Genomic DNA, 287,332 nt, shown 5'->3' with positions numbered 1-287,332 from the left:
GGATGAGGTGGTTGGATGGCATCACCGACTCAGTGGACATGGGTTTGGCTGGACTCCGGGAGTTGATGATGGACAGGGAGGCCTGGCATGCTGCAGTCCATGGGGTCGCAAAGAGTCGGACACGACTGAGCGACTGAACTGAAAAAAAAAAGTTTTTTTTTTTTTTTTAATGGAAATGTCCCCATGCAGATCAAGGAAGGGAGGCTTGGCGGAGTGGAGTGGCTTTCCCAGGGGTGAGTAGAGACCTGAGATCGGAACCCAGCCTGTAATCCAAAGGTCTGTGCCGGGGCCTGGGGGTGAGAGAGAGGCGCTCCCACCTCCCAGCACTGGGAGGATGAGCAGTGGGGCCGATCAGGAGTCTCTCCCACCAGGACACCCAGAGATTCTGGATAAAACATTGTACGGAGCCTTGTAAGGGGATGACTAGGCTGGCAGAATTGAAGGGAAATACCTCTTCAGGGGCTACTGGCTGGGGGTGGTCTAGTAGCTAGGTTGAGCCTGACTCTTGACCCCGTGGACTGTAGCCAGCCAGGCTCCTCTGTCCATGGGATTTCCTCGGCAAGAATACTGAAGTGGATAGCCATTTTCTTCTACAGGGTATAATTCCCTGTGCTACACAGACCTTGTTCATTTCATCCCTTTTCATCTGAGATTCTGTCCTTAATCTTGATAGTTTTTGAGGAGTACAGGCCAGTTATTGAAATAATTATTAATCATCATTAACATTTACTAGTGATGTTCAGTTTGATCAGCTGATGGCTGGTGAGGGTGCTGAGGGTGGAAGCAGGGAGGCTGAAGAGGAAGCTTATGGAAGTTGTCCATGCAGTGGTGGCAGGAGAGGTGCAGGGACTGAGGAAGGTTAGATTTGGGACTCTGGGGGAAGGGACCTCCTTTGGGCTCAGGGGTGCATCCTGCCTGCCCCCTGCATCTCCCATAAGCTGTGAGTTGGGCAAGTTACTTCTTCTGTGACTTAGTTTTCTCATCTGTGAAATGGGGATGATGGCACCTCTCTAGAGGCAGTTATTAACACATCTAAAGCACGTGGCTTCTAGTAAGTGCTAGGAAGTGTCCGCTGCTGTTACTCATTATTAGAAGCTTATCATCTCCCTCCAACATCCCAGCTGCGAATTCAGCCTCCAGAACTCCGTGTAAACCTGGAGTTTGTTAACTCTTGAAACTGAGTTTCTCATCCATGAAACTTGCTCTGACCCTGAAGGTCCCAGCCCCTAAATCCAGGACTCCTCGAGCCCCGTGACCCCCATCACTGAGCTTCTGACCCTGACTCCAGTCTCCTGTGTCCTGACGGAGACCAGCACGTTGGTGTCCACTGGACGTGGGATCACGGCACGTCTTCCCTTCTGTCCCTACCCGCCTGCACACTTGTCCCTGATACTTGTCTTCCGCCACTGGCCACTTCACTGTCTCCACGGCCTGTCCAGGTCAACATCTTTCCTCACCTTTATTACTACAAACAGTTCCTTGCCCATTATCTTGAGTTAAAAAGAAAGTGGTTGTATGTTTAACTTCAAGTCATGGTACCTCTCATACAGAAGCATGTCAGCATTTAAGTTGTCGTTCATTTGCCGCATCGTGTCCGACTCTTTGTGACCCCATGGACTGCAGCTCGCCAGGCTTCCCTGTCCTTCACCATCTCCCAGAGTTTGCTCAAATTCATGTCCATCGAGTCCATGATGCCATCCAACATCTCATCCTCTGTTGTCCCCTTCTCCTCCTGCCTTTAATCTTTCCCGGCATCAGGGTCTTTTCCGAGTCAGCTCTTTGCATCAGGTGGCCAAAGTATTGGAGATTCAGTTTCAGCATCAGTCCCTCCAATGAATATTCAGGACTGATTTCCTCTAGGGTCGACTGGTTTGATATCCTTGCAGTCCAGGGGATTTTCAAGGGTCTTCTCCAACATCACAATTTAAGATCATATATTAAATCTGAAAAGTCATTAACGGTAGTGATGTGTGTGTGTGTGCAAGGTGGGGAGGTACATGCATATATTTTCCTATGATTCCACTTTCCCACTTAATTTCCAGAGCCCAAATAGGGGTCAAGAGACATGAGGAGGTCCTCCTTTACTGGAATCTTGGTCAGGCTGCCACTTTTTGCTCTTGTGTCAACGTGTATCATCTTTTTTAGGTTCCATGCGTAAGCGGTATCATATGTTCGTCTTTGTCTTAAATCCCATGTAAACTTACTTCACCCAGTATGACAGTCTTTAGGCCCATCCACATCACTGCAAGTGGCATGACCCCATTCTTTTTTATGGCTGAGTAATATTCCATTGTGTATATGTGCTGCACCTTCTTTATCCATTCATCCGTTGATGGACATTAAGGTTGCTTCCATGTCCTGGCTGTTATAGTAAACTTCTGTTTTGACCAGGGGTTCCCTGATAACTCAGCTGGTAAAGAATCTGCCTATAATGCAGGAGACCCCGGTTTGATGCCTGGGTCAGGAAGATCCACTGAAGAAGGGATAGGTTACCCACTCCAGTATTCTTGGGCTTCCCTGGAGGCTCAGCTGGTAAAGAATCTGCCTACAATGCAGGAGACCTGGGTTCCATCCCTGGGTTGGGAAGATCCCCTGGAGAAGGGAACAGCTACCCACTCCAGTATTCTGGCCTGGAGAATTCCATGGACTGTCTAGTCCATGGGGTCACAAAGAGTCAGACATGACTGAGCGACTTTCACTTTTCTGTTTTTAAATTGAGAGTGAGGCAGACACCTTTTATTTGTTGAGTTAAACATGCTATTATTGGTTTGTAGCAGGGATCTCCATGGCTTTACTTTGTTTTGTTGTGTTTTCTCCCCTCATCCTTAAAACCCAGGACCATGACAGCTGTCTCTGGTCGTGTATGTGCTTTTGTAAAACAAGTAGCATTATTTTATGCATGGGTGTTTTTAATTTAGAGACAAGTTCTTCTGTTTTCTCTCCTCTTTCATTCAACATTCTGTCTCCAAGATCTCTGCGTGCTGCTATGCTGAAAAGTCATTTATTTCTGCTTCCTTCCTTTGCTCATGTCCTTTGGCGCAGAACATTTTTTTGTCATGAGAAAACCTGGGCCCTGAGCCTGCCTCCTTTGAAGCCAGGAGGGCGCGCATCGCTGGGAGGAGGAGAAATCTCCAGCTGCTACGTGACTAATGGCGTCCTGCTGGGCCAGGGCAGCTGTCTGCACCCGCTGGAGGCCGTGGGAGGGGGCTTCGGGAGGATTATGGGGTCAAGCAGAGATGGGGTCAGGGCCGGGACAATCCGCCCTCAGAGCTGCCCAGACCTCCGGCCTTCTCTCTGGGCCTGGCAGAGCCACGAGCAGCCGGTCCAGGAATGGGCAGAGCCAAGCGGTGAGGGAGGGAGACCACGCACACCCATCCCCTCTTTGTAGGGTCGGGATGACTTCGCGGGACGCGCTCTGGTGGGTATCGCGAGGCCAGGGGCTAAGTCACGGTGCCCAGCCCTAAGTGCGTGGGCTTCCTCTGGACCAAGGTCTCCTGAGTAAGATAGGGAGGACCCCTGGGTGTCCGAGTCGCCTCCCCCGCCTCCCTTTCCTTCATTTCCCCATAGTCTGCTCCATTCGGCCATCTACTCACCAAATGTTATTGAGCTCTGATTAAGCACCGCACACTGGGCATAAAGTAGTAAACCAGATGGACAGCAATCTGTGTCCTCCTGGAGCTCTGCTGCATGTGTGTGTGTGTGTGTGTGCGTGTGTGTGTAGTAGGTAGACCAATAGTCATCTCACCCCCATCCATGTCCTAATCCCTGGAACCAGCAAATACGTGAGGTCACAGGGGGAGTTAAGGCGGCAGGTAGAATTAAGGTTGTTGTGCAGCTCACCTTGAGCTGGGAGATGGTCCTGGATTATCTACTGGGCCCTGTTTTTATTTATTTACTTTAAATATTTCTGTATTTGGCTGTGCCAGGTCTTAGTTGCTGCACATGAGATCTTCGATCTTTGCTGCAGCGTGCGGGATCTTTAGTTGCAGCACGTGGCGTCTAGTTCCCTGACCAGGCATCAAACCCTGATCCCCTGCGTTGGGAGCGTGGAGTCCTAGCCACGGACCAAGGGAAATCCCTACTGGGCCCAATTTAATTGCAAGAGTCCTTGTAATCCAAGAAGGAAGGAGGAGAGTCAGAGCCAGAGGGACGCAGCAGGAGACAGACCGGACCCGCCTCTGAGCTCTGAGGACGGAGGTGGGGCCACGAGCCCAGGAACGCAGGCAGCGTGGAGAAGCCGGAAAAAACACAGAAGCAGACGTTTCTCTCTGAATCTCCCCGAGGAGCTCAACCCTGCCCCTTAATGGTGGCCAAAGAAGATCTCACTTGAACTTCTGACCTCCAGAATAAGATAAATAAATAAGATAAATTTGTATTGTTTTAAGCAACCAAATTGTGATGCGTTACAGCTGCAAAAGGAAACTCATACCCAACAAACACGTGAGGCATCTGATACATGAGATGGTGGTAAGTGCTGTGGGGGAAAATAAAGCCAGGTGGAGGACAGGGGATGTCAGCATGGTTTGCAGTTTTGAGCAGAGGGAACAGGCAGGCGGGGCCTCCCTGAAAAGGTCACACTTCACGGAGGCCTGAAGGAGGTAAGGACGTGAGCCAGGCGGTTAATGGGGGAAATGGTACCAGCTGGAGGGACAGGCAGGTGCAAAGGCCCTGAGGTGGGAGTGAGCTTGGTATGTTCGAGGCACAGCAGGGCAGCCACCGTGAAGGTGGCAGAGTGAGCTGGGGGGATGGAGGTAGGGGAGGTCAGGGGGATTGTGGGCGGCCAAGTGACCTCTGGTGAGGGGGCTTGGCATGTAGGAGCCGCCCTCCCTGGTTTGAAAAGATCCCACATGACACAGAGTAACTAAGCCTGTTGGCTGCAACTATTAAGCCTGTGCTCTGGCCCAGGAGCTGCTACTACCGAAGCCTGCATGCCCTAGAGCCTGTGCCCCACAACCAAGAGCAGCGTCAGCTCGTGGCAACTAGAGGAAGTCCGTGAGCAGCAACAAAGACCCAGCACAGCCAAAAATAATGAATTAATTAATTAAAAAGAAAAGATCAGCCTCTTTCCCAGGTCTGCCCAGGCTGCTGCCATGATTTTCCGCTCACTAAAGTGAAGAAGGAACGTGCCCACCCCCTATGCCATCATCCCATCCCAGGTCTTGCTTCCTAGGTCAGCCTGTTGCTTGGAATCCTTCTCTGAATCTCAGTGCCTGATACAGCCTGGTCTAGGCGGGGTGGGCAGAGACACCGTGCCCTCCATCTCACCCTAGAACTGCCAGGCCTGGGAGGAGACGGCTGCATTGCCTCCCTTGGGATCAAGGCCAAGCAGGACCACCTGTGCCCTGGGCTTGAGCAGCTGGGCTGGCGATCAGAGGATGAGAGTCACCAGCCACCTCCCCTCCACTGTCTGTGCTCCATGACCTGGGGCTGGTGGCTCACCCTCTCTGGGCCCCAGTCCCCACATCCAAGGGCAAAAGAGATTGGATTAATCAGGGGTCTTGAGCTGACAGCCTGTAGCCACATCCTGCCCACAGACGTGTTTACGTGTTCTAGATTAATGGTCAGCACTTCAGAGTTGAGAAACTTCTCGTAAACTCCAGATTCCTGGCTTCTTTTAAGAAATGAGAAGGTCTGGCAGGTGGTGCCTGGAGCTGACTCTGGGCTATCATGGTCAGCGCCCCACCCACTCCGTCATTTCTGACTTGTGTGTTGAGATGCTGGGATGTCTGAGTTTACAGCCCTGGATGCTGCGGCCCTTCCAGCTCCAATTTCGTTCACTCAACAGCTATTCCTTGAGCATTTAGTATGTGTAGGACCTACGAGAGAAGCCTGACAAGCCCGTTTTACAGACGAGGGAAGTGAAGATCAGGGAAGGGGGGACTGTGGTTTACTAGGCTCACGGAGTCGGCATTGAGGTTGCATCTGAGCCACAAATGATTGACAACTGATCCCAAAGATCTTTCGCCAAAATGTATTAAGTACTGACACGGGCCGGGGCCATGGCCCTGAACTGGACAGACCAGGTCCTGGCTTCATGGGCTGATGTAATTCCTGGAGCCACAGCGATCAACCAGGAAAACCTGGAATTCCAGGAGAAAGGTAGATGAGCAGGGGGGTGGCAGGCCCAGGAGGGAGGAGGTGATGCTGGAGCTGCTTCCCATGGAGCAAGGGCTTGAGGCTCGAGCCCTGAGGTCCCCCTTCCTCTTCCTGTGACCATCATGGACACTTCGCTGAGACCCAACCCTCTCCAGGCACCGACTTTCCACTAAGATTCTGGTGACATGTGGCTCTGGAGTCCCACACTCACTGCTTACCTGCTGTGTGAACTTTAACAAGGGGCTTAGCCTTTCTGTGCCTCAGTTTCCAAGTCTGTAAAATGGAGACAGCATGGGTATCTACTACCCAAGGGCGTTGGTGGTGATACAAAATGACAAATTACAGTCGCCTAGGATGTAGCTGGGGCTCAGTAATCAGGAACTGTGATCAGAAAGTCCTTCCACTAGGGAGAGTCCGGAGGCTAAATAGACTACAGAGTATCTGCTCCCTGGAGGATGGGGTAGTGGGAGGAAGACGGGGTTGCAGGACACATTCCCAGGGAACCCCATGCACAACAGTGGGATCGGAACCCACCACTGACTCTACCTGTGGGAATTTTCCATCCAGAGGAGGGGCCCGGGCAGCCCCTTGGGCAGACAGGAGGCTGGGGTCTGGTTGGGACCCTCTGCTGTTCACTCCCACCAGGAAGGTGCCGGAGGAAATGTTTTCACCACCCATGTTTTTACCTTCAGTGTCCCAGGAGCCCAGCCCCACTGGCCTCAGGCTTGGGAAGCAAATGCAGGTTTCCACCTTTTCCATGTGCTGAGAGGGGCCAGGACCTCTGCAGAGAGACACCATGAAGCTCTGACGCAGCCTCCCGCAGCTCCTCCTAGTCCCCGGGTCTCCCGGGACAGGGATTCTCCCAAGGAGAGGATGGAAGCAGAGATGACGGGGGTGGGGCTGAGAAAGGCCTGTGTAGTCCCCACCTCTTTCACAGAGTGCAGACACATAGTAGGTCTTCAACAATGTTCCAGCAATGGATGGATGGGTGGGAGGGAGAGTGAGAGGGTGGATGGATGGATGGATGGATGGTTAGGACTTAATCCTGAGAACACTGATCTTGGAGGAAAGTTACTGGGTCATCACGATCCTGACCACAGACTCATTGAGACCAAGGGCAACTCCCCTCCCTCCTGGCTCCCTCAAGTCCAAGCACCTCTCGGTGCACCTCCCTTTGGAGACTGAGCCATGTGCTGCCCTGGGTCCTGTGTGGGTTTTAACTCCCCTTGATGCTCAGTGCAGTGCGTTTGTGCCTGTGACATGCTGAATAAACAAACACACGTGGAGCCCACAAGCTTAATCAGGCAGCTCTGGTGCCCAGGTGTCAGTCACAGGGGCGTCTAATCACAGCCAGCCCATGAGAGGTGAGATTACTGACATTCTGCAGGTGGAGCAAGTTGAGCCTCAGCGATCTCACTAGGAAGGGATTTTAAAAATAAATAAATTTTTTTAAAGAATGAAAAGTCACTCAGTTGTGTCTGACTGTTTGAGACCCCATAGACTGTAGCCCACCAGGCTTCTCTGTTCATGGGATTCTCCAGGCAAGAACACTGGAGTGGGTAGCCATTCCCTTCTCCAGGGGATCTAGGGATGAGCTCTTTCAGCTGTGTCTGCTGGTCTCAGAATGACTTCAAGACGAGGTCTGCTCTTTTAGGCGAGGGAAGGGGAGCCATATAAGCAATCACAATGGTGTTGGTATTTCTTGAGCATTTGTTTTGTGCCAGACTTTCTAAGTATTATTTATCCTTCCTGAGTCAGTCAGGGCCCACCAAGACACAGAATGTATCAAATAGATGAATAAATGATTCCGTAATGAATGAAAAACCTCCATCCCAGTCCTCCCCATCCCCCAGACCTGGGGGACTGGCGCTACCAGGATCTAGTGGGTAGAAGCCACGGATGTTTCTAAACGTTCTGAAAGCCCAGGACAGTCCCCAGTGGAAAATTATCTGTCCCAGATTGTGTCCCAGTTGAGAAACTTAGCCTAATTCTTATTCTGTGCAGCCACAAAAATGTATACAGACATGTAGAAGATACAAAGATTTTTTTTTTGGTGGGTGTTTTAAAATAAGTGGCATAATACTGTATCTATCATTCTGAGATTGATTTTCTTGCTTAAAAATACATTTTGGAGATTTTTTTGGATCCGCATATGCAAACTTTCCCAATCTTTTTTTTTTTTAAACAGCAGGACACATGAAGATTGGTTCCAGTTTGGGATTATTACAAACATTGCTTCAATAAATATTTTTGGATTTCTCATTTCTATGAGGCAATAAGTCACTAAAAATTTTTTTCTGCTTTGGCTGGGTTGAGCTAAGATTTTTGCTCTTACCACTAAAGCACCTGGAACTCTAGGGAGGGTTGAGGAGATTATTTCAAAGATCCTTCAAGTGTAGACATTTCCTGAAGCCTTAAGTGGAGTGCATACCAGCTGGAGGAGATGCCCTGTATAAGAAGGTAGGGAGCTCACGGAGAGGTTTAGCAGAGAAAGAGAGGGCATGCCAGGCAGCAGGGGCACAAGAAGCATGCTTGGTAACCAATGATAAAACTTGCCCTGGCAATGACCTCAAGCTTCAAGCCAGGTGCTAAGGCACCCACCCACCCCTCCAGGTGCAGCATGAGCCCTGCCTAAGAGCCTATTGGAAAGGCAGAATCTCCTGCTCTGCTGCAGATCTACTGAGTCAGCTCTGCTTTTAACAAAACCCCTAAGAACTTCCCTGGTGGTCCAGCATCTGCCTTCCCGTATGGAGGAAACAGGTTCAATCCCTGGTAAGGCAACAAGAATCCCGCATGCAGCAGGTGTGTGCCATAACGCAATGAAGACCCAGAGCAGCCAAAATTAAAAACAAAACAAAACTGAGTCCTCCAGTCCAATGCACTTAAAAGATGGAGAAGGACCAGTTTCGGTTCAGAAACCTCCAGAATCATGCTTTTATTCTATAAGAGAGAAGAGTGGACTGAATTGCAGTGTCTCTCTGTTTTCACACCTCTCAAACACCTTTCAACATTTTCCACTTTGGTGGAAGAACAGAGAAAGAAAAGAAGATGCAGACACAGTCACCTGTGTGCCTGTGGACATGCACGCATGCACACAATGCAGGCAACGTCACCACCACTCACGTGATGGCTAACAGGCGCCTATTTCTTTAATGAACACCATTTCCTACCGAAGTAAGTGCAACGCTTCGTGCATTCTCCCACCAAGATCGTCAAGCTCTGGGAGTCACCCCAGGTGAGAAGTCAGAGGTGATGCTTCAGACACTTAAAGGACGGTCATGGTAAAACCGATAGCATGAAGGCCCTTTTCAGTCTTTTCATCGCCTGGAAGGACAACCCAGTGGCTGGGTCTGTCATCTCTGACGGAGGGCACAGCCCACTGTATCTTTCATTGTCAGGACCTTGACTCTAATTACTCAACTCACCCGAAGGCCCCTCCATCATAAATCCACCTTCTTCAACAGCTCAGAGTCACGTCTTGTATGGCAACCATCTGTATAAACAAAGTATTTTGGGGTCAAGAAAAGTGGTTCTTCTCTGTGCACCATTTTTTAGTATAATTGTCCCCTCACTTCTAACTCCCTGCAAGACTGGGCTTAAAGAAACATATCATTTTCTTCCACATCTCTTAAGAAAACAAAAACAATTTGAATTCCACAGCTCCCTGAGGGAGGTGACCGCTGGCACCCAGTTCTGCCCTGGAAGGCTTTGGATGTCAAACAGAGAAACAGACGTTTTTTCCCGGTCTCCAGTCTCCTGGCCTCTGGCCTCAGCTCTTTTTCCTTTCCCTGGATTCTGTCTCCCCAAATCTCCTGGACCACCTCTAAGTCTCCATCTGTCCACCCAGGAAGGAAAAGAGAGTTTACATTGTAAATATTTAGCCTGAAGGTCTCGGACAGAGTTTGGGGGAGGGCCCTAGCAGCAAGGTTCCAGGCTAGGACACCCTCACTGTTCTCCCAACAGCCTCATCTTGGTCCTCCCCCTGTCTTCATCTCCCTCGGCCCCATCATCCAGGGCAACCTAGAGGATGCTTGGTGATGATGGGTGAATCTGGCTCCCCTATAATCTGTATCACTGCTCCCAAAGCCAGCCCCATAAGCATACAGTCTAAGTTGTGACTCACCTCCCCAGCAGGCTAACCCTAGATCACCTCCCAGACCACTGCCCCCGAGACAGTCAATTCCTAGGCAGGTTGATAAGAAGTCCAGGGGTCCCCAAGGAGAGAGAGGTCTGGAATTCTCAAGGAGGAAGAAAGGACCATCGTTTTTTTTCTCTCTACATTCCTTAGGATTATATAACAAAATGTATCCTGCTTGAGGACAGTCTCTGGAAAAAACTGTCTGGCTAATCCTGTTATCTTAAAATGTAAATTATGGGAGTGGGTCTAGTGAGGTCTTTACAACCTCCAGGCATTCTTTTGATTCACTGTAATAAGTAATTAAAAAATATATAACTCTGTTGCTAACACTAGTGAGGGGGTACTCTTTCTGCCCCCTTCTGATGTCAATGTCAGAAGCTTTCTCTATCTCCTTTATACTTTAATAAAACTCTATTACACAAAAGCTCTGAGCGATCAAGCCTCATCTCCGGCCCCAGATTGAATTCTTCTCCTCCGGAGGCCAGGAATCCCAGTATCTTTTGTGATTCAGCAGCAACCTTTCATCCTGGGGGCTCATCCGGGATTCTTCAGGACAAGGTAAGGATGCTTGAAGCTCTGGATCTTTGTTCTCCTAGCAAACATGTTTTCTGCTGTACTTTACTAACTTCCCTGGTGGCTCAGAGGTTAAAGTGTCTGCCTGCAATGCGGGAGACCTGGGTTCGACCCCTGGGTTGGGAAGATCCCCTGGAGAAGGAAACGGCAACCCATTCTAGTACTCTTGCCTGGAGAATCCCACGGACGGAGTAGCCTGGTAGGCTACAGTCCATGGGGTCGCAAAGAGTCAGACACGACTGAGAGACTTCACTTTCACTTTCACTTACACCTACTAACTCTACAGTGTGCTTGTGTGAATGAATGACACGCCCTGCGCGAAGCAAGTGAGGAGCCCCGCTCTGCTGTTCCATGGTGACCTCATACGGCTTACGGCAGAAACCCGTCGGGGTTTATACTGACCTACCAATACCAAGAGACACCCAATGTCTCTTTCGGGGACTGACCAGAAATGGGCAAAGCATGTGGACCGAACTCTCCTTTCTCGGTCAAACTATCTGGTTTCTTTGACCATTTCGTAACTCCTTGGGAATTAGAACTACTAATCTAATCTGTTGGATCACAGACTTTCAAGGGACGTGTGATCTATGCTGTTAATGGACCGAACTCTCCTTTCTTGGTCAAACTATCTGGTTTCTTTGACCATTTCGTAACTCCTTGGGAATTAGAACTACTAATCTAATCTGTTGGATCACAGACTTTCAAGGGACTTGTGATCTATGCTGTTAGTGTGTACTGTTACTTAGGTCCCAAACTTGGGTTGGTAGTCAGGAAGCGCCTAGCCTCGCTAGGAATCGAAAGTTCGGAAGCTAGATGGAGCTCTAGCTCTAAGAGCATCTCAGAGGTTAAAGGTTACTCAAATTGGACGTGCAATGGGTTTCTTCCTTTGGTAATGCTAGCTCTTAGTGGACCAGAGGAGGCTTTCCAGTGGATTTTGTCCCAAACTCCTTAGATATTCTTTTTGTGGGATCTGTGGGAATGAACTGGAAGGACTGGCCCTAAAAAAACTCGAGGACAAAAATCGCTTTTTCCTCACTGGCCAGCCGTTCTCTTTTGCTATCGTTCATACTGGTATGGTAATCCTTGGAAGGAACATCTCAGTTTTATGTTCGTACTGGTCTTACTGTGGTCAGGAATATACTCAGGGTTGTGAACACACACTCAGGTGACGAATGTTTCCCCCAGCGGTCTTAGCTGGGGAGGCATTCCAGAAGGTTACTCTGATTGCACCCCGGGTGGCATCAGAGGCAAGCAAGGTTTTAATGGTGAGGAGCTAGGCATCAGTCTGGGATGCCATCAGGTCTACCCCTGATTCATCTCCACCCCGTCTCGTTGGTAGAACCGGGAGGAACAAGTACAGCACCTGTGTCGGTAAGGGACAAAGTGCTACCAGGGAAGGAAAGCTTTGGTGTAAAGTCTGTCTACACCCCCATCTAGAGCAGGGAGAGACGCCTCCGGTAGAATGATGGCGCTGGTCACTTTTTTTCTCTCTTACAGATGGGAGCTAACAATTCCAGCCTCACTCATTTGAACTGTGTCCTGAAAAACTGGGATAGATTTGATCCCCAGAGCTTAAAGAAGACACGCCTGGTCTTCCTATGTGATACTGCATGGCGGTGGTACCCACTGGAGGATGGCGAACGGTGGCCAGTTGGAGGGTCTCTTAATTATAAGACTGTTTTACAATTAGACTGGTTCTGTAGAAAACAAGGGAAATGGGTAGAAGTAGCATATTTGTTGTCCTTTTTCTCTCTTCAAAATATGCCAGACTTATGTCTTAAGGGTATAAATTTCAGTTGTTCTTTAAGCTATAACTGGGACTCTGTGCTATTTTCTGATCTTCTGATTTTCTGAGTTTCTGAACATGCCAGAGTCTCCCTCACCCCTTTTGGGAAGGGATATACTGAGCAAGGTCCATGCCTCATGGATTTCATGAATATGGACCCCTCCCTTTCTCTCCCTTTAATTGAACAAAATGTAAATCCTAAAGTACGGGCTGATGGAAAATCTGTGGGTCGAGCACAAAATGCTAGTTGTCAAGCTCAAAGACCCCCACTTATTTCCACATAAGAAGCAATATCTACCGAAACCTGAGGTTAAGGAAGGGTTAAAACCCATCGTCAAGAATTTAAAGGAGCAGGGACTATTAACTCCCTGTAACAGTCTATGCAACACTCCCATTTTGGGTATAAAGAAATCAAATGGTAAATGGAGACTAGTTCAAGATTTACAAATAATAAATGAGGCTGTAGTTCCTTTACACCCCGTGGTGCCTATTATACTCTATTGTCTGAAATTCCTGAATGAGCCAAATACTTCTCAGTAATTGATTTAAAAGATGCCTTCTATTCAGTGCCTTTGGCGGAGGAAAGTCAATTTCTATTTGCCTTTGAAGACCCTACAGAGCCAGCTTCTCAGTTAACCTGGACAGTTTTGCCCCAGGGATTTCGTGACAGCTCTCACTTATTTGGACAAAGTTTGTTACAGGATCTACAAAACTTTAATAGCTCTGAAGCAGTGGTACTACAATATGTAGATGATATTCTGCTCTGTGCTGAGACAGAGGAAGCTTGTTCACAAGCCTCAGAAGATTTCTTAAACTTTCTGACAGGCTGCAGTTACCAGGCATCAAGAGAAAAGGCTCAGCTTTGTCAACAATCTGTTAGATATCTGGGCCTAATTGTATCAGAAGGGATGAGGGCCATAGGCCCCAAGAAGATTAAACCTATACTAAATCATCCCCTACCTATGACTTTAAGACAATTCAGAGGATTTTGGGGAATCACAGGCTACTGTTGCATTGGATTCCGGGTTATGGGGAACTTGCCCGGCCTTTGTATAAACTGGTAGCTAAGACTCAGCAGTCCCAGACCAACGGACTGGTTTGGTCTCCAGATACTCAAAAGGCTTTTAAGATTCTTCAGACTGCTCTCCTACAAGCTCCCACTTTGAGCTTGCCCACAGGGTCAGAATTTAATTTGTTAGTCACTGAAAGAAAAGGTATGGCCTTAGGAGTTTTGACACAACCCCGAGGGCCTCACCTGCAACCTATTTCTTGTCTAAGCAGAGAATTAGACGTAATTTGTAATTTCACGTGGGTGGCTACACTGTCCAAGAATAATTGGGGCAACGGCTTTATTAACTCCTGAAGCTTTAAAAATAATCCATGCATGAGATCTTTCTGTATTGACTTCTCATGATGTGAGTGGAATCTTAAATTCTAAGGTTAATACTTGGATGAGAGACAGTAGGCTTCTTAAATATCAGTCATTGTTGTTAGAAGGACCAGTAACTAAGCTTAAAGTTTGTGTAAATTTAAATCCTGCCACTTTCCTTCCTGAGAAGGAAAATGAAACACCTCATCATGATTGTTCCCAATTCCTAACTTTATGCAGCTCAGGAAGACCTAATGGATACCCCGTTAGACAATCCTGACATGGAAATATTTACAGATGCCAGTTTTTTTGTTTGTGAGGGGAAGTGTAAAGCAGGTTACGCAGTGGTGATGGCTGAACAGGTTTTAGAAGCAAAATCTCTCCCGCAGGGAACCAAAGCTCAGCAGGCAGAGCTTGTGGCTCTGACCCGAGCTCTAGAGTTAAGCGAAGGGCAGCGGGTAAATATCTACACTGATTCTAAGTATGTTTATTTGACTTTACATGCTCATGCTGCAACATGGAAAGAAAGAGTTCAAAATGGCAACAGGAGAAGCTATTAATCATTTCAGAGAGCTTGAGAGACTTTTAACTGCTAAATATTGTCCTAAAGAAGTAGCTGTTATGCATTGCAAAGGGCACAGCAGGGATGCGAGTAAAGAAGCCAAAGGTAATCAGCTGGCTGACTGTCAAGCCAGAAAAGCGGCATTTTACTAAACCCCTTCACTCCAGATGCCTTTGAACTGGACAGGTCCTGTGGAACAGGAAAAACCACAATATACCGAGGAAGAATTAGAAAGATACTGTAGGAGGAAACGGACAGAACAGGCTCCATCTTGAAAGCAGGACTCCATCCTGGGCCAGAGTCCATCTTGGACTTTGAGCTATATGCCCAGTATCTATGGAAACGACATACCAACTGGAAAACCAGGCCCCCCAGATGGAAGAACCCCAGGGCTCATACCTAGACTCTCCATTGCCTAAAAGAATACCCTAATTATCTGTGTAACCAAATAGAATCATAAATTCTATTATGCTTATTGGGGTATGACCACAGGCCTATTGATAATTGTCCACTTGAAAAAGGAATTCACAGGGCCTGGACCCAATCTCAGGCCTGTTCATGCTGATCATGCTCTGCCACCTCTCCAATGGACTCTGGACTCTGTGCTTAGTGCCTATGGAAACTACAACAGAAGGATAAGACCCCTTCTGGACAGGGGAATCTTGAAGATCACATCCAGGTTACTCATTGCCTAAGAGAACACATACTCTAATCACCCCTGCCTCTGGACAGGTCATAAATGTTTTCTTTACCTTTTTTTTTTTTTGAGGCCAAATAATAATATTTAATAGTTTAGTCATTAAACAAAAGTCAGGGACCTTAAGTTCCTCATCAGGGGCTATAGATAATATTCTTTTTTTAAAATTTAAATTTATTTATTTTAATTGGAGGCTAATTACTTTACAATATTGTATTGGTTTTGCCATACATCAACATGAATCCACCACGGGTGTACACGTGTTCCCCATCCTGAACCCCCCTCCCATCTCCCTTCCCGTACCATCCCTCTGGGTCATCCCGGTGCACCAGCCCCAAGCATCCTGTATTCTGCATCGAATCTGGACTGGCGATTCATTTCTTATATGATATTATACATGTTTCAATGCCATTCTCCCAAATCATCCCACCCTCTCCCTCTCCCACAGAGTCCAAAAGACTGTTCTATACATCTGTGTCTCTTTTGCTGTCTCGCATACAGGGTTATTGTTATCATCTTTCTAACTTCCATATATATGCGTTAGTTAGTTAGTTCAGTCGCTCAGTTGTGTCCAACTCTTTGCGACCCCATGAATTGCAGCATGCCAGGCCTCCCTGTCCATCACCAAATCCTGGAGTTCACTCAGACTCACTGGTTTTCTTTCTGGCTTACTTCACTCTGTATAATAGGCTCCAGTTTCATCCACCTCATTAGAAGTGATTCAAATGTATTCTTTTTAATGGCTGAGTAATACTCCATTGTGTATATGTACCACAGCTTTCTTATCCATTCATCTGCTGATGGACATCTAGGTTGCTTCCATGTCCTGGCTATTATAAACAGTGCTGCGATGAACATTGGGGTACATGTGTCTCTTTCAATTCTGGTTTCCTCGGTGTGTATGCCCAGCAGCGGGATTGCTGGGTCATAAGGCAGTTCTATATCCAGTTTTTTAAGGAATCTCCACACTGTTCTCCATAGTGGCTGTACTAGTTTGCATTCCCACCAACAGTGTAAGAGGGTTCCATTTTCTTCACACCCTCTCCAGCATTTATTGCTTGTAGAGTTTTGGATCACAGCCATTCTGACTGGCATAAAATGGTACCTCATTGTGGTTTTGATTTGCATTTCTCTGATAATGAGTGATGTTGAGCATCTTTTCATGTGTTTGTTAGCCATCTGTATGTCTTCTTTGGAGAAATGTCTATTTAGTTCTTTGGCCCATTTTTTGATTGGGTCATTTATTTTTCTGGACCTGAGCTGCAGGAGTTGCTTGTATATTTTTGAGATTAGTTCTTTGTCAGTTGCTTCATTTGCTATTATTTTCTCCCATTCTGAAGGCTGTCTTTTCACCTTGCTTATAGTTTCCTTTGTTGTGCAGAAGCTTTTAATTTTAATTAGGTCCCATTTGTTTATTTTTGCTTTTATTTCCAATATTCTGGGAGGTGGGTCATAGAGGATCCTGCTGTGATTTATATCAGAGAGTGTTTTGCCTATGTTCTCCTCTAGGAGTTTTATAGTTTCTGGTCTTAGGTTTAGATCTTTAATCCATATTTAGTTTATTTTTGTGTATGGTGTTAGAAAGTGTTCTAGTTTCATTCTTTTACAAGTGGTTGACCAGTTTTCCCAGCACCACTTGTTAAAGAGATTGTCTTTTCTCCATTGTATATTCTTGCCTCCTTTGTCAAAGATAAGGTGTCCATAGGTGTATGGATTTATCTCTGGGCTTTCTATTTTGTTCCATTGATCTATATTTCTGTCTTTGTGCCAGTACCATACTGTCTTGATGATTGTGGCTTTGTAGTAGAGCCTGAAGTTAGGCAGGTTGATTCCTCCAGTTCCATTCTTCTTTCTCAAGATTGCTTTGGCTATTCGAGGTTTTTTGTATTTCCATACAAATTGTGAAGTTATTTGTTCTAGCTCTGTGAAAAATACCGTTGGTAGCTTGATAGGGATTGCATTGAATCTATAGATTGCTTTGGGTAGTATACTCATTTTCACTATATTGATTCTTCCGATCCATTAACATGGTATATTTCTCCATCTATTAGTGTCCTCTTTGATTTCTTTCACCAGTGTTTTATAGTTTTCTATATATAGAAATTATTTAGTTTCTTTAGGTAGATATATTCCTAAGTATTTTATTGTTTTCATTGCAATGGTGAATGGAATTGTTTCCTTAATTTCTCTTTCTATTTTTTCATTATTAGTGTATCGGAATGCAAGGGGTTTCTGTGTGTTGATTTTATATCCTGCAACTTTACTATATTCGTTGATTAGCTCTAGTAATTTTCTGGTGGAGTTTTTAGGATTTTCTATGTAGAGGATCACGTCATCTGCAAACACTGAGAGTTTTACTTTTTCTTTCCCAATTTGGATTCCTTCTATTTCTTTTTCTGCTCTGATTGCTGTGGCCAAAACTTCCAAAACTATGTTGAATAGTAATGGTGAAAGTGGGCACCCTTGTCTTGTTCCTGACTTTAGAGGAAATGCTTTCAATTTTTCACCATTGAGGATAAAGTTTGCTGTGGGTTTGTCATATATAGCTTTTATTACATTGAGGTATGTTCCTTTCTATTCCTGCTTTCTGGAGAGTTTTTATCATAAATGGATGTTGAATTTTGTCAAAGGCTTTCTCTGCATCTTTTGAGATAATCATATGGCTTTTATTTTTCAATTTGTTAATGTGGTATATTACATTGATTGATTTGCAGATATTGAAGAATCCTTGCATCCCTGGGATAAAGCCCACTTGGTCATGGTGTATGATCTTTTTAATGTATTTTTGGATTCTGATTGCTAGAATTTTGTTAAGGATTTTTGCATCTATGTTTATCAGTGATATTGGCCTATAGTTTTCTTTTTTTGTGGCATCTTTGTCAGGTTTTGGTATTAGGGTGATGGTGGCCTCATAGAATGAGTTTGGAAGTTTACCTTCCTCTGCAATCTTCTGGAAGAGTTTGAGTAGGATAGGTGTTAGCTCTTCTCTAAATTTTTGGTAGAATTCAGCTGTGAAGCCGTCTGGACCTGGGCTTTTGTTTGCTGGAAGATTTCTGGTTACAGTTTCAATTTCCGTGCTTGTGATGGGTCTGTTAAGATTTTCTATTTCTTCCTGATGTAGTTTTGTAAAGTTGTACTTTTCTAATAATTTGTCCATTTCTTCAACATTGTCCATTTTTATTCATATAATTGCTGATAGTAGTCTTTTATGATCCTTTGTATTTCTATGTTGTCTGTTGTGATCTCTCCATTTTCATTTCTAATTTTATTGATTTGATTTTTCTCCCTTTGTTTCTTGATGAGTCTGGCTAATGGTTTGTCAATTTTATTTATCCTTTTGGCTTTGTTGATTTTTGCTATGGTCTCTTTTGTTTCTTTTGCATTTATTTCTGCCCTAATTTTAAAGATTTCTTTCCTTCTACTAACCCTGGGGTTCTTCATTTCTTCCTTTTCTAGTTGCTTTAGGTGTAGAGTTAGGTTATTTATTTGACTTTTTCCTTGTTTCTTGAGGTATGCCTGTATTGCTATGAACTTTCCCCTTAGCACTGCTTTTACAGTGTCCCACAGGTTTGGGTTGTTTTCATTCATTTCTATGCATATTTTGATTTTTTTTAACTTCTTCTGTGATTTGTTGGTTATTCAGCAGCGTGTTGTTCAGCCTCCATATGTTGGAATTTTTAATAGTTTTTCTCCTGTAAGTGAAGTCACTCAGTCGTATCCGACTCTTTGCGACCCCATGGACTGTAGCTTACCATGCTCCTCCGTCTGTGGGATTCTCCAGGCAAGAATACTGGAGTGGGTTGCCATTTCCTTCCCCAGGAGATCTTCCCAACCCAGGGATCGAACCGGGGTCTCCTGCATTGCAGGTAGATGCTTTACCATCTGAGCCACCAGGGAAGCTCTCTTTCTCCTGTAATTGAAATCTAATCTTACTGCATTGTGGTTGGAAAAAATGTTTGGAATGATTTCAATTTTTTTGAATTTACCAAGGCTAGATTTATGGCCCAAGATGTGATCTATCCTGGAGAAGTTTCCATGTGCACTTGAGAAAAAGGTGAAATTCATTGTTTGGGGGTGAAATGTCCTATAGCTATCAATTAGGTCTAACTGGTGTATTGTGTAATTTAAAGTTTGTGTTTCCTTGTTAATTTTCTGTTTAGTTGATCTATCCATAGGTGTGAGTGGGGTATTAAAGTCTCCCACTATTATTGTGTTATTGTTAATTTCCCCTTTCATACTTGTTAGCATTTGTCTTACATATTTCGGTGCCCCTATGTTGGGTGCACATATATTTATAATTGTTATATCTTCTTCTTGGATTGATCCTTTGATCATTATGTAGTGTCCTTCTTTGTCTCTTTTCACAGCCTTTGTTTTAAAGTCTATTTTATCTAATATGAGTATTGGTACTCCTGCTTTCTTTTGGTCTCTATTTGCGTGGAATATCTTTTTCCAGCCCTTCACTTTCAGTCTGTATGTGTCCCCTGTTTTGAGGTGGGTCTCTTGTAGACAACATATATAGGGGTCTTGTTTTTGTATCCATTCAGCCAGTCTTTGTCTTTTGGTTGGGGCATTCAACCCATTTACGTTTAAGGTAATTATTGATAAGTATGATCCTGTTGCCATTTACTTTATTGTTTTGGGTTCGAGTTTATACACCCTTTTTGTGTTTCTTGTCTAGAGAGTATCCTTTAGTATCTGTTGGAGAGCTGGTTTGGTGGTGCTGAATTCTCAGCTTTTGCTTGTCTGTAAAGCTTTTGATTTCTCCTTCATATTTGAATGAGATCCTTGCTGGGTACAGTAATCTGGGCTGTAGGTTATATTCTTTCATCACTTTAAGTATGTCTTGCCATTCCCTCCTGGTCTGAAGAGTTTCTACTGAAAGATCAGCTGTTATTCTTATGGGAATCTCCTTGTGTGTTATTTGTTGTTTTCCCTTGCTGCTTTTAATATTTGTTCTTTGTGTTTGATTTTTGTTAATTTGATTAATATGTGTCTTGGGGTGTTTTGCCTTGGGTTTATCCTGTTTGGGACTCTCTGGGTTTCTTGGACTTGGGTGATTATTTCCTTCCCCATTTTAGGGACGTTTTCAACAATTATCTCCTCAAGTATTTTCTCATGGTCTTTCTTTTTGTCTTCTTCTGGGACTCCTATGATTCGAATGTTGGGGCATTTAAAATTGTCCTGGAGGTCTCTGAGATTGTCCTCATTTCTTTTAATTCGTTTTTCTTTTATCCTCTCTGATGCATTTATTTCTACCATTCTATCTTCTACTTCACTAATCCTATCTTCTGCCTCCATTATTCAACTATTTGTTGCCTCCAGAGTGTTTTTGATCTCATTTATTGCATTATTCATTATATATTGACTCTTTTTTATTTCTTCTAGGTCCTTGTTAAACCTTTCTTGCATCTTCTCAATCCTTGTCTCCAGGCTGTTTATCTGTGATTGCATTTTGATTTCAAGGTTTTGGATCATTTTCACTATCATTATTTGGAATTCTTTATCATGTAGATTCCCTATCTCTTCCTCTTTTGTTTGGTTTGGTGGGCATTTATCCTGTCCCTTTACCTCCTGGGTATTCCTCTGTCTCTTCATCTTGTTTATATTGCTGAATTTGGGGTGGCCTTTCTGTATTCTGGCAGTTTGTGGAGTTCTCCTTATTGTGGAGTTTCCTCGCTATGGGTGGGGTTGTACGGGTGGCTTGTCAAGGTTTCTTAGTTACGGAAGCTTGTGTCAGTGTTCTGGTGGGTGGAGCTGGATTTCTTCTCTCTGGAGTGCAATGAAGTGTCCCGTAATGTGTTACGAGATGTCAATGGGTTTGGAGTGACTTTGGGCAGCCTGTATATTGAAGCTCAGGGCTATGTTCCTGTGTTGCTGGAGAATGTGCGTGGTATGTCTTGCTCTGGAACTTGTTGGCCCTTGGGTGGTGCTTGGTTTCAGTGTAGGTATGGAGGCGTTTGATGAGCTCCTGTTGATTAATGTTTCCTGGAATCAGGAGTTCTCTGATGTTCTCAGGATTTGAACTTAAGCCTCCTGCTTCTGGTTTTCAGTCTTATTTTTACAGTAGCCTCAAGACTTCTCGATCTATACAGCACCATTGATAAAACATCTAGGTTAAAGATGAAAAGTTTCTCCACAGTGAGGGACACCCAGAGAGGTTCACAGAGTTACATGGAGAAGAGAAGAGGGAGGAGGGAGTTAGAGGTGACCCGAATGAGATGAGGTGGAATCAAAAGAGGAGAGAGCAAGCTAGCCAGTAATCACTTCCTTATGTGCGCTCCACAGTCTGGACCACTCAGAGATGTTCACGGAGTTATACAGAGAAGAGAAGAGGGAGGAAAGAGACAGAGGTGGCCAGGAGGATAAAAGGGGGGAATCAAAAGGAGAGAGATGGATCTAGCCAGTAATCAGTTCCCTAAGTGTTCTCCACTGTCTAGAACACACAGAGATTCACAGAGTTGGATAGAGAAGAGAAGGGGCAGGGAGGAGACAGAGGCGACCTGGTGGAGAAAAAGGAGAGTCCAAAGGGGGAGAGAGCAGTCAAGCCAGTAATCTTGCTCCCAAGTAAAAATGGGTACTGAAGATTGGGTTCTTAAAAGTACAAAATTGATAACAAATACCAAAAAGCAAAGATTAAAAATCTAGAGTAGAGGTTGGATTTTCAAAAATACAATATTAAAGAAAAGAAGAAAAAAAAGTCACAAAAATTATAAATATATATACATATACATATGAAGTTTGCTTTAAAAAATAGGATTTTTTTTTGCAAAGTAATAGTAGGTTATAAAAATGAAAATTAAAGGAGTAATAGAGGACTTAAAATTTTTTTAAAATTAAAAAAAAGAATGATCATAAAAATAGTAAAAATATACCTAGGACTTTCTCTGGTGTTGTTGTGGGCAGTGTGGGGTCAGTTCATTTTCGGATAGTTCCTTCAGTTCAGTCCAGTCACTCAGTCATGTCTGACTCTTCACGACCCCATGAATCACAGCACGCCAGGCCTCCCTGTCCATCATCAACTCCCAGAGTTCACTCAAACTCACATCCATCGAGTCAGTGATGCCATCCAGCCATCTCATTCTCTGTCGTCCCCTTCTCCTCCTGCCCCCAATCCCTCCCAGCATCAGAATCTTTTCCAATGAGTCAACTCTTCGCATGAGGTGGCCAAAGTACTGGAGTTTCAGCTTTAGCATCATTCCTTCCAAAGAAATCCCAGGGCTGATCTCCTTCAGAATGGACTGGTTGGATCTCCTTGCAGTCCAAGGGACTCTCAAGAGTCTTCTCCAACACCACAGTTCAAAAGCATCAATTCCTCGGCACTCAGATTTCTTCACAGTCCAACTCTTGCATCCATACATGACCACCGGAAAAACCATAGCCTTGACTAGATGGACCTTTGTTGGCAAAGTAATGTCTCTGCTTTTCAATATACTATCTAGGTTGGTCATAACTTTTCTTCCAAGGAGTAAGCATCTTTTAATTTCATGGCTTGGTCCGGCTTATATTTCTCAAGATCTATAGGCCCCTTCCTATGCAGTCAGTACTAACTACAGGGTTTTAATCTACTGCATCTGTCACTTCCAAGGCAGTTCCCTCTGTTTTAGCTTCTACTGTTTGCTGGTCTCTTCAGTGTCTGATTTCCGCCCTGACACAGGGGGCGGTGGTGGACACTTTTCTAGGCTCCCTTGTTCAGTTGCGCAGTAGGGAGGGAGGGACGCTGCAAACAAATAACACTGGCGTGTGCTCACAGTGTCTCAGCTGCATTGGGCCTGCCCCCACTCACAGCGCGTGTGCCCTCCCTGCCCACACTGCTCAGGCTTTAGGTTGCTCCACTGGGAACCCTCCAAGGCCAGCCCTGGACTGCATGCACCTCCCAGGTCTAAGCCGCTCAGGTTCAGGCGCTCGGGGAGTCCTCAGAGGCAGAGACTCGGTTGCGCTGGCGTTTTGTGTCCGAGCAGCTCAGGTGATGAGGTGTTTGGCGAGCACGGTCGCTGTGACTTATCGCCTCCCCCATCCCTGCCACTCGGTTTTCTGGGTGTACAACCGGTGCACCTTCGCAGGCAGATGTCCAGAACCCCAAGAAGTCTTAGTTAGCAAAGAAGCCTGCTTGCAGTTTGGTAGATAATGTCTCTCTGGGGCTGCAAGTGCTCCCTTCCGGCTCTGGCTACCTGTCACCGGAGGAGGATGGTCTGCAGCCGGCTAGCTCAGTTCAGTCCTTTGTTTTGTGCTCTGGCCTGGCGGTGTCTTAGATTAGGGATTTGTGCGTGGTAGCTATCCCGCAGTCTGGTTTGCTAGCCCAAGTTAGTTAGCTCAGATTGCCCTCGGGGCATTCAGGCCTGGTCCTTACTCTAAGCAATGCAGCCCGCACCTCCCTGCAAAGCCCCCACTTGCTAGTGGTGGGTGCAGGCATCTGCGCTGCTTCTCCACTGGGGGAGTTACAATTGGGCTGGTAATCTGTGGGTTTTAATTATTTATTTATTTTTCCTCCCTGTTATGTTGCCCTCTGTGCTTCCAAGGCTCGCCACAGATTCGGCAGTGAGAGTGTTTCCTCGTGTTTGGAAACTTCTCTCTTTTTAAGACTCCCTTCCTGGGATGGAGCTCCGTCCCTCCCTCTTTTGTCTCTTTTTTTGTCTTTATATTTTTGCCTACCTCCTTTCGAAGACAATGGGCTGCTTTTCTGGGTGTCTGATGTCCTCTGCTGGCATTCAGAAGTTGTTTTGTGGAATTTACTCAGCGTTTCAATGTTCTTTTGATGAATTTGTGGGGGAGAAAGTGGTCTCCACGTCCTATTCCGACACCATCTTGGGACCGCCTTCATAAATCTTTTCTGTATCTATTGGAATGTAACCACAGGCTTATTGATTATTAACTGGTTGGAATGTAACCACGAGCTTATTGATTATTAACTGTCTGAACACATAAGACATGAATGATGGGGTTATTGTGATTGTGATTGTATTTACCCTTCCTTTGTTTATGTAAGTCTCAAGGAATTTGTGGTGGTGGGTTTCGACATGTATACATGGGGTATAAAAAATTTTCACAAATACTGGTCGGGGTCCTTGACTAAGAGGAGACTAAGAGGAGACTAAGAGGTCCAATGCCTTGGGTCTGCTGGTATACTAAACTGCATTCCACTATCTGCATTGTCCTTCTGAGTCAGTTTGCTTCCCGGAATGCATGGCTGTAACATTTGGTGCATTGGCTGGGAAACTCCTCGCTTTGAGGGACAGGTCTCATTTGAGGCCACCCTGAGGCTTTGAGGCTTGAATCTCCTAGAGGGGGGAAGGCGCCTTGCCCTGTGTAAGAATTCGGCCTTTCAATGCCCCATTTCTTCGCTTTGGCAGGTAGTGAATGGCAGCAAGGGAACTGAGCACTCAGGTGGGGAGGAGCCCAGCTGGCAGGGTGGAAGAGGGGGCCTGATCACCCCCCTGGGAGGGACCAGAAGGGAGACGCATAGGAAACTGGTTTCGGTTGGCGACAATAGCTGCTCGGCACTCAGGTCGACAGCTGTGCCAGGGATAAAGAAAGGGAACTTTAGGTTTAAGAAAGCCAGTTAGGAGGTGTGTCCACGCCGTCTTAGGGAACATGCCGAGCTGTCACCACAGGGTTTTAGAAAGAGGCCATCAATTTCCGCCGCTCACATTCTGCCCTCCCTAGGAGGTACCCATCTGCTGCGTGACCCATCATCTCCCCTGCCAGTGAAAAGGTAGATTGGCTTCTGGGGAAGGCCCTGGGACGTGGGAATCCAAGGGTTAAAAAATGGGAGGAAACGAATCTAAGGCCACTGTATTGGAGAATATGATTAAGAATTTTAAGAAAGGATTTGATGGAGATGATGGGAGGAAAATGACGCCCAGCTGGCTCCGTACGCTTTGTGAAGTCGAATGGCCTTCAGTGGGAGTTAGCAGGCCATCAGAGGGAATTATGGACTTAAATGTCATAAAGGCAGTCTATGGTAGAGTTACGGGAAAGCGTGGACACCCCGACCAGTTCCTGTACATAGACTCTTGGCTGGGAATAGCCCAAGAACCACCCCCTGCCCCCCTGCCCCAAATGGGCCTGTTTTTACACTCATGGCGGGGAAGGAAAAATCTTGATGGCCCAAAAGGTAACCAAGGATGAAGAGGAAATTTTCAGTCAGTTGAGTCACTCAGTCGTGTCCAACTCTTTGCGACCCCATGAATCGCAGCACGCCAGGCCTCCCTGTCCACCACCAACTCCTGGAGTTCACCCAGACTCACGTGATGCCATCCAGCCATCTCACCCTCTGTCGTCCCCTTCTCCTCCTGCCCCCAGTCCCTCCCAGCATCAGAGTCTTTTCCAATGAGTCAACTCTTCGCATGAGGTGGCCAAAGTACTGGAGTTTCAGCTTTAGCATCATTCCTTCCAAAGAAATCCCAGGGCTGATCTCCTTCAGAATGGACTGGTTGCATCTCCTTGCAGTCCAAGGGACTCTCAAGAGTCTTCTCCAACAGCACAGTTCAAAAGCATCAATTCTTCGGTGCTCAGCCTTCTTCACAGTCCAACTCTCACATCCATACATGACCACTGGAAAAACTATACCCTTGACTAGACGGACCTTTGTTGTCAAAGTAATGTCTCTGCTTTTGAATATGCTATCTAGGTTGGTCATAACTTTTCTTCCAAGGAGTAAGCATCTTTTAATTTCATGACTGCAGTCAACATCTGCAGTGATTTTGGAGCTCAAAAAAATAAAGTCTAACACTGTTTCCACTGTTTCCCCATCTATTTCCCATGAAGTGATGGGACCAGATACCATGATCTTCGTTTTCTGAATGTTGAGTTTTAAGCCAACATTTTCACTCTCCTCTTTCACCTTCATCAAGAGGCTTTTTAGTTCCTCTTCATTTTCTGCCATAAGGGTGGTGTCATCTGCATATCTGAGGTTATTGATATTTCTCCCAGCATCTTGATTGCAGCTTATGCTTCTTCCAGCCCAGCACTTCTCATGATGTACTCTGAAGGACCCTGAAGGAGATGAGCTTCCCCCACCTCGTATTGGATGATGGTTCTGCCAGCTAGTAGCACCGTGGCCACCAGAGGCCCATCCGGAGGAACCAGCCCCGGACCGGTAAGCCTCCCAGACTCCTCAACAGTCCCAAAGCTCCACAGATTGTAGAGCTGCAGCGCCGCACCCCCCCCCCCCCAACCCACCCAACAGGCTCCAGCCTCAGCTGGAGGGACAATGAGCCCACCGGACTCTACAAGCCCAGATGCTGCCCCTACGTTCCCTAAACTCTACCCTCCACTCCTGGTAAGTACTCCCAGACAAGGGGGAGGAACCACTGGGATTAAACAAAGGCTCCGCTCTGCCAAAGAGCCAGAGGAAAACATACCCTTGCAGATGCCCCTCAGAGAAGCTCAGCAACCCCCAGTGATCGGGGAGGACGTAACTATCACAAGCCCCTGTAACCTGTTACTATCAGCCCTTTTCATCACCGATACACTGAACTGGCAAAAGCATACCCCCTCTTACTCGGTGGAACTCCAGGGCGTGACTAGACTAATGGAGACCATTTTCCTCACTCATTGACCAACCTGGGACGATATAATGCAATTACTAGCATCTCTCTTCAGTACAGAAGAGAGATATAGGATCAACACTGAGGCAAGGAAATGGTTACAGGAGATGGTTCCTGAGGGCACTGCTAACCCACAGAGGTGGATAGAGCAAGGCTTCCCCACTGACAGACCTATTTGGGATTTCAATACAGAGGAAGGAAAAATCCAATTAGACAGACCGTACGATGATTACACAAGGACTTAAAAGGGGAGACTGGAGGCTGATGGACATGTCTAAACCGGCCGGAATAGTTCAGAAGGGAAACGAGTCACCTTCCGAATTTTACGAGAGACTTTGTGAGGCCTACAGACTCTATACACCCATAGGTCCAGAAGCTACGGGCTCCCAGATTGTTATCAATTCAGCATTTATCTCGCAAGCATGTCCTGACAAAAAACAAACGCTTCAAAAGCCCGAGGGAGTTCTATCCATGTCTAGTTCTCGGCTGATTGAAATAGCAGATAAGGTGTTTCAGAATAGGGACACGGAAATAGAAAAGAAATACGAGAAAAGGTATAAAGACGAGCAGAGGAGAACAGACGAGAGGTTTGCAATGTTGGCTGCTGTGCTTGGAAAGTCTTCCGAAGACTTTTCCACCGCCCAAGCAAAGAAACCCCCCCAGCTTCGAGGTCAGGACAGCCCTCCAACTGGTCCCAACGGAGGCCACTGGCTTCATTACAGCCAAATCAATGCGCCTGATGCCGTGGGTTCAGTCATTGGAAGAATGAGTGCCCAGCAGGAAGAAGGGAGAATAAATCCCTCCCGGTTGCAGAACTCACTAACATAGAGACTGAATAGGGATGCCGGGGCTCAAAGACTTCAGGTCCCTGAGAGCCCATGGTAACTTTAAAAATTGGGAACTAAGACATTGACCTTATGGTGGACACCGGGCAGAATTGTCCGTGGTAACTAAAGCCGTGGCGCCACTGTCTAAAAGGACCGCCGCCGTAACTGGGTTTCGGGAGAAGAAATGGTTAAGTCGCTTTGCCAGCCCAGGAAATGTCAGATGGGGGTCACCAAGTGATGCATGAGGTCCTCTATATCCCTGAGTGCCCACTGCCCCTGCCGGGGAGAGACTTACTCTCCAAACTGGGAGCACAAGTGACTTTCTCTCCTGAAGAGAGGCCCACTTTTCGGGTGGGCACACCAACCTACTTACTCTCCCTCTCTGTGCCCCCTCAAGACAAATGGAGGCTACGTGAGCCCCCTGGAGATAAACAGGCCAGGAGACAGAGTTGAAGAGAAGGCTAACTCAGCTGTTCCCTGAGGTCTGGGGTGAAGATAACCACCCTGGGCTAGCTAGACACCAAGCCCCTGTAATAATAGAACTCAAAGCTGGCACCACCCTGGTGAGAAAGCATCAATACCCAATACCCAAAGGAGCCCGAATCGGGATTCTGCCTCACATCAGCAGGCTAAAACAGGCAGGCATCCTGGTGGAATGTCAAACAGCCTGGAACACACCAATCTTACCGGTAAAGAAGGAAGGAGGACAAGACTATAGGCCCGTACAGGACCTCAGATTGGTCAGTCAGGCCACTGTAACTCTGCACCTGTCTGTCCCAAAGCCCTATACCTTACTTAGCCTCCTCCCACCTAAGACAAGGATCTATACTTGCTTGGACCTCACAGAGGCCTTTTCCCGTATACGCCTAGCACCTGCATCACAACCCATTTTTGCCTTTGAATGGGAGGACCCAATCGGAGGCAATAAGCAGCAGCTCACTTGGACACACCTCTCGCAAGGATTCAAAACACACCAAACATCTTTGGAGAAGCCTTGGCCTCAGACCTGGAGCCTTTCCAGCCTGAAAGGTATGGATGTTGTCTCCTGCAATATGTGGACGACGTGTTGCTAGCCGCTGAGCCCTGGGTAGAATGCTGTGAAGGGACCCCAGGCTCCTCCACTTGCGGGCAGAGGCAGGATCCCGAGTGTCGAGGAAAAGGCACAAATCTGCAAGGAGGAGGTAAGGTATTTGGGGTTTGTCTTAAGGGGAGGCACAAGGTTGCTAGACCAATCTAGAAAAGAAGTAATTCTGAGGCCCCGCACACCTAAGACTCACTGGCAAGTCAGGGAGGTCCTAGGGGCCACTGGATTCTGCAGGATTTGGATTCCAAGGTATTCTCAAATAGCCCAGCCCCTATTTGAGCTCCTGACAGGGCCTGAAGAAAATCCAATAAACTGGACTGAGAAACAGCAGAAAGCCTTTGAGGAGCTAAGACTAGCATTCACCTCTGCCTGCGCCTTGGGATTGCCAGACCTCCCCAAACCGTTCACCTTGTATATGACCGGGAAAGATGAACAGCCATGGGGGTTTTGACTCAGACCTTGGGAACATGGGACAGGCCAATAGCTTACCTTTCAAAGTGACTTGATAACGTTGCCACCGGGTGGCCTAGCTGTCTGCGGGCAGTGGCTACGGTCGCCTTACTGGTACGTGAAGCTGCAAAGCTGACTTTCGGCCAGGACCTGATTGTAAAGTTCCCACGTGAAGTCAACACCCTCCTTTGAGGAGACCCCCCAAAATGGCTGTCAAACCCCCGAATTATTCAATACCAGGGACTGCTATGCGAAAACCCCAATGTCCATATTGAGCCTTGCCAATGGGAAAGGTGGACCTACCCACGATTGCAAGAAGTCTTAGAGGAGGTCTATGCTAGGCGTCCAGACCTCTGAGCAGGCCAATTTCAAATCCTGACTGGACTCTGTACACTGATGGCACCAGCCTGGTAAAGCTAGGACAGTGACTGTCAGGCTATGCTGTAGTCGCAGAGAGGACTGTTATCGAGGCCAGCTCCTTACCACAGCACTGGTCAGCCCAGCGAGCAGAGTTATGGGCCTTAATCCAGGCACTGCAATTGTCAGGGGGTAAGAGAGTGAACATCTACACCGACTCCCAGTATGCTTTCGCTATGCTCCATGGACATGGGGTGCTATACCGGGAGGGAGGCCTTCTAACAGCCAATGGAAAGGACATTAAGAATAAGAAGGAGATTCTGACTCTGCTAGACACTGTCTGGAGCCCCACAGAGATAGCAGTCATGCACTGCCGTGGGCATCAGAAGGAAGACACCCCACAGGCTCAAGAAAATAGGCTGGCTGACAAGACCCCCAGATGGGCAGCTGAGGACAGAAATGAATGCAGGGAAATCCCCATGAGAACATTTGTCCTAGCTGAGCTACCCGAGCTGGCCCTAGACTCCCCGACATACACTGAGGCTCAAACCCAACTAGCTGAAGCGGAGGGAGCCACCAAAACAGACAAAGGATGGCGGGAGCTACCAGGTGGTGATCTGCTAGTGCCCGAGGAGATGGCCCCCTCTCTGGTGAGCCAAGCCCATCGTTCGACTTACCTAGGACATGACAAATTGGAGGAATTGATCCAAAGGTATTTTCTGGTTCCTCGCCTTGCCTCTCTGTGTAGAACGGAATCCCCAAATTGCAACACCTGCTCTCAGATTAACACCGCTCCAGGCTGCAGGCCAAACCCTCCAGGCATCCAATTAAAAGGTACCCTTCCTTTTGAACACCTGGAAGTGGACTTCACTGAGATGAAACCATATCGCCATTTTCGTTACCTGTTGGTCTTGGTATGTACATTCTCGGGATGGGTGGTGGCCTTCCCACCTGAACTGAAAGAGCATCAGAAGTGGCTCGGAGCCTCCTTAGGGAAATAGTTCCTCGATTTGGATTCCCCACCAGCACAGGATCAGATAACGGCCCAGCCTTCATATCAGCTCTGATACAACAAGTAAGTAAAGCCATGAAGATAAATGGACGTTACACACTGCCTAGTGGCCTCAGAATTCCGGAATGGTAGAACGAACTAACCGGACACTAAAGGAGACACTTTCTAAATGGATTATAGAAACTGACTGTTCCTGTGTAGATGTACTTCCCACGGCCTTGCTCAAACTCAGGATGACCGCACGGTCCCATGGCTACTCTCCCTACGAAATTGTATATGGGAGGCCTCCTCCCATAATAAGACAGGTAACAACTGATGTACTTCAGGTAAGAGGAGATGGGATATCACAGCAGACGGAACAACTAGGTAAGGTAATTAATCAAGTAACTAAGTTTGTGCAAGAAAGAATACCGTCCCCCTGGGGGAGCAAATGTGTGAGTTTATACCCGGGGACCAGGTATGGGTGAAAGACTGGAAACACGACCCACTAGCCCCAGGGGACAGGTCCTTATACTCTCGTTTTAACCACCGCTGCCACAATCAAAGTTGCAGGCATTGCCTCTTGGATCCATCACACCAGAGCGAAGAAGGCATACAACGCTGACCTGGAAGACGCCGAGTGGACCACCCAGAAGGACCCTACCGACCCACGGGAAACCAAGATCATTCTGAAGAGGAAGAAGAAAAGGAGGTCCCAGACGAGCCCTCTATAGGATGGAGCTGGGTAAGCGACTCCTGCTACTTGGCTTCACCAACGCAATTCTGAACCTGACCACTGTCCCAGTACAGGGCAACATCTTCATCTCATGGGCACATTCTTACGCGAACTTCCACAACTCCTCCAATTGTTGGGTATGTGGGGCTATGCCCCTGTCAGTAATGGACGGACTCCCCTGGTGGGTATCGCCACTTCATGATGGAGACTTTCTACCACTGTGTTCTTTCTTGGAACAACAGAAAGGAACTTTCATTTCTCTCAGCAATCATGATCTTTCTTTGCTCCCCTGGTGTAAGAAAGAGCCATCAATGGGCCTGGGACATGGGGTTACATTTAGCATGAACGCTAGTCTTAAGGCACTAACAAGTGCTTATAACTCATATATGAGCAATGGACAGAAGAACAGCACCCCTACAAAAGAGGAACAGACCTTCCGGTACCATGAGGTATACTACCAGGTCTGGGATGAATATTTCTGGATGACTTCTGAGAGAGGACAGGTGATTACTCGCGCTACAATTTGCTGGGAACAAAAAGAACACAAAATTGGATTTGGAGACCACCCCCTAAACCCAAAAGATTTAAAATATATGGGTTATTTGTCCGCTGAACAATGTAAACAAATCTTGGACGTAACCTATCACCCCAGTCGGTCTGCTCAGTGGCCCGGTTCCGACTGGAAATATAGTCCCGGAATCCGCTGGGTAGCCCCCAACGGGACCAAGTGGCTCTGTGGGCCTAACTTATGGCCATGGTTACCAGTTGGCTGGGTAGGGCGTTGCACACTAGGGTTTGTTTTCGCCCCTGGCAGAATTAAGCCTAGCCTACACCATCCTCCAGCAAACCTGCCCTATCTGCATGCGAGATGGACACGATCCACGTTCCAATGGTATGACTATCTTGCTGGCTTCTTTGTACCCTCTATAGGGACAGCGGATATCATGGTTAAGGTAGAGGCCTTAAATAATTTCACTAAACAGGCCCTCTTAGACAGTAAAAAAGCCATTGAAGCTTTGAACGAAGAACAATCTCAGATGAGGAAGGCAGTAATGCAAAATAGGATGGCATTAGACATACTCACAGCAGCCCAGGGGGGAACTTGTGCCATAATTAAAGTCGAATGTTGTGTATACATCCCTGACCTGTCTGGAAATGTATCTGCTGCCATGGAGGATATGCAAAAACAAGTGAAAGCCATGTCTGGTGAAAATATTCCTTTTTGGACTTTGATCCTGTCCTGGGTAAAGGGAGACTGGTGGAAAACTATTGTAAATGTTGTTATAGTATTCTTAATGATACTGGTTTGTGGGCCCTGCTTGTTACAATGCCTTGTGAATTTTGTAACCCAGAGGTTGGTAGCATTCTCTCATGTGGTTGCCCATAGGACTAACGTACAATCTACCTCTAAATGAATGATGCTCGTTACGGAAACTAAGAGCATCAAGAGTGGGGAATGAAGAAGGAATTCACAGGGCCTGGACCCCATCTCAGGCCTGTTTGTGCTGATCGTGCCTGGCCACCTCTCCAGTGGACTCTGGACTCTGTGCTTAGTGCCTATGGAAACTACAACAGAAGGATAACATCCTCTGGACAGGGGAATCTTGAAGATCACATCCAGGTTACTCATCGCCTAAGAGAAAACATAATCTAATCACCCCCGCCTCCGGACAGGTCATAAATCTTTTCTGTATCTATCGGAATGTAACCACAAGCTTATCGATTATTAACTGCTTGGAATGTAACCGCGAGCTTATTGATTATTAACTGTCTGAACACATAAGACATGAATGATGGGTTATTGTGATTGTATTTACCCTTCCTTTGTTTATGTAAGTCTCAAGGAATTTGGGGTGGTGGGTTTCGACACGTACACATGGGGTATAAAAGATTTTCACAAATGCTGGTCGGGGTCCTTGACTAAGAGGAGACCGTGCCTTGGGCCCGCTGGTGTAATAAACTGCACTCCACTATCTGCATTGTCGTTCTGAGTGAGTTAGTTTCCCGGAACGTGTGGCTACAACATTTGGTGCATTGGCCGGGAAACTCCTCACTTTGAGGAGACAGGTCTCATCTGAGGCTACCCTGAGGCCTTGTGGCTTGAATGTCCTAGAGGGGGGAAGGCGCCTTACCCCTCTTGAAGAATTTGGCCTTTCAACGCCCAGTTTCTTCACTTTGGCAGGTAGTGAATGGCAGCAAGGGAACTGAGCGCTCAGGTGGGGAGGAGCCCAGCCGGCAGGGTGGAAGAGGGGGCCTGATCACCCCCCTGGGAGGGACCAGAAGGGAGACGCATAGGAAACTGGTTTCGGTTGGCGACAATAGGTGCTCGGCACTCAGGTCGACAGCTGTGCCAGGGATAAAGAAAGGGAACTTTAGGTTTAAGACAGCCAGTTAGGAGGTGTGTCCACGCTGTCTTAGGGAATGTGCTGAGCTGTCGCCACAGGCTTATAGAAAGAGGCTTGATTTCTGCCGCTCATATTCTGCCCTCCCCAGGAGGTACCCATCTGCTGCATGACCCATCATCTCCCCTGCCAGTGAAAAGGTAGATTGGCTTCTGGGGAAAGCCCTGGGACGTGGGAATCTAGAGGTAAGAAAATGGGAGGAAGCGGATCTAAGGCCACTGTATTGGAGAATAGGACGCAGAATTTTAAGAAAGGATTCGATGGAGACGATGGGAGGAAAATGACACCCGGTCGGCTCTGTACCCTTTGTGAAGTTGAATGGCCTTCAGTGGGCGTTGGCAGGCCACCAGAGGGAACTATGGACTTAAATGTCATAAAAGCAGTTTATGCTATAGTTATGGGAAAGCTCGGACACCCCAACCAGTTCCCGTACATAGACTCTTGGCTGGGAATAGCCTAAGACCCCCTCCAAATGGGCCCGTTTTTATGCTCATGGCAGGGAAGGAAAAGTCTTGATGGCCTAAAAGGTAAGCAAGGATGAGGAGGAAATTTTACAGGACCCTGCAGGAGATGAGCTTCCCCCACCTCGTACTGGATGATGGTTCCGCCAGCTAGTAGCACCATGGCCACCAGAGGCCCATCCGGAGGAACCAGCCCCGGACCGGTAAGCCTCCCAGACTCCTCAACAGTCCCAAAACCCACCCCCGCCCCCACCCCGGCAGGCCTCCAGCCTCAGCTGGAGGGACAATGAGCCCACCAGACTCTACAAGCCCAGATGCTGCCCCTACGTTCCCTAGACTCTACCCTCCACTCCCGGTAAGTACTCCCGGACAAGGGGGAGGAACCACTGGGATTAAACAAAGGCTCCGCTCTGCCAAAGAGCCAGAGGAAAAAATGCCCTTGCAGATGCCCCTCAGAGAAGCTCGGCAATCCCCAGTGACAGGGGAGGATGCAACTATCACAAGCCCCTGTAACCTGTTACTATCAGCCCTTTTCATCACCGATACACTGAACTGGCAAAAGCACACCCCCTCTTACTCGGTGGAACCCCAGGGCGTGACTAGACTAATGGAGACCATTTTCCTCACTCATTGACCAACCTGGGACGATATAATGCAATTACTAGCATCTCTCTTCAGTACAGAAGAGAGATATAGGATCAACACTGAGGCAAGGAAATGGCTACAGGAGATGGTTCCTGAGGGCACTGCTAACCCACAGAGGTGGATAGAGCAAGCCTTCCCCACTGACAGACCTATTTGGGATTTCAATACAGAGGAAGGAAAAATCCAATTAGACAGAACGTACGACGATTACACAAGGACTTAAAAGTGGAGACCAGAGGCTGATGGACATGTCTAAACCGGCCGGAATAGTTCAGAAGGGAAACGAGTCACCTTCCGAATTTTACGAGAGACTTTGTGAGGCCTACAGACTCTATACACCCATAGGTCCAGAAGCTACGGGCTCCCAGATTGTTATCAATTCAGCATTTATCTCGCAGGCATGTCCTGACAAAAAACAAACGCTTCAAAAGCCCGAGGGAGTTCTATCCATGTCTAGTTCTCGGCTGATTGAAATAGCAGATAAGGTGTTTCAGAATAGGGACACGGAAATAGAAAAGAAATACGAGAAAAGGTATAAAGACGAGCAGAGGAGAACAGACGAGAGGTTTGCAATGTTGGCTGCTGCGCTTGGAAAGTCTTCCGAAGACTTTTCCACCGCCCAAGCAAAGAAACCCCCCCAGCTTTGAGGTCAGGACAGCCCTCCAACTGGTCCCAACGGAGGCCACGGGCTTCATTACAGCCAAATCAATGCGCCTGATGCCGTGGGTTCAGTCATTGGAAGAATGAGTGCCCAGCAGGAAGAAGGGAGAATAAATCCCTCCCGGTTGCAGAACTCACTAACATAGAGACTGAATAGGGATGCCGGGGCTCGAAGACTTCAGGTCCCTGAGAGCCCATGGTAACTTTAAAAATTGGGAACTAAGACATTGACCTTATGGTGGACACCGGGCAGAATTGTCCGTGGTAACTAAAGCCGTGGCGCCACTGTCTAAAAGGACCGCCGCCGTAACTGGGTTTCGGGAGAAGAAATGGTTAAGTCGCTTTGCCAGCCCAGGAAACATCAGGGGGGTCACCAAGTGATTCATGAGTTCCTCTGTATCCCTGAGTGCCCACTGCCCCTGCCGGGGAGAGACTTACTCTCCAAACTGGGAGTACAGGTGACTTTCTCTCCTGAAGAGAGGCCCACTTTTCGGGTGGGCACACCAACCAACTTACTCTCCCTCTCTGTGACCCCTCAAGACAAATGGAGGCTACGTGAGCCCCCTGGAGATAAACAAGGCCAGGCGACAGAGGTGGAAAGAAGGCTAACTCAGCTGTTCCCTGAGGTCTGGGGTGAAGATAACCCCCCTGGGCTAGCTAGACACCAAGCCCCTATGATAATAGAACTCAAAGCTTGTGCCACCCTGGTGAGAAAGTGTCAATACCCAATACCCAGAGGAGCCCGAATCGGGATTCTGCCTCACATCAGCAGGCTAAAACAGGCAGGCATCCTGGTGGAATGTCAAACAGCCTGGAACACACCAATCTTACCAGTAAAGAAGGAAGGAGGACAAGACTATAGGCCCGTACAGGACCTCAGATTGGTCAGTCAGGCCACTGTGACTCTGCACCTGTCTGTCCCAAAGCCCTATACCTTACTTAGCCTCCTCCCACCTAAGACAAGGATCTATACTTGCTTGGACCTCACAGAGGCCTTTTCCCGTATATGCCTAGCACCTGCGTCACAACCCATTTTTGCCTTTGAATGGGACGACCCAATCGGAGGCAATAAGCAGCAGCTCACTTGGACACACCTCTCGCAAGGATTCAAAAACACACCAAACATCTTTGGAGAAGCCTTGGCCTCAGACCTGGAGCCTTTCCAGCCTGAAAGGTATGGATGTTGTCTCCTGCAATATGTGGACGACGGGTTGCTAGCTGCTGAGACCTGGGTAGAATGCTGTGAAGGGACCCCAGTGCTCCTCCACTTGCGGGCAGAGGCAGGATCCCGAGTGTCGAGGAAAAAGGCACAAATCTGCAAGGAGGAGATAAGGTATTTGGGGTTTGTCTTAAGGGGAGGCACAAGGTTGCTAGACCAATCTAGAAAAGAAGTAATTCTGAGGCCCCACACGCCTAAGACTCACCGGCAAGTCAGGGAGGTCCTAGGGGCCACTGGATTCTGCAGGATTTGGATTCCAAGGTATTCTCAAATAGCCCAGCCCCTATTTGAGCTCCTGACAGGGCCTGAAGAAAATCCAATAAACTGGACTGAGAAACAGCAGAAAGCCTTTGAGGAGCTAAGACTAGCATTCACCTCTGCCTGCGCCTTGGTATTGCCAGACCTCCCCAAACCATTCACCTTGTATGTGACCGGGAAAGATGAACAGCCATGGGGGTTTTGACTCAGACCTTGGGAACATGGGACAGGCCAATAGCTTACCTTTCAAAGTGACTTGATAACGTTGCCACTGGGTGGCCTAGCTGTCTGCGGGCAGTGGCCACAGTCGCCTTACTGGTACGTGAAGCTGCAAAGCTGACTTTCGGCCAGGACCTGATCGTAAAGGTCCCACATGAAGTCAACACCCTCCTTTGAGGAGACCCCCCAAAATGGCTGTCAAACCCCCGAATTATTCAATACCAGGGACTGCTATGCGAAAACCCCAATGTCCATATCGAGCCTTGCCAGGGTTTAAACCTAGCAACGCTTCTCCCAACGGGAGAAGGTGGACCTACCCACGATTGCAAGAAGTCTTAGAGGAGGTCTATGCTAGGGGCCCAGACCTCCAAGACAGGCCAATTTCAAATCCTGACTGGACTCTGTACACTGATGGCACCAGCCTGGTAAAGCTAGGACAGCGACTGCCAGGCTATACTGTAGTCACAGAGAGGACTGTTATTGAGGCCAGCTCCTGACCACAGCACTGGTCAGCCCAGTGAGCAGAGTTATGGGCCTTAGTCCGGGCACTGCAATTGTCAAAGGGTAAGAGAGTGAATGTGTACACCGATTCCTGGTATGCTTTCGCTATGCTCCACGGACATGGGGTGCTATACCGGGAGGGAAGCCTTCTAACAGCCAATGGAAAGGACATTAAGAATAAGGAGGAGATTCTGACTCTGCTAGATGCTGTCTGGAGCCCCACGGAGGTAGCAGTCATGCACTGCCGTGGGCATCAGAAGGAAGACACCCCACAGGCTCGAGGAAATAGGCTGGCTGCCGCGACCCCCAGACGGGCAGCCGAGGACAGAAAGGAATGCAGGGAAATCCCCATGAGAACATTTGTCCTAGCTGAGCTACCCGAGCTGGCCCTAGACTCCCCGACATACACTGAGGCTCAAACCCAACTAGCTGAAGCGGAGGGAGCCACCAAAACAGACAAAGGATGGCAGGAGCTACCAGGTGGTGATCTGCTAGTGCCCGAGGAGATGGCCCCCTCTCTGGTGAGCCAAGCCCATCGTACAATTTATCTAGGACATGACAATTTGGAGGTATTGATCCGAAGGTATTTTCTGGTTCCTGGCCTCCCCTCTCTGTAGAACGGAATCCCAAAATTGCAACACCTGCTCTCAGATTAACACCGCTCCAGGCTGCAGGCCAAACCCTCCAGGCATCCAATTAAAAGGTACCCTTCCTTTTGAACACCTGGAAGTGGACTTCACTGAGATGAAACCATATCGCCATTTTCGTTACCTGTTGGTCTTGGTATGTACATTCTCGGGATGGGTGGTGGCCTTCCCACCTGAACTGAAAGAGCATCAGAAGTGGCTCGGAGCCTCCTTAGGGAAATAGTTCCTCGATTTGGATTCCCCACCAGCACAGGATCAGATAACGGCCCAGCCTTCATATCAGCTCTGATACAACAAGTAAGTAAAGCCATGAAGATAAATGGACGTTACACACTGCCTAGTGGCCTCAGAATTCCGGAATGGTAGAACGAACTAACCGGACACTAAAGGAGACACTTTCTAAATGGATTATAGAAACTGACTGTTCCTATGTAGATGTACTTCCCACGGCCTTGCTCAAACTCAGGATGACCGCACGGTCCCATGGCTACTCTCCCTACGAAATTGTATATGGGAGGCCTCCTCCCATAATAAGACAGGTAACAACTGATATACTTCAGGTAAGAGGAGATGGGATATCACAGCAGACGGAACAACTAGGTAAGGTAATTAATCAAGTAACTGTTTGTGCAAGGAAGAATACCGTTCCCCCTGGGGGAGCAAATGCATGAGTTTATACCAGGGGACCAGGTATGGGTGAAAGATTGGAAACATGACCCACTAGCCCCCAGTGGAAAGGTCCTTATACTCTTGTTTTAACCACCCCTGCCACAATTAAAGTTGCAGGCATTGCCTCTTGGGTCCATCACACCAGAGCGAAGAAGGCATACAACGCTGACCTGGAAGACACCGAGTGGACTACCCAGAAGGACCCTACCGACCCAGGGGAAACCAAGATCATTCTGAAGAGGAAGAAGAAAAGGAGGTCCCGGACGAGCCCTCTATAGGATGGAGCTGGGTAAGCGACTCCTGCTACTCGGCTTCACCAACGCAATTCTGAACCTGACCACTGTCCCGGTACAGGGCAACATCTTCATCTCATGGGCACATTCTTACGTGAACTTCCACAACTCCTCCAATTGTTGGGTATGTGGGGCTATGCCCCTGTCAGTAATGGACGGACTCCCCTGGTGAAAGTCCACTTCATGATGGAGACTTTCTACCACTGTGCTCCTTCTTGGAACAACAGAAAGGAACTTTCGTTTCTCTCAGCAATCATGATCCTTCTTTGGTCTCCTGCTGTAACAAAGAGGCATCAAATCACCTGGGACATAGCGTTACATTTCATATGAACACTAGTCTTAACGTGGGTAACAAGGGCTTATACGTCATATATGAAAATTAAAAAGGTGAATGGCACCCTTACAAAAGGGGGACAGGGTTCCCAGTACCTTGAGCAATACTACCAGGTCTGGGATGAACATTTCTGGATGAGTCCTGAGAAAGGACAGTTGATTGCTCCTGCAACAATTTGCTGGGAACAAAAAGAACACAAAGTTGGGTTTGGAGACCACCCCCCAGACCCAAAAGAACTAAAACATATGGGTTATTTGTCTGCTGAACAATGTCAAGAAATCTTGGAAGTAACCTGTCACCCCAATCGGTCTGTTGAGTGGCCCGGTTCCAACTGGAAACATAATCCCAATATCTGCTGGGTAGCCCCCAAGGGACCAAGTGGCTCTGTGGGCCTAACTTATGGCCATGGTTACCAGTGGGCTGGGTAGGGCGTTGCACACTAGGGTTTGTTTTCGCCCCTGGCAGAATTAAGCCTAGCCTACACCATCCTCCAGCAAACCTGCCCTATCTGCATGCAAGATGGACACGATCCACGTTCCAATGGTATGACTATCTTGCTGGCTTCTTTGTACCCTCTATAGGGACAGCGGATATCATGGTTAAGGTAGAGGCCTTAAATAATTTCACTAAACAGGCCCTCTTAGACAGTAAAAAAGCCATTGAAGCTTTGAACGAAGAACAATCTCAGATGAGGAAGGCAGTAATGCAAAATAGGATGGCATTAGACATACTCACAGCAGCCCAAGGTGGGGAACTTGTGCCATAATTAAACTTGAATGTTGTGTATACATCCCTGACCTGTCTAGAAATGTGTCTGCTGCCTTGGAGGATATGCAAAATCAAGTGAAAGCCATGTCTAATGAAAATATTCCCTTTTGGACTTCAATCCTGTCCTAGGTAAAGGGAGACTGGTGGAAAACCATTGTAAATGTTGTTATAGTATTCTTAATCATACTGGTTTGTGGGCCCTGCTTGTTACAATGCCTTGTGAATTTTGTAACCCAGAGGTTGGTAGCATTCTCTCATGTGGTTGCCCATAGGACTAACGTACAATCTACCTCTCAATGAATGATGCTCGTTACAGAAACTAAGAGCATCAAGAGGGGGGAATGAAGAAGGAATTCACAGGGCCTGGACCCCATCTCAGGCCTGTTCGTGCTGATCGTGCCCGGCCACCTCTCCAGTGGACTCTGGACTCTGTGCTTAGTGCCTATGGAAACTACAACAGAAGGATAACATCCTCTGGACAGGGGAATCTTGAAGATCACATCCAGGTTACTCATCGCCTAAGAGAAAACATACTCTAATCACCCCCGCCTCCGGACAGGTCATAAATCTTTTCTGTATCTATCGGAATGTAACCACAGGCTTATCGATTATTAACTGCTTGGAATGTAACCACGAGCTTATTGATTGTTAACTGTCTGAACACATAAGACATGAATGATGGGTTATTGTGATTGTATTTACCCTTCCTTTGTTTATGTAAGTCTCAAGGCATTTGGGGTGGTGGGTTTGGACACGTACACATGGGGTATAAAAGATTTTCACAAATGCTGGTCGGGGTCCACCGTGCCTTGGGCCTGCTGGTGTAATAAACTGCACTCCACTATCTGCATTGTCGTTCTGAGTGAGTTAGTTTCCCGGAACGCGTGGCTGTAACATTTGGTGCATTGGCTGGGAAACTCCTCGCTTTGAGGAGACAGGTCTCATCTGAGGCCACCCCGAGGCCTTGTGGCTTGAATCTCCTAGAAGGGGGAAGGCGACTTGCCCCTCTTGAAAAATTCAGCCTTTCAACGCCCGGTTTCTTCGCTTTGGCAGGTAGTGAATGGCAGCAAGGGAACTGAGCGCTCAGGTGGGGAGGAGCCCAGCGGGCAGGGTGGAAGAGGGGGCCTGATCACCCCCCTGGGAGGGACTAGAAGGAGCAGGGACCCACAGGAGCCTGGAATAGACAGGCGGCAATTGCTTGGTACACAGGTCGACGAGGCCTTAGGGCTTAGGAAGGAAATTTGTGAAGGTCATTTAGGAAGTGGTGTCCACTCCGTCTTGGGGAAGATTATTACCAAGCAATTGCCAGGGGATTTTTAGGAGAAGAAACTTGGTCCTTGTGTGCTCATATTCTGCCCTCCCCCAGGAGGTGTCCCATCTGCTGTGAAATTCTTGACCCCATCGGAACTGTCAGGCTAGAAGGAAGGAAATACATAAGTGAGTACGAATTGGCTTTTTCAGAGATGGCCTAGGATGTGGGATATTTAACCCATCTGTGTTTTCACCCACACCTGATCAAGTCCACCAAAGAAGAACGGACTTTGAAAGGTAAGGGAGAAACAGTCTTGGACCATGTGGTGTTCTGGTTCGGCCGTGCTGACCGGCAGGTGAAGACACGCCGATCCCCCTTCTCCCTCTGGGATCTGGCAGGTAAGGCTCTTCTCACTCCAGTTAGGAAGGAGGCAGAATGGCAATTTAAGTGTTTCATTGAATGGAAATATCAGAAGTACATAGGGTACCGAGAACTTTGTAGACAGAACAAAAAGGAAAAGTAGAAGAAGGTCCGAGAAGGTAAACAAGATGGAGGGAAGTGAATCTAAGGCAACTGTATTGGAGTGCATGATTAAAAATTTAAAGAAGGGATTAGGAGGAGACTATGAGATGAAGATGAAGCCTAACTGCCTCCACATACTCTGTGAGGTCGAATGGCCCCCTGTGGGAGTAGGATGGCCGCCAGGGAACACCACGAACTTAAAAATAGTGGAAGCAGTCTATACAGTAGTCACAAGAGAGCCAGGACACCCGGATCAATATCCGTATATTGACTCATGGCTAGGGTTAGCTCAAGACCCTCCTACTTGGATAAGGTTCTGTATCCAGAAGGGAAAGGGAAAAATATTAATGGCACAAAAATTGACTGATGATAAAAAAGGAAATTCTACAGGATTTGGACGGGGACAACCTGACCCCTCCCACATACTGGATAATGACATGCCCGCCGCCCAGTTCTCCATCAGGACCAGAGGCCACCTTAATGCCCGATCCAGGGCCAGGGGAAGTCCTGCAGCAGCCGCTGCTCCTCCACCAGCTCTCCCCGAGTTCGTAGAGCTGCCACCTCGGCAGGCTCCAATCCCGGTGACAGAAGACTCTGGCCAGCACTTCCAGGATCCAGCTCCAGCTGAACCACCTCTCCCGGTGAGTACTGACAGGAAGGGGAGGGAGACGTTGGAATTAAGCAGAGCCTGCACTCTGCCGGAGAGCTGGAGGGAATGAAAGAGAATAGACAAGAGATTTGCAATGCTAGCTGCTGCTTGGGAAAGTCTATCTCGGGCCCTCCGGAAAACCTCATCTGCCCCAGGGACAGGACAGTCCTTCAACCCGTCCCAGCGGAGGCCCCGGGCCCCATTACAGCCAAACCAGTGTGCCCGGTGCCTGCGCTTTTGGCCACTGGAAGAATGAATGCCCCAAGGCAAGGAAGGAGAAGGAAGCTCCTGCAACTGTGGGGCTTGCTGACTTGGAAATTAAATAGGGCTGCCAGGGCTCAGAGATATTAGGTCCCCGAGAACCCATGGTACTCTTAAAAGTGGGGACCAAACCTTCTTGAGTGCCCAGTACCCCTGTTGGGAAGAGACTTGCTGTCCATCCTAGGAGCATGAGTGACTTTCTCCCCGGAGGAGAGGCCCACCTTCCTGATGGACACTATGACTTATTTGCTCTCTTTCAATAGCCCCACAAGGTGAGTAGAGGTTGCATGAGCCTCCGAAGGAAGAACCAGGTGGGCTGGAAGAGCATGAGAGAGAGCTAACTCAATTATCCCCTGAAGTCTGGGCAGAAGACAACCCTCCCCCACCCCCATCCCTCAACCAGGCTGGCTAAATAGAGGCCCGGGCCGGCATACTACCCCACATCAATAGATTGAAACAAGCGGGCAGTCTAGTAGAGTGCCAAGTAGGCTTGGAATACGCCAATCCTGCCAGTCAGAAAGGAAGGAGGACAGGACTACAGGCCCGTACAGGATCTCAGGCGAGTCAACCAGGCTACTGTGACTTTACATCCCACTGTTCCAACCCCTATACTTTACTTAGCCTCCTCCAGCTGAGGGCTAAAGTTTGTACTTGCCTAGATCTCAAGGATGTCTTCTGCATACGCCTCCGCCCGGCGTCACAGCCCATCTTTGCCTTTGAATGGGAAGATCCAGTCGGGGGCACCAAACAACAGCTCACCTGGACTCCCCCACAAGGGTTTAAGAATTCCCCAACCATCTTTGGGGAAGACTTGGCTTCTGACCTGGACTCATTCCACCCGGAAAAGTATAGATGTTGGCTCCTACAATATGTGGATGACCAGCTGCTGGCTGCCGAGACCAAGAAAAAATGCTGGGAAGGGACAAAAGCACTGCTCCAGCTGCTGATGGAAGCAGGTTCCCGGGTGTCAAAGAAGAAGGCACAGATCTGCAAGGAGGAGGTAAGGTATCTGGGGTTTGTTTTAAAGAAGGGCACAAGGGTCCAGACCCTAATTGGGTCCTATATACTGATGGCACTAGCCTCATAAAACAAGGACAACGGCTGTCAGGTTAGCCAAAGCGGAAGGGGCCATCAAGACTGAAAAGGGATGGTGGGAATTGCCAAGTGGCAAATTATTGGTACCGGAGGAGCTGGCACACACTCTGGTAAGCCACACACACCAGCGACCAACCTAGGCCATGCTGCCTGCTCACAGGTTAACGCTGCCTCTCGGGTATTCAGGCAAAAACCCTCCGGGGATTCAGCGGAAAGGCACGCTGCCCTTTGAACACCTGGAGTGGACTTCACTGAAATGAAACCTCACCGACACTACCGTTACCTGCTGGTCACGGTATGTACGTTCTCGGGATGGGTAGAAGCTTTTCCTACCTGGACTGAAAGAGCATCCGAAGTAGCCCGGTGCCTGCTTAGGGAAATAGTTCCCAGATTTGGATTTCCTACCAGCACTGGACCAGACAATGGCCTGGCTTTCATAGCTGATTTAGTACAACAAGTGAGCAAAACTTTAAATATCAAATAGAAACTGCACACTGCATATAGGCCCAGAGTTCTTCTGAGACGGTGGAATGAACCAACCGGACACTTAGAGACTCTCCAAGTGGATCACAGAGACTGACTGCTCCTGGGTGGACTTGCTTCCGATGGCTCTGCTCAGACTCAGGATGACCCCACAGTCCCAAGGCTATTCTCCATATGAAATTGTGTATGGGAGGCCCCTCCCATAATAAAACAGGTGTCAACAAATTTGCCTCAGGTAAGGGGAGATGGGATTTCACAGCAGATGGAACTGGGTAAGGTAGTAAATCAGGTAACTAAGTTTGTACAAGAAAGGGTGCTGTTCCCCCTTGGGGAAGATATTCACGAATTTGTGCCCGGGGATCAGGTGTGGGTCAAGGACTGGAAACATGACTCCTTGGCCCCACATTGGAAGGGTCCATATACTGTTGTTCTAACCACTCCTACGGCAGTTAAAGTTGCAGGTGTCACTCCCTGGATCCTCCACATGAGGGTGAAGAGAGCATACCACGCCGACCCAGAGGACGCCAAGGGGACTATACAAAAGGACTCCACTGATCTCCGTGAAACCAAGATCATCTTAAAGAAGAAAAAGAGGTGAAGCTCTACAATCAACTGCTGCTACAAGGACTTGCTGGTATCATTTTGAGAATAACCATAGTTTCAGCACAAGGAGGGACCTGTGCTATAATTAATGTTGAATGCTGTGTATATACTTCTGATTTATCTGGCAATATATCAGCCACCCTAGGTGACATGAAAGGTCAGGTAAAAGCTATGTCTGATGATGATCTTTCTTTTTGGACTTCGGTCCTATCTTGGGTGAAGGGTGATTGAAAACTATATTTACCATTGTTATAGTTGTCTTGATAGTTCTGCTTTGTGGATCCTGCATTTTACAATGTATTATGAACTCTGTAACCCAGAGGTTGGTGTTGTTCTCCCAAATTGGCAGTCAGAGAGCCAGGGTGCAATATATCCCTATGAGTGATGCTCATACTATGAGTTAAGAGCATCAAGAAGGGGGAATGTAGGAGGAAACGGACAGAACAGGCTCCATCTCGAAAGCAGGACTCCATCTTGGGCCGGACTGTGGACTTTGAGCTATATGCCCAGTATCTATGGAAATGACATACCAACTGGAAAACCAGGCCCCCCGGATGGAAGAGCCCCAGGGCTCATACCTAGACTCTCCATTGCCTAAAAGAATACCCTAATTATCTGTGTAACCAAACAGAATCATAAATTCTATTATGCTTATTGGGGTATGACCACAGGCCTATTGATAATTGTCCTCTGTTAACTACCTAGGCTTAAGGCATATGAATCATGGGTTAACTTTGATTGTATCTTTCTCTTCCTTTCTTCAGACTAGTTTCAGGGAATTTGGGGAGGTGGGTTTGGGCACGTACACTTAGGGTATATAAGGTTTTCACAAAAACTTACCTTGGGGTAAGTTTGGTTGAGGTCCTTGGGTAAGAGGAGACTCTGCCTTGGGCCCCCCGGTGTAATAAACTGCACTCCACTATCTGCATTGTCCTTCTGAGTGAGTTTTGTTTCCCGGAACGCGTGGCTACAGCAATATGAGAAAAGAGGAGCAAAGATTACTGATAATGGATGGTTATGGTCCGAGGATGGACAGTTAATAATTCCTGAGAATGCTCAATGGAAAATTCTTAAGGGTTTATACCAGAGTTTTCATTTAGGTGTAGAGAGTACTTACCAGATGGCTTCTCATTCGTTTGAAGGTAAAAATGCAACAAAAACTTTAAAGAACATCATCAAAAGATGCGAGGTTTGTCAGGAAAATAACCCAAAGCTGAGAAGCTAGCAAAATCTGGATTACAACCAAGTGGAAAGCATCCTGGAGAGGACTGGGAAAGTGATTTTACTCATATGCCAAAAGCTAATGGGTATTCTTGCTTACAGCTTTGGGTAGATACTTTTACTGGATGGACTGAGGCTTTTCCCTGTTGTAGTGAAAAGGCTAAGGAGGTTATAAAGATTTTAATCCATGAAATTATCCCCAGGTTTGGGCTGCCATGGAGCCTTCAGAGTGACAATGGCTCCGCCTTTAAAGCTGCTGTGACTCAGGGGGTATCAAAAGCTCTAGGAATAGAATATCGCTTACACTGTTCCTGGAGACCCCAATCCTCAGGCAAGGTTGAAAAAGCTAATGACATTATCAAAAGGCATCTGCGCAAATTAACTCAAGAGACGCAGGACAAATGGATTAAAGTTCTCCCCATAGCCTTAACGAGGTGTCTTTCGTGGCTCAGCAACAACCTTTCACCCCCAAGCCCCTCCCATGGAGACAGCCTGGGTCTGCCACTGCAAAGAGTTGACCTTCACAGCAGAGGTTAACATTGGAGCTCTGAGCCAGACCTGAATTTGAGTCCTGCTGCTTCTTAGCTGCATGACTGTGGGCAAGACGGCTTGGCTCTGGGGCTCTTTTACCTGTACAATGAGGATAGCACACTGGGACTTAACTGGGGTGATTCTGTCCCCTGGGAACATTTGGCAAAATCTGGAAACATTTTCAGTTGTCACCACTAGCAAAGGGCACTACGGCCATCTAGCCACAGATGCTGCTAGAATATCCCACGATGCAGCCTGGTCCCACACAACAAAGAATTACCTGGCATGAGCTTCTCGTGGCTCAGATGGTAAAGAATCTACCCACAGTGCAGGAGACCTGTGTTTGGTCCCTGGGTTGAGAAGATCCCTGGAGAAGAGAATGGCAACCCGCTCCAGTATTCTCGCCTGGGAAATCCCATGGACAGAGAAGCCTGGCGGGCTACAGTCCATGGGAACACAAAGAGTCGGATACGACTGACAGACTAACACACACATAATGTCAATAGTACTGAGACTGAGAAACCCTCAGGATAAAGTGATCCCCACATCGTAGGGTTATTGTGAGGATGAAGTTCCTGAAGTAGCTCACACAGGTGTCAGGACTACAGATGCAGCTGCTGTTCCTTCCTGTTCACTTCCCCCACCTCTCTCCCGGCCCAGCCCATCTCCTAGCAGGATGTCAGGGCACCGCAAGGTCTCTGCAGGGAGAACCCTGCCTATGCTATTTCCACATTCCAACCTCAAGTGCATCCTAGGGCCGCCTCCTCACTGGTCTCCCTGCCTCCATGCTTCAGCTCTGTTCAGCTCAATTGCTCAGTCATGTCTGACTCTTTGCAACCCCATGGACAGCAACATGCCAGGCCTCCCTGTCCATTACCAATTCCTGGAGTTTACCCAAACTCATGTCCATTGAGCCAGTGATGCCATCCAACCATCTCATCCTCTGCCATCCCCTTCTCCTGCCTTCAGTCTTTCCCAGGTTCAGGGTCTTTTCCAATGAGTCAGTTCTTCACATCAGGTGGCCAAAGTATTGGAGCTTCAGCCCCAATCCTTCCAATGAACACTCAGGACTGAATTCCTTTAGGATAGACTGGTTGGATCTCCTTGCTGTCCAAGGGACTCTCAAGAGTCTTCTCCAGCACCACAGTTCAGAAGCATCAATTCTTCGGTGCTCAGCTTTCTTTATAGGCCAGCTCTCACATTCACACATGACTACTGGAAAACTGTAGCTTTGACTAGATGGACCTCCACACCTGCTCCCTTCCAACCCTTCTTTCACATTACCACCATGGTGAGTCCCTAACCACCAGTGATTTTGAGCACTATGAAGGTTCTAGGTTTTCAACCTGTGTTGAGCCCTTTATATACATTATCTTACTTGGTCTTTAGAAGAACCCTGAGAGACAAAGACCAAGATTGTCTTCATTTTAGAGAAGGGGAAACTGAGGCTCAGAGAGGTTCAGTAAGTGTCCTAAAGTCACACAGCAAGTGAGTGGCAGAGCTGGGATTTGCAACCAGGTCTGGCTGAGCCCAGACCTTTAAACTAGAATGTTACCCAGCATCTCTGGACTCACTAAAACAGTGGGTATGCGTCAGAATCACCTCGGAGGAGGGTCTGTTAAAATGAAAAGGCCATCTATGTTAGACCCCAGGAGTCTGTGGGGCATTTTTTTGGGGGGGGGGAGGCTCATAGGAGCATTTATTAATTACGGTTGCACTGAAGTGCCATTTTACACAAAATGGAGTTTCATTGATTCGTAATTCCTGTACTTTCCCCAACATGTATATTTAAAACTGTACTGCCTGTTATATCCTGAAGCATCCATGAGTGGTTAACATTTCTTTGCAGTTTTTTAAAAAATAATTTTTATTGGAGTATAGTTGATTTCCAAGTCCAAATTTGCCTGTTACTCCAGGTGTTTCTTGACTTCCTACTTTTGCATTCCAGTCCCCTATAATGAAAAGGACATCTTTTTTGGGTGTTAGTTCTAAAAGGTCTTGTAGGTCTTCATAGAACCGTTCAACCTCAGCTTCTTGGAATACGGAATGAAGCAGGGCAAAGACTAATAGAGTTTTGCCAAGAAAATGCACTGGTCATAGCAAACACCCTCTTCCAACAACACAAGAGAAGACTCTACACATGGACATCACCAGATGGTCAACACTGAAATCAGATGGATTATATTCTTTGCAGCCAAAGATGGAGAAGCTCTATACAGTCAACAAAAACAAGACCAGGAACTGACTGTAGCTCAGATCATGAACTTCTTATTGCCAAATTCAGACTTAAATTGAAGAAAGTAGGGAAAACCACTAGACCATTCAGGTATGACCTAAATCAAATCCCTTATGATTATACAGTGGAAGTGAGAAATAGATTTAAGGGCCTAGATCTGATGAATAGAGTGCCTGATGAACTATGGACTGAGGTTCATGACATTGTACAGGAGACAGGGATCAAGACCATTCCCATAGAAAAGAAATGCAAAAAAGCAAAATGGCTGTCTGAGGAGGCCTTACAAATAGCTGTGAAAAGAAGAGAAGCAAAAAGCAAAGGAGAAAAGGAAAGATACAAGCATCTGAATGTAGAGTTCCAAAGAATAGCAAGAAGAGATAAGAAAGCCTTCCTCAGCGATCAATGCAAAGAAATAGAGGAAAAAAACAGGATGGGAAAGACTAGAAATCTCTTCAAGAAAATTAGAGATACCAAGGGAACATTTTGTGCAAAGATGGGCTCGATAAAGGACAGAAATGGTATGGACCTAACACAAGCAGAAGATATTAAGAAGAGGTGGCAAGAATACACAGAAGAACTGTACAAAAAAGATCTTCATGACCAAGATAATACAATGGTGTGATCACTCACCTAGAGCCAGACATTCTGGAATGTGAAGTCAAGTGGGCCTTAAAAAGCATCACTATGAACAAAGCTAGTGGAGGTGATGGAATTCCAGTTGAGCTCTTTCAAATCCTGAAAGATGATGCTGTGAAAGTGCTGCACTCAATATGCCAGCAAATGTGGAAAACTCAGCAGTGGGCACAGGACTGGAAAAGGTCAGTGTTCATTCCAATCCCAAAGAAAGGCAATGCCAAAGAATGCTCAAACTACCACACAATTGCACTCATCTCACACGCTAGTAAAGTAATGCTCAAAATTCTCCAAGCCAGGCTTCAGCAATACGTGAACCGTGAACTTCCAGATGTTCAAGCTGGTTTTAGAAAAGGCAGAGGAACCAGAGATCAAATTGCCAACATCCATCTGCTGGATCATTGAAAAAGCAAGAAAGTTCCAGAAAAACATCTATTTCTGCTTTATTGACTATGCCAAAGCCTTTGACTGTGTGGATCACAATAAACTGTGGAAAATTCTGAAAGAGATGGGAATACCAGACCACCTGACGTGCCTCTTGAGAAACCTATATGCAGGTCAGGAAGCAACAGTTAGAACTGGACATGGAACAACAGACTGGTTCCAAATAGGAAAAGGAGTACGTCAAGGCTGTATATTGTCACCCTGCTTATTTAACTTCTATGCAGAGTACATCATGAGAAATGCTGGACTGGAAGAAGCACAAGCTGGAATCAAGATTGTCGGGAGAAATATCAATAACTTCAGATATGCAGATGACACCACCCTTATGGCAGAAAGTGAAGAGGAACTAAAAAGCCTCTTGATGAAAGTGAAAGAGGAGAGTGAAAAAGTTGGCTTAAAGCTCAACATTCAGAAAACGAAGATCATGGCATCCGGTCCCATCACTTCATGGGAAATAGATGGGGAAACAATGGAAACAGTGGCTGACTTTATTTTTGGGGGCTCCAATATCACTGCAGATGGTGACTGCAGCCATGAAATTAAAAGATGCTTGTTCCTTGGAAGAAAAGTTATGACCAACCTAGATAGCATATTGAAAGGCAGAGACATTACTTTGCCAACAAAGGTCCATTTAGTCAAGTCTATGGTTTTTGCAGTGGTCATGTATGGATGTGAGAGTTGGACTGTGAAGAAAGCTAAGCGCCAAAGAACTGATGCTTTTGAACTGTGGTGTTGGAGAAGGCTCCTGAGAGTCCCTTGGACTGCAAGGAGATCCAACCAGTCCATTCTGAAGGAGATCAGCCCTGGGATTTTTTTTGGAAGGAATGATGCTAAAGCTGAAACTCCCGTACGTTGGCCACCTCATGTGAAGAGTTGACTCATTAGAAAAGACTCTGACGCTGGGAGGGATTGGGGACAAGAGGAGAAGGGGACGACAGAGGATGAGATGACTGGATGGCATCACTGACTCGATGGACGTGAGTCTGAGTGAACTCCGGGAGTTGGTGATGGACAGGGAGGCCTGGTGTGCTGCGATTCATGGGGTCGTGAAGAGTCGGACACGACTGAGCGACTGAACTGAACTGAGCTGATAGTTGATTTACAGTGGTGTGTTAGTTTCAGGTGTACAGTAAAATGAATGCGTTATCCATACACATATACGCACTCTTTCTTAGATTTTTTCACATACAGATCATTACAGAGTATTGAGTTCCTTGTGCTATGCAGTAGGTCCTTATTAGGTATCTACTTTACACACAATAGTGTGTATGCCTCAACCCCAACCTCCCAGTTTATCCCTCCCCAGGAATCTGCTTTGACTGCCTTCTCCTCATCCCCACTGTTGCTCTCGTGCTGATGGTCTGGGGACCACACTTGGAGAGACTCTCAGGTCTAGCTGATCCTCTTCCTAAAAGCATCAGTGGTTTCCGTTTCTCCTCAGAATTGAGTCCAAAGTCCTGGGTATGTGATGAAGACCCCTTTCTTTCCTCCACCTGAGTTTCTGAGTCTGTGTCCCGCCTCTCACTCCTGGGCATTTGCACACACCACACCCCCTGCCTGCAGGGTTTCCTCTCTTTTTGCCTGGTTGGCTGCTACAGGTGCTGGGCTGAGGATTGTAGCCGCGTCGGGCAGCATAACTCTGGACAAGGTCTTCATTCTTTTTTGGGTCTCAGTTTCTCCACTCGGACCATGAGGCTTTGAGTAGATACCAGCTCTGTGAACAGGGACAGTTAAAGCAGGTTTGAAAATCAGGCATCTGGGACGCCCCTCCTAGTTGTGAGTCAGCAGCCCGTTTTCCTGGCAGGTGCTAAGTTCCAAGTCATGCTGCTGAAAAGTTCCAGAAAAGTCCAGACCCAGCGCTTTGGCTGCTGCTTTGGCCAAATCAGTGTTTCCCCACCTTATCTCCAATTGTCTTGCTCATAATATTTAAACACTTGACCTTAAGTTGAGAAATCTAGTGACTCAGAAAGAAAGCAGCTGCAGCTGTCCCCTGCCTCCACCCCCAAACCTCTAACCCTGACGGGGACACGCCCTTCTAGATAGAGAACATACTTTCCCCAACAACTGTTCTTCATGGAGGCAGGAGGAAACCAAGCCCCAGAGAGAGGAAACAACTTCCCTAAAGCCACAGTCAGCCTGCAGCATGCGTGCATGAAATATTTACTGAGCACCTCCTGTGTGCAAGTCCCTACTATGTGGTGGGTGCTAGGAAGACAGTGGTGAACAGGACCAAGATGACAACTGTCCTTCTGAGGAGTTGCATCATAGCAGAAACATCTTGATCATATTAAAACCTACCATGTGCTGGTCACCCTTTGAAGTAATCTTTATGTGATTAACTGAGGTAATTAATTTATTTGATCCTCATAATAGCCTACAGAGGTGGCTCGTGTCCTTTTGCAGTAAGAAAAATGACATACAGGAAAGTTAAGACACTTGCCTGGGCTCCCTCAACTAGTGTAGTGGGCTAGACGGTGAACTCCTAAGATATCAGGTCATAAATTCCTGTGAATGTTACCATAATATGGTAAAGTCTTTGCAGGTGTGATTAAATTAAGGCTTTTAAAAAATATTTCTTTACTTATTTTGGGCTGTGCTGGGTCTTTGTTGCTGCGTGGGCTTTTCTCTAGTTGTGGCGAGCAGGGGCGCCTCTCCAGTTCCGGTGCGTGCAGTATTGCAGTAGCTTTTTTGTTGCAGAGCACACGCTTTAGGTGCGTGGGCTTCAGTAGTTGCGGCACAGGGGCTCAATAGTTGTGGTGCAGGGGCTTAGTTGCTCCACGGCTTGTGGGATCTTGCCAGGCCAGGGATCGAACCCACATCTCCTGTACTGTCAGGCGGATTCTCTACTACTGAGCCACCAGGGAAGCCCAAATTAAGGCTTTTGAGATGATATTCATCAATAATATTCTGGACTATTCAGGAGGGCTGTAAGTGCCAGCACATGTGTCATTATAAGAGGAAGGCAGAGGAAGCGTAGATGGACATGCAGACAAGGAGACAACTTGAAGACAGAGGCAGAGGTTATAGTGCTGTGGCGGCAGGCAAAAGAATGCCGGTGGCCACCAGGAGCTGGAGGAAGGGTGATTCTCCCCTTGGCCCCCCAGCGGGGGTTCTGCCCTGCCAACATCTTGCCACGGTGTTCTGATCCCATGAAACTGATGTTGACCATCTGGCCTCCAGAAGTATGAGAGAATGAGATTCTGTTGTTGCAGATCACCAGGTCTGTGGTAATTTGTGGCAGTCACAGGGAACTAACACAGCTAGTAAGTGGCTGAGTTAGGGTTTGAACCTTAGCAACCTTTCAATTTTCAACTTTACAAATGCACTTTACCTCTGTTCCCTTGCCTTCTGTCAGTTCCAGTCCCACCAGGAAGGTAAATAAAATTATTCAAAAGCAAACTCTTGCTTCTTCCCATTTTCTGATGGTTGGAGGACACGTGTGATGGCAGGTGCTAGAGCAGCCACCCTGCACCCAGAGGGGGAAGCTGCGTGGGAGGAATGGCTGAGTCATCCCTGGATCAGTGATCTCTAAATTGTTACACTAGAGACAGAAATAAATTTCTATATTGTTAGAAAGAAAGAAAGGAAGACATGAGGGAGGAGAGAGGAAAGAAAGAAAAAGAAAGAGAAAGGACCTCATTATCTGAGTTCCTCTCAGAAATGCCTGTGAGTTCACAGGCTGCTTTTAACTTTCATGGGGGATGAAATGAGTAGCATCTACCATAAAAACCTTGTCTTTTCTGTTAGATTTCTTCTGTAAGAAGACCTTACTGCCGTCTTGGAGTCAGGGCTAGAAAAACATTTGTCTTCAGACAGTCTTGGATATAGTTTTGTTTTTGTTTTTTCTTTCCTTGGATATAGTTCTTTTTCCTTTTTTCTTTCCTCCTTCTCCCCCACTTCCTTCTTCATTAAATATTAAGTAAAGAGACTGAAGCAACTCAATACATTTCCCTTTTTACTTTGGCTGCCAGGAAACATAACTACTCAACTAAAATCAGTATTCAGCTGCCACGATTGATTCATCTCAGATGCATGATCACATTTCTGTCCATGTTCCACTGAATCCAGGTTCATTACTCAATTTTTGTACTTGTTTTGGGAAACTTGGACCAGGCTGAGGGGCAAATTGATTTCTCTCTCACTCACCAGTTGAAGAAATTCTCTGAGCTTCAGTTTCCTTACTTGCAAAATGGGGATGATAATTGTAGAGCAAGAAATAATAGATTGCCCAAGATTCTTCTTGCCCTTCTGGTAACAGAACACACGTCTCCTCTTAGCAAGCACCCCTCCTCCACTCAGTCCACATTGTTCCAGTGGACTGACCCCTGTATCTGTCAGTTTTTGGTACATAAATTGTCCTGAATCTCAGTGGCTTAAAATAATAAGTATTGGGACTTCCCTGGTGGTCCAGTGGTTAAGAATCTGCCTTGCAATGCAGGGGATGCGGGTTCGATCCCTGGTTGGGTAGCTAAGATCCCACATGCCGCAGAGCCACTAAACCCACGCACCATGACTACTGAGCCCATGGGCCACAACTAGAGAGTCCAAGTGCTACAACAGAAGACTCTGCCTGACGCAAAGATACGGTGCGCCACAACCAAGACTGAGGCAGCCAAAACTAAATTCATAAATAAAAAGTATTTATCGTTTCCCATGAGTGAATGGAAGCATGGCACAGTTTTGGTCTCAGCTTGTCTCATGCATCTGGGGTCAGCTTCAGGTTGGCTAAGCAGGTCTGCTGAGTTTGGCTGGGCATACTCACATTTGGGGAGGTCAGGTGGCTGTCTGTTGGTCTAGGCCAGCCTCCTCGGGGGACTGGACTCTCTTCCCTGTGGTTTCTCATCCTCCAGGCTGGTTCTCACAGTGGTTATCCAGGGTTCCAAGAAAGAGCAGAAACTGCTGGGAACAGGTACAGCATCACTTCCCAGCATTCCATCAGTCAGAGCAAGTCTCAAGGCCAGAACGTGTGGAATAAACTCACAGTGCAAAGGACTTGAGTCCAAGCAGGCCACTAATTACTCATCATTGTAGTGAAACTACTCCAGCCTCCAACTCCACCTCCAGAAGCTGGCAGGAGGTCCAGCCTGGCCCAGGTGAACATCCCATATGGCTGCAGGGATTAGTAAAAGGATTTGCATCTGACTTAAAGAAGGCCGACCTGAATCAGCCTCAGACTTTCACTAAGATTATTGACAAAGAGACGCTTCTCCATTGTGGTTGCTGAGCCCACAGCATGTGAGGCTACTAAAAGCCACCCCAATGCGACACAGGAACAGACTGTTTATCGGTGAAGCCAACACAGAGGAAAGAGATCTGAAAGATGGAGTGAAATGAATCCTGACATCCTTGGGGTTCCTGCTGTACCTGAAGCTGTCCCCCTCATCCCACCCTTCTCCCACCCCAATCTCCCCAAAGCCAGGGTTGCAATCCTGGACTTTGCCTGTTTGAGCCAATAAGTAACTGTTTTTTGTTTGTTTGTTTTTTGTCTCAAGCCAATTTGAGTTGAGTTCCTATCATTTGCAATGAAAAACGTAGACAAATGGCTCTCATACTGAACATGTCTTGTGGATAGGGTAGAAAAAGCTTTTCCTTTAGGGAGCAAGTGACATGGGCCACTTAACACTGAGAAGCTACTGAATCTTGTCCCAACATTGGGAGTGGGTACAGAGTTGATAGGAGCAGAGGAAAGCCAGGCTTTGGAGTCTGACGTGCTGGAGTCTCATACACATGCATTGCCTGCAAGCTCCCCAACGCTGGTGCAAGGAGTCGCAATTCCTCCCGCCCAGGGGTGGTTATGAGCACTCCTTGAGCTCACGCACCCGCTGCTGCTCCTGCAGGGGGGACACTCACTAAACGGCACTTGGGAACCTGATATCTCTCCTTGGATGAGGGGCCAACTGGGAGAGGAACAGGGGACGACAGGGAACTGAACAGCCACGCTTGTCCCTGAAACACCCAAGTGAAGGTGGGCTCCCCTAAACGGTTTAAATGATTAGCCTGGCTTAAGGTTTGGCTTTTTCTTTTTTTTAACCACATGAAGCTTATGACAAGATGGGACCCAGGACCAAGGAGAATACCAGGGCCTTTTGTGGTCTTTACTACACGTGATGCTGGGAAAGATTGAAGGCAGGAGGAGAAGGGGCAGCAGAGGACGAGATGGTTGGATGGCATCACTGACTCAATGGACATGAATTCGAGCAAACTCCGGGAGATATGGAAGGACAGGGAAGCCTGGCATGCTGCATGGGGTTGCAAAAAGTTGGATACAACTTAGTGACTGGACAACAGCAACAACAAAGACACGGTTTACATACGTCCCCACCCCCCACCAAGGGAAGCTGGGGCCCAGAGAGGTTAAATGACGTGCCTGAGGCCACACAGTATGTGGCAGAGCTGGGGATTTAAACCCAGATTCTCTGGCTCCAGAATATCCCTCACTCATAATTGCTGCACTTGATTTTTCTTGGCATGTCTGAATTCAAAGTGAGGAAGTCTGCAAGCCTAGCACAAGCCTCGTAGTATCTATGAAAATAGGGCTTTAACGCTTGTGTGCAGAAAGGAGCATTCCAGGACTTACAAATTAGCCATCCTTGGGCTGCACCCCAGACATGTTTTATTTGGTCCATGCAGTGCTTTATATATTGGAAAAATAGGCTTTTCCCCCCAGGCTTCTTCTAAAAACCTCAGGGCCACATGTGAAGGGGGGTCTGGTCTATCCACGGTAAGAGGAGCCGAAAGAGGAGATCTCAGCTCCTGAATGCAGCTCAGTGTGAGGTGGTTTCCTGAGCTGCGGAGGCCTCATCTGGGTCAGGGTGTGTCCCCAGGAGCCAGCCATTCATCCCTGCCAGGGTCACAAGGCCCTCTTGTTTCCCTACCACCCTGGAGCCCCAGGAGGGGAAAGGCAGCTGGGGCCTCCGGTCGGATCCCAGAATCCACTGTCCCTGGGCTCCGTGGCCTTGCCAATCCCTGTCTGTCTTTGGGCTTCCCTTTCCTCATCTATGAAATGGGCATGTGGCCATCCCTGCCCAACTTCCAACCTTCCCACCCCACGTTCTGGTCCTCCTGTGGGGACTCAACATTTCTCACCTTGTTTGACTGTCCATCCAGATCAGTGGGTGGACGCATGACCAAGGCTAGCCAATCAGACTCTCTCTTGGGAGAACCAGAAACTTAAGGGGAACCACTGCTCAGCAGAAAAAAATATTGGCATCCTACACCCTGTGATTCCTGCTCCCCAAGCCCCTGCCCCCCCTTCTCAGTTCCCTAGAGTGGATCTGTTACTATTGTTTCCAAGTATTTTTAGAAAATACAACTAAGATCCCACATGCTGCTTAGCGTGGTAATAAACAAAACAACAGCAACAAAAAGAAAACCAAGATAATACAATGTGCCACATTAACTTCATCACATCCTAAATTCCTGAAAGGATTCGATATATTTCTGGGCTTTCAGTTTTGTTCCATTAATCTATCAAGACAGCCCAGTACCACGGTGTCTGAATTACTGAGATTTTATGACATGGTTTAACGTCTGATAATGCTGTTCCCCTCTCTTCCAGAGATTTCTTGGATATTTTCGCTTGCTTAATTTTTCATAGGATTAATTTTAAAATTAGCTTCTCTGGTTAAAAGGCTGATGGTACTTTTATTATAATAACAAGGATTTATAAATCAATTTAGGGATAACAGACATTGTTTGCATGATGAAACATGCCATCTGAAATCACGGTGTACCTTTCAACTTGTTAAGTATGTTTTGGGTCATTCCATAGTGAATTCAGGTTTTCCTTGGGTAGGTCTTACTCATCTTTTGTTTAATTTTATTCCTAGGTTTGGTTTCTCCAGTAGTCATGAACAGTTGTGAGAGTTGGACCATAAAGAAGGCTGAGCACCGAAGAACTGATGCTTTCGAATTGTGGTGTTGGAGAAGACTCTTGAGAGTCCCTTGGACAGCAAGGAGATCAAACCAGTCAGTTAAAGGAAATCAACCCTGAATATTCACTGGAAGGTCTGGTGCTGAAGCTGAAGCTCCAATACTTTGGCCACGTCTTTGGAAAAGACCCTGATGCTGGAAAAGATTGAAGGCAAAAGAGAGAAGGGGCCGGCAGAGGATGAGATGGTTGGATGGCATCATTGACTCAATGGACGTGAGTTTGAGCAGCTGCTGTCCATGGGGTCACAAACAGTCAGACACAAGTGAACAACAACAACATTCAATCTTAATTTTGTTATTGTAGATGGGAACTTTCCTTTCAGTATATCTTCCAACTGGTGATTGCTGGAATATACGAAAGCTACCGATTTATACACGTTAATTTTGTATCTCAGAACCTTCCTGAATTATCTTGTGTTTCCTACACACAGAGTCGTTATGTGTAACACTGACAATTTTATGTCATCCATTTGTACTGATTAGTACATCCAATACTATCTTAAATATGCAGTTCTGGGTTAAACTATAGCAGTGAAATGGGCATTTTTGTCTTGGTCCTCTAGTGGAAATGCCCCAGGGGTTTTTCCATTTAAGTATGATGTACTCCAATATATTTTACCATGTTAAGAGATAAATATCTATTTCTATTTTACTGAGTATCCATGAATTCTTATTGAATACGTGTGTGAGTTTTTATAAAGAATGGATGTCGAACTTTCCAAAATGCCCTTTTAGCCTTAAGAAGAACTATATGATCTTTCTCCTCATGAATTACATTAATAGGTTTTCTAATAGAAGGCAATGGCACCCCACTCCAGTACTCTTGCCTGGAAAATCCCATGGACGGAAGAGCCTGGTAGGCTGAAGTCCTTGGGGTCGCTAAGAGTCAGACAGGACTGAGAGACTTCACTTTCACTTTTCACTTTCCTGCATTGGAGAAGGAAATGGCGACCCACTCCAGTGTTCTTGCCTGCAGAGTTCCAGGGACAGGGGAGCCTGGTGGGCTGCCGTCTATGGGGTCGCACAGAGTCGGGCACGACTGAAGCGACTTAGCAGCAGCAGCAGCAGTATTGAACTAGCTTTGCATTCCTAGAATAAAACCCAGTTGGTCATGATGTATTTTTCTTTATTTTTGTATTTTTCTTATGGTTCTGTTTACTAAAATTTTATTTAGAATTTTTATATTACAGGGAGCTATATTCAATATCCTGTGATAAACTTTAATAAAAAGAATATAAAAACAGAATGCCTACATGTGTATAACTGAGGCCCTTTGCTGTAGAGCAGAGATTGGCAAAACACTGTAAATCAACTATACTTCACTGGAAAACTTGAAAAAATAGGATTTTTGCATTATTACTCACAAGTGAAATTTTTTACTCTGTGTAGTTCTTGTCAGGCTTAACTATCAACATGATATCTGCTTCATAAAAATAATTGTAAAGTTTTCTTTCCTTGCCTTGCTCTCAAAAAATTTAACTACCTTAGAATTGTTATCGAAAGAGTGTGGTGGGTCCGACTGCTCGACACTCAAAAGCCTGTAAACAAGCCAGGTTGGTGGAAAGGAAAGTTTGCTTTATATCAGATGCCGGCAACTGGGGGTGGAGGGGAGTGGTGGACGTCTGTCCAAACCCCAACTCGCCCCTACTGGCAACCAGAGGAGCAAGAACTTTTATAGACAGAAATGGTGGAGGGATGGGGGGCTACATGCAGAAACAGCACAGAGATCTCTGACCGTCATCTTCAAATTGGTCATCGGTGGTCTGACCAGCATCATCCTGTTTGTTTTAGGTCCAGTCAACCTTCAGTTCCAGGGTCCATTCATTCCTATTTCTTTGTAGCGAGTGCTTGGAATTGTGGCAGCTCGTGTCCTGGGTCCAGTCTGGTCATCATGTGGTTAAGTTCCTTCGCCTGGAGTTTCAGTATCTATAAGACAGCTCACAGGATATGGCTCAGAATATTATCCATAGTCCTTGAGAAGGAACTAAAGGTCCTTGATTGTGCTTGAGTGAGTGAGTGAGTGAAGTCGCTCAGTCGTGTCCGACTCTTTGTGACCCCGTGGACTGTAGCCCCCCAGGCTCCTCCATCCATGGGATTCTCCAGGCAAGAATACTGGAGTGGGTTGCCATTTCCTGATTGTGCTTAATGACTATATTATTATTATTTGGTTTCCTTTCACTGTTTTGCTTTGTCTTTGTATGTTCTCATTTCCGTGATTAAACTTGCTCTCTGACTCAAGTTTTCCAGAGGCAAGAGATAGGCAGAGGACGTGGTGAAGGGGGCAAGGGCTGTAGGGTCCTGCTCCGCATCAGAATGATCTAGTCTTTAAAAGTTTCATAGAAATTGACTGCACAATTCATAAGATAGGCTTGTTTGTGGGCAGATTTTTGTCAGCCTTCTCTATTTCTTCTACGACCTTGACACTTACCAAATACAGCAAGAGCATCTTGGGACCGTATAGAATTCAGGATCCTGGGCAAAATCCCAGAACCAGAGTCTGAACTTGAATAAGAACTTTGGATGAGGAACTTCCCTGTTGGCCCCGTAGTTAAGACTTCACATTTTCACTTCAGGGGGCGTGGGTTCACTCCCTATCAGGATTTTAGTCAGGGAACTAAAATCCTGCATGCCAAAAAGTTAAACAGTTGCCCTGAGAATTAAAAAAAAAAAAAAAAACAAACAATTTCAGGTGCTTTGTGTGTCCATTAAAGTTGGTGAAGCACATCTATGGAACTCCGTCTGCTTTCTGTTTGTTCTGAAGCCAAGTAGTAACTTATATTTTCCTGACAAATTATCCTTTTCATCCATATTTTCAAATTTAATTATATAGAGGTAAACAAAACAGACTCTTGTGATCCTTTTAATTTTCTCTTTTTTTCCCCCTGTGGCTAATTCTCTCCTTATCATGTCTTACTCCACATACTTACACTTCGTCCATTTTTCCCAGATTGTGTGAACTGTTTATCTGTTTTATTGTTGTTGCCTCCATTCCCTGCCATCATCAAAAGAGCAGCCTTGGGGATTTATTTGTTTTCCTTTTTTTTTTTTCTATTTTGCATCTCCACGATTTCTGCTTTTATTCATATTCGTTACTTTTGCTTTCCTTCCATTTGTTTGGTTCAATCATTTTCATAAAACTTTTTGAGTCAAATGCTTAATTCAGTTTCTTCTTTTTCTTTTTTTAGTGATAAAATGAAAGTGTTAGTCATTCAGTCGTGTCCAACTCTTTGCGATGCCATGGATGGTAGCCTGCCAGGCTCCTCTGTCCATGGAATTCTCCAGGCAAGAATACTGGGATGGGTTGCCATATCCTTCTCCAGGGGATCTTCCTGACCCAGGGATTGAGCCCGGCTGTCCTGCACTGCAGGCAGATTCTTTACCCTCTGAGCCAAGGCTAATAAGGATATTTACGGCTGAATATTGCTTTAGATGAATCTTCCAGGTTTTGATGTATAGAACTTCTATTATCATTGTTTTGATAATTCTTCAATATTGGGTTTATTTCCTCTTTCATTAAATAGATAAGAGATAGGTTAAAACATTTCAAGGTGAATCAGTTCAATTACTCAGTTGTGTCTGACTCTTTGTGACCCCATGGACTGCAGCACGCCAGGCCTCCCTGTCCATCACCAACTCCAGGAGTTTACTCAAACCCATGTCCATCGAGTCAGTGATGCCATCCAACCATCTCATCTCTGTTGTCCCCTTCTCCTCCCACCTTCAGTCTTTCCCAGCATCAGGGTCTTTCCCAGTGAGTCAGTTTTTTGCATCAGGTGGCCAAAGTATTGGAGCTTCAGCTTCAGGATCACTCCTTCCAGTGGATATTCAGGACTGATTTCCTTTAGGATGGACTGGTTGGATCTCCTTGCAGTCCAAGGGACTCTCAAGAGTCTTCTCCAACACCACAGTTCAAAAGCATCAATTTTTCGGCACTCAGTTTTCTTTCAGGGTTCAGCTTTCCTTCAGCGCTCAGCTTGAAAGCTCAGCTTTCAAGGTGAATATACCCTCCTAAATCAGTGTATTATTTTTTCCTAATCTTATTGCATTGTGACCTGAGAGTATCATTTGTACTATTTAAAATATTAAAAAATCATTGAAGCTCTTTGTAGTCTGATATATGTTCATTATTTTTGCTTCTATGTGTTCATTTTCTGTCTTCTTGATCTGTCAAAGGTGGAGAGAAATGCCTTAAGTTCTTAAATGACCAACTTTGGGGTTATTTTGTACATAGTTGCTCACATCTTCCTGTCTTTAATGACAATTGAACCCTTAGTACGAGACAGAGCTCTTCTTCATCTCGTTTACTGCTTTCCTCCTCTAATATCATCTCATAGAAGACTGCAATCTCTCCCTCCATTTTGTTTGCATTTGTCTGATATATTATACCTCTCCTGCTTCATGTTTAATCCTTCTCAGTCACTTATTTTTGTGACTGTCTTCTATACAACATAAAATCAGGTTCTGTTTTGTGATTCAATCTGAAAATGTTCTTTCTTTCCACAACTAAGCACATTTATATTTATTGCTATGCCGTTATTGTTCGGTGGCTAAGTCATGTCTGGCTCATGGCGACCCGAAAGTCTGCAGCATGCCAGGCTTCCCTGTCCTTCACTATCTCCCGGAGTTTGCTCAAACTCACGTCCATTGAGTTGGTGATGCCATCCAACCATCTGTTGCCCACTTTTCCTCCTGCCCACCTGCCGTCCCAGCATTAGGGTCTGTGTAGGATCTTAGTTCCCCAACCAGGGTTTGAACCCTTGTCCCCTGCATTGAAAGTACAGAATTTTAACCACTGGACTACCAGAGAAGTCCATTAATTGCTCTAATGATACAGTTAGTCAGAATTCTTCCATTTTGGGTTTTTTGTTTTTTTTTGGGGGGGGGGTGGGGGAGGGAAAGTAATTAAAAGTATTCCACTATGATGTCTGCTTTTTAAAAATTTGCTTTGTTTCTTGTAGATAGTTCTTCCAATATTTAGGAAAGTTTTTGTCTGTTTTTGTTTTTGTCTGTTGTTTAACTTTACGTATATATCTTTAGTCCTTTATTTTTTAAGACAGTGTCTATTAGTTCCCTCTTATAAAATTACATTTTCTCATCCTCTCTTCTCTTTCCCTCAATTTTCTAATTTCAGTCGATCTTTTTTACTGCTTACTTTTGTGTTGTTAAACACCCTTATAGTATAATCACTTGATGTATCAGCATTGAATTCTACACTCTGGCTCCCTGATATTGCAAATGAGACCGTCTGGTTTTTTTTTGCCTGGTTGTCTAAAGGGTTCTTTCTTTACCTTTAATGTAAAATAGCTTCACTAGCCTGTGGTTCAGTGACGGCTGTTCTGGGTCGTTTTCCCTGGTACATAGTGTCACCTTTCACTGAGCACGTGTGAGGCTTCTTTTATATCAAGTTTTCTTGAATTGGATCTACATATTGTCCTGTTCACTTATTTTGTGTTTCTCCGCTGAAGTCTCTGATTATGCATACATTGGCTCTCCCTTACCTGTTATTTCCTTTCTAGTCTTTCTTCAGCGTTTTTCCCTTCTTTTTCATTTTTCCCTCTCCTCCCCTCTGTCATCCATGTCCCTCGCTGTATTTTCTGCAAGGTCCGTCCTCCTTCATGCTCTTTCCGAGTCTGTCTTCATTTCTGTGGTTTCCTCCCTTCTGTTTTTCTCTTGAGCTCTGCCAGCTCACATTCATTACCTCCTATTGCCTGCCAGCTTCTTCCTGAGTCATTCAACTATATCTGTTTTATTATTTTCCTTCATAGAGGTCATTGCTCATTCAATTTTTAATTCATGCCAAAATTATTTGGATATAACATTTTTCACTTGTGATAGATTTTTATGCTCTTTTCTGCATAGTTTATTATAATACCATGGTATCAAGGCTTTTACACTTGTCTTTTTTTTTAGCATGTCATTGAAAGGGCTTGGTCTTCCTGGGTCAGGTATTTACTGACTGTCTCTATGGGAAGAAGGAGGGTACTTTCTTGGACTTTATAACTAAAAGATTATCTCCTCCCTGTCAAAGAGACACACTGTTCCCTAAAAATTTGTCTCCTTTCTCTAATTCTTTGTTACATCATCTCTGTTTCTCAGAATCAAATCAGGTCCAACAGGGCTTTGGCTACTCACCCTGGCTCTACCTTCAGTTTTATAAATAAAGAATCCAGTTTTTCATCTCAAGATAAACACTCCTCCCCAGAAAACACATCTTTGCTGATTCTTTCTAAGATTTGCCATCTCTGAACCCACTCGCCACCTCCTGTATGACTTCTGCCCTATTTCAAAGCCACTTTTGGAAATTTCACACATAGTATAAAGCCTATGAATTATAACCCTCTCTTGTGTGTGTTAGCCACTCAGATGTGTCTAATCCTTTGAGAGCCATAAACTGTAGCCCTCCAGGCTCCTCTGTCCATGGGATTCTCCAGGCAAGAATACTGGAGTGGGCTGCATTCCCTTCTCCAGGGGATCTACTCAACCCAGGGATTGAACGTGGGTCTCCCACAATGCAGGCATATTCTTTACCGTTTGAGCTACCTGGCAACGTGGTTTTCCTATAAATGGAGTTTGTGGGTTTTTTTCTTTTCATTCTCTTTGATACTTTGGTATAATTTCTAGAAGGAGGAGGGGAATATGTTACCTTCTGCAACCATTTTCCTATTCCCATCCTCTTATTGGGTCCTTTCAGTTCCTCTGAGACATAAACAGAGTAGTTTTGACTGTTGTCCCCTTTTTAACATGAGAAAGCAGAGGTCCGAAGGCTCTCAGGGCGCTGCAGGTGGCAGGATGGCCAGCACTTGAGGTCCGTCTGTGGATCTGACCAACACAGGTCTTTTTTCTCCTTATCTTCTGAGTCAGGCTGGCGCTCAGGCAGGGCAGCAGGGAGTTGAGGAGACTGAAGTCTGGCGGCCTCATTTTTTCCATTTCAAAGTGCCAAGGCAGCTGGTTGGGAGCCATGGGGCCGCCTCAGCCCCTTTTCCTGGGGCATCAAAGGAGCGCACACTCACTGCAGCCCCATCTCCCCTAGCCCCCAGCCCCATCCCTCTCCTCCCACCCATCGCTGCCACCCCCCCTCACCGCCCCCCCACACTCCCCCCACTCCCTCCCCGGCAAATAGCCTGGAACACGGGCAGGACAACCCGCGAGCATCATCTCTCAGCCCCAGATGAGGCACAAGTGGAATTCGCCTGGGAAAGTGGAACAGAAGCCCACCCAGCTCAGTCCTGCTTCCATCTGGGTAGCTGCGCCCTCCCCCACCACCCGCCTCTGGGCTTTCTGCCGACTCCATTCCCCACATAATCCTGGCTCTCCTCAGGGAAGGACGCTGGAGGCTGGCCCTATTATAGCTGAAATCCCTGTTCATTAGAGACCCTCAAGTGTCCTAATCCACAGACATGCCCCCACCATACAGACAATTCAGCCCCAAGGCCTGGATGTGAGAAAAGAGGTCGTTTCCTCCATCCTTCTGCCTCTAATCTTTTTCTACTCCTGTTGGAAAATGGAAAAAATGGGGAAGGTTGGCCTTCTCTATTTCCTCCTCTAAAATTCTTGACAGAGAGGCTAACAGAGTGCTGGTAAATATATGGTCAGCAAGCGAGTGCTGAAAGAATTATACTTCTCTAATAAAATCCTTTTATTAAGGGCCTACTATGTGAACTAGACCCATGACCTTCTTGAGTCCTTTCAACCACCATGGGAGGGAGGCCCTGCCATTATCGCTTTGTACAGATGAGAAAACCAAATATGAAAAGTATGGAAAGTAGATTATTCTGTGTCAAACTGGTACAAAGAACATCTAACCAAATGGACTCCAAGATGTTAAGAGATAAAGCCTAGAACAGTCAGTTTTTGCGGCCTAACAAAATCCACAAAACCTCCATGACTTTTAATAGCAAATTCTCATTTTCCTCACTCACAGCTCTACAGGTCAGCTGTGGAGTCTTGCTTTAGGCTGCAGGCTAAGTTCAGTCTTGTTTCATGGATCGTGGCCAATGGCAGAAACCAAGAAGGTCACATGGAGATACATGATTCTTTTGTAGGTTTTGGTTTTTTTAAGGTACACACATTTAAGTTTTTTTTTTAAATATAAAGTAACTTAATTTTATTTATTAATCGGTCACATCGGTGGCATGTGAGATCTTAATTCCCTGACTAGGAATCAAACACACAGCCCCTGCAGTCAAACATGGAGTTTTAACCACTGAACACCAAAGAAGTCCCCCTCCTCTTGTATCTTTTCTCAGAACTGGCACTCCATCATGGCTAGGTGAGGGGGATATTCTCTGTCCATAATGAGAGGCACTGCAGACATGTGGCAGAGAGTGTGTGTGTTTAATTCCAATACAGGGAAAGTGTCAGAATTAGAGACCGAGTTCTCATCTACCACAGGATGGTTCTGGGGTAGTTAACTAGCTGTGTGATTTGACGATGACTCTCCTCAGGGTCTAAGACGGCAGTCAGTCGCTGAACCAATCTCCGGCCAGCCTCACCCACTCATGCACTACAGATGTGGGCTGATAGTGTGACCAACTTTCGTGCTTGTCCAAGACTGAAGGACTTCCTGGGATGTGGGACTTTCAGAACTAAAACCAGGGAAGTCTGGGCAAGCCAGGCTGAGCTGGTCATCCTGTGTGTGTAGCTGACTGTTTGGTTTGTGACCTTTAGGATGCAGACATGAACCTGGCAGAGAGGAAGCAGGGGCATGGGGTAGGAAGGGCTGCCCTTTCCCAGGCGACGCCCCCTCGTTTTCTGAAGGAGTCGGTTACTTGACATTATCCTTATGACCCGACCACATTCAGATAAGAGAGTGGAGGTCGGGCGGGCTTGGGGCTTTGTCCAGATGTCTCTGCTCTAGTGGACAGCAGACATCTGGACATACTGAGACGCCTACCGGGGAAAGTCCAGGATGCTTGTCACTGGGTGGCAGCCTCTGATGGAACTGGAGGGAAGGAATCATTTCCTGAAGTCCACCTGACATGTGGGCTTCACTTTTCAGATGAAGGCTGAGATGCTTCACTTTCCACTGGATGTCTGCCTGTGAACATCACTACCAGCAACATGCCCATTGCACAGATGAGGTAGTTGAGGCTCAGAGAGATGAAGTGACTTGCTTAGGTTTTTTTCTTTTTTCCAGTTCAGTCGCTCAGTCGTGTCCTTATTTATTTATGGCTGTGAGGAGTCTTCATTGCCACACACAGCAATGACGTTGTGGCAAGTGGCGTCTACGCTCTGGTTGCGGGGCGCAGGCTTCTCATTGCGGTGGCTTCTCCTGTAGAGCACGAGGGCACGCAGGCTTCAGCAGTTGTGGCCCACGGGCGTGGTTACCCCGCTGCATGTGGGAACTTCCCAGACCAGGGATCAAACCTGTGTCCCCTGCGTTGGCGGGTGGATTCTTAACCAGGGAAGTCCTTGCTTAGGTTTCATACAGCAAGCGGGTGGGCAATGTTGGGGTATGAACCTGGTTCTCAAGCTATTCTTCATGGGCTGAGCGGTCACCCTTAGGGCCATCGTACCTCCTCTTTATTCCTGAGGCCACACCAGCCCTACCCTCTGCAGGGCCCTGTCAGTCCTCACGGGTCAGGAGAGTATGGGATTTTTCTACTACTTTTCAGAGCCTGCCTATTCCTGCAATATGCCATAACTGGAGAGCTGAATCCTCTATTAGCCTGATAAGCATAGGAAGACTGAACTGTTAAAAAAAAAAAAAAGCAAAACTAACGAAGAGAAGTGACATTTTTGAATGCTCCCCGGGGCCAAGGTGCTTTGGACGCCTGATGACCTCATGTGGTCCTCAGCACAGCCATAACTGAAGTCATCTTAGTTGGGGAAGGTTTTGGCTGCAAGGAAGAGAAAATCTGACTCATGGTGTCCTCAGCAACACAGGCGTTTGGTTATCTCATTAAACAAGAAGTTTGGAGGTGAGTGGTTCCAGGGACAGTTCTTCAGCAGCTCTGGTTTGGGGTTCTGTCATTTTCCTGGCCTTCCCTCAAGAAATGCCCCCATCACAAATGCCTTACCCAATGCCCGCCCCCCCAAAGATAAGGAGGCGAATAAGGAGGAAAAAATTCCCAGAAGCCCCCGACAAATGTCCAGATGGTGCCCATCTAAGAGGGATGTTCCTGGCTGGCTCAGGCCGTTGCTGGTTCACTCCATGGGAACAGGGGTGGGGCCATCTCCCTAAACACCTGTTTGATGCCTGAACAAAATCAGATTCCACTAGATTCCACTCGCGAGGGAGAAGCCCCCAGATGTTCTTCTCTCCTTGGTATGTGAACCATTGACCTCCTTCTGGGTGGGGGGGTACAAGAGAGGGGAAGAAGGACATCTTATGGGTGGGGGGCATTTGGGCTGAGGCGATGGTGGTTTGCACTCAAGGGTGTGGGATGGCAGAGATAACATTTATTGAGCACCTACTGTGTAGCAGGCCCTGTGCTAAGGGATTTCATTCCCTCATCATTTAATTCAGCCCTTATAATAGTCTTATGAGGAAGGAACTGTTCTTCCCATTTTTCAGATGAGAAAACTGAGACCAAGCCTTGATCTCGTATGGTGAGAGGCTGGGCTGGAATAAATGCTAATGGCAACCGACTCCCACTGCTGCTCACTGAGGGTCCGGCACCCTGACAGGTGTGCCGCCTGGATCAGGTCACCTCCTCCTCACCTCATCCCCATTTCACCCATGAGGCATCTCGACTAGAGGATGAGGCACAGACCACCTGGGGTCACCCTGTTTAGCACTCACCAAGATAAGCTGTGAACCCCGTTGCCAGAAGGCTGCCCTGTGGGGCTCCCCAAATTTGGAGAAAACCCTCCAGGGCCCGTTCCATGGCCTTTTTGGGATTATTGGCTTCACCGGCAAGTAAGCTGGATAAATAAACAAGTGGTTCAAGAAACTCCTTTTGACTCTTGATGTTCTAAATCTGCTGGAGGCCGCACGAGGGTCATCCAACTGCCTTGACAGCCGACATTAAACAGGCAAATAAATGAATCTTTAATATGATAGCAGGAAATGTTAAGTACTGTCAAGAAAAACAAACCGGTTCAAGGCAACAGACAAGGTTGGTGGGGCTGCTCGAGAACAGACAGGCAGACAGGGAGGGTTTCTCTGAGGAGATGACAACTGAGCAGGGACGGAGGGGTGAGGGGTGCAGTGAAAAGAGCCAGCTGTGCACAGATCTGAGAGGGGTGGCCAGCCAGAGGGAGGAGTGAGTGCAAAGGCCCTGAGGTGGGAGTGAGTCTGGCACACTCGTGAGGGCACAGGAGGTGGGTGTGGCTGGAGCAGAGCTAGGAGAGAGGAGGGCAGGGAGGTAACAGTGGTTGGGGGCAGGTCAAAGTCCTTACAGGACCCTGTGGGCTGAGCGACGTGGAACCATGGAGGTTCTGAGCAGGCTTCACTAGAGGATCTGACTGAGGTTCTAGAAAAGTCCTTCTGACTACTGTAAGAAGTATGCATTGCAGAGAGATGAGGGCAGAAGCCAGGAGGCCAGGGGAGAGTAACAACTCCTCCAAGGGCTATCAGTAAGATGAAACAAAACCTGCCTTAATTCACCAAGCAGTGAGTGGCAGACACAGGATTAGAATCAGACCTCCTGGGTCCTACCTCCACGCTCGGCCCCACGGCCTCGGAAAACTCACATGTGCTCAGCACTCCTAGTTTGTAATTCCCTTCACTGACAAGCTCTCGTGGATTCTTCACAGCAACCTGCCAAGGTAAAGTACAACTCTGACCTCTCTGTTCCCAGACAAGGAAGTGGCTTAAAAGAGGTGAAGTTCCCCGGCCAAGGTTAGTGCTAGTAGCTCAGTTGTGTCCAACTCTTTGTGACCCCATGGACTGTAGCCCGCCAGTCTCCTCTGTTCATGGAATTTTCCAGGCAAGAACACTGGAGTGGGTTGCCATTCCCTTCTCCAGGGGATCTTCCTGACCCAGGGATCGAACCCATGTCTCCTGCACTTGCAGGCGGATTCTTTACCACAGAGCCACCTGGGAAGCCCAGCCAGCACTCTAAGCACCAGGTAAGGGTGACAATGGCCACCGTATTCTGAGTGTGTACTGTGCTCCGGAACAGGTGGTGGACTCAGGCTCATTGGTTTGTCCATTACAATTGTGAATGGGGGACTCAGAGCCAGATGCCCTGAGCTCTTGCGTCCCCTCCACCGTAGTTCAGTTCAATTCACTTCAGTCACTCATTCGAGTCGGACTCTTTGCAACCCCATGGACTGTAGCACGCCAGCCCTCCTTGTCCTTCACCAACTCCTGGAGCTTACTCAAACTCATGTCCATTGAGTCAGTGATGCCATCCAACCATCTCATCCTCGGTGGTCCCCTTCTCCTCCCGCCTTCAATCTTTCCCGGCATCAGGGTCTTTTCCAGTGAGTCAGTTCTTTGCAATCAGGTGGCCAAAGTGTTATTGAAGGCAATATAGGGGCGATATAATCCAGCCCAACCCCACTGCACTTGGACCAACAGAATAGAAAACTAATTAATGGTCTCTAGCCCTTCTCACTTTCATGCATTGGAGAAGGCAATGGCAACACTCCAGTGTTCTTGCCTGGAGAATCCCAGGGAGGGGAAGCCTGGTGGGCTGCCGTCTGTGGGGTCGCACAGAGTCGGACACGACTGAAGCGACTTAGCAGCAGCAGCAGCAGCAGCCCTTCTGGGGTGGGGATGGGATGGTGGGGGGAGGGGGCGAGGGGAAGGCAGGGGGAGAGTCTTCCGTGGTGGCCGATACTTTGGTGGAGAGTGGAGGAAAGGCCCCTTCCTGCCCCTCCCACTTCTGTCTCTCCTCTCCCTCCATGGGACCCCTCATCTTAGCACTTGCCTCTCTATCCCCGCCACCCCTCCGTGCCCCCCATACTCCTTTCCTTCCTCTTCTTCAGGTCCCCCATCCCTGCTCAACAACACCCACCGCCCCCCCGCAGGACCCCTCCCTCCCTGTAGTCCCCCTCTCTCTCCTACATCACCCCTCCGGTCGTCCGCCTTCCCTTCCAGCTAGCATCTCCCCTCCCCGGCAGCCGCACTTTCCACAGCTCGTCCGACCAAGCCCCCTCTCCAGGGCCAGCGGGTGGGAGCCTTCTCCTGGGAGCTGAGCCCGGGAGCGATCCCACCCGCCCTGGGGACACTGGAGCGCTCGCGGGCCCCGCCCCCGGTGGGTGGGCGGGGCGTGGGCTGGGGGCGGAGTCGGCCCCGGGACCCGGTCCCCTTGGCCCCGAAGCCCCCGATCCAGCCTCCCGCGCTCCGCCGCCTCAGCCTGGACGCCAGCCCTGCCATGTCCTGGGCCGTGGTCTTCGGCCTCCTGGCCGCGCTGCTGCTGCTGCTGCTGCTGACCCGCCGCCGCACGCGGTGAGTGCCCCCCAAGCCGGCCGGGTCCCGGCTCCCCCCACAACCCGGCCGGCCCGCGCGGCCCCAGGCTAGACAAAGGGGCGTCTCCGCTCGGGCGCGCGCCCCCCGGCTGCAGCCAGGGGGTCGCCGACCCGCTCAGGCCCCTGTCGGAGCCCTCTACCCCAGCTCCAGTTCCCCGGGCAGGAGGGGGTCACCTTCCCGCTGTCCCCGCCATCCCCCAGGCGAGGCTGGAGGTGGGGGTCCAGGTTCCGGTCAGGGGGGCTTCTGCGCTCATCTCCCGTCCTGGGGAGAGGGCCGGGCCCAAAGTTGGGGAGACGCGCGCAGGAAGGTGCCGGGACAGGGGTCCCAGAGGGCTGATGACCCACCGCACACACTAACAGGGCTGGACCGCAAGAAGCTCAGGCCTGGCCCAGAGCTCTGCGCCAGTACCTGAGAAGGGGTTTCAGTGAGAACCCTGAGGGGTGCAGAGTGGGTGCGTGGACACGCTCCGTGTGACTCCCGGGTGGAAGAAGCCCTCTCCTGCCCTTCAGCCTCTGACTGCGTCCTGCAGCAGCTCTTCATCAGCCCCCAGCCCCGCTCTCAGCAGCGTGTGGGCAGCCTTGTTCCTCTCCCCATTACACAGATGGCAGGGTTGAGGCCAGGAAAGCAGAGGCTCTGAAGGATGCCCTCTTACCGGGCCTGGAACCACCTTCCACAGGATTCCCCAACCCAGGGGAAGGGGCTGAGTAGTCTTGGTGTTTCCTTCTGCCTGAGAAACGCACTCCTGGAAAGGGGGCTCCCTTCTGCTGAGGTCTGGTAGCCTGGCAGAGAAGGAGAACCAAATGTCTCATCTTCCTATGATTCTCCTGCTCCTCTGACACTCTGCCACTTAGGAGAAAAGTAAAATTTAAATCAAGGAGATGGCAGTTAAGTCTCTTTTTAAAAAATGTTTAAAAGATTAATTTGAACTGAACAAGGAATTACATTTGACTTAAGCATTTATCCCATTATAGATAAGACTGAAGCCCTTTTAACTACCCTCCCAACAATTCCGTACCTCTCCTGTTGATTAATTTGGGAGGAACCTTCCAGATCTTTTTAAAAGTACGCCTTTTATTTTACATTGGTTTTATATTACAGGAAAGTTGTACAAAGAGTTCCCAGATACCCTTCACCAAATTCCAGCTATTGTTAATGGCTTACGTTATCGTGGTACAATCATTAAAGCTAAAAAAACCAACACTGGCCTGTTAAAATTAGCCAGACTCCAAGCTTTATTTGAATTTCGTCTGTTTTTCCATTAACGTCTTCTTTCTGTGCCAGGATCTCATCCAGGGTGCCTCAGTGCCTTTGGCTGTCATATCTTCTCAGCCTCCCAGCTTTTCTCATCCACGCAGACATTTGCCCATAGAAAACTCAGGGCAGTGAAAGTGTGTTTAAATCAGTGTGTCTGAAGCTTGCAGAAATTTTCTGGAAACCTTTTAGTTTAAACAGTGTTGGTTGAATTTCCAAACAATGATTTCACCCTAGTTTTCTTCAACCTCTAGACATCTTTCCAGGTGAAACTTAAAACCATACATTCAATCATTTGCCTGGAAAAATGAAAAAGAAAAAAAGACCACAGATAAGTTTCCCCATGGATTATGAATTATTTTTGCTAAGTTGTCAGGCTTTTTGGAAATGCTGTAAAGAGTTGTTTTTGGACTGCACCTCTGCTGTTTTCCTCTAGAGTTTCGTTTTGACATCTGTCCATGTAGCTCTATGGACTTCCTTGGTGGCTTAGCTGGTAAATCTGCCTGCAATGCAGGAGACCTGGGTTTGATCCCTGGGTTGTATAGATCCCCTGGAGAAGGGAAAGGCTATGCACTCCAGTATTCTGGCCTGGAGAATTCCATGGACTGTACAGTCCATGGGGTCGCAAAGAGTTGGACACGACTGAGTGACTTTCACATATAGCTCTATGGTGGGTATGAGGGTCACTGACAGCTGGAGGGGAGCGTTTTGTAGACCATGGGGGCAGTTGCTTGGACCCTTGGAAGACCCCACAGGGACCCCAATTGAGACCCCCAGTCTCATTTTCTTCTTCCAGCTCAGCGAGGGGGTACTCTTGTTACCCCTGTTTTACAGAGGAGGAAACTGAGACTGGGTCACCTGGATTAAAAATCTAGGCTATAAGAATTTTTAATTTTCAGAAGAAATGAATTTTCACTCTTCCCACACATTTTATTCATGATCTGAATGCCCAAAAGTCTTAAACCACATGATGTTAAGATAGTAAGAGAAGCAGCTACAATCAGAAGATTCTTCAGTTCAGTTGCTCAGTCGTGTCCGACTCTTCGTGACCCCATAAATTGGAGCACGCCAGGCCTCCCTGTCCATCACCAACTCCCAGAGTTCACCCAAACTCATGTCCATCGAGTCGGTGATGCCATCCAGCCGTCTCATCCTCTGTCGTCCCCTTCTCCTCCTGCCCTCAATCCCTCCCAGCATCAGAGTCTTTTCCAATGAGTCAACTCTTGGCATGAGGTGGCCAAAGTATTGGAGTTTCAGCTTCAGCATCAGTCCTTCCAAAGAACACCCAGGACTGATCTCCTTTAGAAGGGACTGGTTGGATCTCCTTGCAGTCCAAGGGACTCTCAAGAGTCTTCTCCAACACCACAGTTCAAAAGCATCCATTCTTCGGCATTCAGCTTTCTTCACAGTCCAACTTTCACATCCATACGTGACCACTGGAAAAACCATAGCCTTGAATAGATGGAAGGAAGGACAAATAATCAAGTGTTGGAAAAGAGAGACATGAGACTGATGCTGTGTAGACAGTGATTCAAAGTTTGAGTCAAAACACTCAAGGCCGTGCTTCTCCCGTGGCTCATTGCTCGCTCCTGGCCAGCACCCCAGATGAGGTCCATTACCATACCTGACAGCTGGGGCTTAGGAAGGCTAAGTGACCTCCTTATGTCTGCACGAAAGTTATACTGTACATCTAGCTGGGTCCAAAACTGTTGCTTTTCTCACTCAAAGAAAAAAAAAAACACTGCTTCAGTCAGTCTGGAAAATCCCATGGACGGAAGAACCTGGTGGGCTATAGTCCGTGGGGTTGCAAAGAGTCGGACACGATTGGGCAACTTCACCTCACCTTCACCTTCAGTCCAGTCAGTTACTCTTGTCTTTACTTTTGGCCTTTAAAAAAAAAATCATTTTTAATTATGAAAAATTTCAACTATATAGAAAAAATAAAAAGAATTGTATAGGAAACCCTTGCACCTGCCACTTGATTTGACAGTTGATAATATTTTTAATTACAGATATTATGATATCTCAACACTAAGTATGTCAGCATACATGTTAAAAGTTCTTTTTTAAAAAAATAGATTTCTACTGTCTTTTTTTTTTTTTTTAAGATGCACAACACATCTTGTGGGGTTTTAGTTCCCTCACTAGGGATCAAACCTGGGCCCTTGACAGTGAGAACGGAGTCCTAACCACTGGACTGCCAGGGAGTTCCCTAAAAGAGAATTCTTTTTTTTTTTTTTTATTTATCAGTTTATTATTTTTTTGGCTGTGCTGGGTCTTCACTCCTGTGTGGGCTTTTCTCTAGTTTTGGTGAGCAGGGGCCACTCTCTCGCTGTGGTACACAGGCTTCTCACGTCGGTGGTTTCTCTTGTTGAGGAGCACGGGCTCTAGCAGCCGGGGGCTAGTTGCAGCTCCCAGGCTCTAGAGAGCAAGCTGAGTAGTTGTTGAATGTGGGATTTTCCTGACCCAGAGATCAAACCTGTGTCTCTTGCATTGGCAGGCGGGTTCTTTACCTTTGAGCCACGAGGGGAGCCGCCCCCCGCCCCCGCCCCCAACCCAAAAGATAATTCTTAATATCTAGTTCCCAGTCCAAATTCAAATTTCTGCCATCAAGGTAAAGATTTTTCAAACCTGGCTCAGTTACCATGAATGTTTCCCCTGGTGTGAGTGTGGAGTTAGGAGGTCTTGGGTTGGGACTTGGAAGTCTAACTCCTGGGCCCTCTGGGGCTAATGCTCTCCCTTGTGAGTATCAGAAACATCCTTTCTACTTCCCGGGCCTTAGTCTCTCCATCTGTGCTGAGATGGCTCGTGCAGCTGGTCTCCCATTCCGGGCCTTAGTCTCTCCATCTGTGCTCTGAGACGGCTCGTGCAGCTGGTCCCCCATGCCCCATCCCACTGCAGCAGGATGAATGCATTGGTCTTCCTCTTTGTGCTTCTGTGGCTGCTGCAGGGAGCATTGGAAGAGGTCTCCTGGGTGGGAGACCCTTTTCGGTGGTGGGGGTGGGGGGCAGGGAATCAGAGGTCATGGTGGCATCAGATAAGGGTTCTTAGAGGCACAAGGGCTGCTCTGGCCCCTTCCAGGATATAGAATTACTGGGCACAAATAACTGTCTCATTTCAATGTGCAGTAACTGGAGGTCCCCAAATGGTAGTCCATGGCTGGATTCAGACCCAGGTGAGTCTGGTGTGCACCACACAGTACAAGGGGAGAAAACTGGGGGAGTCCACACACACAGTTCCAGATTTCCTGCTTCTCCTGGAAGATCTCATGGCAATTGCCTGGCACTCAGCAGCAGAACTCTCTCTAAACCTTGCCACAGTCCCCACCACTCCCTATTGCCTCTCCAACATGCAACTTTTCTACTTATCGCTGTGCTTGCTCTACTGTTTCTTTCTTTATTATGCTGAGAAACAGTTCTATGAATCTGTGTCCGTTGCAAAAATGGGAAAACAACAAGCTAGAGCAAGCCAGCCATGTGGTTTTTCTACATCCTGGAGGCAATGAGAAGGAAAAGTGCAGAGGATTGGGGGAGCCCTTGGTGAGCAGCCAGCAGCCTGCAAATGAATGCTGGGAAAGGAACGGGTTAAGCAGTTTAAACAGAAGCTCAGGAGTTTCCAACTCAACTGGGCAACAAACAGCATCTCTGGTCCCCCATGGAATCCTCCCCGAGGCCCTGAAGGAGTTGAGACTCCTGAGCAGAGAAGCCCGGCAATCCACCTACCCACACTGCTCAGCTAAAAGAGCAGCTTCTGTTCTGGGCCATCCAGAACATGGGCTGTGTGTCAGGCGCCTGACCTGCACTAGCTCCCTGAACCCTCTTTCAAGTCCGGGAGGCAGGTGCTGCTCATTGAGCGCCAACTGTGTGCTTGACTCATTCAACTGAGACATATGCATTAAGCGCCTACTATATCCCAGACAGAGAAGGAAATGGCAACCCACTCCAGTATTCCCACTGTTCTCAGGACTAGGTCTACAAGAAGTGTCCACATTCTGCACAGAAAGGATGGGATACGTCAAGGGGCCCAAAGGTGGGTGTTTTCCAGGCATGACTTCCTCCCTGATTCTCTCAAAGTTTCAAGGGAGAGAGAGACGGGACAGGACGTGGGATTGGCGGTGGGGTCTGTGAGCAAATAATGAGCAGGTTTTGAGCACCAATGAGGAACTCTTGTGGTGAGAATCAAGGCTCCCGGGAGGATCAGAAGAGCTGCCTCCGTATCTGAAGCAGAAAGGGCGGGCAGTGGTCCACCGAATGGGCCGGAGCTGTGGATGAGAGAGTCAAGCCCGGCATCCCTGTCCCCCAGGGTCTGGCGGTGCCTCAAATCAGTGAGAGTGTTAGTGGGCGAGGCTAGAGACCGCAGACCCCAAAATAGAGCCTCCTCCGCCCTGCTGGCCTCTGGCTGAGTCACCCTGGAATGTGACTGGGGCCTGAGTTGGATTCCAGGCCCGTGGGCTGAAGGAGCCGCTGGCACCTCAAGGGTCAGACGCCCGGGCCCCCAGCTTCCTGCCTTTGTCTGCGCCTCCTCGGGACTTTACTGGGGAAAGATGAGTGATGCCAGCAATAATAGCGGGCTCGCTGGGGAGCTCCGGTGGCAGCCTGAGTGAAAGGCATGGAAAGGAAGCCCCACCCACTCCCCAAAATAGGTCCTGGGCGAAAACCTCCTGCATCTGGGCAGGTCGCTGAAACCTCTCTGTGTCTCAGTCACTTCACCGGAAAAGTGGGGGTCCACGTGGCCACTTGGGGTGAATTGGGGCCAGGGTTGGATAAAGACTGTGGGCTCCGTAACCAGGCCTGCCTGGATTAGAGACCTAGACCCAAGTGGCTTAGCCCCTTCTGGGCCTCAGTTTCATCTGCTGTAAAATGGGCTTGATAGGAATACTTCCTTCTGCAAAGAATACTGAAAGGTCGTTGCTGAACCACGAAAAGATGCTGATATCCTTGCCCTCTGGAGGAGAAGAATTCAATCCGGGGCCAGAGACGAGGCTTGATCGCTCAGAGCTTTTGTGTAATAAAGTTTTATTAAAGTACCCAGCAATTAGACCGATCGTGGAATGCAAAGTAGGAATGAGCCCAGGACAGGAAGGCATTGCCTGGAGGGTCAAATGGCAGACTCAGGACTTACGGAGTCAGCAGAAGTAGACCCATATAGATTATCAGGCCCATCTGAAAAGTACAAAGTCAGAGCATAGAAAGAAAAGGCATAAAACGACGCCACTTGGTTCTGGTCAGGGTGCCACCTCTTAACTCGAGTGTGATGCACCCATGAATCAATTCCTGGCACTTTGACAGCAGTGGGAGAAGAAAGAATAACCTGGTAAGGGCCTTCCCAGAGGGGCCCAAGCGACTGGCCCCTAGATCCCAATGTTTTTATCAGGACCTCCGTTCCTGGCTCAGATAGAGGCTTGCTTGACTCACACTGGGTCAGGAGTCATCTCCCGGAGTTCAGTTAGTGCCTGTTGGAAAGCTGAGAGCTGAGTTACACGATTAGCTAATTCTAAAGCTTTAGGAAAACTTTTCCATTGAGCAATTTCAGGAAGTACTAATCGTCAGTCCTCGGACTATAACCATCCTTTATCAGTCATCTTTGCTCCTCTTTTCTCATATCTTTCTAATTCTTCCTCAGTGTACTGTGGTTTTTCCTGTTCACAGTACCTGTCCAGATCAAAGGCATCTGCAGCGAGGGGTTTCGTTCTGGCTTGACAGCCAGCCAGCTGATTACCTTTGGCTTCTTTGCTCGCATCCCTGCTGTGCCCTTTGCAATGCATAACAGCTATTTCTTTAGGACAATATATAGCAGTTAAAAGTCTCTGGATCTCTCTGAAATGCTTAATAGGTTCTCCTGTTGCCGTTTTAAATTCTTTCTTTCCATGTTGCAGCATGAGCATGTAAAGTCAAATAAGCATACTTAGAATCAGTATATTTACCTGCTGCCCTTTGCTTAACTCTAGAGCTCAGGTCAGAGCCACAAGCTCTGCCTGCTGAGCGCTGGTTCCCTGGGGGAGAGATTTTGCTTCTAAAACCTATTCAGCCATCACCACGGTGTAACCTGCTTTACACTTCCCCTCCCAAACAGAAGAACTGGCATCTGTAAATATTTCCATGTCAGGATTGTCTAACAGGATATCCATTAGATCTTCCTGAGCAGCATAAAGTTAGGAATTGGGAAAATCGTGATCAGGTGTTTCATTTTCCTTCTCAGGAAGGAAAGTGGCAGGATTTAAATTTACACAAACTTTAAGCTTAGTTACTGGTCCTTCTAACAACAATGACTGATATTTAAGAAGCCTACTGTCTCTCATCCAAGTATTAACCTTAGAATTTAAGATTCCAAAAAATAAAAAAATTAAAAAAAAAAAAAAGAATTTAAGATTCCACTCACATCATGAGAAGTCAGTACAGTAAGGTTTCGTCGATTAATTATTTTTAAAGCTTCAGGTGCTAATAAAGCTGCTGCCCCAATTACTCTTAAGCAGTGGGGCCACCCACGTGAAATTGCGTCTGCTTCTCTACTTAGATAAACAATAGGTTGCAGGTGAGGCCCTCGGGGTTGTGTCAAAATTCCCAAGGCCATACCTTTTCTTTCAGTGACAAACAAATTAAATTCTGACCCTGTGGGCAAGCTCAAAGCGGGAGCTTGCAGGAGAGCAGTCTGAAGAGCCTTAAAAGCTTTTTGAGTATCTGGAGACCAAACCAGCTTGTCGGTTTGGGCCTGCTGAGTCTCAGCTATAAGTTTATATAAAGGCCGGGCAAGTTCCCCATAACCCGGAATCCAAATGCGACAGTAGCCTGTGATTCCCCCAAATCCTCTCAATTGTCTTAAAGTCATAGGTAGGGGATGATTTAGTATAGGTTTAATCCTCTCGTGGCCTATGGCCCTAGTCCTTTCTGATACGATTAGGCCCAGATATCTAACAGATTGTTGACAGAGCTGAGCCTTTTCTCTTGATGCCTAGTAACTGCAGCCTGCCAGAAAGTTTAAGAAATCTTCTGAGGCTTGTGAACAGGCTTCCTCTGTCTCAGCACAGAGCAGAATGTCGTCTACATATTGTAGTACCACTGCTTCAGAGCTTCTTATCAACCTGCCTAGGAACTGGCTCTCCCAATACCAGTGAGCCTCAGGCCGCATCAGGCATCAGCCGTTATCACCAAGCAAGGAAACCTTTGGAAAATTCATGCTGTGGTTGTTCAGTCGCTCAGTCGCATCCGACTGTTTTGCGACCACATGGGCTGGAGCCCACCAGGATCCTCTGTTCGTGGGATTTTCCAGGCAAGAACACTGGAGCGGGCTGCCATTTCCTTCTTCAGGGGAGTCTTCCCAGCCCAGGGATGGAACCTGCGTCTCCTGCACTGGCAGGTGGGTTCTGTACCCCTGAGGCACCAGGGAAGACCCCTTGGAGAACGCATAGGACCTGCCATATAGCCGACGTACCCAAGAGTCACGTTGGTCCTGCTTCTCGGCCCCGCTCCAGCTGCCCCCGGTTGCCAGGCACCAGGCTCTGTTCTGTAACCCTTCATCTTTGTCACAGCCCGATGTGGTCAGTAGTGTCAACACTCCAGTTTTACAGACGAGGAAACGGGCAGGAGAAGCTAAGTCTCATGGCCAGCAAGAAGCAGGGCTGGTTGGAAGCCAGGAGGTGCTCAAGTCGGGCCCCTGACCTGCCCTGTCCCCTCCGAATCCCCGCTCTGGTGCAAAAGTCTCCACTCCTGTGTCCTTGGGCTCCAACCTGAGCTGGGCGGGGGCTGGTGCACACTGGACTCCTCCCACCCATGCTCTGCCATCCTGGAAATGGAGCCTTTGGGAGATGCTGGCTCCCAGAGAGATGAGAGGCGAACAGAAGGGTCCTCCGCCGCACCCGCTTCGAGTCCCAGAGCCCCCTGCACCTTTGTGAGTCTGCTCAGTGAGGGGCTCAGGGGCAGGGTGGGGGTGGGGAGAGGAGGCGGTGGCTGGGGAGATGCTTCCTGCTGCCCTGCGCCCTCACCCCTGCTGGGGCTTCCAAACTGCCCGGACTCCAACCCTCCAGTCTAGCCAGTCTCACCATCCACCACCTGTCTCCCTGTTTGGGTTATGTTGGGGAACAGTCAGACTGAGGAGGCAAGAGGCCATGGTGGAGGAAGGTAGACTGGGATGGGGAAAAGGATGAAGGGAAGGTGGTCCCCCCTGGTCTGCTGGGCAAGGCACCAAAGCCCCCTGTCCTGGGAGCGGGGAAGTCAGATGCTAGGCCTGGCTCATGAGGGACTGCAGTCTCCACTCCCACCTATGTTGATTTAGTCTCCTGACACGTCTTCCTCCTGCCTCTCGCTCTTGCAACCTTTTTTGGGGGGATGGGGGTGTGTTGCGTGGCATGCACCATCTTAGTATCTGAGTTCCCCAACCAGGGATAGAACCTGTGTCCCATGCAGTGAAAGTGCAGAGTCCTAATCACAGGACAGTCAGGGAATTCCCTCTTGCAACCTTTTAAAAGCATAATCACATTACTTCCTAAATCCTATTTCAAACCCTCCAGAGGGTCTCCATCACACTTGAAATAAAAGCCAGACTCTCTCCTTGGCCACTGGCCCTTCTGGTCCACAGGTCGTCTCCAGTCTTTCAGCCCCACAGTCTTCTCCATTCCAGCCACATGGGCTCCTACTGCCTTGAGAGCCTCGCCCTGTGTGCTCCTACCCCAGGGCCTTTGCACTTGCTGTCCCCTCTGCCTGTAAAGTTCACCCCTCTCTTTCTTCAGGTCTCTGGTCACATGGCACCTCCTTGGAGAGACCCTCCCTGACCACCCTCTCACTGTATCATATCACCTTCCTTTTTTATTTAATGAGATACAGTTCATCTACTATAAGATTCAGTCTTTCAAAACATATAATGAATTATGTGTTTTTAGTATCATTTTTAGTAGAGGTTTTTAGTATCGTCACCGGTGGTGTGGCCATCACTGCTATCTAACTCCAGAGTATTTTCATTTCTCCAAAAAGAAACCTGGTCCTGATGAGCTGTCTCTCCATTCCCTTTTCCCCTCAGACCCTGGAGACCACAAATCTACTTTCCCTCTCCATTGGTTTGCCTTTTCTGGACATTCCATAGAAATAGACTCACACACCGTGTGGTCTTTTGTGTCTGGCTTCTTTCACTCAGCATGGTGGTTGCAAGGTGATTCCACATTGTGGCAGGAATCCGGACTCCACTCCTTTTCATGACTGCATAATGTTCCACGGGATGAATACACCAGGCTGTGTTTGTCTGTTCATCAGTCAGTGGGCATTTGGGTTGGGTCCACTTTGGGGCTATTATGATTAATGTTACTATGAACAATAGTGTGTGTCTTGATGTATGAATGTGGTCCACTGGAGAAGGGAATGGCAAACCACTTCAGTATTCTTGCCTTGAGAACCCCATGAACAGTATGAAAAGGCAAAATGATAGGATACTGAAAGAGGAACTCCCCAGGTCAATAGGTGCCCAATATGCTACTGGAGATCAGTGGAGAAATAAGTCCAGAAAAAATGAAGGGATGGAGCCAAAGCAAAAACAATACCCAGCTGTGGATGTGACTGGTGATAGAAGCAAGGTCTGATGCTGTAAAAAGCAATATTGCATAGGAACCTGGAATGTCAGGTCCATGAATCAAGGCAAATTGGAAGTGGTCAAACAGGAGACGGCAAGAGTGAATGTCAACATTCTAAGAATCAGCAAACTGAAATGGACTGGAATGGGTGAATTTAACTCAGATGACCATTACATCTACTACTGTGGGCAGGAATCCCTTAGAAGAAATGGAGTAGCCATCATGGTCAACAAAAGAGTCTGAAGTGCAGTACTTGGATGCAATCTCAAAAACAAAGGAATGATCTCTGTTCATTTCCAAGGCAAACCATTCAATATCACAATAATCCAAGTCTATGCCCCAACCAGTAACACTGAAGAAGCTGATGTTGAACGGTTCTATGAAGACCTACAAGACCTTTTAGAACTAACACCCAAAAAAGATGTCCTTTGGGGACTGGAATGCAAAAGTCGGAAGTCAAGAAACACCTGGAGTAACAGGCAAATTTGGCCTTGGAATACGGAATGAAGCAGGGCAAAGGCTAATAGAGTTTTGCCAAGAGAACGCACTGGTCATAGCAAACACCCTCTTCCAACAACACAAGAGAAGACTCTACACATGGACATCACCAGATGGTCAACACCAAAATCAGATTGATTATATTCTTTGCAGCTCTATATATGGAAAAGCTTTATACAGTCAGCAAAAACAAGACCAGGAGCTGACTGTGGCTCAGATCAGGAACTCCTTATTGCCAAATTCAGACTTAAATTGAAGAAAGTAGGGAGAACCACTAGACCATTCAGGTATGACCTAAATCAAATTCCTTATGATTATACAGTGGAAGTGAGAAATAGATTTAAGGGACTAGATCTGATAGATAGTGTGCCTGATGAGCTATGGAATGAGGTTTGTGACATTGTACAGGAGACAGGGATCAAGACCATCCCCATGGAAAAGAAATGCAAAAAAGCAAAATGGCTGTCTGGGGAGGCCTTACAAATAGCTGTGAAAGAAGAGAAGCAAAAAGCAAAGGAGAAAAGGAAAGATATAAACATCTGAATGCAGAGTTCCAAAGAATAGCAAGAAGAAATAAGAAAGCCTTCTTTAGCGATCAATGCAAAGAAATAGAGGAAAACAACAGAATGGGAAAGACTAGAGATCTCTTCAAGAAAATTAGAGATACCAAGGGAACATTTCATGCAAAGATGGGCTCGATAAAGGACAGAAATGGTATGGATCTAACAGAGGCAGAAGATATTAAGAAGAGGTGGCAAGAATACACAGAAGAACTGTACAAAAAAGATCTTCACGACCAAGATAATCACGATGGTATGACACTCACCTAGAGCCAGACATCCTGGAATGTGAAGTCAAGTGGGCCTTAGAAAGCATCACTACGAACAAAGCTAGTGGAGGTGATGGAATTCCAGTTGAGCTATTCCAAATCCTGAAAGATGATGCTGTGAAAGTGCTGCACTCAATATGCCAGCAAATGTGGAAAACTCAGCAGTGGGCACAGGACTGGAAAAGGTCAGTGTTCATTCCAATCCCAAAGAAAGGCAATGCCAAAGAATGTGCAAACTACCGCACAGTTGCACTCATCTCACACGCTAGTAAAGTAATGCTCAAAATTCTCCAAGCCAGGCTTCAGCAATACATGAATCGTGAACTTCCAGATGTTCAAGCTGGTTTTAGAAAAGGCAGAGGAACCAGAGATCAAATTGCCAACATCCATCTGCTGGATCATCGAAAAAGCAAGAAAGTTCCAGAAAAACATCTATTTCTGCTTTATTGACTATGCCAAAGCCTTTGACTGTGTGGATTACAATAAACTGTGGAAAATTCTGAAAGAGATGGGAATACCAGACCACCTGACGTGCCTCTTGAGAAACCTATATGCAGGTCAGGAAGCAACAGTTAGAACTGGACATGGAACAACAGACTGGTTCCAAATAGGAAAAGGAGTACATCAAAGCTGTATATTGTCACCCTGCTTATTTAACTTCTATGCAGAGTACATCATGAGAAACGCTGGACTGGAAGAAACACAAGCTGAAATCAAGATTGCCGGGAGAAATATCAATAACCGCAGATATGCAGATGACACCACCCTTATGGCAGAAAGTGAAGAGGAACTCAAAAGCCTCTTGATGAAAGTGAAAGAGGAGAGTGAAAAAGGCTTAAAGCTCAACATTCAGAAAACGAAGATCATGGCATCCGGTCCCGTCACTTCATGGGAAATAGATAGGGAAACAGTGGAAACAGTGGCTGACTTTATATTTTGGGGCTCCAAAATCACTGCAGATGGTGACTGCAGCCATGAAATTAAAAGATGCTTGCTCCTTGGAAGAAAAGTTATGACCAACCTAGATAGCATATTGAAAGGCAGAGACATTACTTTGCCAACAAAGGTCCATCTAGTCAAGGCTGTGGTTTTTCCAGTGGTCATGTATGGATGTGAGAGTTGGACTGTGAAGAAAGCTGAGCGCTGAAGAATTGATGCTTTTGAACTGTGGTGTTGGAGAAGACTCTTGAGAGTCCCTTGGACTGCAAGGAGATCCAACCAGTCCATTCTAAAGGAGATCAGCCCTGGGATTTCTTTGGAGGGAATGATGCTAAAGCTGAAACTCCAGTACTTTGGCCACCTCATGCGAAGAGTTGACTCACTGGAAAAGACTCTGATGCTGGGAGGGATTGGGGGCAGGAGGAGAAGGGGACGACAGAGGATGAGATGGCTGGATGGCATCACTGACTCGATGGACATGCGTCTGAGTGAACTCCGGGAGTTGGTGAGGGACAGGGAGGCCTGGCGTGCTGCGATTCATGGGGTCGCAAAGAGTCGGACACGACTGAGCACCTGAACTGCACTGACTGACGTGTGCACATGTGTGTTCGATTATTTGGATTGTTGCTGGGTCGCATAGTCACTCTTCCTTTCAAGAAACTGCCAGTTTAGTTTCTGGAGCAGCTGCACCATTGTACATTCGCACCAGAAATACATGAGGATTCCATTTCTCCACATTCTTGCCAGCCCTTATTTCCCTTTTTCTGTTTTATAACGACGGCCTCTTAGTGGACTTGAAGTGGTGCTACATGTTGTTTTGATTTGCATTTCCCCAGTGATTCATGATGTAGGGCGTTTTTTTCATGTGCTTACTGACCATTTGTGTATCTTCCTTGGAGAAGTGTCTATGCAGATTCCTCTGTGTATTTTTAAATCGGGTTATTCATTTTGCTCATTGCCATGCTCTCCAACCTCATCCTCTCTTGGTGGACATGACAGGAAGTGTGAGATGACCAGGACCCTGGTCCTTGCTGGCTCACACGGAGAGCTCTGTATCCTTATACACCTGCAGGGAGGTGACCACCTTGATTGGACGCCCTGATACGTTGCAACATCAAATGGTTCCCCAGCTTCTACTCCCAGCCCCCTGTGGTCAGTTCCCTACTCAGCAGTAAAAGGAGCCTTGTAAAAACCTGAGCAAATCCTATCCCTCCTCTGCTCCCACCTCAGAGAAAAAGCTAAAGACCCAAGCGTTGCCTCCAAGACCGCATTTGGTCTGGCCTCTGTTACCACCCTGGCTCAGCTTCCGCTATTTCTTGCTGCTGCCAATCCAGCCACACTGGCCCCCTCACCGTTCTTCGAACACACCAGGCGTGGTCCAACCTCAGGGCCTTTGCACTTGCTCTGTCTGCCTGGGAGTCTCCTTTTAGCCCTCCGTGTGGCTCCCTCCCTCTCTGCCTTCAAGTCTTTGATTAACTGTCTCCTCAGGGAGGCCTTGTTCTTGTTCAGCCACTAGATCACGTCCACTCTTTGTGACCCCATGGACTGCGGCACGCCAGGCTTCCCAAGGTCTCTGCCTCGCACTCTTTATCTTCTTCTGGGCTTTTTCCAATGGTGACAAGTGCCGTGACTTCTGCAGGCGACCTGGCGAGCCTCCCCTGGACCTGGGCAGTATCCCCTGGCTGGGTCACGCCTTGGAGTTTGGAAAAGATGCTGCCGGCTTCCTCACTAGGATGAAGGAGAAGCATGGGGACATCTTTACTGTAAGTGCCTCTTGGGAAGGAAGGGGATGAGCAACTGGACCAGGCATACCTGCTGTTTACTGATTTCTTCAATATCCATCCATAGGCTAACTGTCCAGTGGGCCAGCCAACCTTCTGTATGCCTATCCAACTGTACTCCAACACTCACCTAACACACATCTCTTCATTACCCCTCCAGCATCTTCCCAACACCCCACTGTGCATTTAAGATCTATCAAATGCATGTACATTCATCTAACTGACCTCTATCCATTCATTCAACTTCTATCACATATCCACCCATCCAGCATCTTATCCTTTGTGTCTCTGCCCAGTATCTAAGCAGCCTTCTTCCATCTTAGTATCTATCTAGTATTCATTTGTATATTCCATTTCCATCAAACCTCTATCCACCTTTCTAAATATCTATCCATTATCTGTCTGTTCATTTATTTGTCATCCAATCCTCCATCTGTCTACTCAGATTTATCTGGTGTTCTTCCACTCATGGACCCAGCATCCCTCCACCCTTCATCCACAGATTCAGTTTCGAGCAGCTTCCATTCTCCTACTTACCTGCCCATGTGGCCATTCATCCGCCACCGCCACCCAGCATTCGGTTATCCATCCTCTCAACATCCAGTGTCTGTCCACTTTGTACACATATATTTATGTCTGTCTCCATCCACCACTTCAGTATCCTGACAGTCAGCTGATCCATCCACTTCCATGTATCCTTCTAACTTTCATCTATCCAACATTTTCCTTTCAGTCTGTTGACCCAATGTCCACTTAGCACCCTGCCATCCATGTACCCAACATTCATTTATACATTTCGTTTGCAACCAACTTGTAGCCACCCATCCATCCATCTTTCCATCCAGTGTATATTCAGTGATCTGTCCTTCCACTTATCCACCCATCTAACTATCCATCCAGAAGCATTTTTTTCTTGGGTATTGGGCCTGCCTTTTATAAGAGTTTGATTAACATGACGCATGGACCACATTTTGAAAACAGGGCCAAGACAATGGGTCGTTACAGTTGTGACACCCTCCACCGACATCTGAGGGGAAATACCCTTACCTTTGTTGACTACAGGATCACAGTTCTCCAGTTTCCTTCCCATCTTGAGTAGTGTGTTATATACAGAGTTCAGCCTCCCGAAGAAGTAGATAGTCCTTTCACATCCACTAGCATTTACCCAACAATATCCTTCCTTCCTTCCATCCATCCACACACACACACACACATACCTGTAATGGACCCACTACCATTTATCCACCAACATTCTTTAATCCCTCCATCCATCCATGTATTCATCTACCCAGTTCATCCATCCGTCCATCACTCCTTCTGTCCTTCCATTCATTAGCCCATTCATCCATCCATACATTCACCCACATGAACCTATAATGTATCCACCAGCATTTATCTACCAACATCCATCCATCCATCCTTCCATCCATCCATCCAGTCCATCCACCTGTGATGCACACAGGTCCATCTGCTGCCTTCTGTGGACAGACTGTCTCCTGGCTGCTGGAAATACAACAACCAAGACAACCAAGGCAGATGCTTACACGTGAGGTAGTTAAGAGCATAAACTTTAGTGCAAAAAAGTGCTGAATCCCAGTCCCAGCTCTGCCACTTCTCAGCTGTGTCATCTTGGGCACAATTTGTGCCCTCTCTAAGCCTCACATGTCAGCTTTAAGTGGGTAAATGATAGTCCCTGCCTCCCAGCGTGGTCATGAGGGGTAGATGAAGGGACCTTGTCTGTAACATACTTGGTGGGGCCAGTGCCTGGCACAGGGAAACCCTCGGCCCCTGAGAACCGATGTTGCGCACGGCTGTGCTCCTCGCTCCATCCCCGCCCGCTCCCCAGGTGCTGGTGGGCGGCAGGCACGTCACGGTCCTCCTGGATCCCCACTCCTACGACGCGGTGGTGTGGGAGCCCCGCAGCAGGCTGGACTTCCACGCCTACGCCGTCTTCCTCATGGAGAGGATTTTCGACGTGCAGCTTCCGCATTATAACCCCGGTGATGAAAAGTCCAAGATGAAACCGTGAGTGGCTGCAGATGGCACCCGATGGGTGGGCCCGGGTGGTCAGTCAGCTTCTACCTGTGTGGTTCAAGTCCTGCATGGGCTGAACCGGTCTCCACAACAGGTGTCCAGTAAAGACTTTTCATTTTGGACTTCCCTGGTGGTCCAGTGGTTAAGACTCCTTGCCGGAATGCAGGGGACATGGGTTCAATCCCTGGTTGGGGAAGATCCCACATGCCTTGTGGTGTGACCAAAAAAAAAAAAAAAAAAGATGTTTTGTTTTGAGAAAACAAAAACAAAGCAAAAAACAAAACGCAGGGAATTGAAGAAGAATTCTTTCCTTTTCAAGAGGCAGGGCTGATTTTTAGTAGAAGACTGGGGTTGGTGTCAGCCAGACCTGGATTCAAATCCCAGCTTTCCCACTGCTTATCTTTGTGACTTTGGGCAAGTCACCCACCCTCTCTGAGCCTCTGTTTCTGCATCCGTCAAATGGAAGTAGTAGGGTAATTAATGTTTTTGAGTCCATACTCTGTGCTGGGCATCATATGATCTCATGAGTCTTCCTAGCAATTCTGAAGGGTAACTTATGGCCCCATTTTATAGATGAGGACACCAGGGCTCAGAGAAGAGAAGCGACTTGCCTGAGGTCACACAGCAGGTCCCGAAACATAAAGGATGTTCACAACGACAAAAGGACCTGTGAGCACATCTACTGTCTTCAGTCACATGCTAGTCATTGTCTTAGATTCACAAGCACAGAATGACACCAACTTCCCTTTGAAAATGAAAGTGAAGTCGCTCAGTCGTGTCCGACTCTTTGTGACCCCGTGGACTGTAGCCTACCAGGTTCCTCCGTCCATGGGATTTTCCAGGCAAGAGTACTGGAGTGGGTTGACATTTCCTTCTCCAGGGGATCTTCCCAACCCAGAGATCGAACCCAGGTCTCCCACATTATAGGCAGACACTTTGCCCTCTGAGCCACCAGGGAAGTCTGGTGGCTTCCCTTTGATAGGCACGTGTTCATATCTGTGCAACAGCCTTAGAGGTAGGTATTTTTTTATCCATATTTTACAGATGAGAAAACTGAGGGTCAGAGAAGTGACAGGACATACCCAAGGTCAGCTACTAGCAAGTGGCAGAGCTGGGATTTGAACCCAGGTCTGCTGTGTCCACAGCCCATTCTCCTCCCCACAAGATACTGAGGAGAAAAGACTGCATCTGCGCCTAAAGAGTGCATGCGGCCTGGCGGTCATCTTTAGACAGAGTCACCTCCTGGAGTCAGGAAAAGCATCTAGGGGTCTGGGTTTTGCAGGACTGCTAAAGCTGAGGAGAGGCCAGCATTGTAAGGTGAATATTGATGAGAGGCAGTACTCTGTCTGACCTTGGCTTTGTGGAGCAGATTTTAGGAGTATTCCTGAGCCTGAGTGTCCTGGATCCCGCTATTCCAATGGTCCCATTAGCAACAAGAGTCCACAGTTAGTTCACGGCATGCTATCCCCTGACCCAGGGAAGATCCCAGTTTCCTCCAGCGTCTGTTCCCAGGAGCTTCTGGGCTTTTCTTGCAAGCTGGCATGAGGTCCTCTGGGCATGGCTGCTGCCTCTGTTGATGACCACAGTCCCCACTGAGGACTCCCGCTTGGAGTCGAGGTATCAGTGTTGATCACTGAGCCAGCAGCTCCCAGGTACCGAGCACTGTGTTAAGCCCTTTAACATATTGTCTCACGTGGGTCATGTCTATTGTTTTTCCAGTAATGAAACATCCAAAAGCTTTTATTATCTGGAAGTTCACAAAACCTCCCTGGAAGTCTTCCCATCTTGAATTCTCAAAAAAACCAGGGGCTTGCGCTATCTAAAGGGATCTATCGTATTTCCAAACAGCAGGGGGCGACAGAGAGCTGGAGCGCCTGATTGCGACACTAGTACTGTTCTTGTTGTTGCCACCAGGTGGCGCTGTTGAACGTTGGCTCTGCACCACCCCGTGGACTCTTCACTAGACGCAGTGGTACCCTTTGAGGTTTAGGTTCTTGCAAACTGTAGAGGGGCCTTAAACTTAGACAGAAGACCTCATCTTTCCCAGCTTCTAATCATATGCTCAGTCATGGCTCAATGTTGAATGTTGTGGAGGCTCAGGACAGAGAGGCTTCTAGCTTCAGCCACACGTTCTCCCAGAACTGGTCCTCTCCGCAGAATCCTAGGTACATAAATAATAAGACCAGATCACCAGCCATATTCCCTTACTCTGCATGTAGCCTTCACTCAGAGTCATGACTTATCAGCAGTCCTTGGTTGGGGACACTTTATCCAAACAGATCTCCCTAACTTTGAACCTCAAGGAGAAATGGTTGGTTTCTTAGTTATATCTCTTCTGTAAGTCTATGGGTTCCTTATCTAAGCAAGGACGACTATCATGGTTAAGCATTCAGACTCTGGAGTTGGGCAGATCAGGGTTTCAGTCTCAGCTCTATCACTTACTGTCTGGGTGACCTTGGGCAAGTTACTGTCTTCTCTGTCCCTCAGTCTCTCCATCTGTAAAATGGGTATCATAATAGGAACTGCTATCCCTGGTGTGGTCAAAAGATGAAGTGAGATCATTGTGTTTGGCACAATAAATAATAACTGTTGCCATTGTTGGCAGTGATAGAAATAATAATATCATTCTGTTTCCAAAGAGGAGCGGGAGCCCCGGGACTCTGAGGTCTGGGGAAGGAGGTGCTTGTGTGCATATATGTATATTTTTGGAAGCTGCACTCTCACTCCTTTGCTCCTTGCCCCAGGACTCTCCTCCACAAAGAGCTGCAGGCGCTCACGGATGCCATGTATACCAACCTCCGCACTGTCCTGCTGGGTGACACCGTGGAAGCGGGCAGTGGCTGGCACGAAATGGGGCTCCTCGAGTTCTCCTACGGCTTCCTGCTCAGGTGAGCCCCGCACTCTGGACCGCCGTGAAGAGTGGCCAAGGGCACCAAGAGGACTTTATGGGTGCAGAAGCAGTTTGGGATGCTCCAAAGCCAAGGCTGCAAGATGCCCTTCTGTACCTGGGACTCTGAGTGGTCGCCTGGTCCTCAGCCTATGGGCCGTAAAGGAGACACAGGCCAGGAAAGGGGCCTTGCTGGTCACCCAGATGCTTGGCAAAGATGGCCAATGTGACTGGAGCCTAATGAGCTGAGGAGATGGGGCAGGGCAACGAGGATGAAGTTGGCAGAAACCAGGTCTCACAGAACCTCAAAGCTATGGAATTTATTCTAAGTAAGATGAGTGACGTTGGGGTGTAAGCAGGGGATGTGACACTATTGGATGTAGAACTGGTTTTTTGAATATTTGTCTATTTCTCTGGCTGTGTTGGTCTTGGCTGTGCAGGTGGGATCGTCATTGTGATGTGCCGGCTCAGTAGCCCCATGGCACGTCAGATCTCAGTTCCCCAACCAGGGAGCAAACCCGTGTCCCCTGCACTGGAAGGCGGGCTCTTAACCACTGGACCACCGGTGAAGTCCTGGACTTAGAGCTTTAAAAGCTCTCTTTGTCTGCTGGATGGAGACTGGATCATAGCTCGGGTGGGTCACAACACGAGAGAGGCCGGGGGACCTGTTAGAAGGCTGCTGTAGCTGCCCATGTAGACAGGATAGTGCTCTGGACCAGGCCATGGGGAGAACTGGGACAGCTTTGGGCTTCCCTGGTAGCTCAGTTGGTAAAGGACCTGCCTGCAATGCAGGAGACCCTGGTTCAATTCCTGGTTTGAGAAGATCCGCTGGAGAAGGGATAGGCTACCCACTCCAGTATTCTTAGGCTTCCCCTGTGGCTCAGCTGGTAAAGAATCCACCTGCAATGTGGGAGACCCTGGTTCAATCCCTGGGTTGGGAAGATCCCCTGGAGAAGAGAAAGGCTACCCACTCCGGAATCCTGGACTGGAGAATTCCAAGGACTGTATAGGGTCACAAAGAGTCGGACACGACTGAGCGACTTTCACTTTCACTTCACTCGGGGGGATGAGGTTGATGGGACCTGCTGAAGGACTTGATGGCCCAGTGGATAGAGGAACATGGCCACAGGTAGTGAGGAAAAGAGATTCAGTAAGGACAGTACATTGATTTTTGGTGGCACCATTAATGACCAGCACCTCATAAAAGCAAGACATTTCAACCACTCGAAAAAATAACAGCAACACAGTTTCAGAATAAAGGACAGGCATTTGCTGACACATATGAGTACCCTGGGACGTTTATGACACATGTGTACATGTAGGATCAGTGGGTGCTAATAATTTAATCTGCATAATAGCTCTATGAAGCAGATGCCTCAGAAACCCCATTTGATGGATGAGAAAACTAAGGCCTGGAAAGCCTAGGTCATTTGCCCAGAGTCTCACAGTTGGGACCCTGGGGGGGCTGGCTGCAAAGCCTACACCCTCAAGCATGACCCTTGCTGGGTTCATTTTTTCTCATTTCACCCTGGACTGGCGCAGATACCTTCAAGGGCTATGACTGGTCTGGGTGATGCTGGTGTGGTCCACCCTATCATCGTATGGTGGGGAGACTGAGGTCCAGAGAGGCCCCCCAAAGCAAGATCACAGTGGGGAGCCCCCAGATCTCCTAGTTCCTGCCATCCTGTATGCTTGTGAGGGCAGAGAAGTCAGAGGAGAAGCTGAGGCTCTGGGGGAGGTAGGGGACACATGGTGGCAGCTGGGTCTATTTCAGTTCAGTTCAGTTCAGTTCAGTCGCTCAGTCGTGTCCGACTCTTTGTGACCCCATGAATCGCAGCACGCCAGGCCTCCCTGTCCATCACCAACTGCTGGAGTCTACCCAAACCCATGTCCATTGAGTCAGTGATGCCATCCAACCATCTCATCCTCTGTCGTCCCCTTCTCCTCCTGCCCTCAATCTTTCCCAGCATCAGGGTCTTTTCCAATGAGTCAGCTCTTCGCATCAGGTGGCCAAAGTATTGGAGTTTCAGCTTCAACATCAGTCCTTCCAATGAACACCCAGGACTGATCTCCTTTACGATGGACTGGTTGGATCTCCTTGCAGTCCAAGGGACTCTCAAGAGTCTTTTGTTTAGGTCCATGGTAAGAGCAGGCTCAGCGCTGGGGGCAGGTGTAAGTGGATTCCTGTGTCTTCAAGGCCTGAGCCCTGGCTGCAGCTCCTGATTCCCGGCTTGGCAGCAGCTTCCGGCCTTTTTGTCGCCATCTGCAGCCCCTGAAATACAGAGGCAGTGGGTGAGCTGGACGACAGGTGTGCTGATGGGGAGGCGCGTCCTCACGGAGCCCAGCTCTTGGGATCCCGCCCGTCCTGTGTGTGCCCCAGCCCCCCTCAGTCCCATCCAGAGTTCTGACTTTGATTCCTCTGGGGTCACCTCACCAGCCTCCTTGCTGAACAGGCCAGGCACGCTCCCGCCTCAAGGCCTTTGCAGTTTCCGTTCCCTTGCCCAAGAATGCTGTTCTCTACACATCTGCACGGCTCCCACCTCCCTTCATTCAAGTCTTGTCTCAAGGGTCACCTCCTCAGGGAGGCCTTTCCCGACCCCTCATTTACTGTGATGTCCCTGGGGTTTCCCAGGTGGCTCAGTGATAAAGAGTCCACCTGCCAACGCAGGAGACGTGGATTTGATCCCTGGGTCGGGAAGATTCCCTGGAGGAGGAATTGGTAACCCTCTCCAGAATTCCTGCCTGAAAAATCCCATGGCCTGAGGAGCCTGGGGGGCTACAGTCCAGGGGCTGGCAAATAGTCGGACATGAGCGAGGGAGTGAGCACACAGACCTCTTATTCCCAGCCTTATTCCAGCTTTTTCTGCCTTGCCCCTAGCGCCACCTATGGGTCAAACATGCATTTACAAGTCATGTAATCACTTCCTGCCTGTCTTCAGCTGTTAGGTTTTATTTCAAAGTGAAGGAGCCTTAGAAAGGGTGTCACGTGCACAGTGTGAAATCTCGTGGTTCTTCCTGGTTTTCTTTTTTTTCTGGTTTTTTTTTTTTTCATTGCCTAGTTTTGGTAGAAATTTTATCTAAGGAACTAGTTTTCTGCTTTAAGGCAAAAAAAAAACCAAAAAAAAACACCAGTACAAGTAGGGTGACAAATGGTGACAGGTGTTTAACTGGGTGTCATGGAGGCCTCAGGGCCGGGGGAGGGCCGTGTGACTCTGCCCGCTCGTTCCCGTCTGAGAGGGGTGGCAGTGACTCCCCTCCTGCCCGGGGCTGCCAGGCAGGACTGCAGGCTGCCAGTAGCCGGACTCTCCCCTCTCTCAAGACGAGACAGAGGGGCAAATCCGGGTTTTGTGTTCGGTTCAGTTCAGTCGCTCAGTCGTGTCCGACTCTTTGCGACCCCATGGACTGCAGCACGCCAGGCCTCCCTGTCCATCACCGACTCCCGGGGTTGACTCAAACTCATGTCCATTGAATCGGTGATGCCATCCAAGATTTTGTGTGAATTTCCCCCCATGTTTAAACATGCATTCAGTTTGTTTTTAGGAAAACACGATTAACCAAACCAAACACGTTTCTGGACTGAATCCAGGCTGTGGGCTGCACCTTTACAGCTTCTGCCGTAAGGGGGTACTGAGGGCGTTTGTCTGGAGATGAGGACCCAGGGCTTACACGTTTGGAGGAGGAGGAGGGAATTCCTTCCGGGCTGATGCAGCAGCATCAGTGGGGGCCGGAGGTACACTCTGGAGGGAGCTCGTTCCAGCCGTTCTGAAGGAAGGGTTGCTTCCTCCCAGTCCAGTGGGATGGGCGGGTCTTGAACTTGCCATCTCTAGGGGGCGTGGAGGCCAAGACGGGAGGAGGGGAGGGGAGTGGGATGCAGGGAAAAGGTAGGAGAACAGCTTGGATAACTGAGCTCAGAATCATGGTGGCCCTGTATTGTCTTCTAAGATTAGTGTTTTTGGGATTGTGTTCTAGCTATCCATCCATCCACCCATCCTCCCATCCACCCATCCACCCATCCTCCCATCCACCCATCCATCCTCCCATCCACCGAGTCTCCCTCCCTCTTTCCCATCCATCCACCCACCCTTCCATCCATCCTCCACCCACTCTCCCTCCCTTCTTCCCATCCATCTACCCACCCATCCATCCATCCACCCATCCACCCACCCACCCACCCATCCACCCGTCCTCCCCCCCTTCGTCCCATCCATCCACTCATCCACCCACCCACCCACCCACCCATCCACCCGTCCTCCCCCACTTCGTCCCATCCATCCACCCATCCATTGATAGAACGTTCATTGAAGACTTATTGCACACTTGCACTGTGTAAATGAGGGGTTAAGTGGGGACTAGACAGGCGTCTCTCAGCCCTCCGCCCCATCCCTGCTTCCATTCTCTCCTTGGGAGAATCCCTGTCCTGGGCGATCCAGAGACTTAGGAGGAGCTTCGGGAGGCTGGTCAGGGCCTCTCGGTGTCTCTCTCAGAAGTCCTGTTCCCTCTCACCACGTGGAAAAGGTGAAAATCTGTGGTTTCCCTCCCAGGACTGAGGCCGGTGGGGCTGGGCTCCTGGAGCTTTGAAAGGGAAAACCTGGGTGGTGGAGACATTTTCTCTGGGAGCACTCCTGAGGGCAGTATGAATGTGTGTGTGTTGTGTGTATGGTGTGTGTGTGCACACACCACACACACGAGGGCTTACACTTGCTCTTGTGTCTCATCCTCTCTCCGTACTCCCCCACCAGGCCCTGGCCCTCTCCTGTTCAGACGCCCCTCGGTTGCCCTTGAGGTCAGGGCCAGCCTTCCCGCGTTGACGGCCAGCCCTGTGTGACGGGCCCTGGCGACTCCCAGGCCACTCCAGCCCAGCACCTGGCAGTCCTTGGACCCAGCCGTGGCCGCCCCCTTGGCCCCAGGCCTCTGCCCGGGCTGTGCCCTCTGCCAGAGCCCCTCTGCCCAGGCTGTGCCCTCTGCCAGAGCCCCTCTGCCCGGGCTGTGCCCTCTGCCAGAGCCCCTCTGCCCGGGCTGTGCCCTCTGCCAGAGCCCCTCTGCCCGGGCTGTGCCCTCTGCCAGAGCCCCTCTGCCCGGGCTGTGCCCTCTGCCAGAGCCCCTGTCCGCTGCTTATGCTGCAGGCTCCAGCTCAGATCCTGCCTCCTCCGAGGAGCCTGCCCTGACTTCCTCTCCAGGGTCAGGAACCTCTTTTCCTGACCCAGGGCCCCCATCTCGCCCTTCCACCTGCTCTGCTTACCCGCTTCCAACAGCACATCTGCGCTCCTTCCTGCGGCAGAGGTTGGCTCTTCCCTGTGCCCTGGACCCCTCCCTCTGCCCATCCTGCAGCTTGACGGAAGGAGCGCTCCTCCCCTCCCTCTCCCACTTGCCCTTCCCTCTGAGCCCCGGCTGGCCCACGACACCTCCCCTCCTCTGTCTGTCTTGAGTGTTTTGTGTGTTTGCTTCTCTGCTGACTCTCTGGCCCAGAACCGTCCCTGACACAGGGTAGGAAAATCTGGTGCTCCCCAGGGGTACAAATGAAGAAGAGCTCGTAGGCCGCCCTGAGAGCTCAGCTGGGACCATTCAGAGACGGCCTGCTGACCCTCTGCTTGCCGCCCCCAGAGCCGGCTACCTGACCCAGTACGGCGTTGAGGCACCGCCACACACCCAGGAGAGCCAGGCCCAGGACCGTGTCCACTCAGCCGACGTCTTCCACACCTTCCGCCAGCTTGACCTGCTGCTCCCCAAGCTGGCACGTGGCTCCCTGTCAGCGGGTAAGCACCGTGGGGTCTTCGGTGAGCTGTGGGGCTGGCAGAGGGGCCCAGAGAGGAAGTCCACCCTCAAGCCAAAGGATCATAGATGACACGAGAAGGAAAACATTCTAATGCCTTTGAGGTAGTGAGGTCCCTGTCCTGGGGGGTGTGTAAGAGCACGCTGGTGGGGAGGCAGGGCCTGGACCAGAGCTGGGGCTCCTGTTGGAAATTCTGATGCAGCACATCTGGCATGGGGCTTGGGGACCTTTTGTGTCTGTGTCCTTCCTTTCCAGGTTTAAGATTTAATTTGCTTTAAAAATTCTTTTCTTTTTTTCTTTAGAAATTCTTACAAGTCCTTTATGCTGGTTATAAGAAATTCAAGCCCAACAGAATAACTAAGAGGGACTAATGAGAGTTCTCCACCTTCTCCTCATCCAGGTCCGCCACTTGCCTTCCCCTCCGCAGAGGGGACCTTTATTACGAGCGTGGAGACTTTTCTCTAAACACACACACAGAATTCTTTTTTTTTTTTTTAATTGAGGTATACTGTATATACAAGAAAGCACACAGTCCTAAATGCACAGCTGAGAGATAAATCTGAACTTTCCATGCCCTTTCCCGGTCAATATCCACCCCCTAGAGTTAGCCACTCTATGGATTTCTTCCACCTCGGCTAGTTTTACCTGTTCTTGAACTTCCTAGAAAAAGAATCATAGAATATGTGCACTTGGATGTCTGACTTTTTTCACTCAACTTTACATCTGTAAGATTCATGGAGATTGTTGTATGTGTCTATGGTTTCTTGTTCGTTGCTCTGCAGTATTTCATTGGAGTGATGATCACACTTTGTTGAACGTTCCCGGTTGCGGGGCGCCTGGGCGGCTTCCAGGTGTGGCTGTGTCTCAGGCGGCTGTGCACGCTCTTGTGCGTGCCTTCCTGAGCGCAGATGCCTTCATGTTTAGCCCTGTTTAGCCCTGTGCTTTTGTAACATCAGTGTAGCGCTCTGGAGCAATTGTTCTGCTACAGAGTTTTCACTGAGCTCCACATCTAGAACTTCCCACATGGGTTTACAAAAACCCACCGCCTTCGTTTTCATGGCTACAGAGGGGGATCAATATTGGTAGAAAGCTTCCTGCTGGATTCAGGGCACCAGGCCCATAGGAACCCCTGGGGTTCAGTCTCCCCCAGCCACTGTGTCTCAGGCTTCCCCAGGGAGAAGAGTCCTCTCGGGCCTTTGTTAATAAATCTCCAAGCACCATCCCAGTCCTTTCGATTTGAATGAGCTTCCCTGGTGGCTCAGAGGGTAAAGAATTTGCCAGCAATGTAGGAGTTGTTTAGTCACTCAGCCGTGTCTGACTCTTTGTGATCCCATGGACTGCAGCGTGCCAGGCTTCCCTTTGCTTCACCATCTCCCGGAACTTGCTCAAACTCATGTCAATCAAGTTGGTGATGCCACCCAACCATCTCATCCTCTGTCATCCCCTTCTCCTCCTGCCTTCAATCTTGCCCAGCATCAGGATCTTTTCTAATATGTCAGCATCAGGTGGCCAAAGTATTGGAGCTTCAGTTTCAGCATCAGTCCTTCCAGTGAATATTCAGGACTGATTTCCTGTAGGATTGGCTGGTTGGATCTCCTTGCAGTCCAAGGGACTCTCAAGAGTCTTCTCCAACACCACAGTTCAAAAGCATCAGTTCTTCAGTGCTCAGCCTTCCTTATGGTCCAGCTCTCACATCCATACAGGACCACTGGAAAAACCATAGCTTTGACTAGATGGACCTTTGTAGGCAAAGCAATGCAGGAGACCCAGGTTCGATCCCTGGGTCGGGAAGATCCCTAGGAGAAGGGCATGGCAACCCACTCCAATATTCTTGCCTGGAGAATTCCATGGGCAGAGGAGCCTGACGGGCTACAGTCCATGGGGCCGCAAAGAGTCAGACAGGACTGGACAACTAACACTTTCACTCTCTTCAGGAAGACTGGGACATGCATTTTTGACAAGTTTCTGACAACTCAGCCATGGGAAGGTGGAGAAACACTGTGTCCTGGTCTCAGAAACTTGCAGCAAGACCTGGATTTGAATCAATACTTTGCTTCTTCCTTGCTGGTGATTTAGGGCAAGTTACTTAACTTCTTTTTGCTGAGTCTTCTCTCTGGAGGGGCAGTTGAGGGCAGTTGTAAGACAGACTCTGGGCTCAGGTGGCTTGAGGTGTTTACTGGCTCTTATGTCTTTTCTCCGTGCCTCAGTGATCCCATCTGTAAAATGGAGAGAACAGTAGGATCTTCCTAGAAGGTGGCTGTTAGGATTGGCTGAGGTAATAAGAAAAAAACAGTCTTTGTTGAGCAGTTTCTTTGCACCAGATACCAGCTTAAATATTGTGCCATTCAATGCTTACAACAGCACATGACCCGCTGAGCCCCTGAGCTGCAGCTGCTGAAGCCCGCTCACTAGAGCCTGTGCCCCGCAGCAAGAGAAGCCCCTGCAGTGAGAAGCCCGAGCACCACAACAAAAACAGCACTCGTCGCAGCTAGAGAGCACCCGTGCGAAGCAACGAAGCCTCAGTGAAGGCAAAAATAACAATATAACAAAAATAAAATCAGTAAAAATTTTCAATTATATGTATATAAAAAAGAAAGAAACCTAGGAACTTCCCTGGTGGGTCTAGTGGCTGAGACTCTGTGCTCCCAATGCAAGGAGACTGGGTTTGATCCCTGGTCAGGGAACTAGGTCCCACGTGCCTCAGCTAAGAGTTCACGTGCTGCAAGTAAATGGCCCTCCTGCCACAACAAAAATCGAACATCCCGTATGCCGCAGTGAAGACCTGACACGGCCACATAATAAATATGTTTTTAAAAAGAAACACATTCTTATGATAGAGGTAGACAGGAAAAAGTAATAATACTCTTCCAAACCCATCTTCCTATGGAAACCAGTGTTAACATGCTGATACATCCCTACAGTGTTTTGTAGGGATACTCTATTTTAAAAATGGAGACAAATATATATATCTAAAGTGTCACTGTGTGTATTTACAAAAATGGATTATATGTATTATCTACAACTTAATTTTCTAACCTAACAATATAGCTGCACAATCTCCCTTGTTAATTCAAACATCTTCTAGAGGCATTAGCCAATGCAATTAGATAAGGGAAATCAATTACCGATATAATAATGAGTAAAGAAGAAATAAAACTATCCCTATTTGCAAGTGATCTGATACTATACCCTGAAAAGCCCAGAAAATCTATAAAACTAACTCAAGCATACTATATATATATACACACAGTGCATAGCAAAGCAGAAGGATGTGAAAATCAGCATAAAAAATCCAGACATCCTTCTGGCTCTTTCAGGTCACTGTGTAGAGGCCACCCCACTCCAGTGGATATTAATAATTGTTTCCTTTGTGTGTGTGTGTCTGTCATAGCACTTCATTGTACTTGTTATCTCTTCTACAATCTGGTGATTTTATTTTTCTCTAACAGTTTCCTGCAAGTGGATTTGCCAGGTTAAAGGGCATACACATTAAAATTTTTATTAGCTGTTGCTGTATCTTTTACAAAGCCATGGAGCAATTCATACGCCTACCCAAAGGGAAGGCGTCTGCTCATTCCTCACCAGATTTATCAGTCTTTCCAGTGGTTTGCCAGTCTAATGGGCAGAAGTAAGTAATTGGTCATTTTAATTTGCATTTTCCCACAACCTTGTGAGCGTGCAGTTATGATGCTGCTAAGTTGCTTCAGTCGTGCCCGACTCTGTGCGACCCCATAGACGGCAGCCCACCAGGCCCCACCGTCCCTGGGATTCTCCAGGCAAGAACACTGGAGTGGGTTGCCATTTCCTCCTCCAATGCATGAAAGTGAAAAGTGAAAGTGAAGTCTCCCAGTCGTGTCCGACTCTTAGCAACCCCATGGACTGCAGCCTACCAGGCTCCTCCATCCATGGGATTTTCCAGGCAAGAGTACTGGAGTAGGGTGCCATTGTATCTTTAAATCCTTATTAATCTGATGGGCAAAAAAGAGCATCTGGCTTTATGGGCATTTCATCCTGTGATGAAAAAACATCTTTTAGTGTTACCAGCCATTTGCTTTTCCTCTTTGTGAGTTGCTTGTTCATGATTCTTAATGTCTTTTTTGAGACAGCTCTTTATCTTATCGAATCCTGACATCAGTGCTGAGAAGTTGGTATTGTTGTGCAGTCGCTAAGTTGTGTCTTTGCGACCCCACAGACTGTAGAATGCCAAGCTTCCCTGTCCTTCACCATCTCCTGGAGTTTACTCAAACTCACGTCCATTGAGTCGGTGATGCCATCCAACCATCTCACCCTCTGTCGTCCCCTTCTCCTCCCGCCCTCAATCTTTCCCAGCATCAGGGTCTTTTCCAATGAGTCGGCTCTTTGCATCAGGTGGCCAAGTATTGGCGCTTCAGCATCAGTCCTTCCGATGAAAGTTGGTGTTATTAAACTCTTTTTTCAGGTAAAGAAACTGAGGCTCAGAGAAGTGAAGTCTTTTTCATAGACACATGGCTGGTAGGTGGCAGAGCAGCAAGGTAGAAGCTTCATCTGTTTGGCTGCAAAACCTAGTGCACGGAGCACGGCCGGCACTGATTGCTTCTCGGGGGAAGAGTGGTTTCTCTGTTTCTGTTTCTTCTGTACAGATGCCCGGGAGGAGTCTGGGTAGATGCAGAGAGGGACCCTCCCTTTTACCCCCGGAGCAGCTCTGGGCTGGGTATGGGAAGGCTGCATTTCTCAGTATGGGCAGCAGGTGGCAATGTGGGAGACAGTTTCTCTACTTAGGCCTGGAGGCTGGGGTGCAGAAGGGCCCCCAGAGCTTGCTATGGGGCATGTGAAGCTCTGCAGCTACTTTGGAAAAGCAATTTGGTAGAACCTATCAGCATAAAATACACACACCTTTGATCCTGTACTTCTGCTTCTTGGAGTTACCCCACAGAGATGCTCCCATGTGTCTACAGATCCACAGATATTCATTGCCATGCTATCTGTGGAAAACTGTTTTCCCTGGAAAATTGAACTGATCCCTGGTGCCAAAAAGTTTGGGGACCACTGTCTTAGAGTTTCTTTGTTTTTCTTTTATTATTATTATTGTTGTTGTTGTTTACTATTCTCATGCATTATTCCTCTGGTTTTAGAAATATAAACATTTTAAAAGAAGATTGAGCTTTTGGGGACCCTTAGACAATTGAATTTGGTGCTTCTCATACAGGAGAGAGTTGGGGGGCAGTAGGGAGTTAAATGGAGCCCTGAGCTAAGCAAACTGCTTCTTTTTGGAATAATCATTTCACTGGATTATTGGCTGTTTTATTTGAATATTGTTTGGGGAGGGGAAAGCATTCTTATATTAAAGAATCACAGGGTCTAATGCAAAAATCAAATGCATTTTAAAGGTGAAACATAAGACTTTAAAAATATGTCTCCACTGGGGGCCTTGCTGAACTGTACTCTTGGGTCTCCAGGGGACAGAGGTGTTTCCAAACCTAGACTTCTTGCTTTACATGGGGAGACTGAGGGACTTCCCTGGTGGTCCGGTGGCTACTCTGAACTCCCAATGCAGGGGGCCCTGGTCAGGGAAGTAGATCCCACAGGACACAGCTAGGAGCTCACATGCCTCAACTAAGGATCTGGCGTGCCTCAGTGAAGAGTGAAGATCCCGAGTGCTGCAGCTGACCTGGTGCAGCCAAATAAAAAAAGAAATGTTTGAGAAAAAAAATGCGACTGAGGCTCAGAGATGGACAGGGCCTCAAGCCAAGCCCACACAGCATGGGAAGTCTGGGATTGAACCTGTTTCTCCTGCTTCCGACCAAGTTACCGATCATATGAGCCTGGCGGTTCTGATTCACAGCCTTGAGTCATTACATGGGGGCTGATAAATAATACCTTATAAGAATGGCGGGATATAGCCAGTGCAATTTGCCAAACCCCTTCCAGTACGGAGTATGTTCCGTGTGTGATCTTTTTCAGTCCTCTGAGCCAGATTGCCCCCGTTTTTCAGATGGGGAACTGAGTCTCAGAAATAGAGAATGATTTACCCAAGATTATCCTCCTAGGAAGGGGCAGAGCTGGGATCTCAACCTGGGTCATATGGCTGCAAGCTAGGTGATCTTTATTTCACCATTTATTATTTCTTAATTATGGAAATAATACATTCCTCTTGGACTAATAATTTACTAACATTCATTCAGCTTTGTTTAACAATATAGCTAATTTTTATTATGCCTGGGACAGGCATCACTCTTCAGGCTTTATATGTGAATGCATTCAATCCCTGTACAACCCTATGTGGTGAGTACTCTTACCCTGATTTATAGGTGAGGAGACCGAGATGTTCAGAGGCGAGGTGCCTTATTCAAGGTCAGGCACTCTGCTCCAGAGCTTGGGCTCTTAAGTGGGCTCCCCTGCCTCTTGTGAAAAAATAAAATATTGCAGAGAAGGCATATTCTGTTTTGACCTCACTCCCTCTACATCTATCTCCAAGGTAACCGTTGTTATCAATTGAGTGTTGTACTGCTGCGGTTCATGGGGTCACGAACAGTTGGACAGGACTGAGGGACTGAACAACAATGGCTAAAACAGTGCCATCCTGTAGAAACAGGGTGCCGGCCACATACGTAACTTTACATTTTCTAGTAGACACATTTAAAAAAGAATAGTAAGTGTTAGTTGCTCGTCGTGCCCAACTCTTTGCGACTCCATGGACTGCAGCCCACCAGGCTCCTTTGTCCATGAGACTTTCCAGGCAAGGATACTGGAGTCGGTTGCCATTTCCTTCTCCAGGGGATCTTCCCAACCTGGGATCAAACCCGGGTCTCCTGCACTGCAGGCAGATTCTTTACCGACTGAGCTACAAGGGAAGCTGTAAAAAAGATAAATAGGAATTCCACAGCATTCCAGTGGTTAAGACTCCAAGCTTCCACTGCAGGGGACACGGGTTCAATCCCTGGTTGGGAAACCAAGATTCTACATGCCACAGGGTGCAGTCGGGGGGAAAAAAATCCCATAAAAATAAAATAAATACACAAAATTAAATTTAAAAAAGAAAGAGGTAAAATCAACTTTAATAATATTTTTCTTTATCTCAATATATCTAAACTATTAGCATTTTAGCATGTAATTAATATAAAATTACTGTCATATTTTACATTTTGTGTCTGTCGCCAAGACTTGAAAACTGGTAGGTACTTTTGACTCACAGGACATCCCGATTCTGAGTGGCCACATTTTATGTGCTCAGTCAGCATATGTGACTTGCGGCTTTCTTTCTGGACAGAGTTAGTCTTGACCCTTCTCCAAGTACACGAGTGAAATACAGTACACCCCAGTTATACTCAGCTCCAAATACAGCAAGCCCTGGTTTTCCCAGCAGGGAGGGCTTTTTGTTTTTTGTTTGGTGTGGTTTGTCTTTTTAGTCAACCTAAACGTGGAAATAATTAGGGCTGGAAATGAAACAACATCTCCTTATTGATGTTGTCGAGCAACCGTGGTTAAGCTCACACGTTGTATAAACTAACCGTTGAGAGACGTCGCTCTCTTCTCACCTCGCCTTTCAGGAAGTGGCTTATTCAGACTCTATCTCGGGTACCTGTGTCATCTCCGTCAGCAGGCTGGCAGGTGGAGTCACCAAACTCGGTTTTCCAGGACCTCTTTCTTCACTCCCGTATCATCTGATTGAAATATAGAATGAACTTTTTGAATCTATCCATCCATGAATCTGTGCTCTTTCGCTGGAAATTCTTTACGGAGCTGGGCTTGGTGCCAGATTTTGGTTCACGTGACTAAACGTTGAAAATATAGAATGGTGACAGTGAGGCGTCTCCCGTCCGTCCTTCCAGCCTGTCCCCCCCACCCCGCCCACCCACAGTCGGCTGGTGTTACTGGTTTCTCCTGGATCCTTCCAGAGTTCCTTCATGCGAATACAAGTGGACATGATGTTGTTCTTTCTTTTCTCTTTTGCCCACAAATGCATGGTAAACACACTGGTGTGGACACTGCTTTTTCCTAATAGAGTAGCTATAATGAAATCTTGTGTAAGATTTTGTGTGTCCTGTACTATTCTAAGGGCTCTAAAAATGTTAAGCTGATTTTACCAAATTGCCAATATAGTTGTTGGTTGTTTTTTTTTTTTTTGCTTATTTTTTTTAAGACTTTTTCCTGGATCTTTTGTTTTATTTATTTATTTTATTATGATTCTTTTTTTTTTTTTTTACGAGCTGCTGTAGGTCTTCGTTGCTACAGGGTTATTCTGTAGTTGCGGCAAGGGGAGGTACTGTCTAGCTGTGGTACAAGGGCTTCTCATTGTGGCGGCTTTTCCTGCTTCAGAGTACAGGCTCTAGGTGCATGGGCTCGGTAGTTGCAGCTTGCACGGGCTTAGTTGCTCCGTGGCCTGTGGGATCTTCCTGGACCTGGGATAAAACCCGTGCCTCCTGCCTTGGCATCTTTACCACTAAGCCACCAGGGAAGCCCCGAAAATACACATAACACGTAGCAAATATACATAACAGGAAAATTTGTTTTTCAGACAAACAGTTGGCCACATTGCTTTAAATTGAGGAGTATTTCACCTGAAAAAGTGTCTAGAGGTGGAAGAAAAGCATATGGAACGTATTATGTGAAAACCTAATTAATGCGCTTAAATAAGCTTCGCCTCCGTTTTACATTCTGTAACATGAAGCCTGATTTAGAGCCACTGGGTAGCTGGGTCTTCCCGAAACACTGCTTTATGGCTCAGAAAAGTCAGTGAGAGAGTTGCTAGTACTTTGGAATTTTGTAGCAATCCGAGTGACTCCTTCTTTTCCAAAGGGTGATTTTGGGGAAAGAAAAGAACAAATTTCATATTTGCACGTGTCAATGCAGCATCGTCTTGTAGCATTAGCAAAATATATGAATAGCAAGCACTGACTTTATGCCTTCGACGGTCTGCCTGTGTGGGCCACCGCACAGTTTTCCGGAATGTAAACACGCAGTCGTTTACTTAATGGTGTTTGTGAATTGGTGATCCGGGTGCCAAAGCGGACCCTCAGAGAAGTTTTTGTGACCCACACGGTGATTAAAAATGACTTACTGAGATGCTAACTTTAAAACATGAGAGGATTCCATGTGAACATTTGGGTTTCAGCTTCTCCTGGAATCACAGGCTCCCTGGCTGTGCCTTCTCTGTCAGGCCCAAGGGGCTGGGGGGTGGAGCTGAGTACAGCCCTGGGACCCTCCCATCGGGCCCTGCCTGGCCCTCCGCCCTTGTGCACTCCACCTGCCCTTTCCTGCAGGTGTTGAGTTTGAAGTCCAGACCCTTCTGTCCCCTCTTGATGGTCTGCTCGGTCATTTCTCCTGGCTGACGCTGTGCCCTCGGGGTCTCCACACACACATGGGCTGGCCTTCCTCTGGGATCAGGCCCCGGGAAGGAAGCACACGGATCCCTGTTTCCTGTTCCCTCCCCTGCTCTGCGAAGAAACCCATTCATTTAACAGATGCTGGCAGAGCACCTCCTCTCGACCAGGCCCGCATTTCAGGACTGGGGTCCCTGGAGCTTTCTCCTGCAGGAACTCCCCACCCACCTCCCTGGGGTGACACCCCAAGACCCTTGGCCTCAGGGGGGAGGGTGGGGCAGGGTGGCCCTGGGCTGGAGGTGGAGCTGTAATCCCCCCCATCCTCTGTGCTCCATCTCTGCAGGGGATAAGGACCGGGTGGGCAAGGTCAAAGGTCGCCTGTGGAAGCTGTTGTCCCCAACCAGGCTGGCCAGCCGGGCCCACCGGAGCAGATGGCTGGAGAGTTACCTGCTGCACCTGGAGGAGATGGGCGTGTCGGAGGAGATGCAGGCTCGCGCCCTGGTGCTGCAGCTCTGGGCCACACAGGTGAGTGCCAGCGGCTGCAGATGTGAGGCTGTGCATGTGAGTGCTTGTGTGTGTGTGTGCACTCACACGTGTGTACTGAGGCACACTAAGGCAACGTGCCTGCGAGTCCGTGTGCATGTGCTGGCGTGGGCCTGTGTGTGTGCCTGTACACGTGTGAGTGTGGGCCACTGTGAGCGTGGGTGTGGGTCTGTGCACACACACCCAGCTGTCTGCCCCCATTCCCTCACTCTCTCAACTATCAAAGTGTCTCATGAACAGGACCTTTCATTCAATATGTAATTTTTAATTTGGAAAAATATCAAACTTAGAGAAGCTGTATGAATAGTTTCATGAACTCATATATACTTCACCTTAATTCTTCAATTTTATTTATTTTTATTGGAGTATAGTTGATTCACAGTGTTAGATTCCCCACTTGATCACATTTGCTTTCTCTCTCTCCTACTCTGATTGTCTTCTTGAATCATTTGCAAATTAGTTGCAGGCATCGTGATTCTTTGCCCCTAATTTCTTCATTGTGCGTCTCCTAGGAGCAAGAATATTTCTCTTCCATCTCCACCGCCCAGTGAGCAGATTCAGGGCAATTAACCCAGATACAGGACCATTATCTAATATACAGTCTGCATTCCAGTTTTGCCAGTTGTTTTAATAATCTCATCTTGGTCCAGCACCAAACCCAGGATCACAGACTGCATTTAGTCATTATGCCTTCTTAGTTTTCTTTAGTATGGAACAGTTTTGGTGCCTTTCATTGTTTTTCATGACCTTGAGATTACTGAAGTGTGCAAACCAGTTATCTTGAAGACTTGTCTAGAAGTTCCAGGAGCTCTATTCTGTGCTCTGAGTTGATCTAAATGGGAAGGATATCTTATATATATATATATATATATATATGTATGTACATATAGCTAATTCACTTTGCTTATCATCCAGAAACTAACACAACATTTTAAAGCAACTATACTCCAATAAAAAATTTTTAATTAAAAAAAATGGAAAAAAACAGACCTAAAATCCATTTTGATTGAAGCCAAACTTGGTTGAATCCTATTTACAATGACCTTAGATAATTTTGCTTCATTATTCAATGTATTATGTTTGCATTGGGGATTCTGAAAATAAATTACTTGCTCAAGAAAAATAAAAGTTCCACTGAGAACTTACCATGGACCTCAAAGACACCACTCTGTGCTGCTCATATTTCAGCCAGGAGTCGGGGTGGGGGAGACATCAAGAAAACATGCAGGGTGATTTTAGGTGCTGACATGAAGGATATAAAACAAGGTCATAACTAGATAGGTCCTGGGGGTCTACTCTTCTCTGGCCAGGATGGCCTCGCTGGGGAAGAGATGACTGAGCTGAACCCTGGATGATAAGAAGGAGCTAGATTTGGGGACTTGGGGAGGGTATGGGGATAGAATATTCCAGGAAGGGGGAACAGCATGTGCAAAGGCCCTGGGGTTGGCTCATGCCAAGTGTTTGAGCAGCAATGAGGAGTTGAGTGCGGCCAAAGCAGAGTGGGGGCTGGGGGGTGGGCTGTGGGACTGAGGGCAGAGATCATGGAGGGCCCTTGGGTCCTACTCAGTAAAGACTCGAGACTTTTTTCTGGGTGAAACGGAAGCCCTGGCAGGGTTCTGAGCAGAGGAGGGACAGGCTCTGAGAAGCGGGGACATGGTGAGCAGACAGTGGTGGCCGTGGAGACAAGGAGGCACTAGATAGACTCTGGGAACAAAGGGGAGGCCCCGCCAGTGGAGCTGGTGACGGCCCGCACGCTGCAGGCAGCAAGAGCGAGCCGAATGAGGGCACTGCATCTCCAGGCCTGGCCCCAGCCCTCGCCCCAGCCCAGAGCCCCTCCTTCTCTCGGCCCCACCTCAGCAGTGACAGGCGGTTGCACAGGCTGACGTTTCTGGGTAATTCCTCTCCCATCGACTTATGACTTATTTTTAGTTTTCTCTCAGAACGGTAAAATGTCCTTGCAGGCAGAGGCTGGCAAGGGATGGGGTGGGTTTAGTTAGCATCTGGGGCCCCATCAGTGTCTAATAACATATTTATGGGCAGTGACTTGGAGCTCCAAACTGTCCCCAGAATCCCTTATGGAAATGGCCTCTGTCAGCGGAACTGGATGCTGGCCTGGGGGCTTGAGTGGCAGCAAGTCCAGGGAACAGCCTTTGGCAGTGCCAGGAGAACCGGGAGGGAGCTGGGGTCCGGATGTCCTCTCAGGTTGAGTTGTTGCCAGTAGAAGACCCTTTGAGATCTTGAGTCTTGAGAGCAGGGCCAAGAGGTTGAGTAGCTCAGCAGTTTGGGGCACAGGCTCTGTGACCAACCTCCCTGAACTTGGATCCTGAATCTCTGCCACTTCCTGGAAAGTCAGATTCTTAACTTCTTGGTGCCTCAGTTTAGCGTGAAAGTGAAGTCGCTCAGCCTTGTCCGACTCTTTGCGACCCCGTGGACTGTAGCCCACCAGGCTCCTCCGTCCATGGAATTTTCCAGGCAAGAGTACTGGAGTAGGTTGCCACTTCCTTCTCCAGGGGATCTTCCTGACCCAGGGATTGAACCCAGGTCTCCCGCACTGCAGGCAGACACTTTACTGTCTGAGCCACCAGGGAAGCTCGTTTTACTCCTCTGTAAAACAGAGACAGCAAGACCTTCCTTAAGGCGTTGTGGGGAGGGTGAAAGGAAGTGATCCAGGTAAAGTCCTGTAACTGTGCTTAGCTGATAACCGGAGCTTAATAACCATATTCAAGGGACTTCCCTGGTGGTCCAGTGGCTAGAACTCTGCATTCTCAGTGCTGGGGGCCCAAGTTCAATCCCTGGTCAGGAAACTCGATCCCATGTGCTGCACCTAGGAGTTCCTTACTGCAACTCAAAGATCCCACGTGCCAGAACTAAATATCCTGCATGCCGGAGTGAATACCTGGTGCAGCGAAATAAATACACAGATAGATAGATAAATACAATTTTTTTAAAGTCATTTAAAAAATTCAAGAAGTATTTAGTGTGCCACCCATGTGCCAGACACCATTCTAGATGTGGGAATAGAGCAGTGAGCAGAACAAAGATCCCTGCCCTTAAGGAGCTGACATTCTGGTGAGAGAAGACAATTGATAACCTTCTAAGATGTATTACAGATAATGAGTTCTATGGATAAGGCAGAGAAAGGGAGTGAAGAGGGGCTGCTTTTTTGAGTGCTCAAGGAAAGCCTCATCAGGAAGGTGGCATCTGAACAGAAACTCAAAGGCAGCGGAGACATGAGCCATGTAGATGTGTAGGATGGGGAGGGAAGACAGTGAGTGAAAGGCCGTGAGGCGGGGACGAGGGTGACACGGTAGGGAGGTGGCAGATGCCAGACCAGGGAGGGCCCTGAAGGCTACGGGGAGGACTTCCGGCTTTTCCTCTGAAATGGGAACCCTTTAAAGGCTCTGAGCAGAGGAGGGACATGGCCTGCCTTCTGCTTTAGGGGGGTTATTCTGGCTACGTTGCTGAGAACAGACTGTAGTATGTGGGAAGTGGCAGCAGGGAGACCAGAGAGGAGGTCTACAGACACTCGGCCAATGGGAAATCACCATCGTGGAGGTGCTGCACAGTGAGCATGAAAAGCAAAAGCGGTGTTTCGGGTCAGACAGACTCGGGTGCAACCCCAGCTCTGCTCACTGACTGGCTGTGCGACCTTGAACAGGTCGCTTCAATATCACCATCTGAAAAGAGGAGGTCAGGGTAATAAATAATAGCTGTGCACAGAACTGGGTTTTCCCCCTTCGGTAGTTTGATTTTGAGATAATTTTAGGTTATAGGAGAGTCACAAAGATAGTACAGAGAGTTCCCAAATACCCTTCACCCAGCTGCCCCCAGTGTTAACCTCTCACAGAACCACAGCGCATGCGGGGAAACTAAGCCGTCAGCACTGCTGACTAGTCATTGAAAGTCCGTACTTCGTTCAGATCTCCCCAGTTTTTCCACTCATGTCCCTTTTCTCTTCCAGGGTCCAGTCCAGGACCAGCTTTGCACGTATTCTTTCATTCCCTTAGAAAAAAAATTTAATCCCCCCGAAAATGAAATGTTATCTGTGATCTCCCCCACCCCTCAGTTCTGGGCTCTCTTGAGCCTCAGATGGACTTGCCCCGGGGGCGGCAGGAAAGGCCACCAGCAGCTCCTGGCAGCCACTCCTCCCGGCGGCGGAGGGCTTCTCTCTTGAATTCTAGCGCAGATCCTAAGTCTGGTACCCACTGGTCCAGCCCAGGTCACCCGTCCCCTCTGAGTCCATCACTGACTGACTGACTGGACCAGGCCGGCTTCTATGACCACACTGAGGTCTGGAGGGGGTTTGTTCAGCCCCAGACAGTCCACACAGACTGCGAGTGAAGTGGAGGAAGTTCGCCGAAGGAAAATGGGCTGAGGAGCGATGCGCGCAGGCAAGGCTGCAGGCCAACCCCGCTCCTGTTGACGGACAGTGCGGTGGGGAGGCCACAAGGTGGCGCTGTGAGTTACCGCGCACTGGGTCTGGCCCCCATGGAGCGCCCCCTGGAGGTCAGCTCCCGGGTGACGTTCACAGAAAATGTAGAACAGAGCTCGGATGCTGTTCTGGATGCTGCTGGGAGGTGGACTTTGCTGTGGGCGGGAATGAGATGAGACCAGAAGTGTCCTCCTGGGCGAGCTGAGGCAAGGCCCCAGGGGAGAACACTCAACTTCCAGTGTAGTGGTCTAAAGATCTCAAGGTTGTGTGATCAGACACACAGACACACGCACACTCACACCTCTGTGCAGCTGGGTGGAAGGCAGTCTTTATCACCTCCCTAACTCTCCACAGCTTCCTCCTGAAAGCAGAGTTGACTGAGCAGCCTCCTTTCCCAGTCCTGCTTTGTAATTAATGAGCGGTGGCCCCAATCTGACCATCTGGACAAGATGAAAGGGCCTTGGCACTGAGTTAACCCAGAGCTGAATTATTTATCGCCTATATTCCACCGGCTGTTCAAGTGATTGACAGCAAGTGACCTTGCTTGTCTCAGCTGGACCTGAGGTGCTGGAGGAAACCTCAGAAAGAGTCCAGGGCCCCCATGGGTTCTCAGCCTGAGGGAAGGGCCAGTGAGAGGGAGAGACCATTTCTGAACTCAGCCTGAGGAGGGAATCCTTTATACTCCTTGTGGCCACCTCAGGAGTGAGTGTGTTTTTACTCCCATTTTACCAAGAGGGAGGTTCTGAAACCCAGAGAGGGGAGGGGCTTGTACAGTCACAGGAAGTGGGCAGCCGGGATTTGCACAATTCTGCCTGGTCTTGGTCCTGGTCCAGGGCTCTGCCAGCCCCTGTTCCAGGCTTCCTTGGAGGTCCCCAGCCCAAAGGGACACAAATAATTTATTCAACAAATATCATTGAGCCCCCACTATACGCTGGGCAGCGGGCAGGACTTGGACGTGCTTAGATTTCCTTTTCAGTTAAAGGTGGGGTGATACCCGTGCCTGCTGCACGAGGGAACTGGCACCTCTGAATTCACGAGAAATTCAAGAGAAAGAAAATCCATCCCGCCGTCACTGATGCCCCTCCCAGCTTCTGTCCCAGAGGCAACCTCAGCTGCCAGGTTCTAAAGTCTCTTTCCAGAGCTGGTCTGTGCTCTTCATTAATACATATCCCTCTTTAAATACAAGTGGTAGCACGCTGAGCCCCCGTCCTGCAGCTTGCTTCGGTGCGTCTTGGCTCTAGTCACACATTTGAATGCACAGTCAGTTCCTTTTTAACCACTGCCGGTATCAGCATCCTATGGATGGATCATCGTTGATCTCACTGATCTCCTGTTGCTAGATTTGCAGTTGCTCCCAGTCTTCTGCTGTTACATCAGCACTGTGATAAATATCCTTGTGCAAATGTCCTTTTGTCCACGTGCAGTTGTGTCTGTAACAGAATTGCTGGGTAAACATGACGTTTGATGACTACTTAATATTCCATTATGAAGATTGGATAGGAGAGTCATTTATGGTAGATGAAAATCTTCCTCCGAATCAAGGTTAATTTGTATTCCAGCCATGTCTGGAGTTCATTTAAGGGTACCCCATACATATTTAGCCACATGCTGAATACCTGAGTGTTGCTCAGCCAAGGATGAAGTCTTGGAGCAAGAAGTTTTTATCCATTTTCCTAATTACCTAACTCCTGAGAAGTTTTACATAATTTTTGTTCAGGAAACAAATAGCTTTCATGATCACCATTGGTTATTACTGCTTTGCTATATCCACATACGATACTCAAATATTTGAAAGCAAACGTTCAGATATTGTACCAGTTCCCTATTGTTGCATGACAACTGACCACGAAAACTCAGTGGCATACCCTGATGAGTGTTTATTTAACTCACCGGTCTGTGGGGCTGCTAGGAGTCAGCTGGTCTAGACTGGGCTCAACTGGATAGCTCAGCTCTGCTCTGTGTTTCTTGGCCTCCTCTTGGGATCAGATAGCTCGCCAGGCAAGTGGAAATGCACAGGGTCTCTTAATGCCTGTGTTAATGTGTTCAGTCAGTTCTACCTCATTCTATTGGCCAAAACACATCACATGGCTGATGGGACTGAATCCATGGGACCAGGAAATACATCCTATCCTTTAATGGGAGGAAGTACAGAGTCACATGGTAAGAGGCATGGATGTAAGGAAGCATGGGGAATTGGGGCTAAGGATGCATCCATCCTCAGATTTAACAATAATCTTTGTTTTTAAAATCTTTTCTTGAATTTATTACAATATTGCTTCTGTTTTATGTTTTGGTTTTTTGCTGGCAAGGCACATGCAATCTTAGCTTCCTGACCAGGGATCAAACCCATACCCCCTGCATTGGAAGGTGAAATATTAACCGCTGGCCTGCCAGGGAAGTCCCAACAGAAATCTTAATTGATACATTGTGTTCTTATTACCAACATTTTCACTGATTCAGTTCCTTTCAGTTCAATCGCTCAGTCATGCCCGACTCTTTGCAACCCCAGGTTGCCCTGTCCATCACCAACTCCCGGACCTTGCTCAAACTCATGTCCATCGAGTCAGTGATGCCATCTAACCATCTCATCTTTTGTTGTCCCCTTCTCCTGCCTTCAGTCTTTCCCAGCATCAGGGTCTTTTCCAGTGAGTCCGTTCTTCACATCAGGTGGCCAAAGTGTTGGAGTTTCAGCTTCAGCATGAGTCCTTCCAATGAATATTCAGGACTGATTTCCTTTAGGATGGACTGGTTGGATCTCCTTGCAGTCCAAGGGACTTGAGTCTTCTCCAACACCATAGTTCAAAAGCATCAGTTCTTTGGTGCTTAGCTTTCTTTATACTCCAACTCTCACATCTATACATGACTACTGGAAAAACCATAGCTTGGACTAGATGGACCTTTGTCAGCAAAGTAACGTTTCTGCTTTTTAATATGCTGTTTATGTTGGTCATAGCTTTTCTTCCAGAGAGCAAGCATCTTTTAATTTCATGGCTGCAGTCACCATCTGCAGTGATTTTGGAGCCCCCCAAAATAAGGTCTGTCACTGTTTCCATTGTTTCCTTATTTGCCATGAAGTTATAGGACTGGATGCCATGATCTTAGTTTTTTGAAAGTTGAGTTTTAAGCGACTTTTTCACTCTCTTCACTTTCATCAAGAGGTGCTTTAGTTCTTCCCTTTCTGCCATGAGGGTAGTGTAATCTGCCTATCTGAGGTTATTGATAGTTCTCCTGGCAATCTTGATTCCCCCTTGTGCTTTATCCAGTGCAAAATTTCTCATGCTGTACTCTGCATAGAAGTTAAATAAGCAGGGTGACAATATACAGCCTTGATGTTCTCCTTTCCCAATTTGGAACCAGTCTGTTGTTCCACGTCCGGTTCTAACTGTTGCTTCTTGACCTGCATACAGATTTCTCAGGAGGCAGGTAGGGTGGTCTGGTTAGCTACGGAGATTCACTGAAATCACTGTGAATAGTTCACTGATTAGCTGCAGAGATTACCTGTGTGACCTCAGCACAGTCATTTTGCTCAAGGTCAGGAACGCCAAGAACGGCCTTGAAGTAGGCACGGGGCTATGCCAAAACCACAGAGCATGTTTGAGCCATGTCCTGAGCTGAAGGTATACGGGGGTAATGTGGGGGGTGGGGTGGGAACCCAGGCTTCCCAACCCCTGTACCTGGGCCAGGGCTGTGTCCATGGCACAGACCAATCAACTCTCACCCCAGCTTTGCCCTCTGGGGCTTCTTCTCATTGCAGGGGAACATGGGTCCTGCTGCCTTCTGGCTCCTGCTCTTTCTCCTCAAGAACCCCGAGGCCCTGGCCGCTGTCCGTGGAGAGCTAGAGACTGTCCTTTTGGGAGCAGAGCAGCCCATATCACAGATGACCACCCTCCCACAGAAAGTTTTGGACAGCATGCCTGTGCTGGGTGAGACACCCTCCAAGAGAGCCCTAAAGACCTGGGCGTCATGGGCATCCCCCAAGCCCTTCCTCCCCATCATGGGTTCCCATCAGTTCCTCTGACCTAAGGCCCCCGCCCTGGGCCTCCTATCTTCACACACCTGGTGTCTCCACGCCCGGGTCTTCACTACCTGAGTTTCATAGTCTAGTGGGAGGCTTTTGGTTGCAGGTGGCAGAAAACCTAACTTAAAGGGGCTGAAGCAGTAAACGGATTTCACTGGGGGCAGGTTACTAAAAAGTCTAGAGGGACTAGCTCCAGGCCCAGGTAGATCCAGGTGGTTTAACGACACCCTCAGGTCTCAGTCTGTCTCCATCCTCAGCTCCATTTTCCGCTCCAGTCTCGAGCTGGCAAGATGGCCGCCAGTGACACCGGGTTGCCTGCCCGGGGAGGGTGTGTGTCCCTGCCACGTTCCTATCCAAAGTCCTAGGAATGGCTCTCATTGGCTCTCTTCAGGTCATGTGCCCATCCGGAGCCAATCATGAGGCCTGGAGGGTTGGGCTGCTCTGATTAGCCAGTCGCAGCGCAATCCCAGGTGTTGGGAGTGGAATGCGCAGCCCAACCCCTGAGGGTGGTGACGGGGTGGTCCCCGGAAGAAAACAGGGAACTGTTTCCGGAAGGAGGACGTCTGTTGGGCAGGCAGACATAGCCAAACCTTGCTGTCTCTCCAGCCGTCTCTGATATGTGCCTGGCTCCCACCTTCCCATGCAGCTTCTTTTAGGATCAGACCCAGAACTTCACGTCCGAGGTCTCTGTGGCAAATGTCTCTCATCACGCGGCTGGTTTGGGCCTGGCTTTGCGATGGCGGGAGAGCCATGCACCCTCTCTCAGTCTCTGCACCTGCCTCTGTCAGATGAGGGCCAGGGGGTGGCATTTCAGTGGTGGAGGGGACGCCGCTGACCGCTCCCGCCTTGAACCTGCCCCGTGCAGACAGCGTGCTGAGTGAGAGCCTCAGGCTCACCGCCGCGCCCTTCATCACCCGCGAGGTCGTGGCCGACCTGGCCTTGCCCATGGCGGATGGGCGGGAATTCAGCCTGCGACGTGGGGACCGCCTCCTCCTCTTTCCCTTCCTGAGTCCCCAGAAGGACCCGGAGATCTACACAGACCCGGAGGTAAAAGGCATACCAGGGGTCGTGGGAGGAAATGAGTGGATTCACGTTCTGCCCAGTCTCAGCGGCAGCCCGTTGGGCTCTTTATTTGCCGTGAATCCTGGCCCAGATTACTGTCACCTCTGTGTGTCTATTTCCTCACCTGTGAAATGGACCTCGTAATAGCATCTACTGCCACGGGGTTGTCAGGAAGATTACATGTGATTATGTTAGGAAAGGTCTTCACAGCGCCTGGTGCACACTAAGCACCTTGCAGGGCCAGCTGAGCAATTTTTCCTATTTTTAGCATCTTATAATGTTAGCTTCTCAACGCTTTTCCTTCTCCCTAGATTTCGAAATGAGGCAAACTTTCACGATTTGTAACAGTTTGGATGTTTACTGGGTGCCATGTTCTGTACTGTACATGCATGCATCCATCCACCATCCATTCTTCCATGTTACATCCATCCACCATCCATCCCTGCATCCATCCTTCCATGCAGCAATCATCAACTCACTCTCCCATCTGTCTGCCCACTGGTCCAGTCACCTATCCTTCCACCTACTCTGTACAAAAAGCCCCGTGCTCAAACACACTCTTCACGTTACCACTCTACAATGTAACCAGAGAAAACTGGCATTCTCTTTTGTAAAAATAATTTTAATTTCATTTGTTTTAAATTGTTTTATATTTAAGACAGGAATATATGTACATTTACAAATAAAAATCTGTCTTCATTCCCCTTCCTCTCCACCTCCTCAGGGTTCCCTAACTGTGGTTGGGAGCGTGTCCTTTAGATATTTATGTCTTTTTACAGACACACAACATGCTCACACTCATGTGAATAAATATGTGTTTACATAATCACAGAATCACACAATATTGTGACACTTTCTTTTTTCACCCAACAACCAGTCTTGAAAGTTCTTTCCAATGTCAGCACACACAGACCAGGCTCAGCCGTGTCATTAGCTGCCACCATTTGCAGCCAGTCCCCATCAGCTGAGCTTTACACTGTTTCCACTGTTTCTTTCTTATAAACAAGACTGTGATAAACATCTTCAGACATTTTTCTCCATACATCCCTGTTTTGGGGATGGAGTCAGAAAGGGACCTTCTTCCTGTTTCAGGTATTTAAATACAACCGATTCCTGAACCCTGATGGATCAGAGAAGAAAGACTTTTACAAAGATGGGAAGCGACTGAAGAACTACAGCTTGCCGTGGGGAGCAGGGCATAACCAGTGCCTGGGGAAGGGTTACGCCGTCAACAGCATCAAACAGTGAGTACCGGGCATGTGGAGCCATGGGCCCCGTGCGCTTTGGCCCTTAGATAACAAACCAGGGCTATGACATCCGCCTGTCCTTCTGTTCAGCTGGGTAACCTCTGCCTCTGTTTCCGCAACTGTAAAATAGGGGTACTGATCATCTTACATCCCAAGGGTGTCAGGACAAGTAAACGGGACCTTTCTAGGTACTTCAGCCACTGCCTGGCTCATTGTAGGCTTGTAATACAAGTTATGATTGTAATTACTACTATTAACGACTTTAATGTGCAGACATTATGCTAGTGAATGGGCACATTCCATTAACCTTTGGCCTCAGTTTTCACAGCAGTAGAATGGAGATCATTTATAGTTGGTTCCACTCTAAGACATCCAGTGCATTCTTGAAAATCCCTGTGCTGTGGGAAACCACACAATAAAAACCACAGGGCTGTGGTGGAGATAGGGCCGGGGCCCAGCACTCAGAAACCTCATCAACGACGCAAAAAGAGAACGCACCCTGGGAAATACGGTAGCACAGGTTTATTGTTGTTCAGTCGCTCAGTCGTGTGACTCTGCAACCCCGTGGACTGCAGCACGCCAGGCCTCCCTGTCCATCACCAACTCCCGGAGCTCACTCAAACTCATGTCCATCGTGTCAGGGATGCCATCCAACCATCTCATCCTCTGCCTTCTCCTGTCCCCTTCTCCTCCCGCCTTCAATCTTTCCCAGCATCAGGGTCTTTTCCAGTGAGTCAGTTCTTCACATCAGGTGGCCAAAGTATTAGAGTTTCAGCTTCAGCATCAGTCTTCCAATGAATATTCAGGATTGATTTTCTTTAGGATTTACTTTAGGGCCCTATCACAGGTTTACACATGTTAAATGGAATAAATAGAAACACCTAAGTGGTAGAATAAATACGATGCTTTACTTTGGCGATGACCTGACGTTTGCCATGGAAGTGGACATTGGATGGAGCTGTGAGTCACACTGAAGCCTGGGAGGGGGGTTATCTGAGGCTGGACTCCTGATGGGAAAGGTGTGATGCACCGCCCACCTGGTGTACTGAGGTAGCTGGGGGCAGAGTTTAGGAGTGTGCATTTTGTGAATGCCTGCTCAGCTGCATTCAGCTGGGTGCAGTTTTTCATTCTCTTAGTGTTTCTTGCGGATGAAGTGACCACAGGCAGACGTGAAATTGCGTTACGCTTCATTCGCACCCTGATGGATAAATCCCACTGGCACGAATTTTCGTGTTCAAAACAAGTGTTACAGTAGAACTGACTGTAGTTTCTACTCCAGAAAGTTTTTGGACAGATGAAAGAGATAATGGATACGAAATGCTTAGCAAAGTGTCTGGCACATAGAGTTCAGTAAGTTAGCTAATCTGTTACTTTTGTCTCAGTTCATCGTCATGATAACTGACTCTACAGGTCAAAGCATTCCTCACGGTCAGGCACCTGGTGAATGAAGGTGCCAGGCTCCAAGTCCGGGTGTGGGTACAGACCCCCCCAACACACTGGTATAAACTCACCCTCTACCACTCTGCAGCTTCAGAGCTGGAAGGAACATAGCCCACCCCTTTGACCCTCTTTGACCAGGCGGGGAAACAGGCCCAGAGTGGGGAAGAAACCCGACAGGAGTCACACGCCCTTCAGAGGCAGAGCCCGAGTCTGCGCCCAGCTCCCCTGCCCGGAGCGCTGACGTCGCTCTGTCCTCATCTTCCCTCTTTTGCACTCATCTAGTCAGATGAAAGGGTCTTCCCTGCCGTGTGTTGGGCCAGCATTGGGCACCTGGTGGCAGTGGGGGCGGGGTGATGCTAGGGCCCAGAGGAGTAGAGGATCAGGCTGCCCTTACCTAACACAGGCAGTGGTAAGATCCAGCTGGTGGAACCAGTCCCACTGCGCGGGGTTGGGCTGCCACCCCTTCTACGGGCCCACTGATGGCACCCGCACACGGTCCGTGTGCGTGTCAGGACAGCATTCCAGGCAATGGCCGTGCCTGCCGTGCGTCCTGCTCTCCCAGCGTCCCCACGGCTGTCTGGAGGAGGGGTGCCCGCTTATGATCTCATGAAGGCGGCTGTGGTTTAGCAGCAGCCCAGACTAGGGCAGACAGTCGGGGTTCCAGTAGTTTGCTGGGGCCTGGGCTGAGGATGGTGGGAAGAATCAGGAAGGGTCAGTGTCCGTATTAACCAGGAGAAGCTCAGTTTTGAGGCTGTGGCAGATGACCCCCAAGTCGACCCCCAAGCTTGTACAGGTTTGGTTCCCACTCATACAACGTCAGCTGTGGGTTTGGGGGGTGCTCTTCCCCTCCATGCAGGGACTCAGGGGCCAGGTTCTTCCCGTCTTCCAGCCCTATCATCTCAACATGAAGCCCAGGCAGCCGGGAGAGCTGGAGAGCGGGCACTGGCTCTGAAATGCTTTGGTTGGAATTGACACACATCATGCTGCCCACAGCCTGTCAGCCAGGACTTGGAAGCGTGTGGCCTTTGTGCTCTGCTTGCTCACCCTCCTTTCCCAGTTTTCCCAGAGTGAAAGCTGGGGTCAGACCAGGAGGATGCCCCGCTTTCCCCCTTCATGCCTCTGACACTGCCTCTCTCCAGATTCGTGTTCCTTGTGCTGACGCAGTTTGACCTGGAGCTGATCACCCCGGACGTGGACATCCCCGAGTTTGACCTCAGCAGGTATGGCTTTGGGCTGATGCAGCCGGAACACGATGTGCCTGTCCGTTACCGCATCCGGCCGTGAGCTCCACACGCCCAGCCTACCCCATCACCCAACTTCCTGTGCCTGTGTTCAGCCCAGATGCCGGGCTTTGAACATCCAACGGTTCCAGCATTGCCCCTTCCCTGCTGTTCTTCAGAAGACTGTGCCTGGGGGTGGTGGAGGGGGGCGGGGGAGGAGAGTGAAGAAAAGACACCAAAAGCTGCACAGATTATCTGCAGCAAAGTTCCAACATGAGACTCTCTGCTCCCAGCTCCTCCCACCGTTATGAAATCCGCTAAAGCTACGGGTGCATGTGCTCAGTTGCTCAGTCATGTCTGACTCTTTGTGGCCCCACGGACTGTAGTTTGCCAGGCTCCTCTGTCCACGGAAATGTTCCAGGCAAGAATACTGAAGTGGGTTGCCATTTCCTGCTCCAGGGGATCTTCCCAACCCAGGGATCGAACATGCATCTCTTGGATCGCTAGCATTGGCAGGTGGATTCTTTATACTGCGCCACCTAAAGCTGCAGCAGACAGGGCAAACTAAGAGACCTCCTCACTGCTCTGTCCCCAACCCCCAAGGGACTGCCATCCAGTGCCCTGGGTGTGGTCCAGGTCATAACGAGTCAAAGCAGACGCTGGCCATAAAAAGGCCATTCAGGGCCTAGCAGTCCATCTGTTGATGTAAACTCTGTCCCTGAACTGTTATTAAACTACCTAAAGCCAAAGAGTCTCTTAGCATATCCGCTTTCCTGGGTGCCCCCTTCACTAGACACCTCCCCCATCTCTCCGTTTACACCGATCCTTGAGAAAACGCAGGAGGGTTTCCCGAGGCTGGGGCTTCCACCGGCTGGGCGTGGCCTCTGGACGCAGGGCTCTGAGGAGCAGGCTTCTCAGCACACGTGGGATGGGCTTTCCCAGCGCTGGGACTCAGGCAGGGAATTAGCAGGACACAGCCCAGACTGAGTGGCCCCTGTGAAAGCAAGCAGCCAGGACTCCTGGGGCTGGTGGAGCCAAACAAGAGGAGACCTTGGTTTCCTCCATTCTAGCTCAGGAGCTCCAGCTCTGGGCCCCATCCAGATTGCAGGCCTGTTTCGTTTGGCCCACATTTATAGAAAATACGGTAGTGTTACCTTGTCATCTTTGGAAGAGTTGATTGAAAATGTCCAACTTCTCTTGAAGGCTTGAAAGATCTGTCCACACTGGGCCCGTGGGCCTGAGGGCCACCGTTAGCCAGAGCCGAGTAGCAGCTGCCTCCCTTATCCGGAGCCCATGTGCTCTGGTTTTCTATTTCTGCGTTTCTACTCTCTGCTTTTCCATCCACAGTACCTCCTGTCCCCCGAAGGCACCGGTTTGAGAACCCTGTCCCTACTCTTGGAGGTGGTATTGTAGGAGGTGGTAGGGTCCTGCCGATGGATTGTTTCTCAGACCAACGGTCCTTCCTATCCTGGGTGCACCACCCTTTGATCAAACAGATCAGTGATGACAACTTGCCTTTGCATTTAGGGGAAAAAAAAGATCGAAGAGAAAAATTACCTGGAAGCCGTTATTAAGATGATAAGTATTCTTGTTAATATTCAGTTCAGTTCAGTCACTCAGTGGTGTCCGACTCTGCAACCCCATGAATCACAGCACACCGGGCCTCCCTGTCCATCACCAACTCCCGGAGTTCACTTAAACTCAAGTCCATCAAGTCAGTGATGCCATCCAGCTATTTCATCCTCTGTCATCCCCTTCTCCTCTTGCCCCCAATCCCTCCCAGCATCAGAGTCTTCCAATGAGTCAACTCTTCGCATGAGGTGGCCTAAGTACTGGAGTTTCAGCTTTAGCATCATTCCTTCCAAAGAAATCCCAAGGCTGATCTCCTTCAGAATGGACTGGTTGGATCTCCTTGCAGTCCAAGGGACTCTCAAGAGTCTTCTCCAACACCACAGTTCAAAAGCATCAATTCTTCGGCGCTCAGCTTTCTTCACAGTCCAACTCTCACATCCATACATGACTACTGGAAAAACCATAGCCTTGACTAGACGGACCTTAGTTGGCAAAGTAATGCCTCTGCTTTTGAATATGCTATCTAGGCAAGGTCCCGCTTATTGAAGACCCTCTAAATGCCTGTGACAGGACCAGCTTCTATTTTGACGGCATCTCAGCGAAGAGAGGATGGTTACACGCTTTTTATAGATGAGGAAATGGGCTTCAGAGAGGTGAAGTGACTTGCACAGCTTACAAGCTGATAGAATTTCACAAACAGATTTACTCTCCCAGCAGCGAATGCTAGATGGGCAGCTCTCTGCTCCTTGAGCTCAGAGGGGTGGTGGAGGGGCAGTTCTGTTTGGCATCAGACAGAGCCAGAGGCACCCATGGGCGGATGCGTCTCATGAGATGCAGGCACACACACACACACACACAACTAGGTTTCTGTAGCTTTAGCTGGAGGGATAAGAAGACCTGAGATCTCTGAATGTTCTGGGGTCTAGTCTTTTCTCAGAGAGGCACCAGGGCTTGGGGGCTTCCCTGGCCCCCAGCCTCCAGGCAGCCCCAGGATTCCCAGACAGTCTTTGTGATTGGCAGGAGGCAGGATATCCCTAGGGAAACCCATCTTCACGCCTGGGTGACCCCTGCTGCCGCCTGCTTCTTAACTCTGCAGGAAATCGGAGCTGGCAGCCTCCTGTGGGAGGAGGAGCCGGTTTCCATGGCAACCCTCAGCTGCCTTATCCTGACTTGGAAGGGAAGGAAGGAGGCCGGCAGAAATAGCTCCGGGAAGATCTCTGGCGCGTGGCTTCTACCCTGATGCGCTCGGGAAAAGCCCTCTGATTATAACCTTCCACATTAGGGCTGCTTTGTCACTGAGACTAGATTCTCACCCATGTTCAAAAAAGATCCTGTTCTCTTTAAAGGGGACACCTCCTTGGAGCCACAATCATTAGGAAGAGACAATTCTCCCACCAGGCAGCCCCAGCTGGTATTGGAGATCAAGTACAGCTTGGGAGAAAGTGCTTTGAACCCACCTTTGTTTTCATCTTTTTTCTTTTTTTCCTTTCTTCTTCTAGAAATACCAAGGTCGGAAATACCCTAATGGAGTTGACCTAATGGAGTATTTCTGTACCACATCATGATTTTTATTTTTTGCTGTATTTTGTATTGTTGTTTACCAGTTTATTTCCTTTAAATGGTCTCATTTTTTAAAACTTAAATTTGTTTAAAAAGGGAGCTTCTTTTCCACTGCCGGTAACTGACAACATGTATCACTTGCTGCCAAGAATAGAAAGTGACTGTGAAAGATAAATCTGCTGGGGAGGGGTCCCCTGTGCTGGTGTCACCAAGGCTTAGAGCCCGAGCTCTGTCTCTTCTGAGTTACAGAGGGAACAGACAGGTGTTTGAGTGGCGTTAGGGCCGTGCCAGCAGCACCCTGAGACTTGGTCCTCGACAGTTACAGGGTGAAGGGGACGGGAAGAGGAGTACGTGCCCACCCCACAGGGGCACATCACGCCCAGTGCGAGGGCCACCCTGGGTCATCTCCCACCGGTGCTTCCCGCCCACAGTGAGTGGGGGACATCCCACCTGCCCATTCTCCAGATGGAGAAACCGGCCCTGAGAGTTGAATCTTCTGGCCCAATGACATTAATCTGGATGTTTTTTGTTGTTGTTTTTAAAGACGGTGTTCTGTGAGTAGCAGTGATTGTTCCGCCTTGCTGTTTTAATAAAGAATTCTATTTTTATATGATATTGTCAAGCGGAAATGTGCTGAAATACATCAAATCATCCTTGTTTGTGGACTGCCTCCGTTGAGACTCGACTGTGTCCAGAGAGGCGAGCTTAGCGCCTGGGAAGGGAATGGATCACCGGAGTGCCTGGCTCTGAGAAGCGGCCTTTCATGGACAGAATCAAGTCTCACCCCCCAGCCTCCCACCAAGTGACATGACCATCTCCATTTTAGAGGAGGAAATTGAGGGTCAGAGAGTGAAGTGGCTGGCCAGGATCACGTGGTTAATAAGTAGTAGACCTGGGATTCAATCACAGGCTCCCTGCCTCCTGAGACCAGGCTCAGAATCTATCAACAGTCCCCCTGAGGGCAGAGGAGGGACCAGGTGTCCATAGAGGACCTTGGGGAAAAGGCTCACCACTCAAAGTAAAGCAAGCAGAGAAAGTCTCTTACAAATTTGCCACATGTTCCCTATGCTTAATGTAAATACATGCATTTGTTTTAATATTTAAAAGAAGGGGAGAGAAGTTTTGTGGGTTTTTTGGGGGGCCACACCTCGAGGCATGTGGGATCTTAGTTCCCTGACCAGGCATCGAACCTATGCCCCTTGCAGTGAAATGCAGAGTCCTAACCACTGAACCACCAAGGAATTCCCAGGAAGAAATTAATTCAATTAGCTTTGGGAAAACTTGAAAAGGGAAAATTCCTTTTTTCTCTCTCAAATCTTTGAGAAAAAATGCTGTCCTGAGGCAAATGTCACATCAGTTTCCTCATCTGTGAGGGGCCACGGAGGCACATTTGGTGGGATTGGATTGGGCTGTGACAGACGTCTGGAAGTTACAAGCAGTACTTTACACCTTAAGATGTTTATATTCAACACAGCAGACACTGCTTTCTCTCCCATACAGATACAGATCAAGAGGTGGTGTGGCATCTCCACAGTCACCAGGCTCTTCCTTTTGGTCCCTCCAGCATCTGTAACCAGTGCTTTCTACCTCAGGGTCCAGGATGGCTGCTTGAGCGCCTGCCATTTTGTCCACATTCCAGCTCGCAGGAAGGAGAGAGGAGCAAAGAAGAGAAAAATCTACTTCTATCTTATTGGTCACAATTTAGTTGCATGACACTCTTTACTGCATAGGAGACTGGGAAATGTAGTCTTTCTCTCCAGGAGACCAACATGTGCCTGAGGAGGGGAACTGTCCCCCAGCTTGAGAAGTGCTGCATTATGCTCTCTCTTTTACCAGTCCTGGTCTGAGCCACATGCAGGGCCAGAGGGACAACACTTGGCTTCTCTGAGCCATTGACTTTATCAGCAGTCTGCAGCTCCAGGGTTTTGACCTTTCAGATTCTGTTCCATAAAAGTTAACAGAAAGACTCCAGAGTTTTATTTTGCCAGGTAAGAACATTAAGAAATGCATCTGTCATTTACTTCCATTATCAATCTATGAATGGACATTTGAATACCCCAACACAGAAAAGTAGCTTCCATATCAGAATTAAACAGTCACTCAAGAGTCGATATTAAATAACTCCAAAGTGGAAACAACCCCAATGTCCTCCAGCCGAGGAGTGGATAAACACAACGTGGTATGTTCATACAACGGAGCGTTAATTGTCAACGAGAAGAAATGCTGTGCTGTTCCATGGTGCAACGTAGATGAATCTCAAAGACATATACCTAGCAAGAGAAGCCAGTCACAAAAAGCTACACATCGTATGACTCCATTTATATGAAATGTCCAGAATCGGTAAGTCAATAATGGCAGAAAGTAGGTTAGTAGTTTCCAGGGGTTAAGGAGTGAAAGTTATGAGGAGAATGAGAGGTTTTTTTACACCCTGATGGTAAATATCAGATCAGTTACTCCCTTGTTTAAAACCCATCAACTCCATTGCAATAAAATCCAGACACCTCCAGACAACCCTCACCTACATGGTCTTTCTCTCCTCCTCTGTTTTTCTCTGCCACTCCTTCTCAGGCCATTCTTGCCTTCCCATACTCCGCCCTAGCCACAGCTGCCATCTTCTATCTCCTTCAACCCTCTAGCCTGCCCCAGGGCCTTTGCACCTGCTCTCCTTTCTACCTTTATGGCTTGATGATCACTCTGACTTAAGACTCATCAGCATCATCACTCTCTCAGGGATTTCTTGAGCTGAAGTCACTGCCTTTCCTTCCCATTATTTTTTTTGATTCCCTATGCATTTTTATTCTCCAATTTAGTTAATTTTTCATCTTCCCTGCACTTAGAGGCTGCCTATGAAGTCGTTACCACCGATTGTGTTAGCTGTTGTAAATAAATAATCATTGCTTGGACTGTCTGCATGGTGGGAGGTGGACAGGACTCTACTTCTGAGCACAAACTTCCTGGGGCTCAGCCCAAGAAGGAGGACAGGGAGCATCACCATTTTCTACACAGCACAGCAGCAGATGTTTACTAAAGGAAGGAGGGTTTTAAAGCAACAACGAACCTTTCAGCAGAAATGATACCACCATCCTGACAATCGCCCATTATGTTCTGGCAGAAGATTGTATTGATTTTTGGGCTTCCCTGATGGCTTAGATGGTAAAGTATCTGCCTGCAGTATGAGGGACCCAGGTTTGATTCCTAGGTCGGGAAGATTCCCTGGGGCAAGAACTGGCAACCCACTCCAGTATTTTTGCCTGGAGAATCCCATGGACAGAGGAGCCTGGTGGACCAGGAGCCATGCAACCATGGGGTCACAAAGAGTTGGACATGACTGAGCAACTAGATAGCATGACATGATGTGATTAAAATCAGAACATGAGGATAGACTGTCATGACATGCATGATTCTTGGATACATGCTAAGATAATCAAGAGGGAAATATTTCACAGCCCACTTTTAAAAATTAAATAGTATACAATAGGATATAAGGCTCCATGCACACTCAGTCACTCAGTCATGTCCGACTCTGAGACTCCATGGACTGTATCCCACCAGGCTCCATGGAATTTTCCAGGCAAGAATACTGGAGTGAGTTGCCCTTTCCTACTCCAGGGGTTCCAATTATTCGTACTCTCACACTTCTACTTCCTTCCTTCACAGTGAGTATCGATATTCGATTATTTTTAAATGCCTCTGTTTATGTCTCCTGTTTAAATGTGAATCCAGGAGAGTGGGTTGGTTTCACCACTGCCGCATTCCCAGCATGCAACCTAAGCTCAACACCTAGTCGGTGCTTGGGGAATATGTGCTAATATGTAAGTGAACGGCCTTTTTCTCAACTTGGGAGAGTTTTTCCTTTATCTAGACAGTGAGGAGTCATAAAGTATTATGACTTTATGGGGAATGAGTTGGTCACACTTATGCCTTTAAAGGTCAACCCTTGTCACAGCAGGGAGGTTGGAGTCAAGGAAGTATAAAACTAGGGAAGGCAGATGAGAGAGGAGGCAGAGAAGATCAGGTCAGCGTGGACAAGGGCGATGGGAAAGAAGTAGAAGAGAGATCAGTCCCCAAAGGCCAGGAGGGCTGGATTTAATGAAATATTATCTTCGGAGAATCAGTTAATTAGCTCTTGATCTCTGTGGCTTTGATTTCCTCCTTTTGCTGACTCGTGCCTTTTCTATTGCATCTTGGAGTTCCCAGGCTCTTCTGTGGGGAAGAGGTATCAGTTTACCTGTAATTGCTCTGCTGGAAGGCCATGCCTCAGTCCGTCCTGTATTTCATCATTGTTTGGCCACAGACCCTGGATGGAAGTCAGTGCGTTTGGCAAAGTCCAGGCCAGCAAGGGGCTCATGGACTACGTGAAGGTTTACCAGTCTCCCTCTGTGAGGACCCTCTGGTGGCGTCCACATTTTCTCCTAGGGCGGGAGTTCAAGAGATCAGGCCATGGCTTAGCACAGAGCATTACCTGTAGTAAACACTTCAGAATGGTAGGTGGTAGATGGTGGGGATGTCTGAGAAAGTGCATAGATTCGTGGGTGACTAGGTGGGTAGATGCGTGAATATCTGGGCTGGATGAGTGATTGGGTAGGGATGAATGAGTAGGTAGAGGCATGGGTGAGTGGATGGTAGGTGAATGAATAAATAGGCGGCTAAGTGACTGGGTATATGGATGGATGGGTGAATGGCTGGATGGATGAATGGGTAGAACGACAGATGGATGGAAAGATGCTATATGGGTGGGTAGATGCATGGATAAATGGTAGGTGAGTGAATGAGTGGGTGGAAAGATGGATACTGGGTAGAATACATGGATGAATGCAAAGAAAGATGGATGAGTGAGCAAGTGAGTGCACGGATTGATGGGTAAGTAAGTAAATAAATGGGTGGGTGTATATGTGGGTAGTTTGGTGGCTGAGTATATGGGTGGACACATGGGTGGTTGGGTTGATAGGTAGGTGGTGAGCAAAAGATGAAGAATGGGAAAATGTTTAGGTTGATCAGAAAACCAAGCACACCCACTTTCCAGAAACCTAGGCCAGAAACTCAGGGCTTGATAAAGGTAATCAGGCTAGCATAGAACAGGCGCTAGAATCAAACATCTGGTCACTCAAGGATCAGCCAACAGCTAACTGCTTAATGTTAGCTGCTGTTACTGTGGTTGTTAGTATTGTTACTCATGTTGTCTTAATATGAACTTGTTAGTGCTGTGCATGGTGCTGAGCACATCACGTGCCTTATCTCATTAGTCTCTCCCAGCAACCCTGGGAGGTAGATTCTATCATTAACCCCATTTTACTCATGATTATGATTATTATTATCTGATTTTATTATTATTATTGGGTCAAAAGAAAAACAGGCAAAAAACCAGAATCCAAGCTGCTAGAAAAATCCCTGGGGCTACTGGAACTGTATCTGGGCAAGGCCATAGCATAGAGCAGTTGTCCCGAGTGACAGCCACTCAGAGATGTCCATTATTTCCCTTGAGCCTTTGGGTACCCCCATAACCACCCTCGGAAAACAATGATTCCTTCCCAAGGGTCCATGGGCAGAGGCGGGAGGGGATTAATTAGTTCTCGGTACCCAGAAGTGCCCAGAAACCTGAGTAAGACACTTAGTGGGGTTATAAATAAGTGATGCCTGGTAGTTTGGAGTCCAAGAAAAAAATCTGACTTCAGACGGACATGTCTCTGCCAGCCCAGCTTAGAGGGGGATTCATTTGTATTTACATGGATGAATTAGGCTGACTTGACCTCACACAGCCTCAGGGAAACTCTCAACACCTCTCAGTGGGCAGTCTGCCAAGAGGGCCTGAGCAGGAGATAGTCTGTGACTTAGTGCTTGTAATCGGCTGCCCGCTCACTGGTTGACCTGTAAAATGAGATGGTTATACTTGAACTCTCAATGCAAGGCTCCTCTGTGGGGCATTCTAAGTTTTATTAGTCTTTTTGCACTGTTTCCTATAAGTGCATTATAAGGAGATGGTAAACTTCTGATTAGTGGAGAGAATCGAATCAGATGGGCTCTTTGGGACTTAAATGACATAAATCACAACTCAGTCTGGCTTAAGTAAGAAGAGATATTTACTAGTTCCCATAAGTGGGAAATCCAGAGGCACTGCCTTCAGGCATGGCTGGATCCAGGAGCTCTATAACATTGACAGGACTCAGTATCTCAGTCTCTGGGCTCTACAGTCCCTTCCATTGGCTTTACTTCTAGATAGTCTCTCTTCTCATGTTGATGGAAAATTCTAAGAAATGAAGACCAAATGCTTTCAAATAATTTATAGTCTTTTCACTCAGAAAATAAAATTTCTAAACTGTGCACTCTGCAGAGCCTGGGGAAACAGAGCAGCAAGACAGCTTCTTTGGACTTCCATGCCTTTGTGCACAACAAACATGAGCTTAAATTTATACCAAGATGAGGAAAGCAACATAAATGAGAAAAGTGACTTGAGTGAGGAACATTAAGGAGTGGTAGGGACTGTAGCCAAGTAGAGAGCACCTTCTGCCTGAAGGGTACAGCTGTGATTCAAGGCCAGCCACGCTCTGTGACAGCTGTAATTGCCATGTTACACAGGAATGTGGGCCAGTGTTAATCACTTCCTCTAATTTTTCAAGAGAATCCAGAAATCCAAATTTTCATGTAAACTCCTCTGATGTTGACTTAAAAACAAACCAAAAACCCTGTGATGGCTATACAACCAAAGACTGCAGATAACCAGCTCATAACCTCTGCTATTTAGCATATGGGATTGCCCAGAGGACTTGCACACTGCTTACATACTGGCCATTTCTTTTAAGAGGATATGTACAAATATCAGTTCAGGTGATTTGAGACTGTGAATCATCTCAGGGGGACTCCTCATGAAAGGCCTGGAGTCAGAGAAAAGGGCCATAAGAGAATTCTTTGCCAGTTTGATTGCCCATATACCTTGCCCCCATCCTCACTAATAGGACTGAATATGCTTGGAGTCAGAGATGTATATTATTCATAGGTGTTTATATACCTTCCTATAAGAGGATTTATTTGTTCATTGAATAAATATTTATTGAGCATTTACTCTGTCCTTAGCATTGTGCTGGGCACTGTGGGAATAGTGTGGCAGACACTGTTGACTGGCCACCCAACTTTAATCTCCACTTCTTCCTTGTTAAATAAACTTCAATTTTGTAAAGGCAGTAATTGGCCTAGGCTTATGGTATGAATCTTATTTCCTTTGACAGTGATTGGTATGGAAGTGACCCATGAAATGGAACCTGGTAGAGACTGCTGGGGGATAAAAGCATAAAAGGAGAAATATTTTTTGCCACATTGACCATCTCCTTTCTGCCTTTGAATATGGTTTTATGGAGGCCAGTGCCTGGAGTGGTGGCAGCCATTTTGTGACTATGAGGCAACAAGCTTGGGACAAAAAGCCAATATGTTGAATAAGGCAGAGCAAAAAATGGAAGAAGCCAAGGTCCTTAATAGCATAATGAGCTGTTTAATCAATGTTCATACCACCCTCTTCCTGAATTTTTATGTGAGATAACTAAATATCCTTATTCTCTAAAATCCTGTTAAGTATTCTGATAGTTGAGATGTGCAAGACAGACCACTTCCTGCCCTTGGGTAACCTATAATCTATCAGATGATGAGAGCTAGCAATGAGTACATGCTTTCTATGCATTCCTCATAATAATTTCCATCCCTATTTTACACAGAAAAAAATCAAGACTCAGAGAGGTTAAACTACTTGCCCAAAAAAACTTCTTGCTGCAAGAAATGGCACCAGTCGTTCTGACTCCAGAACTCACTCTCTGAGACACTAGCCACACTTCCTTCTTGAGTAAGTTTGCACTTAATCCTTTGCACTGAGTAAATGAGTAAACAAGTAGTAGCAACATGACTTTTGCAAAAAAAAAGTTACAGAGCTGTTTGTACTATCTGCGCTTCTAAGATCCACTGTACACAGATCTTTATCTGAATCTGGAGCCAGAGTAAGAACTTTGCAGGAATCAGGCCACCTGGAGTGATGAACCTGGATGACATGGAATATCTAGCCTTGGGCTTGCCGAGGACTCTCCCTTGTCAGAGCCCTGTGACTGTGAAGTTGCCCAGCCATTCCACGGCCACCATCCCAGTCCAAACCACATTATCTTTGACTCGGACAATTGTGGAAGCCTCATGATGGGTCTTCCTGCTGCTACCTTTTGTCCCCCAAATTCTGTAAAGCACACAGCAGCTAGAAGAATCACCACAAAATATATAGCAGCACATGGGTCTTCTCTGTTTAAAACTCTATCATGGCTTCCCATTACGATTAAGAAAAAAGCCAAACTCATTCTTTAACCTTGAGAATAAAATTCCAACAGGGATCTGCCTGGCCTGATCCCATCCACCTCTCTAACCTCTTTTTCCAAGCTCATTTCTACTTTAGGACTTTTGCTCTTTCTGCTTCCCCTGCCTGTACCTCCTTCCCTAGAACTTCACATGGTTTTCCTCTCCCTGCCCTCAGGTTCTCATCTTAGATATACACCTCCTCCAGGAAGCCCTCCCTGCCTTATCACCCTATCTAAAGTTGCTGATGCCTCTTCCAGTCATGCTGTCTCTCACTTCCTCTCACTTATTTTTCTTCACAGCATTTCTCACTATTCAAATAATCTGGTTTATTCATTTACTTGTTCATTAACTGTATCCCCCACCAGAATAAAAACCCGTGGGTATAGAGGCTGCCTGATTTAGTCTCACTGTATCTCCAGTGTTCAGAGTAGTTGCTGTTGAGTCATTAAGTTGTGTTTGACTCTTTGTGACCCCTTGAACAGTAGTCTGCCAGGCTCCTTCATCCATGGGATTTTCCAGGCAAGAATACTGGAGTGGGTTGCCATTTCTTTCTCCAGGGGATCTTCCCTACCCAGGGATCGAACCCACGCCTCCTGCAGTGGCAGGCAGATTCCTTACCGCCAAGCCACCAGGGAAGCCTGTTAACCTGACACATAACATAGTAGGTGCTCACTAATTACTGGCTGAGAGAATAAAATTTTCAGACTGGGAAATACCTTTGCCTTCTATTAAATTGATCTAAGGTTTATCGACCTCGACACTATTGACATTCAGGGCTGGAGAATTCTTTATTGTGGGGCTCTGACCTGGGCACTGGAGGATGTCTACCCGCATCTGTGGCCTCTACCTACAAGAGGATGGCCTCTGGGACATGGATCATGATAATGGAGATGGCGAGAAATGAACTGATTAAAATATATAATAATATTATAGCAACTATGTGGAAATAAATCTCAATTTTAGAAATGAAGGAAAGGGTTGGGGTTGGGTGGAGGGGGTGGGGAACCTGTACCTTAGGGCACTGTGACTTGTTCAGTTTTTGCTCCAGCACAAGGGGCTCCCTGCTGTGTCCACAGCATCCATTTACTTACCAGGCGGGAGATATGTATTTGAAAGAGTAGACAAGTGGGGATTTCCCTGGCAGTCAACTGGTTAGGACTTCGCCTTCCAGTACAGGGAGTGCAGGTTCCAAACGCGGCCTGGGAGCTAAGATTCCATATCCCTCATGGCCAAAAAACATAAAGCAGAAGCAATACTGCAACAAATTCAATAAAGACTTTTTACGGCCCACATTTTAAAAATCTTTAAACGAAAAAAGAAGAGTAAACATGGGGGCCCAACTGTGGCGTCCTTAGGGAGGCCTTGCTCACTTCTCCAGGTAAGTTATTCAACATTTTCATTCGTTTCTGGAGATTATTCGGTCCACCCATTCTCCCCCACTGCACAGGGAGCTCCAGGGAAGGACATGTTCCTTGCTGAGCCTGGCATAGGACCCGGCACACAAGAAGCTCTCAAAACCAATTGTCCAAAGTAACATGAATGAATGAATCATCAAGGTTTATAAGCTAGCTTGCCCCTCACTCTCTCTTCCCATCACCTTGCTTTATTTTTCTTCTTAGCAGTTATCACCAGCTGCCACACTGGATATTTATTTGTTGATATACTCATTGCTCACCTTCCCCCGCTAGAATCTAGAATTCATTTCTAGAATTAGAGTTTAGAGTCTAGAATGGAAGCTTATGAAACCAAGGGCTATTTAAAATTGCAATTCTCCCCCCTCACTCCATCTCCCCTCCCTCCTCACCACTACCCCCATCCCCCATTCCCCTTCCTCTGCGCTTATCACGGTCTGACATATTCTTTGACTTTCTTGGTTTTGATCTGCTTCCAACCAGCTCCACAAGGGCTGGATGTTTGCGTTTGGTTTACAGCTGTATCTCAGACTCTTATCTCAGGACCTTGCATACAGTAGGCGCTCAAGCCACACTGATGACCGGATGAAGGAAGGTGGAATTGAGAGGCAGGCAGTCGTTAGGAGCACATCCTTTGCCCAAATCCCTAACCCGCCCCCAGCCTCACCAACCGGCCGGGCCGGGCAAGCAGGAGTTAAGAGGCGAGCACGCTTCAAACCCGCAGGTGGCGCCGTCCCGCCTCGGTGCCCGACTCCGGGCACTCAGAAGTGCGGGACAGAATCGCAGCGAGCGCGGAGCCAAGCTCAGCCCCGACTTGTTGATCTCGCCCAAGCAGCCGCCACCGCTGCCGCGGGAGCAGAAGAGGAGGAGGTGGATCGCGAGGCGCCGCCCGACTTCAGTCCTGCCGCCCGCGCCCCCAGCGCCCGCCCGCGCCCCCAGCGCCCGCCCGCGCCCCCAGCCTCGGAGAGCGCGCTCCGGCCCCGCAGCGCCTGCAGCTTCGGCGCGTCGCCTGCCCGGCCGGCGTAGGCCGGGCCCAGCCCGGCCCCGGGTCCGCCGCTGCCCGCGGGCGGGGGCGCCCGGGCGACCGCGGCAATGCGCGGTCCCTGGCCCTGGGAGGCGGCCACCCTGGGGGTGAGTGTTGGGGCGCGCGGCGGGTACACAGGGGTGCCAGGAGAGGGGCTCGCTTGTCGCGGTTCGGCCTGTTGGTCTACCCAGGCTCCGCGGTTTCAGGCTGGGGGGTGGGGGGGTGGCGGAGCTCGGGGGAGACGCGCGATCCTCATTCTTGGGTGAGGGGGTAGGGCGTGAGCTTCACATGCCTAGGGGCTCAAAGGAGCCCTGAGATCACCAGTGCGCGGAGGGAGGAGGGCTCGTTTTGAAAAGGCCAGAAAATTCAGCTCCTTTCTCCGCCTCCCACCTCCCCCACCCCTTCCCTTCCAAGCCCCGGGAAAGGCGCAGAACCAGGAGTTATAAAAAGCCATCGCAGGAGAGGAGCGAGGAGGAGGAGGAGGAGGAGAAGGAGAAGGGGGCGGGGAAGGAACTAGGAGAGGACGGGCCAGGTGGGTCCCCCGGACTTTGTGCGCCAACCCCCGCCGTGGGGCAGGGGGCGCAGAGGGAGGGGTGGGACCCCGCGCAGAGCTTGGCTTTGCGTCTTCAGTGTTCACCTCGTCTCCGGAGAGACCTCAAGAGGTGCTCCCGTGTGGCTTGGGGAGAGGGGTCGCTCCAGGACAGTGGGGCTGTCGTGACTATCCGATCTGTTGTGACCGACAGGTGGGCACCTGAAACGCTCCAGAATTCCCCCAAATCTTTAAAGGTTTAGAAAAAGCAATCCCCCTGCCACCGCCCCGCCGCCTCCACCCAGCCTTCAAATCCTAATTATCTCGGAGCAGGGGAAGGAAAAGATAAGTATTTTTTTAAAAAAATAATAAAAAGTTTTTTCATTCAGCTGCCCTCCTCTCCGCATGGCGGGGCCAGGTGCGGCCCTCGACGGGGAGACCCAGAGAAAAGCGAGTTTCAGCACTCGACGGGGCGGACAGCGCCCCAGGCGGCAGAACAGAGCCAGGGCGGCGGAAGGCCGGGGTGGGGCCTCCCGGGTCCCCCCTGCGCCTCTTGGGGGCCCTCTCCCCGCTCCGGAGGGCGGCCCCTCCCTCCAGCCACGGGGTGGGGCGGACTTCAGCACCGGCGGGAGGGACAGCGCCCAGCCCGGCTGCGGCCCTGAGCCGCTTAAGCGCCGGGAAGGTCAAGGCCGGCAGGGGCCGGGGTGGAGAGGTGGGGAGGGGCCGCGCACAGCTCCTCGTCCGCTGACCTGCGTCCGCTTTCTGCCTCACAGCCGTCGGGATGGAGGTGAGAAGACGGCCGTGACGCGCGCCCGCGCGGCCCCCTGCACCCCCAGCAGCCCAAAGCGCTCCCTGCCCCCCTCCCCCGCGGCGGCCGGCCTCGCCGTCCAGTGACAGCGGCCTGGGGGGGCAGGGGGGGCGGGGGCGGCCGGACCAGCGATGCCGGCGGGCATGACGAAGCATGGCTCCCGCTCCACTAGCTCGCTGCCACCCGAGCCCATGGAGATCGTGCGCAGCAAGGCGTGCTCGAGGCGCGTCCGCCTCAACGTCGGTGGGCTGGCACACGAGGTGCTCTGGCGCACCCTGGACCGCCTGCCCCGCACGCGGCTGGGCAAGCTCCGCGACTGCAACACGCACGACTCGCTGCTGGAGGTGTGCGACGACTATAGCCTCGACGACAACGAGTACTTCTTCGACCGCCATCCGGGCGCCTTCACCTCCATCCTCAACTTTTACCGCACCGGGAGGCTGCACATGATGGAGGAGATGTGCGCACTCAGCTTCAGCCAAGAGCTGGACTACTGGGGCATCGACGAAATCTACCTGGAGTCCTGCTGCCAGGCCCGCTACCACCAGAAGAAGGAGCAGATGAACGAGGAGCTCAAGCGCGAGGCGGAAACTCTCCGCGAGCGGGAGGGCGAGGAGTTCGATAACACGTGCTGCGCGGAGAAGAGGAAGAAACTCTGGGACTTACTGGAGAAGCCCAATTCCTCTGTGGCCGCCAAGGTGAGTGTGAAATCCGGGTGGTGCTGGGCTGGGGCGGGGCAGGTGGGGGAGTTCTGCCTGTGTGCCCAGATCGAGGACCATGGCTCGGGGACTGTGGCTTAGTTCCCACAAATATGCAGACCAGGAAAGAGAAAGGGCTGTGGCTGAGACCTCAGAGGTGAGAACCAACAGCCCCTTCAGACTGTTCGTGCCTGTATGGCTCTGGCCACCTCATCCTTTTATTATTCAATACTTTATACCCCAGCTTTGCTGGAGAAAAGGCTTTATGGAGACTTAGGAAAACCCACATCAAGAGAATGGACACTGCAAATAACAGGGCACAGAGGGACAATAAAGCCTCGAGATGGAGTAGAGTTGGGTTAGGTCTGTTCTACATAATGCTCCCTTGTGGATGCCTAGACCCAGGCTGGAGGAGAGTCACTCTGCAATTTTAATACTTATCCCTATATTTATAACCCCACTTTGCTCCAAGGAGAGAATGAAGCAGCTTACAGACCTGCTTGGAGGACATTGAGATACTGTGAGGCAGTTTTAACATAAGTGAGAAAAATGAGGCAAAGGGACTGAATGCATGATGCCTGCGGCTGGGTGTGGATGCCTGTGGGCGAAGGGTCACCCCTGGTTTGTTCTTTCTTCATTTATTTGGTGAATTGATTCCCAGAATGCTTGATGCATCTTCTAAAGATGCTTTGGCTGTCGGAAGAGGATGTAAATTTTGAAATAGGGGAGAAAAAATGAGGCAATGTGAAAAAGAAATCGGGAGAAAGAGGCAGGAATGGGTCTCATGACAATGGATAGAACTACGTGCTGCCAGGTAAAAAAAAGGGGGGGGGGCTGTAAGGGATGAAGGGAGACTCAGGGTGTGAGCCAGACCAGGGCAGGGGGTCATTTGCTGATGAGCAACTTGTCTGTGTTAGGCTGGGACTCGGGGATGCCTCAGAGAGATGGGGCCTATCTTCACGTGGCCAAGGTGCTGGGAGTCGCAAGGAAATGACAACACACTGTGTGCAGCACCACGAAAGAGGCCACGCGGGGCCGAGGGAGCCAGAAAAGAGAGGCGTTAAGGTCAGAATCCAGGGAGACCACGCTGGGAAAGATACGTTGAACATAACTCGTTCCCTGAGAGCAGGGCCAATGAGACAGGGGAAGAACAGGTAAATGTATTCATGGCAAAAAGAAAAAGAGAGAAGGGAATCTGCATACCAGCCGTGATGTGTGAGCTCGGGCTGCCTCCTGGACAGCCTACTGCCCAGAGGCCTGTCCTGCCCTCTCACTGTGGGTGCCCCCTGGCTCAACTGGCCCCTCACTAAAGGCCCACGTGGAGGGCCAGGTCTAGAGGGGGTTTTGAGGGGGCCCTCTATCCAGATCTGGCTGCCCAAGGAGAGGCCTTTAAGAGTGTGAATGTAGGACTGAGTGGCTTGTTGGAGCACGGAGAGAGGTTTTCTCTTTTCCCTGTCCACCCTAAAGAGGATGCAGAGATTCCTAGGCCCGTCTCCTCTTTGCGGGCTGCCTCTGGCCATAATCCTGCCCCAGGTTTCGTGTCCAAAAAGCCTCTGTCTTAAGACATAGTCACTCACCCTTAACCAGCTTAGGATCAGCAGACTTATTTTGCTATTTCCAGGCCTGACCAGGTTTCTCCCTTCTACGCCTGGTTTAGACCCAGATATGACTCCCTCCTCTCTGTTCTGTCCCTAAGACAAGAGAGTGAGGGGCAGAGCAGGGGAGGGTCCATTTTCCAGAAGAAGTAGGCAAAGGGCTCTGTTTGGGTTGGTGCCTGGCAGCTAGGCAGGTGGCTCAGGCTTGTAAAAGGTGCTGGTTGGGAATAAACAGCTTCATCACTCCCTTGGGTTAATCCGATCATAGGGACGAGTTTCATGACCTCTCTGTGATCATGGGCTGGGGCTGATGGCTAGTCCTGGCAGATGGTTGGTCTAGGATATTTGCAGCCAAGGCTGAAATAGTGTGGCAGGCAGGCTCATTGGCCCTCAGCATAGAAATCCTGCCATTGATCACATATCCACTGTATATGGAAAACACATTTAGCCTTATACCTATTATTATATCCCACCTTTCAAAAAGAGGGAAGATCAGAGAGGTTAAGTAACTTGCCTAAGATCACACAGCAGGCAAATGAGAGTAGCCAGAAATTCAGACTCAAGTGTGATTTTGAATTACTCTTCTTTCCACAGTGATTAAGTACCGTAGTCTCCTTCCCAGTCTCCCTGCTTCCACCTTTGCCTCCTGCAATCCATTCCCCATTCAGCAGCCAGAGTGAGCTTTTCTAGGTGTAATTGGATCACATTATTCATCCGCTCAAAATGCTCCAGAGAGTTTTCCCATTACAGAATAAAGTCCAAACCCTTCACCACAAATCCGGCCCCATGACCTCTCCAGACTCATCTCTTGTCTCCTCTGGTTCACTCAGTTTCAGCCCCACTGGCCTCCTTGCTCTTCCCTACACAGACCCATCTCTGTCCTGACTCAGGGCCTTTGCACTTGTTCTTGCCACCTGGGATTCTCTTCCCCACATTGTCCCATGGCTGGTCACTCTCTCATTCCTTTTAGGAGCTGGTCCCCACGCAGATGTCCCCTCCTCTAAAAGACCTGTCCTGACCCCTATCTAAGACAGCCTCTGTCTTCTTACACTGACATCTTGCAGTGTCCTTCTTGCACAGGGCTTGAGCACTATCTGAAATTGTACCCACTTCCTTGTATTTCTCAGTTCCTCCTCTACAAGAATATGAGTGTCATGAGTTGTATTCACTGCCCCATTCCCAGTACCCATCATGGTGCCTGGCACAGAGCATCTCCAGATAAATCCAGGTGGAAGGAATGAATGCAGCGATCAGTCAGTCAGTGTGTCTCAAGGACCTGTCACTCCTTCCTGTCAACACCTGCAGCCCAGCTCTCTGTGCCTCTGGCCTCCTTAGGGGATTTGCTCTTTGCCCTCCCCACCCACCCCCAGCTCCCCAACTCGGAAGCTTCAGTTGTTAGAACATCAAGGCCTGTAGAAATTTCTCAGAGTTCGTAGGATTAGAAGTCAAATGGAGGACCACGGCTGGGTGATTGTGAGATACAGAAATGCCATATCTTACATATGTAGGACCAAAGACAGACCTGGGTTTTAAGGCCAGGTTCACCATCTCGCCAGTTTCTGGCCTTTGGTGAGTTCTTCCCCTCTCCAAGCTGTAGCCTCCAGCCTGTAAAGTAGATAAAAGGCCCACCTTGAAGGGTCATCGCGTTTGCCAGAACTGAGCACAGTGCCCACCCAACAGTACATGGGGCTTGTTTTCATAAATAATGAGCAGCAGAGTCCTTTCTCTATGGCTGTCTGAGCTGGGCTGCGGCAAGTCTTTTCCTTCTGATAGCAGCACTGAGTGGCTGAGCTGCTGCTGTTAATAATTGATGGATGTTCTGGCAACACGGAGACAGACCAGAGCACAAGCCCTTGCCTTCCCCATCAGGGGAGTGAAAATCAAAATCCATTAGACAAAAGGCAATGTGATTGATTCTAGTTTGGAAGCTGGGGTCAGTCTCATCAGAGTGATGGGGTTGTTGTTCTGGGCCACCACTGGGTTTGTGCTTTCTGGGAAAACTACAAGCTTTTCTCAGTAGGAGAGACAGAGAGCTAATTTGCCAGGCCAGGAGGGTCTTCGGTGCCTGGAAGAGTCTCAGGGTTAAAGCCTGAGATAATTTCCAGAGGAGCTGCCGTTTGTTGTGCCAGGCACCAATTAGTGGTGCTTTCTATGCACTATCATTGAAATCCTTTCCACAGTTCAATCAAGGTAGTCTTCCCACTTGGGCTACAAGTCACAGAATAGGAAACCGGAAGTGACTTCTATAAGGAGGAAGATGCATCTTCTCACCTAACAGGGAGTTTCAAGGTAGCTGGCTTTGGGCTAGTGGTTCCCTGATACCATTAGGATTCTAGATTCTTTAAATTAATTAATTAGGCGGTGTCAAGTCTTAGTTGCAGCACGAGTGATATTCATTCAGTCATGTGGGATCTCTCACTGGGACACACTGGACTCCCTAATTGTGTCAAGTGGGTTCCAGAGCGCTCGGGGCTTCACGCAACATGCAGTCTAAGCTGTTCCACGGCACCTGGGATCTTAGTTGCTGGACCAGGGATGGAACCCAAGTCCCCCACACTGCAAAGCAGATTCTTCACCACTAGACCACCAAGGAAGTCCCAGGATTCTAGATTCTTTCTGTCCTTCTGCTCCTCCAGCTCCTGCAGGTAGCTTGGTCCTCAGGCTGGATGCCTGGTATCATGAGATGGCTACCCAGTTCCAGCCCCCAAATAGAGACACATGATGTCCAACCAGTGAAGAAGAGCATGCCCTCTTCTATGCCAGTTTTTCCCCCCACCTCCCAGCTTAACCTTTTCCAGCAGCCCCCTGGCAGACTTCTTTTTAAATCCCATTGGTCAGGTCACATGCTCATCCTTTATCCTCAGGGAAGCCTGGGAAAGCAAGTGTCTGGGCTTTTCAGATGAAGAGGGGGAATGGATTCAATGAGTGGTGTTAATATTATTTTACAAAGAAGAAATGGAAGCTCTGAGAGGGGCAGTCACTTGCCGGAGCTCACACAACTAAGGGTGCTCAGTCAATATTTGTTGAAGGAAAGAAAAGGGCAGAGCGAGGGTTTGAACCTGGGTTGGCCTGATTCCTGAGCCTGTGCTTCTTCATCCCAGAATCTTGGGCAGATCATTCAAGCTCTCTGAGCTTCAGTTAACTCCTCTGCCAAAGGGTGATGGCATAAGTGCCCACCCCTTGGGATTTCAGACAGCAAATATAATTTGCAAATGAAAGTACTTTATGAATATGAATCATTGTTATTATATTCCAAAGTGGAAGTATCCTTCATTTAGAGACGCTGGTCAGTGGTTTGCCCACCACAGATTTGATTAGGAATCAGCTCTGGGGCTTTCCTGGTGGTTCATTGGTGGGGAGTCCGCCTGCCAGTGCAGGATGGGTTAGACCCCTGATCCAGGAGGATCCCACATACCACGGAGCAACTGAGCCCATGAGCCCCGTCTACTGAGCCTGTGCTCTAGAGCCCAGGAACTGCAACCACTGAGCCCGTGCCCTAGGGTCCACGCTCTGCAACAAGAAAAGTCACCCCAGTGAGAATCCCACACATGACTAGAGAGTAGCCTCTGCCCGCCACAACTCGATAAAAGCCCTCACAGCAAATAAGACCCAGAATAGCCAAAAATAAATAAATAAATAAAAACTTGAAAAAAAGAATCAGCTCTGGAGTCCTACAGATATGGTTCATTTCTACATCAATTACCAGGAATATGACACCTCGAGCAAGTTCCTTTCCTCCTCTGAGTCTCAATTTCCTCCTCTAGAAAATGGGAATTATAATGGAGCCCACCTCTTAGGGCCTTCACAAGATAATCTGCAGAGAGAGCTTAACCGAGTGCCTGGTATATGGTAAACATTCTATAAATGACAATAGTGATTATTTGTAGTATCACTGGATTCCTCTATTTTGACTACTCCCCCGGTTGGCCACATCCCCTATTACAGTGTTGTTGATTGTAGGCTGACTGCCTGCCCGCTTGGGATTTCACGCCTTTAGTGTGATGATGTTTCTGCTTCCTTGATCTGATCCAGGGGGCATTCACGTTTTATCATCGAGAAAAATGAGGGAGGGACTTCTCTGGTGGTCCAGTGGCTAAGACTCCGTGCTCCTAATACGTGTGGCTCAGGTTCCATCCCTGGTCAGGGAACCAGATCCCACATGCTGCAGCGAAGACTGAAGATCCTGCATGCCACAGCTAAGACCTAGAACAGTCAAATACATAAATACATACAGTTGAAAAAGAAGAAAAGTGAGGGAAACCAACTCAGAATCCATGGGGCCAGTCCAGTGCCATGAGTCATCTGGCCGAGGCACCTGCTGGCCCTGGGTCCGTCATCCTGGATGTTTGCACTTATTCCTGGGAAACAATATGCCAGAGATTCAGAATCCCTGCTGTGGGCTCACAGAGACCTGGATTTGAATCCCAGCCCCGACATTGCCTAGCTCTGGATTTTGTACCAATCTCTTCACCTCTCGTAGCTTCTGTTTCCCCCTCTGTAAATGAGAATGGAAGTAAAGCCACCTCCCAGAGGTGCCCGGAGGATTTAGTATGCCAGTGCATGAAAAGGGCTGAAGCTTGATAAATCCAGCATCCTGATTTGATAAAGGGAAACACGAAGGATGCTTCAAGGACTTGCCAGGGTCACACAATGAGTTGGGCAAGATCAGGGGCTGTTTTCAGGCCTTTCTGCCCCCGCTCCCCTGTTACCCTTACTGAGGTTCCCAGGCCTTTCGTTTCCATTCCCTGATCAGGTCATACCTTGACAGCTGGTCTCTCGGGGGTTTTGAAAGGCTCTGAAAAGCTAGAGGTTGCCAAAATGCTTTGGAAGGAAAAGTCCTGGACAAATGAGCAGTTTGGCCCAAGTTTAATTAACTGAAAGAGAACGAGCCGCACACGAAGCACCAACTCCGTCCCCAGAACTGTGCGTCCCTCTCATACCTGACAGCATCATGGTCGGGAGCCCTGATTTTAGAACTGAATTGCCCAGGTCCAAGGTCTGACTCCTCTACTTACTCACCATGTGATGTGTGGTAAACTGCTTGCCTCCTTGCACCCCGGTTCTTTCACATAAAATGGGGGCAACAGCAGGACTGTCTCATCGCATTGCCATCAGAATTAAATGAATTAATGCACACAAAGCCTTTCAAACAGGGTTTGGCACATAAAAAGCCCTCAGTAACTCTTAGGGGGTTTTATTTTGCTTTGTGAGTTTTTTTTAATCAATATTTTATTTTTTTATTAGAGTATAATTGCTTTCCAATGTTGTGTTACTTTCTGCTGTGCAACAAAGTGAATCAGCTATTGCTGTGTCGCTTCAGTCGTGTCCGACTCTGTGCGACCCCATAGACGGCAGCCCACCAGGCTCCCCCATCCCTGGGATTCTCCAGGCAAGAACACTGGAGTGGGTTGCCATTTCCTTCTCCAATGCATGAAAGTAGAAAGTGAAAGTGAAGTCGCTCAGTCATGTCTGACTCTTAGCGACCCCATGGACTGCAGCCTACCAGGCTCCTCCATCCATGGGATTTTTGGGCAACAGTACTTCTCCCATATCCCTTCCCTTTTTTTTTGTTTTATAACATGTTTTATTGTATAATATGTGTTTAATATCTTCCATGTCAAATTAGGGTTCTGTGTCCTTCATCTTAATGACTTTATTGTATGCCAATTGTGTTTGTCTTAATTTTTATTACTTATTCCCTAGTCTGGAATTTTTTTTTATTTTTTTTAATGTTTTATGTTTTTTTTATGTTTATGTTTTGTTTTTAATTGTCGTTTCATTTAACCCTCCAAACTGTCCTGCCAGATAAATCAGATCCTTTTCAAAAATTCATTATTCATACAAAATGATACATCATAAGGATGAGATAGTTGGATGGCATCACCGACTCAATGGAAATGAGTTTGAGTAAACTCCGGGAGTTGGTGATGGACAGGGAGGCCTGGCGTGCTGTGGTCCATGGGGTCGCAAAGAGTTGGATGCGACTGAATGACTGAACTGAACTGAAGGTGAATTTACATAACTTGGTTCAACATCACACAGGCAGTTGGAGCAGAACGGGGACCCGATCGTGATGGAGAAGATATGGTCAACGTCTCAACCACGTCCTTTTAGCTCTTAACTTTTGCAGGGTCACTAGCCCAGTTCAAGCTACAACACCTGCAGTTCGTTGCCTAGAAGCTTCCTCTGGCCATTGGAGTCCAGTAAAGACAGGGAGTTCTGGCCCTACCTGGAGGAAGCAATCCTCAACAACTAATGGAGAAGGTGTATAAATACTTCAGCTCCCTCCCCTTGGTGCATGCTCGCATGCATACTAAGTCGCTTCAGTCGTGTCTGACTCTGTGACCCCATGGACTGTAGCCCACCAGGCTCCTCTGTCCATGGGATTCTCCAGGCAAGAATACAGGAGTGGGTTGAAATGCTCTCCTCCAGGCGATCTTCCTCAGCCAGGGATGGGGCTCGAACTCACGTCTCTTACATCTCCTGCATTGGCAGGCGGATTCTTTACACCTAGGAAGCTCCCTCCCCCTGGATAGGGGTATAACTCCGAGGTGCATGGTCCACAGTGGCCCCCAGAGGTCCTCAGCAGAATCCAGCTCCAGGTGCCCATAGTGGTTCCTTGCTTGATAGTACACTCTGGCCTCTTTCCCTTCCCTGTCTCAGATCTCCTCTGGTAGGGGCAGCGGTGTGTCCTGGGATCACCTCCCACCTAAACCACTTTACTCAGATTCTTGTCTTAGGATCTGGTTCTGGGGCCACAACCAAAGACTTATGGAAAACCTCAGACTCCTATCTGGGATCATTTTTTTTTTTTTTTTTTTAGTATTTATTTGCTTGCGTGGGGTGCAGCACGTGGGGTCGTCATTGCCCTGCACAAAGTCTCTAGTCGTGACACACTGACTCAGTAGTTTGCAGCACATGGGCTTAGTTACTCTGCAGCGTATGGGATCTTTGTTCCTCTCCCACGGATCGAACCGCGTCCCCTCCGTTGGAAGGTGGATTCTTAACCACTGGACCACCAGGGAAGTGGCTGGGATCAGCTTCAAAGAAGACATTCCAGGGCTGGCTGGGCTCAGTCAGCCTCACCTCCATCTCCTGCAGAAAATAAAAACAGTAGCAACCGCAGCAGCAGCCACCCCTCTGCTTACTGTGTGCTGGGCGCAGTGCAAGGAGCATTGGATGCACAGTGGTGTCTGATCCCCAGTCACCCCACTGCTGCTGCTGCTGCTAGGTCGCTTCAGTCGTGTCCGACTCTGTGGGACCCCATAGACGACAGCCCACCAGGCTCCCCCGTCCCTGGGATTCTCCAGGTGAGAACACCGGAGTAGGTTGCCATTTCCTTCTCCAAGCCATGAAAGTGAAAAGTGAAAGTGAAGTCGCTCAGTCGTGTCTGACTCTTCGAGACCCCATGGACTGCAGCCCACCAGGCTCCTCCGTCCATGGGATTTTCCAGGCAAGAGTACTGGGTGCCATCGCCTTCTCCTAGGGAGGGGCAATTATCCTCATCTCACAGCTGTGGAAACTGGGGCCCAGAGAGGTGCAGTCACTGGCCCAGGGTCACACAGTGAATGGAAGGATTGTGAACCTGAGATCTGGCCTCCGTACCACGCGACTGACCTTCAGGAAGTGAGAAGCAAGTTTCACATGGCCTCTTCACCTTGGAGAATGGAGATGCTCTGGATGTGAGAGGCCTTCAGGGTCTCCCACCTGACTTTGAAGGGTTTCTGGCTTCTGCTCCTTTATGAGCTTGGCCCCAAAGGGCTATGGGCCAGGACTATTGGAGTCAGTGTCTTAGCAATAAGCTTTATTTTCATAGATAATTTAAATAGATCAGGCTCTACCTTCTTGAGGGAGGATGTTCTTGATTTTGGTGTCTCTGGTAGAGGTGGGCCCAACCAGCTGGGGTCAGGGACAGACGGACACCCCAGCTCCCAAATTGGAGGAGGAGCCGAAATTCACATGTTTGTATCAGGAGCACCAATTCTCCTTTAAAATTTTCCCTGATGACATCAATAACAAATAAGACATAATGTAACCACATGAGACATATTCCTGCCGGTACGGGAATGGCCTGGGTTCAATTCCACCCCCACTGCTTCCTGGCTGTATGAACCCACAAGGCACCTCACTTCTGCAAGTCTGGGGGTGGGAATAATAGATAGGGTGCTCTTCACTGAGCAGGGATGTTCACCCCCATCTGAACATTTGAGTCACCTGAGCTTCAACAAACACCTGTGCCCAGGCCCCATGACTGAAACAGTCTCTGGGTGATTTCTTTTAACTAATTAATTAGGCTGCCTCAGATCTTAGTTGCGGCATGTAGAATCTTTGTTGCATCATGGAGGATCTTTTATTGCAGCGCCCTCGGACTCAGTCGTTGGGGCACCTGGGCTCCGGAGTGCATGGACTTAGTTACCCCAAGGCATGTGGAATCTTTTCTGGGTCGGGGAGATCTGCTGGAAAAGGGATAGGCTACCCACTCCAGTGTTCCTGGGCTTTCCTGGTGGCTCAGATGGTAAAGAATCTGTCTGCAATGCAGGAGACCCCGGTTCAATTCCTGGGTTGGGAAGATCCCCTGGAGGAGGGCATGGCAATCCACTCCAGTATTCTTGCCTGGAGAATCCCCATGGACAGAAGAGCCTGGAGGGCTACAGTCAGTGGGGTCGCAAAGAGTCAGACACGACTGAGCGAGCAAGCCCAGGACAGCACAGAGATTGAGACCATTCAAAAAAACAAATACAGATACTTCCCTGGTGGTCCAGTGGTTAAGAATCTGCCTTGTAGGGGACTAAGGTCGTGCATGCCGCAGAGCGACTGAGCCCACCCACCACAACCAGAGAGTCTGTGGGTCACAAAGGAAGATCCCACGTGCCGCAACTAAGACCCGGCACAGCTGAATGAATACGTAAATAATTAAAGAAAAGAAAGTGCCAATGAAGCAGAAACCTGAAGGAAGGGAGAGAGTGAGGCAGGTGGACTTGAGGGGAAGAGTGTTTCTGATGGAGAAAACAGCGCGTGCTAAGGCCTTGGGGCAGGAGCACATCTGGGAGAGTCAAGTGGGAGGAGTGGGGCAGACATGGGCGGGGAGGGGAGATCAGAGGGACCACGGTGTTGCTGTGGGACTCTGGCCTTTCTTCAGAGTCTGAGCTTCTACACTGGCCTCCCTGCCTCCAGCTGCCCCCTTCCAGGCCATCCCCTGCAGGGAAGCCAAGCCGTCTTTCTCAAAGATGATAATTTGCTCATGCTCACCCTTCCGTGGCTCTCACTGCCCCCAGAGTCAAATCCCGACTCCTCGGCCTGACCTTCAACCTCAACTCACTGCTCCACCGTGGTCTCCTGTCTGTTCCCCGTGGTACCCTCTGCCCTCATCACACCCACCTTTTCACGCTGTCCGAATACTCCAGCCTGCCCGGGTCCTGCTCCATGCTTCCATCCAGCCGACTTCTCCGCCCTGCACCCTGTTCTTCCTCCTGTCTGCCTGCAGCCTCCCTCTCTCCTCGCCCTCCAAGGGCCGGCTTCTCCCTCCCCCGCCACCCACACCCGCTTCAGGCAGCGCCGCCTGCTCCTCCACCCCCGTCTAGGCTCCGGAACCCTGATGTTCATACCTTCCTGGCACAAAACGCTCTGAAGACTAGCTTGTGAGTTGTTCTGTGGATGCCAGGCCCACAGAGAGAAAGGGACGCGTAAGACAGCAGGCTCTGCAGCCCGACTGCCTACACTCACATCTCAGCTCAGTGGCGATTCACACTGTGTGGGCCCTTGGGGGAATGACAGTTTCTCCGGGCTTCAATTTCCTGAGCCGTAATTCGGATGCCTCACAACAACCGGAGTCATTGTGACAATTCTATACGAAGGCCGCCCCTGGCGCTCAGCAAGTGTTCAATACGAGTTAACTGCTGCTGCTGTTGTTATTTTTGTATTGCATTTAAGGGTTCATAAATGTCTGTGGAGTGAATGAATGAGGAAATTGGCATGATCCTATGGTGGTCAGAGAGTCTCTCTTATCAGGCAAGGGTCTCCCAGGCGTACCCTCCCCCAGGAAAGGACTTCTGAGCTTCCATTCATAGCAGGGAGGCATGGTTAAATTAGATACTTGAGATGTTCTTTCGCATCTTGACTGCTCCATTTTTGCTCTGTAGCCAGGCTGGTCTCCACCGTAATTGCCCACCATGGCCTGGCAAGCAGACACCGTCTTTGAGAGAATAATGTTACACTGGCCAGTTCCACACATCATTCACGTCCGCCAGGTAATGGGCCTGGAATCAAACAGCTTCTAAAAATAGACCAGTATATTTCTCTAATTGCTACCTAGGGGCATCCCTGAGACTTTCCAAGGCCTGTGTGATCCTTAGGGCCCTCGACCTTGGTCAGCATTGATTCTTAGAGTTTTTGTAGACCCAATTGTACTTAACAAAGAAGCAACCTCTGATTGCCCTGCCGGGGCATGTGAGAAGACGAGAGACAGGCGGTGGTGGTGGTTGTTCAGCCTAAGTCCTGTCTGACTCTACGGGACCCCATGGACTGCGGCACGCCAGTCTCCTCTGTCCTCCACCATCTCCCAGAGTTTGCTCAAATTCATGTCCATTGAGTCGGTGATGCTATCGAACTGTCTCATCCTCTGCCAACCCCTTCTCCTTTTACCTTCAGTCTTTCCCAGCATCAGGGTCTTTACCAATGAGTCGGCTTTTCACATCAGGTGGCCAAAGTATTGGAGCTTCAGCTTCACCATCAGTCCTTCCAGTGAATATTCAGGATTGATTTCCTTTAGGATTGACTGGTTTGATTTCCTTGATGTCCAGGGGACTCTCAAGAGTCCTCTCCAGTACCACAGTTCAAAAGCATCAATTCTTTGGTGCTCAGCCTTCTTTATGGTCCAACTCTCAAGTCCATACATGACTACTGGAAAAATCATAGCTCTGACTATATGGACTTTTGTCAGCAAACTGATGTCTCTGCTTTTTAATACACCATTTAGGTTTGTCATAGCTTGCCTTCCAAGGAGCAAACATCTTTTAATTTCATGGCTGCAGTCACCATCTGTAAGAAAATAAATTCTGTCACTGCTTCCACTTTTTCCCCATTCTGTTTGTCACGAAGAGATTGGACCAGATGCCATGATCTTAGTTTGGTTTTTTTTTCCACTTCTCACACCCATTTTCTGGCTTTTTTTCCTTTGCACTTAAATGATTTAATTATTTATTTTCATTTCATTATTATTTATCTTTAAATTTGAATTTCTAATAGTTATTTTATAGTTTTGCAGAATATTATCATTATTTGGGGTTTTTTTTCCCTAAACACTCTCTTTAAATAAATCCATATTATCCACTTTTGAGCACTTTAACCATTTTTTGTGTGCTCAGCCAGTCAGTCATGTCCCACTCTTTGAGATCCCATGGACGGTAGCCTGCCAGGCTCCTCTGTCTATGGAGTTTTTCAGGGAAGAATACTGGAGTGGGCTGCCATTTCCTACTCCAGGCATGATCTTTGTTTTTTTGATGTTGAGTTTCAAGCCAGCTTTTTCCTATTTCCCATTCTCAGTCTCATCTCAGATCCAGCTACTGTCACTCTCTTTTTTCACCCTCATCAAGAGGCTCTTTAGTTCCTCTTCACTTTCTCCCATTAGAGTGATATTATCTGCCTATCTGAGGTTGTTGAAATAGACTTAAAGTTCAAATGGACTTAAGCAAAAAAAAAAAAAAGGCTTCAGGTAGGGCTGGATCCAGGGGCTTAACTATGTCATCAAGTACTGGTCTCCAATCCATCTAAGTTTCTTCATAACCATGTTGGCTTCTCAGCAGGCTGTGCAAACATGGCTGGAAAGATAGTATCCAGCAACTGTATGTTTCCATTCTGGGGAAAAAGAGAGTTTCCTTCCCAGTGATTCCAGCAAAATCCTGGGGCTGATTCTCACTGGCCCATCCCTAAGCCAATTACTTAGCCAGGTCTGGGTCACATGACAATGCCTGGATCTGAGATGAGACTGAGAATGGGAAATAGGTAGTTCTTCAAAGGAGAATTGAAATACTGTTGCTAAGAAAGGAGAGAATAAATGTAAGCTGGCAAAAATAACCCATAGCCATTAGGAAACTTATAGCCTGCTGGAGGGAGATAAGCATTAAACAAATAGAAGGTTAAATGAAAGAATAATCACAAAGTGTAGCATGTGTGCTGGGAAGGAAAGAAGGTGTTTTGATAGAGAGTAACAGGCCAAGGTCAAAGAGGGGCACAGGTGGCCCTTTCTGAGACCCTGAACTTGATTTCTGTCTTTTCTGAGCCACAGTGGTGATTGTCTTCTACAAATTCTGTTTCTGCCTCTCCTGCACCATTTAGCATGCTGCCTCTCGTGTTCTATTTTCTTCTCATCCTGTCTTATAGCTCCAGCTAAAGCAGGATATTCTCAAAGTCTAGGAGTTTATCTTACTCATTGCTGTGTTCTAAAGCAGGATGGGTGGCCAGTTTTGTAAATAAAGTTTTATTGGAACATCATCATGTTCGTTTATCTATTAACGAGGGCCACTTTTGGTAAAAACAGCATTTAGAGGGAAAGCTTTCTGACCTGTGTTCTAAAGTCATCCCAGAGCCTGATGCAGGTGAGTGGCTGACTTTTTCAAAGGGAGTCTGTTGAAGGACTGGAGAGACGGAGTGAAGGCACAAGCTGGCTGTGTGACCTTGAACAAATCACTTAACCTCTCTGGGCCTCTGGCTCTGTATCTTGTGATGCCAGCTGTCCTTTCTCTTCCCTCAGATCTTGGCTCATATGGCACCTCTTTGGAAAGAATCTCCCTGACCTTGAACTATCAGTTTGGACTTGGTGGCATTTCCGCTCTTTCCGTGATAAAAATCTCTCTGGTTTATTTTGAGATTAGGCCCACTTGAGGCAGGCGTCCTTCCCCTCCTCTTCACCAGTGTTTTTCCTTGTCTCCTATGCCATCACCCTGGTGGGATGAGTGGAAAGAGCTTTGGCTTGGAACTCTGGAGGCCTGCATTCATAACTCCAGCATCACCACGTAGGAGCTATGAGACCCTGGGCAAACAGATCCAGCTCTTCTCTGATTCCCAGTTTCTTTACCTGAAAAATAGGCCTGGTAACTTGTCAAGCAGGACTACTGGAAAGACAGCTGCACTTTCCTGTGCTGGAGTGGCCAGCACTGCGCTGGCCAGGAATGGATGCTCCATTCATGTTGCTTATTTTCCTTTTCTCTTCCTTTTCTCAAGAGGAAGAGGGGGAAGAGAGGCTACCCTAAACCTTGCCTTAATCAGGCCTTTGCGTGCTCAAACCCTTCATGCAATGATTGTGCCAAGGAGTAACCCAGTCTCCATCACCCCTGCATCCTCTGATGTGGACGCATGGAGCTTTCCCCATCTTACACAAAGCCCCAAGCAAATGCAACCCAAGCTAAGTCCCCTAGTCCCTCTGCCTCCCTCCAGGTTTCTATCTGCCAGTATGCCCTGCGTAAAAATTGTAGATTCTTGCTGGCCTCATGACTGGGAGGATAGGCCAATCCAAAGAGGTCATTTTCAACTCTCAGCCTTAGTGTCAGGGAAGCAGGAGGGAGTGGTGGGTACTGCGGTGACCTGGAGCAGACGTGCCTCTAACGAGGCAGCTGGATTCAGGTCTAGGCTGGATTCTGAATCCAGCCTGGGTTCTGGGCCCAACCAGGAATGTGAGCTTTCACTGAGATATCCCAATTTTTCAATGCTGCTGAAGAATTTTTTAAAAATTAAAAACATTTGAGTGAGCCAAACAGAACGCCTCTGGGGGCCATATTCAGCCTTTGGGGTTCCACTTTTTAACCCCTGCAGCATAGAACCTTTGATGGCTAGAAATGGCGGGGGGATCACTTCTTGTCTCTGAGACCCTCCCATCTGGAAGGGAGTGGGGTAAGGGGGATAGAGCTTGGATGACAGAAGCAACAGATCCCCTCTCCTTACTCCTGGCATCAAGGACAACACAGGGTGGCAAGTGTCTGTTAAATGAATGACTGTCCCACACAGATGGAACTTGGCTCCAAAACTCGAGGCAGTCCATTCCTGGTGAATGCCAACACATGTCAGGGAAATTCATGCGTTTTCCTCAATTGACTAGCTAATAGGATCCTAGGTCCCCCTCCCCAGTCTCCAAAGATAGCAGGATGAAAAATCTGCTGAAGGGATTAGTTAAGCGCTGAATATTGAGTCAGCAAGCCAGCTTGACTCTGAGCCTCAGGTTCCTCATCTGTAAAAATGGGAATAGTAAATTCCTGGGTCGGTCCAGAGGATAGAATGAGATATAGCATGTGAAGCGCTCAGCAAAATACAACAAATAATTGTTAGCCAGAGTACATCATGAGAAATGCTGGGCTGGAGGAACAAGCTGGAATCAAGATTGCCAGGAGAAATATCAATAACCTCAGATACACAGATGACACCACCCTTAATGGCAGAAAGTGAAGAACTAAAGAGCCTGTTGATGAAAGTGAAAGAGGAGAGTGAAAAAGTTGGCTTAAAGCTCAACATTCAGAAAACGAAGATCATGGCATATGGTTCCATCACTTCATGGGAAATAGATGGGGAAACAGTGGAAACAGTGGCTGACTTTATTTTTCTGGGCTCCAAAATCACTGCAGATGGTGATTGCAGCCATGAAATTAAAAGACACTTACTCCTTGGAAGGAAAGTTATGACCAACCTAGACAGCATATTAAAAAGCAGAGACATTACTTTGCCAACAAAGGTCCATCTAGTCAAGGCTATGGTTTTTCCAGTGGTCATGTATGGATGTGAGAGTTGAACTGTGAAGAAGGCTGAGTGCCGAAGAATTGATGCTTTTGAACTGTGGTGTTGGAGAAGACTCTTGAGAATCCCTTGGACTGCAAGGAGGTCCAACCAGTCCATCCTAAAGGAGATCAGTCCTGGGTGTTCATTGGAGGGACTGATGTTGAAGCTGAAACTCCAATACTTTGGCCACCTGATGTGAAGAGCTGACTTATTGGAAAAGACCCTGATGCTGGGAAAAATTAAGGGCAGGAGGAGAAGGGGACGACAGAGGATAAGATGGTTGGATGGCATCACCAACTCAATGGACATGGGTTTGGATGAACTCTGGGAGTTGGTGATGGACAGGGAGGCCTGGCGTGCTGCGGTTCATGGGATCACAAAGAGTCGGACACGACTGAGCGACTGAACTGAACTGATTATTCACATTGTTGTTTTCATCCTCTTCATATCATCCAAGCTGCTGACTTGTTTCTGGGGGTCATGGGCCTGTGGGAGAGTTTATTGTGTAGAGTTTAACTTTAAATCCTTGTGGAGTCATGTTGGCTCTCCAAATTCAGGTGGGAAATTTTGGGATTTCAGAAATTCTTCGTGGAGACTAGGGTACCTGGGATTGGAATTCTGGTGTTCAGGGTTGGAATTCTGTCACTCAAGATCACTGCTGTGATTGACTGTTCATTCTTGGAGCATCGCCATTCAAGGTCACTGCTCTGTGGTTCAAGGTCAGAATCCTCAGATTTGTCACTGTACTCAAAGAGGTACACAGCCAGAGTGACCAGCGAGGTTGAATTGCTGATGTTTCTGGTTGGAATTCATGGGTGGAGTTGGAATTCTGAAGTTCAAGATCAGGGCGCCTCAGTGGCCTTCGTGATTGGCAGGCACATTTGGAACGCTGGTGTTTAGAGTCGGAACTCTTGTTTCCAATTCGTTATTTGTGGGTCTCATCCCTTGTATGTGTCATTACCACTCATCATTCACCTTCCTGGCAGAATTCCTGAAGAAATGCAAGCCACAGAAGGTCCCCAAACGTTGATTTAGCCAGAGGGGTTCTATTATAGCTCTTTTCGTTTCTGACGCCCAGCCACTCAGGTGGTGCCATTAGAGGTGACGTGATCCTCAGGAAGGCAGCCCAAGAGTGACTCCCCTGCCCCACCCTTGCCAAAGACCCTTCAGCCAGTTGTCAGCTCCCCTTCTTGCTGGTGGGCCTGGAGCAGCGCCAGAGGCGCAGTCCTGCCAACCCCTTGGGGGGTACCTGGATGATCATACCACTCTGTTAGCCAGAGAAAGACAAACGGTGTCAGGCAAAGGTGAGAACAGAGCGCCAAGGGCTCGTGGCTCCCCCACGTGTGGCTGGCAGCAACATGGGGGGATGTGGAAGAGTTTGCTGGTCACTGTGGTCACCACAGATGCATTCTTGGTGCCAACAGGAAGGGGAGCTGCATTGATTGTGGGGTGGAGAGGTGCCAAAAAATCATCTTTAAACTCTGCTTCTTGTTTTAGTCACTAAGTGATGTCTGACTCTTTTGCAACTCCATGGAGCGTAGCCCTCCGGGCTCCTTCTGTCCATGAGATTTCCCAGGCTAGAATGGAGTGGGTGCTGTTTCTTTCTTCAGGGGATCTTCCTGACCCAGGGATCAAACTCACATCTCCTGCATTGAAAGGCAGATTCTTTACCGCTAAGCCACCAAGAAAGCCCCCAAACTCTGCTTACAATGGTGCAAATAATGGACATTCAAGGGGCACTGAGTGGAAAGGGGTCTTGCAGGGAGTTTGCTGGGTCACATCCACTAGTAAATGGTTACAGCACCCCCCTCCCGACCTTCACACATTGCATTCCTTTACCTTCTTTTGTGTTTTCTCATAGCCCTTTCCACCACCTAGAATGCTATATGTTTATCCGGCTCTTGCCTGTCTCATTCTACTGCATTATTAGCCCCATTAGACAGGAACTTGGTCAGGTTTTACTTCTATCTTCCCAGTGCTAAAACTGTGCCTAGCATATAGTAGTTCATAAATAAATGTTTATTGAATAAGTGAATGAATGGGTTCTGATGAATGGCCCCTTCTAATATAGTCTTTTTTTAAGTATTTATCTTTTTGGCTGCACCAGGTCTGAGCTTTGGCACGTGGGATCTTCAGCCTTCACCACAGCACGTGGGATCTAGTTCCCTGACCAGGGATTGAGCCTGGGCCCCTGCACTGGGAGCGTGGACTCTTTGCCACTGGATCACATGGAAGTCCCTAGTGCAGTCTTAGAGAGTTTTCTAAGCTCTCAGATCACGAGCTCTCTCTCATGCAGAGCCCACCTGCAGCAGCATCCACTCCACCTGGACAGTCTTAGATGGGGATAAGGGGGAGCAGCGACAGGAAGAGGCATCCACCCTGCCATGGCTCATCGTTGTCCTCAGGATAATTTCCAAGTCCTTATCTGGTGTTAAGGGCTTGTAAGAGCTGCCACCCCACCTTCACGTTACACACACGTCATATGGCTCCTTATCTCTTTTCTCAAATCTTCCAGACACCATTCTGGGTCTCATCTCAGGGCCTTCGCACATGCTGTGCTGATTAGAACAATCCAGTTGCTCCTACCCTGGCCTCTTGGCCTCCTTAACTCATCCTTTAAAACTCTACTTGAACACCCTTCCCTTGACTTCCCAAACTTTTGATTCTTCTTTACCCCCACCACCCTTTTTTTTTTAATTTTCCCACACACTTTTTATTTATTTATCTATTTTTTAGCCATGCCGCATGGCTTTCAGGAATCTTAGCTCCCCAACCAGGGATTGAACCTGGAACTGTCTGTAGTGAAAGTGCAGAGTCCTAACAACTGGACTGCCAGGGAAGGCCCCTGACTTCCCAAATTTGATGTCATTCTAAGCCATACAATGGGCTCTGATATTTCTTTCAAGGATTTGTCATTAGACCCTCCTCGGTCACTGCTTGTGGATTCCCAAGTTCACGACTCGGAGATAATCTTCCCTGAACTGGCAGTTCTTTGGAGGAGGTGCCCAGCGTCCCTTCCCTTTCACTCAGAAAAATGCAGAACCTGGTTCCTCCTCCCAGATATGAGGCATTCTCACTCCAGGGAGGAGGAGTTTTCATCTCCCAGGAAGACTTCTTAGCTGCCTTCCTGAGTCTGTCTCATACTAACCTGACACTGTGGACCCTGTGTCCACTCAGTACATCTCACCCTCCAGCTGTCCAGGCCTCCCTGGGGACTCTGAGGACCTCAGAGGCACCACCCCGCCTGTTTCTCTGGCCACATCCACATGGCTGCACTCCTGTACCACTCATACAGATGTGAACTCAGGCAGCCCTCACGACCCCCTCTGCGGAAGATACTGTGTTTTGTCATTTTTTAATATTTATTTCTTTATCTGCACTGGGCCTTAGCTGAAGCACTTGGGATCTTTCAGTTATGTCTTGTGGGGTCTCATCCCCTGACCAAGGATTGAACCTGGGCTCCCTGCATTGGGAGCATGGAGTCTCAGCCACTGGACCACTGGGTAAGCCCCGAAGGTACAACAGTTATCCCCATTTTACAGATGTGAAAACTGAGCCCTAGAGAGACGGAGTAATACACACAAGGATGCAACTAAGATGGGGCAGGGCAGCGTCCGACTCCGGCTGTCACCTGCAGAGCCCAGGCACTGGGCCAGCACCCGCTCTGTTCTCCTTCTCTCCACAGCTCTCCCTCACGTGCTTCTTCCTTTTCTTCTTGGAATTCTTGCCTTTCTCTTGTGACTCGTCTCCCTTTTCTCCTTAAGGAGCTCAAACACCCTTCAAGTTTTAAAAAGAACCCCAATTATGTGGATGTTTTGCTGTATTTTTCAAATTCCAGAAATCATCGAGCAGTGGGTGTTTTGACATCTTTGTGATGTAAAGGGGGTGGAGGGGAAAGGTGGGGATTTCCAATTGATCTGCTGGAGAAGACGGTGGAAGGGGAGGCTAAATGCCCTCCTAGTGTTGAGCAAGGCCTCCCACCTCTCTGACTTCATCTCCACCACAGTCTCCTGGCTCCCTGTGTCCAGCTACACTAATCTCATACTAAATTCCTTCCTGCCTCAGGCCTTTGCACATGCTTGCCCTCTGCCTGGAATTCTTTCCCCACTCTTCCTCACCCAGTTATTGCCTATTCATCCTGAAGCTCCCAGATCACATGTCACCTCCTCCAGGAAGTCTTCCAAATGGATCAAACCTCCCAGTAATGGTTTTCAAAGTTCTATGTACCTCTTTTGGATGGCTCTTGTTCCCACTGTAATTTCACATCGATTTGGGGGATTAGCTGATTACTCTGCCTTCCTTTCCCCATGCAGACTGTGAACCGCCCAGTGGCAGGATTTGTCTGCTGTGTTCACCTGTCTCTCCTGCACCTAGCACTGTGCCTACCTCATGTAAGCACTCTGTAGGATTGTGTTGAGTGAACTGATGGATGAAAGAATTCGGAGGTTAGTCACAATCGGCAGGAAGTAAATATCCAACTCTTTAGAGTGAGGAATGGGTGAAATCATTTGAAATGTCTGGCTGGAACTCCAACCAGAAGGCTCTTATCATCCCAAACTGAAAGGAACACAGGTACCAAATTCTTTCCAAAGAGCCAGCTATCTTCTCTGGTGCTCAGAATGTACTGATTGATATTTAGAGTCTTCTATCAGCTTTTCTAAAAGGTGCTTACTTGCGTTATCTTTTATAGGGTGCTATTGAGCTTGTCTAAAGCAAATGCCACATAGGAAGACTCTAAACCCAGGAAACAGAAGTTCTGAGGGAGGTTTCTAAATGAAAGATCCCAGAAGATTCACCAGAAATATGGTGCAGTTGGAAGTTAATGCTACCTTTGGGGGCAGATGGACTTGGTTCAAATCCCGACTCCACCACCAGTACCTGGAGCCTCCAGCAGGTCACTTCCTCTCTCTCTGAGCTGACGTTTTCTCTGAACCTCATCTTCAGAGACCAGTGCCAGGAGAGAGACTCCCTTCCTCTTCCCTGGCTGTTTCCGCCAAGTCCCAAGGTTGGCTCTGATTGGCCACACTTGGATCACGTGCTCATCTCTGAACCAATCCCTGTGGCCAGAGGAGGACATCACTGAGGGGACTCACTTAGGTCAGAAACCACCACTGAGTGCAGGGGAAATACCCGAAATGTATTTACTTAATATTTGCTTAATACTCTTATTTAAAAATATTTACTTAATATTCTTCTTTAAATTCATTAATTTATTTTACTTCAATCAAATTATTTTAAAAGAATTATCATGAAGAATTGGCACAATTCGCCATAAATCATGTTGTGATATTCTAGCCAGATGCTGGAGCCTGACCCTTGCTTTCTTTGGGTTCAAAGGGGCGACTTTTGTGTGTTAGAGAGTTGTGACAGTCCTAGTAGCTTCCAACACAGACTTTCCCCTTGAGGGAGTCTGAGGGTTCAAAGGAGAATCGGAAAAGCTAGCACCATCTCACTTTGAATCAATAGGATTTGATGTCTTTCCCTGAACAGCTAACCCCATCTTGGCTGCCTATGAGAATCACCTGAGGATCTTCGAAAAATCCCAATGCCAGCAACCCCCTCCCCCCCAGACCAATTAAATCAGAATCTCCGGGGGTGGGACCCAGGGACTGGTATTTTGCCAAGTTCCTAGGTGATTTCAGTGTGCATCACGATTGAGAAATCAGATTTCAGTGTGTCTGGTACTGGCGGTGTGTGTTCCACACTGGCACGCACAGAGGTTCAGCAACCCCACTGGGCTGCAGCCAGGGGCTCACTGAGAAGCTAGGGTGCCCTGGGCTGGTCAGAGTGGTCCAAAGGCAGGTTCCCTTTTCCTTAAGAAATTAAGTGAGCAGGAGTCCAGGGAGGATCATTTAACACCCTCAGAATGGAAGGAAACACTCATCTATCTCCCAGTTCAGCAGCATAAGATTCCTGGAATGAAATTCAAGTCTCACCTGACTGCTTATATCTGCTGATATCTGACTGCTTGCTATCTGAACCAGCTACTATCTCTCCATCCGTCAGCCATCCCAGACCCAGCTCTGCGGCAGGCTAGCTGTGCGGCCCCAGGCAAGTCACTCAGCCCCTCTGGTCTTCAGGTTCCTCATCTGCACCCTGGGAACATGTTGCTGGGCTGTGTGATCTTTAAGGGCATTTCTACCCTGGGGACCCATGGATCTTCATCAGGGAGGCAGCCACAGGCTCCTCAACCACCCACCCAAGCCCTAGGTCAGGGATTGTCAAACTCCAGCAGAATACAGATTCCCAGGTCCAGCCTCCAGACTACAGAATCAGTGTCTCTAGAGGCAGCCTGGGATCTGCATTCTAAACAAGGATCTCAGTTGATTCTGATGCTGGTGGTCCTCTAAGTACACTTTAAAAACATAGCGTCTCTGCCTCGGGGCTCACCATAAAAACCTCTTCTTCAGCCTGCATGAGCCACGCCCTTCTCCCAGTAGCTCCCTTTTTATAGGTGGGAAACTGAGGCTCAGAGAGGCCAAGTCCTTTGCCCAGGGCTCTGCCCTGAGTACTTGGCATAGCTGGGATTCGAACACTGAATCTGCCTAACTCCAAAGCTGGAGTTCTCTCTGCATCCATTTTTAATTTTTTTCCCCACACACTGGCATGCAGGATCTTAGTTCCCTAATCAGGGATCAAACTCATGCCTCCTGCAGTGGAAGCACAGCGTTCCTAACTGCTGGGCCGCCAGGAAAGGCCTCACATCCATTTCTAAATGGCACCTTCTGCCCCTGCACTCTTTCTGCCTTCCCTGCTTTGTTGTCATTTTCTTCCATAGCAACTGTTCCCTTCTGGCCCACCTAACTCCCGGCCAACTTGCATATATGCTCCATGTGAGCAGGGCTTTCTGTTTTGTTTATTAAAGTGTCCCTAACACCTGAACTAGGGCCAGACACCCAGTAGGTATTTAATCAAGACGTGTAACGGACTGCAAGGAGATCCAACCAGTCCATCCTAAAGGAGATCAGTCCTGGGTGTTCACTAGGAGGACTGATGTTGAAGCTGAAACTCCAATACTTTGGCCACCTGATGCGAAGAGCTGACCCATTTGAAAAGACCATGATGCTGGGAAAGATTGAGGGCAGGAGAAGGGGACGACAGAGGATAAGATGGTTGGATGGCATCACCGACTCGATGGACATGGGTTTGGGTGGACTCCGGGAGTTAGTTAGTGATGTACAGGGAGGCCTGGCATGCTGTGGTTCATGGGGTCGCAAAGAGTCAGACACGACTGAGTGACTGAACTGAACTGTTAATGAATGAAGTCACCATACCTTTCTAAGCCTCAGTTTCCCCATTCATAGACTTTGACTCCAGCTTCCCAGTGGTGCTAGTGGTAAAGAACCCATCAGCCAATGCAGGAGACATAAGAGACAGGTTTGATCCCTGGGTCAGGAAGATCCATTGGAGGAGGGCATGGTAACACACTCCGGTATTCTTGCCTGGAGAATTCCATGGACAGAATTCCTGGCAGGCTACATACAGTCCATGGGGTCACAGAGGGTTGGACACGACTGAAGCAACCTAGCATGCATGCATGCACTCAGAAGTTTGACTTACCCACTTCAAAATTCTGAGCTAATGGGTGTTTTGCTCACTGTAGATTGCTGTTCCCAGGGAAGGGGGTTTGAGCTTGGCATGAGTGAAGGGGAGGTGTGGGCCGGCTCAGGGCCAAAGGGTCTGGTGCCTTTAGCAGCCGGGGTCGGGGCTGCAGGCCAGGCCCTCACCTCCCCAGGACCCTCTGCCTCACCTCTCCTGCTGCACCACGCCCCCTTCTCGCAGGATCAGATCCCACCACCCTCCCACGGCCTGTTCAGGGCCTTCCCCGAGGCCCAGCCAGGCTGCTTTGTCTTTCTTCTCCTTGTAACCTCGTCCACACTGCCTGTTCCTCCAGTCTGGCCCCCATACCGACCTCCTTGGGTGAGGCCTCCCCAGTGAGCAAATTAGCTCAGAGCGTCTGAAAGCAATGATTCCAACGTGCCACCCTGAGTGCCTCGCAGATTCTAGAATCCTACAGACAGGATAATTCTAACTTGTACTCTGTGGACCCAGATATGCAAAGTGCTGTTTCTTTTTTAATTTCTTACTTTTTCAAATACTAGATTCCTTGGCCTGCCATGCAGGGAGGATGGTGGAAACTGAACCTCAGCTCACTCCAGTCTTTTCCTCATTTTCTTCCAAGGGTCGGCCCTGATTGGGGAGGTTTAGGGCTTGATGAGTTAACTCAGTAAGTCCACAGGCTGGATGCTATAGGAACCTCATCTACATCCCTTTCTGGGCCTCCCTCACTCACTGTCTCCTAAAGTTCTTCCTCAGGGAAGCTTGTGCATCAGGCTCTCAGTGTCTGCTTCTGGGGACACCCACCTAATGGTCATCAGGGGAAGTGATTGTGTTGACATTTTAAAAAATAATTTTATTTATTTATTTATTTATTTTTAGTTTGAGCTGTGCTGGGTCTTCACTGCAGCCCAGGCTTCTCTCTAGTCATGGTGGGCACGGGCTACTCTAGTTGCAGTGCGCAGGCTTCTCATTGGGGTGGCTTCTCTTGTTGCAGAGCACGGGCTCTAGGGCTCATGCGCGTCAGTCATTGCGGTTTCTGGAGCTCAGGCTCATTAGTTATGACGCATGAGCTTAGCTGCTCCTTGGCATGTGGGAGCTTCCAGGATTAGGGATCTAACCCAGGTCTCCTGCATTGGCAGGCGGATTCTTTACCACCAAGGCATCTGGGAAGTCCCCGTGGCTCAGATGGTGGTAAAGCATCTGCCTGCAATGCAGGAGACCTGGGTTCGATCCCTGGGTTGGGAAGATCCCCTGGAGGAGGGGAAGGCAACCCACTCCAGTATTCTTGCAGAGCCTGGTGGGCTATAGTTCACGGGGTCACAAAGAATCGGACATGACTGAGCAACTAACACACACAATTACTAGGGACTGACAACTAAAAGCGATCCTCCATCTAGGGCAGTCCACCCCGTCCCCAGAATTCCTGCCCTCCTCCTATCTCCCTTCCATCTTCAGGATGACCCCAGACCACTCCCCATTGTCCTGCGGGGCTGAAAGCTTTAGCATCTTCTGCTGACTCGGTGGGGACAATGGCCAGAGTGGGCTGCAGCTCAAGCCTTCGTGTGCAACGGCTTTTAAAGGCTGGCCTGGCCCTCCTTCCCCGCCCTCTCTGCCGGGAACGCCTCCCCTCCCCAGTAGAAAGCGCTGGCAAGCTGGGCCTTGTCTCCCTGTGGCCTGGGTGTTTTCTGAGGTTTGGCTTGGCAGCCTCCACGCCGACCTTGGACTGCGCAATGAATTTGGGAGAGGCTGTGTGCCAGGTCCCATTAACATGGCCCTTGAGGGTGTCTCAGGGGCTCCCGAAAGATTTTGGCCTGTTCAGGTCAGGAAGTAGAGAGGGTGAGCCAGGCAGGGAGAAAATGATAGAGTCAATGGTCCTGAGGCCCTGCTTGACCTTGGACAAGTCACACCCCCTTCCTGGGTCCCTGATCCCCCAACTCTAAAGGAGGGCGTTGGCTGGGTGATTCCTCCCAGCTCCCTGATATGCCCATTCATTGGAAAAACATTTACGACGTGCTGAGTATGTGCCAGGCACTCTTCTAGGTTCTGGAAGTGGTGGTAGTAATGTTAGTTGCTAGTCGTTAGTCGTGTCCAACTCTTTGCGAACCCCATCAACTGTAACCCCCAGGCTCTTCTGTCCGTCAATAAATGAAACAAAGTCCCTTCCTTGTGGGATAGCATAGCCCTACTTGGGAGAATAGAAAGAATGTGGATTTTGAATTAGAAGACCTGGATTTTTTTTTTTTTTTTGCCACTGACTTCTCCAAGCCTCAGTCTCTTCGTCTGTAAAGGAGGGTTGTGCTGGGACATCACTGAGATAGGGAATGCAAATGTTCTTGGTAGTAGCCACATCTAACATTTATTAAGCGCCTACTGTTTTTCAGGGCATAGATATAGATAATACTTTGACCGCCTGATGCAAAGAACCAACTCATTGGAAAAGACCCTGATGCTGGGAAAGATTGAGGGCAAGATGAGAAGGGGGTAACAGAGGATGAGACGGTTGGATGGCATCATCAACTCAATGGACATGAGTTTAAGGAAACTCAAGGAGATAGTGAAGGACAGGGAAGCCTGGTGTGCTGCAGTCTGTGGGGTTGCAAAGGGTGGGACACAACTGAGCGACTGAACAACATCTGTGGAGATAGTAACCCTCATAGTCTCTCCATGAGGAGGGGTCCTCTAAGGATGGTGAATGAAGGCTCTGCAGCCATACTGGGTTAAATCCAACTCTGCCACTGCCTAGCTGTGTGACCTGGGACAAGCTTCTGCACCTCTCTGTGCAGGTTCCTTACCCATAAGAGAGGGGTCCACGTACTAAGCTGGCTGGAAGAATGGGGTGAGTTAGGACTTGTACAGGCCTCAGAACAGTGCCTGGCACATAGTAAGTGGTCCATCCAGGGGAGGTGGGTGCTAGTCATTCCATTTATGGAGGAGAAAGCTGAGATTTTACATACTTTCCTGAGGTCAACCAGTGAAAAAGAGCTAAAGGAGATGCTGAAGGAACCTTCCCGTGGTCTGGTCCCAGTGCCCAGAACTCCCCCATCTCCCTTTAGCCAACTGGGACCTTGGAGAGGCTAATTTGAGCTGCAGACTGAAGCTGTTGGATTTGCAGCTCAGAAACACCCCTTCCTGAGTGTGTACCCGGTTGCATCCCTGAGCTTGTACCTGGTACATCCATGCACGTATGTGCAACCGTGCATGCTTATTGAATGTGTCTGAATATGTTAACAGTCGTCATCTCTATATGAGCTTCAAGAACAGGCAAAATGAAATTTGGTGAAAGAAATCAGAACAGTGGTTGCCTCTGGGAATGCTGACTGGAAGGAGGCCCCGAGGGAACTTTCTGGGTGATGGAAATATGTGTATCTTAATTAGGATGGTAGTCACGTAGGTATATCCGTTTATCAAAAGGTATTATGCTGAAACACTTAAAACTTGTGCATTTTATATGCGTAAATTATATTTCAATAAATAAAAGCATATCGGAGGAAAATGATCAGGATGCGATCTCGTTCACTGAGGGCGAACTAACCACGTGTCAGGCACTGTTCTGGGTGCCGTGCTGGTGTCTAACATTTCCTCCTCACAGCAGCCCCACGTAGCGTGCCTGTGCGTGCACTCAGGTCCACAGACCTGTGTGTACCTTGTCTCCAGCTCTTTCTATGCAGACGTAGGAGTGGGTCACCGAGCACACACTTACACTCATTCATTCCCAAACTGAGGGCCTCAGCAGGGCAGGCACGAGGGTGCACACGTGCCCACAGAGACACCCACAGGAAACGACATCTACCAGCACCTGTGTGCTCTATGCAGGAGCGGCACTGGGCCACAGTCAGATGCTGACGGCCTGCCAGGCCCTGCTCTGCGTAGACAAATCAAGCGCTCTTTCAGGCAATAGTGGCAAGAGACCGACAGCCCGCCGCCTGTGCCAGGGAGGGGTGGAGACTCATGGGCACCAGGCAATTAGCATCTCTAAAGGGCGTCTTGGCTGACCGGTGGCTAATTTGCAGACATGTCCCATCAGCCAAGCACAGCAGGGGGGTGATGGGCCTCCACCAACTTGTGAGCCACTCTTGGCTGTTCCTGGAAGGAACCCACACTTCTAAAAGTATGAACAGAGCCTGTCTGCTCACGCCAGCCCAGCCTCTGTCCTTTCTACCACCTTGTGAGTTAGGGAGGACATGGAACCTCAGAGAGGCTTAGCAACTTGTCCAGGGTCAAACAGCTAGCAGGCCAGGGACCCAGGACCCAGAGCCTTGCAGTCATGTGTGTCTCTCACCATCGTCAGGCACTCACATGCAGCTTTCGAGATTTTTTTTTTTTTGCCTTTTCCTTTTACTAAAGCTAATTAATATTGTTTTCTTAGTATTTTTCCCATAAATGGTTCACTTAAAATTTTTAAGTAAGTTTATTTTCAAAGGACTCTACCATGAATAGAAAATGAGGATCAGATACCCATAAACTGAAGTAGGGTGACCAACCATCCCTGTCCCCATTTATTTGCCTGGGACTGAGGCAGTTCTCTGGACATGGAAATTTTCAGTTTTAAAATTGGGATGGTCCTAGCAAACAGGGTTGAGTTGCTTACCCTGAATGGAAGGCAAGTTTAAAAAAGAAAACTGTGTAAATGAGCCAGATTATTAAACTGTGGCCTGCCACAGGCTGGGAGCCTAGAGTTTGGGACTTGGAGAACCTCTTTACTGCCATCTCCTCAAAAGTCCCAGGGTCCATTCTGATTGGCTTGGCTTGGTCATGTGCTCCAACTGAGCCAATCCTTGTTGCCAGGGGAATGCACAGTTCTGATTGGTGAGCTCAGCTCAATGAGCTTCCTGGCTCCAAAGCCAAGGGATAGTTCCTCCAAAGAGGGAGGGGGGAGTCCAGTGCTTAAGATTTCACCTCGCAATGCAGAGGACCCAGGTTCGATCCCTGTTTGGGGAACTAAGATCCCACATGCTTAACACAGGCAAAAATTAAAAACTAATTTTTTTTTTTTAAAGTGAGGGCATTTTTTTTACCAGGAGGAAGCCCCCCAGGCAGACACGAAACAGCAGTTGACACCCCCATTCTCATAGGAACAGTCTCCTCTTACTCTCCCAGGCCTTGGTTCCCAACCTGCTTCTTGCTCCCTGTGCCCCTTCCCTTCTCTGCATCAACAAAATGGAGGGTTGAGGGAGGTTGACTTGAATGATCTCTAAGAATCTTCCAGGCTTTGACATTGTGAGATTTGTCTTCCCTAGAACAATTATTAGGTGGAATATAGTGGTTGTTACTGTTTTTGTCCCTTTCAGTTGCTCAGAGATAGATGAGAAAAGGGGAGGTCAAATAGCATGAATAAAGGAGCACAAGACATTTCCAGACTCAAATCCCAGAGGTCACTCTTCTTGCTCTGTGATTTTGAGCAAGTCACTTCATTCTCTGAGCCTGTTTCCTCATCTCTAAAATGTAAGAAAGATAGAACCTATTTAGAAAGGTTACAGTGAGGGTTAAAAATGGCAGAAAGTCTTTCTAAAGGGAATATGTCTGCAAGGAGGCATGAAACAGAAAAGCAAGTCAAACTGGCAAACGCAATGAAGGGCATTTATTGTATGGTGTAACAGAAAAGTCTCAGTGAGTTTTGATCCAGGGGTGAAAGAGGAGTCACATGTCTTTTTAGTGTCAATGATTCATTCTGCTTTGCCCTTCTCTGTGAGTCAGTTTTGCTCTTGGGCTGGTTCCCCTCACAAGAGCCCTAAAGGTAATTCTAGACTTCACGTTTGCATACAGTGTCATCCAGAAGAAAAGAGATCTCCCAGCATTCCAGCAAAAGTCTCAGAAGTCAATCTCATTGGACTAGTTTAAGTCACATGTCACACTCTGAGCAATCTCAGTGGTTAGACGATGCAGTATGCTGATTGGCTTATCCCTGGGGCAGGAGTGGAGTCAGCCTCCTGAGGCCCAAATGGATCTCTAGCTGACCAGGAAGAGGTTGGGAAGGGAAAAAAGCATGCTGGGAATGATGCAATAAGAGGCTGAAGATTACCAGAGACTCTAGTGATGACAAGGATGAAAGAGTTCTCAGGGACATTTCTTGTCCTTCACTATCGTTTACACAAGCGGAAACTGAGGCTCAGGGAAAAGAGGTGCCAGGTGGGTGTCACCTAGAAAATATGAACTGAGATCTGCCTTTGGTGGGTTGTTGTTAGATCACGTTGAGATAATAATAATGCTTTAGGAAGGAAAAGAAGGACTAAAATGCATTGTATACCTACTCCATGCTAGATTTTCTACCCTCATCATGTCATTTAATCCTTGTACTCATTCTGTAGGTTCTGTCATTGCCCCTATTTTACAGATGTGAAATGTAACATTGAACAACTCAAAGTGACCTGCCCAGAGTCCCACATGCTAGGACATGGTGCAAGTAGGGTACCAAGCTGCTTGTATATGAATTCCCATCAGAAGGACACTTGCATTTCATGGGACTTCCCTGGTGGTCCAGTGGCTAAGACTCTGAGCTCCCAATAGAGGCGGCCTGGGTTCGATTCCTGCCCAGGGAACTAGATCCCACTTGCTGCAACTAAAGCTCCCCCATGCCGCAAGGAAGATCGAAGCTCCCGCATGCTGCAACTAAGACCCAGTTCAGCCAAATAAAAAATTAAGGAAAAAGGCCACTTGCATTTCGTGTGGACCACCTGTGTGCCAGATGCTTCCCTGGACACCATCTCTTGCTGAGGACTCAGTGGGCCTGTCCTCATTTTGCCAAAAACCCAGTCTGTCTGTGTGCTATTGTGTACGAAGTCATTTCAGTCGCCTCTGACTCTTTGTGACCCTGTGGGCTGTAGCCTGCCATGCTTCTCTATCCATGGAATTTTCCAGACAAGACTACTGGAGTGGGTTGCCATTTCCTCCTCCAGGGGATCTTCCCAACCCAAGGATTGAACCCGCGTATCCTGTGCCTTCTGCATTGCAGGCGGATTCTTTACCAGCTAAGCCATAGGGTAGCCCCTGTGGAAGGGGGTTTGTTCTCAGGAGATATCAGAAATCCCTTCTTGGCTTCCAGAAATGCTCTGTTTTTCAAGTTGTATTTGCTAGCGGGGACTTTGTGACTTCTCTCTTCCTCTTTCTTTATCCTGCTCCTCATACCCTGCCCCCAACCTTTTCTGGCCTGGCAGTGCCCCATTGGGAGGTTCTGCGTCTCTCAGCTTCCTGATACGCAGTCCTGGGGCTGGCCGAGGAAATTTTTCTGGACTCCCCGGCCTTTGTCTCCCTGGGCCCCAGGGCTCAGCCCCGCCCCCAGCTGCCCCCTCCCGGGCCCCTCCCCAACACTGGTTTGGGGCCAATGTTTGGGCTGCTGTGGCCCTGGCCAGGCTCGAAAAAGGAATTATTTCTGTCTCCTTGCATAGTTCTCAGACCAATTCCCAAAATGGGAAGTGGCCTGGGAGGTGGGGAGGGCCTCCCCACCCCCAGCTCCGGTGAAGGAGGGAAGAAGGGAGAACTTGGCAGAGCTGTGAGAAAGGAGGGGGCCCAGCCAAGGACTCCACGCACCACCCCCAAACACACACACACACACACACACACACACACACACACTACAGCCCTTCTCCAGCCCGGCAGCCTGTAAAAAATAGGAAGATTTCAGGGTGGTCCCAGGCCCTTGGCTACTTCATAGGAAGAAAGGGCTCCAGGGATGGAACAGGGCATGGTGAACATAAAGACACTGGGGAATGTGTGTGGACCCCATGCCCAGTATAGTTAGGGGACGGAGGCTAAGGAAAGAGGAGACACAAGCTGTAAAATTGCCTCCAGTCCCGGCTGAGGGATGGGCAGCTAGCCCGCCCAGAATGCTGTGCTCCCGCCTGTTGAGCCTGGTCTTCCCCACTCCTCTTCTTGGAAGCCTTTCCTGACTGCACAGGTGTTTGTGTCAGGGTCCTGCAAGGGGTGTTCAGACCCCTAGATGGTTATTCCGTGACCACCTGTTTCCCAACATCCTTCACAGGGTCCAGTTACTACTCTGCCCAGCCTGTATCATTATGATGACCAGGTGGTCACTGGCAGGGGTCAGGGGGCAGGTTGGGCCAGACTGGCTGGATTGTTGACCAAACCACTGACTAGAGGAGGAATGTCTGAGCGATTGGCCTGGCGGTTGCCTGTCTTCCTGATGACCTGTCCATCTAACAAACTGGTCACCTGCCCAAGTCACTGTTGGTCTGTCTGTCTTCCTGCCTGGGTGTCTGGTTGACTGGACGGTTAACTGACTGGATAAACAGTTGTCTGACTGTGTCTTTCTGTCCAGCTAGGTGTCTGCCTGACTCACCTGTGCTGACTGAGCGGGTGACAGACTCTTTTTCTGCCTCCAGGCTGGCTGAGTGGTTGCAAAACTGAATGGCTCCCTGTCTGACAACATTGGCAGAGCTCTGACTAAAAGGATGACTGACTGACTGACTGTTGTATCTCACTAATTGAACGCATAACAAGTGGTCCGTCTCCTCGTTTAAACACCTTTGTGAGTGTCTGACTGACTGGCCATCTGTCTGCCTGGGTGTCTGACCCAGTGGCTTAGTGACCGCCTGATGGTCTGCCTGCCTCCGTGTCTCTCTGACTGGCTGACAGTCCGTAGGGCTATCAGTTTTCCAGGGTGTTTGGCTGTAATTAGATGTATGACCAAGTGTATTTCTTCATCTCCCGGTCTGCCTGCCTGCCTGCCTGGCTGTCTCCATGTCTGACTGGCAAGAGGGTTGACAGCCTGTTTGTCGACCTGTCTGCTGGGTATCTGTTGTATCTGACTAATAGATGATGACAAAGTGTCTGTCTGTCTGTCTGTCTGACTGACTGAGTGACCATTCGTCTCTCTGTCTGACTGACCGTGTGCCTGATCAAATGGCTGAATGACTGACTCGTATCTGCCTCTCTCTGTGTCCAACTGACAAGACGGCCGACAGGATGACTGGCTGTTTTTTCACCTCCACATCCCACTGACTGGCTTACCGGACGTTTGACCCTTGACTCCCCAACTAGGACACAGCTCACAGGCTGTCCCCGGTAGTGACAGGGCTTGAAGGACGCACGGCTGGAACACCCCAGCCCGCCTCAGCAGCCACGCTTCCCGCCATCTCTTCACGTAGCGCCCCCATGTGCCCCCTTAGCCCCCGCCACCCACAGGAGCTTACGTCCTTTGCCCTCCAAAGGAGGGAAGGGAACTGGGTGGGAAACTCAGCATCTGCTCCATCTCCACGACTTCAAACTGTCTGCACTCTGGGCGGGGGCAGGGAGTCGTGATGAACGTGTGTCCCTCACCCCATCCCCCGGCCCTGTTTTCGGGGAACCCCCAGAGGCCGTACAGAGGAAACATGCTTCAGGGAGATCACAGGGTCGTGCTCCCAGTGTGCTGAGTACCGCCGGGCCCTGCCGCCTTTGGAAGAGGGGGATCCTTTTCAGTCTTTACACTTGCGTTGTTCACACACGGGTGGATTCCCAGGCCGGCCGTCTGAGGGGCAGGCAGCTGCCGCCCGGGGAGACAGATTCCTTCTGCCAGCAGCCCTCCTCCTCCCACAGGGAGCTCCGTGGCCCCTCAGAATGGAGCCAGGCTGTGGGGAGTGGGTCAAGCTTAGCGGAGAAAGAGGAGGGCCCTGTCCTTTCCCGCTGGCGGAGCTTCCTCCTGATGACAGAACTCTCCCAGCTGTGGGGCGGCTGTCTGCCCTCCCTTCCTTAAAGACAGGATCCTGCCAATGGGTTTTATTTCAGGGTAATTACCGTGCATAACTATGGTAGGAGATGGGCGGGGAGAAAAAGGAGGGGTTTGAGAGCCTTTGGATGAAAGGGGGCCTCCCAAGAATGTAGCTCCATCTAAATCATGCCTTCCTTAGCTTCTTCAGGGCTCCCCAGGTCCCACCAGGCTGCCCCCCCGCCTCCTAGAAGCGGCAGTCTGGACAATGCTCACGCAGGTGAAGGGATGGATTGGTCCAAGCTCAGGGAACGGTGGGACGAGGGCATTCTGGAAGATCTCCGGACCCCTGGACGGTAGACAGCAGCAGCTGGTGATGGTGCTCTGTACCTGAGGCCAAGGTAACCTCAGCATATGCCCAGGAGCAGGGCTCTTTGCCTGTGACCAAGGTCATGGCTCACCCTAGGGCCAAGTCAGGGTTGAGTCTGTGGCCAGAATTCGGGATCTGTCAGTGACCAGTTTCTGGGCTCAAGCGATGAGCAAGATCAGGATTGAGAGTGTGACCAGGACCAGGGCTCAGGGTGATGCGGGTCAGGGCTAATTCTTGACAAGGATCAGAGCTAAATCGGAGACTGAGGTCAGTGTGTGACCTGGATCATAGCTCTCAGCGTAAGAGTAGGTCTGTGACCAGAACTGGGGCTCAGACCATGACCGAACTGAGAGCTCTGTTGTAAGCGGGGTCAGGGCTTAGACTGGGATCAGGGTCATGAAGGAATCTGTGGCCAGAATCAGAATTCAGTGTGACCAGGATTAGAACTTAGTTTGTGACCCAGGGCAAGGCTCCTGTAGGAACCGGAACTAGATTCAGTCTGGATCCTTGGACTCTAAGAGTCAACTCAGGTCCTCATGCTAGAGGACAGGCAGGCAGAGGCACTGTGAGTTCCTGGTGGTTCCTGCCCCTCTTGCTGCCCTCCTGCCCCTGGGCTCCGGGGGCAAAGCCAAGGTGCCATGTGCGCCTCGGGGTCAGGTGAGCTACAGAGGGGTGCCCCCTTGCCCTTGTGTGTTCTGCTGGAGGTGGGACCAGAGAGCCATCCTCAGGTCTGGAGGAGGGTGTAGAGGCAGAGGAGTGCCCCTGATGAACAGGGAAGAGGAAGAAAAAGAGAAGAAAGTCATGGAAAGGAAGTATTTACAAGTCTGGGATCTAGAGTAGACAGCCCAGGTTTTAGTTCTGGCTCTGCCACTTACAGCTGTGTGACCTTGGGCAGTTACTCATCCTCTCTGTGTCTTTGCTTTCTTATCTGTAACATGGGGATGAAAATCCTACTGACCTCATGAAAGTGAAAATGTTAGTCGCTCAGTCGTGTCCACCTCTTTGCAATCCCATGGACTGCAGCCTGCCAGGCTCCTCTGTCCATGGGATTCTCCAGGCAAGAATACTGGAGTGGGTAGCCACACCCTTCTCCAGGGGATCTTCCCAACCCAGGAATCGAACCCAGGCCTCCTGCATTGCAGGCAGATTCTTTACCGTCTGAGCCACACTTTAAGTCCATTTACTTCATAGGGTTGAAGTAAGGACTAAGTAAATTAATATGTGTAAAATGCTAACAGAGTGCCTTGTTGTTGTCAGTCACTAAGTTGTGTCCGACTCTTTGTGACCCCATGAACTGCAGCACGCCAGGCTTCCCTGTCCTCCCCTATCTCCCAGAGTTTGCTCAGACTCATGTCCATTGAGTCTGTGATGGCATCCAACCATCTCATCCTCTGTCGCCCCCTTCTCCTCCTGCCCACGAAGTGCCTGGTAGGTTGTAAGTTCTGGGTTTTAACTGTATTAGTTCCAGAGCCACACGGGGCCACACCCTGTGAACAGCCTAGCAGGGAAGTCCTATCAGGGGAGAGAGGGCTTGAGCCTAGGCTCCTGACCCCTGGCCCACTCCCCAGATCTGTAAGCCCTCTCTCTATTAAGTTCCAATGCCTCTGTAATCTCCTGGACACCATCATTGCATCACGAATAATGCTGGTAGTGGATGTGTGCCCCCAACTACAGTATCTACCCCTCGAGGGCTGGTTCCTCATCTTTCCTGCTTAACGCTGTATTCTTAGCACCCAGCATAGCAGCTGCACACAGTAGGTGCTCAAGAAACAGTTACTGAATATGTGATCATAATGAAGGCACCCAGGCGCTGTGCTTTGCCTCTAATTTTTTGATCCAATCTTTTAAAATCTGATCATTAAAATGAATGCACCTACCCAGTGAAGACTAATTCAAATGATACCAAAGGGTATAAATGGAAAGATAGCAATCTCACTCCCACATCTCCAGGCTCAGGAAAAAAAAAAAAAAACATTTTCTGTACTTCTTTTAAAAATCTTTTTCATGTGTTTGTTATTTTCATACTCTAACATTTCACAAGCACTGCAGAAATAAGGATTTTTGTCTGTTTTGTCCACTGCTATATTCCCACTGCTTAGAACAGAGCCTGGCAAGGAGCAAGTTTTCAATAAGGGTATGTTGAAAATTCAATTTTTTTCTAATACCAATGGAATTATGTCATACATCCTGCTCTGTACCTTGCTTTTTAACTCTTAATAAATTAATAAACCTTAGAGCTCTTTCCACATCAGCAAAAACACACTTACCTCATTTGTTTTTAACGGCTACATAATCTTCCAGGCCATGGACGAACCATAATTTATTTAAGTAGACCCTCCATTGAGGTAGTTTCTGTTTTTTCACTTTTCTTTTAATTTAATGTGATTAATTTATTTTTGACTGAGCTGAATATTGCCGCATGAGGGCTTTCTCTAGTTAAGACAAGCAGGGGCTGCTCTCTGGTTGCGGTGTGCAGGCTTCTCACTGAGGTAGCCTCTCTTATTGCAGAACATGGGCTCTAGGGCTGTCGAGCTTTAATAGTTGTGAATCACAGGCTTAGTCGCCCCGGGCCACGTGGAATCTTCCCAGGCCAGGAATCAAACCTGTGACCCCTGCATTGGCTGGCAGATTCTTAACCACTGGACCATCAGGAAGTCCTGGTTTCCATTTTTGTGATACCACACATTGACTCTGCAAGCGGTTGTCTCTGATTCTGACTAAGACAACATCTCAGAGGGGCTGTCACTTGCCCTAGCTCACCCAGCACACTTCCAGACCCACTCCACCACCACACTGAGGCCCACCACTGAGTTTTTCCTTCACCAATCTCAGAGAAAGCTGCCCTGCAATACTTTGATCTCCTTCACAGGGTATGGACCTTCAGCAAGGGTCTCCCAGGCTTTGCAGTGCTTCCCAAGAGCCTAATGCGGGTTCAGGAGAATAAGAGCCTAGATGGACCTGGGATCCATTCCTCCAGAGCTGTGGTTCAGGCAACAGTTCTCAGCCAGGGGTGTTTTGCCACCCAGGGGACACTTGGCAATGTATGGAACATTTTTGGTTATCCCACCCAGGACGATGGGTGCTATTGGCATCTAGGGGGTAGAGGACAGGGATGGTGCTAAACATCCTCCAGTGCACGACCCTCTAGACAAGAAAGATCCAGCCCCGTGGCGCCTTGGTGGAGAAACCCTGTGTGAAGAGCATGGACTCTGGCCCAGACTTCCTGGAACCAAAGGAAGTTTATCAGCTGATCGATCTTAGGCAAGCTGTTTAACCTCTCTGTGCCTGTTTCCTTATCTGTAAACTGGGGATAAGAATAGGCACTCTCGGGACTTCCCTGATGGTCTGGTGGCTAAGAGTCCGAGCTCCCAATGCAGGGGCCTGGGTTTGATCCCTGGTCAGGGAACTAGATTCCCACACGCCACAGCTAAAGACCCTGCGTGCCCACGCTGAAGATTCCATGGGCCACGACTAAGACCGGGCATAGCCAAATAATAAATAAATAAACGAGCAAATGAAAGAAGATGCCCTTTCTTCCAAACTTATATGTATTAGGTTTGTAGAGCACTTTGGCAAGAGCTTACCTATGGTAAGCTCTCAGTATATGAGACCATAATTGGAATCCTTGCCCTGAGAATCTAGGTGTCAGAGTGAGCTGGAGGAAGATGTGCTGTGTAGTGAAAACAGGGCAGCCAGGCCGTTCCCTGCTCCGCAGCCCAGCCTCCCTCAGGGAGTGTGACCACAGTCCACAGATAGAAATAGAAGCCCCTGGATGCTACTGACCTCTGATGGGTCAGGAATGGAGAAAAAACTGCTCAGAAGACCGTTTCCATTTTGGGGGCTGAAAAAGCAGCTCCCAGGGGACCCTCAGATGGCGAGGATTTTCCAGAAGCTGAGCATGGAAAGATCTTAGAGACCAACAACCCCAAGCTATTAATTTTACAGATGGGGAAACTGAGGCCCAGAGAGGGGGTAGGACTTGCTCATACAGCAAGGCAGTGGCAGATCTGAGCTGCTGCTGCTGCTGCTAAGTCACTTCAGTCATGTCCCACTCTGTGCGACCCCAGAGACGGCAGCCCACCAGGCACCCCGTCCCTGGAATTCTCTAGGCAGCAACACTGGAGTGGGTTGCCATTTCCTTCTCCAATGCATGAAAGTGAAAAGTGAAAGTGAAGTCGCTCAGTCATGTCCAACTCGTAGCGACCCCATGGACTGAAGCCTGCCAGGCTCCTCCATCCATGGGATTTGCCAGGCAAGAGTACTGGAGTGGGGTGCCATTGCCTTCTCCGCAGATCTGAGGAGCTCCACCCAAAGGCCCTTCTCAGGCACAGACCGGTATCCAGGTTATAGTCATTTTCCCCTCTTTGATGAGAGGCCCTGGAGTCCAGCCTGCCTGGAAAGCAACATCATATAAGTGTTCACAAGCACAGCTTTGACCTCAGACAGACCTTGGTTCAAATCCCAGTTCTACCAGTTACCTGCCATGACCTTGAGTAGGCCACGTACAATTCTCTGAGCCTCAGTAAAATGGGCATTAGCATTTGTTATCATTGAAAGGGTTAAGACAATGCCTGGGGGCTCTAGCACATTGCTGGTGGAACGCAAATTGGCCAAATTTCTTTGCAGGATGATCTGACATTTGGGAACACTTAAATGGCATCTGGGGACTTCCCTGGTGGTCCAGTGGTTAAGACTCCACGCTCCCAATGCATGGGGCCCAGGTTCCATCCCTGGCCAGGGAACTAGATTCTGTATGCCAAAACAAAGACCCTGAGTGCCACCACTAAGACCCAGCTTAGTCAAATAAGTAAATAAAAAGAAATATTTAAATTAAAAGATAAATGATATCTGCCATTTCTATTCCTGGATCTCCTGGAGGGCATGGCAACCCACTCCAATATTCTTGCCTGGAGAATCCCGTGAACAGAGAAGCCCAGCAGGCTATAGTCCATGGGGTTGCAAAGAGTCAGACATAACTGAATGACTGAACACACACACGTGCACAGCTATGCCCTCTGCTGCTGCTGCTAAGTCACTTCAGTTGTGTCCAACTCGATGGGACAACTCTACGGCCCCCCACCAGGCTCCCTCGTCCCTGGGATTCTCCAGGCAAGAACACTGGAGTGGGTTGCCATTTCCTTCTCCAATGCATGAAAGTGAAAAGTGAAAGTGAAGTTGCTCAGTCGTGTCCAACTCTTAGCGGCCCCATAGACTGAAGTCTACCAGGCTCCTCCGTCCATGAGATTTTCCAGGCAAGAGTACTGGAGGGGGGTGCCATTGCCTCACATGTGGGAAATATATGTACTTGGATAATCTTTGCAAGGTTGAGAAATGTGGCCTAGGAGGGGGCTGGTTGAAGGACTTATGGGACATGAATACAAAGTCTTTGACACAATAATTTAGTTAATTTTGAGGCTTTGTGTGTACTGATCTGTAACAACCTCCAGGACATATCATTAAGTGAATAAGTAAGATCCTGAAGAGCAGGTATAAAGGGTGCTACCTTTTTGTGGGGAAAGAAGAATATGAAGTGAAGTGAAGTGAAGTCGCTCAGTCGTGTCCAACTCTTTGTGACCCCATGGACTATAGCCTACCAGGTTCCTCCATCCATGGGATTTTCCAGGCAAGAATACTCAAGCGGGTTGCCATTTCCTTGTCCAGGAGATCTTGCCAACCCAGGGGTTGAACCCAGGTCTCCTGCATTGTAGGCAGACACTTTACCGTCTGAGCCACCAGGGAAAATATAAATGCTATGTATGAATAGTACATTAGTCAGGAAGGCATGCAGCTGCAAGGAACAGAACATTCAACAAACAGTGAGTGAACAAACACAACAAAAGTCCAGAGTTGGGTAGACCAGTGCCAGCCCAGATTCCCACGGATTCAAGCATCTTCCTTCTTCTTCCCCATTCAGAGTGTGTGGCTTTGATCCTTGTGGTTTCAAAATGGCTGCACTGCCTCCAGGCATCGAGTCCACATTCCAGGCAGGAAGGAAAATGAAGGACAAAGAACAAAAGGAAAAGAAAGAGACAAGTCTTCTTTTCTAGGTGCTTTGTCTTTGCGGGGAAGTAGAAAGGGATGCCTTGCCCAGAGACTTTTGCCTACATTTCACTGCACAGAACTGGGGGCTGATCCTTGTTGGGATTCTGTTAGTAAGCTGGAGGATGGATATTGAGTAGGGGTCCACCATTCATAGCTCATCACTGGAAGGATCCATAAGAAACTGGGGACAGTGCTTGGTTCCAGGGAGGGGAGCTGAACCACAAGGAATGGGGACAGAGGGAGATTCCCCCCCTTTAGCTGTATGTATATCATCTTGTACAGTTTTGATTTTCAAATGATATACATGTATTACCTTCTCAAAAAATATTATTTATGTAAAAATGTAATTTAGAAAAAAGGCAATGTCTACAAAATGCCTGGAATATAATAGGCTGTCAGTAAAACTGACTCTGTATTTAAGCACCTGTTTTAGCATCAGATGTGGATTAGATTGCCAGGTCTGCCACGTCTAAGGCAGGTATCTTCACGATCTAGGGCAGGTATCTTCATCTTTCTGTGCTCCCGTTTCCTTGAACAAGATACAGAAAAACACATTCTTTGAGCGGCTGGCAGAGAATTCCTCCCAGGAGCCCAGTGCTGTTGCGGAGACCTCTTTAAATAAGTGAGCTTCTGGAGGCACTGGGGGCGCAGCCAATGCTTCCCAGGAAGGGAGTGAAATTATGCTTCGTGAGATAAACAGAAGACTTGCTGGTGGGAATAGGGCATTGTTGTTCAGTCGCTCAGTTGTGTCCAACTCTTTGCAACTCCATGGACTGCAGCACACCAGGCTTCCCTGTCCTTCACTATCTCCCAGAGTTTGCTCAAACTCATGTCCATTAAGTTGGTGATGCCATCCAACCATCTCATCCTCTGTTGCCCCCTTCTCCTCCTGCCCTCAACCTTTCCCAGCATCAGGGTCTTTTCCAATGAGTAGGTTCTTTGCATCAGGTGGCCAAAGTATTGGAGTTTCAGCTTCAGCATCAGTCCTTCCAATGTATATTCAGGATAGGTTTCCTTTAGGATTGACTGGTTTGATCTCTTTCTGTCCAAGAATCTTCTCCAGCATCATAATTTGAAAGCATCAGTTCTTCAGTGCTCAGCCTTCTTTATGGTCCAACTCTCACATCCATACATGACTACTGGAAAAACCACAACTTTGACTATATGGACCTTTGTTGGCAAAGTGATGTCTCTGCTTTTTAATACACTGTCTAGGCTTTTCATAGCTTTTCTTAAGTGCCAACCATGTGCCAGGCACTGTTCCAAGTGCTCTTACATACATTTGCTCACTTAACCCAGACAATAGTCATTCAAGGGGTCTATTATTATTACCATTTTATAGATGAAGAAACTAAGTCTGGGCACTTCCCCAGGCAGTCCAGTGATTAAGACTCTGAGTTTTGAATGCAAGGGGCGCATGTTCCATCCCTGGTGGGGAAACTGGGCTCCTGCATGCCATGTGGTGTGGCAAAAAAAAAGAAAAAAGAAACTGAGTCTGCAGTTAAGTCTGCCAGAATGACAGTGCCGGATGGAGTTGGGTTTCTCATGGAAATTGGTAGTAGAGGCTGAGCCAGGGCCCAGGCGGGGCCAGGACACATGGTCACAGGAGAGGGATGCAGCAAGGATCCTCAGTCTACGCTTTCATAGGAGTTTTCAGGGTTCTGGGTAGGGTCTGTGGATTGGGTGTTGACCTTGGACAGTGCAAGGAGTTCAGACTGATCATTAGGTAGGAAGCCCCCTCTCTAAAAGTCCCTGCAAATGCCAGGGCTGTAGGGAGGTGCAGGCAAGTCCAGGGATGGGACGGTGCACTCCACACCAGCCCCTGGGCACTTCCCACACCTCCTCTTTCAGCCTCCAGGCCAGGCCCCCATCATCTCTCACCTGGTCCATCATGGTAGCCTCCTCCCTGGTTTCCCAGCTTCCCTCCTGCCGACTTCCACCCCCAAGTCCACTCTCAATCGCCAGCCAAAGGGCGTCCACGAACACCTGAGTCAGAACCCATCCCTGCTCTGCTCTCAACTGCCTCATGGCTCCCACCTCACTCAGAATAAGGCTACCATTCTCAGCACAGCCTACCACCCCCTCCGTGATCCAGCCCCCATCAATTCTCTGCTGTCACCTCCTGCTACCCTCCTCCTGGCTCCTTACATTCCAGCCCCACTGGATTTTTTTTTAAACTTTTTTTTAGGGGGAGGGGGGAGCTGCATGTGATCTTTAGTTGCAGCATGTGGGATCTAGTTCTCTGACCAGGAACTGAACCCAGACCTCCTGCCCTGGGAGTGTGGAGTCTTAGCCACTGGGCCACCAGGGAAGTCCCCAGCCCCACTGGGTTATTGCTCCTGCCTCAGTGCCTTTGTACTTGCTGTTTCTCCAGGTGCTGTCCCACCAGATATCAGTGACTCCCTCCATCTCTTCACTCAGGGTCAAATGTCACCTCCTCAGAGTGGCCTTCCTGAACCGCAGTGCCTCGTCCCCGCCACCTATCCCTGTCTTTCCTTCCTGCTTAATTTTTCTTATCTCCACAAGTCAAATGACATTTTTATTTGTTCCCTTGTCTTCTTCTTGTTAGCTTCCTGAGAGGCCAGGCATTTTGTTTTACTCACTCAGCTCATAAATATATCTATCTATCTGCATACACATCCACATATATATAACAGTTCTGTTGAGATATTGAGATGTATCATTTACCCATTTAAAATGTACAATTCAATCATTTTCAGTATATACAGAGTGGTGCAACCATCACCATAATCAATTTTAAAGCATTTTAAAAATAGTTTTGTTTGATAAGAGGAGAACCTCGCTCACACAAATGCGCTATCATTTTATTTTTTTGGCCGCACCGCACAGCATGTGGGATCTTAGTTCCCTGACCGGGATCGAACCCAACCCCCCTGCAGTGGGAGCATGGAGTCTTACCTGCTGAACACCAGAGAAGTCCCTGAAGCATTTTTGTCATCCCAGAAAGAAAACCCGTGCCCACTAGCAATCACTCTCCATTTCCCCACCCACTCTCCGGTCCCAGGCAAACACTGATGTGCTTTCTGTCTCTGTGGTTTGCCTCTTCTGGACATTTCACCTAAGTGGGGTCATGCAGTCTGCAGCTTCTGTGTCTGGCTTCTATCAGGTGCATAATGTTCTCAAAGTTCTTCCACGTAACATGGATCAGTAGTTCACTCATTTCTATGGCTGAGTAACATTCCGTTGTATGGAGAATGCTGTATTTTGCTTATCCTTCAACAGCTGATGGATATTCAGGTTGTTTCTTCCTTTGGCTATGATAAATAATGCTGCTGTGAACATTTGTAAACAAGTTCTTACGTGGACATAGGTTGTCATTTCTCTTGGCTATATGCTCAGGAGTAGATTGCCGGATCATTTGGTAACTCAATGTTTAACCTTCTGAGGAGCTGCCAGACTGTTTCCCAAAGTGGCTGTGCCTTCCTGCATTCCCACCAGCAATATTTGAGAGTTCCACTTCCTCTACACTTGTTCAGTTCAGTTCAGTTCAGTCGCCAAGTCGTGTCCAACTCTTTGCGACCCCATGAACCGCAGCACACCAGGCCTCCCTGTCCATCACCAACTCCCAGAGTTACCCAAACCCATGTCCATTGAGTTGGTGATGCCATCCAACCATCTCATCCTCTGTGGTCCCTTTCTTCTCCTGCCCTCAATCTTTCCCAGCATCAGGGTCTTTTCAAATGAGTCAGCTCTTCGCATCAGGTGGCCAAAGTATTGGAGTTTCAGCTTCAACATCAGTCCCTCCAATGAACACCCAGGACTGATCTCCTTTAGGATGGACTGGTTGGATCTCCTTGCTGTCCAAGGGACTCTCAAGAGTCTTCTCCAACACCACAGTTCAAAAGCATCAATTCTTCGGCGCTCAGCTTTCTTTATAGTCCAACTGTCACATCCATACACGACCACTGGAAAAACCATAGCCTTGACTAGATGGACCTTTGTGGGCAAAGTCATGTCTCTGCTTTTGAATATGCTGTTTAGGTTGGTCATAACTTTCCTTCCAAGGAGTAAGTGTCTTTTAATTTCATGGCTGCAATCACCATCTGCTGTGATTTTTGGAGCCCAGAAAAATAAAGTCAGCCAATGTGTCCACTGTTTCCCCATCTATTTGCCATGAAGTGATGGGACCAGATGCCATGATCTTCGTTTTCTGAATGTTGAGCTTTAAGCCAACTTTTTCACTCTCCTCTTTCACTTTCATCAAGAGGCTTTTTAGTTCCTCTTCACTTTGTGCCATAAGGGTGGTGTCATCTGCATATCTGAGGTTATTGATGTTTCTCCCAGCAACCTTGATTCCAGCTTGTGCTTCCTCCAGCCCAGTGCTTCTCATGATGTACTCTGCATTTAAGTTAAATAAGCAGGGTGACAATATACAGCCTTGACGTACTCCTTTTCCTATTTGGAACCAGTCTGTTGTTCCATGTTCAGTTCTAACTGTTGCTTCCTGATCTACATATAGGTTTCTCAAGAGGCAGGTCAGGTGTTCTGGTATTCCCATCTCTTTCAGAATTTTCCACAGTTTATTGTGATCCACACAGTCAAAGGCTTTGGCATGGTCAATAAAGCAGAAATAGATGTTTTTCTGGAATTCTCTTGCTTTTTTGATGATTCGGGGATGTTGGCAATTTGATCTCTGGTTCCTCTGCCTTTTCTAAAACCAGCTTGAACAGCTGGAAGTTCACGGTTCACGTATTGCTGAAGCCTGGCTTGGAGAATTTTGAGCATTACTTTACTAGCGTGTGAGATGAGTGCATTTGTGCGGTACTTTGAGCATTCTTTGGCATTGTCTTTCTTTGGGATTGGAATGAAAACTGACCTTTTCCAGTCCTGTGGCCACTGCTGAGTTTTCCAAATTTGCTGGCATATTGAGTGCAGCACTTTCACAGCATCATCTTTCAGGATTTGAAATAGCTCAACTGGAATTCCATCACCTCCACTAGCTTTGTTTGTAGTGATGCTTTCTAAGACCCACTTGACTTCACATTCCAGGATGTCTGGCTCTAGGTCAGTGATCACAACATCTTGATCTACACTTCTTACTGTTTTTTTTTTTTTTTTAATTCTAGCCATCCTAATGGGTATGAAGTGGAATTTCCCATTGTTTTTTTTTTATATTTAATTTTTTAAAATTTATTTGACTGCACTGGGTCTTAGTTGCAACATCCAAACTCTTAACTGCAACATGTGAGATCTAGTTCCCTGACCAGGGCCTGAACCCAGGCCCCCTGCATTGGGAGCATGGAGTCTTAGCCATGGGACCATCAGGGAAGTCCCTTCCCAGTGTTTTTGATTTGCCTTTCCCTGGTGGCTAATCATGAACATTACTTGAGAGAGTGAATTGAATGAGAAAATCTACATGGCTCAGCCAACTCAATTACTCTCCAGATTAGGACAGGGCTGAAGTCTGATGCTAAAAGGTGCCCCACCCCTGCAACACACACACACACACACACATACACACACACACACACACACACACACACACACACACACACCCCATCACCAGCCAGGATCTGTCTGAGGCTGGCCACTCTCCAGGGCATTCCTCCACTCTGACTGGCAGGAGTGGCTAGCTTTGGGGGCTAATCTCTAGGAAGCATCACTGCAGTCTCCTCCCCAGTATTGCAGAACCATGTCTGGGTCTCCCCTCCTTCCATTTGCTCCTCAGCCTTTGTGGGAGCCGCTGCTACCTCCTGAAGAAAAAAGTGAGGCTCTGACTTCTGGGCCCTGGGACACCATCTGAGCCCTATGCCAACTCAGTCAGTGGGGAGGTTCCAGCGTGGCCAAGACTCAGCCCACGGAGCTCTCCCTGTAGTGGGAGAGTTACATAGTGCACACGTGGACAAACATGGAAGGTGATTTCAGGAAGGGATAAGTGCAGTGAAGAAGAGTGGAGAAAAGGGAAGAGTAGAGAAAAGGGAAGTTGAGTGACAAGTAGACAGGCTGCTGATTTAGATGATAATAATAGTACTAGATGTGGCTTCCCAGATGGCTCATTGGTAAAGAATCTGCCTGCCAATGCAGGAGATGTGGGTTCGATCCCTGAGTCAGAAAGATCCCCTGGAGAAGAAAACGGCAACCCGCTCCAGTATTCTTGCCTGGGAAATCCTATGGACAGAGGAGCCTGGTGGGCTACAGTCCATGGGGTCCAAAAGAGTTGGACAAGACTTAGCGGCTAAATAGCAACAGTACTAGACACTTCTGTGGTGTTTACCAAGGGTCAGGTGCCGTTCCAAGCAGTTTATATATATTTCCAAGTGAGGCAATCAGAGAAGCCTCTCTGTCACAGAGAAAAGAGATCCTGCTCCCCCACCCCCGCCACACACACACACACACACACACACGCTTCATGGACATTGACTTTAAATCAGAAATCTAAGGAGCCATGTGAATTGCAGCATGAGGGCGCTCCAGAAGTGAAAGCAGCAAGTGCAAATGTCCTGGGGTGGAAATGCATTTAGTAGTTTGTAGGACTGGTAGGGAGCCCAGTGTGCGGGTGTGGGAGGGAAGGGAGGAAGCAGGAGGTGAGGTCAGCAGGCTTGAGGGGAGGTGCAGATCAGGGTGAGTGACCTCGAAGGGCGACCTCTAGCAAGAACCCAGATTTGAGCCTGGCTCTCAGGACCTGTAGCCCAGGGCTGTCTTGGGGGCCACACACTCCTCTTCTGTCACACTCGCTCTCTTCTCCACTCCCAGGAGAAGGCATCTCGTGGGGGTTGTAGCTCTCCTGCCCAGAGGCTGGGAGGACAAAACGTGACCCTCTTTTCCCAGCCCTGTTGGGGCCCAGCATCAGCCTTCACTGGAGCCCAGGGCCTCCACTTCCTGACTTTGTGGCCTTGGCCAAGGGACCTGACCTCTCTGGGCCTCAGGTTCCTCCTCTGCCAACTGGAGATCTCACCTCAGAAAGTCTGTGTGAGAATTAACATAGGCTGAGATCGCAACTTCCCTGGTAATCCAGTGGTTAAGAATCCACCTAGCAGTGCACGGGATGTGGGTTCGATCCCAGGTCGGGGAACTTAGATATCACGTGCCGCGATGCAACTACTGAGCCCTTGAGCTCTGGAGCCCAAGCACCGCAACTAGAGAGTCCGTGCTCTGCAACAAAAAGACCCCACATGACTCGAGGAAGATTCCGAGTGCTGCAACTAAGACCCAAAGCAGCCAAATATGTACATGTATTTTTTTTTTAATATATTCAAATGAAGCTTTAAAAAAAATAGGGTGAGATAGACCCAGTGCTTAGACTGACACCTTGTAAATGCTTAACAAATCTGGCTTTTATTGTTTCAATTGCTTTTTCATTTTATTTTTACTCCTGGCCTATACTGTGTGTGATGGGCAGGGGTGGGGGTGCTTCTGGTCGGCATAACTTGGAGCCAGGGATCTGGGGGCAGAGGGAGGAGGGGGAGGGTCCAGGGCACAGACCCCCAGGAGGGTCTCATCTGACATTGTAGGCCCAGTGCTAAGAGGATAAGTGAGTGAGCTGTGAGTCAGGAAGAACTTGCAAGGGCACTTCCCTAGTGGTCCCGTGGTTAAGACATCCCCTTCCAATGTGGGGGTTGCAAGTTTGATCCCTGGCCGGGGGAGCTAAAATTTTACTTGCCTCATGACTAAAAAAATAAAACAAAACAGAAACAATACTGTAAAAAATTAATACAGATTTTTTTTAAATGTGGTCCACATAAAAAGAAATTTTTTTAAAGAAGCTTGCAGGTTACCTATGATGTGCCAGGCCTGCAGCTAGGCATAAGTGGAGTGGGGATGGAGAACCAGAGTTAGCATCACTGCAGACACCTCCCCCTCCTCCCATTGCCACCCCCACCCTCAGGCCGGCAGCTCCAAACTGACCACAGGCACTGTCTCGAGCTCCCAAGTCCTGCAGTAGCGCTGGGCTCCACGCTCGGAAGGGCCCCACACTTTGTTTATGCTCTGCTGTCACTGTCTGGAAAATCATAATAATTTCTGAACAAGGGGCCCTGCGTTTTCACTTGGCACTGGGTTCTGTATATCAGGCATCCAGCCCTGGCTGACACGGAGCTGAGCTAGAAGGCCCCCCTTCCCTTGCCAGAGCTAGCCAAATAGATGCTTGCTTTCTGTTGGGATCTGGAGACATTATTTGATTTCTCTCATCAAGCGCCTTGTGAGTTTCCTCGGAGGGTCAAGAGAAGTGTTTGTCTTTTAGAAGAACCAGAGAGCCCAAGAAACAGGGAGAGAGAGGGCTGCGCCATGCTCTAACAGGAAGGAGGTGGGGAATGCAAAGAGTTGGATATGACTTAGCAACTAAACAACCGCAACAAAAAAGATAGGCCGGGGTTGCTGATTACCAGGGACTTTGTCCCCTGAGATTTTTCTATAAATCACACCTCTCACTCCCAGGACCCCAGAACCTCCTGGAAGGGAAGGGAAATACCACTGGTCAGCACCACTTTGTGCCCAGAGCTTTCCCTAATGTTATTTCACCAAAGTATTTCACCAAACTATCATCATTATTGGAGAAGGCAATGGCACCCCACTCCAGTACTCTTGCCTGGAAAATCCCATGGACGGAGGAGCCTGGTGGGCTGCAGTCCATGGGGTCGCTGGGAGTCGGACATGACTGAGCGACTTCACTTTCACTTTTATGCATTGGAGAAGGAAATGGCAACCCACTCCAGTGTTCTTGCCTGGAGAATCCCAGGGACGGGGCAGCCTGGTGGGCTTCCGTCTCTGGGGTCGCACAGAGTCGGACATGACTGAAGCGACTTAGCAGCAGCAGCATCATCATTATTATTATTATCAGTCCGTTTTGCACAGGATGAAGCTGAGACTCCGTAAGGCAACGCTGATTGCTTAAGATCCCCTGGCTCGTGGGAGCAGGGGAGGGAGATGGAGCAGCGGAGGGTGGCAGAAAGCAGGACCATGTTACCCTTTTCACGGGCCCTGAGAACTTTGGCCTCGCTCCCCCAAAACTACTAAACGTTACATTTGATGGCTGCATTGATACAAAGGTAGATAGAGTAAGATTACGTATGAAAACATCTTCTGCAGTCTAAAAGTCAGTTGTCTTTCGGGGATTTTCCTGGTGGTTCGGCAGTTAGGACTCCTCACTTTTCACTGCCAAGGGCCGAGGTCTGATCCCTGGTCGCTGACCTAAGATCCCTCAAGCCATGCAGCACAATCAAAAAAATTAAAAATTTGTGGTCTTCCTTCTAGTTATAAAGAAGTGAGGACACTGGGGAGAGGTCCCTAGAATCCACGTGAGCCCCACACTCTGTCCCTCTGGCATTTCATAGTGAAGTTGGCCCTGGCAGGTGTAAAGGCAGAGAAAAAAGAGAAGAGAGGAGCAGGGAGAAGGTAGAGGAAGAAGAAACATCAAGACTGCAACGAAACAGGATTGGCCGCAGCCAGAATTTCCACTCTCTGCCCAAGCATTTGCACCCTGGGACTCGCCTCCCCTGATACTCCCCTCTCCCTGACCACCTGGACTCGCCTCCTCTGGAAGCTCTCTTTTTTTTTAAATTTATTTATTTATATTATCACACTGCATTAGATGCGGGATCTTCATTCCCTGACTGGGGATCAAACCCACGTTCCCCGCAGTGGAAGGGCAGGGTCTTAAACACTAGACCACCAGGGAAGTCCCATCTCTGGAAGCGTTATCTTCCCAGCCTGCACCTGTCTGAAGCTACATCTAGATCAGCCCTGTCCCAGGACCCCCACACCACCTGTTGTAGAAGCCACTACCCCGCTTCCCAGACTGGACCTGGGTCTTCTGATTTATGCCATCACCTTGGCGGGCCACACCGGTCATGCAGCCAACAGCACTGTTACCCTTTGCTGCCATCAACATGCTCTTTACTCCCGGTAAAATGACCTCAATTTATCAGGCATTGTGACTAACACCAGATGGTTATGGCCATTAATATTTATGGTTTTTAGTCCCAGGAGGGGACTTGGGTGCTAACTGGCAGTCTTCTCTTTGCTTCTTTTCTCAATACGGCTGCCGTTTTCCAGTGTTCTGGGTGTCAGCTTCTTAGTTTCAAAGGGAAATATTGCGTGAGGCATTTTCTTATTTCTGGAAGATTCTCTCATTCCATTCCCTCATTTCCTTCTGATCCTGTAAGCAGTCTAGAAACACGCCGGATGCACTGGGGGCTCCAGGATACTGACGAAGGGCTTAGGTCACGGCTGAGCGGAAGGTGGCTGCGCTGAGCTGCCAGGGGAGGCAGTGCGTCTGCCCAGAGGAAGGGGAGAGGGAGGGAGACAGCAGGGAATGTGTACATTTGCCCAGAAACAGAGCCCCGTCTCAGACACCCACGCCTTCCTCTATCTCTAATCAAACACTTTCTGGTCTTTTTATATAAGGTGGAATCTAAATCAACCCCTCCCAACACCCCATCTCTGGATTGGTTGGACAAATGGGGGTGTTTGGGGGCTCAGATTGGAGAGGACAGATCACACTCCTTCTGGCTCTTAGGTTTTGGGGGTACTGGGAGCTGATGTTGCCTGCGCTGAGAGGTGTCCTTTGTCATTTCTCCGTTTCGAATGGAAGACATGTTGAGACTGGCAGCCTGTTGCCATGGTCACTAAGGCGCTTCCTTCTGAGGGAGGGTGGGGAGTGGCCTGCCTTGGGGTCCCCGGACGGCCTCGCCCACTCCCGTTTGGGCCCCCTCTGCTGGGGCTGGACTTTCATCTCAGAATGCCTTTCTGGAGCTGCAGGCAAGTGAGGTGCCAGAAGGCCCCTGGGCTGGGATGGAGCGCTGGTATCCGGACTGAGGCCACAGTCCAGCTCCGGGAAATGGCAACCGTGCCAGAAAATGGGCACAAAGTACTGCCAAACCTCCCGATTATCTAAATGAGAAGCTGGGTTTATAGGCTCACTCTCCCAATTACTTTTATTGTTGGCAAAGATGGCACATGGTAAAATTGTTAAGAACAGCATGGGCCAAACAAAACACGTGCGTGGGCCAGCCATTTTGTCGGAACTGTTCCGCAGTCGTTCCGCGACCAGAGCGGAGAAGCGTCCTCCTCCGAAACGGCAGCCCTGATCGGCGCGCTTTTGGGGTCGCGAGGTCAGCGAATCCAGGAAAACCGCTTTGTAAGGAGACACTGGCAGGCAGATTCCTAGCCACTGCTCCACCGGGAGAGTCCGTCCCTGTTGGTGTTGATCCTGGGCTCATAGAGGGGCGCGTGGCCTGCGTCTGCCCCCAGCTTGCTGAGTGCAGTTTGAACTCTCCGCCCTCCCAGGGTCTGCCCATCCATCTGTCCCATGATGGGACTGGATCATTTCGGAGGGTCTGACTACTGCTCACTGACTGCCCCTTCTATGCTCATTTACTCTGTGTGACATGATGTCCACTCTGTGTGATGCCCAGAAATTTCAAGAGATTTTACAGTCAAGAGACTGCTGCCTCCGTCCGTTCACGTCTTCATTACCAGAGACCTGTCGAACAGCCTCTGTGACTGTCGTCGCTGAACTGGGAATGGGGATGAAGCCCTGAGGAGGATAGGCAAGATCCCTGCCCACATGAGCTCACCTCCTGCTGGTAAAGGCAGGAAAAGTGGAAGGGTCATCTGCATTTCTGCTCAGACACTGGCGAGATGCTAGGCTTGACTCATTACCTGCATTGGTTTGGACAATGTCCTGTCTTTTTAGACTCAGCTGAGCTCTTATAGCCTCCAGGAAACCTTCCCTAACCAATTTCCCCACCCTTCTTCCACCTGCCGCCCCCATGAGTCAGTATTTGCCTCTGATTTTTCAACTTCCGCACTGTTGACATCTGGATAATTCTGGAGTGGGGGCTGTCCTGTACACTATGGTATGTTTAATAGTACCACATACCTCTACCTACTAGATGCCAGTAGCACCCCTGATACGCCCACACACACACACACACACACAATTATTGCACCAAAAAATGTCCTGTGGAGGGGGAATAAATCATCTTTGGGTAAAAACTGCTGGTTTGAGACCATTATGGTGGCCCCATTCCTTTTGCCAGTGATGACTTAGATGTGGATATGTGATGCCACCCATCAGATCTGCTGGGACACTTCTGGAAGGGTTGTCATCTATTTCAGAAAATGATAGGCAGTTGAGAAGGACTTTTTTCATGTTCTTGGTTGTGGTCGTGTCTTCACATGATGGTCAGATGATGGCAGCCACTTTGGGTCCATGAGGTGAGTGAGCCTGGGAAAAGAGCCAATCCTCTGAGGTTGGTAGAGCAGATGGTAGAGAACTTGGATCTCTGATAATATTGTTGTGAGCCTCAGTGATGGGGTAAGTCTGTCTTGGGACATTTTGTTATGTGAAGCTATAAATCTCCTGCTTGCTTGACCCTTTCTTAGAATTTTCTGCTTCGTGAACCAAGAGCATTTCTCACTGTTAATCATGCTTCAGACCTTATCTCACATGTCAACTTCCTCACAGAGATCTCCTCTGCTCCCTGGTAGAAATTAGGTTGCCCTTATTATTCTGAACTTTCCTCTGGTGGCATTCATCCCAGTTGTGTTAATATTTTGTGTATCTGTTAAGACTCATCTTCCTCTACTAGTCTGTGAGCTCCATGAGGACAAAGAACCTGTTTTATCTTTTCTTTCCACCATATGCAGTGACTAACACAGTGCCTGACACGTAGGAGACCCTCGATATATTTTTGTTGAAATAATGAATGAATGGGGAAATGGGTGGGCATATGGAGAGAGATATGAAAAGGTGTGTGTTTGAAGCTGTGCCTGTACACTTTGGTGGGGAAGTCTTCTTAGGTCTGCAAACCCCAAAGCTGGACCTAGAACTTCAAAAGAAAAGGGAGGGCCCCTGAAAAGCATCTCATTCAGCTCTGAAGAAAGCACGCCTGTGAACTCATATTATGCAAATGCTTCACCTGACAACAACCTTGTCTTCCTTGAACCTAGACATCGGGGTTATTGAGAAGTGGCTGCAGAGGCCACAGTGCAGAGCAGCCTGCCAGGCAGTGGAAGGACAGAGTCGAGAAAAACAGCACAGATTTAGCCTAGAATCCCTGGGTGGGTGGAGGTCTGAGAAAAGCTATTTGTCTTTGTTCAAGTGAAATCTGATGAAATGTGGAGAATCATTCTATCAGAGGCAGTGAGGAGTGTTCTGGCTGAATGACCCGCCTGGACAGTGAAGGGGGCAGTGAGCTGGGATTTTGTGGTTCAGATGGGGAAACCAAGGCCCACAGAGAACGAGGAACTTGACTGGCGTTCCCCAGCAAGTGGCCCCAAGTCACCTGGCTGGTTGCTTGTATTGTGCTGAAGCGGAAAGCATCACACCCTGTGTGACCTTGGGTAAGTCACTTCCTTTCCTCTGAGCCTCCATCTCTTTGCCAGGGTAATCAGGGTGGCAAGGTTCTCTTGAACTAAGGAAGGTGGATGGCTTCAGCAAGGCATCAAGGAACAAGCCCACAGGTGAATCGCTGGGGCTTGGGGTTGGAATTCTGTCTTGAAAGCCCTCTTGAGACATCCAGGAAGACAGCACGGGGCTGCCTGAACTGGGGATATTTTCTTATTTGTGTGTTTCCCTTTCTCACTAAAACTCTGTTGTCATGGAAATGCTTCTCGGTATTTTTTTTAAAATGGTTTGGTTGGGATGTAGTTCACGGCATAAAATTCACCCATTTAAAAGGTATAACTCAGGGGTTTCCCTGGCAGTCCAGTGGTTAAAATGTGAGCTTCTACTTCAAGGGGCATTGGTTCAATCCCTGGTCAGGGAACTAAGATCCCACATGCCTCAAAGTGCGGCCAAAAAATACATAAATAAAATGAAACCCTCTGAACCTATGTATTTTTAAAAGGTATGACTCAGTAGTTTTTAGTGTATTTGCAGAGTTTGTGCAGCCATCACCACAGTCTAATTCTAGAACATTTACATCATCCCCCAAAGAAACCCCATACCCATGAGCAGTCACGCTCCATTCCTGGGTTCCCTCGGCCCCTGGCAACCAGTAAGCTGCTCTCTGTCCATTTAGATTTGCCTCTTCTGGACATTTCCCATAAACGGATCATACACCAGGTGGCCTTTTGCATCTGGCTTCTTTCACTTAGCGTGGTGTGTTCAAGGTTCATCAGTGCTGTAGCAGGTATCAGCGCTTCCTTCCTTTTTATGGTGAATGATATCCCATCGTGTGGATTTGCCACATGTGGTGCATCCTTCGTCAGTTTGTAGGCATTTGGGTTTTTTCTACTTCCTGGCTTTTATGACTAAGGCTGCTATGAACATGCGTGTACATGTTTGCGTGTGGAGAGAGGTTTTCGGTTCTCTTGGAGCTACACCCAGGAGTGGAACTGCTGGCTCGTATGGCACCTCTGTTTAACAGTTTGAGGAACTGCTCTCTGGGTCTCTCTCCCCCGAGACTGTGGAGTAGAATTCAGGCCAGAGCTGCTCTTGCGGGCCAAGGTTTTTACCTCGTGGTTGGCTGTTGCCAAGGTCTCTTCCTCTACTTGAATATTCTAAAGAGATCCCACAGGAAGACATTTGGGATTCAGGTCTGCTTCTTCAAGGTTGTGTGATCCCGGGCAGGTGACTAAACCTCTCTAACCTGCATTTCCTTCCCTGCAAAATAAGGAAAGACGCCATTCCTAGCCTGAAAGATAATTATGACAGTCAAAATGAGGACACGTGTGAAAGAAGTATTTGTAAAAGCTAAAAACAGCTGTGTGTTACTGTGCAGCTGCTATGCCGTGTCCAACTCTTTGTGACCCCATGGACTGCAGCACACCAGTAGAGATGTTATTTATTCATTCAACAGATATTTATCAAGAGCCTGTTATTTGCCAGATACTATGTTATGTGATGGATATGGACCTGTGACTAAGGCAAATAAAATGCATGCCCTCTGAGATTTTACACTCTGGTCTTTTCAGATTGTGGCCAGCCACTCTATAATCTTGAGCAAACCATGCTTCCTTTTCAGGCCTCAGTTTTACTACCTGTTAAATGGGTGTGCTGGATACATCCAGGTGCACTCTATCAGTAAATGAACCATACTGTATGGACACAAACTCCCAAACCGCAGGGATCATCTTTAGGAAACAAGGACAGGGGGCTCTTCCTAGACATTCAGAATAGTTTAAGATGGTCCATCCAGGAAAGGCATGTGGACTAGAACAAACTTCCTTCCCCCTCTCTTCCACATCTCTGGGACTCAGTGACGCCACCATCCCCAGGCAGCTCCCAGCCGAACAGGCATGATTCTGTTACATCTGCTGGCTCTTTCCTGTTGGAACCCAGCCTGGTGGTCCAGACCTGCCTGCTGGCCACAGCTGAGAAAGGGGCCCTCTGGGAGCATGTGTTCCTCACGAAGAACAAGGATGTAGGCAGCAGTCTAAAATAGATGTGAAAAAACACTGCTTTTTGTTTTCTCTCTGGAAGGGTGGCTGAGTGAGCCACGACAGGGGACCCAGAACGTCTGTACTGAAAACACTATTATTATAAGACAGTGAGAGGAAGGAGCCAGGAGGGGCTGATGGAAGACACCATCCTTATCGCCCCTGTATGCTCTCCAGACTGGGGTTTGGCCCCAAGAGAACCCTGAGCCAGACTTGATACCAAGGGTGATTCTCACTCCTGCTTCCCTACACCCCTGCTGGCTCTGACCGTGTCCCTTGCCTTGCTCTACAATCTTCTGTGGCTCCCCACTACCCTCAGGAGAAGCTGAAGGACTTAACAAGGCATTCAAGGCCCTCCAGGTTCTGGTCCTAAGTGACTTAGCTGGCCTCTTCCCACTCCAGGCTACTTCTTGGCAGTCCTAGAACTTGCCCTACACTTTCATGCCTTTGCTTACCCACCTGGAACCCCTAGATTAGTCCATCAACTCAATTCTGTCTAATCAAAGCAAAGAAATGTCTATGCCCCACTCCCTCCCTCCCAAACCAAGCTTAGTGACCTCAGCCTAAAGACCTGGCTTGAGAGTATAAAATTCCCCAGAGACTGCATGTGGCCAGGTAAATGAATGAAGGTGACCAAGTGGGGTGCCCAGCAGACAGAAATTCTCAAGCTCAGTCTAACGGAGTGGATGCTTCTCAGACCTCCCCAGTTGCTGAGATGCAGGAACATGTAGCTTGATCCTCCAGTTTTGCAAGAGAAGGTGAAAATTGGGGATATAAAATGAAATCTCAATTTTATGAATGTTAGCAACTAATTTAATGTTTTGGAAACACTGTTTAGACCAAACAAAATGTATCTATGGGCCAGATTCAATTTACAGGCCACGAATTGTCAATTTCCCTTTCCTTGTTACAAACAAAAGAAGCTAAGTCACAGTGTTATATGTCAACAGTCTCCAACCTTTTAGGCACCAGGGGCCGCTTTTGTGAGACACAGTTTTTCCACAGACCAGGGGAATGGGGAGATGGTTTGGGGATGATTCAAGTGCGTTACATTTATTATGGACTTTATTTCTGTTATTATTACATACGCTCCACCTCCAATCATCAGGCATTCAATTCCAGAGGTTGGGGACCCCTGTTACAAGTGATACAGACATATTTGGCCTTATCCTTGAGGCTGGGTTGGGTGCTTCATCAGGCATTCAATTCCAGAGGTTGGGGACCCCTGTTACAAGTGATACAGACATATTTGGCCTTATCCTTGAGGCTGGGTTGGGTGCTTCATCAGGCATTCAATTCCAGAGGTTGGGGACCCTGTTACAAGTGATACAGACATGTTGGGCTTCATCAGGCATTCAATTCCAGAGGTTGGGGACCCCTGTTACAAGTGATACAGACATATTTGGCCTTATCCTTGAGGCTGGGTTGGGTGCTGTCTCCTAGGGTGGTCTTGACAGTATCTCTCTGAGGAGATGAGATTTGTGCAAAGACCTAAAGGGAGTGAGGGAATCAGGTTGTGGTTAATCTGGACGAAGAACTTTCCAGGAAGTCAGAGCTGCAAACGCAGAGGCCCTGAGACAGGAAAGAGCCTGGTGTGTCTGAGGCATAGCAGCAAGGCTGTGGGCTGGAGTGGAGTAAGACAGGAGAGGGGAGGGGGATGAGGAGTGATAACCAGGTCCACATCTATACAGGGCCCGTGGGAGCCTGAATTTAATTCAGAATCAACAATGAAGACAACGAATTGATGAGTGAATGAATGAATGAATGGGTTCCAAACTGCTCACCGGAATATTCATATTTGCTGTGGGAGTGTGGGTGTGACTGCTTTGTCTTAGGGTCTGAAGTCTTCAGAATTATGCTGGAAGATGTTGGTCTGTGATTAACAGTGCCAGGTTGCCATCAGTCTGGAGCTGTTTTAATGGTGCTTGATTAGAAGCCTCAGATGGAGAGGGGTCTTCATGAGGGTGGGTATGTATGAGAAAGACAGACAAATGGAGAGGAACCAGGCAGAAAGAGACGGGGCTCACCAGAGTGCCTGACTAGTACCCTCATCCCAGCAGGCCAGGGACACCAGGCCTCCAGTAGGGGACTCTGAGCTCCCCAGCGTGCCCATGAGACTTCTGATCACCAAGTCTCAGGACTCCTGCAGCCACCCCTGGTGAACCCACTGGTGATAGCATGTGGCAGACCCGCTCCTGTCCTTGGCCGCACTCGGCCTATGAGACTATTTTCTGCCTTGACTCAGGCACTGGCATCCCAGCTGCTGGCAAGTGAGCCTGGTGGGGTTGCCATGGCGACCCTCGGGCATGGATTCCCAGAGATGCTCCCTGCATCCTCCCCGATCCTGCCACTGCTGATTGCTGGGGGAGAGCGTGACTCACCGTTAAATATATCACGGCCGTCCCAAATTGGCGGCTCAGCCCCGGCAGCCGGATGTGGGGACAGGCAGCATCTGGGGGTGTGTGCGGTTGGGAGGCTGAGAGGCATGACCTCCTGAGCATTTTCAGAGCGTTCAGCTCCTGTCACTCCCGGGCGGTACCTTCACCAATCCCCTGCCCAGATATCCTGCCCTTCCCAGTCTGTCTGGGCAACTCCGTTCATTTGCTAGCCGGGTGACCTTGGACAAGCTTTCCTTCTCTGGGTCTCAAAGTCCTTATCTGTAAAATGGGGGTGATGTGAACGCCGATGGTCGAGAACTGTGGAGGGTCTGAGCTTTCACTTGGCTTGCAAGCTAACAAGTGAGCCTGCCACAGTTGAGTGGATACTGGCAGGAGACATGAGCTGGCTGTGTCAGAGACAAAGGACTATTACAGCCCAGCAGGTGGCATGAACTTCACGTTCCCATCAGCCCTCTTTGCCCCCAGGTTCCGTGGGAGCCCTGCAAGGTGCCCCAGATGGCTGCTGCTCCACCTGGACTTGTCACAGCTGAGGATCCCTGGGCTTAGGAAACCCGCAATTTTATAAGAAAGCTGCTGGCAAAGCGGCTCAGCCTTTGCCCTGGTAGGAGACCTCATCTTTATTATACTGATAGGGAAACAACTCTCGGTGTACTATTTCTATCTTCCAAGGCTGCTGGCTAGACATCCTTGAGAAGAGAGTCCAGAACAAGGCTCTCATTGTCTCTTGCTCGGAAGACAGGCAGACATGGAGTGACCCGTGGAGAATCGTCTCCTGCCTCAGTCTGTAGGGCTGTTGGGAGAGCAAAGGAGTTCACACACGTAAACTGCTTCACACGGCCACCTGGCGAAGAATAAGCACTTAATAACGTCAGCGGCTATCATATGACTCTCAGCTTTTGTTGCTGTTTAGTCACTAGGTCACGTCTGACTCTTTTGTGACCCCATGGACTGTAGCCCAGCAGGCTCTTCTGTCCATGAGATTTTCCAGGCAAGAATACTTGCCTGGACTGCAAGGAGTTGCCATTTCCTTCTTCAGCGGATCTTTCTGACCCAGGGATCAAATCCGCATTTCCTGAACTGGCAGACGGATTCTTTACCTCTCAACCACCAGGGAACTCCCTTCATAATATAATCTCTCTTTAACTAGTAGGAAGTCAGAGGCCTTCTGCTTTGTGGTTTCCTAGTTAGGTGACGAAGAAAATCCTGGCTTCTACCCTTTCTCACCAGGACATGCCCACTTATCTCCTGGGCTCCTCAGAGCTTTAACAACCCCTAGTCCACACCCTGGCTCCTCCCTCTGACTTCTCTGGGTTCTTTTTTTTTAATGGCTTTTTTGGAGAAATAATGTATATACCATAACATTCCTTCATTTTAAAGAGTACAATGCAATAGTTTTTAGTAAATTTACGGAGCTGTGCTATGATCCGATTTCAGAACATTTCCCCAAGAAAAAACTTCCCGCCTACTTGCATTCACTCCCCATTCCCACCCACAGGCCCAGGAAACCACACATCTGCTTTCTGTCTCTCTGGATCTGCCTCTTTGGACATTTCATAGAAACAGACTCACACAGTACGTGGCCTTTGGTGTCTGGCTTCTTCCATTGAGCATAGTATTTTGGAGGTTTGCGGCGTTGCATGCATCAGCACTTCATTCCTTTTTTACAGCTGAGTAGTATTTCGTTCTTTGTCTAGTCCACACTTTGTATCCAATAACCTTCCCTAGGTTCCTGATGAGAGCTCTTGGGATGCTGTCATTTTCGGCACGGGCACTGACTGTCACAGCTGGGATCCTGCTATTGGCACTCCTTAGGCCTTATCCTGTCATCTTGGCCCTTTGGGGAGTCCTGGCGAGCTGAAAATAAGAGAGGAGCAGTTTGGCAGATGGAGTTTTAGAGACTTTTAAAACCACATGGCACATCTACTTCCATGAAAAGCAAGCAAACCCACTTCCATGGAGCCAGTCCAAGCCCTGGAGAAAGAGGCAGGCATTCATGAAGATTTTACAGGCCAAATTCCCCTACCTCTTCCCAGCTCCATCTCCACGGCAGTCCCACACGATCGTCCAAAGAGAAGAGCAGGAGAGATTTCTGGTGCTTTCCTATATGATGGTCTTATCTCCTTAGACATTCCAAATAGGACAAGAACTCCCAGATAATTCCATATTCCATGAAAAATATGTGCAAAACGGAATTAAAGGAAAACATCTCTTCTCCACCTCTGCCACCTTCACCCTTGACTATGGAGGCTCTGGGGGTGTGTTTGGTTAATAAAGGATTCTGTCTCAAAAAAGGAAGAGTCCACGACTGTTCTTAGCTATTCTAGTTGATGAACTGGAGAGAGACAGGGGAAACATCAGCAGGTAAAGTTTTCTGGCCTGATTTATTGACCTTCCTTCAAATAACCAGAAATCGGGATTCCCTGGTGGCTCAGACAGTAAAGAGTCTGCCTGCAATGTGGGAGACTCGGGTTCGATCCCTGGGTCAGGGAGATCCCCTGGAGAAGGACATGGCAACGCACTCCAGTGTTCTTGTCTGGAGAATCCCATGGACCGAGGAGCCTGGCGGGCTACAGTCCTTGGGGTCGAAAAGAGTCAGACACAACTAAGCGACTTCACTTCCTCCTTTCCTCAAATAGCCAGGCTTCTCCGTTGTTATTCACATCCTACATCTGGATTTGGGGTTCCTGCAAGATGTAGGAAATGCCTTCCAAGTTGGGGAGTGTGTTGGGGAGGTGTTCTGGTTATCTATAGTTGTGTAACAAGCCACCCCCAAGACTTAGTGGCTTGAAACAAAATCATTGATTTGTTCATGAATCTGAAATGGGTACGGGGATGGGTGGGGCTAGTTCATTTCCACAGGGCATGTGATGCCCACTGCAACACCTCAGCTGGGGCTCCCTCACACAGCCCAGCCTTGGAGTCGTTCCTGGCTGTCAGTTCCTCTCCATGGAGCATCTCCTCACAGCATGGTAACTGGGCTCCAAGCGTAATCACACCAAGAAACAGGAAGTGATAGATGGCCGTTTCTCACGGCTCGGGTCCTGAAACTGCCAGCACGTCATTTCAGCCATACTCTATTGAACAAGTGATTGCAGAGCCCAAATTCAGGAGGAAGGAACATCAACCGCACCTCATGACAAATGAGAGGCAAAGATCGTGATGGCAGTGTTTTCTTTTGGCCGTGCTGTGCAGCGTGTGGGATCTTAGTTCCCAGACCAGGAATTAAACCCGCAGCCCCTGCCATTGGATCACCAGGGAAGGCCCTGAAAGTGAAGTTTTAAGACTCACGTGGCTAGCAAGTTCATGGCACGTCAGTAGGTCAGGAGGTTTTGGAGGAAGATGTGATGGGACAATCAAACCTAGAACAAGACCCCCCCGGCTGCTTCATGTTGGCCAACATGGCGTACGTGCTCAGTCACTCAGTTGTGTCCGACTCTTTGTGACCCCTCGGAATGTAGCCCGCCAGGCTCCTCTGTCCATGGGATTTTCCAGGCAAGAGTACTGGAGTGGGTTGCCATTTCCTTCTCCAGGGGATTTTTCCAACTCAGAGATCAAACCTGCGTCTCCTGCATTAGCAGGTGAATTATTTACCACTGAGCCACCTGGAAAGCCCCTGGCCAAAGTTGGTTTCAGCCAAATTTCATTTTGTCCCATGGGCCAAACGTAAAGCAGGACCCCACCCTTCCAGTTCTACGCCCACAGGTCAGTGTCCTGCCTTTGGAAATCCAGGCCTTCTTGCTCAGTCTTGGCCCACAACATTGTCTCACAAGTGGGGAAACCCAGGGAATTTCCTGGCAGTCCAGTGGTTAAGCCTTCCAACGCAGAGCATATGGGTCCCATTCCTGGTCAGGGAGCTAAAGTCCCACATGCTTCCTGGCAAAAAAACCAAAGCATAAAACAGAAACGATGTTGTAACAACTTCAGTAAAGACTTTAAAAATGGTCCAGAGCAAAAAAATCTTTAAAAAGAAAAAAAAAAAAGAATGGGGAGACCCACTAATGAGCTGGTCTGGCAACACACAGGTGCCTCGCCAGGTCCCTAAGCCCCTGCTTTAATGGAATCCAAAGAAACCTCTCTAGACACACCTTTCATCAGAGCTTTTAGGGAAAATAGCTAGAGCTCTCCAGCTTCTTCCGGGAACACACCAGCAGTGAAGCATAACCCCCCCACCATGAACTCAGGGTACCACATGACTGGACACCCTTGTCATCTGGATTTTCTAGAATCCTTTTTCTTCAGACCCTGCGCAGCAGGCCTGTCCTTACCTGCATGGCTGTCTGAGCAGCAAATTGCTAATGCCAGTGTGCTTAGAGGATCTCTTCTTGGATAGGAGGGGACAAGACCAGGTTTTGGATGCTGCCTTCTGCTCTTAGTGGCTGTGGGGCATCAGGCAAGTGACTGCACTTCTCTGAGTCTCCATTTCCTTTTCTGGTGGGCAGAAATACCATTCCTGGATATTGCGAGAATGAAGTAGACCGTGTACCTATTACACTCCTTACAGTGCTTTGCCCCATAATAGCTGCTCAGTTAATCGTAACTATCCTTATGATGAATGATCATTTTCTGCCTCATAGTGGTTTTTTGGAATGGGGAGCCAATTCCAAGGAAAGCCAATTTTGCGTAAGATCTCATTTGCTGGGACCTCCCTGGGGGTCTAGTGGTTAAGACTCCACCTTCCAAAGCAGGGGGCCCCGGGTTCAATCCCTGGTTGGGGAACTAGAGTGCACGTGCCACAATGAAGATGGAAGATCCCGAGCGTCACAACTAAGACCCAGCACAGCCAACTAAAGAAATAAATAATATTTTACTAAAAAGATTTCATTTGCTGTTTACATGGGAACATTTCCTAGTTCCTTGGTAACCATGCATTTGGAGCAGTATGTCACTATACAAATATTACCTTGAGCCCAAAAAAGTTCTCATTGTGTTTCTTGACTACCTTGGCTAAACAGAGCATGCTTTGCCTCCAATTAAACACACAAAACAGGTATTGTTACCGCAGTGACGTGGGCAGGTAGCCAGCAGAAAAACTGCCCAACCCCAGTGGGAAGTCAGATCTGCATTTCTTGGAAGGAAAAATCCACGGGGCATTTCGGAGCTCCTTAGTCCAGTTGGAGTACTAAGGAGTCTGGATTCACTTGTTTGTCCTCCAACAAATCTCTTTGTAATGTCTACTGTACACCAGCCCCTTGCTAGGCTCCGAGCCTACAGTGATGAAGGAAAAGAGCCAAGGCCCCAGAGCTCATGAAGCTTACAGTCTAGAAAGGAGAGAGGAACAAAAAACAACAGGACACCATGGAATATATAATATCTGTCCACAGATGCACTTCCCTGGTGGCTCAGTGGTAAAGAATCCACCCGTCAATGCAGGAGACGCAGGTTTGATCTCTGGGTCAGGAAGATTCTCTGGAGGAGGAAATGGCAACCCACTCCAGTGTTCTTGCCTGGAAAATCCCATGAACAGAGGAACCCAGTGGGCTACAGTCCATAGGGTCACAAAAGAGTTGGCCATGACTTAGCAACTAAACAATAAATCTACAGATGTAATAAGGAAGAGCACAGATTTTGATGGAAAGTTGGTGGCATTTGAAGGAGGTCAGGGTAAGCCCTTCTGGGGATGTGACATTTAAGCAGAGATGCGAAATAAGTGAAGAAAAGAGATGAGTGTTGTGTGGGGGGTGGAGTGTTCTAGGCAGAGGGAATGGCTAGTGCAAAGGCCCTGAGGCTGGAAGTGTCTGGTGTGTTCCAGGAGCAGCAAGAAGGCCAGTGTGGCGGAGCAGAGTGAGCAAGGGGAGGAGCGGAGAGAGGCAGGCCAGAGAGGGAAGAAGGGCCCACCACTCAGGGCCTTGCGGGCCTCGTAAGGACGTCAGCCTTTGTTCTGAGTGCATTGGGAGATGGTAGGGTTTTGAGCCAAGAAGACAAAAATGAGCCAGCTTAGGTTCTGGGACCCCTCAGATAAATGTGGAAAATGAATCTGTTTGTCATAGGCACAAGGACAGAAGCAGGAAGATAGTGAGGAGGCGACTGCAACAGACCAAGCAGAAGAGGATAGTGGCCTGGCCCAGGGTCATCAGTGAGGGGAGGGGGAGAAGTGGGTACATTCCAGATACCTGTTTTTTTTTTTTGGTCCACATTGTGAGACACGGGATCTTAGTTCCCCGACCAGGGATCGAACCCACGCCCCCTTCTGTGGAAGCCCGGAATCTTAACCACTAGACCTCCAGGGAAATTCCCCCCAAATCTCTTGAAGGTAGATGTGACAGGTCTGGCCGATGCATTAGCTCTTCTGAGATTCCCTGTCACTGGGGCCTCCACCTGCTCCCATCAGCAGGCTCAGCAGCACAGTCTAGACCAGGTCAGCTGGGCCCTGCCCACTTGGGGAGACGGCGGCCTTGTCCACCCATGCCCTGGGGACCCAGGCACTGGGCAAGGGCCGTCCTGGCTTCTCCCAGGTGGTGTCTCAGAAAGAGCTCTGGACTGAAGAGCCTTACCATGGGTGACACCCCCCACTGTGTGACCTTAGACAAGTCTCCTTCCCCATGCTGAATCTCAGCTTGCCTATCTGTGAAGTGGGAATTTTGAAACCAACCCTACTTCCTCCTGGGGTGGCTGTGAGAAGTCAGATGCAGGCTAGGCACGAGTTCTGAGGACACTAAAGGGCCACATTTACAAAGGGGTTAAACTCAACCACGTTATCAGTAGTGATATTTGGTCATTTCTGCTGTCCTGTGGGCTGCTGGGGAACTTTGACCTTGGTTCAAGTCAGGCTACAGCTATGCTAAATGAACACATCTCACTTTTCTTATTGAAGCATAGTTTATTTGCAATATTAGTTTCAGGTGTACAACCTCGTGGTTCTATATTCTCACAGATGATACTCCATTTAAAGTTACCAGAAAAGATTGTCTCTATTCCCTGTGGTGTGTGGTGTGTGTGGGTTAGTCGCTCAGTCATCTCCGACTGTTTGCGACCCCACAAACTGTAGCCTCCTCTATCCATGGGATTCTCCAGGCAAGAATACCAGAGTGGATTGCCATTCCCTTCTCCAGAGGATCTTCCTGAGCCAGGGATCGAACCAAGGTCTCCTGCATTGCAGGCAGATTCTTTACCATCTGAGCTACCCTGTGCTGCATATTAAATCTTTGTATCTTATTTATTTTATACCTAGTAATTTATCTCTCTTAATCTGCTACTCTATCTTGCCTCTCTCCCCACTGGCTAGCCGCTAGTCCAATATTGATTCATTTATTTCATTTTCTTAGATTTATAAGTGAAAACAAACATCTCTTACTTCCATGCTGTGGCTAAACAGCCTGGGCTGCATGTGGGGTCGGACAGAACTGAGTGGAGCTTCTAGCTCAGTTTCCGGAAAGTCAGCTAAAAAAAAACCCCAACGATCCCCTGAGTTCACAGGCAGACCAGCCTTCCAGCCTGTTATTCCCTCCTGCCCCCTCTCACCCAAGGTTCCTAGAGGGGAGCCAGGCCCCGCCGCTGCATCCTGGTGACTTTGTCACTGTCCCCCGGGAATGGCTAAATGTGGATCATGGGCTCACTGTTCCTCTTCTCTGAGCTTCCCTGGTCTCTCCCTGAGAACTGGGTCCTTCAGGCCAAGAGAAACCTCAATTCAGTTCAGTTGCTCAGTCGTGTCTGGCTCTTTGCAACCCCATGGACTGCAGCACACCAGGCTTCCCTGTCCATCACCAACTCCCAGAGCTTACTCAAACTCATGTCTGCCATCCAACCATCTCATCCTCTGTCGTCCCCTTCTCCTGCCTTCAATCTTTCCCAGCATCAGGATCTTTTCCAGTGAGTCAGCTTTTTGCCCCAGGTAGCCAAAGTATTGAAGACTAGAAGACTTCTATTTTTTGAGATTCCTGGAATATGAATTTACTTTCTTAAACCCCCAAAATGAAGACCTCCCAAAATTTGCATAACATTTAAAATATTAAATTGAACAAATTCATGCTTTTGACCTACCTCCACAAAATTACAACACAGTGTATGTGTGAGGTTCACAAGAAAACCACAGGATTTGTTTTATGTGCTTATATATTTATATTTTAAATTCATGCTGTTCTTGTAGCCTGAGCCAGTAATGGGATGCAAGAGTGGTGAGGTCTGGCGAAAGCAGTCTTATCTCATCATCATCACTTGTGTCCCTGTTTGGGTATGTAACCCATTTAGAGTTAAGGTCAAAATTCTAAAAATATTGGGATGTCAGTATTTTAAATAGGTGATATATTTTCTTGATGTGAAAGTTAGTGTTAAAAAAGGCATACAGTGAAAAGTCCTTCTCCCACCCCTGTCCCCAGCCCTCCTCCCCAGAGGCAGCGACAATTACTAATTTCTTCTGATTCCTTCCAGAAACAATTTAACCACATACAAGTTCATCCTAATTCATGTGTGCATAGATCCTTTTTCTTTGCTTTATTGAAATAGGGGCTGGCTACACATATTGTTCTCATCTTGCTCTGTTTGCTAACATTATTCCTCAGGGATTATTCTCTATTTATGCATATTGGGTCATCCTGCTCCTCCTTTACAGCTGCATAGTATTCCATTGTATGGCTGACTCATTGTTGATTTAACTTGCATTGTTGATGGACACTGAGGTTGTTTCAGATCTTTCTAATCTAATAAACAACAATGCAGTGAGTAACTTTATGTTTATACCATGAAAACTTGTTGAAGACCCTTAGGGATTATGAGGTCTGGGAGGAATGGCTCCTTTTTTACATACCTTCAACCCCTTTCTGGAAGGTGAAGCTTGATTAAGTACAGCATCACAAAACGGACAGAGAACATTCCAGGCAGAGGGGACCGCAATCCAAAGGCCCTAGGGCAGAAATGAGCTCAATTTATTTGGAAATGGCAAGAAGGCCATTGTGGGTGGAGTGGAACCTGTGAGGGAGAGAGGTTAGAGAGGACTTCAGCGGGTAATCGAGCCATGGTGAGGTGAGGCAGGAGGGAGCTAATGAATGAATGAATGAAGCCATTCACTGACATTCATTCAGTGACAACTGAAGACATCATATTCCGAGAGACAGGCATGGCCCTCCCCTGACCTCTGGGAAGATTGGTGGCCACCGCCCGTGGGTCCCCTAGAGCTTTCCCCAAGGTCACCCACAGAGAGGAAGGAACCCTCCAGGTCTTCAATCAGCTGGGTTCTGGCCTCTCCCAGTGCCCACACGGGCACGGGGCAAGCACTTTTGTTCATTATTTTTATTGTTATTTATTTTTATTTTTTGGCTGTATTGCATGGCATGTGGGATCCTGGTTCTGCACCAGGAATCAAACCCGTGCCCCTTGCATTGGAAGCACAGAGTCTTAACCACCAGACCAGGGAAGTTAACTACCAGGGAAGTCTCACAGATTTTTCAAATGGGAACTCATGGGTGGCTGAAGTGGGCAGAGCTCAGAATATCCCACTGCTTCGGCCCCCCTAAAACACTCTCGTCCATCTTTGCATGGCCAACCCATCTCTTTCTGAGCAGCTCACCTTCCCAGGCCACCACTGATCCATTTCCTCCCTCTCCCGGTCTCCACCCACCTGCCCAGCTTGCCCCATCTCCTCACCATTCGGAGCCACCTGGAAGCCTGGTGGTTTCACAGCCCCACTCTGCCCAGACAAGCTGTGAGCAGCCTGGTTTCACTGCTCATAGGGGTGAAGGCAGTACTGGCCCCCACCTTTCAGGGCTGGATGGAGATGCAGTAAATGCACATAAAGTATTCTGAGCAGGGTCTGGCTTGGAGAGTGCTCAGGTCGGGCATTGCTTTTCCACCCAGGGCCTTAAATCTCATCTCCTTTCATTCATTGCTCGTGTGTCATCGGGCTCCTGTTCTGAACCTTGAGCTCAGGAAGGGAGTGTTGCCAGTCCGATTCAGCCCTGTGAACCCAAGTGATATTTAAAGAGACCTTGGAGGAGAAGTCCAGAGTTATCTGGGGCAGGAGGGATGGGGAGAGAGCAGAGGCCGTGTGTGGACCCTGGGGGCAGCCCAGTGGGGAAAGGGGAGGGCGGCCACGGGCTGTGGGGCAGAGAGGCAGTGAGGAGGGACATGCGGACTAGAGGGGGAGGGGGGCAGGAGCCAGACCCTGCAGGGCCTTGAGAGCCACAGCTCCGGGGTCTGGGTTCATTCCCAAGGTACCGGGGAGCCATAGGAAGCTCGAAAGCAGAGGGGTGAGGCGTTCAGCTCCCGCAGACAATTCTGATCTTGGGTTTCTCCGGGAGGAGGGGTTAGAGGAGGCAAGAGAGTGGGCAGCGCCGACTCAAACCATGACTGCCCACTCGGGTCTGTCTGTCCGTCTGTCCCGCTCCTCTGTCCCCCTCCCCCGTCTTTTTATTCGCTGTCTCTCCCACTCCTTCCTTCCCTGTTTCCTCCTTGTCTCTTCTCTCCTACCATCGTGTCTCTCTCGTACTCACTCACCTTCCCCTCTCCCGCCGGCTCCATCTCTCCCTCCCTCCCGCCGCTTCCCTGAACAGAACTCTAATTCATCTTCCCCACGCTGGCTGGCCCTGGCGCCCTTCCTTTGGCAGAGCTCGTTATTTTAATTAAACTCTGGGATCTGTTTTACTAGCCTGACATCTTGCTTAGGGAAACCAAAAGAGGAGCTGCCTGGGGCCAGGACGGGAAGCCGCCGGGCATTGTGGGAAGGTTTCCATCGCCGTCTGGGGAAGGGGCCCTGCTCTTAAAGGGGCAGCTGGGCGTGGCGGCTAGGGATTGAGGTCTGGCTTGGCCTCAAAGCCCCATCACTTCCTCGGGGCGAGCTCCTTCCTGGGCTATAAAATGAGGTATTAATAATTCTTCTTTCATAGGGTTTTGAGAGGTTTAAGTGAGTTAACACAGCACTTTTCAACCTGAGGGTCATAAAGTCAATTTAGTGGGTCACAACCACCATTGAAAACCCAAGAACATCAACAACAAACAAACAAAAAAAAATGCCAGAATATGTCTCACTGGGAATCCATGTTGTGTGAGGAGCCTTTATTTCAGAATGGGAATGCTCTCTGGTTTGTTGTGTAAATGTCTCTCTTCCTCAGGCGGCCCTTCTTAAAGTCTTGAAAGTACCATTAAAATACTCAACAAAGTTCATACAGTAACACTCAAACTGTGGGGGCTGATGTTTTCTTGTGGGTAGCAAGAAAAGACTTCCTGTTGACTTCTCTACAGTATCAGCAGTTTCACCCCATCTTACACACAGGAAAACTGAGTCTCAGAGAAAGAAGAGGCTGTCCCATGCCAGTCACCAAGCAGAGCTGCAAACCCTGGCCTGACCAGGCCTGAGTACTGCCTACCCTCCCCCATCTAGGCCTGCAGGCATGCATGCGTGCTAAGTCATTTCAGTCATACCTGACTCTTTGCGACCCCATGGACTGTAGTCTACCTGGCTCCTATGTCCGTGGGATTCTCCAGGCAAGAATACTGGAGTGGATTGCCATACCCTCCTCCAGAGATCAAACCTGTGTCTCTAAAGTCTCCTGCATTGGCAGGTGGGTTCTTTACCACCAGCGCCACCTGGGAAGCCCCAGGTCTGCAGGAGGTGGAGGGGTAATCCTCTGACTGCTAATGAGAACTCCGGCCTGGCAGCACTCGGTCTGTCTGGGCAGGGGCTTCTGGGGCTAGGGTTACCCTTGGCTGTGACCAGAGGCAGTGCAAACCTCCAACCCAGTGATCTTGCCTCTCTAGTACCCCACCCCCAGGTCAGAGGGGAGAAGGCTGTAGTTTTTCTGCTTCTTTCTAGACTTTCCCAAAGCCAGCAAGTCTAGGGGAAATTCCCAAGTGGAGCAAAGGAAGATGCGGTGGCTTGTGCAGGGCTGTGAGGAGGGGCGGCCAGTCTGGCAGGGTCTGCAGGGTGGGGGGTGGGAGGGGAGGGGAGGGGTGAGGGGAGGGGACCACTATGAGGTCACAATGGACAACAGGCCCTCAGCTGAGAGGTGGGAAACCTGGGTCCCAGGCTTAATTCCCCCCCCAGCAGGGTTGTGCGCCTGAGGGCCAGTTCCTTCCCCTCTCTGGCCCTCAGATTCCACACCCATATAATGGGCATGGTGGCTCAGAGGCCCTTTAGGAAACTCACCACTCAGATGTCTCAGAAACGCTCCTATGAGCCTGCGATTCTGATTCTGAGAAATCTCCTTAACTTCCCCAGTGGGAAAGGCCTCGTGTACTTATTCATCCAACAAACATTTATTGAGCACCTCCTGTGTACAGGGAGCTGGGGACACATAGGGGACCAAGGCAGACCCAGTCCCTGCCCCTCATTCTAGTGCATGAGACAACAAGCCAAGAAAGAAATGACCGAGTGCTTTCAAAGCCCTGGAAGAGGGTCTAGGGATAACAAGTGAGGGTAGGGGGCGGGCTGCTTTATCAAGATGGTCAGGAAGCTTCTCTGTGGAGGTAACATCTGAGCTGAAACCTGAAGAGGGAGGACGAAAGAGACCTAGGGAGACCTCAGGAGAGTGGACTACAAGTACCAAGCCCTGAGGCTGGAGGGCCAAGAGGCCAGGGTGAGGAGGAGGTGGGTGAGACAGGAGAGGCAGTCAACTCCAGATCAGGCAGCGCCTTGAGGCCTTTGATTGGCTTTTGTCCCCAGTGCGCCGGGTCACCCTAGGGGCTTTTGAGCAGGGCAGTCACAGAATCATCGTGTTTTTAAAAGATGCTTCTGAGTGGAGAATGGGTTGCAGGGGTGAGGGGGGACACCAGGTAGGGGACCACTGCCATTGTCCTTGCAGGACTCAGGAACCTGGAGCAGGGTGGTGGTGGGGGACGTGGGGACAAGCAGTCAGACTCTGGGTCCGTTTTGAAGGTGGAGAGAGCAATCAGGGCGGGCTCCCAGGTTGGTGGCCTGAGGCTCTGGGAAGACGGGCGTGCCCTCTGTCGCAACAGGGAAGAGCCAGTACAGAGCAAGTGGGGGCTTGGCTTGGTCTCGTGAAGTTGGAGACACCAGTGGGACATCCAAGTGTCAAAGCCAACCTCTTCCCACCCAGCCCGGCCCCGCCCGCCCAGATGGCGTGTGGAGGGGAGCCCGCCTTGCGGCAAAGATTAATTCCCGTGACCCAGTTCTGTCTGCCGGTGGCTATGTGGGTCACCTGTACTGCAGGGCCTTGCCCCCCAGAGCCTGTCCCGCACCCACCCTCCCCTCTGTGGTGTTCTCAGTTCTCAGGACCCTGCGGCCCCAAGAACATTGAGGGAGGGAAACCAGAACATCGCTGTTCCGCTGGCCCGTCTGTGAGCCCTGGATCCCCCTGTCTGTGCTCTTGTTGTACCCTCTGCGTAAAATCCCCTTTCCCCTCCTTTTATTCTTTTTTTTTTTTTTTTTAATTTTTGGCCACACCCCACAGCATGTGGGACCTTGGTTCCCCCGCCAGGGATGGAACCAGTGCATTGGAAGGTGGAGTCTTAACTCCTGGGCCTCCAGGGAAGTCCCTCTGCCCCACTTCCCCTCTCAACTCTCACATATTCTCTCCACCCTTTTATGTTAAGCCCAGAAGCCGCCAAGAAACCTTCCTGGCTTTCCACTTAGAATAATAGGTACCATATTTTAAATGCCTATTAAGTGCCAGGCTCTGTAAAAAGTAATTTATCTTTCTGGTCTCATCTAATCTTTGGAGACAGAGATGACTGCTTCTGTTTTACTGATGAGCAAGTTAGGGTTGAAGGAGGTAAAGTCACGATCTTGAGGTCATGTGAGGGAAGCGGCAGAGGTGGCAGAAATTCAAACTATACTCTGTCATGTTTTACAGAGCAGCTTAGGTACTTCTGTGCCTAAGGGACTTTGGGCTCCTCAAGGGCATAGATTGAGTGTATTTAGTTTTTGCATCCCCAGAATCTGGCACAAGCCCTCCATACATGCTGGCTGGCTGGCTGGATAGATAGATGGATACGTAGGAAGATAGATGGATGGATACCTAGTAGATGGGTGGGTGGATTTGTGGATGGGTGGGTAGATGAATTATAGATGAACAAGTGGCTAAATGATGGATGGATGGATGGATGGATGGTGGATAAGTACATAGATGGGTAGATGGAAGGAAGGAAGGATGGGTGAGGTGGATGAAGTAGAAAAAGACAAGAAAGGTGTGAGAGATAGACAATTTCCACATGAGAAAGTGCTCTTGCACATTAAGTCATTGGTGATGCTCCCCAATGATTAAGGATCATTGATCAAGGATGTTCCCCAAGGATCAAGCAGTTCAGAGGCCAACTCCTTTCAAAGAAGACTGGAAACAGATCCACCATTTATTCAGCACCATTATGGATCAGGCACCATCCTAAGAACCTTATGTGCATTAATCAATCCTCACAAAAGCCCTATGAAGAGAGTACTATTCTTATTTCTCAGATGAGAAATCAAACCACTTAACACAGGAGTGAGACCCCTGTGGACCCTCATAGCACTGCCTGCTGGTGGGATGTGAATCCGAAGCTACAGTAATTCCAAGGTGGCACAGAGGTAAAGAATCTGCCTGCCAATGCTGGGGACACGGGTTCAATATCTGGGTTGCAAAGATCCCCTGGAGTAGGAAATGGCAACCCACTCCAGAATTCTTGCCTGGAAAATCCCATAGACAGAGGAGCCTGGCGGGCTACAGGCCATGGGGCGGCAAAGAGTCAAACAGGACGGAGCATGCAAGCATCATCTCAACTCTGAAAGGTTTTCTGACCCCAGGGCCTTTGAACTTACTGGTCTCTGCTTGGGGCCATCTGCCCCAGGCTCCTTCTCACAGTCAGATCTTAGCTCAAACATTTCCTCTTCGAAAGGCCGTTATCAACCACCTTACTCAGCAGCCCCCCAACTATTCTAAGAATTACTTAGGGACAATACAGATTTGGCTGCTGTGGTAGAGACCCAAATAGATGTGGCTTATGCAATATCAAATATGTTTCTTCTCTTTCTCAGTAAGGAGAGGTCACTGGTTCTTGAAATGCGATATATACATCTGAGGTGTATGGGGCCCCCACAAAGCGGGCGGGTGCAGTGGTCGAGAGAGGGCTCTGAACCCAGCTCTGCCTGAATCCAAATCTCACCACCACCTCTCACGACTGAGGTCAGGTGGACCTGGCACAAGGATCTTAGCCTCTCTGAGCTTGTATTTCCGATCTGAAAATTCAGCTGTTAATAACATCCTATTTCATAACGATCCCAGGAATGGATACACACAAAATGTCCAGAGCAGGGTCAGCAAGCCAGGGCCTACTGGCCAAGTCTAGCCCACCAACTGTTTTCGTATGGCCTGCAAGCTACAAGTGGTTCTTACATGTTTCACTCACTGAAAAATATCAAAGAAGAAATCTCAATTCAGAGAATATGAAAATTATGTGAAATTCAAATTTTACTGTCCCATAAAGTTTTATTGGAACACAGCTCATTTGTTTCTGTTCGTTTCTGGCTGCCTTCATGCAAAAGATGCTGCTTCCCTGGTGGCTCAGATGGTAAAGAATCTGCCTGCAATGCAGGAGACCTACCTGGGTTTGGTCCCTGGGTTGGAAAGATCCTCTGGAGAAGGAAATGGCAACCTACTCCAGCATTCTTGCCTGGGAAATCCCATGGACAGAGGAGCCTGGTGGGCTACAGCCCACGGGGTCACAAAGAGTCAGACACGACTGAGTGACTAACACTTTCACTTGTACCAAGTGCAGAGTGCAGCGGTTGCGACAGGCTGTGTGACCCACGATGTCTGGCCCTTTACAGAGAAAGTTTGCCGGAGCCTCGTCTAGAGAGCGTTGCCTGGTACACAACAAACCTCAGATGGTGTTAACTCACTGAGGCCCTTGGGACGCTGCTATGGCGCAGGGGCCAGACTGGGTTTATTAAGTACCAATTGTGGGCTGCGCCCTGGGCTAGGAACATTATGTGGACAAATCTCATCTCAGCACGTGGAATTAGGTGTGACTATGTCCATTTTATGTGGAGAAGGCAATGGCACCCCACTCCAGTACTCTTGCCTAGAAAATCCTATGAACGGAGGAGCCTGGTGGGCTGTAGTCCATGGGGTCGCTGAGGGTCGGACACGACTTCGAAACTTCACTTTCACTTTTCACTTTCATGCATTGGAGAAGGAAATGGCAACCCACTCCAGTGTTCTTGCCTGGAGAATCCCAGGGACGGGGGAGCCTGGTGGGCTGCCGTCTCTGGGGTCCCACAGAGTCGGACACGACTAAAGCGACTTAGCAGCAGTAGCAGCATGTCCATTTTATAGATGAAGAAACTGAGGCTCGAAGAGGTGATGGCACTTGCCCGAGATCACCCAGCTGGATAAGTAGCAGAGCTGAGATTTAAAGTCAGGGTCTTCTGGTTCCACTGACTGCCCCCTTCCCTTCCCCTCCATATACACACCACCCATCCCACTGCCTGAGATGGCTCTGCAAAAATGCCAGCCACTGTTTCTCCAAGGCCTGGCAATGGAATCATCTGGAAGAGTTCGCTGAAAGTGCAGGTTCCTGGGATTTCCCTGCTGGTCCAGTGGCCAAGTGGAGAAGGCAATGGCACCCCACTCCAGTACTCTTGCAGGGAAAATCCCATGGACGCAGGAGCCTGGTAGGCTGTAGTCCATGGGGTCGCTAAGAGTCAGACACGACTGAGCGACTTCCCTTTCACTTCTCACCTTCATGCATTGGAGAAGGAAATGGCAACCCACTCCAGTGTTCTTGCCTGGAGAATCCCAGGGACGGGAGAGCCTGGTGGGCTTCCGTCTATGGGGTCGCACAGAGTCGGACACGACTAAAGCGACTTAGCAGCAGCAGCAGCAGCCAGTGGCCAAGACTGCACTCCCAAGGCAGAGGGCCTGGGTTTGATCCCACCTGCTGCAACTAAGACCTGATACAGCCCAATAAATCCTTTAAAAAAAAAACAAAGGCGATCCCTGAGCCCTACCGCAGACCTCCTGAATCAGCCTCTGTAGGGGGGACCAGGGATGCTTCGCCAGCAAGAGTTCCCAGAGGATTCCAGTGTCAGAGGGGTGGTCGGCGGGAGGAGCTCCCCATGGGCTGCAGCTGGCAGAGGGTGGGGATCTTCCCAAGGAAGGCTGAGCTGAGGAAGAGTTGGACAGGTAAGGGGAAAGCAAGGGGTGGCCTAGGCAGGGCAGCCTGCCCACGTGGAGTCGAGGAGGCACTGTTGAGGCTGGTCTCCACGAGCTCTGGAACTCCGGGGAGTTCTCCTACCCGGAGCTCTCCTACTGGGAAGATCTTCCTTTCCTCTGGGATTTTAGGAAGAAACTGGAAGCTCCTCACTCCAGCCTCCAAAACCCCATGTGATCTGCCTTTCCGTCATCATCTCCGACCTTCCTTTCCTCACTTCTTCCACCCTGGCCTCCTCTCTGGTCCTGAAACATACCTTGTTCCTGTCTCAGGGCCTTTGTACTTTCTGCTTCCTCTATCTTGCTCATCCTCAGACTTCAGCGCAACAGCCACCTCCGAGGGGCCTTTCCCGACCAGCTGCCTTCTCCCTCATAGGCATCTCTCCCCACAATCACGTCCCTGCTGTTATTTATCTGTTTATTGGCTCCTCCTCTCTCCTGGGGCTTCCCAGGTGGCTCAGTGGTGAAGAATCTGCCAATGCAGGAGAGGCAGGTTCGATCCCCGGGTCAGGAAGTTCCCCTGGAGGATAAAAATGGCAACCTATTCCAGTGTTCTTGCCAGAAGAATCCCACGGACAGGGGAGCCTGGCGGGCTATGGTCCGTGGGTTCGCAGAGTCAGACACGACTGAGCGACTGAGTACACACACACCTCTCTCCTGAGAAATGACTTCCTGCTTCCTTCACGGCTGTGCTCCTCAGAGCCCAGCACAGTGCCTAGAACTCAGAAATTATTCAGTACCTGGTGACCAAATGAACGAAAAATGTGAAACATGCCCCAGAGAAGGGCTGAGCCAAACTTCTAGGCTCTTCTCCTGGTGAAGTACTCAGCACCCAGGGGGTGGCCGGCTAAGGTTTGAGATGAGAGCTCTGTGGCATGAAAGTGGGTGGAGAGGGCCTTCCCTGGCGGTCCAGTGGCTAAGACCCCGCGCTCCCAATGCCAGGGGCCCACGTTCATCCCTTATCGGGGAACTGGATCCTTCATGCCACAACTGAGACCCAGTGAGGCCAGATAAATACTAAAAGAAAAAAAAAGTTGGGGAGATTTCCTGAAAGAGAAAACAAGGCAGCTGAAAGGGCCCTTTCCTTCCTCTTACCCCTTGGAGAGGAAGACATGCTGTTGCCTTCTGGAAATCTCCAGTCATCTCGCTGCCTCCACAGACCCGGGAGCTACCCCAGCTCCCTTCACTGAATAAGCCCTGGACCAGCCCTCCACAGGCACGCTCCCGTTAGATCCCACCACTCAACGAGTGACGAAGGGTCCCTGCGCCCATTTCACAGATGGAGAAACAGATTTGGAGAGGGAAAGGAATTTGTCCTGGGTCCAGGGTGAAACCCAAACACTGGAACTCAGCCCTCTCTCTAAAGCCCCTTTTCTTGGCCCCCATGTTGCCTGCCACTCAACCCCACCATCCATGCCACTTCTGCATACTCCCCTAAAGCGCCACTGTCAGACAGTCCCTCTGCAATCTAACTCAAAGTCAGGAGAAAGTCCCTCTGCAATCTAACTCAAAGCCAGGAGACAGGCAGCTTTGTTTCTGTTTCACCTGCAAATTTAGGGCTCAGTTTCCACCAGAAAGGCATAGAGAGGTGAAATATTTATTTGGCTGCGCTGCGTCTTAATTGCGGCATGTGGGATCTAGTTCCCTGACCAGGGATCGAACCTGGGCCCTCTGAATTGAAAGTACAGAGTCTTAGCCACTGGACCACCAGGGAAGACCTCTGCCTCAAGGTTTGAACCAGAGAAGTCAAAGAGTGAGCAGGAGAGGCAGGCCACGCTCCCAGTTTTATTCCCAGTCACAAAATTAGGCTGGCTCTGAAGGTCATTCATTGTACATATGGGGAGGGTGAGGCCCAAAGATGGGAAAGACTTGCTGAGGTCACACGTGGCAGAGTTGGACCCAGAACCAGACTCAGTTTCCCCAGCCATAAAATGGGTTAGACTGGGTGGGATGGGGAGCCTGGCAAATGTTCTCTCCCAGGCCTCAAGCTGTGCCTCCTGTAGGAAGTCTTTCCTCCTGCTCCCAGGTGGACTCAGTTTCTCCCAGGCAGTGGGCTCTCCCCCCTCCCCTGGACCCTCTCACTCTGCTTTGCAATAAGTTGTGTGTCTGTCCCTCTGCTACTAAACAGGAAGGAGGGTTGGGTCTTACTTGCTCTTGCAGACCTGGTGTCTCGTCCAGAGTTGATCACCTTTAGTTAAAATGTATGCATTTTTATTTAGGTGTATATGCAGTATCAGAGAAGGCAATGGCAGCCCACTCCAGTACTCTTGCCTGGAAAATCCCATGGATGGAGGAGCCTGGTGGGCTGCAGTCCATGGGGTCGCTAAGAGTCGGACACGACTGAGCGACTTCACTTTCACTTTTCACTTTCATGCATTGGAGAAAGAAATGGCAACCCACTCCAGTGTTCTTGCCTGGAGAATCCCAGGGACGGGGGAGCCTGGTGGGCTGCCATCTATGGGGTCGCACAGAGTGAGACACGACTGAAGCGACTTAGCAGCAGCATATGCAGCATACCAGCCCTTCATTCATTCAACCGGCGACCCCCGAGCATCAGGCACCACAGTGCTAGGAGTTGGAAGTTTGGCGATGGACACAATGAACACGGTAGACTGGGCTCCACTGCACAGAGCTCCTAGCAGAGTGGTGGAGATGGGCATTGCACCTCATCCTGCAAACATTCAAACTCACGTTGGCGGGGCCAGGAAGAGAGTGAGGTGCCAGGGCGTAAAATTTAAGATGTGAACTCTCGAGGTGGTAGTGTATGCCCCCTCCTCAGCCTGGCCCTGAAAGCACGAGCAGAGAGACGAGCCCTCATCAGGGAGGCAGGAGAGGGTCATGGAAGGCAGCCCTGAGAAGGGAAGATGTATAAACACACACGTCACTCAGGGTAATTGTTCTCCACTCCCTAACCAATCCAAGCCCCTTTTATATGACAAATATTCTGTGAACTCCTCACCACTATGAAAGTCATAGATAATATACTTGACTTGGTCGGGAAGATCCCCTTGAGAAGGAAATGGTAACCCATTCCAGTATTCTTGCCTGGAAAATCCAGTGGACTGAGGAGCCTGGCAGGCTACAGTCCCTGGGGTCAAAAAGAGTCGAACACGACTGAGCGACTTCCCTTTTCCCTTTTCCCTAGCAGTCCAGTGTGTTAAGACTTCGAACTTCCACTGCAGGGGGCACTCCCAAGGGTTTGATCTTTGGTTGGGGAACTAAGATTCCACGTGCTGCACAGTCAAAAGAAAAAAAAGAAGTAGATACTAGTCTTTGCCTAGGTACATAACTCATCCCCCAGCCAAATCAATACACGTAATGCCCTAACTTTAGCAGAAAGAATTACAAGGAAAATAATTTATATTAAACTTGTATGCATTTCAGTACACAAATGCCTGGTCACGACGATGACTCCAGAAAACACGATGAAGCGTCAGGTGCGTACCCTATACATAGACGCGCTGCAAGTGCAACAGAGGGAAAAACGAGCCGCAGGTGTGCTGGCAGCCCACATACCACGAGCGGCGCTGCCATCAGTCATGCGGTTTTTCCAGTGTCGTGAGTAACTCTCAGTGAAGTTCTGAACAGATGAAAAGACAGTTCTACAGCTGTTTCAGTCAATGGTTGCATTTCTGGAAAATTCGGGCTATGTTAAACCTTGGCACTGGTGGGAGATTTTGATGTGTTTAGATGTAAAATGGAGTCAGAGCCTAGGTTCGAGAAATCGTAAGCAGCCCTGTTTTGTGCGGTTCAGGCCACCCAGCGTACCAGCCTCTGCCCCCTGGGTGCCCAAGTGCCCCCCCAACTATCCTCAGGACAGCCCCACACTTTTCCAGGCCTTCTGGGCAGAATCACTGGAGCCAGCCTCCCGCTTATAGCCAGTGTCCAAACTGAAGGCCACTCTGTTATCTACTGGTCCTTCTATTCTCAACCTAATGGCTTGTTGACGCTTTATTTACATTATCAGGGGCCTGGCACGCCCCCACAGCAGCTTTTTTTTTTTTTTTTCCCAATTTGTGCACAACCTTGGCAATTAGCCTTGTAAGTAAAGGAGACATCAGCAGAAATTTCCTCCTGACCGATCTGAACCAGCCTTGTTCCCAAGAAGTCAGCAGCCCCTGGCTGACTCCACTGTGAATTCTCAGCTGCTCCAGACCAGCCCTGTGGACAATAACCAGCTCCCCTGTGCGCTCACAACCAGAAATGGCAGCTCATGAGGTCTGGAACCCCTGCTGTTGTTTTTTAGAACCAGAACCATAATGAGTGCTTCTATGAGCTAAAGCCTTTTTTAAAAAAAATAATTTTGTTGATTTATTTTTTTGGCTGTGCTGGGTCTTAGTTGTGGTATGTGAGATCTTCAGTCTTCATTGAAGTACGTAGTATCTTTAGTTGCGGCGAGTGCGATCCAGCTAGCTCATCAGGGATCGAGCCCGGACCCCCTGCATTGGGAGTGATAGCCACTGGACCACCAGGGAAGTCCTTATGAGCCAAAGACTTAACTCCAACAGACTTTCTTACCCAAGCAGCTAATGCATAACTGGGTTTCTCTTCCTTGAGAAGGAAGAGACAGAAAAAGAAAATTTCTTTTATTTCCTCCTTCATCCTTTCACCTTTCCCTAACAAGCCCCCGCCCCCACCCCCCCCCACCCCACAATTAGACATGCACCTCCTGGTCTCCAAGAGGGAGATCTTATCCAGAATAAAGTACTTCACTTCTTGCCTTTAGAATTTCCAGATTTTAAGTCCTCCCAATTGAAAGCTAGGGATCTTTTAAGAGTAAAGGATGATGATTCATGATTCATCTTTTATAATTATCCTTGGAACCAAACCCATGAGGCATGCAGACCTACTGTGTGTTGTTTCTACTCATCCTCACCACCTCCAGGATAGACCTTTCTCATCCCCGTGTTGCTGATGAGGAAACAGAAGTTCAGAGAGGGCTGTGACTCGCCCAGGGTCACACAGAAGGTCCGCTGCAAAGCCGGAATTCATCCCGGATCCACTGTTCTCAGAGCCCACCCTTGTTACAGTCACCCTGCTGCAGAGTCCTTTTCCTTCTCCCAGGGTAGAAATAGCTGTTTACTCTATTTTCTATGAACAGGTTTCCAATGAAGCCTCCAGAATGTGTGTGATCAAGCCAGCGAATTCAAAAATACAGCTCTTATTACGGAGCTTAGTATTAGCCAGCCACCCACCCGCCTGGCTCTAATTAAAGGCCTGTCTGTCTTCGGCTTACAAATCTCGGCTTTCTGGGGCTTATAATTTAACCAGTTGCAATTCAAGCCCCAGAGAGTTGCTGGTAGAAGACTGGCCTCTCCACTCCCCATCTTACTGAGGCTAGTGATAGAGAGACAGGGTACCATTAATATGGCCTTGGGTTCGAACCCTGACTCGGCAGCTCAGGGGTGGGGCTCAGGTAAGGCCAGCAAGTCCAGAATCGATATTATTGATTTTTTCTTTTCTTTCAGACTCCAAGATGGCTCAACATGGCAGATCCTGTCTTTATAATAGATATAGATATTTTTGTTTGTCATGCATTTTTTTTTTGCATTAAGTATGATTTTCTAAAATAGTGCCCTAAAATATTATATATCTTGATTTCTGAGTTTTGGGAGACTTCAGTTTTGCACCCTTAAATTTTTTCACTCTAGTCTTGGCCCTGGTGCCACTTCATATAACCTTTGTCAATTTATAATAGATATAGATATTTTTGTTTGTCATGCATTTTTTTTTGCATTAAGTATGATTTTCTAAAATAGTGCCCTAAAATATTATATATCTTGATTTCTGAGTTTTGGGAGACTTCAGTTTTGCACCCTTAAATTTTTTCACTCTAGTCTTGGCCCTGGTGCCACTTCATATAACCTTTGTCAAGTTACCACCCACTCGCCTCCAAGCTGCAGTTTTCCCACCTATAAAGTGACGTTACTAATAGGACCTACCTCATTGTGTGGCTGGATCTCAATCCCTGGCATACAGCTGGCACACAATAATAGCTGCCAGTGTGGGGGAAGAGAGAAACTGGCATTGGCATTTGGGGTGGGATGAGACTTTGATGCAAGACTGTGCATCACAGGGCTTCTCCCATCCTGAGCTCCCACCCACTGAATACCAACCCCACATGTGACGATCAGAAATGCCTGCCACCCGCAGTTTTCCCATTGCCTCCCAGAGGACAGTGCCACCACCACCAGGCTAGGTCACCGTCTTGGAGTCACACAGACCTGGGCTCAAATCCAGGTTGTCATTTAGCTGTGTGACCTTGGGCAAGCTCCTTAACCTCTCTGAGCCTCTCGTTTTTTTTTTTTTTCTCTTTCATTGGCAAAATAACACCAGTATCTCATAGGGGTGATTTGAGTGTTTGACTATCCAATTTGTGGTAGTTGCTGCTGTTATGATCATGTCATTTGTATTCAAAGCAGTAAGCTCTTCTTGGAGCAAAGCTCTCTTGTGGCAGTTTGTGGGGGAGGAGGGAACCAGCTACCAGATGAAGTTGTGAAGGAAGAAGCAGATCTAGCCTGCTAATGTGTATTGTTTAAATTGAACTGTATTTACATATTTTAATTAGCTGCCAGCATTAACAATTTGGAAGATTTCATGGGGAAAAACTAGACTTGTTTATTTGTTTGCTTCTCTTAAGAAGTCGGAAAATGAAAAAAAAAAAAAAAAGAAGTCAGAAAATGAGGCTGCCTTTGGACCACCTCTTTTCCCTCCAGGAGCTGGTGAGAGGGGCCTGAGCATCCCTTGCTGCTCCGGGAATTTTACATCCAGCCGGCTGGAGCTGTTTGTACTTTCTGCCTGGGTCTCGTAGGCCACCCTGTTTGCAACCCCTGGGAGGGGGAAGGACGGAGCCCTCCTTAGGAAACTGGAAGGACGGGTTCTAAAAGGAAGCAAAGGAGTGGGTCTGGGTTGTCAGGGAAGATAAGAAGCCCTGGCGGAATTCGGAGTGCCTCAAAAGTGGCTGAGAGAATCAGGTTTTATTTGTTCAATCTTGCAAGCTCATCGCAAATTGCTAAGAGCGAGGAAAATGTTAACATTCTAGGGATGGAGGCTGAGAAGAGGCATAGCGAGAACAAAAACCTGGACCCTGGAATCCTCCTAAATTGCCCAAGGAAAGTGGGCAGAGGCTGGGACCAATCAGATAGGGGATGGAGCACCAGGTCAGGAGACCCCTAATCTAGTCCTGCCCTGCCGCGGACTGGCCTGGAGACCTGGGTCAGTCACTCCCCTCTTTGGGCTGATCCTAGACTCTTACCCTAGAACGAGTAAAAGGGAAGCATTGAACCAAGGAGGGGCCTTCAGGCTCTGAAATTTGAGGTCATCTTCTTCATTACACTCATCATCATCCCAGTACACAGTAGGCGCTTAAGCAGCATTGTACTGTTTTTCCACACAGGTGCACGGAGCTGTGAGGCAATTTTGCCTCATCCAGGGCTGTATTCTCTGAAGGCAGGGCTTAACAGTTCTAGGAACAGCCGGAGAAAGGAGCTGTGTTTATAATCGCTGCCTGGGCTGTGGGCTGGAACTCTAGGGAAGATTCCAAACACAGGCAAGCAAAAAAAAAAGGGGGGGTTAAATGAGAGCTGGGGTCCCTTGGAGGGCTGAGGGCTCAGGAGACAGACTGTAGGGACCGGGTAAGGGAGCCTGGTCCTGAGCAACCACTGGTCCGGCTCAACTGTGATCTCTCTGAGGAGGGAATCGAGTGGTGAGTACCTTACCCATGGCAGCTGCCATAGGGCCTGACATGCTTGAGGGATGCATGAATAATTGATGAAAAGAAAGATGGAGACAAAGATGAATATAGGAAAGGAGAGAGAGGAAGGGATGGATGGATGGATGGATGGTAGAAGACTAAAGGATATTGGATGCTGCATAAGTGGATAGAAGATGGATGAATTTTAAAATGCAGAATGAGTGGAAGGAGGAAAGAATGAAGGGAGGGAGGGAAGGTAAGGAAGAGAGAAAAGGAAAGTAGAGGAACTGACAGGTGGAAAACTGGGTGGATGAATGAACAGGTAGACAGTAGGGCAGTGAGAGGGAGGAAGATGAACCATATCCAGTTGGATGGATGGATGGGTGAGTGGACACCTAAGTGTAAACTGGTAAGTGGCTGGCTGGCTGGATGAACGTAAGAATGGAGAATGGGTGAAATGGAGGAATTAGGTGTGTGGTAGGTGAATGAATGGATAGAAAATGGAGTGGATAGATGAAAGGGTGGAAGAAAGGAGGCTTAGGTCTGCCTCTGAAAAACAATCCACTAATAAGCATTTATTGCGCCCCCACTGTGTGCCTAGCCCCATTCTAGGCACTGTACAGACAGAGAAATAAGGTCAGGCTCCTTCCCCACCTGACTTCCATATTCCAGAACCGCCTCCCCCACACACAAGGAATTCACTGTCCAGTTGGGGAGAAATATTCAGAGGCTGAGTCCGTTGGCTAAGACAGCTCAGGTAATAGCTACAATCCCCAGCAGTCCATCAAGTCAGCCTGCAAACCGGGCTCTTCCACTGCAGTCTCAGAACCCTGAGTAGGAGCGGAAGATCCTGGCCAGGCTTCTTGTGTGGGCTGCGAGGAAGCTTTCTGAAATGTCTCCCTGACTGGCAGCTCGGTGAGGGCAGGAACCACGTCTGTGCTCACCGCTGCATCCCACCCTCACACAGAATGTGTGAGGCCCACCCTCACACAGAATGCAGTCAATGGCGTTTCTTCCATAAATGAATGAATAGGTGAGGGAATGAATGAATGGAAGCCTAGTAGCCTGTCCTATGGCAGGAGGCAGACTCCATCACCTTTGCAAACCTCAGTGCCCTTGCACCTGCCATGGATTTCCCTGGTGGGCCAGTGGCTAAGACTCCAAGCTCCCCAATGCAGGGGGTCTGGGTTCAATCCCTGGTTGGGGAACTAGATCCCACATGCAGCAACTAAGAGTTCACATGCTGCGAGGAAGGTCGAAGATCCTGAGAACTGCAACTGAGATCCGGTGCAGCCATATAAATGAATAAATAAATATTTTTAGAAGGAAAATGCTTTGTAAACTAGGTAGAGGTTTACAGATGGAAAGTGTGACATTAATAGAGGCAATAGTAGTAACATTAGCATCTATCATAGGAGCAATAATGGCCCCAGAAGTGATTATGTTGGTGGTGGTGATGATGGCGTTATTACTGGCAGTGGTAATAGAAGTATTAATGAAGGCAGTGATTTTATTGATGATGACAGTGGTGGTTATTTTCTTGGTGATAGGAAGGACAGAACTATCAGTAGCTGGGGAAAAGAGAAGGGAGGACGTTCTAGGAGGAAAAAAATATTCTGAGTTCAGTTGCAAGTGACAGAAATCCAATTCAAACTGGCTTATGCTCGAAAAGAAGGGGAGGGATGATTTATTGGCTCAAGCAACTGGAAAGTCCAGAAGTAGCTCTGGCTTCTAGCCCAGATAAACAGGCCCTCGAACCATATTGTGAGGACTTGTCACTGCAACTTAGTCTCTCTCCATCTTTGGTCTCTGCCTTCCCGTGGGTGAGCTTCATTCTCAGGCAAGCTCTCTGGGTTTCCTGGCCTCCCATATCCCAGCTAGACATTCCCCTTCAAAAGAGAACTGCTCCTCTCCAGTCCCAGGAGCTATCCAAAGTCCCAGGGCTTGCTTTCACTGGCCCATTTTGTATCACATGTCCATCACGCAGCCGATCACTGTGTCTAGGAGGGTTGGAATATGCCGACTGGACCAGCCCAGGTCGTATGGCCACTCCTAGAACGGGAGGTGGATAGGTGGCAACAGGGAAGGAGGAAAGAGATGTACATGGCAGGAAACCAGTGGGTGGCCTTCAGAGGCAGTGCCCGGCAGGTGACAGAGGTCAGAGGGCCTGGTGCTTGGTAGGTGCTCAGCAATTAATTTTTATCCTCCCTGTGCTCTGGGGATAGGTAACAACTCTTAAGTTGGATGACAGAGCAGAGCTGGGTTCACATCCTGGCTCTGCTATATGCTAGCTGTGTGACCTTGGGCAAAGTAACTTCTCTGTGGCTCAATTTTCTCATCCATAAAATGAGATGACAAGAATGGATCATTTTGAGTGTTAAACAACTTATTGCTTAGAGCAGGGCCTGGCACATAGTAAGTACTGAATAAATAGAAGTAATGTTGCCAATTTATATAACTTATGGGGGTTAAAATCTCTTCTCTCTGACTGGACACTCGTCTCCTGGATCTTCCTACAGCTGTATCCTTCTCCTTCAGGTCTCAGTTCAGATGTCACCTCCTTCAGGAAGCCCTCCCTGACCACCACAGCTAACAATATCCTCTCCACACCTGGTCACTCTCTATTCCATTAACCCATTTTCTTTGTAGTATCTGAAGTGACCTTGTTAATTTATGTTTTCCCATTTAATATCTGTTCCCCACACCCAACTGTCAGAGACTTGAAGACAAAGTCTGTGTTGGTCACTGCTGTGTCCTGAGAATCTCAAACAGGGCCAGGCACATAGCTTTGGCTCCATAAATGTTTGCTGAGGGGAATTCCCTGGTGGTCCAGTGGTTGAGACTTCACCTTCCAATGCAGAGGGTATGGGTTCAGTCCCTGGTCGGGGAGCTAAGATTCCCCCCATGCCTCTCAGCCAAAAATATCAAACCATAAAACAGAAACAATATTGTAACAAATTCGATAAAGACTTTAAAAATGGGTCACATCAAAAAAAGAAAGAAAAAATCTAAAAAAAAAACATTTGCCAGATGAATGAATGGATTCCTCTTTTTTCCCTGACACAGTGTCTTTGTACAGTATTTCCCGCATCAGGGCGGACTCTGGGATAGAGATGCGGTCATGGGGGAGCGGTGCAGAGCCACACTCCCCACAATGGCCGGGGTGGAGCGGTGCGGGGCGGGGGGGGGGCCTGGATGAGCCTGTCACCCTCTGCCTTCAGAGAAGTGTTCGCTTTAGTCTCTGTCCCTGGCTGTGTGCAGGGTCGCAGCTCTGGGGGGCCTCGTGGGGCCAGGGTGTCCACCTTGACTTGGGTCAGCCCAGCCAAGGTCAGGCTAAAGCCAGAAGGCTAGGACGCTCGGATTACACATCCTTACATGTCCGGCTGCTTAGCGGGGATTAGTGCAGACACCACGCCTACCTGTCCTGTCCAGGACCGAGACAGGGGCCCAGGAGGGTGGGTCACAGGCTACCTCTGTGTCCCCACCCTTTAGACCCATCCTGGCCTGGGGAAGCTTCAAGACCCAGCAGACACTGGGCCAGGGCTGGCAGACAGCATGCCTTTATTTTCCGAGCTTCTTCATTGCCATTTGCTGAACGTCTCCTGTGTTCCAGGCCTGAACCCAGCACTTGATAGTTTCTCATTTGGTCCTTCAGGATGGCAGACTGGGTGGGGGAACTTCCCTGGTGATCCCGTGGTTAAGGATTCTAGCTTCCATTCCAGGGGCACAGGTTCAATCTCTGGTCAGGGAACTAAGATCCTACATGCCATGCAGCCAAAAAATGAATTAAAAAAGCAAAAGATGGCTTTAAAAAAAAATGTGGTTGCTCAATAAATAGTCATGGAACACCTACTGTGTGCCTGGCACAGGTCTCAGCAGTGGGGACACAGAAGCGATAAAGGTGGTTGCTGTATTCTTGGAGCTTTTAAAAGGCAGGACAGACAGTCAGTGAGGAAATGAAGATTGTTTTTAAATGCACTTCAGCTCCTAAAGCAAGGGATGGAGGAGAGGAAGGGAAGCCGTGGGTCAGCAGGTGAGACCCCCCGCCTTATCCTCGCTCTGGTCTCAGGAAGGTGATTTGTGCCCCGAAATCCTTTGTTGGTTGGGAGGAGCATCGTTGTCTAGAAGAGAGTTAAACGTGCCCCTCTGCCCATGGAATTCTCCAGGCAAGAATCCTGGAGTGGGTTGCCCACTCCTTCCTGCAAGGGATCTTCCTGACCCAGGGATCGGACCCAAGTCTCCTGCATTGCAGGCGATTCTTTACCGCCACAGAAGCCCGAATGTGAATCATTGTCCCATAAGCATGGGCTGAATGACTGAGTGACTATTCTGCTGTTGCTCAAAAGCCCTCCATGGCTCCTCATTGCCTGCAGGCTCCCCTGCAGGCCCCGCAGCCAGTCTTCACAGCCCCCAGTCCTCCTCTGGCCTCACCGGCGTGTTCCTCCCTGTTCTCGCCTTCTCAGAAGTGGCTGCCACCCGCTTGCTGGTTGCTCAGGACAGAACCCAGATTCCTCCTTGAGTCTTCTTTCCCTCACCTCACACGTCTGAGCCGTCGGCAATTTGGTTTGTTTCACCTTCAAAATATGCCTTGAATCTGTTTTCTGGATTCTCAACAGCCACCACCGTCTCTCTCCCGGACGCCTGCCGGGTCCTGTCACTTAGATTCTTGCTTCCATGTCAGTCTCCCCACAGACTGTTTACCAAATGCAGCTGGAGGGTCTTAAAAACCTGCGTGACACCGTGCCACTAGCTTGCTGAGAAGCCCTCTGCGGCTTATGTGGTTCTCAGAATCTAAACATCCTATCAAGTCGTCAAGGCTTTCTTCACTTCTCTCTAGGACCTCATCTCCGACACCCCTGCCTTCCTCCCAGTTCTGGGTGCATAGCTCGCCTTTCTCTTCCTCTTACAGTCTGTTCCCTGACTCAGGGCCTTTGCACTTCCTGTTCTCTCTCCCTGGGACACCTTGTCCGCACGTCTTCCCATGCCCAGCTCCTTTGCATCCCTCAGATCTGCCCCCAAATGTCAGCCCTTCAGAGAGGCCCTCCCTGGCCTCTCACACTAAAGTAGTCACTCCTCCCCTCCCTATTTTTTTAAATCTCGTTACTTTGTTCTATTGGCAGGATGTGGAGTGGAGAATGGTGGTGGGGAGGGCTTCAGGGAGGTCTGAAAATGGAAGAAAATGCAAAGATGGGTCTAAGGGCAGGGGGAGAAGAGGGCAACAGAGGATGAGATGGTTGGATGGCATCATCGACTCAATGGACATGAGTTTGAGCAAACTCCGGGAGATAGTGAAGAACAGGGAAGCCTGCAGTCCATGGGGTCGCAAAGAGTTGGACACGCCTGAGCGATTGAACAACAAAGGAAGACATAGCACGACCAGGAAGCGCAGACGGTAGCACAGAGCAGTGGGGGGCTAGAGTGGGCGAGGGTTCCAGCCCCACACCCCTGATCCAGAGTATCCCATGGGCCCAGCTGCAGACCCAGCATCCTTAAGGGGCCTGTGACTGCTTCTCTGGCACTGTTTGATCCTTTCCCTCATCGCTGGCCACACTTCTAATGATTTATTCCTAGGCTCACAGACCGAGATCCCTGCAGAGGCCAAGCAGGCCTCATAAACAACTTGCGTGGGCTGCCTGTAAGACTTTAAAAGCTCAGGCTTGGATGAGCTGGCGCTCAGCCCCAGCCTGGGGTTCACAGAAGAACATAGGCCCAGAGAAGCCAGAGCGTCGTTTTTTTTTTTTTTTTTTTTTGAGAAGTTGGAAATCTGGGTTCATAGGGAAATAAATGTTGGCAGATAATTACTGTGTGGGCTCAAATTACCCGTCCGTAGGCAGGCGGAGCCCTCCAGTTGGAGGGTGGTCTGAGTTCGTACTTGGCACGGCCACTCACCCTTCACCGGTACCAAGTGGTAGTCTGGGCTGTGCATGCTTCCCCCATGATTTCATCCCTGCCTCCCAAACACCCGTGTGGTGGAGACTATCCTGAACCCCACATTACAGATGAGAAAACTGAGGTTCAGAGAGAGGTGTGATTGTCCATGCCAGGGCTCAGCCTCTACATGGCCTCATGTGGCCCCAATGCTAAAGAGATTCTAAACTCTGAACTAAAAGGTTTTGCCTGATTTGCCTGATTTCTTCCTCCATTCCTGTCCCCTTCATACAACAGGAAACTAAGGCTCAGAGAGGTTAAGTAGTGTCCCAGAGGTCACCCGGCTGGCAAGAGCCAGGATTACAGCCCAACTTCTGCCCAGTGTCAGAGCCTACAGGTTAAACCCTTTATTATCTGTCCAGCTCCAAAGAAAAGCAGCTCTGAAAAGTTCAAACAGCCACAGAATCTTGGCAATGCTGAAACCATTACCTGTGTACACAGCTAGTAAGTGTAAGTTTCTAAGTGCTAGGACCCTGGACCCTTCCCTGGAAACCTTGGGTTGCAGCCAGGACCCTCAGATGGCATTTTTTGGAGGGACTGGAAATCTCAGGAGTTTTGTTTAAACACTGACATCCTGGCAGCTGGTTTATTTTATTTGCCAACTCCTAAGCCTTGGTTCCCACTCCTACCAGACCCCAACACAGTTTGGAGGTTTCCAGATGGAATCTGGAACCTGAACAGCAGCTTGGAGCTCCACATGGTGTATCTCTTCCAGTCCTCCATCCGCCACCCTGTGGTTTGTGGGGGAAGGGAACTGGCATTTACTGAGGACTTATTGGATGCCAGGCAGCTTCTGTGTTGTATTTCAGTGTGACTCAGTCACTTTCTGGCTGTGTGTTCCTGGGCGAGTCACTTTGCCTCCATGAATCTTAATTTTCTTGCATGTTAAATGAAGAGAAAAATTTTGTTAGCTAGGTCACTTTTTATTTGAAAGAATCAGAAACTCAAATCAAAGAAGGGCACTGATGGGTTCATATTATTTCGAAGTCCAGGGAATGATTTCAGGAATGGCTGTATCCAGCTGCTCAGCTAGTGTCATCAGAAACCTGCCTTTGTCTCTTAGCATGGAGTCCCTCTACACTGGCTGTATTCTTGGGCAAATTCTTTCCAGAGGGCCAAAAATTACTCTCTGGCCCCTATACGTGGATATCCTGTCAACTCAGCAGTCTCTGATGAAATTATTTCCCAATAATTTCAGAAGCAATCCCAGAACGAAACTTGATTAGCCAGTTTGAGTCAGGCCCGCACTGCTAAACCAATCATTGTGTCCAGGGGAATAGATGAACTGTGGTCTTGGAGAAGACTCTTGAGAGTCCCTGGGACAAGCAAAGAGATCAAATCAGTCAATCCTAAAGGAAATCAACCCTGAATATTCATTGGAAGGACTGATGCTGAAACTGAAGCTCCAATACTTTGGCCACTCATTGGAAGAGCTGACTTATTGGAAAAGACCCTGATGCTGGGAAAGATTGGAGGCAGGAGAAGAAGGGGATGATAGAGGATGAGATGGTTGGACGGCATCACTGCCTCAATTGGACATGAGTTTGCGCAAGCTCTGAGAGATGGTGAAGGACAGGGAATCCTGGCGTGCTGCAGTCCATGGGGTCACAAAGAGTCGGACGCGACTGAGCAACTGAACAACAACAGCTGGTAAACTTGGATCTCGTTCTCACCCTCCCTGGGACTGAGGACTACACTCACCTTCACTCAACCAGAAGAGTGGAGGAGGGTTGATTTCCTCCCGAAACGCTGAAGTCTTAAACATCAAAAATGACACGGGACTTCCCCGAAGGTGCAGTAGTCAGGATGAAGCGCTCTCACTGCCAAGGGCCTGGATTCAATCCTTGGGTGGGGAACTAAGATCCCACAAGCTGTCTGTGCAGTGTAGGAAAAAAAAAAAAAAGACAAAAGTATCTATCTCCTAGGTACTTGTGAGAATTAGAAGAGATAATATGCTGGGCCTGGCTCTTAGTACCTGCTCGGTTAACAACTTGCCTTTGTCTTCTCTCTCCTGAACCCCTGACTATCTCCCTGACCCAGCATGCCCATCCTAGAGTTAGGCAAGGCTGGGTTCAAGTTCAATCCTAATTCTCCTGTGTGACTTTGGACACGTTTTTTAGCTGCTCCAAGCTTCAGATTGGTCCTCTGAAAAGTGGAAGTGATAAAACTTACCTCCTGGGATGGTTGTGAGTAAAAGCCTAGAGTGAGTGAACAGTATACAGTAGGTGTTCAATAGGTGGCGGCTTCCAGCCTTCCCTCTCTGTACACACCTGTCCCAGCCAGACTGGACTGACTCTCAATCCCTACCTCCAAACCTTTGTACCTTCGGTAACCTCCATCTGAAACACCTCCTCCTTCCATCTCCACCTGCTGGAATCCATCTCAAGTCCTTAAGTCCAGATGAGTCCTCCTGGTAAGGAAGGCTTCCCTCTCTGTGCCTTGGTTTTTCCCAACTGCAAAATCAGAATGAGAGTGTCTTCATCTTCGGGTTGACTTAAAGAGTTAATAAGATGGAACTGCCGATGGAAAGCACTCTACCTAGCATGAGTAATCAATAAACACTAGCTGTTATTATTGTATCATTGTTATTAGATGTTCGGCTGGTAATTCCAGCTTGTGTTTCCCCATAATGCCTCACGCAGGGTGATGACTCAATAAACTTGCTGCATGTGGGTGGTCTAGCTGGGGCCACAGTTTCTGAACCCACCCACTCATCCATGCATCCAACAACCATCCAGTCATCTATCCGTTCATTCGTTCATTTGTTGCACCAATATTTCTGAGTGTCAACTCCTTACCGAGCTCTGTGATGGGCAATAGAGATCCAGCCTTGTGAGACAGACACAGTTGCTGCCCTCACAGTGCTAATCTGGGTGGGTGGGCAAATGAATAAACAAGATGACTGCAGACTGTGGCTCATCCCCAACAAAGTGAAAGAGTGTGTGGCCAGACTGAGTGAGTAGGGAGGAGGTTACTCTGGATCAAGTTGTCAGCGCACCCTCTCTGAGGAGGAAATGTGAGGAATAAGAAGGAGCCAGCCACAGAGAAATCTGGAGCGAGGGCATTCAAGGGAGACCAAATAGCAAGTGCAAAGGTCCTGAGGCAGGAATGATCCTGGTATGTTGAGGGGCAGCTGGATGCCAGTATGATAGAAGACAGGGACTGTGTGGGAGAAAGCAGAGGAGAAGAAATGTGAGAGGCCAACGTGGATCAGATCAGGCAGGGTCTTGTAAGCCCCGTAAGAGATGGGACCTTATTTTGAATGCAAAAGGAAGCCACTGGGGGGTGGTGTCGGGGGCAGCTGTAAGAAGGGGAAGGACAAGGCCTAGCCTCTACCTTAAAAAGGCTGCTATGACAGGGACAGTAAGAGTTGAGCCACACATCAGAAGGGCATTTAATTCAGTCTGGGGAAAGTTGAAAACGCTTTTTTGAGGAGGTGACATTTCTGCTGAGTCCTGAAAGAAGTCAGGAAGCAAAACTGTGTGAGGGATATGGAGTGGGGAAAGGGCACTCCAAGCCCAGGGGCAGCAAAGGAGAACATGCCGAGGGGTCCGCTGACCCCGTTATGACAGGAAAATGAGAGGCTGCTGGGATCCAGAGAAGGAAGGCGTCAAAGAAAAAGAATCAATGACGCTTGTTAAGATGGGAAGGCCGACTTTATTCAGGACCCCTGAGACCGGCGTGGGGACCACTGTAACGGACGGGGTTTTACAGTAGGAGAGAGATGGGTGTCAGCTCGGAGCACGGCCAGAGCGAGTGGGAGTTATAGCCAAGGAGCAGGGTGGGGTCAGTGGACAGAAGATCACTAAGAGGAAATGCCAGCGGAAAAGGGGGACTCTGCGGACTTGCCTCGTGGTCCGGAGGCTAGGACCCCACACTCCCAGTGCAGGGGGACTGAGTTCAATCCCTGGTCAGGGAACTAGGTCCCCAAAGCTGCAACTAAAAGAAAAAAAGATCCCTCGAGCTGTAACTAAGACACAGCACAGCCAAATAAATTAAAAGATAAATAAAAATAGATGTTTTTTTTAAAAGGAGGGATTCTAGCCAAATTAACCTGACAGGATCCTTGGCTGAATATCTGAGGGACTCCTTTCCAAAGTAGATCCTTGGTGGGGCAGGAAGAAGCGAATCAGAGTGAAACTGCTGCTACTAATACTAAATACTAATACAATCTGTCCTGCCCTTAGTGTGTGAGGCCGGGAAATCCTTTCACATCCGCCCTCACGACCTCTCTCACCTCGTCTCCTCTCCCTCTCCCTTTCGCTCACCCTGCTTCAACCTCTCTGGCCAACATGTTCCCACCTCAGGCCTTTGCACATGCTGTCGCCTCTGCCTGGAATGCTTTTCCTGCTGATGGCCACATGGCAGCTCCTCCTTATCATTCAAGTCTCCGCTCCAGTGTCATCTCCCCACAGAGGCCCTCCCTGACCCCTGCAGCGGCAATAACTCATCTCATGGGCATCTTCTTTCCCAGTAACCTGCTCCATTTTTCCCTAGCAACAGTCACCACCCAAAATAATCCTCTTGGCTTGCTACTGTTCACTGCATGTCCCTTCCCTCTACAAGGTGGTCAGCTCTACACAAGCTGGGATTTTCGCCCGGTTTGTCCACTGCTGTATCCCTAGAGGTTAAAATGGTACCTGGCATCATTGAACAAATGAATGAGGTCAATCTTAATAAAAACCTCACCATGTTGATATTATTATTCCCTTTTTACAGATGGGGAAACTGAGCCTCAGAGAGGAGTTCCTTGTGTAAATTTTCACAGCCATGTGAGGGATACAAACTCTTTGGCCTCCCTCCAGTGAATAACAGCAATAGCTAATTGTAACAGTCCCACCTTAGAATAATCTTATGTTGGGATTTCCCTGGTGGTCCAGTGGTTAAGACTCTATGCTTCCACTGCAGGGACCCCAAGTTCAGTCCTTGAGTTGGGGAACTAAGATCCTACACATACATGGCGTGGCAAAAAAGGAAAAAAGAAGTCTTGAGCTGAAGTCTTCCTCTCAGTTTCTCTTTTTTTTTAATGAGCCACTAACTTTCACTGAACCCTTACTGTGCGCCAGCCATTATCTCAGTGAATATTCAGTGAAGTAGGAACTGCTTATCCCCATTGCGGAGATGAAGAAATTGAGAAGCTCGGAGAGGTTAAATAACTTGTCCAAGATCTCACAGCTGGAAAAATCAAGAAGCTGGGATTGAAATGCAGGTCTAGTTCGTAACCAGTGCATTCTAGTACCTCCATCTCACTGGACCTAGTTTGTTCATTCATTGTTTTTAAATTCACTTATCCCACTTTCTGCTTATATGTGACAAATAAGTGAAGGCAGGCTCACTGTTAAAGAAAGTGGATGAAAATCCATATTATAGAGTCTCCCCGATAATGACGATCTGGCAAGATCATCATTGTTTTTAACCTCACATTACTATTGAAAGATCACAGCTGGAGGAGAAGCATCAGTTTAGCTCTTGTCTTGCTGTTCATCTGGGCTTGCATTATTAATACTATCTCCAAGCGGTTGTTTCTTTGCGAGGATCTTTGTAAGCCATTTATCTTTGTCTGTGGTCTTCCCTTGTGGCTCAGCTGCAATGTGGGAGACCTGGGTTCGATCTCTGAGTTTGGAAGATCTCTTGGAGAAGGGAAAGGCTACCCACTCCAGTATTCTTGCCTGGAGAATTCCATGGACAGTCCATGGGGAGGCAAAGAGGCAGACACGACTGAGCGACTTTCATTTTCACTCTTATCTTTGTCTTCAAGGAATAGTTTGGTTAACACCAGAGTATAGAGGACTTCCCAGGTGGTGCTGGTGGTAAAGAACCCACCTGCCAACGCAGGTAGACGTAAGAGAAGAGGATTCAGTCCCTGGGTGGGGACGATCCCCTGGAGGAGGGCAGGGCCTGGAGAACCCCATGGGCAGAGGAGCCTGGCGGGCTGCAGGCCATGGGGTTGCCAGAGTCGGACATTGAATGACTAAGCACACAGGACACAGTGTAAGGAATCTGGACTCCAGCTCCACCAGGCGGATTCGGATACCCGAGATTATGCTGCAGTGCGTACACACACACACTCTCTCATGACTCTACGTCAAAGTTTATTCCTGACTCGTGCCATTTCCACCAAGGAACCAGTAACAATCCCGCACATCTCTCTTCTGAGTGGTGACTTGAGAATCCAGTAGCCCCATCCTCTCAACATGAGACCTCCGTTCCTGCAGCAACAGATCCTCAGTGGATATTGTGTGAGGAAGATCAGAGATGTGAAGACACTTGGCTTGAGAATGCCTGTGCTAAGTCGCTTCAGTCGTGTCCGACTCTTTGCAACCCCATGGGCCGTAGCCCACCAGGCTCCTCTGTCCATGGGATTCTCCAGGCAAGAATACTGGAGTGGGTTGCCATTTCCTTCTCCAGGGAATCTTCCCAGCCCAGGAACTGAACCCGCGTCTCTTAAGTGTTCTGCTTGGCAGGCGGGTTCTTTAGCATAGTGCCACCTGGGAAGCCCTAAGAATGCCCGGCCAGAATTAACAAGCAGGCCTCTCGACTATCCTCACATCCATTTTACTTCAATATGAATCTCTAGAAAGACTAAAATGCTACATGAAAAGGAACTATTGTCAAGCCGCCCAAATGCCTCTTTCTAAATGTGTATTAGAGGAACTCCCTGGCGGTCTAGTGGTTAAGACTCTGTGCTTTTGCTGCCCAGGGTCCAGATTCAATTCCTGGTCGGGAAGCTGAGACGCCACAAACCATGCAGCACAGCCAAAAATAAAAAAGAGTAAAAGAAAAAATATATTGGCCATTAACCAGCAAATCTGGCTATTGTCAAGAATGACCACTATGGACCTTCATTCTGACATTAGCCAGAGTAGTACCCAAAATCTCAGCTTCCAGACTGACACATTTAGCTTCTTCTAGCAACCGAGCCACCTCGGCCAAGCTCTTAGACACGATCCTTCCCACCCCCATCCTGCCAGACTCAGCAGGCAAGGGGACAGGTTTGGGGCTCAGCAGGGCCTGTGGACACTGTCCTGGTTTAACATCTCGTACATGCCTTGTTTTTTATTCCAAACGCTGCTCTCTGCAGCGGAGATGGACTGATGCCATTCATCACTGTTAAGACTGACAGTCCCTTCTTCAGCTCCTCCTCCCTCAGCAGATATCAGGACTTGGCGATCACTCAGGCAGGAAGGACATTGCCCCACATTTTTACCCATCACCTCCTCCTCCTACCAAGATCGGAGTCAAGTTGCCTCCTCCATCTGAGGCATTGTCCTTGGATGGGCAGGAGGTTGTAACATCACCAGCTTCTAGAATTCCTGCTTTGGCAAAGCTCGTGGGAACTGAGCTGACCTGTTAGGAAGACCCAACCCAGAGCTTGTTGGGAAGAGAGAGGTCCTCTAGGGGAGATGGTTCAAGTGAGGGCATATATTAAAAACATCACCCAGACCCCAGGATGGTAGGATAAGATGGTAGGAATGGCCCTTGGTTTCTAAAGAAAAGGGGGGACGCTTCAAAGTCTAGTAGATGTTTAACCTGCCTCTGCCCCTTTCCTGTCTCTTTGGATATTGTCTTTCCAAGCCTCAGTTTTCCAAACTATGAAATGGAGAGAGGGGACACAGCACACCCTGCAGGTTGTTTGGGGGATGAAAATGACATCCTTTATTCCATAATGTATGGAGCACCTACGGTGTACTCTGAGGATTCAAGTTTGAGAAAAGTCAGACACAAGCCCTGTCCCCCGGTTGCTTACATTCTACAGAGGAGACGCTATTGTAAGATTGCCACTTGGACAGCATCGTGAGGAGAAGGACGTGGGACTGTTAGAGCCTGTGATGAGGGATTTGACCTGATCTGGGATGGCTTCCCTGAGAACGTGGTGCCTGAGCTAAGAAAGAGGATGTGGAGTTAACCAGGCAGAGAGGAGGGAAAAACATTCCAGGCAGAAGGAACAGCGAGGGCAAAGTCCTTATAGTAAGAAGGATCATGGAGACTACGAGAGACCAAAGAAAGGGTAATGTGTCTGAGATGAGAAACCAAAGGGGAACGTGGAACAAGCCGAGGCTGGAGACTTAGGCAGGGTATAAGCTGAGCGACTGTAACTATGGACCCAAAAGCACAGGGGCTTCAGTAAGATGGCTGTTAGGAAGAGTTGGCAAACTTTTCCAGTAAAGGGCTGTTCTATGGCTGGAATTAGCTTCCATCTCAGATCCGAGATAGCTGCTCCAGCTCTGCCCATCGCATCTGCCTCCCCTCCAGCAAGAAGGAGGAGGAGAGAGGGCAAGCATCATTTTTGCTCACATTGCACAGGACAAGCTTAGTCACATGGCCATATCTAACCACAGGGGAAGCTGGGAAATGTAGTCTTCATTCTGTGTAGCCTTTTGTCCTGCTAAAACTCTTACAGTGAATGAAGGGAAGGATAGCTACTGGGGACATCTAGTAGTCTTTGCCACAATGGGCCAGAGTGGCTTTGGGGACACCAGAAAGAGGTCTGTTTGCAGTGGTCCAGTGGGAGGTGATGGTGACTTGGGACACGGTCATGGCTTAGCAGGTGGAGAGAATGGAACAGATCTAAGATGTTTGTGAGCCCGAATGAACACTCGATCATGGTTTGGATATGGAGGCAAAGGATAGAGTTGGATGTGGCAAATATGACCCCTAAGTCCCTGGTTTGTGCAATTAGATGCAGGTCTTGTCTGGAAAGTTCTTTGTATATGGTAGCAGGTCAGTTAAGTGTCGCTGCCTTCAGTGAGTCCAGGATGGCAAACCCAACACCTACAGAGACCTGACAAGATAATGAAACGGGTGAAGAGGCCTGTGGACCCTGGGGAGCACATGCCCTGTCTAAAGGGGCAGTTGCTCCTTAGCGCCAGCAAGTGGCTGCCATAGGGAAGGCAGGCTGAATGCGTAGGCTCAGCATCTGATGTTCCAAGGGCAATCTGAACATCTGGAGATTTATGTGAACCCTCCGAATTTGGACACTTGGGCAAATAAGTAAAAACAAATTTCTCAGCCCCAAGGCCTCCGGTTTACGATGCCTGGGACACCCCCCAGCAATACCACTGCACCCTGTTTAGGCCTTTGTGACGTGGTTGCCTTCTCACGGTGAAGCCCTCTGTTGCCTGGCTCAGCCTCAGGCTCTCATCCTCTGCCATCCCCACATTCCTGTCTCTTGTGCCCATGAGCGCCTCCTGCAGGCTCCTGACTCCCTTTTCTCACCAGACCCCCACCAGAGGCCCCTGCCTCTAGAGAAGACAGTCAAAACCATCAGCCTGCTCCCAATCCCCTTAATCGGATCTGCACCAGTGACCCTTCTGATTAAAACTCCCCATCTGTAATCCCCCTTTAAAGCTGGGGAAGCGGAAACACCATAATAGGAGAGCAAGGCTCGATGGTCCGGAAACTGCTACCTCCTACGTCCTTGAAAATGTCTTGGAGAGAAACACAGACCTGAGCTGGGAGTCCCAGATCTAATCTTTGCAAGTTGTGTTGCCCTGGAAAAGTCACTGCATTCTCTGAGTCTCCTTTTCATTCATTTGCTTGTTCATTTCCTTAACTATTTAGGGAGCACCTGCTCTGTACCAAGGCACCATTTCAGGAACTGGAAATACAACAGTACCAGACAAGCCTGGGCCCTCCTGCAGCTGACATTCTATTGCAGGACACAAAGGGGGAAATTCCAGCACAGCAAGATCAATGCTGTGAAAGGAGAAATTCAGGGGCTGCGAGAGTCCCGAGGGTGGACATTCTCAACCTACACGTAGGGGTCAGAGAAGGTTCACTGGAGTTTCGATGGGCAGTAGGAATCAGCCAGGAGAAGTGGAGGAGAGGGACTTCCCCGTTGGTCCAGTGGTTTAAGAATTCATCTTCCAATGCAGTGGATACAGGCTCAATGCCTAGTCGGGGAACTAAGATCCCGTATGCCTCAGAGCAACTAAGCCCACGTGACATAACCAAGCCATGAAGCAGCCAAGTAAATGAATAAATGTAAGTAATTAAATATTTTTTAAAAAGAGGTGGGCGAGAAAGGGCACTCCAGGCAGAGGCAAGTATCTGGAGGTGTGAGCAAGCATGGCAGAGCGGCTCGAGACTTGAGAAGTGTACGAGGTTTTGCCGGGATTCATTGTGGGATATGCAATGGGAAATGGAGAGAATGGTCTGTAGAGAGAAGGAAGGTGGTCTTGAGACAAAATCCAGATCTCCTTGTTGCGCCTCCTGCCTCTCTGACCTCATCTGCTCCCGCCCTCCACGTAGCTCATGCAGCCCCACCCACACTGAGCTTCTTTCTGTTGCCTGATATGCCAAGTTCATTCCCACCCCAGGGCCTTTGCACATGCTGTGCTCCTACCTGGAATGTTCAGATTTTTGAATGACACACTCCTCACCTTCAAGTCTCAGAACCAGGACATCTCCCATGAAAGGCCTGCCCTGACCACCCAACCTTATGTGGACTCCAGTAGTGCTTCTCTGCTTCTCGGTGTGCGTTTCTCAGTAACATGCAGCACATAATACATTTTACTCCTTTATTGCTTTATGGGTTTTTTGGCCTGCCTTTACCTACCAGTCCTTTAAGGCCAGGGAAATTGTCTTTCTTATCCACGTTACATCTCCAGCAAAGAGCATAACACTTAGCAAGTGCTTGGTAAATACATGCCTAATAAATGCCAAGAGATCGGAACTTGATGGGGAGCCATTGCAGGGTTTACAGCAGGGCTGTGGTTAGCTCAGATTTCTGCTTCTCTCCTGTAACCCATCAATGTGATTGTGAGGATTAGAAGCAATGGGACACTCTTTATGGAAAGCAGCCTTTTATTTAACTTATTTGAGGCTTATTTTACATAGCACAGAATCCACCCATTTCCAGTGAGCAATTCGATGACTTTTCAGTAAATTTGCCAAGTTGTACAACCATCATCCTCAATCGATTTCAGAATGTTTTCATCATCCCAATGAGATCCTTCATGCCCATTGACTGATACCCCTTGTCCCTACCCCGGCAACAGCTAACCTGCCTTCTGTCTCCATAGAGGCACTTTTTCTGGGCACTTCATATACATGGAATCATACACTATGTGGCCTTTTGTGTCTGGCTTCTTCTACTCAGCATAATGTTCTCAAGACTCATCCATATTTTATCATGGATCAGCATTCCGTCCTTTTTATGGCTGAATAATGCTCCATTGTATAGATAGACCATGGTTTGTTTATCCATCAGCTGATGGACACTTGGTAGTCGTCCTGTGATCAACCACCAGAGGCAAAAAGAAATTCTTTTTAGGATGCCAAAGGCCTGGGTCTAACACCTCTGAGTCCCTCCCTGGGCACTCCAACCTGCTAATCTCTTCTCTCAGAGGACCAAAGCTCCCTTCCACATTTGGTGCAGACAGGTGGGCTGCAGGATTCAGAATCTCTTCACATGGAGGGAATTTGGGGACAGTCTGCAAATTCTGGTCCTGGTTCCTGCCTCTCTACTCCCTGGGTTCCTGGAGTCCTGCCCAAACCTGATTGGGCTCAGATCCCAAGAAAGTAAGGCTGGAGATGCAGAGGCCTGGTCAGGAGTTTGAGCTGGGTCAGGAGGACTGGGTATGGGCCGCTCCCCAGTCCCTGGGGCCCATCCCAGAGATCAGACCAGCACTGTTCATTGGGGAATTTTCCTACTGGTCCAGTGGTTTAGACTCCACGCTTCCAATGCGGGGGACACAGGTTTGATCCCTGATCGGGGAACTAAGATCCTACATGCCATGTAGTACAGCCAAAAAATAAAACAGAATCACACAGCTTGAAAAAAAATTAAAAGCAAAAAGAACGACTGAGAACTGAGGGGGGGGAATAAACAGCTTAAAAAAATAAAAACAAACAACAACAACAACAAAAAACGCTGTTCATCTGGGTTTAAGACTGTTTAGAGGACACTTGCTGCCTTAGCCAGGCACTGGGGTCCACATACCTAGTCCTGGACTTCCAGAAGCCCCCAGTCCAGAAGCTGGGGGAAGGGGGGACAATAAATTACCCAAATAATAATTTAATAACATAAAATATATATTAAGTGATGTGGTTCAGTTCAGTTTAGTTGCTCAGTCATGTCTGACTTTGCGACCCCATAGACTGCAACTCTCCAGGCTTCCCTGTCCATCACCAACTCCCAGAGCTTGTGGTAGGTGCTTAATTACTTTCTTCTCCACTTTAGAGATAGAGAAATGGAGTCTTAGAGAAGGGGAGTGACTTGTCCAAAGCCACACAGCCAGTGGGGAATAATAACACTAGTGGTCGAAGCCAAGTCCAACCAGCGTATAAATAAGATGCTGTGAAATGATGAAAGCAATAAAAGTTGAGCGAAAGGCCTAATGAATCCATTGAATTCTCTTTGCCACCTTGCAGTGGCCATCCTCCCATTCTTACAGACGGAGAAACCGAGGCGCAGAGGGTTTAACTTACGTTGAAAAGCTCCCCAGTCGGGAAGTCTAACCCTGACCCTAAGGGTTTCAGTGGGTCTGGAAGAGAAAGCAGTCTCGTGGGCAGGGCGAGGAGGGTGGGTCCCACTGTTTAGCACTCAAGATATTTGATGCATGCGTGTACCAAGGCAGGAGGCGGGGCGCGCTCTGATCCTCCCAACCCAAGCCTCAGCCCCTCTCCAGGGTGGGGTGAGCCTCTGCCCTAAGCATCTCAGGCTGAGAGGAGGGGAGGGGAGAGCACATTCTTAGGTACAAAGTAGGGGGAGCCGCCCTAGAATGACAGCACCAAGGACTGTACAATAGGTGGGTGCATAATTCATGCAACTGTCAGCCGACATCAATTATGTGGGCCTCCCCTGGAGTTGTCTGGGGGTTAGAAACTGGAGCAGGCTTCCCTTGCCAGCCTCTGGGGGAAACCAGACCTCCCAGTTCTTAAAGCGGCAGGCTCTCCAGGATCTGCTCCGTCCCCTGCAGCCGCCCTCGGCCTTGGGGCCCAGAGTCAGAGACAGCAGTGCCTCCACATGGAGGGAGGACTCAACCCAAGGTCCCCGGCAGGCCGCCCTGGAAGGTCAGACCCTCCATGCCCAGCCCTGGGCTGACAAGTCTTTTCCCTCATTCTCCGGCTTCTGAGAAGCTGACTGCTGTATATCCCAGAGTGTCTCAACCTTGGGACTATTAACATCTGGGACCTGATCGTTCTCCGTGGCGGGGGCTGTTCTGTGCATTATAGGATATTTAACAGCATCCTTGTTTCCACCCACCAGCTGCCAGTAACACTCCTCCTCCAAGTCGTGACAACCAAAAATTTCTGCAGAATTTGCCAAATGTCTCCCAGGATGGGGCTGGGGCATACCCAGTTAAGAACCACTGGAAGACCCTCATTTTACAAAGAAGGAAACTGAAGCAAGAAAAGTTGCAGTGTCCAAGGCCTCTTGACCAGAAAATGGCAAAGCTGAATTCCAACTCCGGGGCCCACACATTTTTTGTGTTTTTTTTTTGACCACACTGCCTGGCTTGCAGAATCTTAGTTCCCCGACCAGGGATTGAACCCAGGCCCCAGGCCCGAGGGCACCTAATCAGGGGACTGCCAAGGAATTCCCCCAGGTCCACATTGTTAACCTCAATGTGAGAGTTCCACATGCTTATTCCAATGATCACCTATTTATTTTAATGAATATTTAATACATATATCCTTAGGTATGCAAAATCAGCAGTTTTGCAAAGATCGTTTCTTAGGACAAGGCTAAAATAAAACCAAGGAGGTCGAGTTTACTGTTTTTTATTCTTAAGGAAAGTGCAGTACACGCAGTGGTCGCTTCCCAGGTAGCCCTAGTGGTGAAGAACCTGCCTGCCAGTGCAGGAGATGTAGGAGGTACGGGTTCGATCCCTGGGTCCCACACCAGTATCCTTGCCTGAAAAATACCATGGGCCGGAGCCTGGTTCAAAGCGCTGCAATGAGTCAGACACGACTGAGCGACTAAGCGAGCAAGCGTATAGCACAGGGAGCTCTACTTAATGCTCTGCGGTGACCTGAATGGGAAGGAAGTCCAAAACGGAGGGAATATATGTTTTTGTGTGACTGACTCATTTTGAAGTACAGTAAAAACTAACCCAACATTGTAAGGCAGCTATACTCCAATAAAAAATTAATGAAAAAACAATAATTTGTTCAGGGATACATACATTTGTATTAAAAACTATACAGAAAAGGGACGAGGATAAAAATTCTGATTATCTCAGGCATGGAGAAGGACACACCGGAAGTGTCAGTGTTATTGCTCCGTGCCCTGTTTTTTGGGTGGTGGGTTCGCAGGTGTTGGTTTGAATACAGTTCGTAAATGTACATAAAGTAGGTCTACTTTTGTATGTGTCAGATATGTCACTTTAGAAGGTACTATAGAATTTTACTTTTTTTTAGTTTATTTTTATTGAAATATAGCTGATTTACAATGTTGTCATTCCAGTGTACAGCAAAGTGATTCAATTATGCATATATAATTTTACTTTTTCAGTGAGTGCTAATCAAGAAATTAAAACACAAAAGGTTTCTTTTTACGATATGGAACATGCCAGACAACTATGCATGCATGCTAAGTCGCTTCAGTTGTGTCCAGCTCTGAGCAACACTATGGACTGTAGCCGGCCAGGTTCCTCTGTCCATGAGATTCTCCAGGCAAGAATACTGGAATGGGTTGCCATGGCCTCCTCCAGGCAGCTAGAGAAAAAAAAACAAAAACAAAAACAAAAACAGGAAGGTGGTGGAATAACAGGCTGTGGAAGTTCTGCGTGGCGCGACACTTCCTTTCATCTTCCGAGCTGGCCTAGAAAGACACTAGAGCCCTCCTGCTACCTGTGGTACCCCCAGTGCCTTGCAACATGCCTCAGTCGTCGAAGATGGTTAACAAGCAGTAGCCAAATGGAAAACTGACTCTGATCCTGACCTTTCCATGGGTGCTCCGAGAACTTGAGCCCCAGCCAAGAAATACCATGGGAACCAGCTGTCCTAGGCGCTGGGGGTATAGAGACGACTCTCAGAACCCATCCCTGTCCCCTCCAAAGTTCACAGGTTCTGGGCAGTGATGTGCACACACACACACACACACACACACCTGTCATAGGCTGAGTGTGCTAAGTGCCCCCAAGGCTTGGCAAAATGATGAGGGAGCCCTGTGGATGGAGTGGTTGGCCCCTCCAGGGATGACCCTTGTAGGGAGAGGCCATGTGGGCTGGATTTTAAAAGACGGATTGGAATTCACTGGACAGAGAGGAAGAGGCACAAACCTGCAGAAATGACCAACAATAGCGTGTGATAAGGGAAGCGTGGAGCCTGGGTACCTGTGGTAGGAGAGACCAAAGAGAGGAGTCAGAGTTCAACCCAGAGGGACTTGCCAACCACGCGTCCTGATCGCAGATTCATTGCAGGGGCCTGAACCCACTCATGCTCACCCAAAAAGCACTGCTGTTTGCTTTCAGGATGCGGCAGGCAGTTTCAGGTCAAGGGTGAGAAACTAAGACTAGCCAGCGGCTCGGATGCTGGGTGGTCTGGGCTGATAGGGTGGTGTGTGCTGAGCTATTTCACCTGTAATGACAGCTGGCATTTATTAGACATTCACTAGGTGCTGCTGGAAGCTGTCCTGAGTGCTCTGTGTGTGCTAACCCCTTTAATTTCACAGCAGCTCTCTGAGGTAGATACTGTTATTATCATCCCATTTTGCAGATGAAGAAACTGAGGCTTAGAGAGGTTAAATGCCTGGCTCAAGGTAAGAAAGTGGAAGCTCTGGGACTTGAACCCGAAACAGCCTGACAGCAGAGCCCAAGCTCTTAACTGCAGCCCTCTCCACCCTTTTTCAAATCCCCTGTGTCCTCTCTGCCCCTTTGTCTCTGCCTCTTCCCTTTAATCCCTGGCTTCTCTCAAAGTTCATCTTTCTCTGATTTTTTTTTTAATGTCTTTTCTGATCCCCTACAACTTGGGAAAAAGTTGCTTGAGGCTTGGGCTTATCATGAAGCTGGTTCAGGCCTAGGTGGTACTCGACCATTTAATTCAGAGGCTCACCATCCCCGTAACCTACCCTCCCCTGGATCCTTGAACTCAAATCTCCCATGGTGGACTGGTTCGGCCCACCCTGGATTTTCTGTCCACCCCTGAGTCATTCAGCAGTAGTCAGGATCAAATAATACAGGCATGGAGCCCTCACCCCCACCCCCAGCTCTTCAGCAGAGGCAGAAGAAAGAGAGGGGCAAGCCTATGAGAAGAGGACAGTTTTGGGGAGGAGTGAGGACGGCTGATAGATAAGTTTAGGAGTTTCGATTTTCTCCTGAAGAGGCCTGGAAATTTATTAAGCAGGAGAGTGATGTGATTGGATTTGTATTTTTGAAAAAAAAAAAAAAAAAAGACCCCAGAGCAATGTATTACATCTGCTTGCATTTCTGCCTAAGCTGTAGTCTAGCCTAGGTTCTATTAATTTCTATAAACATCCAGTGAGCCCAAATATCTGGAGGAGACCCTTTTCTCTTTTTTAAAAATGTATTTATTCATTTTATTTTTGGCTGTGCTGGGTCTTGGTTGTTATGCAGACTTCTCTCTGGTTGCAGAGGGCAGAGGCTGCTCTCTCGTTGTGGTATGCAGGCTTCTCATTGCAGAGAGAGTTCTCTTATTGCTGAGCATGGGCTCCAGAGCTCTTGGGCCTCAATAGTTGCAGCGAGTGGGCTCATAAATTGGGGTTCCTGGACTGCAGAGCGCTCCAGCCCAGCTTCTCTATGCCATGTGGGATCCTCCTGGACCAAGGATCAAACCCACGTCCTCACTACGGGCAGGCAGGCTCTCTACCACTGAGCCACCAGGGAAGCCCCCAGATCCTCTTCTTGATTCAGGGAACTCAAAAGTAGTTAAACTGTGATCCTTAGCCTCAAAAATTCATAGTCATACTCTGGAATTACTAACATGAGACCAGGATATCTATGCCTCCCTGAAAATCATCTGCAAAATCTTGAGTGTTTAGCAAAAAGGTCTGTAGTTTTTATCTCATTTCTAACATAACCTTAAGAGCTCATGTACTGGGGGCAGACAAACCCAGGTAAATATCCTGGCTCTGCAGCTGAGTAGCTTTGGAAGCCTAGGTTTCCTCATCTCTTCTCTGGAGGTACAATACAATAATGGGATTGTTGTAAGAATGAAATAAGGGGACTTTCCTGGTGGTCCCATAGCAGGGGATCCAGGTTTGATCCCTGGTCAGGAAACTAGGTCCCACATGCCCCAACAAAGGCCTGGAACAGCCAACTAAATAAATATATTTTTTAAAAGAGAATGAAATGAGCTTCATGGAAAGTGACTAGCACAGTGCCTAGCATACAATGAACACTTGATAAAGGGTAACTTATTATCATTAGTCGGAGAAGGCAATGGCACCCCACTCCAGTACTCTTGCCCAGAAAATCCCATGGATGGAGGAGCCTGGTGGGCTGCAGTCCGTGGGGTCACTAAGAGTCGGACACGACTGAGCGACTTCACTTTCACTTTTCACTTTCATGCATTGGAGAAAGAAATGGCAACCCACTCCAGTGTTCCTGCCTAGAGAATCCCAGGGACGGGGGAGCCTGGTGGGCTGCCGTCTATGGGGTCGCACAGAGTTGGACACGACTGAAGCGACTTAGCAGCAGCAGCAGCATTATCATTAGTATCATGTCAGGAAAGTGGTACCCCAGTCCATAATAGTTATGAACCACTGGTCTAGATCACGAGACAACAAACTATGACCTTCAGGTCAAATTCAATCCACTGCCAGTTTTTATAAATAAAGTTTTATTGAAACAGCTATGTTCATTCATTTTTATGCTACAGCTGCAGAGTTAAGTGGTGGCAACCAAGAATTCATGGGCTTCAAGGTCTTAAATATTTACTATTTCTCCCTTTATAGACAAATTTGACAGACCTTTGGGCTTGATGATTAGTTTTAAACCATTTAAATTATCTGGATATCAGTTTCCAAGTCTAGGGCTTCCCTGGTAGCTCAGAGGTTAAAGTGTCTGCCTGCAATGCGGGAGACCTGGGTTTGATCCCTGGATCAGGAAGATTCCCTGGAGAAGGAAATGGCAACTCACTCCGGTATTCTTGCCTGGAGAATCCCATGGACGGAGGAGGCTGATGGGCTACAGTCCATGGGGTCGCAGAGTTGGACACAACTGAGTGACTTCAATTCACTTCACTTCACTTTACTTCCAAGTCTATGTGATAAATGGATTTGAATAAATAATCTTTTATCTCAAACATCCAGCCATTAGCTAACTGATGAGATATGAAAATGCTCTTGAGAGTTGAGGAATGTCCTGCAGACCCAGAGTATTAGGATAACCATCCCATTGGTGGTTGTTAACTAAATTCCACTCTCTTCTCCTCACAGATCCTTGCCATAATTTCCATCATGTTCATCGTCCTCTCCACTATTGCCCTGTCTCTCAACACCCTGCCTGAGCTGCAGAGCCTTGATGAGTTCGGCCAGACCACAGACAACCCCCAGCTGGCCCATGTGGAGGCCGTGTGCATCGCATGGTTCACCATGGAGTACCTATTGAGGTTCCTCTCCTCCCCCAAAAAGTGGAAGTTCTTCAAGGGCCCGCTCAATGCCATTGACTTACTGGCCATTCTGCCGTATTATGTCACCATCTTCCTCACTGAATCCAACAAGAGCGTGCTGCAGTTCCAGAACGTCCGCCGTGTGGTCCAGATCTTTCGGATCATGCGTATTCTCCGCATCCTTAAGTTGGCACGTCACTCCACTGGCCTCCAGTCCTTGGGCTTCACCCTGCGGAGGAGCTACAATGAGCTGGGCTTGCTCATCCTCTTCCTTGCCATGGGCATCATGATCTTCTCCAGCCTTGTCTTCTTTGCCGAGAAGGATGAGGATGACACCAAGTTCAAAAGCATCCCGGCCTCTTTCTGGTGGGCCACCATCACCATGACAACCGTTGGGTATGGAGACATCTACCCCAAGACTCTCCTGGGGAAAATTGTGGGGGGTCTCTGCTGCATCGCAGGAGTCTTGGTGATTGCTCTTCCCATCCCCATCATTGTCAATAACTTCTCTGAGTTTTATAAAGAGCAAAAGAGGCAGGAGAAAGCCATCAAACGGAGAGAAGCTCTGGAGAGAGCCAAGAGGAACGGCAGCATTGTATCCATGAATATGAAGGATGCATTCCCCCGGAGCATCGAGATGATGGACATTGTGGTTGAGAAAAATGGAGAGAATGTGGGTCAGAAAGACAAAGTGCAAGATAATCACTTGTCTCCCAGCAAATGGAAATGGACCAAGAGGACACTGTCTGAAACCAGCTCTAGCAAATCCTTTGAAACCAAGGAGCAGGGATCCCCTGAGAAAGCCAGATCATCTTCTAGTCCTCAGCACCTGAACGTCCAGCAGTTGGAAGACATGTACAACAAGATGGCCAAGACCCAATCTCAACCCATTCTTAATACTAAGGAGTCAGCCACCCAGAGCAAACCAAAGGAAGAACTTGAAATGGAGAGTATCCCCAGCCCCGTGGCCCCTCTGCCTACTCGTACAGAAGGGGTCATTGACATGCGAAGCATGTCAAGCATCGATAGCTTCATTAGCTGTGCCACAGACTTCCCTGAAGCCACCAGATTCTCCCACAGCCCTTTGGCATCGCTTCCCAGCAAAACTGGAGGTGGCATGGCCCCAGAGGTTGGCTGGCGGGGAGCTCTGGGTGCCACTGGTGGTAGGTTTGTGGAGGCCAACTCCGCCCCTGATGCCAGCCATCACTCCACTTTCTTCATCGAGAGCCCCAAGAGTTCCATGAAGACCACCAACCCCTTGAAGCTTCGAGCTCTTAAAGTCAACTTCATGGAGGGCGATCCCAGTCCATTAGTCCCCATTCTGGGGATGTACCATGACCCTCTTAGGAACCGGGGGGGTGCTGCGGCAGCTGTGGCAGGGCTGGAGTGTGCCAGCCTCTTGGACAGGCCTGTGCTGAGTCCAGAGTCCTCCATCTACACCACAGCGAGTGCTCGGACACCCCCCCGGTCGCCCGAGAAACACACAGCAATAGCATTCAACTTCGAAGCAGGTATCCACCAGTACATTGATGCGGACACAGATGACGAAGGGCAAGTCCTCTACAGTGTGGACTCCAGCCCTCCCAAGAGCGTCCATGGGAACACTAGTCCCAAGTTCAGTGTCGGGACAAGGTCCGAGAAGAACCACTTTGAAAGCTCCCCCTTACCCACCTCCCCTAAGTTCTTAAGGCAGAACTGTATTTACTCTACAGAAGCATTGACTGGAAAAGCTCCCAGTGGTCCAGAAAAGTGCAAACTTGAGAACCACATCTCCCCGGACGTCCGCGTGTTGCCAGGGGGCGGAGCCCACGGAAGCTCACGGGATCAGAGCATCTGAACCACCCCGACGCGGAGGAGAGACTTCTGGCAGGGTCCAAAGAGGGGTGCTGCTCAGCTCACCTGCCGCGGAGGTTTTCTGCATGAACTCTGAAACAGAAAGGCTCTGCAAAGCCCCCAGAAATAAGAGAGACTCCAGAAGAAGCTCCGTAAAACCCCGAGAGCTGTTAACGGGTCTATCAGAAGCAAAGCCGGCCAAGCCGTGGGGTATGGCGCCTCCTTGTAACAGCTCTGCAGCCCTCTTTGGAAGACGACAAGAACAGAGCTCGCAGCCGCCACTACCACGTTCCAGACACCGCCGAGGCCACCTACTCCCCATTCTTTTCTCATGGCTCTCCACCACAGCCTCCGAAGGCAACATCTTCATCCCTCCTGGCTTCTGCTGAAGAAGGATGCTGGAACAGGTGGCCGGTGTTCGAAGAGTGGGTTGACCATTTTGGTTTTGGGTGTTGCCTGGCCACCTCTAGGAACTTCTGTCCGTCACCTGCTGGATGGATCCCACCGTTAGAAGGCTACCGGGGATGCTCACAACCTGGGGAAAGCTGCACCGTAAGCCGGGATCCCAGCGCAAAACCCTTCCTCAAATGTCTTCATTGACTTCAGTATTCCATAGTACCTGAGATTTTATTTTGAGATATCATCAGGGTGAGTTGCACCACTTGTACTCAATTCTAATTGCCCCCTGGCAATCTGGAAAGGGTTCAGAAGGCGGGTGCTCAGGCAACAGTATGAACTCTGAGCACTGCTTTAGGGTGGAGAAGGAAAATGCTTTCTGTACATCGCTAGGGTAGACTCAAAAGATATGCAAGTGTCAAATATGCAAAAGAATAGCTTATTCAAAGCGACTGTATGTTACCGAAGAACAGAATAAAATCTGTTTGTTTTTTTAACCTGAAAAAAAACAAAAGGAAAAAAAAAATCCCCAATTGAAATGCCCAGTTCAGACTTTTGAATCCTTCCTGCTGAGGCAGGGAAAGTACTTATTATAATAGAATTTCTTTTTTGTTTCCTGTGGTATTTAAGTTTTAAGAAAAAAGTTAAAATAAAAAGCACTTTATGTTTTTCAAAAAAAATAGGTTTTACCAGGGACAGTGTCAACATCTCGCACTTTAAAACGAGCATGATTTCCCGTGGGCCACTTCACTGGGACTACAGCTGAGTTTTTGCTCCAGGCGTGTGTCTGGCCACGGTGGGTGATACTGTGCTGGTATTGCTGTCAAAGTCTGTGGGCTCCTTCCCTGCCCCCCTCAAGCTTCCCCTTAACCCTCTTGCATCAGAAAGGGTACTTGGCCCTTGCATGGGGTCCTGTGCTTAAGTCATGTGTATAGGAAACACGAGCATCTCAGAAGAATGATGTAGATGGTTGGGCATTGGGTGTTTTACTCTGTTCTCTTTCTTGTCCACCAGGGGTGGGTGTGTTTTCAGTGTCATTGTCTGTACTAACAGCTCAGCTCTCCTTTCTGCAGCCATCAATGCAGCCAGTACAGACAAAAGCAATAAGTATTTGTGTGCATTGTGAGCAGTTCTGGTCGCTCTCTCTCGGTGTTGGTCTTCCTGTCTTAGTTTGATGACCTGGCGTTGACCTGCCTGATTTTAGTTCAACAGCATGGTGGTGCTGGCCATTCCCCAGTTCAGGAACACTGGGTGGAGCCACTGGTTAGCACGATGCCGTGCTGTTGGCCCATCTGTTAGTGAAAATGACACGGTATTGATCTACTTGTCTTCAGTACAATGGGGCAATGTCGTTCTCCTAACACAATGTCGACGGATGGTGTCCCAAGTACAATAGCATAGCTCTGCCGATCCTCAATATAGTGCCAGGCGTTCGTCTTCCTGATGGAACAAAACGTGGTTTGCCTGTCCTTCATAGACTCTGTCGTTGGTCTGCCTGTTAGTACAATGGCACAATCCACCTGTCAGTACACAAGCATCACACAATCGTTCTGCCTGCCCTCTGCACAGTGGCATGAGATTGGGCCAACTGTCACAGGTATGATGACACGGGGTCATTCCACTGCCCTTCAAAACGCTGTATCCTCCGCTGCATATGCACCCGGTTCGTACTGCTTCTCAGCATCTCCAAGGGCTGTAGATCCCTCCAAGAGGCCGCAGTCCTGTTTTTTGCTGCGTTAACACAGTGTCTTGACTCCGGAAGTACCAGAGTACTCTTGCGTCAAATCCTAAGGGATTTAAGGGGCAGGGAGTACGAGGTTATCCTGGGCTGGTGGCTCACCGGAAAGAGGAAGTGCAGGGCCCCCCAGGTGCTTTGCTGAGCACACAGTACAAGCTGGGGGCGGGTGGAGGAGTGGCTGCAAGACCGTCTTCCCAGGGCCATCTCTCGCGTCTCTTTGTTTCTGTCACCATTCACATCTGCCATCAGCACAAACGTGAAAATTCAGGGAAAACAAACAAATGCTTTTTGATAAAAGTAAATAGTTGTGATTTCCGATTCAGATATTTTTAGAGCTGATGCTATCTGTAAAAATTAATAATAATAATATAGTCTATTTTACATATCAGGAAAGTGAACATGTTTAAATATAGCCATATATAGTGAGAAGGAACTTATCACCCCTTCTTCAAATCGAGGCATTTCATTTGCTGGTTGAAGCAGTCGAGAAGTGTACAGATTAGAAATGATTTCTTTTTTCTTTTTTTTTTAAACTAATAACCAATTGGTGCAACTCTCCTTGTAACCAAAGGCCCTATCTGCCTTGCGTGGTCATGCAGGACCTATCCCTTTCCTTCCTCATGTATTTTGTCTGAACTTAAAGTAGCATTTTATTGAGTCACTTTTGAAGGATGAATTCAGAAGTATCATGAAGAACCTACCTGTTCAGGCTTAATAGCCAGAGTCCTATAGAGTTCTTATAGAAACAGAATAACTGAAACTCAGCATATACTATGCTTAGAAAGTATTGCATTTTGTTTTGGGTTTTCCTTTTACATGTGGATGTTATTGTAGGAATATAGTTTTTATCCTGTGCCGATTCAAAATAGAGTGTTGTAAGTTTCCCCAGGCCCCTATCTGCCAAAAAGAAACATGCCCAGATTTTGTAAGATGTGTACCCCCTGCTTGTACATGTACTGTGTACATGCACTGGGAAATCTACCTAAGAGTCTTCACTGAGAAGCTAACCTTGATAGACCGGTGTTGATGGAGGAGAGAAAAACAATGGTTTGGAGGCAAATACTGCTCTAACCTGGTGGTCCCACCCATTCCTGAACCAATGAAAGTGGGAGAAAAAACAAAAACAAAAACAAGAAATGTTATTTCATCCCAAAGACATGAATCTAGGGGCTGGAGGTGGATGGATGCCTGGTCCCTTTGGCACATTCAGTAAAACTCGTCAAGAACCCCAGCAAACTTCCACCATTATCAAAAAGGGCTAGGGACCAGGTCCGGACAAGCTGAGCGTGTGTGTCAGGACACAGGCTACACGGGACGACGAAAACAAGGGACCCGGTAGCTGTGCACCCTGATCACCCGGGCGGCCGTCGCCGACCAGCAGAGAGGGGTGGGCAAGCTCTGGAGGAGTCCGTTTACTCACCTTTTTATCTTGGGGTAAAGGAAACAATAGGACTTCCGTGCAGTAGATTTCTCAGTGCCTTCTTTAGGAGTTTTATCTTAAGCACACTCAACGGGGAGAGAAAAAAGAGGAAAGAACATTCATTCCCACGAAGCCCCTTTCTCTCAAGGCATCGGGGATCGAGAAGGAAGAAGATGATGATGGTGAAACAGCAAAATCCTGAGGAGGCCATTTCCTTTCAACCCACCTGGCTCACCCCTGAGAATTGCTGGTGACACAGACTTTTTCAGACTGATTACCCAACCTCTCCTCCGCCGTGTCTTAGTATCTGTAAGCCTCATCCTTGCCCTTTCTCCTGATAAGATCCACGTTTCTAACGAAAAAAAAAAAAAAAAAAAACCAGAACGGTATTCTCTTCTGTAAAACTGTAACGTATTGTTGATGTTTGTAACTATTGTATATTTCTGTCTTGCTCCAAGTCTTGGCTGGAGTGTATAGTCCATGGGCACAGGGGGAATTTAAAATTTACCAGACAAGGGTTACTAAAGCCCGGTCTCTCTCTCCCTCTCTCCTTTCCTCATTTCTCTGCCAACTGACTAGTCTCAAGTAACATGACCCCAAGACTCAGCCTCCAGTCAAGTAACTTTGAATCCTCTGCGAGGGAGGCGAAAAGCCTCTAGCACATGATCCTTTGAGAAAGGACTTTTTCTACCGCCATGAAGTTGGCAGGAGATGAAAGAGTCCTCCCGTGACTCCCCCAGCAGGACAGTGGAGAACCTCCAGCCCTGAGCTGAAATTTCCTCACCTCCCATTGCTTACATGACAGCATCCAAATGCTTTTACTCAACCCCGGGCGACCCAAACCAGCGCTGGCTACATCCAGAAATAAGAGTTACCTCTGCGTTTTCTGTTGCCATTTTTCTGGCTCTAGAAATATCTGATGCGTGACTATGTCATAGGATGTCTGCGCATCTCAGAGTAGTCTATTTTTCTGTTCAAATAAAATATATATATAATATATATATATGTATTTTTAGCAAATTTATAATTGGGCCATTGAGTCTACTTTCTTCTTTTGTAATACACAGTAACATCTTAGGATTTCTATTGTTAGTCATTATCGCAGCTGATGTCTTCTGGTCTCTTTCATTTCCTCCCATTGTTCCTTGGACTGTTTTTTTCTTCTTCTTTTTTATTCTGATTTTCTGGAGGTGGGGAAAGACTTTGGGGTTCTGACTGCCTCATGCAGGCATTTTCTAACACAAGGCCTAGAATCTGTTGACCTGTTACTTTCCTCATTCGGTCTGTTCTTGTTTATTGTTCTCAAGAATCCAGAGCACAGACACAAGAGTGAGACCAAGGGGAGCAGGGCTACAGATGGCCCTCAAAATCAGGATGGGGTGTGGGCAGGTTTAGCTCATCCCCCACACCCTTCTGCGGTTCTAAAGGGACTGAGTTTTCTTCTTCCCAGAGATCTTGGAGTCTAAAATCTCATGCAAGAAAGCCTCCCTCTGGCATTTCTGAGATTCAGAGGACACCAAAACCCCTCCTGGCTGGCCTGTTGCCGCATCCGGCACCCTGCTGCCTGTGACCGACTGGATCTGAAGATCAGAGCACTTTCAGGTTCTCAAAACCCAGAGAAAATCCTGGACCTCAGATCTCATCCACTTTTAATCAGTTCTGCATTTCAACCCGTGTCCAACAGCCTCACCACCACCCTCGGCCAGACAAGCTCGCAGCCAAATCCTGAGAAGAGACTGTCCCCAGAATCTGCCATCTCATCTCCCCTTCCCTCTCCAGCTGCCTGGCTCCACAGAGCCAGAGATTCGTGGTGTTTTTCCAGCTTCCACCTATCAGGAAGTGTCTGGACTGTACCGATAATTCATTCCACCAGGCGGTTTCCAGGCCTTGGGTGGGCCGGCAACATCTCGTGAAGCAGCATCTTCACCAGAAGATGATTCTCCATCCGTCAGTTCGTGCAGGAAGAGGAAGAAAGCCCAGATCATCTCCAGCGGGCATCTGTAGATTGTCATATCCCACCTGCCTTGCTGGGCAGGGCTCTGGCCTCTGCCCAGGTCAGAGATCTGAGCCAAGTCAGGACCCCCTAGATGGCAGTGAAACATCACCCACTGAGTCATCAACCCCAAGGGGAAACCAACAGAACAACAAACGTATCATTCTGGTGTGCATGTTCGTCGCTCAGATGTGTCCAACTCTTTGCAACCCAAAGAACTGTAGCCTGTCAGGCTACTCTGTCCATGAGATTCTCCAGGCAAGACTACTGGAGTGGATTTCCATTCCCTCCTCCAGAGGATCTTCCCAACCCAGGGATCGAACCCTGATTCTTTACCATTTGAGCTACATTCTGGGCTAAGGCTCTAATCAGAGTTTTCCCACCTCCCCAATTCCCAGTAATCTGGTTTGAAACAAAGCCAAATAAAATAGACAAGATTTTTAAAAAACAAAACTTTTGCACAAGAACAACAACAAAACTGTCTCCCAGCAGTTTGCTAGGCTTGATGGTCAGAAGAGCAAACACCGTTGCCTGTGGGTGTCTGTGGGTGGTTCATCTAGGAAATGTTGTGTCGCTGGGGTTCCATCCACTGCCCCGATATTGTCTGAACCTGGAATTTCTCCTGAACTCCCCCAAATGCCAACTTGAAGAAACAGATGTGGAAGGGAGTCTGTTCGTCGAGTAGCCCCTCTTCCTCACTGCTAACTCTTAACTCTCCATTCCTTCTTGACGGGGTCCTGGAAATATCTAAAGGCTGGAGGGGGATGGGATGGAGTGGGGCCGTTCACCTGAAGAAGGGACCACCTAACCACAGGATGGCTGCATGCCAGTCTCTGCAAGTTTCTCCTGTATGAAAGGGACCTGGCAGTCAATTTCAGCTCAGGTTAAGAAAGTCCTTCACCTAGACGGGGCTGCCTCCCCATGGAACTTGGTGCCATGTCCGGTCATGAGATCTCTGACAACACAGGTATTTAAAAAGAGGCTACTTGATGTATGAAATGGATGTTGCTGAGGGCACCTAGTACTGCATACCAACTGCATACTGGACTGAATATCCAGGGAATGTCTCTCTCTACCACCTCCTCCCCACCCTCTTCCAGTGTATGCCTGTGTGTGCATGTGTGTGTGTGTGGTCTGAACATCTGAGCACAGGCTTAAGCCACGGGGGCAAAGGCAGAGGGCGCAGTTAGCAGAAGCTCAGATTCTAGAGTGTGGAGCTTTCTGAGGGGGTATCAGGGAGGGAAGGGGCAGCGGGGCACCCCGATCCTCTCTGCTCCCCATCTTGGGCGATTGTAGTGGTGCCGCTGGTCACCTGTCCGTCCCCAGTGCCCTGACAGGGACCACACTGTGCTGGGATGAGGCTCCTGCTCCCCTCGCACAGGCCAGCCATGGAGTGAACCCCCCCTTCTCTGGCTGGCCTCTCACGGTGCTTCAGCCTTCTGCCCAGATCCTGTGCCCTCGCAGGCCTCAGGCTTTCTGTACAAGAGACACAGTTATCTTTTACCCACTCGCCAGCCGCCTAAGGAACCGACTGGCCAGGCAACGGCAAACAGCATCATCCCCAAAGGGCTTTTCTTTTCAACAAATAAAACAAGAAATCCCATTCCAGACCCTTGAAAGTCCCCACCCAGTGAAGGAAGTCCAGAAGGGCCAAAAGAGAGAGACAGCTGCAATCTAGGTTTACTACAAAACGAGGCTTCTGCTGTGGCGGCCTGCAGGCGGAATGTCCACATCCAAGGACAGCATTTGACCAAAGAGGTTTTGAATTTCCTCCTAATTGTGGATGGTGGGCCTGGAGGAGTGGGGACTTTGTCCTCAGGGTGACCCCACATCCAGGAAGTCTCAGGTTGCTTCATCACAGGATGAGGGAGAGGTTTGGCTGGATAGTCTGAGCGACTGCCTTCCTCCCAAGCCAAAATTAAACAAAAGCCCGGTTTCCAAGACCCCCTTTGAGGCCCTGTCCTGCAGAAACAGCGCAAGTGGCTGGCTGCCATGACATGACCATTCTGGAAAATGAAGAAAACTCCCAATTCTGTCCCATTGGGATGTCCTCCGGAGTCCTGCATGGATCGCCACACACTTCCTGCCTCCCTAAGCTCATCAAGGCTTGGAAAACAAGGAAAGAAGCATGGGAGAAGATGCCCACAGGATTTGGACTTCTCAGTGTGGCTCAGGCCCCCTCGTCTTCACTAGGACTTTGGGAGTCTCTCTCCGATGAGCTTGACATCTGAGCTCAGAGTGCCTGGGGAGTGGGGATGAGGAAGATCAGCAGAGGTCAGGCTGTATGGCCCCTTTGCTCTCCAGGCCTGTCCTGGCTTCAATCCAAGGTCAAGGAACTCAGGGTTAGCCCCTAACATATGACTTTGGCACCCAACCTGTAGGTTTTGGTTTTGGTTTTGTTTTTTTGAGTGAGTGAGTAAATGTGAAAATGATTGACTTCCGAGTGAATGAATGGATGAGTGAATGGGTGAGGGGAGAGAGGAGTTCATTCTGGAAAGGAGGAAGAAATGGGAGGCCCTCCCATTGAAGCCTGTAAGCCCCAGCATTGCCATCTGTTCTTTGACTCAAGTGGGGGCCAAGATGACAGTCAAATTTCCTGCCCTGAGGGTCTTCTCGGGGCTACACTTCCAGGGGCCCATGGGGGCAGCCCCAGTCTCTTTTTGGCTCTCCTGCCCTGCATTTTCACCCTCAGACCCTACTTTAGCTCACCCTAGCCCATAGCACAAGGTGGTTTTCCAGTAGGCTAAGCCAAGGGTCCGAGGTCACGGTTTCCCCTGGGCTGGGACTTGCTTGGGGCAGTAATGTGGGAGCTGATATCTGAAAACTGGACTGCGTTCCCTGAGCCATGGCAGTTGAGCTGGAAAGCAAGGCCAGCCTGTCCTCCAGCTTTCAGAGCCAAGGGTCTTCCTTTTTTTCTGAGCCCAGTGCCCCCCATGGTAGCATGCTCCCTGATCCTGCCAGCTATGACCCTCTGTCTCTCCCAGGAACCGCGGGGTGACATTGAGGCTTTTCTGCCAGCAAAGCCATTCTGATCGCCCCACCCATAACAGGGGCCAAGCCAATCACATTAGCCATAAACGACCAATGTCCTTAGCCACTCTTTTCTTGGAGTCACGTTCATGGGTTCTGTTCATCTCTGGTCAGTTGCCGTCTCTAGTCCTTCCTGTAAAGGTGAAAAACAAATGTCACACACAGACACACACGCACACACACAAGGAAACCAAACAACAAAAAACCCAGTGTCTTTTTATGCATGTGATGAGATGAAATTGTGACCTCCAGCTGCTGTCCTGTCTTGTAAAATACGTCCAAATGTTTAAGAATTTCTAAGCAAATGGTCCCTTAATGAGTCTGCAGAATTCAATAAAAAGGTATGGAGAAAACAGGCGTGGTGGTTTATTTTCTGGAGGGCACAGGGAGGTGAGGATGTGAAGATCTGTAAGGGAGGCTGAACTGGAGAGCCTAGGGACCTAGAGGAGCAGAGCTTACTGTTACTCTTCATCTGAAAGAGAAGAAGCATGAGAATCTAGCTGACTTGTCATCCCAATATACAAGCAGTGGTAACCCAACCCATGCTGTGTCCATGGAATTCCTGTTCTGGTCATTTGACCCTCATGTCAACCATGCCTGGGTATTCCTGATCTTGATACCTCATAAAAATTCTCCTAGTACAAGTTACAACCTCAAATGCCGATAGGAGTCAAGCAGGTAACATAAATGACGAAAGCAACCCAGGTAAGAGACATAAGGGAGTGGTGGTGAGTGTGGCAAACTTAAGATCACATTTCCTGTCTAAAAGGGTGAACTTGGGACTTCCCTGGAGGTCCAGTGGTTCAAACTTTCTGTGCTTCTAATGCAGGGGACTCAAGTTCAATCCCTGGTCAGGGAAACTAAGATCCCACATGTTATCCAGTGCAGCAAAAATAAATAAATAAATAATTTTTTAAAATAAATAAAAGGGTGTATTCTATTCATCTGCAGCTGGTTGTCACCAAATAGAGATGCAGGCTCAGCAATTCCAGATCTTCAGACTTTTTCAGAGAAGTGAGAAATCTTGATTTTTATGGGAAAGATATCACCTTTATAGTGTTAACAACTAAATTCTATTTTTTTCCTTTGATCCTGCAGTAGCCAAATGAAAAGTGTGGGCAGGCCGCCCCTGCTCCTACGTTGCCCTTCTGTGATCTCCACTTTGACCGACAGGGCTTGCTGATTTCTGTATTAGTTATCTACCGCTGTGTAACAAGTTACCCCCAAGTTTATCATCTCACCCAAACATTTATCATCTCACCCAGATGTTTATTATTCTCACTGCCAAACATTTTTGTGGGTTAGGAATTCAAGAGAGTCTTTAGCTGGATGGTTCTTGCTGGGGTGGGGGCAGTGTATATTATGAGGTTCAAACAAGACATCAGCTGCATTCATCTGAAGGCTTGACTGAGGCTGAAAGATCCGATTCCGACATAGTTCAGGAGGCCTCGGGTCCCTGCTGGCTGTTGGGAGGAGGTCTCGTTTCCTCACCACAGGGACCACTCCACAGGACTTCTTGAACATTCTGACAGCATGGACAGCTGGCTTCCCCCAGAATGAGTGATCCAAGAAAGAGAAAGCAAGGAGCGAGTACAAGGCCTTTTGTGACCTAGTCGCAGAAATCAGACAGCATCACTTCTACCAAGTTCTATTCATTAGCTCATACTCAAGAGGAATCGCAAAAAAAGAAAAGAGGAATTGCACCTCATAAACAGAGATACATCGAAGAATTGGTGAACATATTTTAAAGCCACTAAGTTTAATTTACTGGAAAGAGTAGTTTCCAACTGTAGAATTTCATAGGCCAATAGAATCGCCTGTTCAGTTTGGGAAAGTACAAAAGCCTTGCCAGCACTCTATTTTGTCAAGTAAGGATGTTGAAAAGTAACGACCATGTACTATCGCTATTTCCTAGTGAAACGAAAGATTTCATGTCTCCCTCCAAAAATACAACCTCAGAATAAAAGACTATCTTTAAAAAAAAGAATGTTTGTTTCTTCCATAGGTCAGGGTTTCCCAGCCTCCACGCTACTGACGTCCGGGGCTGGATCATTCTTTGAGGTGGGGGCTGCCCTGCACACCACGGGATACTTAGCAGCATCCCTGGCCTCCACCCACTGGATTCCAAGGACACCCTCTCCTCAGCTGTGACAGCCAAAAAATGTCTCTAGACATGGCCAGATGTCTCCTGAGGGACAGAAGCCCTTCAATTGAGCACCCCTGGAGGAGGTACCAAGTTCAAAGTCCGAAAGGTACAGTGAAAAGTGAAATTTTCCTCACTCCTCTGGACCCCAGGCCCCCTGTCCCCAGAGGCACTTACTGCTACCAGGTCCTTATGTATCTTTCCACTGACATTCTTGACAAACACACACTTCCAAGTGTGTGTATGTACGGGTGTGTGTGTGTTTTGTTTGTTTAAAGCACCCCCCCAAATAGTAACATTTGCACTTTGCTTTTTTCATTTAAAGTATCCTGAAAATCACTCTGTACGAGCACGCAAAGAGCTTCCTCATTCTTTTGCAAGCCTGTGTCCTGTTCTATGTGCACAGTAATTGTGAGTCTCCCAGAGCTGAGCACTGAGGTTGCTTCCAAACTTTTGCTGTAACAAACAGTGCTGAAATGAACGGCCTGTCAGCAGAGTGGTTCCTGTGGGCTCTGCCTTCAAAATAGATCAGGAATCTGCACTTGTCACCCCTCCGCTGCTATAGCTCCAGGCCGCCTCATCACTGTCTGTGGCCTAACAATTGCAGCAACCTCCAGATCAGGCTCCCTGGTTCTGCGCTTGGTCCCTTTCAGGCTCTTCTCAACACAGTGGCCAGAGGGATCCTGTCAAACTGTCAGTTCGATCACATCACTTCGCTGTCAAAACCTTCCAAAGGCTCCCCATCAAGTTTTGAATAGAATCCAAAGTCCTTGGCATAGACTACAAGGCCATACATCCCCCAGTCCCTGCCTGCCGCTCTGATTTTGTCTCTGTCTGCTCTTCCCTGATGGTGTCCTGCTCCATCGTCACTGGTCTCCTGGCTGTTCCGCAAACATGCCCACCACGGGCTCACCTAGTGATGCAGCTCCTTTTTAGCCCCCCTCCCAGATCCTTCCACCCTCTGATCTCCTTTCTTATTTCTACCTCCTTCATCACCCCCTCACAAACATTAGGCCCCAGCCAACTTTCCAAGACGTCAAGCACACTTCCACCCTAGGGCCTTTGCTCTGGCTCCCCGCCCCCCTCCCCCACCAGGAACATCTTCTCCAGGCGAGTCATGTGGCTCACTTCCTATTTATAGCAGCAATACCCCACACCACCTCCCTCACAAGCATGCATCTCCCAGTCCATCCCCTTCTCTGCTTTATTATTCTCCATAGTCGATTACCATCTTCTGACATACTATATTTTATTTGTTTATTTTATTGTTTACTCCTTCCAGTTGAATGTAAATTCCTTCCCTCCAGCAGAACAGAAACTCAACAGCAGAAAAGCAAAGAGAGCAAAGACTGAAAAGAAGAAGACAATATACGAGGACAGACTCAATGGACTTGAGTTTGAGCAAACTCCGGGAGATAGTGAAGGGAAAGGGAAGTCTGGCGTGCTGCAGTCCATGGGATGACAAAGAGTTGGACAGGACAAGGAACAACAAAATTCAAGGATGGTAGGGTGACTACAAAAGGTTTGACATGTGTGTAATGGGAGCACCAGAAAGAGAAGAAAAAGAGAAAGGGACAAAAGACATATTAGAAAAAAATACATTGAAAATTTCTGCAAAATTAATGTCAGACACCAAACCACAGATCCAGGAAGCTCAGTGATCACAAAGTAGGATAAATGCAAACAAACAAAAGCCTACACCCACGCAGGACTCTAGCAGCTGCTCTCTCACTGCGGAAGGGGCGGGATTGCCATGGTTCACTCCTTGCACTGGGCCTTTCACCTCTGGACCCGCAGAAGGATGTCCTGGGCTGCGGTGGGTGCAGATGAACACCCGTGTCCACGGCAGGAAGTAAAGTCTGCAGAGGTTGAACCCCTGCCAGGCTCTATATTCACCAGGTAGTGCATGCGGTAGGAGTTTCCGTGCCCTGGGGCATCTCAGCCTCTGCCAAGGGAGTTGACTTTGTGCAGCTGGGAGGAGGCGCAGCAGGGTGAGGCCCGCCTCCCAGGGGACCTTGGGCAAGTACCTTTCTCAGGTCTCAGATCTCACCTGTGCCTGCCAGGGTGGCGGCGATTTTGCAGGATGATGTTGGTTTAGATGCAAATGCTAGGCATGGCATTAGGCTCTGCTTATCATCCCGATGAACCCAAATGCCCCAAGCCTCCACTGTATCCCACGTGCACTGGGGACATTTTACTCCCCATGGTCATTAACAGGAAAACTTCTGAACCCGGCTGGAGGAACTGGCACCACTACCCCCCCACTCCAAGACAAATTCCTTAAATTCCATGTATTCCTTCACCCCTTTTCTGCTTAAGAATGCCTGTTAAACTGAACTTAGCAACATGCAAAAAAAAAATCCTAAAAGAAGCCTAAGGAAAAAATCACCTCATCTCTGAAGGAACAAAGAGAAGGATTACATCTGACCAGCAAGAAGAGAATGGAATGCAAAATTTAAAGTATTGAAAAAAAGCAAACACTACCAGCCTAGAATTCTGGACCATGCAAAATTATTCTTCAGAAGGGGAGAAACTGTGATTTTTTTTCTCAGACAAACAAAAACTGAAGGAATTTGTTGCCTGTAGCCCTGCCTTGCATGAAATGTTTTCTAAAAGTTATTTAGAGAGATGGAAAAAGATAGAAGTTATAAACTCGGAACTTCATAGCAATGTGGGAGTTCCCTGGTGGCCAAGTGGGTAAGAGTCCAGCTTTCACTGCCGTGGATCAGGTTCAATCCCTGGTGGGGGAGCTGAGATCCTGAAAAGCTCAGGGTGGACAAAAAAGAAAAGAAAAAGAAAGAGAGATGCCTGTTTCCATTGGGGAAACTGAGATCCTGCAAGCCCGAGGGTGCCCAAAAAAAGAAAAAAAGAAAGATATCTGTTTACATAAGGAACAATCATCAAAGAAGAAATAAGCAAAGACAAAATAAAACTTCAATTTTCTTATTATCAGTTCAGTTCAGTCACTCAATTGCGTCCGACTCTTTGCGACCCCATGGACTGCAGCAAGTGAGACCTCCCTGTCCATCACCAACTCCCAGAGCTTGCTCAAACTCACATCCATTGAGTTGGTGATGCCATCCAACCATCTCATCCTCCATTGTCCCCTTCTCGGCCCACCTTCAATCTTTCCCAGAATCAGGGTCTTTTCAAATGAGTCAGTTCTTCACACCAGGTGGCCAAAGTATTGGAGCTTCAGCTTCAGCATCAGTCCTTCCAATGAATATTCAAGACTGATTTCCTTAGGATGGACTGGTTGGATCTCCTTGCAGTCCAAGGGACTCTTAAGAGTCTTTTCCAACACCACAGTTCAAAAGCATCAATTCTCTGGAGCTCAGCCTTCTTTATAGTCCAACCCTCACATCCATACCTGACTACTGGAAAAATCATAACTTTGACTAGACAGACCTTTGTTGGCAAAGTAATGTCTCTGCTTTTTAATATACTGTCTAGCTTGGTCATAGCTCTTCTTCCAAGGAGCAAGTGTCTTTTAATTTCATGGCTGCAGTCACCATCTTCCACTCTCTTTTTCACTTTCTGTCTTAAGAGTAGTGTCATCTGCATACCTGAGGTTCTTGATATTTCTCCCGGCAATGTTGATTCCAGCTTGCACTTCATCCAGCCTGGCATTTCGCATGATATATTCTGCATATAACAGAAAATAATAATAACTTCTTATTATTAATTGATCTAATAAATAACAAAGATGGGCCCACTAAAGATAGAAATTGTATGGACCTAACAGAAGCAAGGAGAAGGCAAAGGCAACCCACTCCAGTACTCTTGCCTGGAAAATCCCATGGACGGAGGAGCCTGGTAGGCTGCAGTCCATGGCGTCGCTAAGAGTCAGGCACGACTAACTGACTTCACTTTCACTTTTCACTTTCATGCATTGGAGAAGGAAATGGCAACCCACTCCGGTATTCTTGCCTGGAGAATCCCAGGGACAGAGGAGCCATCTATGGGGTCGCACAGAGTCAGACATGACTGAAGTGACTTAGCAGCAGCAGCAACAGAAGCAAAAGATATTAAGAAGAGGTGACCCAGAGGGATGGGGAGGAGGGTTCAGGATGGGGGAACACATGTACACCCGTGGCTGATTCATGTCGATGTATGGCAAAAACCACCACAATATTGTAAAGTAATTAGCCTCCGTTAAAATTAAGAAATTAATTTAAAAGAAAAAAAACAGAAATGGTGGCAAGAATACACAGAACTATACAAAAAAAGATCTTAATGATCCAAGTAACCACAATGATGTGATCACTCACCTAGAGCCAGACATCTCAGAGTGCAAGTGGGCCTTAGGCAGCATCACTACAAACAAAGCTAATGGAAGTGTTGGAATTCCAACTGAGCTATTTCAAATCCTAAAAGATGATGGTGTTAAAGTGCTTCCCTTGATATGTCAGCAAGTTTGGAAAACTCAGCAGGGGCCGCAGAACTGGAAAAGGTCAGTTTTCATTCCAATCCCAAAGAAGGGCAATGCCAAAGAATGTTCAAACTACCACACAATTGCACTCATTTCATATGCTAGTAAGATCATACTCAAAATCCTTCAAGCTAGGCTTCAATAGTATGTGAACCAAGAACTTTCAGATGTACAAGCTGAATTTAGAAAAGGCAGAGGAACCAAAGATCAAATTGCCAACATCTGTTGGATCATAGAGAAAGCTAGAGAATTTCAGAAAAAAATTCTACTTCTGTTTCACTGACTATACTAAAACCTTTGACTGTGTGGATCACAACAAACTGGAAAATTCTTAAAGTGTAGGAGTACCAGACCACCTTATCCGCCTCCTACGAAACCTGTATGCAGGTCAAGAAGCAACAGTTAGAACTGGACATGGAACAATGGACTGGTTCCAAATTGGGAAAGGACTGCATCAAGGCTGTATGCATTACATCACGTGAAATGCCAGGCTGGATAAAGTACAAGCTGGAATCAAGATTGCTGAGAGAAATATCAATAACTTCAGATACACAGATGACACCACCCTAATGCAGAAAGCAAAATGGAATTAAAGAGCCTCTTGATGAAAGTGAAAGTGGAGAGTGAAAAAGCTGGCTTAAAGCTCAACATTCAAAAAACTATGATCATGTCATCCGGCCCCATCACTTCATGGCAAATAGATGGGGAAACAATGAAAACAGTGACAGACTTAATTTTCTTGGGCTCCAAAATCACTGCGGACAGTGACCGCAGCCATGAAATTAAAAGACACTTGCTCCTTGGTAGAAAAGCTATGACAAACCTAGACAGTATACAGAGGTCTGTATAGTCAAAGCTATGGTTTTTCCGGTAGTCACGTACAGATGTAAGAACTGGACAATAAAAAAGACTGAGCAGCAAAGAAATGATGCTTTTGAACTGTGGTGTTGGAGAAGACTCTTGAGAGTCCCTCGGACTACAAGGAGATCCAACCAGTCAATCCTAAAGGAGATCAACCTTGAATATTCATTGGAAGGGCTGATGCTGAAGCTGAAGCTCCAATATTTTGGCCACCTGATGTGAAAGCCAACTCATTGAAAAAAGACACTGATGCTGAGAAAGATTGAGGGCAGGAGGAGAAGGGGACAACAGAAGACGAGATGGTTGGATGGCATCACTGACTCAATGGACTTGAGTTTGAGCAAACTCTGGGAAATAGTAAAGGGCAAAGAAGCCTGGCATGCTGCAGTCCATGCGGTCGCAAAGAGTTGGACATGACTGAGCCGCTGAACAACAGCAATAATGTATTCCATTAGTATGCTTATATATGTATACACATATAAAAACGCAGGAGACGTAAGAGAAGCAGATTTGATCCCTGAGTTGGGAAGATCTCCTGGAGAAGGGCATGACAACCCGCTCCAGTACTCTTGCCTGGAGAATCTCATGGACAGAGGAGCCCCGCAGGCTACAGTCCATAAGGTGGCGAAGAGTCGGACACGACTGAAGAGACTTAGCACACACAAGCACACATGTGTACACAGGTACATGTATATATACATACATTTCAATATATATATGTGAATTGAATGACAGTAATGATACAAGAGACAAGAAGGAGAAATATGGGTTAGTTACTATAAGGTACTCAAACTATGTGCCAAGTCTTACAGTGTTATTCGAAAGTGAATTTGTATTAGTTGTAAATGTATACTGCAAGTTCCAGGGAAACCACTAAAAAAGTTTTGCTTGTTTTTTTTTTAAGTATAATAGGACTTCCCTGTTTTTTCAATAGGACTTCACTTATATACAGTGAAATGTATATACATACATATACCTGTATACACATGTGTGCTTGTGCGTGCTAAGCCTCTTCAGTCGTGTCCAACTGTTTGCCACCTTATGGACTGTAGCTTGCTGGGCTCCTCTGTCCATGAGACTTTCCAGTGCCTAAGAGTCTGTGCTCTCAATGCAGGGGGCCCGGGTTCGATCCCTGATCAGGGAACTAGATCTCACAGGCTGAAACTAAGAGTTCACATGCTGGAAGTCAAAGATCTTATATGACGCAACTTAAAAAAAAAAAAAAAGATTCCACGTACCACAACTAAGACCCAATGCAGCCAAATACACAAATAAATAAAATATAAAAAAAGAAGGATGGGAAAGATATCCCATGCAAATGGAAACCAAAAGAGAGCAAAGATAACTGTACTTATAAAAGACAAAATAGACTTTAAGACAAAAACTGTAGGAGACAGAGACTTCATCTAGTGATAAAAGGGTCAGTTCATCAAGAAGATATGACAGTTGTAAATATATAGGCACCTAACATGTATTAAATAAATACCAGCAGATCTGAAGGGAGAAATAGATAGCAATACAATCGTAGTGGGAAATTTAAGTAGGGATTTGAGTGGATTAAAGCACCACTTTCAACTATGGATAGATCACCCAGACAGAAAATCAATGCAGAAACACTATATTTGAACTATACTTTACACCAAATGGCCCTAACAGACATATATAGAACATTCCATCCAAAAACCCCCAAATTCACGAAGAACAATGTTAAGGACAGATCATAAGTGCATTCTCAGTCATTCAGTCTTACCCGACCCTTTGCGACCCCATGGATTGTAGCCCGCCAGGCTCCTTTGTCTGCAGAATTTTCCAGGCAAGAATAATGGAGTGGGTTGCCATTTCCTCCTCCAAAGATAGATTATATTAGGTCACAAAACAAGTTTTAACAAATATAAGAAAATTTCTACCTTAGCAAATATCTTTTCTGAACACAGTGCTATGAAACTAGAAATCAATAACAAGAAAAATGGAAAATTTCTGTGTGAAAATGAAATAACACATTTCTGAACAACCATTGAGTCAAAGAGGAAATCGAAAAGTACCTTGAAAGAAGCAATAATGGAAATGCAATATTCCAAAACTTATAGAATGCAGCAAAAACAGTTCTAAGAGGGAAGTTTATAGCTATAAACCGGTACATCAGCAATAATAATAATAATAATAATAATAATAAGTCTTAAAAAACAATCTAACTTTACACTTCAAGAAACCAGAAAAAAGAAGACCAAAGTAAGCCCAGCGTCAGCAAAAGGAAGAAAATGAAGAAGATCAGAAAAGAAGTAAACGAAATCAAGACCAGAAAAGCAACATAAAAATCAAGAACTATTTTTTTAAAGATAAAACTGACAAACCTTCAGCTAGGCTAAGGGGGAAAAAAGACATAAGACTTGAATAAATAAGTAAAAGGTGTACATGTTGGGAAGGAAGACATAAAACTGTTTTTGTTCATAGATGACATGATTATCTAAGTAGAAAATCCAAAAGAACTGACATAAAAAAATTCCTGAACTAACAAATGACTATAGCAAAGTCAGAGAGTACAAGTTCACTATGCAAAAGTCAATCACTTTCCTACAAACCAGCAATAAACAAGTAGAATCTGAAATTTAAAAAACACAATACCATTTACAGTATCAACCCAAAGACTGAAACAGGTATAAATCCAACAGATACGTATAAGATCTACACAAAAGAAAAGTACAAAGGATGCGCACAATAAAGGACAAAAACGGTAAGGGCCTAACAGAAGCAGGAGACTAAGAAGAGGTGGCAAGAATACACAGAAGTGTACAAAAAAGGTCTTGATGGCCCCAGTATCCACAATGGTGCAGTCACTTACCTAGAGCAGGACATCCTGGAGTGTGAAGTCAAGTGGGCCTTAGGAAGCATTACTAGGAACAAAGCAAGTGGTGGTGACGGAATTCCAGTTGAGCTATTTAAAATCCTAAAAGATGATGCTGTTAAAGTGCTGCACTCAACATGCCAGCAAATTTGGAAAACTCAGCCGTGGCCACAGGACTGGAAAAGGTCAAGGGGGCCTCGAAGAAACCACACATACACACACATAGATCATGGGTGCCTGCAAGAAACGTGCTGTGACCCAAGATCTCCTGTGTTCCAGGAGCTTTGCTGAGCCCTTTCCATGTGCCGTCTCCCCCAGTCCTCATGAAACACTACTAGGAAAGCATCATTATTTGCATTTTGCAGCCAAGGAGGCTGAAGCAAAGCGCAGTAAGGTGACTTGTCCAAGGTCATCTAGCTAAGAACAGGCACAGCCAAGATTTTAACCCGGGTCTGTCCAATTTTACCAGGTTGTGTGCATGCTAAGTCGCTTCAGTCATGTCTGACACTTTGTAACCCTATGGACTATAGCCCGCCAGGCTCCTCTGTCCATGGCATTTCCCAGTCAAGAATACTGGAGCTTGTCGCCATTTCCTCCTCCAGGGTATCTTCATCTCTGAAGTCTTCTGTATTGGTAAGTGGATCCTTTATTTTACCACTAGCGCCACCTGGGAAGCCCCTTTACAAGGCTGTCGTTCAGCCGCTAAGTCATGTCTGACTCTTTGCGACCCCGTGAACTGCAGCACCCCAGGCTTCCATGTCCTTCACTTCCTCCTGGAGTTTGCTCCAATTCATATCCACTGAGTTAGTGATGCCATCCAACTCTCATCCTCTGTTGCCCCCTTCTCCTGCCTTCAATCTTTTCCAGCATCAAGTCTTTTACTGTGAGTCAGCTCTTTGTATCAGGTGCCCAAAGTATTGGAACTTCAGCTTCAGTGTCAGTCCTTCCAGTGAATATTCAGGGTTGATTTCCTTTAGGACTGACTGGTTTGATCTCCTTGCAGTCCAAGGGACTCTCAAGAGTCTTCTCCAGTACCACAATTACCTGGTAAAAGGATCGAACATAATAATTTAGTAGACGAAACTGTGCGGTGTTTGACAGGTCTGGTCTGGAGCCAGACTCAGTTCAGTTGCTCAGTTGTTCCCGACTCTTTGTGACCCCATGGACTGCAGCGCACTCGGCAGGCTGCAGCTAGACTGCCTGGGTTCAAAATCCTGACTCCTCCACTTAGTGGTTATATGGCATCAGGGGGTTCTCTAGCTGCTGTGTCTCAGAGTTTACATCTGTAGAATAAGGCTCATTTCCTTAAGCAATAGTTATACATTAAAGCCCTCGGGGCCAAGAATAGGATGAGGTGACCGAGGCAGAATTGTACCAGTGCAGAGTTGGATTCTGTCATTGTGTGAAATGTTGATATTTTGTTCATCGTAGCTTTTTTGCATTAATTTTTTAATAAGCTTTACCTAGATTGCCAAGTTTGGGGCACACCCTTAAATCTCTTGAGAAATGAGTGCCTCACTCACCTCATCTTGGTCCCATCCCTGCCCTTGGGGGACTCAGCCTTGAGCAAAGCAAATTCCTGCCTTAAAGTGATGCACATCGTAGAGGGGAAGGCTGCCAATCAACGGAGTTTAAATGTATGACACATCTGAAGCTAAGAAGAAAAACAAAGTTGGGGAAAGAGAGAGACACGAAGCGGAAAAAAAAAATAGAACCCACCTCACAAGGTTGGTATAAAGATTAAAATAAGTAATTCACATAAAGCACCTAGTGTAAAGGCGGGCGCGTGCTAAAGCGCTCTGCAGACACTGGCCATTAATGTGACTTCAGTGTTGGCTCTGGGGGCACATTACAGAGACTGCAGGGCTCTGCTCTCCTGGAGCTTGCTGGGGCAGTGTTGGTTTCATAAACTGAGAGCTGCGCCCCACTGATGCCAGGATTCTTAACCTTTTTGTGGACCCCCAGGCAGTCCAGTGAAGCCCACAGACTCCTCCTCAGATAATAATTTTAAGTGCATAAAATAAAATACATAGGTTTACAAAAGAAATCTGTTGACATGGAATTATCAAGATATTTTTAAATACATGGGCTTCTTAGCAAATTAAATAACAAGAGCTAGAAGTGGGTCTGAGGCGGGAGGTAGATGACACCCCCCCCACTCCAAGCAACTGGACATTTATTCCCTGTAGACTGAAACTCCAAGACGAGAACCGCATGACAATCGAGGAAGGCGGCTGGGCACGGCTCTGATCACATATTTCTCATTCTCCAAGTTAAGAGACCTCCCTGATCACACATGCGCAGAAAGGCTCCTTGGAGGTTAGAGGGTGAGTGATGCCAAGGGATGTTTTACCCATATGCCTTTCCGGTAAAATCCATCCTGGCTAAGAATGCATGCACACACATGGGAGGACCCCGAGATATACCCAATGTGCACTGTGAAGCGGCAAATCAAAATGATTGGCCAAAGGAAGCCCAAAAGAAATGCCCCATATAAATAATTCAAACTACCATGAGGGACTCTCCTTCTGAGTCTGCTCATGTGTCTATCCACACACTGTATCTTTTCCTCCTGATAAATACTTGCTTCACCACTTTCTGTCTTTGTGGCAATTCTTTTCTGCAAAGCCGAGGATCCAGGGTCGTTGTCATTGACCATGGTCTAGTGGCTAGGATCTGCAGCTCTCACCGCCATGACCCAGCCTCAATCTCTGGCTGGGAACCCAAGCCCCACTCCAAGCCATTCCAGGCCGAGGCCACCTGAGATCAGGTCTAGTAACTACCATAATTTCAAGGGAGTAAAGCATTTCTTTTCTTTCAAGGAAGTAAAGCATTTCTTGGATTTCCTTGGTGCCTCAGATGGTAAAGAATCTGTCTGTAATGAAGGAGTCCAGGGTTCAATCCCCTGGGTTGGAAAGATCTGATGGAGATGGGAATGGCAACCCACCCACTCCAATATTCTTGCCTGGAGAATTCCATGGACAGAGGAGGCTGGTGGGCTACAGTCCACGGGGTCACAAAGAGTCAGACACAACTGAGCGACTAACAGACACAAAGCATTTCTGGGCTGCTTCAAGGGATCTGCAACAGCATAATGGAGACGCAAAATCATATAGTGTTTGTTAGTGACAATATCACAAATACTGCTTATATTACTAAGATTTTTTTTCTCTATAACTGAAGGAAGTGCTGCATTTCAGCTGGAGGTCAGTGAAAATAAAACTATCGAGTATTGTCCCATTAAAGTTCACGGACCCAGCTTACAAATCCCTGCATAAAGGGGTCTTTGAAATCTATTTCATGGGTCACAACTAGCACTTTTTTGGATGAAATAATGATATAGACCAGACCAGATTAGAACAGAATATAATAGATCGGCATGCATTGCTCACAATAAAATGAATTCAGATTCATGAAACTTTCATTTCACTTGTGTGTGTTGGTGGTGGCGGTGGCGGGGGGTGTGTGTGTGTGACAGTTCACAATGCGAAAATACTTCTGAGCTTCCCTGGTGGTGCAGTGGTTAAGAATCTGCCTTGCAATGCAGGGGACATGGGTTCAATCCCTAGTCCAGAAAGATCCCACATGCCGTGGGACAACGAAGGGCAAGTGCAGCAAGCACTGAGCCTGCCGCCCTAGATCCGGTGCTCCGAAACTAGAGAAGCCTGAGCGCTGCAACCAGAGAATAGCTACTCTCACCACGACTAGAGAAAGACCACACACAGCAACGAAGACCAGCACAGCCAAAAATGAAATTAATTAATGGTCAGAAATATCTGAGAAGCAATGGCTCGAGGGAGGGCAGATCCAGCACGGCCGTGGCCCCATCGCAGGGGCAAACTTCCTGTCCCCCGCTCCGGGCCCCCACTGGCCTTGGCTTGGTCCTTGTCTGCGCTTCTGCCTACACACAAATATACACACAAGACCCGAGCTCAGAAAACGCTCTGCTGTCAGTGGCTACACAGCTGTTTCCCCCGTCCTCAGGGAGAGGAGCAGGTGTGGCGATGCCCATGTCCTGAGCTCATCGCCTGTCTGGGGACATGCCCCTCCTGATGGCCACATGCACATATTAGGCAAATATTAGGCAAGCTGTTTGTGAAGAGCCAGCTGGCAGCATGTCTGGAAGTGCAGGGCTCCAAAGGTTTGGGGCCAATTAAACAGCCTCTGATGAGCTGCTATAGGGAGCGAAGGCTGGGCAGATACTTTGGTGCTTTTTTCTGAATGTGTTTGTGTTCCTATTGCCCAACCTCAATAGCAAAGGTGAAAGTCTGGGGACTCCCCTGGTGGTCCAGTGGCTAAGACTCCCTGCTCCCAGTGCAGGGGGCCTGGGTTCAATCCCTGGACAGGAAACTAGCTCCCACATGCCACAACTAAGACCTGGAGCAGTCAATAAGTTTTCTTTAAAAAGGTGAGAGCCTGGGAGAGGATATTGGAATCAGAAAAACAAACTTCTAAGGGAATCGACTCTCTGGTTTCCCAAGGGGAAGGGGGCTTGACCCTCAGCAGATGGGAGCTGAGGAAACAAATTATTCGCTTGTCGGGATGTGCTGGCAATTAACCCTGTGCTAATAAACAGGAAATAGCTAAAGGGGGAAGAGGGGCTTTGTCTGGCGGAGGTGGGAGGAGCGGGGATTTAAAGCTGCAGCTCAATCCAGTGGTTCAGAAGGGAAACGCTAGGGTCTGAAGCATCGTACTTCGGCCACCTCATGCTAAGAGTTGACTCATTGGAAAAGACCCTGATGCTGGCAGGGATTGGGGGCAGGAGCAGAAGGGGATGACAGAAGATGAGCTGGCTGGATGGCATCACCGACTCGATGGACATAAGTTTGGGTAAACTCCGGGAATTGGTGATGGACAGGGAGGCCTGGGGTGCTGTGATTCATGGGGTTGCAAAGAGTCGGACACGACTGAGTGACTGGACTGAACTCAACTGAAGCGTCCGAGTTCAAATTCTGCCTACACTATTGCTTTGCTATGTGACCTATGTATGGCAAGTCATTTTCCCTCTGTGGATCCTTGTTTTTTTAGTCTATAAAATGGGAAAATAACAGTGTTTACTTTGAAATACTACTGGAAAGCTTTAACAAAAAGATGTTAAATGCCTAGCCCTAGGCTTAGCATGCGTAAGTACTCAATAATGGCCAGCTCTCTTTGTTACCATCAATGTTATTTGTCCCATAGCCTGCGGCCTATATCTGTTCCTTAGTGGAGATCTATTGTTCAGGCTGAGCTCCTCACAATGCCAGAAATCACAGAGAACATAAAATCCTGCTAGTTAAGCTTTATTGAGCATTTACTGTATGCCAGGCACGGTTCTGAGCACTTCGCATGCATTTATTTGCTAATTAATTCTTAGCAACGACTCTATAAAAATCAACCTATGAAATTATCATCACGAGTATTATAAAATTATCATCAACAACAATTCCATGAAACTGTCATCACCCTCATTTTACAAATGAGGAGCTGGGTTAGTTACCAACTGCTGTATAACAAATTACCCCAACACTTAGCAGCTTAGAACAACAGTAAACGCTTATTATCTCACAACTTCTGTGGCTCAGGGTTTTGGGGACTGCTTAGCTGTGTGGCTCCAGGGCCGACGCTCTGATGAGGCTGCGGTCAAGATGTTGGCCAGGGCTATAGTCCTCTGAAAGCCTGGCTAGACTGGAGGACCCACTTCCAAGATAGTTCCCGCAGGGGCCTGACAAGTTGGTGTTGGGGCTGTTGGCAGAAGGCCTTGGTCCTTCACCGCACGAATCTCTCCATAAGGTGTTTTCCCTTTCTTTACAATATGGCTGAGGGCTTCTCCCAGAGTAAGTGATCCAAGAGAAAGACAGAAGCTGGAATTTCTTTTTGCTCTAATTTTTGTGTGTGTGTGTGAAAAAAGAAAAAACACATGTAACACAAACTTTACGAACTCTAGCCATTTTGACGTATACAGTTCTCAGTGATATCAAGTACATTCATATTGCTGTGCGGCCATCACCACCATCCATCTCCAGCATGTTTTCATCTTGCAAAACCGCAACTCTGTACCCGGTACACAATAGCTCCCCATTTCTCCTTCCTCAGTCCCTCTTGAAGCTGAGGAGGTGGTGATTGTGAGACAAGATCTAATTGACAGAAGGAGCTAGCCACCAGGAGAGCTACTAGGAGAGCTTTTCAGACAGAAGGCACAGCAAGTGCAAAGGCACTGAGGTAGGAACACTCTCAGGAGACCAGCTTGGCTGGAGCAGGATGAGTAAGAAGAATGATAGGTAGGAGGTGAGAGAGGTCAACAGGGCTTGATCACACAGCACCTTGTTAAGCAAGGTCACTCTCAGAGCAGCCATGGGGGCATTTAAGGCAGAGACCAACACAGTCCTGGCATCTAGGTGATGGTGGTGGTTTAGTCGCTAAGTCGTGTCTGACTCTTGTGATCCCATGGACTATAGACCACCAGGTTCCTCTGTCCATGGGATTTCCAGCCAAGAATACTGGAGTGGGTTGCCATTTCCTTCTCCAGGGATCTCCCTGACCCAGGGATCGAATCTGGGTCTTGTGCATTGCAGGCAGACTTTTCACCGTCTGAGCCACCAGGGAAGCTTGCATCCAGGAGCCTCTCACATAATGAAGACAGTCCCAGATGAACCTAGAAGAATCTGCTCCTCCAAGGCAGCGTCCAAGAGCTCAGCCTGGAGCAGCTCAGCCAGAGTCGCTACCATCCATCCTCGTTTCAGCCTCCCTGTAAGCCAGACTAGCATCCCCATTAATATAAATGAGGTCTTTGCTGACTTTGATTTCCAAATGAGCCCAGCCGTTCAAGATCTCTATTCCAGGAAATGAGAAATTTATGTAATGAAAATTAAAAGAGAAACTGGGGAAGCGGCTCTTTAAGTGCCTACTTCCTGGGTAAGTGAGTCAGATCTGGCAGGAGATGGATGAAGATGCCACCCTAGGTCTCCTGGGAACCTGTGACCAGCAGGGAGGCAGGGAGCATCCTGGCTATAGGCAAAAATGAAGCCCCCAGACCCCCTTCCTTTACTCCAAAAAACAGCCATGATAATAATAGCTCATCTTCACTGCTCCTGTTCACCTGCCCAACCCTGTTCTAAGCACTTTACTTACATGGGTTATTTCGTTCAACCTTCATGACAAAAAGATGGTATAGGCACTACTATGTTCCCCATTTTACAGATGGGAAAACTGAGGCTCAGGTTGTGACCTGATCAAGGACACATAGAAAACAGTGACCAAAATGGGACTCGAGTCTTTTGTCTTTCATCTCCACAGATCCTCTAGTCCAGAGCTCAGACAGTGTGGAATGGAAGGAAGGCTCAGGAGGCAGAGAGATTTGGGTTCGAATCCAAGCTTCAACTACTGACTTGCTATATGACCTTGAACAAACTGCTTACTTCCTGGCGGCTCAGTTCCTTTATAATTTTTGCCCCTTCTCCATTGAGTTCATCCCTGAATTAAAGAAGATAATGTATAAAGATGGCAACACAGGATTTCAGATGCCTTCTCAAACTAATTTTAAAAACCAATGGTAAACTCTTAGAACTGAAAAGTCTTTGGGCAATAGCTTCAGGTACAGTTGGATCTAGGGGCTCTAAAGATGCCAAGGGCTCAGTTTTTTCTTTTTCTCCATGTAGGAGACCCTCCCTAAGAGCTCCAAGATTACATCAGATTTCTTACAGCTAGAAATCTTGGTTGAAAGAAAGTTTTTTTCAAACAGCACAGCAAAAGTCCTAGTATTCACTCTGATTGGACCAAGTTGGGTCACATGATCATCCCATCACCAATCTCTATGGCCAGAGAGATGGACAATGCTGATTGGGCCACCCAGGCCATCCCCTCCTAGAGCTACGGGGAGGGGTGCAGAAAACCAGGGCTGAGCCATTTGCACTGTGAGGGGGAGAGGCTAGCCTCCTCCCAAAAACCTGGGGTGCTCTTACCAGAAAAATAAAGAATGTATGCTGGGCCAGCAGGAATACCAGATGGTGATCCTGGCACATAGTAGGCCATAAATAAATACATGTGCAATTGAACAAAAAAATTTTCCACCCCAGAGGATGGTTGTAAGGATAAAGTGAAATAACGTATGTGACTCCCTGGCACATATCAGGGCTCCATAAATCTCGTCTTAGAGAAACAAGAGGTGCTCAGATTGAGTTTAGATTCTGGTCACACGCTAATGAGCACAGATGCTGGAAGAAACTGGAAGAAAAGGCTTCCCTCACCTCAGCCAGGCCTCCCCCACATTTATTTTACATCCTGCGGACAGAACAGGACCAGGCCTCAGGTAAACAAAGTGAGGCTCTTGCTGTGGCGTAAAATGTAAGGGGACAGGGGCTTCCCTGGTGGTCCCATGGTTAGGGCTTCACCTTCCAATGCAGGGGGTGGGGGGTTCGATCCCTGGTTGGGGAGCTAAGATTCCACATGCCTCATGACCAAGAAGGCAAAACATAAAACAGAAACAATATTGTAACAAATTCAATAAAGACTTAAAAAATGGTCCACATCAAAAAAAAAATCTTTTAAAATTGTATTTAGAAAAATGTAATTAGAAAAAAAAATGTACTTCAGGGACACTGAAAAATAAATAATATTTTAAAAAATCGATAGTACAAAAACCCATGATATTCAAAATATTAACATTTTAAATAGACGTATCCTTATGTACACATTTACATATCACTTCTGTGCAAATATCCAGACATATGCGCATATGGACATTTTCACAGACATATCTTTGTGTATTTCCTCATAAAATCTGCACAGAGCCACTGCATGGCACAACCCCAGGGGGTCCCATTCCATTGTAATCTGCATAGATGGCATCCTTCCTCTGTGCAAGAACAGCACCTCTGGCTGAACACAGCAGGCCTGTGTGTGAACAAACATGTACGCACATCTCCATCCATGAGAAGACTCACAGCCACCCACGCAGGACTAAATGGTGCCACGTAACACCATTCGTGCACACACGCCAAACAGTGGAACTGCACGATATGGTTTCATACAGCTGACTTGCTCGCCCCAGGGCTTCTGCACTTGCTGTTTGCTTTACCTGGGATGTTCTTGCCGTATAACCACGTAGCTCCCTCTCTTGCCTCCTACATCCTCGAAGCTGACTTTGTCAGAAGGGCTCTAACACCTCCACAACCTACCATTGTCTAAAATTGCAAACCCTCACCCACAGTCCATATCCCCCCCAAACTGGCTTTATTTTTCCCCTTGACATTTAAGACCATCTGACATGATACGTGGCTCCCCAGGTGGCTCAGTGGTAAAGAATCTGCCTGCCAATGCAAGAGATGTAGCTTCAACCCCTGGATCAGGAAGATCCCCTGGAGGAAGAAACTGCAACCCACTCCAGTATTCTTGCCCAGAAAACCCCATGGAGAGAAGAACCTGGCGGGCTGCAGTCCATGGGATCACAAAGAGCAGGACACAGCTTATCAACTGACCATACACATACATAATGTATTTTCCTTTTTATCCTATTGAATGTCTACCCCGCTAAAATGTCAGGGCTTCCCTGCTGGCTCAGACAGCAAAGAATCTACTTGCAATGCAGGAGACCTAGTTTTGATCCCTTCATTGAGAAGATCCCCTAGAGAAAGGAATGGCTACCCACTCCAGTACTCTTGCCTGGAGAATTCCATGGACAGAGGAGCCTGGTAGGCCACTGTCCATGGAGTCACAAAGAGTTGAACACGACTGAGCAACTAACACTTTCACCACTAAAATATCAGCTCTACAAAGGCAAGGATTTTTGTCTGCTTTGTTCACTGCTGTGTTTCCCAGCTTTAGAGCATTGCCTCACACAGAGTAGGTGCTCAATAAATATTAGTTAAATGAATGGAAAAAGCCAAGAAAGTGGGGATCCCTGAGGATGACTGAGACCAAATTTCCCACTACCTCAGCAGAAAGGCAACCAAAAGTCAGATGAAAGTTGAATTCTAGAACTTAGTGGCAATGTAAGATACATTCTAAGTGATGTGAGTGTACTATCTCCTTTAATTATCACAGCAGCCCTGTTAGGCTGGGGTTCCCAGTGTCCAGCATCTAATGCCTGATGATATGAGGTGGAGCTGATGTGATAGTAATAGAAATTAAATGCTCAATAAATGTAATACACTTGAATCATCCCAAAACCATCCCCCTCCCTGACCGCTGTCCATGGAAAAACTGACCTCCACGAAACCAGTCCCTAGCGCCAAGGTTGGGAACCATGCGTAAGATACCACTGTCTATCCCCAGTTTACCTGGAGGGGATCAAGGCACTGAGCAGTTAAATCACTTGGACAAGACGTGCAGAAGTGGTAAAGCTGAGATTCAAGCCCAGCATCCTGGCTCCACCCAGTCCACTCCTACACACACACACACACACACACACACACTCTTATATAGTGTCACCCGGTCCTTTCAGTTTTTAGGCAACTCTCAGAAAAGAAACCTCCTTCCCCCAGACTAGGTGTCTGGAGTCCCCACCCCTCACTGACCTCATTGCACCCCAGCCAAATTCAAATCTGCAGCCCTGGCGACATTGCTGTTGCTGCGGGAAGCTGTAGGCTGTCCAGTTGTCATGGCGATGGTCTCCGGCTCTTACCAACAGTCCCGCCTCCTGGCTGCCGGGCTGGCTCACTCTTGCCACGCTTAGAGGCTGTTCCGTGGCCTTGCTCCGTACCCGACCCCTTCTGGGTAGCTAGGTGGGCCCAAAGCTTCCCTTGTCTCTCCTGTTCCCCCCTGGGGGCAAGAGGATCAGAAGCAAGGCACCTGATCCCCGCCTACCTTCCTGGCCTCCTTGGCTATGTGACCTTGAGCTATAGTGTCTCCTGTCCCTGTTTTACAGGTGGCCACGAAGAGTTAATGAGCTCAGTGGTTCATTCATTCCACAAATTATTACTGAGCTCCTGCTATGTGCCAGGCAATGGTCTAGCTGCTGGGGATACAGCAACGACTAAGACAGACCAGGTTGTCTGGGAGACAGACAACAAACATGTTCTGGGAGGGAGATAATGCAACTGAATGCAGATGAGTGGAGGGATCAGGGCAGACATTACTTAGGGGGGTTAAGGAACTGCTCTCTCACTTGAGCTAAACCAGAATAAGCATTTAGCCATGCAAATATATAGGGAAAGAGTATTCCAGAAAGAAACTGCAGCATGTACAAAGGCCCTGAGGCAGGGATGAACTGGTCTATTTAAGGAACAGAAGGCCCTTCCCTCAAAATGATGCTTATAACTTTCAGAGGGCAGCTTCCAAGTACAAACTCCGACTCTGAAGGCACAGAGAAAGTGAGCCTTGACAAGGCTGCTCATACTGGCAGGAGGAAAATGACATCATAGCCAGCTGCTGGGGTGCAGCTTCCAGCTCCTGGGGGCTCCCCTCAGACTCGGAGTCTGAGCCTCTGCAGCAGGCAAAAGAGCAGTGATACTAATACAACGTGTTCTAGATGCTTTCCATGTGTTAATTAGTCTCTGCTTCACATCCCTAAGGGAGAATTTATTGTTCTCATTATCTCCATTTTACAGATGGAAAGCTAAGGCAAAGAGCTGCTTGCCCAAGGTCAACGGCTGTTGACTGGCAAAGCTGAAAACATACTTGGCTGCAAAGCCCATGGCCCCAGCCACCATCCCAGATGCTCTGTAAGTGAACAAAGGGACTCAGTTCAAAGCCTCCGAAAGAGGTGCGGACATTGGTGAACTGAAGCCCGTGACCTTTGCAGAGGGCCCCACCGCCCATGACCAGCCCATCTTTGGAGGCACGTGGGCATAGCGACTCTCTGTGGCAAGAGTTTCCAGTCTTCCAAAATACAGCACGTTCTTATGTGACGTCTCCAAATTTTAAAACGCAGACCAAGCTCTTTCAAGAGTTTCCAGTCTTCCAAAATACAGCACGTTCTTATGTGACCTCTCCAAATTTTAAAACGCGGACCAAGCTCTTTCTTTTCAATATCGAGCAGTCCAATAAAACGTGTTGTTTAGACATCCAGGTGGGACCATCGGGGACCAGCGCAAAGTGATAGGGCAGGATCTCTTGTTCAGAAATGATTCGGAAAAAACCAGCAAGGACAGAGCAGTGATCCCTGGGGGGCCCTCCCTTCAGAGCACGGGCCTCTGAACAAATCGCCCGAGTTGCACATCTGTGAAGCTGGCCCGGCCTCTCAGGTAGGCACTTCCTCAATACTTACTGAATCAAATGCAAGGCAGAGGAAGGGCTTCCCTGGTGGCCTTGGGGTAAAGAATCTGCCTGCCAATGCAGGAGACACAGGTTCAATCCCTGATCCGGGAAAATCCCACACACTGGCCACAGAGCAACTCAGGCAGTGTGCCACAACTACTGAGCCTGTGCTCCAGGAGCCCTGGAGCTGCAATTTCGGAGCCCGTGTGCTACAGCTACCAAAGCCCGAGTACCCTAGAGCCCGTGCTCCACAAGAGAAGCCGCTGCAATGAGAAACCCCGGCACCAGAACCAATAATAGACCCCGCTCACTGTAATTAGAGAAAGTGCGCAGCAACGAAGACCCAGTGAAGCCAAACACAAATAAAGTGATTGCATTATTTTTTTTAATAAAAGAAGTTAGAGGGAAAGGGAGGAAAACAGACAGACATCTGGTCCCTCAATATATCAGTGTGTGTGTGCGCTCAGTCACTTCAGTTGTGTCCAACCCTTTGCAACCCTATAGACTGTAGCCCACCAGGCTCCTCTGTCCATGGGATTCTCCAGGCAAGAATACTGGAGAGGGTTGCCATGCCCTCCTCCAGGGGATCTTCCCGACCCAGGGATTGAATCTGCGTCTCCTGCATCTCCTGCATTGCAGAAGGATTCTTTACCACGGAGCCACCAAAGAAGCCCCCAATGTATCAGACGCAGCTCCACGTAATACCTTACAAGAACTCACCATGTGCCAGGCACTGTGTGTATCAATGCATTTAAACCTCACAGTAGCTATTCTCGCTTTCAGATGAGGAAACTGGAGCTTAGGCAGGTGAAATATTTTGGTTATCATTAATACTTGACAGAATTGATCAGACTGGCAGGGGTGAGGAAGAACAAAGATGGGGGGAGGAAAAGTAAGAGAGAGACAAGAGGAGAAGAAGACACCGAGGGCCTGTCTCCCAAGCTGGGCTGCACTCAGGTCTCTGCCAAGACCGCCTGGAATTTGGGGAGGCCGTCGCACCCCAGATCACAGTGCCATCCGCCCCAGCTTGGCTCCTCTCCGGCGATCCAATTACTAAATGCAGCCGCATTCTTTAAAAATGTCTTTCCTCTTATGTAATGCAATAGTGCAAACGCCAAGCAGATGGTGCCGTGACAAGCTTTTTAAAAGTTGGTCAGGAGCTCATCTTTCACAATTAATGTATGGGCATTTAAACGAGCTGCAGCCAGCCACGAAACTCCATCAAGAATCCATGCAGGACAACCGGCTTGACCGCGTGGCCATGCTTACCTCCTCTCAGGCCAGGGGTAGATGGCACAACTGATCACGTTGACTTGTGAGCCACAGTCAGAAGATACGTGGTTTGGACAGAATGAAGAACTGCCTCAGGCCTCGCAAAGCCCAGAGAGCTGGAGCCTTCCTCCATCTATTACCAAGACTGTTGTTTTTTTGTTTTTTTTCCCCCAAACTTTTATGTCGTCTTCAAGAGAGTGGGCTCTCTCTCTCTCTCTCTCTCTGGGAAATGATTGAGTCACAAACAGTGTCAGATGCTGCCAGGGAGCTCTTTCCCCCCACCCCACCCCCACCCATCTTCCTCAGTGCTCAGGGATGAGATCATTTCATTCGGAGCCAATTATAGAAGGAGAACGCTGGGGATGTACAAAGAAACCTCCTCCCACTAACACAGGCTGTACCCTGCCGGCATGAGCAGGAACAGGAGGCTGGATGTCCGGTTCCAAGTTCAACCTCAGGGTGCGCGAAGGCCAAGCATTCCTAAGCCGCAGCTTGGATCTGTCAAGCTAGGATGCTGGGCTTCTGGCTAAATGAGATCTTTTGGTCAGAAGTTCAGAGCTGGGTGAGTTCGAGGAGATCATCACTGTAAAAGATGGGCAAACTGGGGCTCGGAAAGGGGGAACAGGGACTTCCCTGGTGGTCCAGTGATTAAGACTCTGAGCTTCCCCTGCAGGGGGCTTGGGTTCGATCCCTGGTCAGGGAACTAAGATCCCACATGCCACGCAGCCAAAATATATTTTTTTAAAAAAGAGGGGGAGGGTGGGGGTGGGATGCGTCATCTCAAGTTCACATAGCTAGTAGGCAGCGAAGCCAGATAGCTGGATGGTATCTTCCACCTCCCATGAGGAAGAAGTCTATTGACTTGGACCTGTCCAGTCCCCTTCCTGCTGCTTCTTGTAACAGCATCCTGAGTTTTCCTCGGGGAAATATCCTTTTTCCCCTTGGTCCATGTGGTTCAATTAGGACTGATCCCTCTCTAGCCCTAGGATGCACCGATTGGCCAGTCCCAGCCAATCAGAGCCCACTGCCCTGCCAGTTCAGGGATGGGCATGTAAGACGAGCCAGGTCAATGAGCAAGTGACGCCAGGAGTTTAGCCGGAGCTATGGCTATTGGAAATGAGAAGTTCTTTTCCACTCAGCAATACTAAACTGGGAGGAAGAAGATCCAGAGATGCTGGTGTCCATGTCTGCCACCACGAGGTGCCTGCCTAAGGAAAGAGCCGAACGGAGGAGCAGAGGACCAAAGGGTAGCGATCAGACAGCTCTAACCCCACAAGCCCTGGATCTAGCCTCACCTGAAGGGAGATCTGTCCTCAATATTTTAATTACATGTGTTGATAAATTTCCATTTTTGCCAAAGTTGACTGAGTTCTGCCGCTCATCAATCCACCCCCACCCCACCCCCTACCCCCGCCACACACACACACAAAAGGCCTTGACTTGAAGTGCTTAGGTGTAGGCCAAGGCTCCAGGAACACCACACGACATGCTTCCCACCTTCATCTCCAAATCATTTCTGATTTTTGAAGCTTTTTTTCTTTTATTGACATAGCCACACGGCATGTGGGATCTTAGTTCCCCAACCAGGAATCAAACCCATGCCCCCTGCACTGGAAGCGCAGAGTCTTAACCACTGGACCACAAGGGAAGTCCTTTTATTTTTAATTTTTTTGGTATTGGTTGGATGGAGATACTTCCCCCTCCTCTGGCAGAGTACCTGACTCCGTACAAACTCCTGCTGAAACTGGGGGTAATGAGTCAAATCCATTTCACCTGCCTTCACTGATCAAGGCTTTGCATGCCCTCCAAGCAGCAAGTAGCCTAAGACATTAAGAAGTTGTATTCCAGGAACTTGGAGTCAGCTGTGTCTAGTTCTAGCTGAGCCTGTTAAGACAGGACAAGACGGGACCACCGACCCTCCAACTGGGCATGCGTGAGTGTTCCCTTGGTGACCCTTTGATTCTGGAGGGTCAAAAACTCCACCCTCAGGTGGTGCTAAGCGTCTTCATCTTTCAACATTCAGAGGCCTGGAGCTTGGCTGCACCTGCAGAGAACAACGATGGCACCTTTTTCCAATCACCCTTCCCCACACTCCCCACGCTCAGACCCCCCTCCCGCTCTATTCGTTATCCCATAAATACTCCCAAGCTCCTGGCCTTTTGGGAGGTAGATCTGAGACTGGTGTCGTCTTTGTGTTTCATGCACACTTAGCTGTCTCAGCATCGTGGCCTGCTGTGTGTTGGGCAAAACGAAGCTAGTTCAGTGACACGGGCACACACTCCAGAAGGTGTACCCAAGGGCAATGTCCCCTTTCACAGTACCCGTCCCCCGTGTTCCCCACCACAGCCTCTAACTTCCTGTTCAGTCAAGAGCACGGGCTTTGGCATCCAGTTCAAACTCCAGCTCCAACTTTTCCTAACAATGACGCCTTGTACAGGTCACCTGACTTTCCTGAGCCTCGGTTTCCACTTCTGTAAATGGGAGAAAGATCATCCACCTCCCAGAATCCCAGAAAGTTAAAAGTGGCATCACTCCTTAAAGGCTGGTTTTTCAACAGTAACTATGAGGGACTCCAAAATGTTTACACTACAGAGCCCAGGCATCTCAGACACTGAGTCTGCTTGGGAAGACAGCAGCTAAACACTGCAGCCATGAAATTAAAAGACGCTCCTTGGAAGAAAAGCTATGACGAACCTACACAGCATATTAAAAAGCAGAGATATTACTTTGCCAACAAGTGTCTGTATAGGCAAAGCTCTGGTTTTTCCAGAAGTCACGTATGGATGTGAGAGTTGGACTATAAAGAAGGCTGAGAGCCAAAGAATTGATGCTTTCAAACTGTGGTGTTGGAGAAGACTCCTGAGAGTCCCTTGGACTGCAAGGAGATCAGACGAGTCAATCCGAAAGGAAATCAACTCTGAATATTCATGGGAAGGACTGATGCTAAAGCTGAAGCTTCAATACTTTGGTCACCTAATACAAAGAGCCAACTAATTGGAAAGGACCCTGATGCTGGGAAAGATTGAGGGCAGGAGGAGAAGGGGACAACAGAGGATGAAATGGCTGGATGGCATCACCAACTGGATGGACGTGAGTTTGAGCAAACTCTGGGAGATGGTGAAGGTCAGGGAGGCCTGGTGTGCTGCAGTTCATGGGGTCGAATGAGCGGCCGAACAACAAACACATAAAAGATAATTTCCACATAAAACGACCTCCCGTGGCCAAAACAAGCGTAGGGGCAGAGGCAGAGAAAGCCTGCTTTAGGGAACCTGACCTCAGTGTGAACCGCCTGACCGGTCAGCATCTCTTTCCCCTCCATCACCCCAGCTCCTCATCCCAGACGGACACACACAGGTGCTGCTGAAATGCTTGCCCAGTGACTCACTGACACTCCCAGAGCCGGTGGGGGCAGACAGTGATTCCCAGGAGTGCCCAGAGTCCTGATTTAGGAAAGAGGGTTGAGTAGCAGGAACATGTGGGCCAGTCCCTGCCCAGACCCAAGGGCAGTGGAAAGATACACCCCTCCTCCAACTCCATCCTGGGAGCTCCTGGGTCCAAACACTGGGAGAACCAAACCAGCACCCTCGCTAGAGGAGGAGCGGGAGAAGGCCAGGACTCACCCACGGTTCTTTATGCATCTGAAGCAAGGGATTCGTCAGAGATGGTTTTACATGAACCCAGGACAGGGCAGGAAATAATTGACTAGAAGATGGATGAACTTTGAAAACACTCTGCTACATGCAAGAAGCCGGCCACGAAAGACCCTTTGTATAATTCCATTTTTATGAAATGTCCAGAAGAGGCAAATCCATGGAAATAGAAAGCAGACTCGTGGTTGCTTAGGGCTGGCGGGTCTGATGAATGAAGGGTAACTGCTGATGGGTACGAGGCTTCTGTGGGGATGAAAAGGTTTCTACGATTAGATCAAGTTAGACGATTATCTGAGTTATACACTTTGAGTGAATGGTATAATGTTGTGAACTCTAGCTCAGCAAAGGTGTTAAAAGACATATTAATAACAACTGACTCCCAAGGGGAGAAAAACTGCTCCCTTTCAAGTCCTTTGTGAATTCTCTAGTGGAGACTAGGCAAGGCCCCAGTCTCCATTAGAACGCGTGGCCCCTCACTTCCTCTCACACACGTGCTCGTGTCCTGTTTGAACAAGGACACAGCAGGCTTTACGCTCGGCTCCTTGAAGAGCAGTACCTCGCCAGACTCGTTTGCTTTCCGTTGTGTTTGTTCTTCTGATTGCCTTCTAATTATGGCAACTGATTGTTCACCTGTTCATTTGTTCAGTAAATATGTGTTAAGCGTTATGGTGTGACAGACGCCAGTCTAGCCACAGGGGGGACAGCAGGGAAGAAGACCAAAACCCTTGCCCTCGTGGAGCTGATGTCCTGCTAGGGCAGAAAATCTGAGCAGTTGGTGTAGCTCATGTGTTTCAAATCCCCGCTCTGCCACTCACTGGCTGTGTGTCCTGGGGCAAGTAACTTAACCTCTCTGTGCCTCAGTTCCCCCACATGCAAAATGGGGGTAATCACTGCATCTAACTCAATAATACAATGAGTATCATCTAACTCAAGGATACAATGAATCAGTACGTGTAAAAGGCCGGGACAGTGCGTGGGACACTGTAGGTACTTAATAAATGTTTGCAACTATTATCTATTTTCATTTCTAGTTGCAATTAAAAAAAAATTTCCTCTTTATACACAGTATGTAAGTATAGGGCCTCCCTGGTGGCTGAGAGTAAAGAGCCCACCTGCAATGCAGGAGGCCTGGGTTCGCTCCCTGAGTCGGGAAGATCCCCTGGAGAAGGGAATGGCAACCCACTCCAGTATTCTTGCCTGGAGAATTCTATGGACAGAGGAGCCCAGCGGGCTACAGTCCGTGGGATCCCATAGTGTCAGACACGACTGAGTAACTAACACACACATGTAAGTATAAGCTTCCTTTTAAAATAAATTTATTTCAGTAAAGAAAGGGATGAAGTGGAGAGTCAAAAACAAGGGGGCTGCAGGTAAGGAAAATGGAGCAACCTTGAGAAGAACGTATTTAGGAGAAGTTTGGGAAGCCCCGAACCAGAGGGAGATGGCAGTAAGACTGTGACCCAGCTGGCACCCACTGGAAACAAAAGCTATTTTCAGTGTCAGCGTAAGGACAAGGCTTGTTCCTGCAGTCTCAGACTTGCTAATTTCTCCCCACTCCTTCGTCCTATGGCCTCCCAAGCCCTGGGAGTTTCCCTGCCACCCAAGGAGGCTTTGGAAAGAGGGGCTCAGACAGATGGGGGTCACAGCTGCTAGATGAAGACAAAGCCGTGAACCTCAGGGCAGGAACAGTCTTGGAAATGCCCGCGTCTCTCCCAGGTCTCTTGGCAGCTGGAGTTGCCGGCCGCTTGCCACAGTAACAGCTGGTGCCTGCAAGACACGGGGCTGTTTCAGTGGTGACATGACTCTCCTGGGCGCTGGGGATATTGGCTTTCAGGGACCCCTTCTCCATGCAAAAATATTTCAAATCAAAGTCTACAACTGCATTGTATAACGATAAATAGAATCCGGGCTAGATTCCGTATCAGATCTGCATCCTTATTACATCTTATTTCTTCTGATTTTAACAGGTTAAAATTAAAGCATTTTTGTGGTGCCTAAAAGTATATGTTTCTGTGAGGTATATTTAACTTATATGCAGAGTACATCATGAGATGTACATCGTGAGAAACGCTGGGCTGGAAGAAACACAAGCTGGAATCAAGATTGCTGGGAGAAATATCAATAACCTCAGATATGCAGATGACACCACCCTTATGGGAGAAAGTGAAGAGGAACTAAAAAGCCTCTTGATGAAAGTGAAAGAAGAGAGTGAAAAAGTTGGCTTAAAGCTCAACATTCAGAAAACTAAGATCATGGCATCTGGTCCCATCACTTCATGGGAAATAGATGGGGAAACAGGGGAAACAGTGTCAGACTTTATTTTTTGGGGCTCCAAAATCACTGCAGATGGTGATAGCAGCCATGAAATTAAAAGATGCTTACTCCTTGGAAGGAAAGTTATGACCAACCTAGATAGCATATTCAAAAGCAGAGACATTACTTTGCCAACAAAGGTCCGTCTAGTCAAGGCTATGGCTTTTCCTGTGGACATGTATGGATGTGAGAGTCGGACTGTGAAGAAAGCTGAGCGCTGAAGAATTGATGCTTTTGAACTGTGGTGTTGGAGAAGACTCTTGAGAGTCCCATGGACTGCAAGGAGATCCAACCAGTCCATTCTAAAGGAGATCAGTCCTGGGTGTTCTTTGGAGGGAATGATGCTAAAGCTGAAACTCCAGTACTTTGGCCACCTCATATGAAGAGTTGACTCATTGGAAAAGACTCTGATTCTGGGAGGGATTCGGGGCAGGAGGAGAAGGGGACGACAGAGGATGAGAAGGCTGGATGGCATCACCGACTTGATGGATGTGGGTTTGGGTGAACTGCGGGAGTTGGTGATGGACAGGGAGGCCTGGCGTGCTGTGATTCATGGGGTCGCAAAGAATCGGACACGACTGAGCGACTGACTGAACTGAAAAGAATATGGGCCCTGGGTCCTGTGTGTATTCTTTGCCTGATGGAGAAGTTGGCCCCAGACTGGCTGAAGAACCGCTGATCCTAGAGGCCACCCTGGGCAATCTAGACTGGACTCTTAGGGTCTGACAAGGTGACCCCCTCATATCCTTAGCCTCCCTGTGCCCCCTTTCCCTCCTGTTGGGAGGCAGCAGAGTGGAGGGATTAAGAACACAGGTTCTGGCATGCGGGTGGGGGGAGTTCGTGACCCAGCTACTAGGAGCTTCTGGCTGTTTGGTGAATAGCAGACATAACCATAGTGCTTCCCTCGTGGCTCAGATGGTGAAGATGTCCACAATGCAGGAGACCTGGGTTTGATCCCTGGGTCAGGAAGAGACTCCAGTATTCTTAGTGGATACTGGAGAATTCCATAGACAGAGGAGCCAAGCCCGCTACAGTCCATGGGGTCCCAAAGAGTCAAACACGACTGAGCAACTAACACACACACAACCATAATCTCTGCCCCTCTGAAGTGTTGGAAGGGTATGATGAGATGCGGTGTGCAAAGTGAAAAAGCAATCACGACAATAATAACTAACCGTTTCAGCCACAAGAATGAACAATCCAAGGCCACAAGGCAGTCACTCAGATAGACCTCGCAAACCACACGCTGAGCAAAAGAAACGGAATTCTAAAAGATACTTCCTGTACATTTCATTCATGTGGATTTTGGGGGGCGGGGAATTAAACTTTTATGTTTAGGGATCTGTACCAGGTTGACTAAAGCTATAAAGAAAACTGTACAATGGACTACCATAAAATCAGGATGGTGGTCTTCTCTACGGGAAGGGAGGGACTGTGGTTGGGGGGTTCTGGGAAGACTGGGGGGCTAGCCAAATTCTATCACTTGCCTGGGTGGTGACCACCCAGATGTGTCCTCTTTGCAAACATTTATGAAACGGGTTCATATATATTTTAGCCAATTCTCTGAAGGTATGAAAAGCGAAAGTTTTAGTTGCTCAGTCGTGTCCAACTCTTTGCGACCTCATGGACTGTAGCCTGCCGGGCTCCTCTGTCCATGTAATTCTCCAGGCAAGAATACTGGAGTGGGCTGTCATTTTCTTCTCCAAGGGATCTTCCCAACCCAGGGATCGAACCTGGGTCTCCAGCATTGCAGGCAGATTCTTTACTGTCTGAACCACCAGGGAAGACACTGTAGGTATAATTCACATCTTTAAAAATGCAAAAGAATAACAGTAATAGCATAGTGAGATTGCGTTATGTGCAAGGCACTGTTCTAAGCTTCTAAGCACAGTCCCTGGCACTTCATAGACACTTCACAAAGGATAGCATTTAAAGTTACCATTATTATTGCTATGCTCAGAATATAAACTAGAACTAATGTCCCTTGTCTCCAAAGGGCTTGTGAGGCTTGAATAAGAGCTCACAGACAAAGCACCCAGTTGGTACACAGCACACAGTGGGTGCATGACCATGGTGGGTGTCATTCTGCTTGTCCCAGACTCAGAGACACTTCTCCTGCTGAATAAACCTTCCTACACTCCCCCACCAGCAGGCTCACCCTCCCCAGGTCCCAGCCCTCTGCATGCCCACCCTCACCAGCTGCCCATGGAAAGAATCTGGCTGGCAGTCCATCCCCATCCTCACTTCGCTCCTCCTCCTCTGCTCAGTCCTGCCTGGTGAGCTCATGCCCCAGTCAGACCTTCCACCACCTGTTCTGTAGGCCTGGCCTGGCTGGGGTGGGAGCAGGCAGAGATGCCCATATCTGGCACAGCCCTGGCTCTGGTTTCCATCCCAGCCCATGATGCCTGGTGGAGGCAGGGGTTCCTAGGACCCTCATCTCAGCCTCACCAAAGTGCCATGTTCCTGGAGTATGCGCTTCCAAAAAGAGAGGTTTGGGATTAATCAGAGTTTTAGGGCTAGCAATGCTTATTCAAAGATGGATAGGTAAATTGAGGCTCTAATAAGTAAGATCTAGCCCAAAGAATGAATCTCTAATGGTAGAATCTCAGGTCTAGGATGAGTAAGTGGTGGTGGGTAGAGATTGGAGTAAGGTTGGTCGAGAGGACCTCCCTATCGTCTGCCGTTTATTTATTTGACACCTACTATGTGCCAAGTTTGTCACATTTATTATATTTCATTTTCACAAAGTACATATTATTATACCCATTTTATAGGTTAAACATGACAATAGCAGCTTCCACTAGTAAGCATCTATGAGGAGCAGGTGCTGTGCAAAGATGTCAGGATCTTTCCTGCAGCACAAGTGATGGGGACGGTCAGGACCAGAAGTGGGGTTTGCACCTGGATCTGGGCAGTCCCAACGCCTCTTGTTCAGAAACATGTGTCCCTAACACCCCATCTGGCATCAGCCTCCCCTGCTCTAGGTTTACAATGAGAGGGCTGCTCAGTTTCAAAAGGCAGGAAACTAACATCCTTAGAAACGGGAGAAGAACTCCCCAGACAGACCCCAGAGGGGGTTCTGATTCCTGCAGGGTGATAATCCCTGCACCAGAAAAGCACACTAGTGGGAAACGGTCTCGACTCGTCTTTAGTACTTGGCCCAGGAGACTGATTCTGCCTCTTGGCAGGTGTGTGACCTTGGGCGCGTCTCTGTGACTCAGTCTCCTCTTCTAGAGAAAGAGGACCCTGCAAGTGTTCACTCTGGGCTCTCCCCACTCCCCCTTGCTCATTCCACACCAGCCTCAATGGTGGCATGTTCCCACCTCAGGGCCTTGGCACCTGCTATTCCTTCAGCCTAGAATACCCTTCCCCCAAACATCCCCATGGCTCCCTCCCTCACTGCCTTCAGGTCTCTGTTCAAATGCCACTCCTTAGTGTCACCTTCCTTTAAAAACTAATAATAATAAATATCCCCAGAATTTCCCCAATTGTGCTTTCTTTCCCTGACACTTATCTCCCATCTGACAAATTACAGACTTACTTGCCTCGTGTCTGCCTCCTCACAGCAGAATGTGTCTCCATGAGAGAAGGGACCACAGCTGTTTTGCTCACTGAATTTCCCCAGTGCCTGAAACATTGCCTGACACATGCTTAATAGTAAGCGCTCAACAAATACTTGTTGAATGAATGAATGGATGAACACAGAATAATGCTTGACACATATAAGCACTCAATAAATGTTAGCTACTATTGTAATACTAAGTGTTTTCCAAGACATCTGCCTTTGTGGGAGGAGCTTGGGAGATAATAACAGCCAAATCCAGTGTGACCTTGACTAAGTCACAATGCCTCTTTGAGCCTCGGTTTCCCCACCTATAACATGAGGGGAACGAAACATAGTGTTTAGGGGAATTCTAAGGAGTCAACCATCAAACCAGCTGCCTTTTCTAGATGCCAAGAGCTATGCTAAATCTTCAACTTGCACAATCTCATTTCACTTTCATCACTGCCCCATGGGGAGGTCCTCTGATTATCTGCACTTTCAGACAAGGAAATTGAAGTTCAGAGAGG

The 287,332-nt window shown here is 48.4% G+C and overlaps 3 protein-coding genes, 2 long non-coding RNA genes, 1 other non-coding gene and 1 pseudogene across 19 annotated transcripts in view; 4 read left to right on the top strand and 3 right to left on the bottom strand.

The window, feature by feature from the left end:
• The window catches only part of RUM1 (syncytin-Rum1), a 43,477-nt gene extending 9,819 nt beyond the window's left edge, over nucleotides 1–33,658 (top strand). The window contains exons 2-3 of one of the 2 annotated variants that reach the window (XM_059892369.1): nucleotides 26,184–26,319; nucleotides 31,047–33,401. In XM_059892369.1, coding sequence (XP_059748352.1) covers nucleotides 31,215–32,630 — 1,416 coding nt within the window. In that variant the 5' untranslated portion in view covers nucleotides 26,184–26,319; nucleotides 31,047–31,214 and the 3' untranslated portion in view covers nucleotides 32,631–33,401. 2 annotated transcript variants of the gene reach the window in all.
• Nucleotides 33,659–39,175: 5,517 nt separating this feature from the next.
• LOC112449344 (endogenous retrovirus group PABLB member 1 Env polyprotein-like) lies at nucleotides 39,176–40,591 on the top strand (annotated as a pseudogene).
• A 1,911-nt stretch (nucleotides 40,592–42,502) lies between these two features.
• Nucleotides 42,503–124,064, top strand: PTGIS (prostaglandin I2 synthase). 2 transcript variants are annotated; one of them, XM_059892395.1, is made up of 12 exons: nucleotides 42,503–42,706; nucleotides 43,607–43,975; nucleotides 71,149–71,495; nucleotides 86,226–86,349; nucleotides 88,214–88,392; nucleotides 91,146–91,289; nucleotides 96,890–97,041; nucleotides 106,701–106,882; nucleotides 115,087–115,255; nucleotides 116,216–116,397; nucleotides 117,505–117,656; nucleotides 120,239–124,064. In XM_059892395.1, exons 1-12 carry the CDS (start codon nucleotides 42,503–42,505, stop codon nucleotides 120,381–120,383), a joined length of 2,349 nt encoding a protein of 782 aa, XP_059748378.1. In that variant the 3' UTR covers nucleotides 120,384–124,064.
• An 11,610-nt stretch (nucleotides 124,065–135,674) lies between these two features.
• KCNB1 (potassium voltage-gated channel subfamily B member 1) lies at nucleotides 135,675–246,171 on the top strand. Its single transcript, NM_001192269.2, has 2 exons — nucleotides 135,675–136,241; nucleotides 242,992–246,171. Exons 1-2 carry the CDS (start codon nucleotides 135,675–135,677, stop codon nucleotides 244,999–245,001), a joined length of 2,577 nt encoding a protein of 858 aa, NP_001179198.1. The 3' UTR covers nucleotides 245,002–246,171.
• Nucleotides 192,901–205,805, bottom strand: LOC101906754 (uncharacterized). Of its 10 annotated transcripts, XR_009497041.1 has the most exons (7): nucleotides 203,529–204,370; nucleotides 202,693–202,788; nucleotides 201,671–201,826; nucleotides 198,950–199,210; nucleotides 198,218–198,402; nucleotides 195,976–197,825; nucleotides 192,901–195,806 (listed from the first exon to the last, which is right to left on the bottom strand). It is a non-coding gene; the product is annotated as an uncharacterized lncRNA (long non-coding RNA). The 10 variants fall into 10 exon arrangements; XR_009497040.1 differs by lacking the exon at nucleotides 201,671–201,826; XR_009497037.1 differs by lacking the exons at nucleotides 198,950–199,210; nucleotides 201,671–201,826.
• Nucleotides 212,666–212,738, bottom strand: TRNAE-UUC (transfer RNA glutamic acid (anticodon UUC)). The gene has a single exon. It is a non-coding gene; the product is annotated as a tRNA-Glu (tRNA).
• A 12,473-nt stretch (nucleotides 246,172–258,644) lies between the features above and the next one.
• Nucleotides 258,645–277,659, bottom strand: LOC132346983 (uncharacterized). 3 transcript variants are annotated; one of them, XR_009497034.1, is made up of 4 exons: nucleotides 277,296–277,659; nucleotides 265,376–265,506; nucleotides 263,850–264,896; nucleotides 258,645–259,362 (listed from the first exon to the last, which is right to left on the bottom strand). It is a non-coding gene; the product is annotated as an uncharacterized lncRNA (long non-coding RNA). The 3 variants fall into 3 exon arrangements; XR_009497032.1 differs by lacking the exon at nucleotides 265,376–265,506 and having other exon boundaries at nucleotides 277,296–277,606; XR_009497033.1 differs by lacking the exons at nucleotides 265,376–265,506; nucleotides 277,296–277,659 and adding an exon at nucleotides 274,346–275,149.
• Nucleotides 277,660–287,332: the final 9,673 nt, after the last annotated feature.

This window comes from Bos taurus, chromosome 13 (assembly GCF_002263795.3).
Source record: "Bos taurus isolate L1 Dominette 01449 registration number 42190680 breed Hereford chromosome 13, ARS-UCD2.0, whole genome shotgun sequence".
In the NCBI taxonomy this organism is placed as follows: Eukaryota; Metazoa; Chordata; class Mammalia; order Artiodactyla; family Bovidae; genus Bos; species Bos taurus.
This window is presented reverse-complemented; position numbering and strand designations above follow the sequence as displayed.

Coding starts and splice junctions, on each gene's coding strand:
- PTGIS (XM_059892395.1), top strand. CDS start 42,503: ATGCCCGCCGCCCAGTTCTCCATCAGGACCAGAGGCCACCTTAATGCC. Junction 71,496..86,225: donor CTGACCCGCCGCCGCACGCG/GTGAGTGCCCCC, acceptor TGACTTCTGCAG/GCGACCTGGCGAGCCTCCCC. Junction 115,256..116,215: donor GGACAGCATGCCTGTGCTGG/GTGAGACACCCT, acceptor TGCCCCGTGCAG/ACAGCGTGCTGAGTGAGAGC.
- KCNB1 (NM_001192269.2), top strand. CDS start 135,675: ATGCCGGCGGGCATGACGAAGCATGGCTCCCGCTCCACTAGCTCGCTG. Junction 136,242..242,991: donor ATTCCTCTGTGGCCGCCAAG/GTGAGTGTGAAA, acceptor TTCTCCTCACAG/ATCCTTGCCATAATTTCCAT.